Source organism: Vulpes vulpes, chromosome 12, assembly GCF_048418805.1.
Source record: "Vulpes vulpes isolate BD-2025 chromosome 12, VulVul3, whole genome shotgun sequence".
NCBI classification, from domain to species: Eukaryota; Metazoa; Chordata; class Mammalia; order Carnivora; family Canidae; genus Vulpes; species Vulpes vulpes.
The window spans coordinates 7123585-7364184 of record NC_132791.1 but is presented as its reverse complement, the minus strand read 5'-3'; the positions used below and the strand labels follow the sequence as shown (position 1 = coordinate 7364184).

At 45.0% G+C, this 240600-nt stretch overlaps 3 protein-coding genes, 1 long non-coding RNA gene and 1 pseudogene across 6 annotated transcripts; 2 read left to right on the top strand and 3 right to left on the bottom strand.

Moving 5' to 3' along the window:
• Window positions 1-8095: 8095 nt before the first annotated feature.
• On the bottom strand, window positions 8096-8451 carry LOC112923066 (large ribosomal subunit protein P1 pseudogene; annotated as a pseudogene).
• INIP (INTS3 and NABP interacting protein) lies at window positions 8096-29125 on the bottom strand. Of its 3 annotated transcripts, XM_072727667.1 has the most exons (7): window positions 28932-29056; window positions 27259-27341; window positions 21439-21602; window positions 19578-19621; window positions 16249-16351; window positions 13691-13781; window positions 8096-12509 (listed from the first exon to the last, which is right to left on the bottom strand). In XM_072727667.1, exons 3-7 carry the CDS (start codon window positions 21447-21449, stop codon window positions 12414-12416), a joined length of 345 nt encoding a protein of 114 aa, XP_072583768.1. In that variant the 5' UTR covers window positions 21450-21602; window positions 27259-27341; window positions 28932-29056; the 3' UTR covers window positions 8096-12413. The 3 variants fall into 3 exon arrangements, with proteins under 3 accessions (XP_072583768.1, XP_072583769.1, XP_025858559.1); XM_072727668.1 differs by lacking the exon at window positions 19578-19621 and having other exon boundaries at window positions 28932-29090; XM_026002774.2 differs by lacking the exons at window positions 19578-19621; window positions 21439-21602 and having other exon boundaries at window positions 28932-29125.
• A 27399-nt stretch (window positions 29126-56524) lies between these two features.
• Window positions 56525-171543, top strand: SNX30 (sorting nexin family member 30). Its single transcript, XM_072727661.1, has 9 exons — window positions 56525-57001; window positions 109561-109752; window positions 121936-122046; window positions 132735-132893; window positions 137328-137523; window positions 138993-139192; window positions 152771-152857; window positions 163373-163525; window positions 165570-171543. The coding sequence occupies exons 1-9, from the start codon at window positions 56846-56848 to the stop codon at window positions 165627-165629; spliced, it is 1314 nt and encodes a 437-aa protein (XP_072583762.1). The 5' UTR covers window positions 56525-56845; the 3' UTR covers window positions 165630-171543.
• Window positions 171544-174724: 3181 nt separating this feature from the next.
• On the bottom strand, window positions 174725-183100 carry SLC46A2 (solute carrier family 46 member 2). Its single transcript, XM_026002775.2, has 4 exons — window positions 181846-183100; window positions 180294-180377; window positions 179731-179887; window positions 174725-175541 (listed from the first exon to the last, which is right to left on the bottom strand). Exons 1-4 carry the CDS (start codon window positions 182972-182974, stop codon window positions 175484-175486), a joined length of 1428 nt encoding a protein of 475 aa, XP_025858560.2. The 5' UTR covers window positions 182975-183100; the 3' UTR covers window positions 174725-175483.
• Window positions 183101-209778: 26678 nt separating this feature from the next.
• LOC140594548 (uncharacterized) lies at window positions 209779-211679 on the top strand. Its single transcript, XR_011995416.1, has 3 exons — window positions 209779-209858; window positions 210142-210243; window positions 211613-211679. It is a non-coding gene; the product is annotated as an uncharacterized lncRNA (long non-coding RNA).
• The last annotated feature ends 28921 nt before the right edge of the window (window positions 211680-240600 follow it).

Below are 240600 nucleotides of genomic sequence, written 5' to 3'. Positions count from 1 at the left end.
ACCCCCCATCCTTTCTGAGATGATCTTCTCATTGGCTTCCATGAGAATTTAAGGTGTCCCAGTCTCCTGGTTTTTCCGGTGCGTCTTTAGATTCTTTGCTGAGCTCCTCATCCCTTGACCCTCTCATTTATACTGATTCAATCTTATATACTTTCTTGGGGCAATTTCATCCACTCCCATGGACTTAGCATAAGGAGACCTGCATTATCTAAACCTTTCTCAACTGGGGTCCTTCCTCTGAACCACAGAATGTAGAAAATGACTCAAGTACCTAATTAGTACTCTACCAGTACTCAAATACATAACTAGTGCTTTGTTCTATATGTACAAGAGCTAAAATCATTGCTCAGAAACAAGTTCTGGATGCAGGGGAGAGATGTGAATTCATCCCAGACAATAGAGGCCTTAGGCCATTGAGGCTTACTTCTCTAGTGGAGCTCCAGTTGAGAAAGGCTCCCCAACCCCATGTCCCCACCCTATATTTCTTTTTTTTTTTTAAGATTATTTATTCATGAGAGACACACAGAGAGAGGCAGAGACACAAGAGAGGGAGAAGCAGGCTCCCTGTGGGGAGCGCAATGAAGGACCTCATCCCAGGACCCCGGGGTCATGACCTGAGCCAAAGGCAGCCACTCAACCACTGAGCCACCCAGGAGCCCCCCTTAACCCTATATTTCTTCCTAAGGAAATGGCACCCGTATCCACCTTGTTGTGCAAGCCAGAAACTGTGCAGTTATTCTGGAACCTCGCTCTGTCCTCTCCCCAATCCTCTGTCATCCTCCATAATCATTTTCCACTAGTGGATAATTCTCTCTAGCTTAATATCCTTTGACTCTCTTCCCTTCCATTCTCCTCACTGCCAGCACCTTGGGCAGTCCATACCATTTTGCCCCATGATTGTTTAAAAGCAACCTGTAGCCTCCTTGTTCTCACCAGTCTACCCACCACTGCTTCTTGGGAAAATCTCACTAAATATAAATCTTATTCCATCTTAATCCCTCTGCTGGCTCTCCAAAGCCTTTCTGATAAGCTCCAAACCCTCCACATGCATTGCTGGTCATTCTGTTATACCGTCCACTCCCTCCCTGTCATTCCACTCCCTGCTCACCTTCTGCTCCAGGTAACCTCCCCCTTTTACCCCCGTGCCATCACCCCCTTCTTCTGCAAAATTCTTACTTCAGTCTTCATCTGGCATGTTGTACCTGTGAGCTCCTCCTCTGAGGGGCAGTCAGTCCTCTCAGTTCTGCTGTCTCAGAAGTTGGCAACGTTGAGCAGAACCTCCACGCAGATGAGAGTCCCCCTGTGCCGTCTCCTGTTCCAGGGAGCCAAGTGTACTCAGGGGGAGCAGCTTTGCATCTGTGAGCATTTGACTCACAAAATGGTTAAACTGGGAGAAGATCGGTTTTCAAATGAAGGTCTGTGCCTCTGGAGAAGGAGGGCAGCGCCCCGGTTTGTGGCGGCTCAGAGCCTGTACTTTCGCTGTTGGATGATGTCCTAAGATAAGTTGAATTAATAGCTCAGTTATGAAAAATGACGGGCTGGCACAGTCTCTTGTTTTCTTAGCAGAGCTGTGGCTGCCAGCTTTGCTGTATTCGCTAGTCTTGCAAGGCTCTGAGTCTCCTGGGAGCTCCCAGTAGTAATCACATCTGTGGCATGGATGTTTCCAAAAGGCTGCATTGGAGAGTCAGCCAAAGATGTATAGCAGCTAAATTACTTTTTTTAAAAATTTATTTATTTGATTTGAGGGAGACAGAGCACGAGCAGAGGGAGAGGGAGAAACAGACTCCCTGCTGAGCAGGGAGCCCAACGCAGGGCTGGATCCCAGGACTCCGAGATCTTGACCCGAGCCGAAGGCAGACGCTCAACTGACTGAGCCCCCCAGGTGCCCCTGAATTACTTTAAAAAAAAAAGATTTTATTTATTTTATTTAGAGAGAGTGAGTGAGAGTGAGGGGAAGGGGCAGGGGGGAGAGGGACAGTCTCAAGCAGACTCCGTGCTTGGTGCAGAGCCCAACATGGGCCCCATCTCATGACCCTAAGATCATGACCCCAAGAAGATCACGACCCTGAGATCACAACCCTGAGATCACAACTGGAACAGAAACCAAGAGTCAGACCCCTAACTGTGCCACCCAGGCATCTCAGCTAAATTACTTGTGATCAAAGAATTTTTAACCAGACACTCATGGCGGGGCTGCAGGGAGTCTAGGAACCGCCCCCCTCCCAAAATGATAGGTTTTTTGTATATGTTCATGTGTACATTTCACTTGCAGAGAGGGTCCACCGCTGAGGACTGAGATACAGTTGTTCCCTTTGGATGATCAGACTGAGTTTACCCATCCATTAAAATCCTTGAACACGGGGGGCATCTGGGTGGCGCAGTTGGTTGAGCACCCAACTCTTGGTTTCGGCTCAGGTCATAATCACAGGGTTGTGAGGTCCAGTCCCATAGTGGGCTCCGCACTCAGCAGGGAGTCTGCTTGAGATTCTGTCTCCCTCTATCCCTGCCCCCACCTCGCGCGCTCTCTCTCTCTCTCTCAAATAAATAAATATTTAAAATAAAATATTTGAACACTTGTCATGATATATCAGGCACTGTCCTAAGGACTAGGTCTGATGGGAAAAAAAAACACCCACATAAAAGCATCTGCCCCTGTGACCCTTATATCCTAGTAGGATAAGGCAGGCAACAAATTGAGGAAGTAAGTTACATTCTATTTTATAAGGTGCCAAGAGCCACAGAGAAGAATTAAGCCAGGTTGCACTGGGGAGAGGTTAAGAAGGCATCATTGAAAAGATGACACTTAAAGACTGGAGCTGTTGAGGGAGCCAGCCACGTGGGCATAAGGGAGCAGGGCATGCCAGGTAGAGGGCACAGCAAGTGCAATGGCCCTGAAGTCCCAGAGGCATCCACAGGACTCTCTCTTCAGAGTTGCTTTTGCTTGACATTAAGGCAGACAGGAGGGGCTAAGAATACATCATCACCTTCCAGAAGAGTGGAAGGGCTGAGCGTCTCAGGTCAAACCAGTTTTTGTTTGATGGCCCAGGCTAGTTTGCCTCCCCGAAGATGCACAGAACAAGGATATTGCTCTGGATCAGGGACGGACCTTCGTTATCATTCAGCCCTGCCGGTCCTCCTATGGGATAGACACATATATACGTTTGTATATATATATGTGTCCAATTGTCATTTTGATCATTGGCCATTTTCAATAGATGGCCTCTCAGTAGAAGTACTTAATAACTCCAGGGGGGAAAGTGAGAGTACATTAAGATTCAAGGGGAAGACTTCACCTTGTTTTTTTTTTTTTTTATAAATTTTTATTTATTTATGATAGTCACACAGAGAGAGAGAGAGAGAGGCAGACACAGGCAGAGGGAGAAGCAGGCTCCATGCACCGGGAGCCTGACGTGGGATTCGATCCCGGGTCTCCAGGATCGCGCCCTGGGCCAAAGGCAGGCGCCAAACCGCTGCGCCACCCAGGGATCCCAACTTCACCTTGTTTACAGCTAAATTCTTTTTGTTCCAACAGCTAGACTCATTTGACAATATTTTGTATATTTGTAATTCATTGTAAAGATTTTGACTTTTAGTGAAATGGAAACTCATCAGAGAAGAAACATTTCATGATCCTACTTATATTTCTGGAAATTTTATTGTGGTAAAATATACATAAAGTCAACCATTTTCAACATTTTTAAGTGTCAGAGTTTAGTAACATTAAGTACATTCACTTTGTTGTGCAATCATCACAGCTATCCACTTCCAGAACTTTGTCATTCTCTGTTCTGTAACTCTGTACCCATCAGACAAGAACTCATGGTTTCCCCCTCCCTCCCAGCCCCTGGTAGCCACTGTTTTACTTTCTGTGTCTATGAATTTGATACTCTAGGTACCTTATATTAGTGGAATCATACATTTGTCCTTTTGTGTCTGGCTTATTTCACTTAGCATAATAGCTTCAAGGTTCATCTATGCAGTAGCATGTACCAGAATTTCATTCTTTTTAAAGGCCACATATAATATTCCATTATATACATATGACATATTTTTTTCTTTTAATTTTTTTATTGGAGTTCAATTTGCCAACATATAGCATAACACCCAGTGCTCATCCTGCCAAGTGTCTCCCTCAGTGCCCATCGCCCAGTCACCCCAACTCCCCACCCACCTCCCTTCCACTACCCCTTGTTCATTTCCCAGAATTAGGAGTCTCATGTTTTGTCACCCTCACTGATATTTTCACTCATTTTCTCTCCTTTCCCTTTATTCCCTTTCTCTAATTTTTATATTCCCCAAATGAATGAGACCATATAATGTCCTTTTCCGATTGACTTATTTCACTCAGCGTAATACCCTCCAGGTCCATCCACAACGAAGCAAATAGTGGGTATTTGACACATTTTGTTTATCCATTCACTCACTGATGAACATTTGGGTAGTTTCCACCTTTTTTTTATGGTGAAAAAATTTATATTTAGATTTATAGCCGGCTGGACTCAGATTAGATGATCCCAATTTTGTCGGGAACATACAAAGCATCATAGTCAGGAGCCAGTCGAACATATGCTTTCTTCTCTCCATCAGGCCGGATCAAGGTGTTGACCTTGGCCACATCAGTGTCATAGAGCTTCTTCACAGCCTGTTTGATCTGGTGCTTATTGGCCTTGACATCCACAATGAACACAAGTGTGTTGTTGTCTTCTATTTTCTTCGTGGCTGACTCAGTAGTCAGGGGGAACTTGATGATGGCAGAGTGATCAAGCTTGTTTCTCCTGGGAGCGCCTTCGAGGATGTTTGGGCTGCCTTCGGAGACGCAGGGTCTTGGGTTGTCGGAATGTAGGTGACGTACGTATGGATCTCTTTTTTGTGACTGCACGCCTTTCATCATTGCACTGCTTTCTTAGCTTTCAAAGCCTTTGCTTTGGCTTTGGCTTTGGGAGGGGCAGGGGCTTCCTTCTTCACCTTCGGGGACATCTTCATGAAAGGAAGTTTCCATCTTTTTTAGCTGCTGTGAACGATGCTGCTATGAACATGGGTGTACAAACATCTGTTTGGGTCCCTGCTTTCAGTTCTTTTGGGTATATGCCCAGAAGAGGAATTGCTTAGCAAATGGTAATTCTGTATTTGATTTTTTGAAGTACCGCTCATACTGTTTTCCGTGGTGGCTGCACTATTTTACGTTCCTACCAAGAGTGCACAAGGGTTCCAGTTTCTCCACATCCTCACCAATCCTTGCTTTTTTGATAGTAGCCATCCTAATGGGTGTGACTGTGGGTTTTAATTTGTATTTCCCTAATGAGTGATGCTGAGCATCTTTTCATGTGCCACACTTAACATTTTACAAGCATCACTCTGGCTGCTGTACTGAATGTTCTTAGCTATGGGGTGAGGTGGAGGGCAGGAGGCAAATGTGGAAAGAGGAAGACCAGTTAGAAGGCTATTGCACTTGTCTAGGTAAATCACAATGGCAGCTTGGAACAAGGTAATGGCAGTGGAACTGGTAAGAAATCATGGGATTCTGGGTAGATTCCAGGTGAGAGCTGTTGAGATTCCAAGAGGAGTGTGAAAAGGAGTCTAGAATGACTCCTATATTTGTGGCTGTGCAAATGGCTATTTACTGAGATGGGGGACACTGGGGGAAGAGTATGTGGGGTAGATGAGGTGTCAAGAGACTGATTTGGGGCATGTTAAGTTTGGATGCCTATTAGACTTTCAAGTGGAGATGTCATGTTGACAATGGATATGAGAGTTTGGAGACCAAAGGTATTTCAATTATCTTTTGCTGCTAATAAAATACCCTAAAACATAGAAATTTGAAACAGCAACAATATATTATTTCTTAACAATTCTGTGGGTTGACTGTGCTACGCTGGACAGTTCCGCTCTATGTGGCATCAGTTGGGGTCAGTCACTCGGCTGCTTCAGTTGGTGGCGGGCCAGAGCAGGACGGTCCTGTGATTTCACTGACTGCCTGCACCTCAGGTCTACCATGTGGCCTCTCCGTGTGCTTAGCTTGCAGCATAGCATGGTGGTCACAGGGAACAGACTTCTTATCCAGTGGCTGGCTTCTCCAGGGAGGATTAGAGCAGAAGCTGTCAGGACCCTTTTTTTTTTTCTTTTTTTAAAATTTTAGTTAGCATACAGTGCAATATTGGTTTCTGGAGTACAACCATCAGGCCTCTTAAAGGATAGGTCCAAATTGACATACCGTCTCTTCTACTATATCCTGTTTGTCAAAACAAGTCACTGGGCCAGCTCATGTGCAAGGGGAGAGGAAACAGATGCTACCTTTTGATGAGAACAGTGGCCTGTGCCTACGGGGATGGGAGGAATCAATGGCCGCCATCTTTGGAGACTAAACACCACAAAGGGAGAGGTCAGGGCTGGTGATAGAAGTTTGAAAGTAATCAGAAGATAATCACTATTTAAGCCATGGTACTGGGTAGGATTACCCACCCAGGCAATGACTCTAGGTGGTAGGAAAGAGATGGAAACGCTGATCTCCAGGGTAGTCCAACATTTTGCACTTGGAAGGAGGAGAAGCCAGCCAATGAGACTGAGAATAAACAACTAATAAGTAGTTGGAAAACACAGGGGAGTGAGGTTTGGCTGAAGACAGATGCAGTTAGCATTTTTAAGAATGAGGGTGTGATCAGTTGTGGAAAATGCTGCTGAGAGTTCAAGTGAGAGTGGGGAAGAAGGCTGACAACTGGATTTGACCAGGTGGACGAGGGTTGGCTCATCCCGAGGAGGCTGTTGATGTCCTCGGGGTAACAGCTGAGAGGGGATGAAGACTGAGAAGTAGGACTCAAGGTCCTTGGGGACTTGGGAGTCCCCAGACATACTGTCAAGGACACTGGCATGGCATGACTTTTTTAAGGTCGGGCGGGGACATGCATTTTTAAGAAGTGAATTTAAGTTTTCACTTAAATTCCAGTTAACATACAGTGTAATATTAGTCCCAGGTGTGCAATGTAGTGATTCATTCCCTCCACACACCCATCACCTGGTGCTCATCACGATGGGTGCTCTCCTTGATCCCCATTACCTGTTTCACCTTCCTTCGGGTGATCAGTAGTTTGTCCTCTGTAGTTAAGAGTCTGTTTCTTGGTTTTAAGAAGTGAATTTTAATTTTTTTTTTAAGAAGTGAATTTTTAAATTAAGTTAAAACAATATTCTGGAGTTCTAACAACGAATGAGCCTAGAGCCCAGGCGTGAAGCCCTGAGCTGCTTCCTCCTAAGGCATCAGACGCCAGAAGGCCCCAAGAGAAAGCCAGGTATCAACAATGCAGGGAGGGAGACAAAGGTGGGACTGAGGAAAAGATGGAAGGCAGAGACCTATTTTGGTGGTTGAGACAAATTCCAGAGCTCACGGTAGGGTGATTGGGAAGGGACATGGCATGGATGGGTTCAGGTCCGCAGGTGCCGGGCAGGCAACTAAGTGCAGGGAGGGAGGGCACAGGTGACTAACTGTGGTGACACGGAAGACTGCAGGGGGAGGTGTGGGTGTGAGATTCGGGTTCCAGTTCTGCTTCCCCCCTGCCTAGCGGTGTGGCGTGCGGCTGAGTCAGTGCAAATAAAAATAAGGATTACCTCCCATGACTGGAAATCCCAGAGGAAGGTTGCATATTTTAGGGATTGTTTGACTCAGCAAATCAACGATGGCATCAAGGACCCAGCTACTTTCTCTCTGCCACCTCTCATATGGCAGTGGCTTCATTCTGAGACTTGTTCCATCTCACGGTCACTATGGTCACTACGTAAATATAAATTATCTATAAACATACAAGTGTGTATTTCCTTTTACACATCTAGAGAGAAAGACTCACTTTTGTTAGCATTCTCAAAGGTGAAAACGTGTCTTTTCCATCAGCCCAGCAAATCTCTCCTGGAGTCTCATTTGGGTTGAATTTGGTTAACATGTCCAATCCTGAACTAATTCCTGTGGTCTGTAAAATGCCATGTGCTGTACACTGGCTGTGGCAAAAATGACCCAGATCAGCATGTCCCCTCCCCCTTTAAAAAAAAAATGAGCCCTACATTGGCTGTAGAGATTAGTTGAATGAATGTTTGAAATATACCCAAAAAAAAAGGGGTTCAGCTTTTTATTGAACAGGTTACAGAAGAGGGTTAGTCAAAAAAGACCAAAGCCCACGTCATCATCCGACTCCTCGATTCCTGCTTCCACTCTCTTCTCCTCAGTGGGGTGGTAGTGGTGGTAGTGGGGGGATGTCCTGCTGGGGCAGGACCACCAGCCCCTGCATTGCAGACGAGGCTCCCCATGTAGACACTGGCCGCGACCTTTGCCAGCAAGTCCGGCTGGAGAGGGTCAGCATTTATACCCGCTGCTTTAACGAGGGCCCTGATCTTATCTTTAGTGACCGTCAGCTCATCATTGTGCGGGATGAGGGCCAAGTACGTGCAGGCGAGCTCTGAGATGGAGGCCATGGTGCAGGCAAGTGCTGCTGGGCCCGGGGCTGGTGCCAGTCGCTGGATGAAGTGAGGGCCTCACCCCAGTGCGGCCTTAGCTTCTCTTGAAGGACGAGTCCCACAGCGCCTTTGGCCTCACTTCTGATTATCACAGTATACAAATTTGTCCAAATCTATCCACACAAGACCAGCCAAATTGGACTTTTGGTGCTTCAAGATGGCCCCTATGTCTGCTCTGCTTTTGTGCAGGCTCTTCCTTTGCTTTCACGGTCGCTCTCCTATCTTTCCTGGCTGAGAGTCTCTTCTTTCAAAAGCCAAGTTCAAATGCTTCTTTTTAAATAAAGATCCACTAACTGAAGCAATCTCTATACCCAATGTGGGGCTCGAACTCATGACCCCAATGATCGAGGGTCATATGCTCCACCGACTGGGCGGGCCAGACAACCCCCAAATGCTTATCCCGATGTAGGCTTCCGTGGCCTAGCCAGGTTCATCCTCTCACTAGGAAGGTGCAATCAGTGTTACCTCCTAGCGTGCTGGTCTCACCCGCTCTAGATTCTCAGGTTGAGGACAGTGAAGTTCTCCTCCTCCTCCTCATTCTGCATTTGCTCATTTGAAAAGAATTGTGTCAGCTGTGCATACAGAGGTGAAGAACAGCATTCAGTAAACATGGGCTGAGCTGATGCTGAACGGGACTCATGTGGGCTGGAGGGATGCTCCTAGTGGGGGCATCTGCACCAATGACTTGACATTCTCTAGGTTGATCTTCTATTCTCAGTGTAACCATATTTGCCAAAACCCTTGCCTTGGTGGGCCTTAAACTCCCAGAAAGGCTGAGTTTCTACTGCCAAAGTGAAGGAAAGACCAGAGATAACTTAATGAGACATTTTATAGATTGTTCAGGGGGGAAAAATCTCTTTGAAATTATGAAGTCATTTCAGTTTAAATTCCAGAATCATACAAAGCACTATCATTTGTATTATGATGATGATTCGTTTATTTTAGAGAAGACTGAGAGAATCTCAAGCAGATTCCATGCTGAGCGCAGAGCCCGACATGGGGCTCGATCTCACAACCCTGAGATCATGACCTGAGCCAAAACCAAGAGTCAGATTGAGCCCCCAGGCACCCTCTATCATCTGGATTACTGAGCACTGGCTTTCACAACCTTTTTTTTGCCATGACTCACAGTTTAAAAAAAAAAAAAAAAACAACCTTTCCATCATGACCCAACTCATATATGTTCATTCATTCATTCCTTCAATAAGCAGGTCCTGGTCTCCTACTATATGCCAAATACTAGTCTAAGCAGAATACAGCCATGAACCAAGAGGAAGGGAGGGAAGGAAACACAAATCCTTGCCTCAAAGACCTTACCTACTGGTACAACATATAACAAAGTAAAACACAAACACACAGAAACAGAAGGTTAGTGAAACAAAACCATGTCATTACAACACGTCATGTACTCTCATGCTTCATATTTTTCAAAGAAAAAAAATAAGTGTTGGTCACATTCCATTAAGCCATTAAATCGGCTTCTCACTTCAGTAACAGGTTGAAGCCTGCACACTGGTCTAGACAATTTATAAGGTAGGCAGAGTGTGTGCTGTTCCTACTTCACAGGTGAGACAGAGTGACAGACCGAGAGCGGGGGAAATGAGTCACCCAGTTGCGGGGAGGGGGGTGGGGCAGCAACATGGAAGCATCACCTCAGGGTTTCTGATAGCCCCTGGCATTCCCCATCACCCTCTGCAGTCTTCCCAAGGGTCTTAGTCACTACTTTTTGGAAGACCCTCACCTTTGTCTGGAGCAGCTCTTCCTGCCCTTCCAGGTAAAATCGTACCAATACTTGCAACTTGCAGGCCTGTCTAGACTGCTGTGTGCTCTGGGTGCCTCTTGTGTAGCGCTCTGTGCTCTGGCTTCCTTCATCCTTTCTGCCTCACAACAGCAGGCTCCTTCCACTGTGACCTCCTTAGGAGCAGGTCTCAGCTTTCTCATCTTCCCCAACTCCCCTCCATATGACAGTGGGGCGCCTGAGTGTCTCTGGTTGAGGTTCTGCCTTGGTTCAGGTTGTGATCCTGGGGTCCCGGGATCGAGTCCCTGCAGGGAGCCGGCTTCTCCCTCTGCTTGTGTCTCTGCCTCTCTGTGTCTCTCATGAATGAATAAAATCTTAAAAACAAAATGCATATGGAGTGGACCTGAATTTGTAAGGGACTTGCAGGAGAGGGGGTGGAGGAAGTGCTTACCAGCACTAGGGCTACAGGATTTCACAGCATCTATTTAAAAGGCGGAGAGATTAGAAAAGATACCACTGAAAAAAACATCTTTACCTAGGTTATAAAAGTCACACATTAGGTTGAGGCTTCAACAGCATAAAAAGTACACAATCCAAAAAAAACTCCTTAGCATCAGTAGATAGATTTAGAACCATGCCAGTCGGTAGGTCATGGGTTGCACAGAACAGACACTGTCAAAACAATTCAAGAAAATGAGGGGTCCTGTAGAAGGCTCAAGAAGAGCGGGATGGACCTGAGGCAGGACAGGAGCAGAGGCAGCTGGGGACCTCCTCAGCAGCGGGGAGTAAGGGTGCCTTTGCTGTGACAGTGATCATTACAATGGGAACAGATGTCGCCTCACCCAAACGTGGAAAATCAGTTCAAATTCTCAAGAGGAAGAATCTAAATGGCACAGCCAAGTCCAGAATTCTCCACTCCTCCTTTAATTAGTTTGGGTTAACACGCCGTTAACCCAACCGCTATGTGATAAGTGCAAATATCTAGGGAAGAAGGAAAGAAACTCTTTGAAAAGGGAGATGAACTTCAATTAAATATTGACCCAAACTGGAATTTTAAGTTTAAATTTCATCCTACCACCAGAGATGATGGGGACTTAAGGTTAATACAAGGTCAATTACAAGTAGTTATATTAAATACTGCAACTGTGATACAGTATAAAATATAATTTCAATCCTATTAAAGGTAAAAAAAAAAGACGTAGATTTTAGCTAATTTTAGCTAAGTTTCAAGGGCATAGAAACCTATGAGTTTATATATCTATGATATATAGATATAAGGAAAATTGACTTCCCTACCCATGGTTTTCAGACTTTGTCTTGAATTAGAGATTGTAATTCTCTAGGACTACAGTAAGGTGGGAGGACTAAGCAGCCCAGATTCTCTTAAAGGTGTGTCATGTTGAGAAACTTAACCTAACTCCTTAGAGTAATTAAATAAAAAGGGGCTCAGCTTGCCCCTTTTTAATGAGGATGTTTTTTAATTAGAACAAAAATGGACAATAAAACATGGGGATACCATATGTGGATTAACACTAAATAATAAAAGCACATACAAATTTTAAAGCCACCATATTTCTTATAATTATTTTTAATATCATTTAGTCACATAATTTATAGTAGCATGGGTTTATAAAAGATTTTTAAGACTGGTTGGTAACTTAGTCTTGTCTTAGATTTTTTTTGAAAATGGAGAAGAAGGAAGTTACGAGTCAGAGAATATTTCAGGCTGACGTGTTGAATATAAATTCTACAAACAGCAAATAGGAATGTAACTTATTTAAGCCTAATTGTTCACATTTTTAAAAGCACCCTCATTTCTTTAAGGTGAAGTACTATTAATGTTCGTGAAAGTCTACTGTGGACAATGATATATTTAGTCCAATGGGGGTGGGGGGTGAATTTATGTGACCATCCAATTCAGAGTCTGATTTAGAGTCAAAAATCAAACTGTGTTCCAGAACAGTCACAAGTAGCATCATCAGTTCCTCAGGTAATATAGCTCCCAAAACTCTCATCCTTCTGGTGACTCTCCTTTTCTGCTTTGACTTACGCATGCCTTTCTTTTAAAGAAGCAAAAAGTATAAAAGTTCACCAAAATTCTGAAAGTCATAATTTGTATAGCACTAAATGATAGTAGCTTTGGCATCCGATATTAGAGTTACTTTTGTTACAAATATTTTCTTCATTCTGGGTCAAGGCGAGGTAAGACGGGAAGAATAAGATTCCCAAATGCAGAGTCTTGAGTTATGAAGTATCCAGATGAGTGTGCATGTGCATGCTAGGCAAGAGTTTAAAAAAAAAAAAAAAGGCAATTAAGCTATTAAAAATCACAATTTTTCAACCAAGGTATTCAAATTACTTATCCTTTTTGAGTGCTTAAGACCAAATTAGATAAATTTAAGATATAAAAATCAGTTCTGTTGCTGCTTAATTTTGTTTTAAATACATAGGAGATGGACAGTAATAAAGTATTAATAAAGTATTTTTATTAACAAGCTGTACCAGGCACTCATTTATCAGACCCACTCTGTCCTCTGTGATTCTCTAAAGTCAATAACGAGTCAAAGGCATGAATTACTTTGTTCCTTGGAGTGGGGAGAACTTTGCAGCAAAGATCCCCCAAATCTGCTCTTGATCAACAAAGCAGGAGCTTAAGAAAGAAGGGGAATGGAGTGGGGTGGGGAAGGGAGCTGATTACTGGTGATGAAGATAACCAACATTTGGTAGAGACTGTTGGAATGTAAGTAACAGAAAACCACCAGTGACCTCCCTCTGTCACTACAGAAAGGAAGACTGTTTTTAGGTTGCCTTAAGTGAGATGATCTTTTATGTCTCTTCCAATTCTGAGATTCTAAGGTTTAAAAGCACAGGTAATGATGGCTTGTTCAAGGGCTCTGGGAATGTTAGTTAAAACTATCCAAGATCACTCTAATACTAAAACGGTTGTTCATTACTATGAAGAACAATATTTTTTTAAGCAGATGGATTATCATATTCCTATGGAAGGAGTTAGTCTTTAAGCATTTCCTGCGCAACGTGGTATGCTGACCATTGAAAAAGAAGCCAAACAACAATAAACCAGTAAGATTATCAAGGGGTATGACAGCATGACAAATTTGAAAAAAAAAAAAAAAAAAAAGTGTAAACCGGCCAGTTCAGCTTTTAAGATCATTCTGTCCGTCCCAATATCCTAAACTCTTTTGTACACAAAGCAGTCTCTTGCCAGGTACAGCATAGAATCAATCATGACTGTGTCAAAACCATAAAAGTCACTTTCATCACTGCTGTATTGGTCCTTCAAATCCTTTGGGCATGACTGAACATCAGAAAACCATTGCAATTATGTGTGGAACGTTTTTATTGATACTGCTCCACTGAAATACAAAATAGGAATTGTGCTGGCTTCCAAGGCCCAGGAAATCTCCAACAAGACAAGACTGTCAGTTACACTTTGCTCACCTGCAAAGCTGCCTTTTGTTGGGCTGCAATATGCTGCTGCTCAGCATGATCCCGGAAGTCCTTATTAAGAGAGGGTCTGGAGAGTGCAATGCTAAAATGGGAATCTTAGTTATTTGGCTGTTGAAGGTAGAAACTTCCTTACTTCTGAATTACATTTTTCATTATATATTCTTTATAGGGATAGAAAAAGGCCTTCCAGAAGAAGTCTGTTTTTTTTCCTTCTCCCACTGTTTAATTTATATGACAAAAGCCTATGTTATTTACTGGGGCTCCAAATTACCTCTATTTTTTATTATTTTTTTGATGATTTATGGTCCCCTACTTTCAAACTGATTCCAGGTACTCCAGCTTATCATAAGGCTACATTTATGATGAAAACGGAAGCACTGAATGTTTCAAGCAGAAGGTACAGCACGCAAAAGCCCAGGGCAAAAGACCTTGGCGTATCTGAAGAAATTAAGAGCTCAACAGGACCGGAGGTCAGAGTTGAAAGGAGGTGAAGAGGGTTGGCAAAAAATGACATTGGGGTAAAAGGCAGGTACAGGGTATGAAGAGCCTTGTGAAAATAAGTTAAGAAATACAGACCTTATCCTCACAGTAAAAAGAGATACCCAGAGAGTATAAGCAGAGGAGTGACATGATCACAAGTACCACATGATGGCTCAGAAAGACCACTGCTAGGCACACAGTGCTGGTCACCTCCTCAATAACAATATATCTCCCTACTGTCTTGTAATGGAATCCAAACTTAGTTCAATTATTGCTGGTCCCATGCCTCAGGGCTGGCCAGGCTCATCCCTCAAGGGATGAACTTTGATTGGTGTAAGACAATGTCATTCCCCCTGCTGGTTTCTGGTTTAGGCAAGAGAAAGATACATAATTCTGGGCAACTAGACTCAATGGGTCGTCTGCTGGAAGGCTTCTGAGGACATTCTCTGGCCTCTTAAAAAAGAAACATAGGACAGGAACCTTTCTGGCTTTGGTCTCGATAGGTGGCTCAGTGTAGGGTGAGGCAAAGACTACTGCAGTCATATTTTGACCACTAGGGAGCTGCTGACCCCCAGGGAAAGGCAGAAAGAAGAATTGGAGGGAGTCCAGAGCACTGCTCACATACTGAGCTGCTGCATGAAGCTGCACTGGAACCATCTCACCTGTATGAAGCCACTCTGGAAGCACCTGCCCGTCACACTCCTGGTTCATATACATCCTAATGCTTATCCCAATTTTCTCGATTTCCAGATTAAAACATGACACAACTGATAAATATATTCAGGAGGACTGAAGACTACAGGAAATACAGAGGAAGCAGCTATAGTAATTGAGGCAAGAAACGGGAGTAGCAGGCATCAGGGCTAGGGTGGCATCAGTAGCAATGAAGAAAAATAGGCAGATTTGAGACACATTTCAAAGTATAAACATAAGAGAATGGCAAATGCTTGGAGATGGAAATGAAATGGAATAATAAACAAAGTCCATGCTTCTGACTTCGAGATCTGTGCCATTCACTGAGACTAGAAGCCCAAGAATAGTAGGTAGTTAGTCAGAGCTTGGGAAGGGAAGATGAGTTCAGCTTGGGCCATACGAAGTTTGAAATGCCTAGAGGACACAGGGATGGAGGTGTCCAAGAGGCGATTTGGGACTTGGGAGAAAAGACTAAATGAAAGTTTCACAGCATATAAAAGGCTGTGAAAGTAGATGCAACTGGTGAAAAGATGTAAGAAGACACAACTGGATGGAAAACTGAGCTCTGAGGGGCACTGACATTCATGAGATAGGAGTGGAGAAACGTCTACAAAAGAAATCACAACTGTGTGACAGTGAATGTGTGGAAGCCAAGGAAAGAGTATTTTAGGAAGGAGGGAGTGATCAGTGGTGTCAAACAGTGCTCAGATATCTAATAAGGGAAGGATCTTGGTCTACCAGATTTTAGCTACAATGAGATTACAAGGGACTGAGGTGAGCACCTGTTCTTAGGAAAAGTGACTGCCTGGGTGGCTCAGTGGTTGAGCATTTGCCTTCAGCTCAGGGCGTGATCCCGGGGTCCTGGGATCAAGTCCTGCATCTGGCTCCCCACAGGGAGGCTGCTTCTCCCTCTGCCTGTGTCTCTGCCTCTCTTTGTGTCTCTCATGAATAAGTAATAAAATCTTTAATAAAAAAAAAAAAAAAAGGAGGTGGGGGAAGGCAGGGTGGTGGCTAAATGTCATGTAAGAAGGCAGAAACCAAACACGATAAAGATTAAGCTACCTAAACGTTCCCTGCTTTGCAGAATGCTTAAAAAGTGGGATGTTGACAATTATATCAGTAACAAACCAAAACCACACAAAACCCTTTTCGTTTTTTTTTAAAGTAGGCTGTGGGGAACATTAAATATTCTGGTTAGAATTTAATTATTTAAGATCTAATCAATTCATCTAATTTTTTCAAATCTAACTAGGAAACAAAACATAACGTGTAAATTCCAATGTGAGAGAGACAAATGTCTGCCAACCCACATGAAGTATTTTGTCCAAGACATTTTTTATATCACTAAATATAAAAACCACATTATTCTTCAATACCTCGCTCCAGGATGATTAGTTGAAGACTGGTTCTGCATTAGTAATTTTCTTTTCTCTTTGTCCAGTTCTGCCAAGATTGCAACTCTGTTTTTGTTTTGAAAACCTAAAAACCAGGGGTAGGGGGAAGAGAGACACACAGAGAGAGAAATAAAAACAACATTTTAGAGCTATTTTTAGAAACGTAGGCCATCTAGAAACCCAGACAGCAAATTCTATTCTCTAAGAAGATAAAGAACCCACTAGAGAGTAGCCCCCTAGATGGTGACACCGACCTCCTACTGCTTCCCTGCAACTTTCCCAGCACAGTCCCAGGATGGAGACAAAGTAAGATATGGACTGAGGACTTGGAAGGAACTGTAATTACCAAGGTTTTCAGGAGGAAAACAGCAACAGATATGCTCAGATCCAAACAATATTTCTTTTTCTCAACTGCTTTCATTCCGAAATGACACACAGTCTTTCAAAGACCAAAGAACTGCAACTGACTACATCCAGCGATGCTGAGAGAGAAATGGATTGTAACAGACGGGGTGCAAAAGGTGTGTCCTTTATCAACTACTTAATATGGGGCTTGATTCTGATCTTCAAATTACATAAGTCTAAGGCGCAAAGTCCTGGCCAAGGACTAGTATCCAACTAGGTTTTTAAAATCTGAATTAGGGGCACCTGGGTGGCTTAGTTGTAGGTGTCCGACTCTTGGTTTCAGCGCATGTCATAATCTCAGAGTCAGGAGATTGAGCCCCACATGTCTGACTCCACGCTCAGTGGGGAGTCTGCTTCAGTCTCTCCCTCTGCCCCTCCCCACCCTCTCCCTTGTGCCCACTCTCTCTAAAATCAATCAAATCAAATCAAATCGGAATTAAATGTCAAGATGTAAACACTGAGAGAATATAAACAAAATCCTCAAATTTCTTGCTTCTCTTGATATATTCTCAAGGGCTGGCAAGAAGGGATCTTGGGTACCTCCACAGTAAAAATTAACTAGAATGAAGAAATGATCATTACTATTTCCTCACATTACAAAGACATCGGCACTCCCTAGCTTATTATAGTCCTTTTTAGACTTGTTTATATGCCTGTGGACATTTGAGTTTGATCCCTAATTTAGAAGAAAACAAATGGAAAGATAAAAGACTGGAAAATGAACCACAATTTGAGTTCTCTGTAAAATGAAGAATGCTTTCCAGAGAAAAGTAGCACTCTCCTATTTGTATATATGGATTTGCATACACATATTTTTAAAGACTTTATTAATTTATTTGAGAGACAACAAGCAGGGGGAGTGGCAGAGAGAGAAGGATAGGGAGAAGCAGGGTTCCTGTGGGGTAAAATGACACAGAAGGATATACATGTACTGTGTATCCAATATCAAACTCTAGCTTTTTATATCATATTATAGTTATAGGAGATGCAACCATTGAGGGAAACTTGGTAAAAAGTACCTGAGACCTCTCTAGACTGTCTTTGCAACTTCTTGCCTATTTCAAAATAAAAATTAAAAATATATGGCTCTCAAATCCCCACTGATGCTACTTTAGTCTAAGACACTCTCCTCTCTTACCTGGTTCACTGCAATAGCTTCCTATTTCTTTGCCATACATTTTTCACCTTCTCTCAGCTTCTCCCCATCAATCCATACTCTCCATTTTATTTATATTTTTTGAAGATTTTGTTTGAGAGAGAGAGAGAGAGAGTATCAGCAGGGGGAGGGGCAGAGGGAGAGGAAGACTCCTCACTGAGCAAGGAGCCTGATGTGGGGCTTGGTCCCAGGACCTGAGATCATGACCTGAGCCAAAAAGCAGATGCGTAACTGACTGAGCCACCCAGGTGCCCCCAAAGTTGTATATATTTAAAGCAAGTTACACCATTAAGTGTGTTTCTAACTCTAGGACAAGACTTTTTCCCACTTCTCAGAAGAGGCTAATGCATTCTTAGAAGATAATTAAATAGTTCCATCTTTGTAAAAATTTAGAGATACTGTAAATATAAAAAGAAAAGTCCTGAAAAGTAAATTTAAAAATCTGATAGCGTCTAAATTATGTGGTGAGCAAAATAAATAACCACACTTGAAAGTACTGATGTGCTGTTTACAGAAACATTACTCTCAAGATTAATTTGTTTGCAAGTAATATTTTAGGGTATCAGTAAAAAACTGTATATACATAGAAATTGTATGTACAAAGCATTAAAAAGACTACATGAAGATAATTTGATCAATAATGTTCAGATAAATACAAGTACAATTGAGCTTTTCAGTGCTCTTCAATGTGTTTAAGCTTACATATGTTATTTCCAATTGTCTATCCTCTGTGAAAAGGAACCAGAGTTCTGGGCAGAGTACTAGTTGCATGTCTTAGGGTAGAAAAAAGAAAAAAAAAATCAAGAGATGGGCCTGGAACATCTTGTCAGAGAGCAAGAGGTTTTTTTTTTTTAAACATCCAGGGTAGTGCTGAAAGAACAAAGAAGCCAATTTGAGGTTAGCCAGGCTGTCACAATTGGAACATTAAATAGAGAATAATAATTATAGCTGAATGGAACATATTGAATCTATGATATGCCATGGCTTCATAATAAGATACAAAAGGAAAAGTTAAAAATACATAAAAATATAGTTGTAAAGAAGGGTGAAAATAAGTTATTATAATAATTAGGTCATTTGTAGTAATTACAGTTAATAGGTTAGCATTAACATTTAGAGGTTTGTTTCTCCTATTAAGTACATGTCTGTTTCTGAAGTATAGCTGTATACTTTTTTGCTTAGGTACATGGAGGAAGGGGTAGATACAGGGAACTGGGGGCTAAGCCAAATAGTTCCAGAGGAGCAGGATAGGGACCAAGAATCCACAAGAGAGGTGGATTCAGCACAGGTTCTCTCTCTCTCTCACACACACACACACACCATTTAAAAAGGAGACCCAGTTGTGATGAGCATCCATGTCACACAATGACCAAGCAGAAACTGTGAGCTCTAACTGGATGAATTAGTGAAATTCCTAAAAAGAGCTAACTGTACAGACCTAATGATCCCTGACATCTTGGGAGATGAAATGTATTAAATCATGGTAATAAAGCTACCAGAAAAGGACAATTCATAATGAAAACAGAACATGGGAGTATTTCACTTAAGGACAACTCCAGGTTGCAAGAAACTAAAAATCTATGAGACAGGCATGAGCTTAAAAAAAAATCCCATTAACTCAGCAGGTAAAGTTTAATATAGAAGGGACTCAGTGCACACCAACACAGCTTTTAAATCATCTAAGGCATAACCAAATCTTGTGTTTTGGCTGAGAATCAAACTTATCAAAAAACGCTAAATCTTGACTTACCTGAAATTTTGTTTTGTTTTGGTAGTGGTAAAATTACTGTAACCCTAGGAAGGTATGGAAAGATTACTATAATCCTGGGAAAGCACAGAAATAAGAATCTGGGAAGATCACTATCATCCCAGGAAGATATAAAAAACAAGTACAGAAAGAGTAAATTAATTAAACCAACGGGTTAATATTTTGAAATAGATTTAAGTGTACTAAATTTTGCAATCATGAAGTATTACAGTCACATTAATTATAATTCTAATTTAAACTATAAAGGAGAATTTAACTTGTTTAAGCTATAAACAATTCTAAATGTTTAAAAATTTTCAGTTTTGAAGTTACTGTGTTATATGAGTGTAGGTTTAATACACCTTTAATTAAATTATGAGCAGTGATGAGTATTTTTTTCCATGTACAAGATCATGGATTCCATGGACTTTAAAGAACTCACTAAAGTATTTAAACAAGGGGTCACTGGAGTGGGCGAGCCCATAGCCTTCCCTCCCTGGTGAAGATGGGAAAATGCTTTATCACTGTATGTCATTTAGTGCTCCATACTCCCACCCAGAAGCCCAAGTTTTATCCTTATAATCTCTCCCTCTTACTACTCACATTTAACAAGTCACCTAGTCCAACAAATTTTACGTCCTCAAGTCTCTAATATAACTTCTTTCTCAATTCCTTTTCCACAGTCTAATCAAGCAAAATTATATTCTGCATAATTTTCTAGATCTTAATGTGTATCTACATGAGGCTGAGAGCCATAAAGGCTACTTTACAGAGAAAGGGTATGGTAAGATCTCTTAGGCTTTTATTTCTGATCTTGTCTAAAGGTCCTGAAACCTATGCTTCCTTCTTGATTTAAAAAAAAAAAAAAAAAAAAACAATATAGTATTATGTTACATGTCTGTTTGCACAAAATACTTATTATAAAACTATAAAAGTCAACAGAGAGCACTTAGGGAATAATAATAGCTTATTTCAAATTTGAAACTTAAGGCACAAACTAGGTAATCTATCTGGTTATTTGAAGTATAATGTTCTATAGTAAGATTCTCCCACCTTCAGGGTTTATACCAATGAACTCTACCACATCAATAGGTAACATTTAACTAACTTTTATTACACTCACTGATTGAGTTTTTTTTTTTAAACACACACCCATCGCTTGCCATAATTTAACATTTTACTTTTACATTCTTTTGCACATATCATAGTTACATGTAACTTTTACGTTCTTAGAAGCATGAGTGTTAAAAATATTTATCTCATGTACAGTACTTAATATTCCTTTATAATTAACCTTCTCCTAATAAAATTATCTTACAATAAAGCAGCAAACTCAAAAATATTTCTACTTTTAGAACTATAACCCTATCTCCTTTCACAATCATATATATTCTCACTTCTACATTCGTTCATAGAAACATATAACTCCCACACTTTTTTTTTTTTGTCACTAAAAACATTCCTGAGGAACAAGCATCACATCAAATCGTATTTAAAACCTACCAGCTGATTATCACTTTACATGAATAGCTCTACCACAGTTAAATAAGCACTAACTGGAATTCTTTTTATTGGAAAAAATATTCTAAAAGAATGAAAATTATTTTGTTTGATCAGTGGGGTTACGGATAATCTGCTTTCCAATTACAGTTGATAAATTGCTTTCACAACAATATTTTAAAAGACATTTAATATATTATTCAAATCTTTTCAAGTGGTTATCCTACAGGCTATATACTCTTCACAACTATACATTAAATCAATGTATCATACTTAAGATACCCGTTTAGTATTAAAGGAAAGTCACTATGGCACTATTAGTTTAACATGTTTTAAGTTATTTATTGAATCAACATATATTTACTGTGTATCCATCGTATACAGGCACTAGATAGGTTCTAAGGATACAATGATGAGCCAAAACTTGACATGATTCTAGCTCTCATGGTTCTCAAACAGTCCAGTGAGGATAGAGATGATCAAATAATTACACCAATGAATGTATACTTAGAATCTAAGATGAGTAGTCTGAAATAAAGAAAGAAAATTCTGTAAGCATTTATAACAATATTACTGTGGGAATCAATGCTGAATAAACTTGATCTAGACTGGGAGTAGGGGGAGCAGTAAAGGCTTCCAGAGAAAGTAATGCTTGAACTGAAATCTAAAGGACAAATAAGTAAGCTCATTAGGGACTGGGGGAAAATAACACTTTCCCCTATAAAAAGAGCAGTGGTTGCAGTGTTGAGAATAGGCTAGACAAGAGGAAACAGGAGACTATGACAGTGGAACAAACTGGAGATGACAAAAGTTGTTATGGCCCAGGGAAATGGAAAGATTGGAACAGATCCAAGAGCTATTTAGGAAGTTAAATCAACAGGACACTGAAAGAGTAAATATGAAGTAAAGAATGATGAAGTAGTAGTCATGGATGGCTCCTAGATTTTCAGCTCATATAGTTAAATGGTGAATTATCCTATTTTTCTATTGCTGCTGTAACAAATTACTATAAATTTAGTCGCTTAAAACAACATAAATCTATTATCTCATGGTTCTGCAGTTTTGGGATCTTACTGGACTAACATCCAGGGCTCCATTTCTTTCTGGAGCCTCTGGTGAAGAATCTGTTTCCTTGCCTTTTCCAGTTTCTAGAAGCTGCCTGAGTTCCTTGGATCCTGCTATTCTTTCTCTGCCTTCAAACCCAGCAACACTGTATCCCTCTGACCCTTCTTCATTTCTCTCTCTGACCACAGCTAGGAAAAAAAAAATTAATGCTTTTCAGGATTCATGTGATTAATATGGGCCCACCTGGATAATCCAGGATAATCTTCCCATTTCAAGGCCCTTAACCTTCATCACATGTGCTGAGTTCTTTTGCCAGAGAAGGTAACATAGTCACGGGTTCTGGGGATTATGAAGTAGGGGGATCATTTTGCCTACCACACTCCCTAATGATATATATAATGTATTCAGTGGCTAAAGCTCAAACCTCATCTAGGGGGGACTGCTTGATGTCTAAGTCATAGCAGAACAAAAGAATATAACATTATTAAGTTAATGTGAGTTGATTAGTATCAATAATTAGTCCTTTTGGTATCTAGTTGATGGCAAACACTTCTTATATCTAGTAAGATCAGAAAAATTATTCAACTCTTAGCTACTTTTTGGACTTTACTGAAAACACACATCAAAGGAAAGGAATGGATCTTAATGTCCATTCAGGTGACCTCCCCGTTTTCAAGTTCTCACTCAGTCCTCAAGGACTTAGTTCTTGTAAGATACTGCCACTTTCTCTCCCCATTTCAGAGCTAGCTAAACAACATGATGAATCATCTTTACCTTCCTTTTGAACCAACTTTCCCTCATCACTCATTTTTCTTTCCTCTTACAGATAAATTCCTACACCCATTTCACAACAAGGATTTTCTGCTTAAAAACAGAAAATAGAAGTAAAATACCTAGCATATAGCGTGCTGTGTGGCAATTGCTTAATAAATACTAGTTATTATTGTCATTATCTAGCATTCTGTATTAGTTAACATTGCCAGATGCTTCTCAGCCCCATTCTGACAATTCACTCTCAGTGCATAGTTTTTTATTACAAAGAATACAACTGATTAGCATGCGGCTTTCTAGGCTACACTCACATGACAGGCCTCCCAAGGCCAGTCTGAATGGGCCTAGGGATCTCAAACTCTCTCCTAACTATATACATGATCTGAAGCTACTTTATAACCTATTCTACATCAACCTCGTTTCATCCCTATTTCAACCTGGGGCTTACAGATCATTCCTAGAACATCAGAAAAATACTGTACTCTTTGCCTTTGGAGTTAAAAATGACATGAAAAGAAAGCTAGCTTTAAAAACCTACTGCAAATTGCATCTTTGCATCCACATTTTCCTCTTTAAAAAGGTACAAACACAAGAATTTTTAATTATTTTTACACATCAGTGCAAATTTTAATTTACATCTTGAGAGGTAGCATTCCTTGCTTTTCATCCTGACCATAGATGGTTTGGGGTAAGACTTGTATTTGGGCCTGAGATCAAGCAAGAGACCTCCCACCCCACTCCTACCTAGCACCCTAAAATCACAACTAAGAGCATCCAGAATAACTCCAAATCAATACTTTCCATCACCTGATCTGCAGGGCTTGTAGTTATTATTATAAACACTGAAAGATAACTAGAAAATAAGAGAATCAAAGAAAAAAAATCACAGTTCTTAGTATTTTGCCAGGTTTCTGTGTGTCTGAAATGAGGTTGGACCAATCCAACTGCCACCACATGATCATAGGACCTTAGTATTTACCAATAATGAAAGATTCTTTACATTGTACCCTGGCAAAATTCCAGTTTGACAATCTGCCTCTACATATTAAAATTCTCAGAACAGGGCAACCCCGGTGGCTCAGTGGTTTAGTGCCGCCTTCAGCCCAGGGCCTGATCCTGGAGACCCGGGATGGAGTCCCGTGTCAGGCTCCCTGCATGGAGCCTGCATGGAGCCTGCTTCTCCCTCTGCCTGTGTCTCTGCCTCTCTCTCTCATGAATAAATAAATAAAATCTAAATAAATAAAAAAATAAATAAAATAAAATAAAATAAAATAAAATAAAATAAAATAAAATTCTCAGAACATGACTTAGCAAACAAGTAGCCATTAAGAACCAACCAAATCTTCCATAGTACAATGGAAGCTAAGGAGACTTCAGTGACTGTGTGCCAAGAGCTTATGACATTTAGCAGTCCTGACTGCTACCACACTATGACAGACTAGATCTGCTCGAGGGCTCAGTGAACACAATGGGATTCTGTCTCCTACACCAGAGACATTAATTGCAATGTACAGATCAGGATTTTTTTTCCTAAGTCATGGTTCTTTCAGTTATCATTGTTAAGATAATTACACCACTTGGCATTCAGTCTCTGCACTAAGTAGTTCCTATACACGTAAAGAGTAAAGAAATAATTTAATATAGAAAATAAAATGCAATAGATCCAAATAGGTAAGAATTTTAAAATTTTCACTAGGAGTCTACAGAGCAGGATATGGACTCCCTCTGCTGGTGCCCAAGAGCAGCTCAGGACACCAACAAAATCACTGACAAAAGAACAACAAAAGCCAAAAGGCTAATCTAAATTCATTTCTATTTAGATTAGAGAATGTTTCACAGCAAATATGATATCAATCAAAGGCAACCCTAAAAATGACTGCATTTTATTGCAAATGCTATAAAAATAAATAACCAGCAAATTGCAAATCTCAATTATTGTGCTATTAGAACAAATGGATAATTTTAAATTTAGTTTTGCCTGGACTGAACTGTGGGATTTTTAGCAGCCATATTTGTCTTCCAAAATAGACGTCTCTTTGTTTTCATTTTGGCTTAGATCAAATTATTTTTCACCTGGTTAACTCTGATGAAAAGAAGAGATCAAAGATCAGAAGTCAGTGTTGGCCTGTGATTAATGCATAGAGCACACAAATGTGGTTATTTTAGAGAACAGAATAGTATTAGGTAGTTACAACTGTCACCAAGGCTAGCTTTTTACAATAGTACACTTCTATAAAACTCATGCAGCCTTTAGTGTGCCCTCAATGCAACTAATACACTAAACGAGATTTATATACAATGAAACAGCAGACTTCCAACTTCTAGTAGTAGCAGGTAGTTTGGTTACACTAACCCTGCCACAGTTTAATTATAAATTCTGGACAAAGGGCACCTGGTTGGCTCAGTGATTGAGCATCTGCCTTTGGCTCAGGTTGTGATCCTGGGGTCCTGGGATCAAGTCCCACACTGGGCTCCCCATAGGGAGCCTGCTTCTCCCTCTGCCTATGTCTCTGCTTCTCTCTCTGTGTCTCTCATGAATAAATAAAATCTTAAATAAGTAAAAAATTCCAGACAAAAGATTAAAAATTCATTATTTGAAAGCACTAGAAACTGACCAAAATCAAGCAGAAACTGCACCTACTGATATTTGGAAATTTGTGATCTTTTGTTCAATTCACAAACAGCTTGGATAGCCTCACCTTACTGGCTTTGAGGTATCAGAGGACAGTTCAGGGCTGGCAGCGTGGAGAAACCCCAGAGGGAAAGGCAGAAGGAGTAAAGCAAAGTTTTTGCTTCCTGATTAAACTACACATATGGAGACCCCAGAGGGATCCAGCAATAAAGCAGCAGCTAGAAGCTAAAAAGACTGAGCACAGATTTCAGCTACTGCCCATCACACGGAAGACAACTCTGAGTTGAAGGCTTGCATTTGCTAGAACAAAAATTACATGTCAGAGCAATACAAAAGAAGCCAGAGTCTCCACAGTGTCTTAGTCATAATATCCAGTATCCAATAACAAATCACTAAGTATAGCAAGAAAAAGGAAAATGTGACCTACACTCCAAAAAAAAAAAAAAAAAAAAAAAAAAAAAGCAGTCAACAGAAACCAACTCCAAGATGATTCAGATGATGCAATTAGCAGTGACAAAGGACCTGGATCTAGATTCTAAAAAGAAGAAAACCTAATGATAAAAATAAGCCAATTTTTAAAAAATGAGCAATTTAAAAAATAAGAAAAGAAAATTTATGATGGCAAGTAGTTACAAAGAAGAGCTCAACATCTGTCATCAGGGAGATGCAAGTTAATACAATGAGATGTCGCTTCACATCCTCCAAGATGGCTAAAATTAGAAGACCTAGAACATTATATAGAGAGTACCCAGAATTTTCACACATTGCCAGAGGGAATGTAAATTGGTATAGCCAGTGTGGCAAAAGGTTTGGCAGTTTTTCAAAAAGTTAATAATAAACTCAGCTATTAATCCAAATATCTACAAAAAGACATAAACAAATATTCAAAGCAGCTCCATTCACAATGGCCCACACTAAGACAACCCCCAAAGCCCCTAAACAGGAGAACCAATTAAAAAAAAAAATGGTGGTAAATACATACAGTAGAAGAGAACTCCATGATAAACAGAATGAACTCCTGACACATGGCACAACATGGATGAAACTCACACTTTAGTGAGTGAAAGAAGCTGGACACAAGAACATGCTTTATGATTACATTTATATGAAGACAAAATCAAGACAAAACTAAGGCCAAAAAAAAATCAGAACAGAAATAATAAAAATATGGGTCAAACAAGAGTTCAGAGTTGACAGGGAAAGGAAAAAAGAGGTTTGCTTCAAGTTTTGAAGCAGGACACAACTTACAGAATGGGATTTAATACTTTCTAGACATTAAATTTTATTTTTTAAAATTTGTTTTTAAATAAAGACTTCTCTAGGATGCGTCTGATTTGCTTTGCTTTAGAGAGCTTCTAAACAGAGGTGATGTGTACAAAAGTTTCTAGGGCAAATGAAGGCAAAGGCATGGATACTGCCTGGTGACAATATAACCTTAAAAGTGGCTCTGATTTCAAGTAGAAGAGAACACAGATGTCAGAGGAGGACCTGAGGTTTACAATGTGAATAATCTTAACACAGGGTAAAACATAGGATTAATAGCTATTAAGAATTTTATATATCTGATACAATGTTGGACTTCAAATACTGGGTTTTTACTTTGCTATTCATTTTTTATTGACTACAGTAACTGCCCTACCCTAACTTTTCTATCAAAACACGTTTATTAAAAGGGGGGAAAAAATCCTAGTAATAACAAGTTCCAGCATGCATTACCTTGTCCTGAAGGGTTTGCTGCCATTATCTTCTATTTTGTTTCAACTATGTTCAATGGCAACTGGTCAGCACTTTACAATTACCTGTTAAAAAAAAAAAATATATATATATATATATATATGTGTGTGTGTGTGTGTGTGTGTATGTACACATATATAAAATGCATCATATTTAACAACAAACTATAAGTTTTCAGGAACAGCTAGCCTCCCTACAATAAAACGTTTTCCGTTCCTTCATCGCTTCAGAAACACACACCTGAAAAGTGGCACAGACTTAAGTCACAAATTTAGATTCTGCAAGCCCTTCAAGTATTTCATTAGAACGTTAAGGTTAAATGTTGACTTTTGCAGATGATGTTGAGATGTTGATACCAACATTTAGCATTACTGTCTTCAACATACAGCATTACGCGGTATTCACCACACACTACCAAATGAATCAGCCAATCGAGAACATCAATATGATCGATGCTAGGAAGAAAGAAAAAAAAAAATCACTCCTTTATGGTCCTTCCTGATGCACTTAAAAAAATATATCCAGATGGGCAGCCCCGGTGGCTCAGTGGCTTAGGACCTGCCTTGGGCCCAAGGCGTGATCCTGGAGACCCAGGATCGAGTCCCACGTCGGGCTCCCTGCATGGAGCCTGCTTCTCCCTCTGTGTCTCGGCCTCTCTGTGTTTCTCATGAATAAATAAAATCTTTTAAAAATCCAGTAGCTACTGTGTATGCTGAAAGCTAAGAAAGAAAACGTAACGCCTGGAATTTATCAAGTACATCCTCGGCACCATACAATGCGTAAGATGCTTGAAATTATCTTACTCATCGCCGTCTTACAGATGGGGAGAGCCATGCCCCGGGCCCCAGAAGCCAGGTCGAATACTTTGGGCTGTTTCGTTTCCCAACGTCGTGGGTTTTGTATCGGGCTTTGGGGAGATCGCGAGTGGGCAAGGCCGTCCTGCTGCCCTCGGGGAGCAAGCAGTCCAGCGAGAAGACAGGCCCTCGGGCGGACGACCACCCTAACAAGTTCAACCAACGCGCTCTTTAAAAGGCGCCAACGGGGATCCCTGGGTGGCGCAGCGGTTTGGCGCCTGCCTTTGGCCCAGGGCGCGATCCTGGAGACCCGGGATCGAATCCCACGTCGGGCTCCCGGTGCATGGAGCCTGCTTCTCCCTCTGCCTATGTCTCTGTCTCTCTCTCTATGTGACTATTATAAATAAATAAAAATTAAAAAAAAAATAAAAGGCGCCAACGGTGCTCCGGCAGCAGCGAGGCACGGAGTCCCCTGGCGTGACGAGGGCGGGCTTTGGGGCAACCCGGGAAGAGCACGAGGGCTTGCAAACACCCTTGGGCGTGGAACAAAATATGCCGAGGTGCACCCGGGGCAGAAGCACCGAGCCGAGGTGCTCCCGGGGCAGAAGCACCGGGCGAGCCGAGCCGGTGGCGACGACAGGAAACAGGGCCACCTAGCGAGGGGGAAGGTTCGGCAGGGGGGCGACAGGGCGGCACCAGCGCCCCAAGGGGTCCTTGCAGGAGGGCGTGGAGGCAGGCTGGGCGCGGGGCAGCGAGGAAGCCGAGGAGGCCGCTGCCCCGTGGCCGCAAGGACAGCGGCGGCAGGTCAGCGCCGGGGCCGCGCACTTCCGTCCCCCGGCGCCGTGGGGCGGGCCTACTTACCGGGGGCTCCAGAGCGCCCAGGCCGGTCCGCGCCGTCCGACCGCTCTCTCAAAGGGGGCGCGACCACTTAGAGACCTGCAAACAGAGCCCAACGTGCGGCTCTACAACCTTCCCGCCCCCGCTGCGCTTCCGCCTCCAGCCTGACGTACACCCGAGCGAGCGGAAGTCCCGCCTCCGGCCGGCCTCCAGCGGCCGCTGCCCAATGAGAGCCGGGCTTTAACTGCTGTTTCCCTGCCCGCCCCCCGCGCCGGCCGAGGCCACTTCCTTTCCGAAGAGTGGCAGCCGAAGGGGCTCCTGGGAGATGCAGGCCGCGCGCTGGGGGGCGGGGTCCGAGAGGGGCGGGGCTAGGGGCGGGGCTAGGGGCGGGGCCGACAGCGGCTGGGTTCCTAGCGCCCTAGCGCCCTAGCTGCTCTGCGGTTAAGGCCGCGCGGTTCCGAGAGGAGTCGCCAGCCCTGCCAGACCTGCGGCGATAGGAGGGTGGGAGGAGGGCCAGTCCTCACCCGCTGGGCGGGCTTCCCAGATTCCACCACCACCAGGGGGCGGCGCGCCCGCACACGTCCACAAATCCCAGGGAGGTGGGTTTTTGTTGTTGTTGTTTATAGTTCACACTAAGCATGCAGAAATTTTTGCTACTGTGCAATAATCTGTTCAAGAAATGGCTGAGTCACAGCTCAGAACACGAGGACTCTTTTAGTAGGTTCACCCGATGACCTGATTCCAAAGCAGCGGATCTACATACTTACCTTGAAGGTAACAATGTATCGATGTGTGTCCCCTGTTCTGTGGTCGGCAACCTCTGTTACGCATATTTTGTAGAATTCGAACATACTTTTTTTTTTTTTAAAGGTTTTATTTTTTCATGAGACACACAGGCAGAGGGAGATGCGGGCAGCCGGATGTGGGACTCAATCCTGAATCCCGGGATCACGCCCTGAGCTGAAGGCAGACGCTCAACCGCTGAGCCACCCAGGGGCCCCTGAGCATACATTATTAAAAACCGGCATTTGCTCCATGGTCAATGTTTATATTGCATAATTTTCTTATGCACGGATCTAGGACTGAAACAGTAACACCCCCAAGCATTTATTGAGTGCCTTCTGTATGCTAGGTTCTTCTTGTGCATAAGCTCTGATCCTGTCATTTCCTGGTTTATATAGGATTTATATTTATATAATTATATATAAAACTCAGAGATGTTGAGTTACTTTATGTCAAATAACAAGCTGAGTTTAGAAGGAGTAAATGTTTGCCAGATGCTAAGGCCCAGGTTCTTAAATCTCACACATTGTCTCTGCTCTGGAGGAAGGAATTCCTCTGAGGCCCGATCTTGTTGACCTCCTTCATACAAATACAAAGTGTAACACCTGAGCACTCGGGGTAGTCCGCAGGGACCTAAAAGGCCTCTGTGAAGGGGGCCTGGCTGGTTCTGTTACAAGGACATAGGACTCTCGATCTCCAGGTTGTGAGTTTGAGCCCCATGTTGGGTGTAGAGATTACTTAAAAATATTTTAAAAATGAAATCTTTACCCAAAAAGGGTGGGGGCATATTTTAGTCCTGGGCTAATTAAAAACACAGCTGGGATGTATATGGCTGACAAAACCTTAAGGGAACTGTTTTGGTTTTAGGTGGCCTGACTAGACAGTACAGAAACAAGGGCATAAGAAAGCTCAAGTCTAAGTCCTTTTTGTTTGTTACAAGTTTTTTTTTTTTTTTTAAGATTTTTTTTTTTTTTTTTGAAGACTCTTTGAGGCAGAGATACAGGCAGAGGGAGAAGCAGGCTCCATGCAGAGAGCCCGACGTGGGACTCTATCCAGGGTCTCCAGGATCAAGCCCCGGGCTGCAGGCAGGTGCTAAACTGCTGAGCCACCCAGAGATCCCCCTACAAGTTTTTGTTTAAATTCCAGCTAGTGGGCAGCCCCGGTGGCTCAGCGGTTTAGTGCTGCCTACAGCCCGGGGTATGATCCTGGAGACCCAGGATCGAGTCCCATGTCAGGCTCCCTGCATGGAGCCTGCTTGTGTCTCTGCCTCTCTTTCTCTCCTCTCTGTGTATCCTCATGAATAAATAAATAAAATCTTAAAAAAAAGATTTGGGCAGGGGTCCCCAATATTTTGTAATTTCCTAGCAAGTTCAGCCTCCAAGCATTGGGAGAACATTATCAGGAGAAAGATAAATTTAATTTGCTGCTTATTTTTTTGCCCTTTATTTGGTGAGTGTTAGCCCTTGAACCCCCTCTTTCTTCTCCTTGAGAGTCTTGGAACTTCTGCCTCACAAGAATTTTGACATCTTGGTTAATAGTGGGTCAGTTTATTTGGATTCAGATCCTAGCTCTAACGCTTAATGTTTGTGAACCCTCGTTTGACTTTTCAGTGCTTCAGTTTTGTCATCTATAAAAAAGGAAATACAAGTTAAATGAATAACCACACCCACTGGATGGCTACTATACAGAACAGAAAATAAAATAAGTGTTGGCAGAGAAACTGGAACCCTAGCACACTGTCGGTGGGAATGTAAAATGGTACAATCACTGTGGAAAACATGATGATGGTTACTCAAAAAATTAAAAATAGAATTACCATATGATTTAGCAATTCCATTTCTGGGTATAAACACAAAATAATTGAAAGCAGGGCCTCAGAGATTTATCTGCACACCTGTATTTGTAACAGCACTACTCACAGTAGCCCAGAGTTGGAAGCAACCCAATTATCCATCAACCAATGAAAGGATAAGCAAAATGTGGTATATGCATATACTGTAATAGTATTCAGCCTTAAAGTAGAAGGTAATTCTGACATATGCTGCAGCCTGCATGAACCTTGAGGACACTGTGCTAAGCGAAATAAACCAGTCACAAAAGGACAAGTACTGTGTGGTTCCACTTACACGAGATACTTACAGTAGTCAAAATCATGGAAAGTAGAATGGTGTTTGCCGAGGGGTAGGGGGAAGGGGAGAATGGAGAGTTGGTGTTTAATGGGTTATAGAGTTTCAGTTTTAAAAGATGAAAGGAGTTCTGTAGATGGCTGGTGGCGATTGTGGCAAATCTGAGAGATCTGCCTTTTACTGCACATCTTGGTATTCAGTCATAGGTAGGCTGATAAATACACACATCCTGCCTATCAGCCAGGGGAAAGTCCAAGACAAAAGGACTGCGAATGATAGTCCTGTGGCTCTAGGAACTGATATGGAAATGCCAGGTAGCAGTCTATGAAGGCATTATGATTCTTATGGGCCTTTAACATCAAAGTAGAGAGTTGGGAATAGTTCCCAATTTCCAACTGGAGCCATCTTCACTCTTCTTTTGCTATTTTGTGATTAGATATTTATGGGAAGTGCATTAGGCTAGACAGCCTTTAAAGTGTGTAGAAGTTTGAGACTATTGCCATATTAATTCTCTATTGCTTGGAACAAATTGAGGCTAAACTCGGCAATTTTTAAAAAGATGTATTTATTTGGGAGGGAGTGTACCTGTACACAGGGGAGGGAGGGTGGGAAAGGGAGAGACCAAATTCCAAGCACACTCCACGCTGAGTGTGGAGCCCGATGTGGGGCTGGATCTCATGACCCTGAGGTCATGACCTGAGAGGTGGACACTTAACCAACTGAGCCACTCAGGCGCCCCCCAAACTTGGCATTTTATTACAACAAATGTTCACTGTTTTACAACTTCTGAGGGAATGTAGGCAGCATAGCTGGATGGTTCTGGCTTAGGGTCTTTCACAAGGTTGCAGCCAAGATCCTAGCTGGGGTTGTAATCATTTGAAAGCTCACTTGGATGGAAGGATCTGCCTACAAGTTCACTCACATAGCTAAGGGCAGGAGGCTTTCAGTTCCTCAACCTCCAGGCCTTTCCACAAGGTTCCTCATGATGTGGCATGAGCAAGTGATACAATAATGAGAGAGAGTGACCAAGACAGAAGCCACGGTGTCTTTTATACCCTGATCTTAGGAGTGACAACCATCTCTTCTGCCGTCTGCTGTGGCTCACAGGCCAACCTTGATACAGTGCAGAAGGGGCTACAAGCTGTGAACACAGGGAGATGGGATCACTGGGGACTGTCTCAGTCCATTCAGGTTGTTATAACAGAATACCATAGGCTAGGTGGCTTATAAATATTTTTTTATTTCTCAGTTCTGGAGGCTGGGAAGTTTCAGATCAAGGCACCAGCATGATCTGGCTCTGGTGAGGGCCTGTTTCCTAGTTCATAGACAGCTGTCTCTCTGCAGTGTCCTTATATGGTAGTAGTGTTGCCTGGTGGACGAGGGAGACCCTTTGGCCCTGAGGCCTCCACCCAGCCCATCCCCGGATGTCCCTGGAGGCTGTTGGTCTCCTGCAAGAGGGCATTCAAGGACGAATCAGACACAGTAGTTGGGCAGTACAAGTGAAGAGTTTATTAAAGTAAGATTAACACTTTTTTTAAAAAAAGATTTTATTTATTCATGAAAAACACAGAGAGAGAGAGGCAGAGGGAGAAGCAGGCTCCATTCAGGGAGCCCAACATGGGGCTCGATCCCGGAACTCCAGGATCATCACTCCTGGGCCGAAGGCAGGCACTAAACTGCTGAGCCACCCAGGGATTCCCAAGGGTAACACTCTTAAATAAATAAATCTTTTTTAAAAAGGGGGCCTGGGTGGCTCAGTCAGTTAATGATCTGACTCTTGATTTCAGCTCAGGTCATGATCTCAGGGTCCTGGGATCGAGCTTCAAGTCAGGCTCCCTGCTCAGTTGGGAGTCTGCTTGTCTCCCTCTCCCTCTGCTCCTCCCTCTGCACACTCACTCTCTCTCAAATAAATAAATACATCTTAAAAAAAAAAAACAAGAGTATATTCTAAAAATGGGAGAGTCAGTGAGCTCTACGAAGAGCTGGGCCGGGAGTTTGGGTCTCTTTATTGACAGTTGTTGACTAAGGGGTGGAGTATTAGAGGAGGAGATTTCTCAGGGTTTTGTTCTTTTACTCCTTTACTTAGTCAGGATCTCTGGCCTTCTTTATCTTGGTCTGGTTTGATCCAGCTCCATGTGGCTTTGTTTTTGGAATGCTGCCAAGACAGGTCTCTAACTTTCCTGATAATGGGTCATGACTCCCCCTTTGCTGGCCTCCGGGCATCCTGTCAAAACCTAACTAACTGCCTACTCTAACATTAGGAGATAAAGGAGCTCTCTGAGGTCTCTTTTATAAGGGCACTCATCCCATTTATGAGGGCTTTGCCCTTATGACCTACACTCCTCCCGAAAGCCCCACCTCCAAATACCAGCACATGGAGGACTAGGATTTCAACATACAGATTTTGAGGGGGACACAAACATTCAGTCCAAAGTCAGGATCATCGGGAAGCCTGGGTGGCTCCGAGGTTGAGCATCTACCTTTGGCCCAGGGCATGATCCTGGAGTCTTGGGATCAATTCCTGCATTGGGCTCCCTACATGGAGCCTGCTTATCCCTCTGCCTGTGTCTCTGTCTCTCTCTCTCTCTGTGTCTCTCATGAATAAATAACATCTTAAAAAAGAAAAAGTTTGCTTTAAAAAACAAAAGTAGCAATCATCACAGAAGTTGGCTACTAAAATGACATGGATTTTTCTTTTCTTTTCTTTTCTTTTTTTTTTAAGTGTCCTTATTTTAGCTCCTGTATAAAATGGGTGAACTTAGTTCAGGAGACTCTTAGCTACAAAAAGGGGTCAAATTGCCCAATGGTCGAGATTGCAGCCTCTAGAACCAGACTCTCCAGATTAAGATTCTGGCTCTACCACTTGCAGAGTTGATGCTGTTCAATCACTGTTCAATTTCCTCATCTGTGGAAAGGACTGGTAATAGTACTTTCCACCATGATCTGTATGGGACTCGAGCATTTCCCACCTTTTTGGAATCTGAGGGAAGTTACCCTTGAAGGAGAGGGGGTTTCAATTAAATCCAAAGGTAGACAGATGGTCCCATGATTTAATTAAGGGGAATTTGCATACCATGAAATGAAAACTCTAGAAACTTTAGACATAATTAGTCTCTTTTATGGAATCTTTACTATAATGCCAGGACTCTACTTGGAAAGGAGTGTTCCAGGCAGTGTCACCTCCCCTTAGGAAGAGAGGGCGTGGGGGTCTTATCATGCAGATTTCTTCACCAGGGCTGCTCAGGAAATTCCAGACAGATTGGTTTAAAAATTCACCTGTGGGAGAGGCTGAAACTGCAATTCGTGTAGTATTAAGTCTTGGTGAGATTTGTGATAAGGGACTCCACTTGGAGCCTTTCTTTTTAACAGAAGTAAAGGTGAAGCTACCCCTTGTGTTTATAACCATGGCCAATGGTGATAGTGTATGGTGTGGTCACAGCTGGTGCAGATTGAGGCCCCGTGGGGAGTCAGGTCAAGTCCACAGTTTGCCAGCCAAGCAAGCAGATGTGGCACGGACCCAGGGTGTTGGGTCACTCTGCCTCTTTCCCCAGGGAGGGAGGCAAAGGGGTAACTCCTCAGGTGGGCAAGGAGAGGAGGACCACAAGAGTGGGTAAAATTCGTTTGGAAATGTTTTATATAACACACTGGCTGACTTTAAAAAGTATGAGATTTATTTTACTACTGGTTTGTCCCTTTTATTAAACAGATCAAACCGTGACGGTTTCAGCACGTCATGAACTGGCTTCACAAAATTGCATGAAGCTCCTCATGGAGCATGAGCACAAAGTAATGCTTCACGTCATCTACCTCTAACTTGGTCACCTCTAAGGGGCCAGGTTCCCAGTACCTTTTGGTATGCTCAGAATACGAGAGTGCTAAGCAGACACACCGACTGATGGGGTGTGTTTAAAATCTTTGTTTTAGGGCAGCCCAGGTGGCTCAGTGGTTTTAGTGCCGCCTTTGGCCCAGAGCATGATCCTGGGGACCTGGGATCGAGTCCCATATCAGGCTCCCTGCATGGAGCCTGCTTCTCCCTCTGAATAAATAAATAAAATCTTAAAAAAAAAAAAAAAAGAAAATCTTTGTTTTTAACCCAGTAGAAGCAGAGATGTGTGCACTTGGGTTCATTCATTCAATAAACATTTAATGAAAATACAAACGATGACCTGTCCTTATCTCTAATGTGAGCATGCAGGCCAGAACCCCACTTTTGCTTTTTCACTCTTCTGACTACGAATCCTGAAGGATGCTTTGTGGACTGTTAGTGGCAGCTAATATGCTCTTCAGGATTACTGTTTCATCAAAGTTCAAGGTGTTTGCTCATCTTAAACTATTACACTAGCATTATTAACAGCTTCTCGGGTTTGGGGCCATTTGTAAATTCAATAAATTGCCCGAAGAGCTCTTATTTGAGATCATTAATGATAAACTGCCAGCCACATGCTGTATGCTCCAAATCCCCCAGCATTCTTAAAATTCCTTTTTGATTAATTAGTACCTTTAATTTACTTTTCATGGGCCAATTTTATTCAACCCCAACCTTAGGAATGGACTGCATTCCTATTGTGACTGAAGGGAAAGCTATTTGTAGTCAGGTCCAAATCCCTGGAAACTGTAAATGTTTTCCTCATATGGAACAAGGGTCTTTACAGGTGAGATTAAGAATTTTGAGTTGGGGAGGTTTTCCTGGATTGTCCTGGTGACCTCTAAATGCAATCACAAAAGTCCATATAAAAAAGAGGCAGAAAGGGATATCTGGCTGGCTTAGTCGGTAGAGTATGACTCTTGATCTCAGGGTCATGATTCAAGCCCCATGTTGGGCATGAAGCCCACTTAAAAAAAGAGAGAGAGAGAGAGAGTGTGTGTGTGTGTGTGTGTGAGATAGGGAAATTTGGCATAAGCAGAAGAGAAGGCGGTGTGCTGGAAGAAGTATAACCCAACCAAACAAGAGTTCATGTGCCCAAGACGCTGCAAGCTGGTGACAGATCTGACATTGAGCTTTTGCAGTGAAGTAAGATAGGCTATTTATTGGGGTGGCACCGCCCAGGAGAAAGGGGAGCTAGTGCTCAAAGTCCTGAACTCCCAGATGGCTTAGGAGCAATGGTTTGTCTGTCTTTCTTTCTTCCTTCCTTTCTTTCTTCCTTTCTTTCTTTCTTTCTTTCTTTCTTTCTTTCTTTTTCTCTTTCTTTCTTTTTTTATTTATTCGTTTGAGAGAGGGAGAGAGGGAGATCCCTCAGGATCAGCAGGGAGAAGGCAGAGGGAGAAGCAGACTCTGCGTTGAGCCAGGATCCTGACGTGGGGCTCAATCACGACCTGAGCTGAAGGCAGAAGCTTAAACCATCTGAGCCCCCCAAGCTCCCTGAGCAATGGTTTTCAAAGAGGGGGTGGAAATTCAGCCTAAGAGACTCAGAATCGTGGATCATGCTGATTGATTAGGGATTGGACCAGCTGCAACAATTCGTTTCTTATCTTCCTGCCCCATTCTGGTGACCCTGTCTGGTTTCAGTGTGACTTAGTGAGGTGGTCGTTCTGCTGCAGGGGCCTGGCACTGCAGGACCTTCTCCGCGGGCCACATTAGCCATGTCACCGCTAAGAGCACAAAGGCAGACGTCCTACATCCTGTGACTGTTACTAAGCAGCAAACTGTTATTATTTTTTCTTGCACACACAGCATGTTGTATTTGTTACCGTAGGCAAAACAGCATGCCACAGACTTTTCAGGAGGCAACTTGATGTTATTTCTTGAGGCCATTTTACAGGTTTCCTGAACAGTAACTAAGGGCTATGTGACTCGGGTCAGAGGCAGCCAGGAGCCATTTGTCCTCATCGTGGTGTCTGCAGGGACTTGCATGTCCAGTTTCGGGAGCAAAGGGCATTCTCCCCTCCTGGGATGGAGTGTGGCCTTGATGTCCACACACGCTGATTTCCAACTTTGGGCCTCCAAAACCGTGAGAGGGTACGTTTCTGTTTTTAAGGCACCAAGTTTGTGGTCACTTGTTACAGCCACCACAGGAAGCTAATCCAGTGCTATTTGTGGCTCCCAGGAACACAGGTGAGAGTGCCTGAGAACAAGTACTGATGAGGCTTTTCTGTCTGGGTTGAGTTTTGTTTTGTTTTATTTTGATTATTTCTTTATTTTAGTGTGTATCTGAATAAGCTGAGAATCTTCACATTTTATTAGAAAATATCATTACCTTCGCTTTATAAAGGGAAAAACAGATCTTACCTTAAGTGAGTTTTTTGTTTTGGTTTGGTTTTGGTTTCAGAAATAGAATTTCGTGATTCATCACTTACATATGACACCAAGTGCTCATCACAACAAGTGCCCTCCTTAATGCCCATCGCCCATCTAGCCCATTCCCCGTCCATGTCCCTCCGTCAACCCTCTGTTCTCTATCATTAAGTCTCTTCTGGTTTGCCTCCCCCCTCTCCTCTTTCTTCTCTCTCTTCCCACATGTTCATCTGTTCTTTAAACTTTAAGTTTACTTTACTAAAAGTTCTTTAAACTTTTACTACATTGTGTCCCAAAACATATATTACATTATTTTAAAACCTAGTAAAAGTGCATATGATCTTTTACAATTTGTCTTTTTTTCCAAAACTATCTGAATTTTTCACAGAGTGCTTTCTACATGCAAATCGCCATGTTGGGCAGTGTGGATGATAGAGCTACAAATGTAATCTCTTATGGGTATTTTCCCGTTGCTTTAAAGGAAGGTTCCTCCTCAGTGTCTACCATCTAATACCTAATTGGCAACAGGAATGATGATTTTCAATAATCTCTTAACACCTGGAAGTACAAGTCCTGTGCCTTCATGGGAGGATTACTTACCTTTGCAAGACTTTCAAAGTAAATATGATATCTGTCAAAATTAAGAATTATTTAGGGACACCAGGGTGGCTCAGCGGTTGGGCATCTGCTTTCAGCTCAGGTAGTGATCCTGGGGTCCTGGGATCGAGTCCCACATCAGGCTCCCCATGGGGAAGCTTGCTTCTCCCTCTGCCTGTGCCTCTGCTTCTCTTTCTGTCTCTCATGAGTAAATGAATAAAAACTTAAAAAAAATAAAAAAGGAATTATTTAGAAATCAGATTTGTGACTTAAACATGAACAAAACTATAAAACTAATACACTCAAATCAGTACCTTAAATTTTATGTAACAGTTGATGTTTTGGCAAACTGGAATCTCTGTTGACAGTGTGAAGATGATGCTCTTCACAACATCATGCATTTCTTTGAGTTTGCTTGCCTCTCCCACCAGTTTTCTTCATTCAAAATGTAGCTGTGTTCCAAGCAGCCTAAAGGCTACATACCTCTGATTCATTAACCTGTGCCTTCTAGCTTATAGCTTGGCTAATTATAGCTTCTTTGAGATCTCAACAGAACACTGACCCTGGGGAAACAAGGAACCAGGTGTTCCCAGATGATCAAGCTTGACCACACTAGAGAATAGCCTTCCCTGATGCCAGCACATTTGCATGAGATTGAGAATGCTTCCCCTGCATGTTGACCCTCACTACTTCCCTATGCCTCCCCCTTAAAAAGTCCTTGCTTGGTCCAGAACCTTGGACACTAATCCACTGTCTTCCCAGGTTGCCAGCTTCCTGAATAAAGCAAACTTCCCATTCCAACCAACACTTGTCTCTTGAGTATTGGCTTTCAAGCTGTGAGCAGCCCAACTTGGGTTTCGGCAACAAAATGAAAGGTAAAATATCTACCTTTATGGTGTGGTGTGAAACCATTTGGCTTTCATTGAGCCCAGGGATACTTCTAGACCCGAGCAGGAGGGGCTCCGTCCCCCACATCATAGAGGGTTCTGTATAACACACATGTGCACACACACATGCACACATCTGTTCAAGAGCAGATAAAAACCTCCGTCACTTGAGATCTGGTGGTCAGCCCTGGACCATCATAATATAGAAGCTTGGACATCTGCTGTTAGGACTAACACTATTCAGGCCCCATGGAAACACTTCATATCTCTTGCCCTGTTTTTTTTATAACGTTTTTTATTTATTTAAGGAATCTCTATACCCAATGTGGGGCTCAAACTCACGGCCCCAGGATCAAAAGCCACATGCTCCTCCAACTGAGCCAGCTGGGTGCCCCTTGCTCTGTGTTCTTGAATCAAAAGGTGGCAGAGGTAGAAAGTTGTGAAGATTTATGGGTGATGCCCATTCAGGTCTGAGTTGGGAAAAACCCAGTCTTCCTCTTGTGGGTCTCCTGTACTCTCACTGCTACCACCGTCACAGCACTTCCAACACCAGGTGCAAGTGTGCTTTTGCCACACCAAGCAACTCTACAACACCAGCTGGGTGTGCTGCAATTTAACTCAATTCTGATACCATCTTCCTGGATATAGCGTCAGACCCCTCAGTCCCACAACACTACCCTCTTCTCCCCCTCCTTCAGATGCTGGTCACAACTAGAAGGTCCCCAGGTTACCCACAGATTCTGTCCAACTTGGCTACACATTGGAGGCTCCTCCCCTTTAGATTTGGTTATTTGCTAGTACAGCTCACAGAAGTCAGGGAAACCCTTACTTACATTTACAGTTTTATTAAAGGATATGATAAAGGATACAGATGAACAAACAGGTAAAGAGATATATAGGGAGAACTCTATATATCAAGCTCAGGAGCTTCTTTCCCATGGAGTTGGGGTGTATGACTCTCCACGTATATAGATGTATTCACCTGGAAACTCTCCAAACCTGGTACAACTGGGATTTTATGGAGGCTTCCTCCCAGAGGCATGATTGATCATTAACTCCATTTCTAGCCCCTCTCCTTTCTCTGGAGAATGGAAAATCCCAAGCTTCTAGTCTTGGCTTGGTCTTTCTAGGGACCAGCCCCCCTTCCTGGAGCCATGCAGGAGCCCACCCAGTCATCTCATTAGAACAAAAGACACTCCTGTCACCCAGGAAATTCCAAGGGGGGTAGGAGCCCTGTGTTGGGAGCCAGGGTCAGAGGCCAAGTTTTAGAACAAAATTGCTCTTGTGTTCTTATCACTTAGGAATTTAGAAGGGTTTCAGGAGCTCTGTGCCAGGAATCAGGTGGGAGAAGGGGCAGAGACCAATGTATATTTTTTCTAATATCTCACAAGGCCAGAAATGGACACTGCTTCTTAGTGCAGGGAATAAGTCAGGAGCAGAAGTATTAAGGTAAGACAAAAAAAATTCCAAATACTATGTTTCAGATCAGATGTGAATTCAATAAATACTTTGGTGCTGAATTTTCTTTGGTGCAGTTATTTGTCTTTGGTGCTGAACTTTGCATTTTCTTGCTTTTCTTCTTACTCTTTTTTGTGATTCTGGAGTTACTCATGAATTACTGTTGTTTTCACAACAGCTATAACTGTGGCTGAAGTATATTTCTGCAATATTAAACAATTGATATTCCTCTTATGTTTGTGTATGTCTATATATATATCATGAGTGAAGCATAATACTGATTCTTTACTTATGATTCTAGAAATTGCTTTAACAGATGGTAAAAATTTCAATATAAGTGATAATTTATGGCAAAATTAAAAGATATTCTAATACTTTGTGATAATTTATCATGCATCCACATTTCTTTTTTTTATGCATCCACATTTCAATGTTTTAATGATCTGTAAAATTCGTGATTAATTTCTGCATCTAAGTATTACTTTAAGAATTTAATTGGCAGGGGCCCCCAGGCGGATCAGTTGGTAAAGTGTCTGCCTTTGGCTCAGGTCATAGTAATCCCAGGGTCCTGGGTTTGAGTCCTGCATTTGGGCTCCCTGCTCAGCGGGGAGCCTGCTTCTCTCTCTGCCCCTCCCCCTGCTTGTGCTCTCTCTGGCTTTCTCAAATAAATAAATACAATCTTTAAAAAAAGAATTTAATTGTTTCCTTACCAGAGAATACGTTTCCTCCAAGTTGGAATTAAGAAAAAACTAAGAACTACAATCACTAGAGAAAGTTTAGTTTGTCGAATTTGACATTACTGTTGGCAAATTAATTAAACAAGGAGGCCATTAGGTTGGGGTGGCTCTAATGTAATTTAAGCCAGTGCATGCTTCAGGGTAATGACATTGAAACCTAAGGACAACACAAAGAGCCATCTAAGCTTTAACGATAGCCAATCAAGAATTTCCTTGCTTTGCTTCTGTCTTTTCTTATAAAACTTTCTCCTTAGCTCCTGTTGGTAGTGCAGTTGGGCACTGCTCCTATATGAATAGTTTTTTTTTTTTTTTTGCTCAAACTCTTAAATTTTTAAGCATGTCTCAATTTATCTATTAACACTGTCAATGGGGGCACCTGGGTGGCTCAGTCAGTTAAGGGTCTCTGCCTTTGGCTTGGTCATGATCCCAGGGTCCTGAGATTGAGCCCCACATTGGGCTCCCTGCTTAGTGGGAGTCTGCTTCTCCCTCTCCTTCTGCTCCTCCCCTCTGCTTGTGCTCTCTCTCTCTGTATCAAATAAATAAAATCTTTTAAAAAATCCCCACTGTTAATAGTACATAATATATGTGAAAAATCTTATAATCTCATAAATAATTATTTTGCTGCTATAAAGGCAAGGAAAAGTTCATGAGCTGTGTATGTATTTATTTTATTACTCATATCAAACATCAACAGACCACCCAGATATGAAAAATAATATAGTTGTCTTTTTAAAAAAATTTGTTTAAATTCAATTTGCCAACAAGTTAGTTGTCTTTGATCCTTAGCCAACTTTCAGTCATTTCAAAGCCATAGCTTTACACATATTTATTAGCTTGATTTATAACTTGTAGATATTTACACATACAGAGCCTGCACCTGTGTTGTGGCTCCAGACCCCACAAATGCTCAGATGCACCCGACCAGGCACAAGTCTATATGTGTTTCGTTGGTTGCTAATGTAAGGAAATAAAAGTTGAAATATTTGGTAGTTTCTTGATCTTAAATATAAATGTGGGAACTGATACCTGTTTCATTAATCAACTCAACAGTGGTCATCTAGATAATTCAGAATATGCTATTATATTTTATATATAGGTAGCATCCAGAATATTAAAAAAAAAAACTTTTAAGATCATCATCCAAGGGATCCCTGGATGGCGCAGCGGTTTAGCGCCTGCCTTTGGCCCAGGGCACGATCCTGGAGTCCCGGGATCGAGTCCCATGTCGGGCTCCCGGCATGGAGCCTGCTTCTCCCTCCTCCTGTGTCTTTGCCTCTCTCTCTCTCTCTCTCTCTCTCTCTCTCTCATAAATAAATAAATAAATCTTTAAAAAAGAAAGAAAGAAAAGAAAAGAAAGGAGAAAGAAAGAAAGAAATAGTGATACCTGGTGGGGTGGGGGGTGCACCTGGGTGGCTCAGTTAAGCAACCGACTCTTGATTTCAGCTCAGGTCTTGATTCTGGGATTGTGAGTTGAAGCTCCTCATTGGGCTCCACACTGAGATTACTTAAAATAAAAAATTTTTTTTTTATTTTTTTATTTTTTTATTTTTTATTTATTTATTTATTTATTTTTTAAATTAAAAATTTTTAAAAGTGGTACCTGCAGTGTCTGGCTGGCTTGGTGGGTAGAGCATACATCTCTTGATCTTCGGGTTGTAAGTTCAAGCTCTACGTTGGGAGTGGAGATGACTTAAAATTTAGGAAAAAAAAAAAAGTGACACCTGTCCAAAGAGTTTTTTTTTTAAGTGCTGTTAATTGGGATATAATGGAGAGATCTTAAAGTTCTTGTAATTATTATATCACTTTAGAAGTGGAGAAAGGTTAAGGAAAAGAATATTGCTTAGCCTTGGAAAAGAAGTAGGAGGCATTGTAAATATGTTTAAATCAGATGTTTCATGCGTTGAAATTAAAAAATTTTTTCTTATTAGAATTTTTAAATTACAAAAGAAATAAATGCTCTTTGTAGAAAGAAAATGATAATCTGGTCTACTCTTGCCCTGCCACACCCTCACCCGAAGAGAAAAACTAACAGTCTGGTGCCTATCCAGTCATGCATTCTCCTATTCTCATATGAACCCATGCACACGTACATTCATATATGTATACACACACACACACACACACATATATACACATTCATATATGGTGATCCCACTATACATGTTATTGAACCACTTGCTTTTTAAAATTTAATGTACCATAGACCTTCTGATTCATAAAACTCTAATTTTTTATTGCTGCATGATATGGTGTGGATGTGCTATAATTTGTTCAACCTTTTCCCTAGTGATGTATATGTAGGTTGTTTCTACCCTCCTTGCCTCTACAAACAGTGCTGCAATAAACATCTTTGCACATATATCCTTAGGGACCTGTACTTTTTTTTTTTTTGTAGCATCACAAATTTGTGTTGACACCGAGAGCACCCGTTTGGTTCCCTGGACCCCTACTAGTAGTGGACATGGAGGCAGATTTCAAGCGAAGCTTGTTTCAGGGCTCTTTGCTTGAATGTGTCCCTACACTGGTACACACCCCCTCCCCACCCTCACCCAGGGCCTTGTTGTCCATCAAGATTCACCCAAAAAAATAAATAGGAAAACATTGAAGATGGTCACAGAATTCGTAGTTGTCTGGAGATTCTGCTCTCTTGTTCTTTTGGATCGCTAAACATGGCTTGCCTTGCCCATTCTATTATTGAAGAGAGAGCACTAGCAAGAAGGGCAAAGGCAGAAGGAGAGAAAATCTCAAGCAGACTCTGCACCAAGCTTGGAGCCCCATGCAGGGTCTGATCTCACAATGCTGAGATCACAAGTCCAGTTGAAACCAAGAATCTGATGCTCAAGGGACTGTGCCACTCAGGCACCTTCATAGTGCATTTTCAATGAACAATTTGCATTCATCAGTATTAACAAATCAGGTGAATAAAAATATTAATCTTTAAAAAAAAGTCTTAGCAAAGTGCTCACAGGGCTGTGTATTTTTGTAATATTTGAAAAAGTAGGTTACTTTATCTACAACCAGTTAGGACAACCGTGCCTTTTCACTCCAGATTGCCCTCCTTTCACACTTCCCCTTGGGTCGTATGGCCTTGGAGTGGTTGCAGGCATTTTGAAAGTTGAGCTGGGAGGTGCCTCTGGCTGGTTCAGTTGGTAAAGCATGCTACTTTTTTTTTTTTTTTTTAGTTTATTCATTTATATTTTTAATAATCTCTACACTCAAAGTGTGGCTTGAACTCACAACCCTGAGATCAAGAGTAGCATGCTCTTCCAATTGAGCCAGTCAGGCACCCCATAGAGCATGCAACTCTTGATCTCTGGTGGTGAGTTTGAGTCCCACATTAGGGGTAGAGTTTACTTAAAAAAAAAAAAAAGAAGTTGAGCTGGATGTGTCTATTTGAGTTTAGCAGGATGTACGTATAAGGTTAACTGTTCAATGTCACTTCCGTGCGTAGTAGGGTTATTGCTAGACGATCATGGTGTACGATTAGCTTCCAGGTTCACTACTGTGAAGACACAGGGCCAGAGTTTATATTGTGAAATGAACTTGTCCGATGGCACCTGGCACCAGATGTATGGGGGTACTGGAGGAGAAACAAAGTTTGAAATGTATGGAGCCGGAACCTGGCCTGTAGAAAATTCTCCCCATCATCCAAGTGACAGAAGCGTTTCTAAGGAAGCGTTTCCCTAAGGAAGTGTTTCTTTTCTATTAGGGATATCCTTGGTAAAGTGGTACCTACAATTATAAACTCACCTGGAACTTACACAATAAGAATTCCCGTAAGAAATTTATCTATAGGCTAAAAATTTATAACAGCTCTACAAACAGCAGGTATGTTTGGTGGTAAGCCACGTATTCTGTGCCTGCCAGTGTATCAGATTGGATCTTAGCACATTGCCAACAATGAAGTTAGGGTTGAAAGAAACTTTCTAAACTATCAGCAATAAAAAAGCAAATTTCAAATAGCCATAAAGACTTCATTATCTTTCTATTCTTTCTATAGAAAACAATGTAATAAAATAGCTGTCTTATGAAGAAGTTCTTGAGGCATATGCATCCAAAGACTGAAAAATAGAATTGTAGGGGTGTCTGCATGGCTCAGTCAGTTAAGCATTGACTCTTGATTTTGGCTCGGGTCATGACCTCAGCTCTACGGATTGAGCCCCACATTGGGCTCCACACTCAGCCCAGAGTTTGCTTGAGATTCTTGCCCTCTGCTCCTCCCCCCACTTATGCACACACTTACTCTCTTAAATAAATCAATAAATCTTAAAAAAAAAAGTGCTGTGGAGGTGTGTCAGGCAGTTAATAAGCAACTTAAATTTTTTGTGGTATTGGCAATCAGATTCATAAAATTTCTCAATGTGGGGAGTTCTTGTTCTAAATAAATATTTACCTTTGTACTAAGTTTATAATGAAATTTTAAATTCTTTTGCTTGAAAAGGACCCTCAAATTGTTTAAATTTCAGGCCTCATAAAGCATGAGTCCTCGCCTAATTATAATTTATTGGTCTTAAGACGTTTGCTAGTAAGATAAGTGAAAATTTTATCTTTTTGCTTTTATTGACATTTCATAGATCTCTAGTGAAACTGAACCTTTTTTTACATGTATATTGGACACGTGTATTTCTTCTTTGAACTCACTAATGACATTTTTTTTGTCCATTTAAAAAACTTTTTTTTTTTTTTTTTTTAAGTAGTCTCTAGGGGTGCGTCAGGGCTTGTTGGTTGAGCATCTGACTCTAGATTTCTAGATTTTGGCTCAGGTCATGATCTAAGGGTCCTGAGACTGAGCCCCACCTTTAGCTCCACATTGGGCATGGAGCCTGCTTAAGATTATCTATCTCCCTCTCCTTCCCCACCCCCACTGGCTCTCTCAAAAAAAGTAAGCTCTTTGCCCAATGTAAGGCTTGACCTCCAAGATCAAGAGTTGTGTGCTCCAATGACTAAGCCACCAGGCACCCCTCTTTTGTCCATTTTTTTTATTGTTTCTTATTAATTTGTAGGGGTTATATATTAAGGATATTAATACTAGTGGGTCATAGTGGGTTGTGTATTAAGGATATTAATACTAGTGGGTCACATGTATTAATTATCTAAAATAGATAATTTTATCTAGATTATCCTTTGTCTTTTTTTGGTAACAGCTTTATTGAGATCTAATTCACACAATTATCTAATTCGCTCATTGATGGATTGATTGATTAATATTCTTTTTCCAGCTTTACTGTGGTATAATTGACTATAAAAATTGTCTATATTTAAAGGGCACCTGTGTGGCTTAGTTGGTTGAGTGCCTGACTCTTGGTTTCAGCTTGGGTTATGGTCTTGGCTTGGGTCATGGTCTCAGGGTTGTGGGATGGAGCCCGTGTTGGGCTCTGCAAGGATTTCCTCTCCCTCTGCCCCTCCCCCGACTCTCACATGGGTGCTCTCTCTCTAAAATAATTAAATAAATCTGAAAAATTGTATGTATTTAAGGTGTACAATGTGATATATATTTTTTAAAGTTTTTATTTATTTATTTGAGAGAGTGACAGGGAGAGCACAAGCACGAGATGAGTGAGGGGCACAGGCAGAGGAAGAAGCGGGCTCCCCCGTGAGTAGGGAGCCCAGTGTAGGATTTGATCCCAGAACCCTGGGATCGTGACCTGAGCTGAAGGGAGACGCTTAACTGACTGAGCCACCCAAGTGCCCCAATATGATATTTTGATATCTGCATACATTGTGAAATGATTGTCATGATCAAGCTAATTAACATACCCATCAATTCACCCATTTAAAGCATACAATTCAGGGATCCCTGGGTGGCGCAGCGGTTTGGCACCTGCCTTTGGCCCAGGGCGTGATCCTGGAGACCTGGGATCGAATTCCACATCGGGCTCCCAGAGCATGGAGCCTGCTTCTCCCTCTGCCTGTGTCTCTGCCTCTCTCTCTCTGTGTGACTATCATGAGTAAATAAATTTTTAAAAAATTTTAAAAAAATAAAGTATACAATTCAGTGGTTCTTTCTATGGCCACAGGGTTGTGCATCCATCTCCAGAATCAATTTTAAAACACTCCCCCAAAGAAATCCTGTACTCTTTATCTATCACTCTCCATCACATTTTATCTTTTGACATATGACATTTTTAATGTCAAATTTTCTTAATTTTCCCATAGTCAAATATTTCTCTCTCTCTCTCTCTCTTTTTTTTTTTAAACTTTCCAGTTTCTCCTGGCTTAAGGTCTCTACTCTCTCCAAGGTTCTTTAAACATTCAGCTAATATTTTATTTTTATGTTTATGTCTTTACTTCACTTGGAATGTATTCTCAGTATTTTCCTCATCACTAATCAAGTACAATCCCACTTTTTGACTAGATTTTGGGAAGGGATTAGTGTACGTAATGAGAGAGAAGTTTCTCTTCTCTTTCAACAGCCTTAAGGGGATGACAAACCCTTAAGGACCAGGAGCAAAGAGCAAGAGCAAGGACGATGGACACTCTCAAAAGTCAGAGTCCCCATCATCCCACGTGTGGTTGCTTAGGGTAGAGCGTGTGTGCTCATGTGATGCTTTGAGACTTGCCTTGACCACAAAACTTTCTTGTACAAATAAAGAGTTGAAAATGGGGTCCTAACAGCGAAGGTCAAAAAAGGAGCCAAACTGCTCTTAACACCATGTTTCTAGAGACTACAGTAAGGGAAGGGATGGGGGTGGGGAGAAGGAGGAACCACAATGAAGAAACCTGACAAATACTATGTGGACCAGGTAGGTGATCACAGTTAACATCATGATGACAAATCATGTTGATAGTATGTACTTTTTTTTTTGTATGTACCTTTTTTCCCCTAAGATTTTATTTATTTATTTGAGAGAGAGTGAGAGAGAGAGAGCACAAGAGAGGGGAGAGCCCAAGAGAGAAGCAGGCTCCCCACTGCTGGTTAGGGAGCCCGATGTGGGGCTCAGTCCTGAGACTCCGGGATCATGACCTGAACGGAAGGCAGATGCTTCGCCAACTGGGCCATGCAGGCGCCTCTCGATAGTATGTACCTTTGATACAATATGATGAGAATAGCACTTTTACTTTTGTGGTCCTTCCTCCTTGGTCTCACCATGAGAAACACAGCAGACAAACCCAAATTGAGGAGCATTCTATAAAGTGCCCTATCAATATTTTTCAAAACCAGCAAGGGAAGCCTGAGAAACTGTCACAGACCAGAGGAGGCTGGGAGACATGGCTACAAAATGTAATGAGGTATCCTGGTTAAGCTCCTGTAACAGAAAAAGAACACTAGGGAAAAACTGATAGAATCCAATAAAGTATGCCATTTACTTAGTTAATAGTAATGTGCCAGTGTTGGCTCCTTATGACAAAGGTACCATAATGATGTAAGGTGTTAACTAACCATAGAAGAAGAGTGAAGAGTATATGAAAACTCTCGTACTATTTTTGTGACTGTTCTGTAAATCTATAATTATTCTAATTTTTTAATTAAAAGGGAGGGGAAATATTTTTGCTAACCACATCCTTCCTGAGGGAGTATATGTAGGCCAAGAAAGCATCCTGCTTTCCCAAAGACTTGGTGTCTCTGCAACCTAATGCTTACTTTGAACAAATTTTGTGGGTGGGCCAGAACTGAATTTTGACAAGTCATTTCCTTTGCCTAAATTCCCCAGCCAGCTCGGAGAAGCCTTCCAGAATAGCTGATTCTGGCTGCCCTGGCCTCTCCCTGCCTCCCCTCCCAGCAAGTTCAATGGGTGACAATGATATCCCTTACTCCCTCCTGCCCCAAGATGCTGCTCAAGACCACCTGAAGGCTTATTTTCTCAACCTGTTATTTCTGGTTCTTGAACCCTCATTCTTTTCTTCGCCATTAACACTTGGTTTTAACCACCGCCCCCCTTGCTTTAGTGACCTACTCAGACCCTTACCTTGGTTACCTTACCTCCTGAGGCTTTGGGAAGGCTCAGAGCCCTGCCCTAGGAAGCCAGAAACTATTCCTCTTGAGAGCAGTGGTTCTCAATCTTTTTTCCTTATCACTGCCTTTGAGGGGAAAAGGGAAGTAGGTTTAGATTTGCCCACATAAGGGGCACTTGAGTGGCTCAGTGAAGCACCTGCCTTTGGCTCAGGTCCTGATCCTGAGGCCGAGCCCAGAGTCCATCCCTGCTCAGTGGAGAGTCTGCTTCCCCCTCTCCCTCTGCCCTTCCCCCCATTCATGTGCGCTCTCTTGCTTTCTCTAAGAAATAAATAAAAATCTTTTTAAAAACATTTCCCCAAACAAGAAAAATTAAACATTAAAGAATAAAATTTTGTTGGTTAGTTTTGGAGAGCCATAAACTGATACCTAAGATTGTTTTTTCCCCTACCGTGACCGCAAGGACCAATTTTCACCCCTTTCAGGGATGGTATTGCCCCTTTTTGAGAATGCTGCGGATGTGGCTGCCCCCAAAGGGGGGCTCTCTTCTGAGACCCTCCCCTATCTGCCTGCATTGCTGTTCTTCTGAATCCCCCAAGGATGAGTTCAGCTGCATGTCATGGGGATCCCAACTCAACTGCCTGAGACCATAGGGGTATTTCCTTTCTTTTTTTATTTCTTTCTTTCTTTTTACATTTGTTTTTATTGAAGTTCGATTTGCCAACATATAACACCCAGTGCTCATCCCCTCAAGTGCCTTCCTTGGTGCCTGTCACCCAGCTACCCCACCCCCCACTTCCCCTTTCGCAACCCTTTTGTTTGTTTCCCAGAGTTAGGGGTCTCTCATGGTTTGTCTCCCCCTCTAATTTTTCCTGAGTGGGAAAAATTGGGGATGTTTCCTTTCTACTGAAGAAGCCTGGAGTCAGGTGCGGGACTGAGCGGTGTCCGCGACACAGGGACGTCTCCACTCCTGGCCACAAGGTGGCTGTAGCAGCTGCAGGCAGGCCTCGAGCCTGCGTTCGCAGGGAGGGAGGAAGGGAACCGGGGCAGCCAGCAGGGAAGGGGGCCAGTGGCCGGTAGCAAAGAATAGGCGCTGCCACCGCTCTCCTTTTCCCTCCGTCTGTCCCCGCTCCTTTACCTCTGGCTCTACTTGTTGCCCCAGCCCACGTGTCAAGCGCTGTGCCTCCAAATGGAAGGAAGCACTTCGCAGTAGGACTCGCTGATTGCCCTGGAACAGGTTGCTTAATATCTCTGGGCTTCAATTTCCTCATTTATGAAGCAAGGGACGTAGACCCATTGCCTTTAAAAAAAATTTTTTTTAATGTAAACTTTAACGAAGCCTAACATAAAGGCTCACTAATCATAAGTGCGTTGTGTGCACCAGCCCTCGGATCAAGAAACAATGTTATCAGTACTCCAGAAACCCCCACAAGATAGCACCGTTCAGACTTCAAACACTGCATTTGTGCCTGTTTCTGAACTTCAGACAGTTGGGAGTCATAAAGTAGATCCTCCCTCCCTCCCTCCCTCCCTCCCTCCCTCCCTCCCTCCCTCCCTCCCTCCCTTCCTTCCTCCCTCCCTTCCTCCCTTCCTTCCTTTCCTTCTTTCTAGGAGGCTCCAGGCCCCATGTGGGGCCCAACGCAGGGCTTGAACTCATGAGCCTGAGATCAAGACTTGAGCTGAGATCAACGGTTGGACACTGAACTGACGGAGCCACCCACGCGCCCCCAGTAGACACTCCTTTGTATCTGGCTTCTTTCATTCACCATTGTGCTTGTGAGGGGTGACTGGCTGGCTCCATCAGTAGAGCATGTGACTCCTGATCTCAGGATCATGAGTTTGAGCTGTCCCCTTAGGCACAGGGATTACTTTTTAAAAACTGTGTGTGTGAGATCCACTCCTCATGTTGTTCCTTCGCTGTCATTGCTGTAGAACATTCCCTTGGGTGGCTATACCGCTGTTGACAGTTATGTAAATTGTTTTTAGCTTTGGCTATGACAAATAGTGCTGCCGTGGAGATTCTCCAATCCATCTTTTGATGAATATACACATGCATTTCTGCTGTGTTCTGGGAGTGGAACCACTGGGTCATAGGATGTCTGGGTGTTTACCTCCTAGATGCCTTTTAAGGATCATTCTTAGTGATGAAACCCAAAATTATCATGTAGCACACAGCCAGGAAACAGGTTTTCCTTCCTTTCACTGCTAATAAGACTCAATGCCAGGGCTATTCCAGGACTTGTCAGCTCTGTATCTTCTCCAGCTCACCCTCTCCAATGGGTTGCCTCCACAAAAGAATACATACACACTCCTGCCCCCCAGAGCCTGCTTGGGAAGCAAGCGCAGTAGTAGGTATTCCTTGTGAAGGTGGTGAATGACATCTCTATGGCCAGACGAAGCCCAGTTACTAGGAGCTTGCAGGGCCACCCAAAGAACTTTTTTGGGCTCTGAGAAATACCCACTCCGTTGTGAGGCATTTCACGAGCACAGCTATGAAATGAATCTGTCAACAGATAGTTTAGTTCATCTGTGCTCTTCTCCCAAATTTTAAGCACCTGGTAGATGCTCCATAAAAATAACCATAAACAGTTTAGGGCAGAAAGTCCCTGTCATAGGAAATTTTGTAAGAGAAATCTGTCTTTTAGGAAACTTTTCAGCAAACAGGAAATTTCTCCAAAGTAAGCACTTAAAAACGCTATTTACAAAAAGTGGTTTGGAATGTCATCTTACGGTTAGAGAAGTGAGTGGAGCTCAGAAAGTGTTTCTCAGAGTATAGTTTATAGATCGGTATCAGCATCACCTGAGGGGGGGGGGGTTGAAAGATGTCAGTTCCAGGCCCACCCCAGAATCAGAATCTCTTGGGTGGGGTCTAAAAACTTGCAATTTATCAAATTCACGGGGGGATCTGGGGCGAAACTCCATGGTCTGTGTTGCATTATTCACTGCCAGACGGTCTCTGTGCTTCTGGGGGCCATGAGCTTCGACATGGAAATATAAAATCATCCTATCATTTACCCACAAGCCTCTCTGCTGGTCCTGGGGCAAGGTCCAATTTCATGTTTGCAAAACTCTTCAGATCCTGGCCTCAAGTGGACCTGCTGGGTTTTGCTTTTTCCTGGGACCTCGTTGGCTGAATCAAATTGTCCACACAGTTTTGCCTGTGTCGGGGATAGTGTCTTCTCAGTGGTGCTTGTGTGAGATGCCTTCTGTGGCTTTCTACATGTCACCCTGAACGCTCTTTGAAAACCTTCTTTGTCCTCATCAGCCGTCCACTTCAGAAGTGGTGGTGTTATTCTGAGGCAGGGTTTGGGATGCCATATAAAATAAAGCTACGATTGTATTGAAAACCAGGAGAGGATAAGCAGCTAACACAAACATGAATAAGGCCTAAGCACATGCTGTACCAGGGAAGAGAAAGAGAGAATGCTTTGTTGTGACTCTGCTTTGTTTCTGAGGTCTGAAGTCTGGGTGCTCGTGGAAAAGCCCTGATAGACTTGCTAGTGAGGTTTGCAGGATTCCAGTTTGGCAAACTTAGTGAATTCCGGGGTCCAAGGCCCTGTCTCCTGAAAGGTGCCAGCCTCAGTGCCTAACATTCCGTATGGATGGTGGAAGGCCCCATCCTGTGTTCTTGGGTCTGGTGGCGTCACCCCATGTCCCCAGGCACATAACACCCAGTGCATTCTTCTTCACAACTCAGCCCTAGAGATCCAAGCTTCCCTCCATACATTCCAACAAACACTACAACCTTGTGTTCAGATATAAAAACTTCACATTTCTTCCTTCCCACCGTGTTGCTCTGAAAACTTTCAGTAGAAGCATAGTCACATAGGACACTTCATGTTATTTCAGGGACAATTTCCCACCACAAGGAACACCGAAATACAACAGGAAGTGGTGAGTATGAATAGGCAGTCCTGGGCTAAATTTGAATGGTGGAAACTTTATACCAAAATGTTTTTCATAGAAGCTCACTTTCTTTAGTTTTGATGACTACTCACCGGATCATTGTGGCCAGATGCCACTGACCAACCAGGAAACTGGAAAAATAAGTGAATAAACTCTTTCATATGGCCTTTTAGGAACTCTGGTTTTCTCTGGGGGTGGTGGTGGTGGGGGGTTGTTTGTTTTTGGAAGGAGCACAGAAAAATGGTACTCTGACCCAACTAAGCAAATAGAGGAGTTTGGAATGCAGCATGTTGTCATGAAAACTCTATGATCAATGTTTGTAACAGTAGTAAAGAAAACGTCTCCACTCTCCACAGTAGTAAAGAAAACCTGATGGAGAGGAAGGGAATGTCTCTTCCACACCAGCATTCTGCTGGGAATGGTACATCCCAAATATGCTATTCTACAACTACCACCAGGGTGAGTATTATTACCTGGCCCTTCCTTCTTTCTAGGTTAGGTAACTTGCTCATGGTCACCCCCACTTGTAGTGACTAAGGAGGAATCCAAACGTGACAATCTTTTCACTCTTCCCTGGTGACCTGAGGAGAAAGCTGAGTCCAGTCCTCATAAAATAAGATCTCTATTACGTTAAGATGGCCTGGTTGTTAAAATAAATTAACACTATTCAGTAAGAAACGTCTATGTTATCCATCTACCAAACACTCATTTCTAGCTCTATCCATGCTATTTATTTTGATACTAATAAGAACAGTTAGTAGAGTCTGTAGCAGTTGTAAGCAGCCCTTGAATGTAAAATTATTCATTTGACCCCACCTCAAGGACCACCGGGCATTGGCCTTCTTGTGAGGTAGACAGGTGCAGCATTTAAAATTGTTCACAGGGCAGCCCTGGTGGTACAGCAGTTTAGCGCCGCTTGCAGCCCAGGATGTGACCCTGGAGACCCGGGATCGAGTCCCACGTCAGGCTCTCTGAATGGAGCCTGCTTCTTCCTCTGCCTGTGTCTCTGCTTCTCTCTCTCTGCATTTCTCTGAATAAATAAAATCTTAAAAAAAGTAAAATTGTTCACAGTGCCCTCTGAATCCTGTCTTCACCAACCAAGGCAGACCTGTGTCCAGGAGGGAAAAGTTGATAACTTGAGGGCTGAGGCCCAGCGAATGACACCAGGAAAGATACAGGAAGGTCTTTGAAGTCTCTGAGTGATCTTTTGTGCCGGATTCTCCTGCTGAAGCATTACTTGTTTCTCAAAGGTGTGGAGAACACAGTGAATTCCAACTGCAAAGTTTGTCAGGTGAAACTGGAAACCTAAAGAGGTTGAAATCTTCAGGAAAAAGTACTATCTTCCTTCCCCATGAGCCACTTTACCTATTACTTTGCTAGAAGCCATCTGTTCTGTTTTTGTTTTTGTTTTTTTAAGATTTTATTATTTGAGAGAATGTGAGCGCACCAACTTGGGGGTGGGGAGCAGTAGAGGGGGAGGTAGAAGCAGGCTTCCCCTGGGCAGGGAGCCCCACATGGGGCTGGAACCCAGGACCCTGGGGTCAGGACCTGAGCAAGGCAGATGCTTAAGGGACTGAGCCACCCAGAAGTCCCTAGAAGCCACCTGTTCCTGTGCAGACTGGTGCCTTCTACTGACCTGGTCTTGAGAAAAGAAGCTGCAGAGACAGGTAAGGTGGGGTAGGAGGTGAGCTTCGACCTCCGACCTCCCTGACTACTTTGCTAACAGCAGCTCAGCCAAAGGCCTGGAAAGGAGGCAGGAGCGCATGAAAAAGCCGGTTGGGTCAAGGTGTAAGTTTGAACCGTGCCTCACTGGAGGCAGCCCTGCCTTTCCCACGCTCCCTCCTCCGAGGTGCGGCCTGGCCCGGGTGGGCTACAGGCCTGCGGGAGGCTCCCACGGCCTCCCGCGTTCCCGTCTCCGTGCCCCACGCGGGCGCTCCCGCTCCTCCGCGCCTCGGGGCCTTTGGTGCGGTTCTGCGATTACGCGGCGTAATTCCTTCCATTTCGGGGCGTCTTCGAGGCCAGCAGACCCCGACTCCCGCGCCCCGCCCCCGCGGCTGCCGCGGGCGCCCCGGTCCGCGCGGGTGCAATGGGTCGGGAGGCTCCAACGTCTTTCTCCACCGCTGATTTCCGTTAAACCTTCGTCCGCGGACGGCGCGCAGCCTCCCCCCGGCGGCCTCTCGGAGGCCAGGGTGGCCCCGCGGAGCGCAGCGGCGGGCTCGGGGCGCGCTTCCTGCGGGCGGGGGCGGGGCTCCGGGCGCGCCTCCTCGGCCCCCTCCCCTGCCTCCGTCCTCCCCCTCCGTCCTCCCGCCGTCCTCCCTCCTCCCGCCGTCCTCCCTCCTCCTCCTCCCTCCCTCTTCCCCCTCTCCCTCCTCCTCCTCCTCCTTCTCCCTCCTCCCTCTTCCCCCTCCCTCCTCCCTCCCTCTTCCCCCTCTCCCTCCTCCCTCTCCCTCCTCCCCTCCCCTCCCTCTTTCTTCTCCTCCCTCTCCCTCCTCCCTCTCCCTCCTCCCCCCTCCCCCTCCCTCTTCCCTCCTCCTTCTCCTCCCTCTCCCTCCTCCCCCCTCCCCCTCCCTCTTCCCTCCTCCTTCTCCTCCCTCTCCCTCCTCCCTCTCCCTCCTCCCTCCTCCCTCCCTCCTCCTCCCTCCCCCTCCTCCTCCTTCCCCCTCCTCCCTCTTCCCTCCTCCTCCTCCTTCCCCCTCCTCCTCCCTCCTCCCCCTCCTCCTCCCTCCCCCTCCTCCTCCCTCCCCCTCCTCCTCCCTCTTCCCTCCTCCCTCCTCCCCCCTCCCCCTCCCTCTTCCCTCCTCCTTCTCCTCCCTCTCCCTCCTCCCCCTCCCTCCTCCCTCCCCCTCCTCCCCCTCCCTCTTCCCTCCTCCCCCCTCCCTCCCCCCTCCTCTGGCCTCCGAGGCGCGGCGGGGGCGGGGCCGCGGGCGGGCTGTGGGCGGGCTGTGGGCGGGCTGTGGGCGGCGTGGCGGGGCGGGCTGGGCGCCCCCGGCCGAGGTGCGAGCGAGCGGCGGCGGGCTCGGGCTCGGGCTCGGGCTCGGGCTCGGGCGCGGAGCGGGGCCTCGGGCGCGCAGCGGGGGCGCGCGGTGCGGAGCGGAGCGGAGCGGAGCGGGGCAGCCCAGCCCAGCCCAGCCCAGCCCAGCCCAGTCAGCCCAGCCCAGCCGGGCCCGCGCGGGCAGACACGAGCCGGCGGCGGCGGCGGCGGCGGCGGCGGCGGCTCCCGGCCGGGCGGGCGCAGGGCCTCGGACCTTGCGCGGCCGAGCGGGGCGCCGGAGCCGGGCGCGGCGGGCGCGGGAGGAAGCGGCGGCGGCGGCTGCGCGCGCCATGTCGGGCGGCCCCCCCCGGGCCCTGCCGTCCACCGGGCCGCACTCCCTGCTCGACATGCCGCACCCGCTGGCCGGCTCCAGCAGCGAGGAGGCCGTGGGCGGCGACAGCACGCCCAGCCCGGACCTGCTGACGGCTCGCAGCTTCGGCGACAAGGTGGGGCGCGCGCGGGGGCGGGGGCGGGCGGGGGCGGGCTCCCTCCGGACCCCGGGCCGCGCCGCGCGCCCCGCGCCCCGCGCCCCCCCGCGCCCTGCCCGGCGGCCGTGCCCGCGGCCCCGAGCCCTCGCGGAGGCGCTGGCTGCGGGCCGGGCCGGGGCGGTGGCGAGCGCCGGTGACGGCGGGGCCGGGGGGCGCGAGTGGCGGGCGCGGTCCCGAGCCCCGCCAGGTGCGGCCCCGAAGGCCGCCCGCTCACTTGTGGCTTCCCCCGCTTCCCCGGGACCGCGGGGCGGCGGGAGTCCCGGGCTTTGGGTGCCGGCAGGACTGGCAGCCGCGGCCCTCCCAGGCGCCCTGCCCGCGCCCGGCCTGCGGGGAGCCCTGCTGAGGTCTGCCGTGCGCCCGGGAGTCGCCTGGCTCGGACCCCCGCGGACCCCAGCCGAGGGGACGGGCTCGCTGTGGCTCCTGTCTGGGGCCTCCGCACTGGTCAGCTTCGCCAGAGGCCCGGTTTGTGGTTGATGGAAAGAGAGCCGCCCTTTGACCTTCTTTGTGCAGAAGGAGGCTCCTGATTTCCTTAGAGGAGCCTGACCCTGGTGCCGCTTGCAGAGACAACAGGACCCCCCTGCCCCTCCACCTCTGCTGCGTGGCCACCTGCCCGCTCATTGCAGACGTTAGAATTGTTCTTAACGCCTGTGATCCGGATCCCCTCCCCCTAGTGAATTCTCCCTTGGCCCAATGCTCCTTGGGATCAGAGGACCTAATTCTTACCCCCGTAGATGGGAGGGCGTGTGGTAGGAGAAAAATGAGTGTCAGTGCATGGAGCACTCAAAATAGCCATGGAGGGGAACTTGATGTACCTTCGTGAAAGAGTTTATGAAAGCCGGGAGTGAGGAGTAGAGCATTAGGAACAAAAAGATTTAAAAAGCTAATGAAACCGATGGATTGAGCAGCTTGAGGTAGGTGTGTGGGAGGGGGGGAGGAGGACGGAGAGGGCTGTTAGTGATTTTTTTCTCTCTTTATTTTATAGATGATAAACTATATACGAAGGGTGATGTTGCTTGGAAATACCCGGTGCATATTTGACATTCAATAAGCAGTTGTTGAGTGACTGAATGAATAATTGGTGGCTTTCTTACAAACGGAGACATTGTTCCTACACTACACGTTGTAGGATAGAGACCCAAGTTAAACCTTCTGATTTTCCTTCTCAGGGTAGTGAATTATCGATTTCTGTGTAACAGATTACTCCGAAATTTAGCACCTGAAAATAGTGTGTGTGGGTCAGTAGTGTCAGCTAGGAGCAGCTTAGCCAGGTGGTTCTGACCTCAGGTCTCTTTTGAGGGTAGTGGTCGAGGTGTTGACCAGGGCTGGGTCATCTGAAGGCTCGGTTGCGGGAGGATCAGCTCCCAAGCTCACTCACTGGGCTGTTGGCAGGCCTTAGATCCTCCTCATAGGGCTCCTTGACCTGGCAGCTGGTTTCCCCCCAGAACAAGTGTTCTAAGAGAGCAAGAGATCCCAGGACTCAAGCTACACTCCTGTACAATCTGGTCTTGGAAGTGACATAATCCTGCCATATTCTGTTTGTCACACAAACCAGTGCTTGTACAAAGTGGGAAGAGGGAATAAATACCGGGAGGTGGGGATTATTGGAACCGTCTTGAATGCTGCAGCCACTGGTGGCTATTTTATTTATTTTTAAAATGTTTGTATTTATTATTATTACTGTTATTATTTTTAGTAATCGTTACCCACCCAGTGTGGGGCTTAAACTCATGGCCCTGCAATCCAGAGTCGCATGTTCTTCTGACTGAGCCAGCCAGGTGCTCCCACGGGTTTAAACAATTGCTTAATGATCCTCTCCTGGAGGATACCTGCCTCAGAAATATGGACATTTTACTAAATACTGGGAGGACAGACGCCTTGTACCACTAAGGTCTTGTTGGTGGGCAGGAAGTCAGGCCCAAGTCTCCTTCCCGCTGGCTTCTTTTACAGGGGCAGTTCTGTGAGAAAGACAATTTTGAAGCTGTTCTTATTAATTATTGAATATTTAATAAGTCTCCTTACAGCTGTAAGAAGCATCAAAATGACATCACTCCCAAGGGCCTGATTTATAGTAAGCCACTTTTCCTTAGAGGTTAAGTAACGCAATTCTTCTCCTTGACTGGAAGTAACATTTTCCTTGAATCTTGGCATGCACGTGTGTTCTAGCAACTGTGAAGAAATTTCTGTAGAGAGAAGCTAGCGTGCAACAGAGGTTAGTCAGGATCGGTGGAAGGAAGCCTTCTCTTTACCCTCTTTCTCTTGCCCAGGCAGCCTGGGGGTCACGGGAGGACAGGTAGGAAAGCTGAGTGCTCTGATCCGTCTTTGAAAAGAAACCTGTTTTCTCGCCTTTTTTGGACAATGGAGTTGTGATCCTGGATGTTGGTTCAGAATCAGTTCTGGGCTTGGAGAACGAGGGTTTGACAGGCTGCTCGTGGCACAGGGTTATTATATTATGCAGAGGGGGGTTACTTTCTGTGGACCCAGGATGTCGCCAAGAACAGGTAAGCCTTGTGTCTTGGTCCGGCGGATGCTTCTGAGCGGCGTCTGTGATGCTTGCTCAAGAAGCAAATGACAAAAAAAAAAAAAAAAAAAAAAAAGAAGAAGAAGAAGCAAATGACAACCAAATACGAGGGCTTTTTCATCCACCAACTTCTAAGAATCCTTCCTATCTTCCAAGGATTGCTCGGACTAATTCTTTTCGTGCCAGATGAACTCACAGACCTTCTATTACTACCTCCTTCATCTCCACCTAATGTAAATAAACCACTTGGCCTGCCTCGTTCTTACTTTCATCTGCAAACCACTCTGAGCTGCTTCTCCCCTGACTCAGCCTCCAGCTTTTATGTCTCCCCAAACTTACACACCAAGCCCACTCAAGCCCCAACTGGTTAACACCCCTTCCCACATCCTCAGCCTCTTCACTGAACTCTTCCCCCTACTTCTTGCCCTCTTAGGTTACAGCTTCTCCAAAAGTCTTCGAAATGAGGTGTCTTTTCTTCCTCCACTCCACTTATATCAGGATCAAGAGATGGGGCTCAGTGTCCTTTCTCTCCACTGCCTTTTTACAAACTAAGCTCTTCTCCCTGGAAGCCCATGTCATTTTATTTGTTCATTCACGTATTTGAGGGCCTACTACAGGATAGGCACCGTTCCAGGAACTTGAGATGAGTCAACCAGTGGAAGACTCCTGCCCTCATTGGGTACGTTTTAGTGAGCACATACTATATTATATAATAAATGCTATGGAAGGGAGAAAGAGTAGGTTGGTGGGGGGAGGTTCAGGATCACCAGCTGTGGGAGGAGGATTTGGATAGGCCTTCTGAGAATTTGAGATTTGGAGGAGGTGAGGCGGGGAGTCAGTGAGCAGATGTCTGGAGGTATGTCCAGGTGGAAGGAACAGCTAAAGCAGAGGCTTGAAGCATCTGGCTGGCGTAGTATGGAATAGCCTCGAGGCCACTGTGCCTGGGGCAGAGTGAACAATAGAGAGTTGTTGACTAATAGCTGAGAGCGAAGGATCCGGATTCTGTAGGGCATCATAGGCCACCTGAGAACGGTGGCCTTTACTCTGAGTGCCACTGCAGGGTCTCCAGCAGGAGAGCACGATTTGACTTATGTGTTGAAAAGGATCACACGAGCTGTTGAATTGAGAATCCTTTATTTGGCTATTCCAGTGAATTATGGAATTTCTAGTTAAAAGGACATAAACCAAATGCAAACTGGCAAAGAAAAACAAAATCTAGTGGTTTATGCTTTGAAAAGCCCCAGGTAAGGGCACCTGAGAGGCCCAGTTGGTTGGACATCTGCCTTCAGCTCAGGTCACAATCCTCGGGGCCTGGGGCTCGAGCCCTGCGTTGGGCTCCCAGCTCCCGGGGGGGGGGGGGGAGCCCATTCTCCCTCCCCCTCTGTCTGCAGCTCCCCTTGCTTGTGTTTTCTCTCTCTCAATCTCTGTCAAATAAATAAATAAAATCTTAAAAAGAAAAGCCCCAGGTAATTCGGCTTCAGGAGGGGCTGGAACTAGGTATTCAAATGATATTGGAAATCTGTCACTCTCTGTCTCTAGGCTCTGCTTTCTTCTGTGTTAGTTTTATTCTCAAGCTAGCGAAGGGATATGTTCTACAAATAAGCCTCACAACTTCAGCAGAAAGAGAGCACCTCTTTCCTAATAGCTCCAGCCAAAGCCCTGGGCTGGTGTCTCATGGGCCTGAATTGGGTCAGGCACCGAAATCAAGCTTTGTTAACTCTCACTGCCCGGACCTGCACCAGGTCCTTATCTTCGGAGAGTGGAGAAAGGAAGTTTTCGCAGGTCTGTTTGTTTGAACTGTGAAATGTACGTATAAAGCATATAAAATGTTTAAAGACTGAAATATAACTACACAATTGAAAGAACAATAAACACTCATGTTCCTACTCCCCAGGTTAAGAGAATATTACTAGTATTTCAGAAGCCCCCTGTGTGCCTGGGGAGGACAGAGGGCTCCCGCAGCCGGATCAGGATGCTGCTAATAGGAGGAGGAACGAAGGAATGTGGAGCGAGCACAAACATCCATCACAGGACTTCCATGACTTTCTGTTCCCTGTCATTTCTAAGTCCCCTGCTTCTCATTCATTAAAATCTCAAGGCCCTAACTCACTGTCTTCTCAAATTATGCCCTCCCCTTCAGGGACTCTGTTAAAACCTTCAAAACTATCAGCTTCTTGACTTTATCTCCACACACCTTGACCTCTTTTTCAATTCAGCTGCCCTCTCCCTGGCTACACCCGTACTCAGAAAGGTTCCAGCTTTGACATAATTCCGTGGGATAGCATCGTCTCTCGCCTTCCCCTCTTCCCAGTCAGGACTGACTGCACCTGTTCCCTGACCGCTTTTACTCACACCCCTTCTTCAGGTTGCATCGCTAGTCTCATCAGTTCCTCCCCCACTTCCTTTCCTCTATTCCCTTGCTCTCCTTTTACACCCCGCCTGGATCATTCCATTGGCTCAGGTCCTTTGCCTACGCCTAGGATGCAAATGCACCCAGAGAATTGCTGCCAGTGTAGGTTCATGGGTACCAACCACAGCTGGGGCCTCAGTGGTGCTGGGCGCTCCTTTCTTTACACAGAGGCTCCCAGGGTGCACCCTGGCCCATCTGAAGCTTCTCTCTGTTCTCACGCCTTCTGTCCCTCTGCTCCTCCCTCCTGTTTTGCTGATGGGAAGACGGAAGCCACCATAAAGGAACTTCTTTTTCCAGACTACGAAATGACCTCAATCCGTAACCATCATTTCTTGGTTGCCCCCAGGTACCAGAGAGGGGCTTCTGAGCCGCTCCTGGACTATGTGGCCTGCCCATCTGGCCTCTCAGAGACCTTGCTCTGTTCATCATCCTCATTCGTGCCTGTGTCTTCACACTCCCTCTTGGCTGGCTCATTCCATCAGTACTTAAACATGCCCAGTCACCCTGGCCTTGAAAACAGACCAGGAGTCAAGAAAACCCTGCTGTGATGCCTGCTTCTTCCCCATCTCATGACCTGTTCAGTGACTCTTTACAGCCAAACTTTTTGAAGGAATGACCTGCCCCTGTTGTCTTATTTGCTAACTCCTTACCCTACTGCTGTCTACTTTTTTTTTTTTTTAAGATTTTATTTATTAGAGAGAGTGGGTGAGAGAGAAGAGAGTACAGTCGGGGAGGGGCCGAGGGAGAGGGAGGAGCAGATTCCCCACTGAGCAGGGAGCCCGATGTGGGACTTGATCCTAGGACCCTGGCATCGAGGCCTGAGCCGAAAGCAGACACTTAACCCACTGAGCCACCCAGGCGTCCCTGCTGTCAGATTTCTGACTTTACTCATGACTTCCTTCTTGCAAAATCCAGGAGCCGCTTCACTGTCCTTGTCTATCCTGACCTTCGCCTTCCACGTAGCACTTGATGCTGTTGAGTACCCTCCTACTGGAAACACTCTCTACTTGGCACTCCAGAGCCTGGCTGGATGTTTGAACCCCAGCTCTGCCTACCCACAGTCTTTGTAAGAGCAAATTATTTAACCTCACTGAGCCTCAGTTTCCTCATTGTTAAGGAGGGGCTAACAGAAACACCTATGTCCCAGGGCTGATGGGAGGATCTGGGGAGTTCATCCTTAGAGTCGTGTCTGCTACATAGTGGGCCTTCAATAAACGTGAGGTGGTGAGGGTGGTTCTTGCTAGGTGGTGTACTCTCTATATTTTCTTTTGCATTCCTGCCTGGTGTTCATCAGTGTCTGCATCAGCTGTGGCCCAGTCAGGGTGAAAAACCGCTCTAGGTATCTCAGACTGAGAGGCTCTAACACAAGGGGGTTAGTTACGTAGGTGATGGGAGACATGAGAGGTCCAGCAGAAGGCAGTGAGATGAGTAGACCGGCAACAGCAGGAAAGTGCTATCACCCCCAGGGCTAGAGGGTCAGTGGGAGGAGGTGATGTTAAAATCCAGGAGCTTCCGAAAGGAACTAGAACTGTGGTGGGGGGTGGGGGGGAGCTCAACAAGAGTAGGGGCCACTGAGGAAGGAGGCCTAGAGAGGAAGCAGCTGCTGGGAGGGATGCTGTGTGAAGCAAGGCGGAAGGCTCTGGGCTGGGGGAGGAATACCCTGAAAGACCTTTTGGGTCTTTGGTCAGTATCTTCCATTGGCCAAAATATCTTCCGTGGTGAACACGTGCCTTTCGGAGAGCCAGGCAGTCTTTCTTGAGATTTGTTCAGGTGGATGCCAGGGTTATGATTATGAACCCTTGTTTGCTGCCATGTGGAGAGAGGCTACTGAGGCCGGAGAGGAGCATAGGGCTGGGAGGGAAGCAGGGGACGGGCCCGGAGGTCACTTGGATCCTGGATCCACCTGGGCCAGCTATGCCTGAAGCTAGCGCTGCTGCTTGCTTACAGTAGGATGTCGTGAGTTCCCTTTTATTGACACTGTCTTCAGTTGAGTTTGTCACTTGACACGAAAAAAAAATTGTTAGATACATTGACCTTAAAATGTGAAATAAAAATAGAATTTTCCTTTGGGAGTATTGGGAAGGGGTGCTTAGTTCCTATTGGCCAGCCCCATTGTCGGGGTTTATGTCTGCAAGTCAGCTACGGTGCGGAGGTGGTGTTTTCTCCGGGCCTTTGAAGTTTGGGGAGCCCTTTGGGTATGGGGTGGGGAGAGCATCACGGGCTGAGGGAGTCGCCTGAGCAAAGCTCCTGAGATGGGAAAGACCTGTGGCCGCTGCAACTGGATGGAGTCGAGGGATGTGTCGGGATGGGTTTTGAGGGTCCAGAGGTGGGGGTGGTGAGCGAGGAGGTGGGGACACAGGTCAGCAGACCCAGGACTGCATTGCATGCTGTGCTGTGGAGGTGAGCTTTTATCCTGAGGGCAGGAGGCAACCCTAGAGGGTTTTTGAGCAGAGGACTGTGTGATGGGTGCTTGGGACGGGGAGTGGCTGGCAGTGAAAGAGGGAGTAGGGAGGCGTTAATGGGGTTTTGGTGGGAGCTGTTCCTGCAAGAAGACAGATTAGAAAATGTAAAGACCACTCGTGTTGGTATAGTGGGCATGACAGGCGCCCTCCCAGAGAGGGGGTGCAGACTGGGAGGCAAGTGCGAGCAGGAAGTGTAAAGGTGATTGGGGTGCAGTTTGAGGCAGGAGTCAGGACGGAGGTTGTCTGAACCCCACCCTTGGAAGCCTACTCGGAGTTCAGGGCTAAGCGCAGATGCTGCTTCCGGGAAGCTCCTCCATATCATATAGATGCGTAACCCCTAAAAATCCAAATAAAAATGGCTGTGGAGGGGGCACGAAGGTGGCTCAGCGGTTGAGCATCTGCCTTCGGCTCAGGGTGCGATCCCGGGGTCCCGGGGTCCCGGGATCGAGTCCCCTGTTGGGGCCTGCTTCTCCCCCTGCCTGTGTCTGTCTCTCTGTGTCTCTCAAAAATAAATAAGTAACATCTTTAAAAAAATGGCCATGGAAGATGTGGAAGTTGAGGTGGACACTGAGTCTTTCGGAAGGGGGGTGCTGTGGCACGTTGGGGGTAAGAAGGGTGGTGGCTTGGGGTAAATGCGGGTGGAGGGGAGACGCTGAGGGCAGGAGAGACGGGAGCTCTTGCTAAAGGTTCGGGGCGAAGTCAGAGGTTTTGTATCAAGACGCAGGAACGACTTGGCCAAGGGGCCCGAAATGGCGTGGGGGCGTCGGGTTCGCTGGGGAGATGTGCCAGGGGTCGCCGGCTGGCCGTCCTCACTCGGCTGCCCCGTGGTCAGCCTCCCGGGGTGCAGGCTCGCCAGCCGCGTGTCGGGGTAGCAGAGGGCGGGCACTAACCCAAGCAGAAACCTTTAGGTTTTGAGCTCGCGCCTCTGCCGGGCTCTGCTGGACGATGGGGCCGCGAGAGAGAACGAACGGGACCCCCCCTCCAGGGCTCTCGGTCCCGGGGACAGGAGCTGGCTATAGGATTGGAAGGCGCCGAAGATACCGGCTCTGCGGCCTCGGGCGAGTTGCTCAACCTCGTGGGCCTCGGTGTCCCCCCGTCCGAATGTTGGGTTGTTTTACGGGGGTGCGTGTTTGGGAGAGTGTCCAGCCCGAGCAGATACGTGCAAACGCCAGGTGTCTGCACGGCCTTGGGAAGCGGACCCCGGGGGAGCGGAACCGCCAGCTGTTTGGTGGACAGGTGGCCGACTGAGCAGGGGCAGGCGCCAGAAGTGGTAGGTTCCCCAGGTGTCCCCCCCCCGCAACCTGCCCAGAGCTCGCACCTCGGCCCCCCACGCCCGGGGGAGGCTGGTTCCCAGGCACTGGCGGCTGCTCTCTGGGGGGCATGTGTGGGCGCTTAACCCCCAGGCATGTGGCAGTCTGCCCCGGGGGTGGGCAGGGTAGGGGAAGCAGGCAGGCCCAGGAGTGCAGACGCCGGCAGCTGAGCTGGTCAGGGTGGGGGGATGTGGGCACCGACAGGCTTGTTTGTTTGTTTTTTGTTTTTTAAGATTTTATCTATGTATGTATGTATGTATGTATGTATGTATTTAGGAGAGCACAAGCAGGGAAGGGGAAGGGGCAGAGGAGGAGGGGCAAGGCAGAGGGAGAAGCCGCCGCCCCGCTGAGCAGGGAGCCCGGCCTGGGGCTCGATCCCAGGACCCTGAGATCATGATATGAGTTAAAGGCAGACACGTAACTGAACCACCTGTGCACCCCACTGACAGTCCCCACTGTGGTCATGGTGAGAGTAAGGTACAGGCTGGAAAGAGGGAGTGATGGTGCTGTGGAAAACGGTGGCTCTCCCAAAGGAGATGACGTTGGAGGTGGCGAGTGGAGACGTAGGTGTCTGAGCAGTGGCCGGAGCAAGGAGCAGTGACGGGCGCAGAAAGCCCACAGGTGCCCAAGCGCGGCAGCGTGTGGTCGCCTGACTGGCCCCAGAGACGGCCGCTGGGTTGGGTGCTGGAGAGTGGGCAGGGGGCAGACTGCGTCTCTAACGGCAGACAGTGAGGGCCTTACCCCGGGTGATCGGGAGGCCAGTACTCTAAGTGGGGAAGGCGCAGGGCCGTGCTTGGTAGGTCACCGTGGCTGGGGTGGGTTGGGGTGAGTCAAGAGGTGGGGGGTCCAGGGAGAGGATTGTTGGAGCAGAAGCCTGGTGGGGGGAGCAGTCTCAGTGGAGTTTTAACTCACTGATTCCAGGGAGCTTATTGCTCAGTTTTGTTTGCACACCAGCCTCTAACCTACGCAAAAGGCAAACCTATTGGCAGGCTCACTCGAAGCACAGGAGTGAGCAGGAATTGGGGTCTGAATGTTCTCGAGGGCCAGTCTCCTGCTCCCAGACCAGCTTTATCCGTGAGGGAGGGAAATGGGGCGACTGATAGCTTCCATCCCTCATATTTTCTAACCATGCCTCCTGAGAGGGAGTGAATCTCTTACATGGGGAAAATCTCCGGGAGACACAGGTCGGGTCTTATACCTTGCCTGAGACCAGAGGTGCAACCATGGCTGGGGCCGGAGCTGAAAGAGTAAGTCAGCCCCCGTTCCAGCTGTGGGTTCCAGAGCAGCTGTGAGATGTGTGTGCCAGGCAGACAGTAAAAAGATTTCTTCCAGGGGAGATTCTTGAGTCACAAGTTTTAGTGACTGGCTGAGTCATCATGGCAAGAATAAAATAAACTTTGGGAGAAACAGGTCAAAAATTAAACTATAGATTTTCTAAGACATAGATGCTTTTTATTTTTTATTTTATTGTTACTTTAAAAAATTTATTTTAGAGAGCACGCGCACACAAGCAGAAAGAGGGGCAGAGGGAGAGAGAGAGAGAGAGAATCTCAAGCAGACTCCCCGCTGAGCGTGGAGCAGGCGCAGGGCCTGATCTCACGACCCTGAGATCACGACCTGAGCTAAAACCAAGAGTTTGTCACTTAGCTCACTGTGCCCAGTCTGGTGCCCCAGGTATAGATACTTCTTAAAATAAAAATTGAGATATAAATCACATAGCATAAAATCCATTTTTTAAAAGTGTATAGTGTGGTGGGTTTTAGTATATTCACAGGTTGCACAACTCTCTCCAGTGTCCAATTTCAGAATGTTCATCACCCCAAAGATACCTCATCCTACCCATTAGCAGACACTCCTATTCCCCTCCCTCCCAGCTCCTGGTAACCACTTTTCTATTTTCTGTCTTTGTAAATATGATGCTTTTCCTTTAGATACCTTATATAAATAGAATCATGCAGTATTTATCATTTTGTGACTGGTTCATTTCCTTAGAATAATATCCTCAAGGTTCATCCATGTTACAGCATATGACAGGATTTTCTTCTTTTTATTTAATTTATTTTTTAAGATTTTATTTATCCATTTGAGAGAAGACAGATAGTGACAGAGAGCATGAGTGGGGAAGAGGGGGAAGCAGACTCCCTGCTGAGTGAATGTACCATTTTACAGTCCTACCAAAAGTACACAAGGGTTTCAGTTTCTTCACAGTCTCACTAACACTTGATATTTTCTGTTCTTTTTTTAAAAGCTTTTTATTTTTTAAAAGCTTTTTATTTTTATTTTTTTTAGAGAGGGAGGAGGGGTGGTGGGGCAGAAGGAGAGAGAGAATCTTAAGCAGGCTCTGTGTCCAGCTCGGAGTCCAAGGCAGGGCTCAATCTCACAGCTCTATGATCATGACCTGAGCCGAAATTAAGAGTCAGACACTTAACCAACTGAGCTACCCAGGTGCCCTGATATTTTCTATTCTTTTGACAAAAGTGGCCATCCTAATGGACGTGAAGTTTGATTTGTATTTCTCTGATGATTAGTGCTGTTGAGTGCCTTTTCATACACTTTCTGGCCATTTGTATATCTTCTTTAGAGAAATATGTGTTCAAGTCCGTTGCTCATTTTTATATCAGATTATTTGATTTTTTTATTGTTGAGTTGTAGGAGTTCTTTTTATATTCTAGATATTAACCCCAATCAGATATATGATTTATAGATCTTCTCTCCCATTCCATAGGTTGCCTTTGTGTCTTTTGCAAAATTTTTAAAAGTTTGCTCTAGTCCTATTTGTCTGTTGTTGCCTGTGTTTTTAGTGTCCTATCCAAGAAATCATAGCTAAGTCCAATGTCATGAACATTTTCTCCTATGTTTCTTCAGGAGTTTTATAGTTTGGGGTCTTAGGTTTGGGTCTTTAATCCATTTTGATTTTTGCACATGGTCTGAGACAAGCATCCCACTTCATTCTTTTACATGTGGATTTCTAGTTTTTCCCAGCATACCATTTGTTGAAAAGACGTCCTTTCCCCATTGAGGATATATATATGTGTATATATGTATATGTGTATATATTTATATATGTATATATGTATATATATACACACACACTCTTAAAGCTAATTTCTTACTAAAATCAATAAATCATATTAGTAGTTGAAGTGCTAAGATGAATATATTCTACAAATGTTTGAGTGACTTCTCTGTACTATGTGCTGCATAAGGCATGTTCCTGGGAGTCAAGATATCTAAATTCTGGAAATGACAGTAGCCTGGGACAGGTCCATAATTAGAATAGACGTGCTTATAGAAGAGCTGTTCTGTTGCAAAAATGGAAGCCCAGACCTTCTTCAGGGCTATTTAATTAGGGCAGAGGTGTGCTCTAAAGGAACTGGGCTTGTTGTCATCGTGCTGGCATCAGCATTTATGCTGCAAAAATGCAATATAGCAGCCTTTCTCTGTGCTGTCCAGTCAGGCAAATCTTGTTTATTTCATGACTTGCATCAGCAATTGTGAAGGGCACTTGGACTTTTTGTTCATTTTTCTCAAAGATTTATACAAAGCTTTGGCCTATTGTGTGCCATACCTTGCAGATACCTTAGATGAACAAGATGACCTTACTTTTAGGGAGTCAAGGCTGGGAAAGGAGACAGAGGAGGTTCAAGTGAAGTATTGCAACTAAAGATGATGAAAGGAGAATGCCATGAGGGTAGTCAGAATGATTTCTTTGAGTTAAAGAAATTCTTGAGTGTAAAGCATGTTTGGAGGAGGCATTGGGTTACCTATTGCAAGTTTCGTCCTTTAAATTAATGCTCAGTGTTGGGATTTCAGTGAGAATTTGAATAATTGTTTTCTGGTCTGACAATAATGGGAAATTCTTGACTGTCTTCCAGCCCTTAGGTTTTATTACGCATATGTTAATCCAGTGAGTGTTCTTTAGCAGTGTATCCAAGATTGGCTATGTAATTTGCAGGACCCGGTGCGAAATTAAAATGCTTGTCCCCTTGTTAAAATTTTATCAAGAATCTCAAGATGATGACAGAGCATTAAGCCCAGTGGGGAACCCTTGTGAGCATAGAATCCCGTGTGAGCGCACACCCATGGAGCTGGCCCCCAGTATATCCTTTACAGGTACTGGTTGCCAGGTCCTGTTACAGTCACCTTGTAGCCATCTTGCTGTTCTAGGTCAGGACTGTTGGATTCCTTGGGTGTGTTTATTTATTTATTTATTTATTTATTATTTTTTATTTATTTTTTAATAATAAATTTATTTTTTATTGGTGTTCAATTTACCAACATACAGAATAACACCCAGTGCTCATCCCGTCAAGTGCCCCCCTCAGTGCCCATCACCCATTCACCCCCATCCCCCGCCCTCCTCCCCTTCCATCACCCCTAGTTCATTTCCCAGAGTTAGGAGTCTTTATGTTCTGTCTCCCTTTCTGATATTTCCCACACATTTCTTCTCCCTTCCCTTATATTCCCTTTCACTATTATTTATATTCCCCAAATGAATGAGAACATACAATGTTTGTCCTCCGATTGACTTACTTCACTCAGCATAATACCTTCCAGTTCCTTGGGTGTGTTTAGGAGTCCAGGCTTCTCTCATCTGGATTGACTGTGGCACTTGCTCCTCCATCACCTGTCAACATTCTAGCATATCCTCTTTCTAGAAATACTTAATGTAATCTCCCCTCATGACCAGCCTTTCATGTTTATGTGTGCTTGGGACTGCATTTCATTCCCCCAACCAGTTGCTTCTGTTTTCTTTCCCCTTTGTTCTGGTCTCTTCCCCGGAGAGGGTGCTCAGCATAAATGCTCCCTCAGTTATCCTTGCCTTCACGCAGAGATCATGGCAGGCTATGCTTATAATCACTGCTAGCATTTACAGGGCTCTAACTTTGCTCGGGAGCCTTGCTGGATCATCTTCCGTGCACTCCCCTATGATGTAGTTGCTGTCTTGTTCCCCTCTGATAGTGGAGGTGGGGGGTGTGTGCAGGGGAGTGGGGGGAGGGAAGTAGGCTCTGGGAGCAGTAACTTGTTCCAAGGCAGAAAGCTAGAGGAGAATGGGGCTGATGTGAACTTGGGTCTACCTGGCTTCAGAGCCCCTCTTCCTACCCACCACCACTGCTGTGGGATTGGCAGCCTGCCCCAAGCCCCCTCCCCTATTTCTGAGCACCTGCACACATTAGTCACCATAAGTAGGTTGCATTCCCTCTAGGACAGTCTGTTCACAGAAGGGGAATGAAAGCAATCTCTCCTGTGTCTCAGCTCATGGCTCTTCTCCTGGGTCACCTTCTAGCTCCTCTCAGCTTTTGTCCTCACCATCCACACCTCTCTTGTTTTTTGTTTTTTTTTAATTTTTAATTTTTATTTTTTTAATGTATTTTTTTATTGGAGTTCAATTTGCCAACATATAGCATAACACCCAGTGCTCATCCAATCAAGTGTCCCCCTCAGTGCCCGTCACCCAGTCACCCCCACCCCCTGCCCACTCCCTTTCTACCACCGCTAGTTCATTTCCCAGAGTTAGGAGTCTCTCATGTTCTGTCTCCCTTTCTGATAATTCCCACTCATTTTTTTCTCCTTTCCCCTTTATTCCCTTTCACTAATTTTTAAATTCCCCAAATGAATGAGACCATATAATGTTTGTCCTTCTCTGATTGACTTATTTCACTCAGCACCTGCCTTGTTAGGGCAGCTTCTCTCTCCCCATCACCGCCAGGCTCCCGGATGAGTGGCTTTGCGCAGGGCTTCCATCTGCCTGGCCATCTGCTCCCCTTGCCTGGGCGGCAGAGTCCGGTCCGGGTCTGCACCCACCGCTCACCCACTGCACAGCCCAGCAGAGGCCTCAGAGGGCATCCATCCCCAGACACCCCCCCCCCCCCCACCCTGCCCCACTCCGGCTTGAAGCTGTGGCTCTGCCAGAGAAGCAGCAACTTGTCAGACCAGGTCACCCCCTTAGCTCCTGGCAGACCTGAGCTTAGGACCCGAGTTCCAGACTGCAGCATTCAGTTCCCGTTTTCTGTGATTCATGATGTTTACTGGCCTCCCCTCAACAACCCCCGCCCCCCGTCTCATTCTGTCCACTGCTCCCTAGCCCAGTGCCTGGGCTGGTGCATAGCAGAGGCTTAATAAATAGGTGCTGAATGAATGGATTCTGTCCTCTGTTGGTCATGCCCTGGGCTGCCCCTGCCTCTCCGATCGGCTTCTGTTTCCTTCAGGCCCTAACTGTGGGTCCGGCCAGCCACGTCCCCCGCCTTTGGCCGGTTCCTTACATCCCACCTCTGGACGGACTTCACATAGCTGCATCAAGGTTTAGGATTCCCCGACCTGCGGGGTCTCGCTTCAAATGCATCTTACCAGGCGTTTCTCTGATCCTTGTCTTCAGCGTCCTTAAGGTCGCTCTCTGGTGAGGGTGTTTAAAATCATACCTCTCCTGGCCCTCCTTTCAAGTATCTCATTCCTCCTGCAGGCAGCATCACTGTTTCAATCTCTTCATTTCCGTGGTCCTAGTCAACATCCTAATTAAGATGTATGGTTACCTGTCCTGTGTTCCTGCTTTCACTCAGTCTGCTCTCTTCTGCCACGGTCAGCCGATGCTCACCTCCCTAAGAACACTGCCCTGTGTGTGTCATTCCCGTCGTGGGAGACCTGCAGCGGCCTCCCAAAGCTTTCGCCATGGCCGTGCAAGCCTCTGCCTTCTGTGTTCAGGTCCCTATTTGCCTCTCTGATCCTCTCCTAGGGAGTTCGGGATATCCCTGCCAAATGATTTTACTCTAGAGCTGCCTGGCATGCCATGTGAATTTTCGCTTGCCCACCTTTTCTGTGTTTGTGTTTCCAGCTGCCTCCCACTAGGGCTTTGGAACCTTGCTACTCAGTGTGTTCCCTGGACCAGTGGCATTGACATCACCTGGGAGCTCGTTGCAAATGCAGACCCTCAGGCAGAGTTCTGGGCCTACTGAATCAGAATCTGCATTTTGACATTATTCCTAAATTATTTGCATGCACATTAAAAATCGAGGAACGCTGTCTTCAAAAAAAGTTTATCAGGCTCAGCTAAGCATTCACGTCATCGGGGGACTCATCAAATGATACTGATGCCAGGGGCCCACCTCAGGAAATTTGGATCTAATGATTCTAGGATGGCCCAGAGACTAGTGCTTAAAAAAAAAAAAAAAAAAAAAAAAAAAGGTTTCTGTAGCTAGTTCTGACATGCAGCCAAGGTTGAAATCACTTGCCTTAGAAGAATTCTCTGACTGACCCAGTGGGATTTTGCTGTCACACGTCTGTCTCCTAGACTGTGCTGTAAGCTCCTCGAGAGCAGAGGCTCCGTCTGGTTTGCTTACTGCTATAATTTCGGGCATGAACATAGCTTAGGATGGGGTGGGTACTCAGATATTTGTTGACTCAATAAATGGACATGTGCTAAATGAGGAGTATATATGAGTATTTATGAGTATTTGTTGTAATATTGTTTCTAATAGCAATAGATGAGAAAGAGCCCAAATATTCATCAATAGGGAGCTCGTTGTAAACTATGGTAATTTACAAAATGCGTGTTCAAGGGATAGGCAGCCTTATATACCCTGATATGCAACATGGCAGACTGTTTTAAGGAAAAAGTAAAAAAACGTATATACCAGCTGTGTGTAGCCTATCATTTTGTGTTTTTAAGAGTATAGGTGTAAATGTGTACACTAGCCTTGGAAGGATGCACCTTTACCCCTCAGGAGAGTCACTTTCTGACCCTTTCAGAATGTAATCTTCCACCCCTGGAGGTTATTTGACCAAATGAGAAAGAACCCTCCAACTCTTCCTAATTTAGTTAATAATAGTTGATACTGATTAAAAAGGAAACATTTGCCTAACCAGCTCCCGACTACCCCTGATTGTATTTCAAACAAACATAAAAAATGAGGCTCTCACTCATAGTTCTGTTGAGTAGATGGGTATGTTGTCCTCTGCTTGAAAACTGAGTCATAACTGTTCACAACCTAAAAGGGACAAGGCCAGGCTGTTAACTGAGAGGATAAGAGAGATAATGTTCTTCTGGTAGTTTTTTTTTATTATTAAAGATTTTATTTATTTATTCATGAGAGACAGAGAGAGAGAGAGAGAGAGAGAGAGAGAGAGAGGCAGAGACACAGGCAGAGAGAGAAGCAGGTTCCATGCAAGGAGCCTGATGTGGGACTTGATCCCGGGACTCCAGGATCATGCCCTGGGCCAAAGGCAGGTGCCAAACTGCTGAGCCACCGAGGGATCCCCTCTTCTGGTAGTTTTTAATCTGTTGTGATCAAATATAGGTGAATATTGGCTCAGAGTGATCTTTTAACCTTTTCTCCTGATGTCAAATTTTTTGGAACTATCTTTTTTTTTTTTCCTGGGTTAAGGAAGTCTTCTCTTTCCTGGTCCAAGTCAACTGTTGTTTCACTGATTGTCCAGACTTTCTGGGACTCCCATTTTATGCTTCTGCTTTTGTCCTTCCTGGCAAATGGGCCGCCCTGGACAGTGCCTATCATGGTAAAAGAGGAGGGGATGCTTTTAGTCCAGTGACATTTGCTCTTTTCCTTCCCAGTTTCCATGATCACAGCCTTTATCCTGGTGAATGGTTACCCAGGATTCCTTGTAGCTTCTTAGAGAGGGGGATGGCCAACTCTGAAACAAATGGAAATGGAAGAAATGGTACTGGGAGCTGGTTCTGTTAGTGATGACACTGACCCCTCTTGGGAAGACGATGCAGTTGAGTTGACTTGATTCTTTTGGTGTAACAGATTGTCTTCGGGAGGCTTGACATATTACTTTAGGTATCTTTGAGCAACCTAGAAAGTATCTTGTTTAGTTGATAGACTATGTATTTTTAGATAGAACAAGACCCAAATTCGAGGCTAACATGGATATCTGCAGATTTCTAAGCATGTCTCAGGTACCACGGTTTGAGCAAAATGGTCACATCTCTACTTTCAGCTGATTCTGAAGGACAAAAGTAGACACTGTTCTATGCTGTTATTGTTGTTTTGTTTTTCTTAAATAATTTTTATTCTCTAGGACTTTGCCGTGTCCAATGCTGAGTGTGAGTGGAAAGGGTCATATTTATTAAAGACGTATTAGGGTGTTCCAAGATTATAAATTATAGAAGTAATGTTTACATTTTACAACTTTTTTTTTTTTTTTTAATTTATTTATGATAGTCACAGAGAGAGAGAGAGGCAGAGACACAGGCGGAGGGAGAAGCAGGCTCCATGCACCGGGAGCCCGATGTGGGATTCGATCCCAGGTCTCCAGGATCGCGCCCTGGGCCAAAGGCAGGCGCCAAACCGCTGCGCCACCCAGGGATCCCTACATTTTACAACTTTTTTTTTACGATGAGGTTGACAGAAAAGCCTTGCTGTTGATTTATATACATGAATCAAGGAAACATCTATATGTCAGTTTATGATTTTGTAATAAATGGGTAAAGAGGATCTGTTAATTGTGAGAAACAGTGTTACCAGCAGCTGAGTGAATAAAATTCATTTGCTACCTCTGCTTCCAAAGCAAGGAGGTACACTACATAAAGAAATTTAGAATTTCCATTGGAGTGGTTAGAGTAATGTAGGTTCAAAGCAGCTGAGTAGAAAGAATGGAGCCTTTGGAGTCCATCAAGGGAATCCTTATAGTCGCTTACTGCTGGAAAATTATTTATCTGCCTTGAACCTCTGTTAACCCTATCAATAAATGGGAGTAATAATAGTACCAACTTTGTAAGGTTGTTCTGATAACTTAATGAGATTATGCATAGTAGGCTTCAAAAGCTATTCTCATAGCTGATTTTTATAAATGAGATGGGCAGCATGTTACTGCATGATGACTGCAAAGAATATTCTTTGCCTATAATTGTTAGATACAGTAAGGATAGGTGCATCTCGTGGTATAAAAATTCAGAAAGTAAAAGATGGAAGAGAAGAAAAATGCTGGTTTCTAAAACAGCAAGGTTGTATGATGAAGGATTTTTATAAAACGACAGAAAAAATGGAAGAGAAAATCGACCCAGTTCTTCAGAAGAGTATATTATTGTGCTAAAGAAAATCTTGAGTCCTTTCTAGGATTATTTCCTGTAAGTATGACTTCAAGGTCAAATCATATACCTTTAACAAATAACCCACAATAAACATTCAAATTTCACAATTAGGTTATATTTACATTACCATTGATCTGATTATTACCATGAACTGACTGTGGCAGACATTTTCGTTTCATCTTTTTATTTGATTTTCATTTTGTTTGACCTAAGTGAATTACTCTTGGCTCATTCAACATGAAGCACAAGAGGAATCTTTTTGATATGTGTGCTATATACCTTGAGAAGAAAGGTTTATTTCAGCTGGTAAGAAAACAGAATTCCCTCCCAAAGGAAATAGATGAGAGGAACCAGACTTAATCAGGAAGTTCATATTCCATTCACTTATTCATCAAATATTTATCTAGTGCTTGGCATCATTCTTGGTGCCTGGAGCCAAATCCTCCTCGGACAGCCTAATGCATTTCGGGGCTTTTCAGGTTCCTGTTTCTCTTCCCCTACCCCAAGATTAAAAGATTAAGGTCTAAAATAAAAATTATTGCCGTTATCTTATAGCTTATTTATATCACATAGGAAAGCTATTAATTTTTGTAATTTTATCTTGCGTCTAGCCACCTTACTGAATTCCTAACACATTTCAATTTTTTTAAAAGATTTTATTTATTCATTTATGAGAGACAGAAGGAGAGAGGCAGAGACTTAGGCAGAGGGAGAAGCAGGCTCCCTGCAGGGAGCCAGATGTGGGACTTGATCCGGAAACTCCAGGATCATGCCCTGAGCCAAAGGCAGTCGCTCAACCGCTGAGCCACCCAGGCATCCCTCAAATTATTTTTCAGTTCATTGTCTCCTTAGGAAAAAACAAGGGATTAATATATTTTTCAATTCAGTGCTTCCTTTCAAAAAAGTTTTTTTTTTTTTCATTTTATTGCATTGGTCAGGACCAACGGATATTCTTAAATAGTGAGGGCATGCTTATGTTGTTACTTGTTGAGGGGAATGTATTGACTATTTTCTTACTAGATATAGTGTTTGCTGTTGGTTTATCAAATTAAGAAAAAATTTTAAAGTAATAGCTTACTAAAAAAATCAGGAATGGAATTTGAACTTAATAATATGCTTTCTTAGCATTTATGGAAACGATTATTTGATTTTTCTGCATTCATTAATATAATTAGTTGATTCTTAATGCTGAACCATATTTATGTTTATATTTAGGATAAATTCTACTTGGTTTGGGATTTAGTTTGCTAATGTTTTATATAGAATTTTAGATTTATTATTTTCTGTTTATTATATCCTTTTTCTCCTCCTTCTCCATTTCTTGACTTGGTTAGATTGATCAAGAGTGCTTTGTTCAATTTTATTTTCCTCCCAAGTTCTCTTTCCTGTTTCTATTTGACTAATGTTTATATTTTTGTACCGTAGGCAAGATTTCATTAGTAACTGTAATTTTCTCTAGAACAAGGAAACACTTTGGGCTTGCTTTTATCTCCCCTTCTAGGTTTTATTGAAATTATCCTGAATTTGAGTTCTTGATTATAATCATTTTAAAAAAATTAACGCCTCTTCTATCTTATAAATTCTTTTCTTAATGGCACTGAACCTCACAGTAACATCAGCTTTCCATTAAACGTCTTCTTTCTTGAACAAAGCTTTATCCTGATTTATTTTTCAGTGTTCTGCATTATGTCTGCGAGTAACCAGTTAAAAAGGAAACCCTGGATGGTGTAAATTACATATAAAAACACCTAAGTGGTATACATTATTCTTTTCTGATTGGCAATTTGCCTGAGGTTTTCCCCTTTATACCTATATAGAAGTTGTTCCATTGCCTTCTTTTTACTATAAAAACATTTAAAAAGGTTAAGGCAAAAAAAAAAAAAAAAAGGTTAAGGCATTTTTTGGAGTGCCTCAGTGACTCAGTGGGTTAAATGGCTGCCTTCGGCTCAGGTCATGATCTCAGGGTCCTGGGATCTGTAGGGCTCCCTGCTCAGTGGGGAGCCAGCCTCTCCCTCTGCCCCTCCCCTCCCCACTCTGCTCGCGCGTGCGTGTGTGTGTGTGTGTGTGTGTGTGTGTGTTCGTTCACTCTCTCCCTCAAATAAGTGAATAAAATCTTTTAAAAAAAGGTAGATTAACTTCTGGGGTGTAATTTATATAAGATAACTGTCATTTAAGTGTGTGATTCACTGGATTTGGCAGTTGTATGCCCCTGTGAAGCCACTGTCACAGTCAAGATACAGAACATCATCTACACAGGTTTTGTTCTGGCCCCTTACAGGTCATCCCTTCCTCCACTCTTGGACCTAGGTGACCACTGATATGCTTTCTGTCAATATATTAGTTTTCATTTTCTAGAATTTTGTATAATTGGAAGCGAAAAATACATGCTCTTTTGTGTCTGGCTTCTTTCACTCAACATAGTGATCTTCATGGTATTGTTATATCTGTAGCTTTTTTTTTTTTTTTTTCATTACTGGTTAGTATTCCACTGAATGAAAATACCACAATTTGTTTCTTCCTTCATCAGCAGACATGTAGGTTGTTTCTAGTTTGGAGCCCTTAACAAATTAAGTTGCTACACTGGAAAAAGAAGAGCAAACTAAACTTGAAGTAAACAGAGGAAGGGAATTACAAAGATTAGAGTAGAAATCGATGGAGTGACTAGAGGATGGAAAAACAATAGGGAAAACTAAGGGAACCAAAATATTGGTTCTTTGAGAAAAAAATAAAAAACTGATAGGCCTTCAGCTGGGTCGACCAAGGAAAAGAGAAGATTCAAATTACTAAAATCAGAAATGAAAGAGTAGATATTACTACTGAACTGACAAAGAAGGATTACAAAGGAATGCTGTGAATGATTCTGTGCCGATAAATTATATAACTTAGATGGAGTGGACTCAAGACACAAATAAAGTGGCTGTGAACATTCATGTACAAGTCTTTGGTTGGTGGCATGTTTTCATTTCTGTTGGATAGATACCAAATAGCGGAGTTATGGTGTTCAGGAGCTCCACATCTTTGTCAGGAGTTAGTATTGTCAGCTTTTTACTCAGATCATTTCCAGTCAATGTGTAGAGTGTCTCACTGTGGTTCTAATCTGTTTCTACACAATTACTAATAATGTTGAGCCTCTTTTCCCATGCTTAATTGACCACTTACATATCTTTTGCGAAATATCTCCAAATTTTATGCCTATTTTTACAGGGCTGTTTTCTTTATTATGGAGATTATACACATGCACAGAGAATTATTGACATAGTCTTAAAAATCACTTTGTAGAGGTATGATTTGCATACAAAAAGCTGGACATATTGAATATATACAACCTGTTGAGTTTAGAGTTAAATATACACCTGTGAAACCATCATCACAATCTGTGCCATAGGCCTATCCATTACCTCCAAGTTTCCTCCCACCCCCTTTTTATTACTGTTACTATTATTATTAATGATAAGAACACTTGACATAAGATCTACCCTCTTAGCAAATTTTTAAGTATACTATATAGTATTGTTAACTATAGGCAACTATGCTGTACTTTATCTTTTTTTTTTTTAGATTTTATTTATGAGGAGAGAGAGCATTTGGGCTGGGAGTGGGTAGGGGAGAGAAGCAGAGGGAGAGGGACAAGCAGACTCTGCTGAGTGCAGAGCCTGTTGGTGGGGCTCGATCTCAAGACTCTGAGATCATGGCCTGAGTCAAAATCAAGAGTTGGAGGCATAACTGAGCTACCCAGCCCCCCAGATCTCTAGAATGTATTTACCCTGCATAATTGTAGATTTTTACCCTTTGACTCATACCTCCTGATAATCCCCTCTCCCATCCCCTGGCAGTCTCCATTTCACTCTTTGCTTCTATGAGATGGACTATTTATTTATTTATTTATTTTTTCGACCCTGCCTCTCCCTCCTCCCCCCCGCCCCCCGAGATGGACTATTTTAGATTTCTCATATAAGTGGGATCATGTAGTATTTGTCCTTCTGTGGTAGGCTTAATTCACTTAGAATAATGTTCTCCATGTTTATTCATGTTGTTGCACATGGCAGGATTTCCATTTTTAAAGCAAATGTATATACACACATACACACAGCATATATATTCTTACTGAGCTCTTGATATATTTCTGGATACAAGTCCTTGTTAGATAACATGTATTACATTTTCTTCCATCCTGTGGCTTGTTTTTTTTTTTTTTTACTTTAAATTTATGTGTGTGTGAGAGAGAGAGAGCAAGAGAGAGAGATTGAGGTTGAGATTTTTCTGTGTGTGTGTAGGCAGTGTATTCAAATGGCAGAAAATTCAGAAGATACAAAATATATCTGATGATAAAGTCTTTTTTAAAAAATTTTTATTTATTTATGATAGTCACAGAGAGAGAGAGAGAGAGAGAGAGGCAGAGACATAGGCAGAGGGAGAAGCAGGCTCCATGCACCAGGAGCCCGACGTGGGATTCAATCCCGGGTCTCCAGGATCGCGCCCTGGGCCAAAGGCAGGCGCTAAACCACTACACCACCCAGGGATCCCTGATGATAAAGTCTTTTGCGCATCATTTTCCTCCCTCTGACAGCAGGTTTCCCTCCCTAGAGGCAACTGATGTTACCAGTTTCTGGTGAACTTTCTGGAGGTCCGTATTATGCATAAATTGAAAATGCACACACCTCATTGTTTTTTTTTTATAAGATCTATCTATCTATCTATCTATCTATGATAGACATAGAGAGGCAGAGACACAGGAGGAGGGAGAAGCAGGCTCCATGCCGGGAGCCTGACGTGGGACTCGATCCAAGGACTCCAGGATCGCGCCCTGGGCCAAAGGCAGGCGCTAAACCGCTGAGCCACCCAGGGATCCCCTACCTCATCGTTTTTGAAAACTCACATGGTAGCGTACCGTACCAGTGCTTTGTACCTTGCTTTACACTTATCCATAGATTTTGGAGGTTGTTCCATTTTGGGACATAAATTTCTTTCTCCCCTTCTCGCTCCCCTTTTAATGATTGTATAGTGTTCCGTGTTTCAGTGAGTTTAGCACTTATACTCTCAGACAAGAGGCCTGTGCTGGTGATTCTTTTTTTCCTAATCTTCCACATGTTTCTAGATTTTTCTTCTTCAATTCAGAAATTTCAACAGCCTGCTGGAGTTTAGAGGTGTATTTTTCTTAGCTGTTGCCCCTCCAAGGCCTTGCAATTTTATTGCTTTGTCTGTATGCTTTTCTTTCTTCATTCCCCCTTTTAGGGGAAAGGACTCTTTGAGGCTTCACTTTTTCTGGGCTCATTCTATCACATATTTTCACTCTGATGGGAGAATTCTCTGATTGAATCTTCTGAATGATGGATTTATTTTTTTCTTTCATTCCATTCCAATATTTCTACTTATCTATTTAACGTACATTTAATCTCGCTTCTGTTTGTGCTAGTACTGGTTTCTGGACCTGCCCTGAGAACGTGGTGTTTACGATGATGATGCTGACTGAGGGCGGGAACTGGCCTCCAGTGGACTTGAGTGTGCTGTGTGCTGAGTTTCTAGCCTGCACAGGTGGGGCCCTGTTGCTTCTACCATCTGGGAGAGGCACATGCTGTTGCTCAAACAAGGAGACTCGTACTTGATGCCACCACCAGGGTGTGTGTGTGTGTGTGATCATACAGGTGTGTCTGTGGGTGTATGTATAAATACGTACATATGCGTGCCCAGGCAGTGCACAGAGACTCCGTTGTTTATCCCCACTGGGACAAAGAGATGGAGTGGAGTCGGGACAGAATGGAGAAGAGATGCTTGGAATTACTCTTGTGGGCTTCCTGTCAGGGTGTGTGGCTGATATAGGACAATAGGCTGGATGGACTGTTCTTAATTGAGGAAGTGGGAACAGAGTTGCCCTACAGATGGAGAATTTCACAGCTGATCCCAAAATACGCTTCCTCATTTCTTTATTCAAGTTGCAGTTAATCATCATAACTGTCTCAGGGCCTGCTTCTGCTCTCAGTACTGTCATTTCTGGATTGGGTTTTCCTCCCCAGGCCCAATGTAGCTTGTCCCATCTCCTACCACATCCACCGTTGCCCATTGTGGCCCACTTTGGTTTTAGTTTCTCAACTCTGGCTAAATTTGATTTTTTTTTATGAGACTTGATCCTGTCTACTGTACCTCTTCCAGAAATTTCTCAAAATTTGTTTGACCGATGGCATCCATCCCTGTTTTATGGCTTGTTACATGGGTTTATTCTCATGTTTACGTTTCTTTTGTCATTTTCATGTGATTTGAGTGACAAGGGCATCAAATACGGGGCTTGGCTCTCCACCATTGTGGACTTAGTGCTCCTCATTACTTTTCCCTGGCAGGGATCTAATAGCCTCTTTAACGAGTTTCTCTCCTTGTTTGTTCTCCATCCACAAAATTTTAATAATAGCAGCAGCTACTAGATTGTTTGCTGGGTGCCATGTATTGCATCAGAGTGAATTTAATTGTGGTTTTGTTTTTGTTTTTGTACAAATTCAAGCCCCAGGAAAGCAGTCCTCAAAATCACCCAGTGATTTTGTGTACCAGGCAGGTATCATTCTGGTTATGCACTGCTGCTTAACAAACCACCCCAAAATGAAGTAGGTCAAAACACAAATTCATTCCTAGCTCTTGCTGTTCTGTGAGTTGCCTGTCCTCAGCTATGTGGTTTTTGCTTGAAGTCTCTCATGTGGTCATCTGAGGGTTCAACCAGGCTGGGCCCCTAAGATAACACATTTGTGGCCGGCAGTTGGCTAGAGTGGCACCTCTCTGTGGCTTGGGCTGCTCAAAGCACGGTTGATGGGTTCCTGGAGGACACGTTCCCAAGAACAGATATTCTGAGACAGGAAATGTCGCATCACTTCTGCACTGTTCTTTTGGTCAGAGAAGCAACAGAGAACCACCTTGATTCAACAGGGTGGATTGATAGACTCCAGCTCTTGATGAGGAAGCAGCCAAGTTACGTTGCAGATAAGCCTGTGGGATATGATTGCCCCAGGCCCAGTGCTGAGGTACAAAGATAGCTGATTCCGTAGTTCCTTACCCCTTACGGTGCAGGGGCAGAAGCAGATAGGTAAGTAGGCAGTGATAATGCAAACGATAAGTGTCATGAAAGGGCCCCATACGGGGCCCCGATGACAGCATTGTGGGGGAAGCTAACCCATCCTGGGCGTGTGCTGCTGGGCTGGGGATGGAGAGGTTGGTTGAGAAAGAAGGCATCTTACCAGGGGTATTTTTGGATCTGAGTCTCGAGGCACACGCGGGCATTGGCTAGATGAACAAGAAGGAGGAAGGCATCCCAGGGCGTGTCTACACCACGTCTCTGTCTGAGATGTGCACAGAATTAAAACTATTTTTTACACTTTTCAGCATGGCATTTGGCTGACTGCTGTTTGTGTCCTTTGCTTCCTTGGGTGATTTTGAGGACTGCTTTCCTGGGGCTTGAATTTCATAGTGAGCTGAAATTCACTGGCTATAAAGATTACCATCTGCCCAGGCTCACAACTGCCGGAGGAAAAGCACTTGGGTCACTGAAGACAAATGGACGTGGGTGGTGTCTCCTGCATTTTTATTCCTGGCACGGGCATCAGTGACACTTAGGGATGGCTGAAGATTAAAGGAGGAGACATCGGTTCTGTTGTCAACATTTTCTCTTCAGCTGAGGTAGTTCAGCTGGTCACAAAATCCTCTAAACAGGATTGTCATCCAGCCCATATTCTCTCTTCTTATTTACAAAGTCCTTCCTTGCTCTTTTGACTCTGAACAGAGCTTTGAAAAGACATTTTATTTTGTAGTTGGCCTAAGTAATTTTTAGTGTAGTACAGGAGAAACAGTGTGGCTTTAGAGGATATATATGTATATATATATGCTATTGTACACACACACACACACACACACACACGTGTTTTACTGAAAGTTTATACATTATGCTCTGCTCACCACAAGCGTAGTAGCTACCATGTGTCACCACACAACACCATTACAGTACCATTGACTATATTTCCTACACTGACCCTTCCTCCCCCTGACTTAACTCATCCCTTAACTGGAATGGAAGCCTGTACCTCCCAATCCCTTTCACTCATTTTGCCTGTCTCCCACCCCTCCCCTCTGGTAACTATCAATTTGTTCTCTGTATTTCTGGATCTGTTTCTACTTTTTGTTTAGTTTTGCTTTTCAGATTCCACGTATAAGTGAGATCAGATGGTATTTGTCTTTGCCTGACTTGTCACACTTAGCATAATAATCTCTAGGTCCACCCACGTTGTCACAAACAGCAAGATCTCATCCTTTTCTATGGCTGAGTAATATTCCTCTGTGTGTGTGTGTGTGTGTGTGTGTGTGTGTGTGTGTGTACACCACATCTTCTTTATCCATTCATCTATGGATGGGCATTTGGGTTGCTTTTATATCTCGGCTATTGTAAATGATGTTGCAATAAACATAGGGGTGCATGTATCTTTTTGAATTAGTGTTTTCGTATTCTTTGAGTAAATACCCAGTCATGAAATTACTGGATCATATGGTATTTCTATTTTCAATTGTTCAAGGAACCTCCACAGTGTTTTGTACAGAGGCTGCACCAATTCACATTCCCTCCCACAATACCTAAGGGTTCCTTTTTGCTACATCCCTGCCAGCACTTGTTACTGTCTTTTTGTTTCTAGCCATTCTGACATCTGTAAGATGATATCTCATTGTGGTTTTGATTTTCATTTTCCTGATGATGAGTGACGTTGAGCATCTTTTCATGTGTCTGTGGGCCATCTGTATGTCTTCTTTGGAAAAATGTCAATTTAGGTCTTCTGTCCATTTTTTAATCAGATTACTTGTTTTTTTTCCAGAGGTAAACATTTTTTAATCTTTGCCAATCTGATGGGAAGAATACCTTGTTTTCATTTTCATTTTGTTTGCTGTTGATATGGAACAATTACTGTTACTGGGTATATTTACATCCTTTGTCCATTTTTGTATCAGGCTGTTTTAAAAAGTTGATTCTTAAAACCCTTAATATACTAAAGCAAACAACTTATGGTCATTTATGTTCAAAATCTTTTTCCAGTTTGCTGTTATGTTTTCATTTTTACTAATTGTGTGTTTTTGGCATATAGAAAAAAATGTGAAATCTTTTAGTCTTTTCCTTTATGGACTCTGCTTTGGTTTTGGGTTTAGAAAGCTCTTCCCAAGTACAGGATTATATGTACTCTTCATGTAAATCAAGAATCCTCAAACTAAGGCCAAGAGGTAAAATCTGACCAGCCACCTGTTTTTGTACAGTCCATGAACTAAGATTTTTTTTTTATTTTTTATTTTGAAGTAATTATAGACTCATGGAAAATTACTAAAAATGCGTAAGGAGGTCCCAGGTGCCCTTTACCCAGTTTCCTCCAATGGTATAATATCTTAGCAATACCAGGAAATTGAAATTGATGTAACCCACAGAACTCATTCAGATTTCATCACTTTTACATGCACTCGTTTGTGTGTGGGTGCCTGTGGGCATTTAGTTCTGTGCACTTCTGTCACATGTGTAGATATATTTTTTTTTACTGGCGTTCAATTTGCCAACATATAGCATAACACCCAGTGCTCATCCCATCGAGTGCCCCCCTCAGTGCCCGTCACCCAGTCACCCCCCCCGCCCACCTCCCTTTCCACCACCCCTTGTTCATTTCCCAGAGTTAAGAGTCTCTCCTGTTCTGTCTCCCTCTCTGATATTTCCCACTCATTTTCCCTCCTTTCCCCTTTATTCCCTTTCACTATTTTTTATATTCCCCAAATGAATGAGACCATATAATGTTTGTCCTTCTCTGATTGACTTACTTCACTCAGCATAATACCCTCCAGTTCCATCCACGTTGAAGCAAATGGTGGGTATTTGTCGTTTCTAATGGCTGAGCAATATTCCATTGTATACATAGACCACATCTTCTCTATCCACTCATCTTTCGATGGACACCGAGTCTCCTTCCACAGTTTGGCTATTGTGGACATTGCTGCTGTGAACATCGGGGTGCAGGTGTCCTGGAGTTTCAGCTCTGCCACAGTCAGGATACAGACTGGTTCATTACTAGGAGGCTCCGCCCTGCTCTCCTTTTATAGCCACGCCCACCCTCCCTCTCCCTCCCAACTCTCACCCCTGACACCAGTGTTCTTAAAAGTTGTTTTTACATTTTTTAAAAAAAATTTAAAAAAATTTTTAAATTTATGATAGTCACACACAGAGAGAGGCAGAGACACAGGCAGAGGGAGAAGCAGGCTCCATGCACTGGGAGCCCGATGTGGGATTCGATCCGGGGTCTCCAGGATCGCGCCCTGGGCCAAAGGCAGGCGCCAAACCGCTGCGCCACCCAGGGATCCCTGTTTTTACATTTTAAATAAAGATTTTACTTATTTATTTGAGGGGGGAGGGGCAGAAGGAGAGCAAGAAGCAGACACCTGGTGAGCAGGGAGCCCAGTGTGGGGCTTGATCCCTGGGATCATGACCTGAGCCGAAAGAAGATGCTTAACCGACTAAGCCACCCAGGCACCCCTGTTTTTACATTTTTAAATGGCTGGGGGGAAAGAGAAGATTTATATATTTCATGAGACCTGAAAACTCCTGAAATTCAAATTTCCGCATCCAAATAAAATTTTACCAGAATGTAGCTCCTGCCTATGGCTGCTTCTGCACTGCAATAGCAGACTCGAGAGACAGCAACAGAGACTATGGCTTGCAAAGCTGGAAATATTTACTCTCTTGTCCTTTATAAAAAAATATTTTCTGAGGCTGATATAAATTGTCCTGTATTATTGCTTTTTTGATATTTATTCTTGATATTTATTTTTGCAGGTGGTATGAGCGAAGGACATAACTTAATTGTTTCTACATGGTTAACTAACTTCTCCACCAGCATTAATTGAACAACCTGTGTTCTGTAGTTGCCGTGTGTTAAGCCAGATCTGTTCGGTCAGTTTCAGGAATGACGGTGAATCATCAAGCCGTTTGGGCAGGATATGTGTTCCCCGGGAGTTCTCTGGGGATGAGAAGCCCTTTCTCTCTGCATTAGCACTCAGTGTTCAAGCCAGACGTGCCCGTGCACAATGGTATCTAATCGCCCAGGTCTAGTTCTAAGTGCAGACACTATGGTAGGGTCCTGTTTTATTTTTCTGGAACCCGTGGGGATTGCTGACAGCCAAATGGAGCTGTTTGTTAATGGGCTTTGGTCCTTTATGTTGGATCTCTCTGGAGCTGGCTGGCTCTTAAAATCCTTTGAGAGAAGTGGCTTCATTTGTTTCTCTGACACTGGTGGATCAGGAATTATATTTTTAAGAAACACTTCTGAAGGATAGCTTACCGCCCGGTGCTGGTACAGATGCAGAGATGTGTGTGGTGGTAGTGGGGGTCTCTGGTCCCGGAGGTGCCTGTTGAATGAAATCTGTGACGAGGGGGCAGGTAGTGGAGGGCTGTTAGCCTCTGCTCTGGACTCTTGCGGGGGCTGTACCTCTGCTTGTTCCTGGCTGAGTGACCTTGGGCCCACCCTCTAACCTCCCTGGGCCTGTTCTCTTAGTAGGAAAAAAGGGTTAGTAAAGCTCACCTCCCTCTCCTTCCGCCTCATCCCTGAGTTATTTTAGGGGCTAAATAAGATATAATGTCTAAAGCTTGCAGAGTGTCTGGTGGAGAGTATGAGCTTAAGACATTTCATTTCTTTACCTTCCCTCCCCTTGACTTACAGGTGTATGTGAGGATGGCTGAGAAGAGTATGGATTTTGTCTCCAAGTCCTGGAATCTTTCTTAGCCCTAAGAACTGGGTTTCTGTTTGGGGGTTGTGTTATGTTTCTGAGTCACCTCCCAGCCTAGGCTTGCAGGGGGCTCAACTGGCCATCTTTTGCTCTTTGCCTAGAGTGGGTTCAGGTGACTCAAGAAGCACCCTCTGGCCAGGTGTCTGAGCCAGGCAATGACGACAGCTTGTGGGCTATTTGTCCTTCTGGCCTCCTTAAGTGGACTGTGGTATAAGGTTCCCTGCAGTGAGAGGTGCTGGCTTGTGACAGAGGCAGACGGCCTTGGGTCTGGTATCACTGAAGGTGACCTGGGTGGGAATCCACCCAGGGAAGCAGCTCCCACATGGGTAAGAATGTCAGGTACCTGGTGACCTTGGTCGAAGTCTTTGCTGAACACAGTCGTTTGGATGGGGCCTGCCTTCTTGTCCTAAGGATGGGCTCTGTGGACTTAAGGGCAGCGCATGGGGCTGTTGAACTTGGGTTTACTTGATTTTGCTAGAATTGCAGCAATTTCTGATCTTCTGTAATTTCGCTGTGTTTGAAACATGACCCGGTGTGGCCACATTGTTTCTTCTGCCTGGGAAACACATCCCTCAGAGTGTCTCAGGCCATCTGACCTTGGTGTTAGTTGACACCCCTCCCCTGTCCTTCCCTTCCCTTTCCTTGGCATCTGCCGCCTGCTTCAGGTGCGATTCAGAAGGGAGTGTGTCTGGACAATGACTGTAGCCCCCGAACTCCTGACCTGTTAATTCTTTCCCTTCTTGTCTGCCCTGTGTGCTTTTTCTGAGGTTTTTTTTTTAAAAAAAAAAAACATTCAGTGGCCCACTTTCCTGCTGAAGAGCTGGGCCTCAGCCTACAGCGCACACAAGTGCTTAAGCCTGTTACTTAAGAGCCCTCAGAGTCCGGACCCCCCTGCCTTGCAGGCCCCATTTTCTGCCGTCCGCCCCCCCCCCCACGGCTCCCATTGTCCCTGCCCCTCCTGGCGGTGGCCCCAGCTGTGTGTCTGTGCAGCGCACCTGTGCAGTGTCGCAGGTGCAGCGCTCCACGCCAGGGCAGCTGCTCTCCCACCAAGGGGCTCCCCCTGCAGCTGCCCGAGCACACACGCTCCCACCTGCACGGGGCGTTGTCCCACTTGGCCGAGTGTGGCTGAAGTAGAGCGGTTTTCTGCGGCCGCAGAGCCCTTGGGAGAGCGGGGCTGGGGGGGGGGGGCAACTGTCCCCTCCCACGCTCTCCAGGCGCTGCAGCCGCTGTGCCCCTTGCCCCTGTGCCCCTCGCCCCTGTGCCCCTCGCCCCTGTCCCCCTCACCCCTGTGCCCCTCGCCCCTGTGCCCCTCGCCCCTGTGCCCCTCGCTGCTGTCCCCTCGCCGCTGTGCCCCTCGCTCCTGTGCCCCTTGCTGCTGTCCCCTTGCCTCTGTCCCCTCGCCGCTGTGACCCTCGCCTCTGTCCCCATCGCCCCTGTGCCCCTCGCCCCTGTGCCCCTGGCTCCCTCACCCCTGTCCCCCTCACCCTGTGCCCCTTGCCACTGTCCCCCTCACCCCTATGCCCCTCACCCCTGTCCCCATCGCCCCGTCCCCCTCTCCCCTGGCCCCCTCGCCCCTGTCCCCCTTGCCCCTGTCCCCCTCGCCCCTGGCCCCATCGCCCCTGTGCCCCTCGCCCCTGTGCCCCTGGTCCCCTCGCCCCTGTCCCCCTCGCCCTGTGCCCCTCGCCGCTGTCCCTTGCCCCTGGCCCCCTCACCCCTGGCCGCCGTACCCACCACCTCGTCCCCTGGGGCCGACCGTCCTGGTCCCTGCGCACCCCGACTCCGCGTGTGAATCCCTTGCCCCCCCCCCCGCCCCCAGAGGAGCCCCTGGCGCCCGCGAGGCCCGGAGGGTGTTGGGCCAGATGCATGAATGAGCGGCTTTTCTTCCCGCGCCTCTAATTCGCGGTTTGGAGGAGTCGAGCACCCTGGTAATTAGGCTACTTCACTCGGCCCTGTGTTGGAAAACATCTCTCTTTTGGTCGATAGAATAAATAGAAAGTAATAATTATTTTGTCCCATTCCCTCCACCGTCTGTCTCATAGAGACAATCACTTTTTTGTTTTTGTTTTTTACCACTTGAAGATGCTTAAAACATTTAATTATGTATGTGAGAGGAATATAGTCTTTAGCTAGGTTTTGTCAAACAGCAGCTCTACCTACTTCGAAGATAGCTCTCCCTTACCCCATCAGCTTCCCCGGCCAGCAGTCTTAACAACAACAACAACAACAACAACAACAACAACAACAACAACATAATAATCTTCACTTTGGACAGTTGATGTTCTTCCCTAGCATCTGTGAAGGGTAAATAAAGACATCTTGAGAAATCCTTGCTGTTTATCGATCTCTTGTATGTAGGCTTCATGACGAGCCTCGGATCCTTCCCACAGGTGGGTATCCCATAGCCACTGCCACGCTGCCGCAGGGAGCCACCTCCTAGTTTATAGGCAGATAAGGTTGTAAGATTTTTTTTTTTTCATTCCTTGACTTTTTTCCCTTCCTCTGTTTCTGTCCCTCTGCTGCCTGGGTCTGGTCTGAAATCCTTCCACTTGCCTGTGTTCGCAGGGCTTATTTCTGCCTCTGCGCTCAGAATGTCCCGAGGGCCAGACTGACCAGGGTTAGAGCCCCTTTCTTGTGTGTCCCTCCTTCTTGTCTTTTTTTCTACTTTCCTTGTCTGGCTACTTAGTTGCAAAAACTCGTTTGGGCTGTTTTGCTTTAGAATGTCCTATTCCTGCTGCTTCTTTTACTGTTTGGACTATGGTCAGACTCTTGGTCGTCAGCTGCCTTTGTCTTTGCCAGTGAATCAGTTAGCCTTGAGAATAAAAAGAAATCCCCCACATCCAGTCTGAGTCACGTCTGTAGGAATGTGGGAATTAGATCTGGAGCAACCAGGTAGCCAGGCGTATCTCAAGCCTGGAAATGCATTTGCACTTTGGGGTGGGAGCCGGGCATACTTCAGGCTTCTCACAAGGACGCTGTGGGGGAAGCTTTGTCTCAGGCTTTGAAGAGTTCCACAGAAAATTTTCTTTTTGGGGGGCAGGGAGGAGGAAAAACATTTTTTAGCTCCTTTGTGGGAAGATGCAGATTCTTGAATCAACACAACAGTGCTTAATGCCAGCAAGAGTGGTATTGGGAGAACACTGTGTATGCATCCTGTACAAGGAGAAAAAAAAATGTAAAAACTTTTTTTCACCAAGTATGACCTATTTGAATATAGTCACATATTTCTTCCTAATTCAACAAATTCTCATCTCCGGTTGGTTTTAGTTTTGGGTTCGAGGTTTAAGAACATTCTTCCCTTCACAGGTAGGGTGTATATGTCACAGGATCCTGTAAGAGGGCAGTTTGAACTCAGGGAGCTCATAGAAGTGGAAATGTACTTCTGTTTCCTCTTTTTAATTTAGAGAGTTTAGAACCTACAGTGTTTCACTTATTTCCCCATGGGTATTTTGGGGACTCTAAAAATGGTAGTTTCTCTCTGAAGGAAGATTCAAATCCTCACATGCACACACAAAATTTGCACATAATTTTTGGCATGAGGGGCTTCTGTATTCCTGCAAAAGAGTCCCTGCTATAGAGGAATGGTGAACTTTAATTTTTAAGGCAAGGACACTTATAGTCTTACTAAATGTGTAAGGCGTTTTTTTAAAATATTTTATTTTAATTGTTTATTTTTTAGAGAGGGAGAGAGGGAGTGGGGCGGAGGAAGGGAGAGGGAAACAAGAGACTCTTAAGCAGGCTCCATGCTCAGGGTGGAGCCCAGTATGGGGCTTGATCTCACAACCCATGAGGTTACGACCTGAGCCAAAATCAAGAGTTGGATGCTTAACTGATGAGGTACCCCTAAGGATTGTATTTTCTAAGTAATCTCTACACCCGATGTGGAGCTTGAACCCACAACCCCAAGATCAAGAGTTGCATGTTCCATCAGCTGAGCCAGCCAGGTGCCCCAAGGTGCAAGGTTTTCTAAGCATAGCCAAGTGATGTAGGCCTTAGGCCTGGACTCCACAGTAGCCCCTTGGCACTTGCTATTGGTAGTTGAGTCCTGCCTTATTCTGTTCTCATTTGAATGATTGTTGCCCTTGAAAATATTTGGTCTGAGATGATGATTAATCAACAAGTCACTTAGTACATATTCCACTTTGTATAGTATACTGTTTCATCCAGGTCCTTGTTCTGAAAACCAGAAATGCCCCTTCTTTAAACTTGTTTTTATTGAATATGGAGGTACATTCCATATACTTAGTACTGTGTCAGATGATAGCACAAAAACATGAAATTTAGAACCTATTTTTTTTAAGATTTTATTTTTAAGTAATCTCTACATACAGTGTGGGACTTGAACTCAGAACCTTGAGAATCAAGAGTCACAATGCTCCACTGACTGAGCCAGCCGGGTGCCCCAGAACCAGGCTTTGTAAGATGAATGAATGGTACAGTTACGAGGTATTAGGTGAAGGGTGGGAAAGAACTAACATTTATTAAGGGATTCTACTAGGCACATTATGTGTTTTATTTAATCCGTATACCCTCCATGTCCTAGATGGAAAAATGGGGGCTCAGAAAGATTGGGTGCCCTACCCTAGGCCCAGCGAGGGGCAAAGCCAGACTTCAAGCCCAGGCACTTGGACTCTTAAGCCTGCATCTCCCTTCTTTGCTTCTTTTGTTACAGATCAGAGTGGATGGAGTGGGTTAGGGTAGGAAGAGCATAGAGAGGAGGACCTTAGATGGAGTGTCCACACTAGGTTAACTTTCTCATTTTTATGAAACTTCACTTATCCTCTGTTGATTACCAATCATGATGTAAGATTTTCTCAATTGGTCTGTTTTCTGCTTGTCTTCTACATCACTCACCTCCGTGGAGGAGCATGGAAGTAATGTAGCGCAGCTTTAGAATAGAGACCAAAGACCTGAATTCCTCACATTTGTGCTCGACTTATGCATGTCACTTCTAAGCCTTCTTTCTGACACAGACCACTTGGGTGGTCTCTGAGGGGCTTTAATGCCCCAGACCCTTGTGTGATTTTCATGTAAAAATGTCAGTGGAGGCATGCCATCACTTAGCTTTCCATTGACAGGTGGGGGGAAAAGAAAGCAGTTTTTTTTTGTTTTTTTTTTTGTTTGTTTGTTTTTAAGGTAGAGTCACATTTTCTTTGAATATGCACTCTTTGAGGGAGGTTTAATCTGTGTTTTTGGAAAGCTGTCTGCCTGGGCTTCCGAGTCCTCCAGATGGCCTGCACACACCTGACCAGTCTTGGGGCAGAGTCTCTGTGCCATGAGTCTTAATGATCATTAGTTAGGGACGAGCTTCTGTAAGTACCTCTCCTTATAATTTCTCAGGCTGGAGCATCCATGCCAAGCTCTCCCACAGCCTTGTTTTTCCCATTGGCAGATTCAGTCGTTGTTCCCAAGTTGTCGCAGCATCCTTTACTCCCTTCCTTCACTTTGCGTGGAGCTCCATCACAACCCATATTGCATTGCATTGTAGAGGTTTTTATGCCTATATGCCCAGCGAGGTTGCCTTCCTTGAACACTGTTTAAAAGCAATTGGTAGCACTTTGGTTTGGTAGCTCTTTTGTTTCTGTTTGGTAGCTCCCAGTAGCATCTGGGCTAATGTGTATTAGGTGCTCAGTATGTGGCTGAAGCAGAGAATATCCTCCTTAAGAAGGAAGGAAAAGAGATCATGTTTAAATTCATCTGAGAACGGGAGGAAAAATCTTTGCTCCCAAGAATCACAAGAATGTCTGGTGAAGGGGCTGCTAGTCTGGAGATTCTTAGGAAAAGCCAGTAACAGACATTGGAATCTTAGCCAAAGAATGTAGACTTAGGCCCCTTCATTTTGACTTGGTTTGTGCTCTTGTGAGGTCTTCTTTTGCATCAAGCCAGTAGGTGGATTTTACTCGAAGGACAGGTTTTCCAAGAGAAAATAGGGAAATAGTTTCAGTTTCTAAACAACTTTATTAGACTACAAGTAAAACTTTGAAACAAGTGGGTTCTTAACTCATGTCAAAGAAGAGTCTACCTCATAAGAAATGGTCCAGAATCCAAAGTACGAGAAGGTAAGATGTTCAGGGAAGATACTAACCTAGAAACCACAGGCTGGTGGGTCCTGGGGACATGGAGATACTCGTGCTGTTGGACCCTGGCTCACGGGTGCCAACGTGTCCCGGCGGACGCCCCAGAGACTCAGACCCCAGACAGGCAGATGCAATTAGCAAGAGGGTTTATTGGACGTTTGCGCAAACGGGCTCTCCGCCTCCGAAGAGGAAGAGAGCCCCGATTAGCAATTACAGGTATCTTTTAAAGGCAAAAGAAAAAAACTAGCTTAAAGACAAAAGAACCGCGGGAGTGGCATAGCATCCAGGTTGATTTCTCAGAAGGTCAACATGAACCTATTCAGGGACATTCCAATCAGGGTGTGGGGGGAAATGGTTTTCTTATTGTAAACAGAATGCTTTTTGTTGCTAAAACTTCAGGAAGGCACCTGGATGGGCTGCCTCTGGATTAGGGCTGGCCCTACTTACAGGGGGGGTTTCTTCATTCCCTCCTCTTTGTTTGGGCTGATTTTAACCTTAAAATCTTAGGGAACATTTATTTTTTTCAGTTTGGAGGGCCCGACATTGTTAATACCAGAGCTTGGGTAATGGACAATTTTTCTCGGATGAACTGGAGCAGCCGGTTAAGGATGCAGGGGCCGAAAGTTAGCAGCAGGAGCAGGATAACTAGAGGGCCCATAATGGTAGAGATTAGGGTGGTCAACCAGGGAGACTGATTAAACCAGCTTTTAAACCAGCCCTGCTGGGCCTCCCAGTCCCTTTGTCTTTTATTTAGCCTATCCCTGAGTTTGGCCATGGAGTCCCTGATGACTCCAGAATGGCCTGCACAGAAACAGCATTCCTCTCCCAGGGCCGCACACAGTCCTCCCTCTTTCAGGAGTAGTAAATCCAAGCCTCTCCTGTTTTGAAGTGCTACTTCTGAAAGTGAGGTGAGGGACTGTTCTAACTTAGAAACGGACTGCTCTAGTGCCCATAGATCCTCATTTACAGCTGCCTGGAGTTCTATATAACGTCGTGAGCCCTGGATCAGAGCAGCTGCGCCAGTACCCACCCCAGTAGCGACCCCTAGTCCCAACATAACGACTAGGGTTAGGGAGACAGGTTCGCGCCAAAAACGGGTGGGATGTTCATCATACTGATTTTCTAGAGTTTCAGCAGGGTGATAGAACACCCTGGGTATGATCTGCACCATGACACAGAAGTCGTTTGAGCTATTTAGAACCTTAGCTGACACACAGGGGGTGAGGCCTTTGTTGCATGCCCACCAAGTTCCCGGCTGGGGCTCCAGGTAAGAGTCAGTCCCTAAAATCGGGGCGGTAGTATTGCAGAGTTCCTGGTAACCCCGGGTGAGTATAGTTAGCCTTGACAGTGATGTAATCCCAGGAGGAGGGCCTCTCATCCTGTGTCTCCCTAGTCTCGCACCCCCAATTTTTACAATAGAAGTATTCCCCTCCTCCACAGGTGGGATTTAGCCTGCGATCTCTGTGGTACCCGGGACAGACATAAAAGGGAAGAGTGCTTAGCATGGCCCTTCTGTCAGGCGTGCCACATCCTCCCCATGGGTCTAATCCCAGTTGCCCTGGAGGGCTTTCTCGGTTAGGGGCTCTAGAGGTGTCCAAGTATCCCTCTAGGTCCCATGGGCTAGGGGCCCCTATGGTTAGCTTGCATAGGTCAGGATATAGGTTAGGCCACCAGGTTCCCACGGGGGCGGTCTTAGTTATAGACCAGACCTCGTCACCCCCAGACGTTAGTACCTGCCAGGTTAACATTTTGAGGGCATGAGGGTCACCTTTGGTGGAGGTGAAGAGCGCTAGGAGAGGTAGGAATATAACAACTGTCATTGAACAATTTTTGAAAGTCTTATCTTGAGCGGGTTTTGGGTGCGGTGGAGCTTCCACTGAGGTGGCTCCTCCGGTCCGTCCTGGCTGGCGTCAGCGGTGCTCGTTGATGGGGCGCGCTTGACGTGTGAGGCGTGGACCCAAGCAGCAATGCCGTCTACCTTTAAGGCGGTTGGGGTGGTCGGTAGTACAGTGTATGGGCCCTTCCAGCGGGGCTCAAGCGTCCTGGACTGATGTCTCCTGATGTAGACGGAGTCACCGATCTGGAACGGGTGTGGGCCGGTTGTGTCTCCGGGGCGGTAGACAGCCGCAAGGGGTTTCCAGATCTGGCGCTGGATAATCTGGAGGCCTTTAGCCTGTCCTGTAAACCGGGAGTGTTAGCAAGAGGGTCAATAGCAGAATCTAGCAAGTCCGTTACTGGTGGGGGACCTCCATAGAGAATCTCGTAAGGAGTTAGCCCATGGCGCGCGGGAGTGTTCCGGACTCGGAACAGAACCATAGGGAGGAGTTGGACCCAGTCTCTAGTGCCAGTCTCCAATGTCAATTTGGTTAGGGTCTCTTTAATTGTTCTATTTATTCTTTCTACCTGCCCTGAGCTCTGGGGTCTGTATGCACAATGTAATTTTTAATTTATCCCCAGTAATCTGGCCACCAACTGACTTACCTGGGAGATGAAGGCAGGGCCGTTGTCCAACCCTATTACCTTGGGCAGTCCAAACCAGGGGAAAATTTCTTCTAGGATTTTCTTGACAACCACCTGGGCAATTTCTCGTTTGGTGGGGGATGCTTCTGTCCATCCTCCTGTGGGCCTAGTGCAGCGGCTCGTGCTGTTTCATCAGCCATCCTGTTCCCCTCTGCTACTGGGTCGTTGCCTCGCTGATGCCCCGGACAGTGAATTATCTACCCCGGCCGCCCCGGCTTTACGTTCACCATTTCGTAGAAAGCTACTCCCCTCGGTGTACCAGGTTGCTTCAGCATCTGGCAAAGGCTGGTCCGTCAAGTCCCCTCTGGTGCCATGGACCTCGGCTAGGATCTGGTGGCAATCATGCATTAGCAGGGAGGGGGACTCGGTTTCTGGAAGCAAGGTGGCTGGGTTTAGGGATGTAGCCGTTCCGAACCGTATCCGCTCGGAATTCAGTAACATGGCCTGATAAAGGGTGGCCCGAGCTTTTGAGAGCCATCGATCGGGGGCTGGCGGATGACTGTCTCTATGGCATGGGGGGGGCCACCACAGTGAGGGGTTGGCTGAAGGCCAACTTATCTGAGTCTTTTACCAGGACTGCCACAGCCGCTATTATTCGGAGACATGGGGGCCATCCTGCAGCCACTCTGTCTAATTTTCTTTTGAAAAGTATGCCACGGGCCTTTTCCAGGGTCCCAGTTTCTGAGTTAGGACCCCTTTGGCTATTCCTTGGTGTTCATCAGCATATAGCGCAAATGGCTTGGTTACATCTGGGAGGCTCAGGGCAGGGGCAGTCAATAAGGCCCTTTTTATTTTGTCAAAAGCCAATTGTTGCTCCTTTCCCCAGTGGTAGGGGGTGTTGGATTTCGTGAGAGGATATAGGGGAGCCGCCAGCTCTGCAAACCCGGGTACCCAGAGGCGGCAGAACCCAGCACTGCGGAGGAACTCTCGTAGCCCTCTGGCATCAGTGGGTGCTGGGATCAGGGCTACAGCCTTTTTGCGGCCCTCCGTCAGCCACCTCTGGCCTCCTTCCAGGAGATATCCCAGATAGGTCACTCGTCTCTGGCCTATTTGGGCCTTTTTGGCGGAGGCCCTATACCCCAGTCCTCCCAGTCTCTCGAGCAGGGCCCCCGTACCTTTTACACAATCCTGTTCCGTCTTAGCCGCTATGAGCAAAACCATCCACGTACTGCAGAAGAACGAGGTCCGGATGGCCAACTCGGAAGTCTGCCAAGTCCTGATGCAAGGCTTCGTTGAACAAGGTGGGGGAGTTTTTGAATCCCTGTGGTAGCCTTGTCCAAGTGAGTTGTCCTGAGAATCCCGTCTCAGGATCTTTCCATTCAAAGGCAAAAATAGGCTGGCTTTGAGAGCTTAACTTTAGGCAAAAGAATGCATCTTTAGATAGAGCTCAAGGGTCCTTCTGCCTCAGTTAAAACTGAATGTTGAGCTCCCGTAGCAACCAGGAAGGTCACTGGTTGGCCCCCCACTTTAAGGGTTATCCGAGGCTCGGGGGGCGGGGGGGGCTCCTGGCCCTGACATCCCTAATCTTCATTCTCTAGGGACAGTACGGGAATGGGCTTCTTCTTAGGTCCCTGCGTTAGGCCCTTCTTTGGACAATCTTTAACCCAATGTCCTTTTTCCTTGCAGTAGGCACACTGGTCTCGTTCAACCCGTGGTTTTCTTTTGTCTCCCAGGTCCTTACTCTGTCCTGACTTACTTTGCCCTGAGCCCTGTACTACGGTGGCCAGTATCCCAGTCAGTTCTTTACTGTGTTTCCTCTCTCTCTCTCTAAGTATACATATGGTAGCCCTCCATTAATCTTTCCAGAAAACCTGCCGGCGTCTCATCTTTTCCCTACACTATAGCACGTACCTTTGCCAAATTGGTGGGGCATCGCCCTGCCCCTTTGAGACCCGCTAGGAGTACCTGGCGATAGAGAAGGAGCCGCTCCCTACCAGCAGCAGTGTCGTAGTCCCAGGTCGGGCCAACCAAGGGGGAAAACATCCTCGATTTCATTAGGCAGCTGGGTCGGCCTCCCATCCGCCCCGGGGACGTTTTTCTGTAGACGCGCTGTCTCTCCTCCGTGGTGAGGAGAGTCTGCAGGAGCTGATCAGGGTGCCCATGGGGTCCTGGCTGAGAGACCGGGGCCTTCACCTGCAAGATAATATCAATATTAAAAGTTCCATTCCTGGGCCACCCGACGTTGAGAGTCGGCCACTCTGAGGAGCAGAAGGTGACCCATTTTCGTCTTCTGACTTCGACCGAAAGGTTGTGTTCTCGGCTTGCGACTTCTTTCCAGTGATCTAGAGTGAGGCTTAAAGGGGTGGTTACAGTTTGCCCCGCGGGTGTAGAAAAGAGGTGAGCGGGGAGGAGGAGGACAGGAAGAAAGACACAGAACAGACAGACGTACACAGATGACAGGACTGGCACGGCGGATTCGGATGGGAGCGGTCGCGAACAACGACCCTCCCCGAAGAGGAGGGAGTGCCGGGGCTCCGTTCCTCTTCCAGACCACTCCAGAGTCCGACTCCGGAGGGGGACCAGGGGTCTCGGGCACGTCTGCCTCCCCCGCTGGTCCAAATACAGAATACAGAGTACAGCGTCCTGCAGGCACAATACAGACCCGGCACAATACAGACCCGGCCAGTCAGACAAACAGACGAGACAGATATGACATTTAGCGAGCTCGGTCTTACCTCCTACCGGTCTTAGGATTGAGCCTGGGGCGTCTCGGATCCCGGACGAGCCCCCAAATGTTGGACCCTGGCTCACGGGTGCCAACGTGTCCCGGCGGACGCCCCAGAGACTCAGACCCCAGACAGGCAGATGCAATTAGCAAGAGGGTTTATTGGACGTTTGCGCAAACGGGCTCTCCGCCTCCGAAGAGGAAGAGAGCCCTGATTAGCAATTACAGGTATCTTTTAAAGACAAAAGAAAAAAACTCGCTTAAAGACAAAAGAACCGCGGGAGTCGCATAGCATCCAGGTTGATTTCTCAGAAGGTCAACATGAACCTATTCAGGGACATTCCAATCAGGGTGTGGGGGGAAATGGTTTTCTTATTGTAAACAGAATGCTTTTTGTTGCTAAAACTTCAGGAAGGCACCTGGATGGGCTGCCTCTGGATTAGGGCTGGCCCTACTTACAGGGGGGGTTTCTTCAGTGCAAGCACCCTTGGAGGCTTTGGAGAATATTTGTGATAGGGTTTCCAGGGCAGAAGTAGGAAAGAAGCAGGATTGAGCTTCCTACTAATAAGCAGGTAGAGTCCTGAACCTAGGAAATATAGTTAAGATGCATTTGAATAACTCTACCAGAAAAAAAAAAAGATAAATTTCTCTAGCTTAAAGTTTCGTATTGTTTATATCACTGTTTCCTATCTAAATTTAAAAAAATATATAGGTATTTTAATAATTATATGTATTAGCCAGCCTTGCTGTGGTAATAACTCCAAAAAATTCAAAGGTTTGAAGCAAACATTAATTTCTAGGTCACGGTGTGTGTCAGCGGCTATGAGTCAGTCGCTATGGCTCGTGTCCACAAGTACTCCATTCTGAAGGAGCAGCCCCCGTTGGGACGTGCCGGTTTCCAGGCAGAGGAGCGAGAGAACAAGAGAGCTGGTGAAAACCTGCAGTGGTTCTAACACTGTCTGCTCCATCGGTGTGTGTGTCACATTCGCTCATGTGCCACTGGCCAGAGCAAGTCACATGGCCAAGCCAAAAGGCAGGGGATGTGAGGGGAATGTGCCCTTCAGTGGGGAGTCACTTGGCAGTGATGAGAATGTATAATCCTCTTGAAGGAAGTTAATAACTGCAGATGACAATGCCGTCCTCCATGTAGTTTGTGTCCTTTGTCACTGAACATTATTTAGTTAAGTACTTTACATCAATTCAGATTGACCATTTTAAAATGTTTTATTTATTTATTTATTTATTTATTTTTAATTTTTTATTTATTTATGATAGTCACAGAGAGAGAGAGAGAAGCAGAGACACAGGCGGAGGGAGAAGCAGGCTCCATGCACCGGGAGCCTGACGCGGGATTCGATCCCGGGTCTCCAGGATCGCGCCCTGGGCCAAAGGCAGGCGCCAAACCACTGCGCCACCCAGGGATCCCTTTAAAATGTTTTAAATATGTTTTCTCCCTATGATGTGTATTATTACAATTTGAGATAATCTTGGGGGGGTGGGGATGGACCTCTTGCCGGGGAGTGATGTGGGTCACTGCATGGCTTCCAGTATTCTTCTTGACTCCCCAGTGCATGGAGCTCTACTGTAAGTACATCATTGCATTAGCTAGAATCTTCCGGAACAATTTGGATAAGGGGGTGATATTAGGTATCAGGATCTTGTTTCTGAGTTTGGTAGACAGGCCTTTAATGTTTCACATTGCTGCTTTTAAAAAAAAAAATTGAGATCTAATCACAAATCCTAAAATTACCATTTGAAAGGAGACAGTTGAGTGGTTTTTAGTATGTTCACAGCACTGTGCACATATCATTACTGTCCAATTCCAGAATGTTTTTGTCACTCCCCAAAAGAAGCCCCACATTCCATAAGCATTCACTCCCTGTTCTCCCTCCCCTCAAGCCCCTGGCAACCAAAAATCTGTTTTCTGTCTCTATAAATTTGCCTGTTCTGGACATTTCCTATGATTGGAGTGATACACGTGGCCTTTGATGTCTGGCTTCTTACACATAATGTTTTCAAGGTTCATGGTTGGTGTTTTCTGATATAAACTCTAAAATATTTCATTTCCCTGATGATGAGTGATGTTGAACATCTTTTCAGGTGTCTGTTGGCCATCTGGATGTCTTCTCTGGAGCTATGTCTGTTCATGTCTTCTGCCTATTTTTAAATTGGATTATTGCTGTCATTATTATTTTTGGTGTTGATTTGTATAGGTTTGTTGTATATTTTGGATATTAACACCTTATCCGATATATCATTTCCAAATATCTTCTCCCATTTGGTGGATTGTCTTTTTCTTTTCTTGATGGTGTCTTTTGCTGTGCAAAAGTTTTTTATTTTGGTGTAGTCCCAATAGTTTAATTTCACTTTTGGTTCCCTTGACAAAGGAGACATATCTAGAAAAATGGTTCTATGACTGATGTCAAAGAGAATACTGCCTGTTTTCTTCTAGGAAATTTATGGTTTGGGGTCTCAAATTAAACCACTTTGAGTTTATTTTCATGTATGGTGTAAGAAAGTGGTCCAGTTTTGTTCTTTTTGCAGGTAGCTGTCCAGTTTTTCCAACACCATTTGTTGAAGAGACTTTTTCCCCATTGCATATTCTTGCCTCCTTTGTTGTAGATAAATTGACTATATAATTGTGGGTTTATTTCTGGGTTCTTTATTCTGATCCATTGATGTGTATATTTTTGTTACCAGTACCATACTGTTTTGATGACTATGGCTTTGTTATACATCTTGAAATTTGGGATTATTATACCTCCAGTTTTGTTCTTCTTTGAGAATGATTTGACTATTTGGGGTCTTTGTGGTTCCATGCAAATTTCAGGATTATTCATTCTAGTCCGAAAATACTGCTGGTATTTTGATAGGAATTGTATTAAATCTGTAGGTTGCTTTGGATAGTATGGGCATTTTGACAATATTTGTTCTCCTGATCCGTGAGCATAGAATATTTTTCCATTTGTGTCATCTTCAATTTCTTTCATCAATGTTTTATAGTTTTCAGAGTACAAATCTTTTTTGCCTCCTTGATTAAGTTTATTCCTAGGTTATTTTATTATTTTTGGTGCAATTGTAAATGGGATTGTTTCCTTAGTTTTTTCTTTCTGCTACTGCATTATCAGTGTATAGAAATGCAACTGCAAAGAAGTTTTACTTCTTAGGAACTTTATTCTTTTTTTAAGATTTAAAAAAATTAATTTATTTGAAAAAAGGAGAGGGAGAGGCAGGGGAAGAGGGAGAGAATCTCAGGCAGATGCTGTGCTGGGAGTGGAGCCTGACACAGGGCTCAATCTCATGACCCTGAGATCATGACCTGAGTCAAAACCAAGAGTCGGATGCTCAACCAATTGAGCCACCCAGGCGCCCCTTAGGAACTTCACTTTTATTTCTTAATTTTACTTAGAGATTTTAATGGAATGGCTGATAATAATTCATTACCAATGAATACCAAGCATTTTGGTATTGTACATGACATGATTATATCCAACAATAATTATATAGTCAGTTAATGTAATGAATTGTTAATACATTTCCTAACATTAAATTATTCTTGATTTCCTTGAACATATTTGACTTGATCCTGGTATATTCTTCTTTTTAAAAATTCGTTTAATGTACCACTTGATGTTAATTTATTGACAGTGTTTATGCTTATATCTAATTTCCTTTTCTGTCCTAATATTTTGATATCAGATATAGTTAATACCTATACTTGGCTTAAAAGGTTTCTCCATTTTTTAAAAGTTTATGTCTTAGAGTATTTGAATAAAACAGAACTTCATCCTTGAGATTCAGTGGAACTCAGCTGTACAACCATGGGGCTTAGCTTACCTTTCAGTAAAAGTTCTCTGACAACAGTTCTGTGGTTATTTATTTAGATTTTCCACCCCAACTAAATTTCACTTTGGCTGTGTATTTTCCTAGAAAGGCATTCATCTCATACAGACTTACAAGTTTAATGCATATTCATAGCATATCCTTATAATTCATAATCATGTATAGAAGTAAGATTTAAATATTTATTACCTACTCTCCTTTCCCTCCATCCCCTTCTGTATTGATCAGGTTTCCTAAGTTTTGCTTTATCTGATACATCTTTTAGAAGAAATATATTCTGGTTTGGCTTGTAATTTTTACTCTTTTCCATTTTCAGTTTATACTTTAACTTTTGTATTCCCTCTTGCAGTTTTGACATTTTCTTTTTAAAACGGAGCACAAAGTAGATGTGGCCTAAAGTGTTCTATTTCATGGAATAAATGTTTTTCAAATATATTTATCTGCTCTTGAGGACTGTGCTACTTTCTTCGTGTTTTGGTCTTCTTGAATCTGAATGAAGAGGCTAACATAGGCTAGGTATATTTTAGGTGTTCTTGTGTCTGATGACATAATGCAGGCCTGCCATTTGCCTCCGATCAGAACAAGTGAATTATTGGATCCCCTCTGTTTCTCCATGATGTTAGAATTGTCTTCTTGGATCTTAATTGAATAATCAGTTGATAGATGAGTTGAGTGATCTGTCAGTGGGAAGAAGAGTCAGAAGGAAGAAATCCAGGGTCCTGGTTAGTTGCTCAGGAAAACTTGGCCTCATTTCTCTCTGGTAGTTGGCTTTCTCTCAGCATGGCCTGGCTTCCTTCTTGTTTTGGGCTTTCTCCCCATCTCAGTAGAGCCTAGCTCCTTCAGTTTGCTGTCTTGCCTGCCTTGTGCTCAGTGGACCTTCCCAGGGTAGCTGACCAGTTGCCTTCAGGTTCCTTTGACCTACCTCTTGCTTTTGCATCTCTACCCTTCATGGCGAGAGGAGGCCATGTGGGCAGATCCCCCCTCTACTGGTGATCCTCACATGGCCTATATGTCTGTGCATGGCCTCCCTTTGCCCACAGCACCCAGCCACTCTAATGGTCCTTCTTTGCCCTTCACTCCCTCATCTTCCCAGAAGATTTCACTCTTATATTAGAGTATACATGAGGGCTTCGGGGCCTTTCCTACTTCTTTGGTAACCTTGATAACCTCAAGTGACCTCAGGGACCTGGGTTAAAGGTACCTCCTAGTTCTTTCCTCACTTGTGTCCCAATTATATCCAGTAGAAAACTTTTGGAAGTTTTGGGTGTTGGCATTTGGATGGCATTCTTGCCTGATTTCCAATCTGGTCTGATTCCGGTCACTGCTTGGCTTTTTCTTTTTTTCCCCATTGCTCTTTCTTTTCCATTCTCTAGGTTGTTAAATTAGTATTTGAGAATGGAAAGAAGGAGAAAGCAAAGGTGCGTGTGCCCAGCTCATGGAGTTTATCTAGGAGTCTAGATTTGTAATGTTTAAATGAGTGTGTAACATTCCTATTACTGTAAACATGATCATTTCCTGGTTATTGAGCCCTTGGGATTTTTCCAGGGTTCACTCTGCGTTCTTTGCTCTGTTATGAAGCATCTTTGAACAGAACATTTTTGGGATTTTCCCTTTGAATGTGTTCTCTAAAGTAGGCTTAAATTCAACCTTACAACAAAGTCAGCAATCAAGAGTGTTCTGTTCAGTTTGTGTAGGGCATAGTCATTCTTCATGCATCTCCCGTGTGCTTGGCAGGAGGGAGGTAAATGGACACAAGTCAGGTACATATGTGCCTCCTCCCCTTCAGTATAAGGATGCCTTATGTCAAGCTCTTTTGGAACTAGATCATCATGTTGCCCATATTCCTCTTACTTCTTTTTTTAAAAATTTCATTTATTTATTCATGAGAGACACACACACACACAGAGAGAGAGAGAGAGAGAGAGAGGCAGAGACACAGGCAGAGGGAGAAGCAGGCTCCATGCAGGGTGCCTGACGTGGGACCTGATCCTGGGTCTCCAGGAACACGACCTGGGCCGAACGCGATGCTAAACTGCTGAGCCACCCGGGCTGCCCCTATATTCCTCTAATAGTATCGAAAAGAGAAGTTAGGGCATTTAAGCATGACCTTTTTTTTTTTCTTTTAAGTTTTTATTTTAGTCACCCAGTGCTCATCATAAGTGCCTTCCTTAATCCTCATCATCTATTTCTCCCATCCCCCCACTCCCCTCCCCTCTGCTGAGCATCAGTTTGTTCTCTATAGTTGAGAGTCTGTTTCTTGATTTGTCTTTTTTTTCCCCTAAGCATGACTTAAAAAATTAAATCCATATTGCCTCCTAATGTATATCACTTTCTTTTCATAAACCTTATGTATAATGTAATACAGAGTTTCACCAGTGACTTATGTTAATTTAATAATCTATCTCGTGGCTGGTTGACTACAATGGTAGGTCTTATAACTGAAATTCTTTGAACCAGAGGGGTTTCTGAAGCAGCTTATGTATGTGTTTCTATTCCTAAGTAAAAAGGCATGGGGGTGGGGATAGAGAAGAAATTCACTTATAACTGAAGCCTGCATAAGTGAGAATTGATATTTTGAAACAATGAGGAGTTTTCATTTATTTATTAACTGTGTAGTTGTAATTTTCCCAAGGGGCACTGTAGCCACAGTAAAATCATTAAGGCAAGTGTATTTGAAGCACCAGACTATGACTCTTAATACAGTTTTTATCTTCAGCAGCATATATTAAGTATCTGCTATGAACCCAGCCCCATCATAGTCTCTAGGGGGATGCAAGAATAGTTGCAGATGAGTTGATTTCACCTTTTTTTTTTTTTTTGAGTCTGTTAATAGTGGTGTAGCACCCACTCTATTCCAGGCACTGTTCCAATTGCTTCCATATACTAATTCAATCCCATTATACCCATTTTATAAATAAGGAAACGAGGGTGTGGAGAGATTAAGAAACTTGCTGAAGTCACACTGCTTGTAAATAGTGAAACTCGGCTTTAGAACTGCCCAGTCATTGCTAGGCTCAGTTTCCTTGTCATTCAACAGACATTTATTGAGTAACTTCTATTGGCAAGGGGTTGAGTTGGATCATTTTCTAAGACTCATTAATTTATCATCTACTTATTGAATACCTACTATGTGCCAGAGGATAGAGGAGTGAATAAGATACAGTCTCTGCTCTTGCCAATCAGTCAATACATAATACATTTTCACATAGTGACAGTCTGTGACTAAAATAAAGCCAGGGAAGGGGCTGGAAAGTGATAGAGGGGTGCAGGGATATTTTTAGATTTTGTGGGCTGAGGAGGTCTTTCTGAGTAGGAGTCATTTGAGCAGAAACCCATTTGAAGAGAGGAGCCAGCCACATGGGCATGTGAGGGATGAGGAGTGACCCAGGTGGAGTGGGCAGCAAGTACGGAAGCCCTAAGGTCTAAGTGAGCCAAGACCTGTGCATCTGGAGCAGGATGAGCTAGCAGGCAAATGTCAAAGATGAGGTCAGGGAGAATGATGAAGTCACCCTGGCCCTTATGGGTTATGGGATTTCATTGTGAACACTATTGGAGGTCTTTGAGAGTTTTGAGCAAGAGTGGCATCCTTTGATTTTTGGCCAGATAATGGAGATACAGGGCATTGTTGGGTTGGGAAAGGTCACACAAAAGGTACTCGATAAGAACCTTGAACTCCGAATTTGAAACCTGGATTGAGCTCTTAGCATTGCAATGATTAGCTTCATTTGCTCCTGACACCTGACCTTTTGGAGTCTGCCTCCTGCTCGGTAGAGACAGCATCTGTCCTGCTGACCTCACAAAGCTGCCCTGAGCTGTGATGAAGTAAGAATGTGGAAGCGTTGCGAACCCATGTGCCGTGGAAAGCCGAGCAGGCGGGGCCCAGATTTAGGAAATTATAGACATTTGCAGATCATTGGCTATTTGTGCTTACAGAACACCCTGTGAAACACCTGATAGTAAGGGTGCGAGTGTTTCCCTGGTCACAAAGTCCAGGAGGAAAGAATCTTTGGGGAGATAAGATCTGATTGACTCTCCCCTCCCCTCCCCTGCTGCCATGAACTGACTTGAGAACAAGTTAACTTCCTCCTGTCTGGCCAGGACATCTCAGACCTCTGTGTGGGCTGTTTTTGGAGGGTTGTTGGCAGAGATCCCCAGAGCAAAGGTCAGGTGAGTTGGCTTGGAGTTATTGGGAGACCTGCAAACACACGCGTGCGCGCGCACGCACACACACACAGAGATACACACATAGACACACACAGGTGAACAAGGCACAGTCATAGTTGTCAGGGACTTGCAGTGTTTGTAGATGTTACATATATAAATCAATGATTAAAACTGTGAAAACTGCTTCCGTGGAAGTATCTTCATTTTTTTTTCTTTCATGGAAGTATCTTCAAAATATGGAGAAAAGATGGACTAATTCTGTCAAGGGGCCGATCAAGGAAGGATTCACATAGGAGGGGGCATTTGAGCAAATTCCAGTAAGATGCTTGGAGAGGTGGCTTTGCAAGCAAAGGTGAGGGGTTACGAACCAGCATGGTGGGTTCTGGAACTGATGCCATGAGAAACAGGGCTGGTAAGATCCTTCTAGGCCAGATGGTGGAAAGCTGCTGTCAGAGCCCGTGTTGGCTTATCTGCCTAAAGATTCTGAGTTCATTCTTTCTCTTGTGCAGTGTTTAGCCATCGGTTGAGCCTCTCTGAGGCCCAGTGTGCCAGTGTTGCTGAAATGTCAGTGAGGGTGGGTCCCTGCAATGCCTAGCGCGGTGTCTTGCCTGAGGTCAGTGTTTAAACAGTCACCGAAATGAGGGAGACACGATGGTTGTCACAGAGCTCCGGAGATGTCCTTTCAGCTGCGCAGCCACCGGGCTAGGACACTGCACCGCCTGTGGTGTCTGCGTGCTGACAGAGCAGGCGGGTGGGCCGGCTGCCAGCGTGTCCACACGAGGAGCTGCCGTGGGGTTTGCCTCCCAGCTGAGCCCTGGGCTGAGGAGAAGTTGGGGGGGTGGGGAGGGATCTGTGCCCCCGAGTATCTTCTGCAAAAACGGCATTTGTTCAGTAATTACAAAAATATTTGTAAACTTCTGCCATAGCAGAAGTGCTATGCCATTGCATGAACATGCTATGGGATTAAATTATCTGCAGTCAGTAGAAAAGACGAAGGAAGGTGCCCTGTTTATTTTCCATCATCCCGAGGTGACACGGCCCTTGACTGCAGGTCATACTCGCCTCTGCCTGGTCGCAGCCCTCTTCCCAGATGTCCCGGGATGCGACTTCCCAGCTCACAGATGCGACTGCTAGGTTGACCCCTCGCTTCCTCCGTGTTCTCTTCTCCGGGGGCGAAGTCAAATCCAGCCCATACACAAGAAGAGAGGATTCAGGGAAAGCATCTCCGCGCTCCTGGCCTGTGATCCGATGACTCACGGGTCGAGAATGTTTCCAGGGCCTTTCCCGCGATGCCCTGTCGCTTTCTTGCCGTACCCCTGTGTTTGCCTCCTGATGAATCCCGGGTGATATTCAGATGCCTTCACATCTCCTGCAAGGCAAGGGCTTTGCCTGTTACTACGCCTAAAAAACCCAAAAAAGTTAAGACTGCATTGGATATTGCAGGATATTGTAGGAACATAATCAACTGACTTCCTCTTAAGGCCTAAAGAGGAAGGGGTCCATCATTTTAAAAGTTTCCCTTCTCTTCCTTTTCTGGCATTTGCACCCCTCCCTCACTTTTATAATTTGTATATTATGGACAGATTTACAGATACACACACCAAAAAGGGAACTGTATAATGAACCTGCAAGTACCGGCTTCAACAGTTATCAACTTTGCGGCATATCTTGTCTCGTCTATATCCCCGTCTACCCATCCTTAATTATTTTGAAGCAGATACCACACATCCTATCATTTCATCCATGAATGTTTTAGCGTATATTCCTAAGAGATGAAGACTTTGTAAAATCATAATACTTACATTATCTTGCCTAATAATGCCTTAATATCGTCAAATAACTGATCAATATTCACATTTCTCTGAATATCACAAAATCTGTTAACACTTTGTTTTAATCAAGGATCCGCTGCAGTTGTTGATAGGTTTATCAGTTAGCTTTGCATCTCTGGACTCTCCTTCCATCTTTTTTTTTTTTTTTCCTCGCAGTTTATTTATTGATGAAACTGGGTCTTTGGTTCTCTTTAATTTCACACAGTGTGGGTTCTGTCAGTTGCATCCTTAGAGCATGGTTGAGCATCTCCCTCACGCCTCTGTATTTCCTATAAATTGGTGTCGTGTCTAGAGATTTGTTCAGGATTCAGATCCAGTTTTTTTGGCAAACATATTTTCTAGGCAGCTGGTGTGAACTTCTTTCAGGAGGCACAAGTAATGTTTACTTGTCTCTTTGTGATGGTTGATTGGGTTTCTAAATATACCAAGTATTTAAGAGGGTTCAGTCTGTTAATGTTTACCTGGGCCCAGGTAGTGGTCTTAGAAAGGCCACGAGAGAGAGGGAGGGAGAGGGAGGGAGAGAGAGAGAGAGAGAGAGAGAGAGAGAGAGAGAGAGAGAATGCTCTTGTGGTGTGCTCATGGCATTCTTTGTCCAAGTCTGACGGTGGTGGGGGCTGTTAGGTTCTCTGTCCCTGAACTGTTTGCTTCTGGGCATTTCTCCCATGCTTGCTGCAAGAGGAGTCAGCACGAATTGGTGTAGAGCACTTGCCATAGTTTGTGTCTTTTGGTCCCAGGAGACCTGTTCACTTAAGCAGCTCTTAGTAGGGAGAAGCTCGGTTCCTTTGAATGGTACCTTTGTATTCAGCAGTGTTTCTTGGTTTGGCTACACAAGCAATTTCTGCGGATGTTTCCAGATAATATGTTTTCATCCAATTTGTAAGGTGACTCTTTTCTTCTTTCAGGATCTCATTTTGCCCAACGGTGGCACTCCAGCGGGTACTTCGAGTCCAGCTTCTTCATCTTCCCTTCTCAACAGACTCCAGCTTGATGATGACATTGACGGGGAGACCAGAGATCTCTTCGTCACAGTTGATGATCCCAAGAAGCATGTGTGTACGATGGAGACCTACATTACCTATAGGATCACCACCAAAGTAGGTCCCTTCATTGTTTTCTGTCCCTGTAGAAGGGTCTTGATGAATTAGAGACCTGCCATCATGATTCCCACCTTGCTTTCTCCCAACCCTTTGTAGGACTCCTCACCTTCATCCGAAAGGCGTGTGTGGCTTTTTGAGAGAGTAAATGTATTCACAGCAAAAGGATTCTCTGTGAATTTGTTTGACTTTAAAATGAAGGAGAAATTATAACTATAGTCTTTGAAATGAAACCTTTAATCCCTCTATTTTCACTTATTTTGGGTCATGATACTGTTTGGCATGTTAATATCACCTTACTCTTGAAATTTATGAATCATTGTATCATCCCGAAGCTCTGGATGAGCTCTGGTAAGACCATGGTTATAATTTGGCATAATTGGAACAGATCATAGCGGAGGGGAGTAAGAGGAGGCTGGGAATGAAGATTTATTGCCTTTCTGCTTGCTATGTGCCACGAGGGTAGTGGGCAGGGTGCTCACAGTGACCCTCAAAGGTAGATCTTCTAGTTAAAATGTTAGTGATAAGAAAACTGAAACAGAAACTTTAAGTAACTCACTCATGGTTACAAAGTTGGTAATCACGAATCTAACTTGAATGTTTAGGACTGTTAACTTCACATTTTAATTTTCAAACCCATATTCTTTAACCTAATTCTACTTGTAAAAGAATAATGTGTTATTTCTTACTTTTGAAAATTATTTTTTCAATATTTTAAATAGCACTACAGTTTTAAGCAGGGTTTCTCATCTATGGCAGGATTGACTTTTTGGACTGAATAATTCTTTTATGGGGGGAGTGGTCCTATGCATTGTAGGATGTTTCCCAGCACCTTTGGTCTCTACCCATTAGATGCCAGTAGTACCTTTCCCCAACCGTCAATGGAGACAACCAAAAATGTCTCCAGAAATTGCCAAATATTTCCTGGGGGACAACATTATTCCTGGTTGAGAATCACTGATTCAGAAGAAGAGTAACAATATTTACACTCTTAGGAGAAAATACACATGATCACTTTATATATATATATTGGTGTGTGTGTGTATATATACATATATACACACGCACATATATACACATATGTATACTTCTAACTTGTGTTACTTGATTCTGAATTTATTATAAAAAGACATGTTAAAAAAGAGGCCCAAAATGGAGTCATTTGCCTCCTACTATAGCAAGCCATGACTGAATTATACTTTCAACCTATCCTAGGAGTCATCACTTTATATTTTTGAATAGAGAAAGTGTTTTATTCAGGAAACCATCCTGTTTGTTGGCATTCCCCCCTCCATCACAGGCCACATGATAAAGAAGGATTTACATATTTTTAGAAGTTTTAATAGAGTTGAGGGCACCTTTGTGGATGGCATTAAGAGAAGCATTTATGAACATCTCTCTCGTCTACTGTGCCTTTTCTCTTTTCCATTGTAGAAGATAAATTAATTTTTTACTGTCAAAGTTTAGTGGGTTCTATACTTGTCTAAATTCTTTGAAGGAGATGGGCAGAGAATAAAATACACTCAAATTTTGTTTCTTCATCTTTTGTTGGATGACAATGCTATATTTTAAAAATTATGCAAGTATTATAAATACTTTATTGTGAATAAGGAAATGATGATGAAGACCAAATACAAATCTTCCTTAGCCCTACACACTTACTTGCCAAAAGCAACCATTGCTAAAAATTTGATATATATCCTTTCCACTCTTTTTTTTTTTTTAAGATTTTATTTATTTATTCAAAAGAGATACAGAGAAAGATGCAGAGACATAGGCAGAGGGAGAAGCAGGCTCCCTGCAGGGAGCCTAATGTGGGACTCGATCCCAGGACTCTAGGATCACGCCGTGGGCTGAAGGTAGGTGCTCAACCACTGAGCCACCTAGGCATCCCCCATTCTTGTGTGTGTGTGTGTTTACACATGCACATATAGAGTTAAAATATATATAATTCAGATTTCACTGTAATAGTTTTCTAACCCTCTTCTCTACGGTATTTTTTTTTTTAACGATTTTATTTATTCATGAGAGACAGACACAGAGAGAAAGGCAGAGACATAGGCAGAGGGAGAAGCAGGCTCCTCGTAAGGAGCCTGATGCAGGACTCGATCCCAAGACCCCGGGATCATGAACTGAGCTGAAGGTAGACGCTCAACCACTGAGTCCCCCAGGTATACCCCCCCCCCATAGTATTTTTGAAGACCTTTCCGTGTTTGTATATTTATACAGAGAGTTTAGTTTTTCAATCTCTGCCTAAATTTTTATGCAATGATTATACACTATCTTTTCTCTATGGACATTTAAGTCCTTCTCAGATATTTCTCTGGTTTTCTTGCCCTGTCATTTCTGTACCTGGTTCACATTTGAGAACTTGTCTGTGAATATGTGCACACCTACATGCATGCACACAATCTTCCCCAATCCTCAGAGGTTCTAGGTTGATAAATGTATTCCCATGAATTATTTCCACCTCTGCCCCCTCCCACCCCCAGGGTCAACTTATTTTTTACCCTGTAGTCAGCAAAATGCAAAACCTGTTTTTCTTGAATTTATGCTCTAAACAGCAGAAGGACAAGGTGACTGCCTTGCTGGCACAGCAGTGCTTGCCTTCCTTCACATTCGGCCACCCTGCTTGGTTCCTCTGCCGTACTGTCGACCTCCTGCAGTTTTGTTTATTTATTTTATTTTTTTTTTGTTTTGTTTTTTTTTGTTTTTGTTTTTTTTGTTTTTTGGTTTTTTGTTTGTTTATTTATTTTAAATATTTTTTTATTGAAGTTCAATTTGCCAACATAGAGTGTAACACCCAGTGCTCATCCCATCAAGTGCCCCCCTCAGTGCCCCTCACCCAGTCACCCTGTGCCCCCGCCTGCATCCCCTTCCACTACCTTTTGTTCGTTTCCCGAGTTAGGAGTCTCTCATGTTTTGTCTCCCTCTCTAAAGACCTCCCGCGGTTTTAAACCTACAGGACCTCCGTTACCCAAGTCATAAACCACCTCGCTCTCCCGTGCTCCTTCTCTTTCCTTCCTTCCTCTTTTTCCTTGGTGTTCTTATCTCTCTGTCTTCTCTCTGGGGTTGATATCCTAGAAGTCAGAATTTTTCCACATTCCCTTTCCATATTTTCTGTTTTCTTTCTTTCTTGATTTTATTTATTCATGAGAGACAGAGCGAGAGAGAGAGAGAGAGAGAGAGAGAGGCAGAGACACAGGCAGAGGGAGAAGCAGGCTCCATGCAGGGAGCCTGATGTGGGACTCGATTCCGGGACCCCAGGATTACACCCTGAGCCAAAGGCGGATGCTAGACCACTCAGCCACCCAGGTGCCCCCCATTCCACATTTTCACCTGGCTGTGATGCCACAGGATTGGTGAACCCCGTTGCGGGATTACGTCTCATTTCTTACTCTCCATTCTATCTCAAAGCTGAGTCCTTTGCTCTTCCCTGTGTAGGTGGTGACACCAGGTTTAATATCTTGGTGGTGCACGTGGAACCTTCTTGCCAAACATCGCATTAAAGCATGTCTACACACCCCCATGTAGCCCCACACCCTGTGGTGTGCAGGGCTGAGGGGAAGAGGACAAGCAGGAGCACAGGGCCTCACACACTGATCTTGCCCTGGGACCCCCACTCTTCTGTGGTTCGCTAGCAGAGTTAATGATCACAGGACGAGGTTGTACAATTACTTACTTCATTACTTTGAGCTTTGACTCTCCTCCCCTGATTCAGATTCATGATGACCAAAGCCGGACAAAGTATAGAGCTGCTTTTGCCTGAGCTAAAATGAGCCTAAGGCTGAGAGCCAGCCTAGACAAAGCACTGTCTAATCTAAGCACCCAAATGTAAGTCATGGGTGCCTTTCTTTTCTGGGGAGCCAGCCTGGCCTTCTGAGGGCAGGCGGATCCTGGGTCTTTTCTCTGCAAGCTCCTAGAAAGTATCATCATCATAATAGCCAATTACTGAGCACTTACTGTGTGCTGTACTTTTTGGTCATAGAAACCTTTTATTTTATAGAAGTGTGCTTATCGTAGAGAAACTAGAAAACTCAAGGAAGCTGAAACAATGAAAGAACACCTATAAGCTCACCAGCCAGAAATACTCATTTCTAAATTTCTGAACTGTTTGTCTCTAGCCATTGACAAAAATGAGTATTTTGCATGCTGCCCATTCATTTCACGTGTTGGGTATCTTTCTGTGCTAGTAAATGCCAGTTAGCACACCTTATGCTATCGTTTCCTTCCTTCCTTCCTTCCTTCCTTCCTTCCTTCCTTCCTTCCATCTATCCATCCATCCATCCATCCATCCATCCATCCATCCATTGATTTGAGAGGGAGTTGAGGGGAGGGTGGGGAGAGGCAAGGGGAAAGAGAGAACCTCAAACAGACACCCCACTGAGGGCAAAGCCTGACTGTTTGATCATTTCTAAGACTGTGTGTTCCGCTATCTGGAGGAGCCATCGTTTATTTTGTGCTACGTGCCCTAAATATATTGTCAGCTAATCCTCACACTCAATGAGGCAGGTACTGGCGGTATTTTTCCTTTGTGGATGAGGAAACTGAGACACAGACATATTAAGAAAGTTACTCGAAGACCTGCAACTGATAGTGGTGGAGCTCGGGCTGGAATCTAGATCCGTCTGTGCTGTGCTTCCACAGGCACAATTTTCAAGAGAGGGACAGCTCTGCCCCCCTCCCAGCACTGTGCGCGGCCTGCTGCCCTCCTCTAGGAGCCATCCTCCTCTGTCTCTCACCCATCTCCTTAGTAATCCTAAATCTTGCACCCAACTAGCTCCTTGTTTTAGAAGCCTCCGTGGTCGACAGAGGCATCTAAATAGCACTCAGAGGTCAAGGACACAAGGATTACAAAGCCAAGTTAGATTTGGTGACAAGAGGGTTCCTGATGACTCTGCGGGCCGCGCTGCCCCTGGGGGGGAGGTGGGCCAGCAGCGGCCAGCATGCATGCCCTGGGTTTGAGTGAGCGAGAAGAGAGTGTTGGTGGTTTGGCAGTGAAGTGAGAACAGGGGCTGGAGGGAGTGTGAGTTTGGGTGGACGGGGGCCACTTCTTGTGTCTAAGGATGGACGGGACTTGTGTGAGTGCCAGGGGCCAGCGTGGCGAGAGAAGGGAGCATTAAGGTGAGCCAGGAGGGGAGGGTGGAAGCCGCTGAGCGGGGATGGACAGAAGCCTGAGCCGACGTGGAGGGAGCAAGTGGCCTCCGATGGGGGATCCGATGGGGGAGGTCTACTCTTTCCCTTGTTTCTAGAGGAAGAAGGGAAGTTTCCGTTTTGCTTTGTTTTGTTTTGTTTTGTGGCAGGAAGTTGAGGGTTCTTTGCTTCTAGCTGCAGTTTTCGTTAGGAAAAGTGATGATCTTCTTAAGAGTGAGCGGGAGGGAAGGCTGGGAAGTTTTCAAAACTTCTGTGGGCTTTGCATAAACCGACGTGGAGAACGAGGGAGAGAGTTGACCTTGGAAGTGTGAAAGGGCCACCTGGCAGCGTCGAGGGTCCGGTGGTAGATTTTATCGTGTCCGTTCGCGTGTCCGTTCGCGTGTCGGCCTGCTGTGATCTTTCCTCCAGGAGTGTGCTCACACCCCGGGTGTCGCAGAGCAGGAAGGGCGTGGTTGCATTTTGGCCAGAGTTGTGTGAATGGACAGTAGGGGAAGGGACGTTTAGGATGGTGGCAAATAAGAGAAGTGACAGGTTATGGAGTTGATGCTGAATAAGGAAGTCAAGATAGAATTGGACAGAATGCCAAGGGACTGTAGGTCCCAAGATGCTGAAACACCAGGGGTCTTGGGAAACGAAGAGTCTGAAATCCAGGAGGTGCTGGTTAGAGAGAGGGGGGTCTGAATTTATGCCAGATGACAAAGTCTGCGGGGAAGCCGGGGAGTGGAAGGAGGAGATGTCATTGGCTCAAAGGTGGGTGTTGTGTGTGCAAAACACCTGGATCTCCAGGGCACCCCCGGTTGTGTAGGGGCTTTGGAGAGGAAGCCCCTTTGGCACTAGAATCCTCTGGGAATCTGGAGAATTGATAGAGTGTCAGTAGATGACAGGTGTGAGGGGGACAGAGATGTAGATATCTTGATGGCATGAGCCTCAAGAGGGTTTTCACGGGGCCGTGGAGCAGTGGAGGTGAGGAGCAGTGTGGAATGAGGGGGTTATCAATAGCAACTGTTGGTCTTGGGGGGTGAGGGCAGAGTTTGTGAGATGTGAGAAAACAAGCGACTTTCCACCTGCTGGGACAGCAGGGAGGCTGTGGTCTCCAGGGAGAGCTAGCTTTCCAAATCTAAATAGGTGGAAGAACCAAGGAAATTTATTATGGAAGGGGTGTTCTAGAAGGCTTGGTGTAAAGCTCTGAGAAATGAAGCTCCATGGAGCATGAGGAGACCAGAAGCCTGTCTGGTCATCATTCTCAGGTGTTCTGTTAGGGTAGCAGTGTTTTGAAGCAGAAAGAGATTAGCTGGCTAATATTTGACAAGGGAAGAGGTCCCTTTGCGGGAAGGGGGACGGTCACTCAGACTTCACAGGTTTCAGTTGTGGCCTGAACAAATGGCATTTCTGATGAAGACCAAATCTCTCTAGAGTGAACTGGTTGTAAATTTTAGATTGAATGGAAATTCTTTGGAAGGGCTCCAAGCCACAGTAGTTAGGCACATCAGCTCCTGGGGAATAAGAGTTCTTCTGTGGTTAAGGTGAGGCTCAATGCACAGGTGCCCTGCCAGGTGATTGATTGCCCTGTGGCTTTGTGCGAGGTCTTCTAAAGTATTGAATTTTCAATCGATCAATAAAATAAAATAAAAAATTAAAATTCTGTGATGTGTCTAGAGATACTCATATGGAATGATGGCAAAAATGAATATTCTTCGTTACAACTCTTGTGCTCAGTTACCTGTTTGTGAATCTGACTTTAGGTGTGTACCCATGACTATGTGACCTCATGGGACATTCTAGATGATGGATCATGGTGTGGAAGGACCCAGAACAAAACAGTGTAGTGGTTGTCTCTGAGTATGGAACTGTAGGTGTGCACTTTTCTCTTTTTGTTGTTACTAGAAAAATAGAACCAAACTCTTTTTACTTTGTTTTCCTAAGTTAGACCTTGAATTTCACAGAGGAAAAATTTGCTACAGACTCATAGTTGGGGTTTTATAGGCCTGCATATTTTTATGAGTACTATGAGTCTTACAGCTGACTGGGTTTCTCTTCAGAAATTCATAGTACTGTCTCTGGCCCAGTTCTAGCAAGTGAGCAGAATTCCATAGTGAGTGTATTTTACTAGCCTCATTCCTGGCTCTACTTTTTCTCTCTGTCCTTGTTCTTTCTTGATCTTTCTCCTACTTCTAATTAATGTCATTTAATCATATTTCGTATGTATCTCCCTGTCTTTTCTAGAACAAATTGTGGTAAAAGTAAGTAAAACAAATATTCAGTCAGAGAGTGTGAGCATCCTTCTGCTTTAGGATGATTTTTTTTTTACCTTATTGCTTTCCAAAGCATGAAACAAATTTTTATTTAATCTATATGTTCATAAAGAAGCTTTTAAAAAATAAACAATTATTTTGGTGTGACTATCAAAGAATTATATGAGAATGGTAGAGAATTTGAAAATAAGGATGAGTATAAAGAGGACAGCTGTCATTATGAGTTCTAGATTTTTTCTAACCATTTATATCCACATTTTTAACACTAATGAAATCATAACGTATGTACAATTAATTTTGAATCTTGCTGTTTTCTCATAAAAGCATATTGAAGCATATTTGTTATTAAAGATGTCTTATAACATGGTTACTGATAACCATAGAATAAATATGCCATAATTTAACTGTATTTATTGTTAAGCATTTAGATTGCTTTGATTCCTTTGCTATTTTAAATAGTATTGCAGTGAACATCATTATACAAATATCTTTGCTGGTTTTTTTTTTTAATTTTTATTTATTTATGATAGTCACACAGAGAGAGAGAGAGGCAGAGAGAGAAGCAGGCTCCATGCACCGGGAGCCCGACGTGGGATTTGATCCCGGGTCTCCAGGATCACGCCCTGGGCCAGAGGCAGGCGCCAAACTGCTGCGCCACCCAGGGATCCCTCTTTGCTGGTTTAAAAAGTATTTTCTAATGGCTGATCCCTAGAAGTAGAATAGCAGTAATTAAAGATAGAAACAAACAAATGATAAATAAAAGAGAGAATACAGGTGAATTTTTAAAAAGTTTGCAATGAGGGATGCCTGGGTGGCTCAGCAGTTGAGCGTCTGCCTTTGGCTCGGGTTGTGATCCCAGGGTCCTGGGATAGAGTTCCGCATTGGGCTCTCCACAGGGAGCCCATTTCTCCCTCTGCTTATGTCTCTACCTCTCTTTGTGTCTCATGAATAAATAATAAGATATTTTTTTTAAAAAATAGCAACCATAAAGGGAAAAAGTGACTGAATTTAGAAATTCTGTATTGGGGGGAATCCCTGGGTGGCTCAGCGGTTTGGTGCCTGCCTTTGGCCCAGGGCGCAATTCTGGAGTCCCGGGATCAAGTCCCACGTCAGGCTCCCGGCATGGAGCCTGCTTCTCCCTCTGCCTGTGTCTCTGCCTCTCTCTCTCTCTGTGTGTGTATCATAAATAAATAAATAAATATTAAAAAAAGAAATTCTGTATTAGAAAAATCCTTTGGAAATTATGATAGATAAATGGCTATGAAGAACTTCCACAAATGAAAAAGACTTAAAGACATTGAAATGACAATTTATAAGAGATCCCTCACAAAAGAAAAATCTATAGCCAACAAATATTTCAATGGATGTTCAACTCCAGTAGTCATTAAAGAAACAAAACAAAGATGACATATTATTTTTCAGTTATAAGTCCATCAAAGATAACCACTGGTGATGAGAAAATGTGGTAAGACTATAAGTTGTTATATTTCTTGAAGCAAATTAAGTTAAATTTTAATTTAATTAAAAATACACCTGGGTAGCTCAGTCGGTTAAACATCCAACCTTTTTTTGCTTTTTTTAAAAAAAGATTTTATTTATTTGTTCATGAGAGAGAGAGAGGCAGGCAGAGACAGAGGCAGAGGGAGAAGCAGCTCCATGCAGGGAGCCTGACGTGGGACCCGATCCCGGGACCCCAGGGTCAGGCCCTGGGCTGAAGGCGGCACTAAACCGCTGAGCCACCCGGGCTGCCCAAGCATCCAACTTTTGATTTTAGCGAGGGTCATGATCTCAGAATCATGGGTTAGAGCCCCAACCTGTTGAGTTCTATGCTGGGCATGGAGCCTTCTTGGGATTCTCTCTCTCTCCCTCGTCCCCTCCCCTACAATCCTCCTCCCAATCCACACTCATGTACATGTACTTTCTCTCTCAGAAAAAAAGAAAACCACTAATAAATTTTAAAGATTGGGCATTTTGCAGGGCGCTTAAATGGTTCGGTCAATTAAGCACCTGCCTTTGGCTCAGGTCATGATTCCAGAGTCCTGGAATAGGGCCCCCATTGGGCACCCTGCTCAGTGGAGAGCCTGCTTCTCCCTCTCCCTTTGCCCCTCCTCCCTACTTCTCTTCTTGCTTGCTCTGCTCTCTCTCAAATAAATAAATATTTGAAATTAAAAAAAAAAAAGATTGGGCATTTTATAAAATACATATACACTCTCTCCTATCCAGTAATTCTATCTTAAGGAATTTGAGCCTTAACAAGCAGATGCCTGATGATGTTTACTACAGCATTGTTTATTGACTGAAAGATTGGCAACAACTTAAGTGAGGATTTGGTTTTGTTGTGGTATATCTGTCCAGTGGAGTGCTACATATGTGTTAAAAACGATCATGTAGATTTGAACTGACAGAAGGATACTTAAGAGCTATTAGAGATTTAGAAAATATGAGTGAATGAATGGATATGCCTAGAAAAGATACAGAAAGATATAAACCATAATAGTGTTTTTCTCTATTTAGAGGGATTATGAACTGATCTTTATTTTTTTAATCCATTATTTTTCCTGAAGCTTTCAATTTATTTTTTTTAAAGATTTTATTTATTTATCCATGAGAGACACACACAGAGAGAGAGAGAGAGAGAGAGAGAGATATTGAGAGAGGCAGAGACATAGGCAGAGGGAGAAGCAGGCTCCATGCAGGGAGCCCAATGCGGGACTCCATCCCCAGACCCGGGATCACACCCTGAACCTCTGAGCCACCTGGGCATACCCCCTGAAGCTGTGTTTTAAAAAAAGATTTTATTTATTTATTTGAGAGAGAGAAAGAGAGCTCACACACATGCATGCACTGGTGGGAGGGAGGGGAATAGGGAGGGGGAGAGGGAGAATCCCAAGCCGACTCTGCACTACACGTGGAGCCCCATGCAGGGCTTGATCCCATGACCCTGAGAGCATGACCTTGAGATCATGACCTGAGCTGAAACCAAGAGTCAGACGCTTAACTGAGCCCCCCAGGTCCCCCTTTTCTGAAGTTTTATTTTTTATTTTTTTTTTTTTTTAAATTTTATTTATTTATGATAGGCACACAGTGAGAGAGAGAGAAGCAGAGACACAGGCAGAGGGAGAAGCAGGCTCCATGCACCGGGAGCCCGACGTGGGATTCGATCCCGGGTCTCCAGGATCGCGCCCCGGGCCAAAGGCAGGCGCCAAACCGCTGCGCCACCCAGGGATCCCTTTTCTGAAGTTTTAAAATAAGTATGTCTAGCCTGAATACGTAGAAGGGAAAAAAAAAAAGTCAATTCCGCCAAAACTAAAATTGTTTACAGCAGAAACAAAGCAGATGCTAGGACTGCTCATGCACAGGCTTCTCCTCGCCCAGCCTCTGGAGGAGTGTCAGGCTCCCTGCCCTTTGAATTTCCATCACCCTTATGCATGAAAATTCATCAGCAGTGATTTGTTCTTTGAATTTAGGCATTCTTCCCCCCACCCCCTATTCTATAATGCTAATTCTAATAGGGTCTTCTTTATTAGGAGTCTTCTAATAAACCATAATACTTAGGTTGAGTGAATCTCCTCACCTCTTCCCACTGATTATCCTCCATCACAGGGAAAGGCTGTGCATGGGACTTTGAAAAGGAAAAGAGATGCAGAAAGAGTTAATTGAGGTTCAGTCCAAGACCAAGTCCTTTGACTTCAAAATTCTGCGTAGACTGTGTGTGAGCATAGGTTCTGGGGAGGATGAAATCGTAATTCTCAATGCCAAAGCTGTTCACAGCTTTTTCTTTGTTGGATGATTCTTGTTCATATGTTTTTAAGATTTTCTTGGTGTCTTGGATTAAAACAGACTTCTGGCCTGAAAGAGTAAATTCATAAAATGTAACTTGGACCATTTTTAAAATTTTGATCTTTCATTTCCAAGAGCTATAATTTTCATATAGTCTGTGCCCTTATAGGGAAAAAAATGGGTTAGCTGAGACACAGTTTTAGTTTGGGCAAATTAATGTGTAAAAATCTTGCTTTGCCATGAATTAATTTTTTGTTTAGTACTGGTTTTCATATCAAAGTGCTGCAATCACATTTCAGAAGACTTCAAGCAAAGCGATGGCTGATGTAAAACATTAAATGCCTGAAAAATGGCGGGGGCGGGGGGGAGCGGGGGAGAAAAGGGATGAGATTTAGGTTTTTCTCCAGTACAATGACATTTTGTTATTTCCTTCTAGATTTTTTTTTTTAATCACCTAAAATACAGTCTGGTTCCAAGGTTATGCTTCTGGAGGAAAATGGAAGATGAGGCAAAACTTTTTCTGTTTTCATCCAGTCCAGCTCCTAAATGAGCAAATGCTCTATTAGGTCTTTTCATTTGTCTCTCACCTGCCTTAGGTAAAACCTGTCAGCATATGTAGCAGGAGGTGGAGACTTAATTTCTTTTAAAGGATCAGTAGCAATATCCTCCGTGGAATTATTCTGCTAAAATAAATCCTCCAAGTTAAGCCTGGAGGAAATGAATCAAATGTTTCTAAACACATTCTGCGGGACAGTTGAGTTCCATTTCCTAAGGCTAGAGAAAACAAAACCAAACAAAACCTCAACATTTCCATTTTAGATCCTTGACTTTTGAGCTGGGTCCCGGGGGCCTGGACTCGTCACCTTTTGGCTGGTCCTTCCGTGGAAAGTGTGTTCGTGCTCAGCTTGGTTACTCAAAGAGAGCTTTCCCCCTCCTTTCTGCCAAGATGTGCTACTGTTCCCTCACGTGTATTTTGTTCCATTCTTCTCCTTTGCAGAGTACACGGGTGGAGTTTGACCTGCCAGAGTATTCGGTCCGTCGGAGGTACCAGGATTTTGACTGGCTGAGGAACAAGCTGGAAGAGTCCCAGCCCACTCATCTCATTCCCGTAGGTACTAAGTCCTTACAGCTTGTTTCTCTCCATCCTGCATTGTGTTTCCTGGGGGTGTTTGCTCAGCTCTAACCCCTTACGTTGGGGGCGAATTCTGCGATCGTTTTATGCCACATTTCCCCATCAGATGTAAAACATTCTCATGGGTACTGTCCAATGTATTTCACCCTTGGGGTGTGGGTTCCTGGTTTGCTGTTATCCTGCTGGTTTCTTGAGTGGCGTGGGGTAGATTTGCACTTTCATTATAACCGTTTTTATGAGATATGGAGAGTCCTAATTCTTATTTGCTGCCTCTTTAAAGACTGTCTGTTTCACCCTTCTAGACACTGTTCTTGAGGTTTGGGTGGCTGCCAGCAGGTGAAGAATGACCCCTTGGATTATAGCTGGCTGGGCTTTCTTTAGACATGAGTAATTTGGGGAGCAGGAATCTATCTAGCACATGAGCCACTCAACCCCAGTTTTTCTTTTTCTTTTTCTTTTTTTTAAAGATTTTTATTTATTTATTCATGAGAGACACAGAGACAGAGGCAGAGACACAGGCAGGGGGAGAAGCAGGCTCCCCACAGGGAGCCCGATGTGGGACTTGATCCTAGGACCCCCGGATAATGCCCTGAGCCCAAGGAAGACACTCAACCACTGAGCCACCCAGGTGCCCCTCAACCCATTTTTCATTTAAAAAACCAAAAGCTACCTACCTCCATTTATTGAAGCAGCATAATATTTCTCTATTGCTCCTGTGTGTTTTAAAAATAAAATTTATTTATTTTATTTATTTATTTTATTTATTTTTTTAAAGATTTTATTTATTTATTGAGACAGAGAGAGAGAGAGAGAGAGGCAGAGACACAGGCAGAATGAGAAGCAGGCTCCACACAGGGAGCCAGACGTGGGACTCGATCCCGGATCTCCAGGATCACACCCTGGGCTGCAGGCAGCACCAAACCACTGCGCCACCGGGTCTGCCCTAAAAATAAAATTTAAAAGACTCCTTAAACCAATGTATATATTGAGTGCTTTTCTGACTACTTTTTTTCCCCCTGGTGGAAATAATAAACATTTAAGACCCCAGATGTTTCTTTGAGCTGTGGGGGCATTGGTGCAGTTTGGATCATAAACCATTTTCGAAGGGCTTTATCTTTCAGTAAAAACCTTGGTTGAATAACTTCTTAGCACTGCCAGTCTTCATGTTAAGAATACATCTTCCAGTGCTTTTCTTCCTTAGAAGAAGCTGAATATGCTGTGGCAGAAATGATGGGACTTGCCTGGGACTACATTCTTTCCTGGGGGAAGAAATTCATCTTTAAACAGTTGGAACTGTTTAGAATCCCAGTTTGGTGAAATTGGCAGCTAATGAATTATTATTTTTTTAAATAGACTTTTTACTTGAGAACAGTTTTAGATTTCTAGAGTTACTGTGAAGATAGTGCAGTGAATTCTCATCTACCCCGCACTTGGTTTTGCCTAACATTTTACATGGGTGTGGCCCACTTGTCACACTTAATGATTCATTATTATTGACTGAAAGTCCCTTACTCAGATTTCCTCAGTTTTGCCTAAGGTCCTTTTTCTGTTCCAGAGTCCCATCCTGGACACCACCACCCATGTCTCCTTAGGCTCTTCTTGATTGCGATTCCTTGTTTTCGATGACTGTTGGCTGTTCTGAGGAGTACTCGTTCAGGCATTTTATAGAATGTCCCTCAGTTGAGATTTTTTTTTTTTTTTTTTTTTTTTTTTTTAGTTCTGACGTTTTTCTTCATGATTAAACTGGGGTAATATCTTTTGGGAGGAAAGGTGCCATTCTCATCACATCATATGAAAGACATTCCTATCAACAATATTTATCACTGTTGATGTTAACCTTGATCACCTGATTTGACATAGTGCTGGTGGGGTTTTTCCACTATACAATTACTCTTTTTTCTCTCCTGTTCCATGTTGTACTGCTCCGAAGGAAGTTCTTTATGCTTTTAGCCCACACTGTGCATAAAGGGGGAGCTATGCTCCACTTGCTGGCAGCTAGCATATTTGAAGTTTGGTTAGACAGCGACACCTGCTGGTTGTACTCACGCATGGACACTGAGGCGAGACCCGAACGAGGCTGGATGTCTTCAGAACATTGGGGAATGACCCAGAGCATCTCTAAGTATGGTTTCCTCTGGTCAGGGTAGAACCAGTGAGTAGAAAGGTGCTCTACAGGCAAGTGGAGACGTAACTTTATTCAAATTCTTGCTACATGTCTGGGGTGGAGAGAGACAATATAGGAGAGCATCTCTAACTCAAGCATGAAAGTCATACTGGAAACAAACTCTTTTTTCCCTTTCAGAAGTTATTCTATGGCAACTTGGCTGGGCAGTGTCTCTCTGTTATTAAGCATTGACTTTGTGTTAGTTTTTTTATTAGGACTGGTGAATATTGTCAGGGAGGTCAGGGGTTATAGGATGGACAAGGGACCCCCTGCCCGGGAAGTTTATTGTCAGATGGAGACCTAGTAGACGTGTAACATAATTATTGTTTACATTTTCATTTCTTTATTTAAAAAACAGCTTTATTAAAGATATAATTCGTTCACCATACCATTTACCTATTTAAGATATACAAGTCAAGGGCTTTTTAGTAATTTAGTATCAATATTTAGTATATTAGTATATATGATTCAGTATGTATATTTAGTATATAAATATTTTATTTAGTAGATAGAGTTGTGCAGCCATCAGCACAATCAATCTTAGAATCTTTTCTCATCCCCAAAAGGAAGCTCCCACTCCCTGCTTGTCGCTTCCAAACCTTCTATCTTTTCCAGCCCCTGGCAACCACTAACCTTTCTGTCTTTATAAAATTTGCCTATTTGGTCTTTTGTGTCTGGATTTTTTTCGCTTGGCATAATGTTTTCAGGGTTAATCCGTGTTGTAGCATGTGTCAGCACTTTCATTTCTTTTTCTTGTCAAGTACTATTACATCGTATGGGTGTACCACCTTTAGGTGTATCTGCTCACATTTAATGGACGGTTGAGTTGTTTTCACCTATTGGCTGTTACGAGCAATGTGACTGTAAACATCCATGTGCAAATTTTTGTGTGGTCCTATGTTCTCATTTTTCTTGGGTTATACTATACCTAGGAGCATCACTGACAAATCATATATATATATTTATGATATATTTATGATATATAATCATTTGTATATATTTATAATCATATATATATGATTTATGTGTATGAATACACACACACTCTGTATATTTAACCTTGTGAGAAAGTGCCAGGCTGTTTTCCAAAGTGGCTGCATCATTTTACATTCTCATTAGCAGTGCGTGAGGATTCCAGTCTCTCCACGTCCTCATCAACACTGTTATTATCTGCCTCTTTGATTATAACTATCCTTGTGGGTGTGGAGTGGGTATCTCATCGTGGTTGCGATTTGCATTTCCCTGACAGCTAATGATATTGAACATTTTTTTTATGTGCTTGTTGGCCATCTGTCATCTTCCTTGGAGAAATATCTCTTCATATCCTTTCCCCTGGGTTGCCTTTTTGTTATTAGTTCCTTATATAATCTAAACGCAAATCCCTTGTTAGAGATACGACTTGCAAAAAATGCGCTCCTGGTTAATGAGTTGTCTCTCTTGATGGCAGCTCTTGGAAGTACAAAGGTTTTCAGTTTTGATGAAGTCCATAAATTGTTTTTTCTTTCACTGCTTGTTCTTAAAGATGTCTTATCTAAGAAATCATCACCTGTCAAGATTTACACCTGTGTTTTCTTCTGAAAAAAAAATTTTTTTTAAAGATTTTATTTTCAAATAATTTCTGCACCCGATGTGAGGCTTAAACTCACAACCTCAAGATCAAGAGTTGCTTGCTTCACTTACTGAGCCAGCTAGGTGCCCCTCTTCTAAAATTCTTGTACGGTTTTAGCCCACACATTCTGGTCTTTCATCCATTTTGAGTTCATATTTGTACAGTGAATTTTCCTTTCCTTAACCTGTGAGGCTGAATACCTTCCCCTGACCTTATTGGACATTGGCATTTCTTTTATGACTTACCTCTTCATTTTCTCTTGTTTTTGTTTTTTTGTTTGTAAAACTCCGTATCTGTAAAAGAAGTTGACTTCTATCTTTTATATTTATTAATTTATTTAAGATTTTATTTATTTATTCATGAGAGACACAGAGAGGCAGAAACACAGGCAGAGGGATAAGCAGGCTCTCTGTGGGGAGACTGATGTGGGACTCCATCCCAGGACCGTGGGATCGCCACCTGAGCCGAAGGCAGATGTTCAACCACTGAGCCACCCAGGTGTCTCTATCTTTCATATTTAAATCTAGCATTTGTTTTGATGTGAGATGGGAGGACCATACTTTTTTCAGGTGGTAAACTGTTGATGTTCCAGAATCACTTAAAAGTCATCAATCATCTTAATCATCATTTGTGCATCAGACTGAAAAAATCATGCATTAGACTTGAGTATTTGTGGACTACTTCCGAACCTTTGGCTCATCACTCTTTCTGGTCTGGTGCCCTCCTTCACTATTTGAATTACTGTAACTTTACAGAACATTTTAACATCTGGTCACACAGGTCCCCTTCTCTGTCTCCACCTTTCAATATGCTCTGTTTTCACAGCATCTCTAGCTGTTGGCACATGTTTCATTTTTCAAAATGAACTTTAGAGTCTTCTGAATTTGTTGGGAAGTTTGGAAGAATGAGTTCCTATTTTGTTTTGTTTTGTTTGTTCGTTGCCAACTTAAGTCAGGTGTGGTTAAAAATGTGTGAGCATTCCTGAGCTTTCAGATTCTGCTGCTTGTGTTAGGAACGTGGAGATTAAGTGCCTCGTTGACCTGGGCTGCTTTGCAACCCTGTGAAGTTGTAGGTGAACAGCCAGCCAGCCTGTGGTTCCGGGAAGGGACCAAGGTTCTCTCATTTTCCGCTCCCCATTGGCTGTCCTGGGGCCTGTTTCCAGTCCCTGTGGCTCTGAACTTGGCCGCTTCTGGGGCTGTATTCGGGAAATCAGCCCTTTACTTCCTAGGCCAACCTTTCCTTTGCCTGGATAGAATCACCAGATGGTCAATATGGCTTGGCTTTACTCTCAGTTCAGTCTTTTCTGCTTTGTGTCTTTAACAGATTTTGGCCTGTTAATAGTACTTTGATATTCCCTGATGCTCAGCATATATATTTTTCTTTTTATATTGCTCTATTACTCTGTAATTTGAAAAGCAGAACTACTCGTATATTCTTAAAACGCCATCTTACAACGAGAAGTGTGCTGGATGTGTTTATTTGTCATCTCATAGTGACAACTCACTTTATCATCTAATAGTTGGAGCCACAAGAAAGTCTTCATTATGACATTGTTCTTGTTTTTTATTTTTTTGCCCAGAGGTCAGTTTTAACATGACTTCTTTTACTGGGGTATGCCTACTTACAAAATATATATGTTTCATGATTTGATGGGCACAGATAGATTTTGGAGATAAAGTAAATACATTTATTAAACTCTTGTAGTATTTGATTACACTTGGAAAATTACAGTTTGCTTCAATTTTTGTGAAGGAAGCTTTGTTGGAAGGATGCATTTGTATTGTTATATACCCAGTTTGTTTTGGATAGTGGTAAACTCATAGGAATTAATAAGAAAGTCGTAATGCAACAGCTGTTTTTACTAATATAAAATAATCAGTAAAAAAATCTAACTTCCCTTTCTAGTTGGTTCCTCTTTTCTTTTTTTGTACTGTTAAAAAAAGCTTATCTCATAGGTAAGTTAATAAGTGGTTGAACATTGGTTGAACTTTCAGAGTACTTTGAATTAAACTGGGCTTGATGGTGGTTTTATGGAGAGAGGGTTTTTTTTTTTTAGATTTATTTATTTATTTATGATAGACACACACACACACAAAGAGAGAGAGAGAGGTAGAGACACAGGAGGAGGGAGAAGCAGGCTCCATGCCAGGAGCCCAATGCGGGACTCGATCCCAGGACTCCAGGATCGCGCCCTGGGCCAAAGGCAGGCGCCAAACCGCTGAGCCACCCAGGGATCCCCCGGAGAGAGGGTTTTTAATCTTAATGCTCTTTAGTTATTTTTCTGTAGGAGCAACATTTTCTGTTTGTTTGATAAGGAGAGGAAAAATAGTTTTCTGTCATGTAGTGGGTGTGTTGCTGGATATTTGTTTAATTGTAATTTGTGGTTAATATTTGTTGAAGCAATTTAAATACGGACAAGAGGAAGTTGGATCATTCCAAGATTGAGCAATTGGAATCTTTGTGCAGATTTTGCACTCCGGAATAATAGCTTTCTATGACAACCTACAAGAAGTATGCTTTTGTTCCACAGATTATAAGATATTTTCTTAGAAACAATTGTGAAATGGAATACATATGAAAGTGCTTTACCAAAGTATCAAGTGCTATACAAAAGTAAATGTTTTATAAGGTTAAACCTTAAAATATTTCATGGGTTATTGTAATGCTATGCAAATAGGATTTTTGTAGGTTCCGACATATACATGCATGTATGGTTTTTAAAAAACGTTTTCATCATGGAAAATGTCAAATATACTAAAGTAGAGTGATTCAGTGCAATGAACCCTCATGTACTCACCTCCCAGTTTCAACACTTATCCCCAGTGGCCTGTCTTATTTCATCTCTATCCTTATCATTCCCTCACCCCCGTTCCAGGTGAATGTTTTTTGTTTGTTTGTTTTTTAGAAAGTGATTTAAACAACACACTTTTACCTTATAGTTCAGGAGGTCAAAAGTCCAGAATTGGTGTCAGTGGATTAATATCAAGGTGGCAGGGCTGCATTCCTTATAGAAGCTGCAGGGAGAAGTTGGTTCCTTGACTTTTACAGCTTCTAGAGGATGCCCATATCCCTTGGCTCATGGCCCCTTTGCCATCTTCAAAGCCAGCAACACAGCGTCTCCTCTCCTCTCTGGCATTTGCTTCCATCACCACAGTTTTTTTTTTTTTTAATTGAGGTAAAATTTGTATAACATAAAATTCACCATTTTAAGAAGTGTACAGCTCAGTGGCTTTTAGTGGATTCACAGTGTTTTACAATCACCACAACTATGTAATTCCAGAATATTTTCATTCTCCACAGAAGAATCGCATACCCATTAAGCAGTCACTTCTCATTCCTCTTTTCCCCAACCCAACTATTATAAATAATGCTACTTGAGCATTGATTGTACAAGTTTTTGTTTGAACACTTGCTTTCAATTATTTGGGCTGCATCCCAAGGAATGAAATCCTGGATCACATTCTAATTTTACATTTAATTTTTTGAGGAGCCGCCAAGCTGTTTTCGACAGAGGCCGCACCATTTTACATTCTCGGCAGCCGTGTATAAGGGTTCCAATTTCTCCAAATACTTGCTTCCTTTTTTTTATTTTTATTTTTTATTTTTTTTATTTTATAGCTGTCCTAGTGGTTGTGAAATGGTATTTATTCCAGAGGGTTTTTAAAAAACATTTTGGCCTAAACGATGTATGGAAATTCTAGCCTTTGGTCCACTCCCCTGTTGCCTTCTGTTCCCAGTGTTTACAAGGTAATAAAAATGGCACGTATGTGACATCCACCATGTGCTTGGAGCTGTGTTGATCTCTTCACTTGCAGTAGCTCAGTTACAGTCCAAAGAGGCACTTGATTTTATCAGCAACCCAGATTCCTCTGCATAAAGAAACCAGAAGGCAATTATAAAGGTGACGCTGGCAGTAGGTGTGTCCCCTTTAAGGCTTGGAATAGGAAGAAACAAATTTCCGAAGCCATGTACATTTGGGAATAATAATGCTTAGAAGGAAATTCTGTTTGCAGAAAGATTCACTCCAGGGTTCCTTTAAATAGCAAGCTTCCCTGATTCATTAAACGTAAAGTTCAATGTACTAAACCTGAAGAATGCATAACTATTGCAGGAGATTATCTGTTATGTTAAATGAGGCATACCTAGTCACTTATTTGCTCATTAGGCTTTCCTCCCAAGTCCTATTCAGCATAAGCAAACCAGAGCATGCTCACCAGGACTCGTGAAATAAGAACAAGAAAATATCCACTGGATCTGGTCATTAGGAAGTCATCGATCATCCTTAAAAGAGTGGTCTGTACTGGGCATGGATAAGGCGGAGAAATGCAGCACTGAAGGCAGAACTGAAGACAACTTTATTTTGGGGTGGAGGAAGGTTGGGGGGGGTTGAGAAGTCAGTGGAAGGAATGGAAGTTAAGATCAATGATTCTTTCAAAAAGATTGAATGAGCCCCAGAGGAGAGTGGAGAAGATGTAAGATCAAGGGACAGTTGGGTTTATTATTTTAGGGTAGAAAGAGAACCAACCGTATTTTTGCAGACTCAGGAAGAGAGAGCCAGGTGAGGAGGAAATATTGAAGTTACAGAGAAGAGAAGATATAATTGATGGCAAAACATGCATGACAGTGAACTCAGGGGTCCAAGACACCTGGATAGTCAGCTTTCTGGTATGTTGGGGAGGTATGTTGTCCACAGGAGCCTGAGAAGGGGAAGGGAGATGGATTTCTGTGGAGGGAGCAGAATGGTTAGGAAATACTAATGTGATGCCCTAACACCTGGTTCCTACTTCAGAGAGATGGTAATCTGCTTGGCATGAAAGGTGGGGGTTTGAGTGTAGGGTTATAGAAGAATGGCTGCCTAAGGGAACGGGAGGAGAACTGATCGGAATAAAGAAGTTATCCCAAAGAACAACCATACCCTATTAAGATAGATTCCCTGGTTCTTTTGACTGGGCTGGAACATTGGCCTGGATGGCCCTATGTATCTGACCCAGTCCTGCATTTCCAATATTCCACCTAGACATAAGCTCCATCGGGCGTCTAAGTTGGACGTTTTATCTCCGTGTGCCTCTATAATTTTATTCCTGACTCTGCTCCCCTCTCTTTCTGCATTTCCAAGCCTTTCCACCATGCCCTCTAGAATTCCTGATCTGGTGAAAACAAAACAAAAACCCATCAGCTCTTCGCCTCTTCTCTGCACACTACCACCATTTCAACATTTAACCAAACGTGGCTTTCCCTGAAGCTGCTGCCCCTCCTACAACAAAGAACCCCCCAGACTTTTGTTGGTTCTTACTCTGTGGCAGGAATCGTGTGAAGCACATTCAGCCTAGTAGCTAATTTAATCCTCGTAACAACCCTGTGGGGCTGGCACTATTGTTACCTATTTTTTTTACACATGAAGAAACTGTGGCACCAGGAGATTTTAGAACTTGACCAAAGTAGACAGCTTGGCAGAAGTGGAAGATAAACCCTGGAGGCATGGAGCCATGGTCTCTATTCTGGAGATGGAAAATATACCGACTTTCCAAAGCTCTTCCAAGTGCTTCATTCCAGGGCTGTTGATATTGCCACTTTCCAAGTCTTTGAAAGGGCTCAAAGTTGGGATTGCTTCTTGATTTCCCCACTCGAGACACCTTAGGATTCCACTTCTTGGGGTTGGCGAAGTCCTTGTGTCTGTTTTTGTGTGTGCATGCATGCTCTTGAGGGTTTAAAATTTAAAGGAATTAAACCTCATTATTACCCGAGTATGGGGCCAAAGGAAGTTGTAGACTTAAATGTTTATTCCGGTTTTTTCACATCATCACCACTACTTGTTCTTTTCTTTGTTTTCCTTTTTTTTTTTTTTCCTTCCTCCCTTATTATGACCATCCTCTTGGGCACGAAGTGGTATCTCATGTGGTTTTGGTTTGTATTTCCTTTCACATGCTTGTTGGCCACTTGTAGATCTTCTTTAGAAAAATATCTACCAGTCATTTGCCCAATTTTTAATGTAAATGTTCTTTTAATATTTCATAACTCAAACATTTCAAATTATGCTCTATAGCAGATACTCTCTCTGTGTGTGGTGGTAGTTACAAGGAAGGCCTTTTAATCAAGCATTTAATCAAGCTACTACAGAAATAGATCAAAGCTCAAAGATCCCTTAGCAGCCAGGTAGTTTTAAATTGCCCACAATATTGGCTTGAAGCAAATATTACAGAGAAATTTGTTTGAGTAAGAGGAGCAAAGGAAATTACATTTTTAAAGAACTTTTGAGTGTAAACCTACACAAAAGGTTGGCTTGGTAAAGGTTTTTTTTTTTTTTTTTTTTTTTTTTTTTTAGATACATGGATTTGCCTAATGTATTTTTGTCTACATTCACCAGGTCCTTTTACTCCTGGAATCAGGGGTAGAATATGAATAAATAAATTTTTGTTGGTCGATGTTGTCTGCCTTCTATCCTTAGACTGTCTTTCTGGTCCTGACTTCCTCGATATACCACCTACGCATTAAGCAATGTACAGATAGCTATACTGTTGGATATACTATTGGATTGACCATCATTTTATGCAGGGGTCATGCTGTTGTTCCAGTTTTAGTATATGTGCTGCCAAAGGGATCAGTGTTGGATTTACTAGATAAATATTGATTGATTATTTTCTGTATCCAGGGGCTAGTCTCTAGCATTTTATTTCTTGCATTATAAAACTAAGAAACATATAGACAGATTTAAATGGAGTAAATCCATCTATATGTTTCAGAAAGGCATATACTGATGACTGTGTAAAGACCCAACCGAGCAAGGAGTATGTTCTTGGGCACATGAGTCATAGCAATTATTTGCTAACCTGTGGTTTTTCTTTCCACTATCTTATCAATTACTCTGAATATTTTTTCTTCCTGTCTTCATAGCCGCTTCCTGAGAAGTTTGTGGTGAAAGGTGTTGTGGATCGGTTTTCAGAAGAGTTTGTGGAGACCAGAAGAAAAGCTTTGGATAAATTCCTAAAAAGAATTACAGATCATCCTGTGCTCTCTTTCAATGAACACTTTAATGTTTTCCTTACTGCTAAGGTAAGAACAGAATTTTTCTTCTCCCTCCCCCAAATTAGCATTCTTTGGGCTGGCTCGCTCTTTTCTTTTTCTTTTCTTTTCTTTTCTTTTCTTTTCTTTTCTTTTCTTTTCTTTTCTTTCTTTCTTTTCTTTTCTTTCCCTTTCCTTTCCTTTCCTTTTTTTCTTTTCTTTTTTTCTCTTCTTTTCTCTTCTTTTCTTTCTTTTTTTTTTTAAGATTTTTTATTTTTTATTTATTCATGAGAGACACACACACACAGAGAGAGAGAGAGGCAGAGACACAGGCAGAGGGAGAAGCAGGCTCTATGCAGGGAACCCAATGTGGGACTTGATCCTGGGACTCCAGGATCACACCCTGGGCTGAAAGTGGCACTAAACCCCTGAGCCACCCAGGCTGTCCCTCTTTCTTTCATTTTTTAAAAAATATCTATTTATTCATGAGAGAAACAGAAAGAGAGGCAGAGACATAGGAAGAGGGAGAAGCAGGCTCTATGCAGGGAGCCCAATGTGGGACTCTATCCTAGGACCCCAGGATCACACCCTGAGCGGAAAGCAGACACTCAACCACTGAGCCACCCAGGCGTCCCCTTTGGGCTCTTTCTTAAAAGCTGCTTTGGGGCAGCCTGGGTGGCTCAGCAGTTTAGCACTGCCTTCAGCCCAGGGTGTGATCCTGGAAACCTGGGATCGAGTTCCACATTGGGCTCCCTGTATGGAGCCTGCTTCTCCCTCTGCCTGTGTCTCTGCCCCCCCCCACACCCCGTGTGTCTCTCATGAAGAAATAAATAAAATCTTTAAAAAAAAAAAAAAGCTGCTTTGATCTCTCACGAACTACCTTCATGAATGGCCTGATATAGTGGATGTCATCAAATTGCTCTATTTTTTTGGTGTCCATTTGCATCAGCATGATTTCCATGTTAGAATTCAGGAGAAACACCCCTTGCAGCTATGTACCTTGCAACTAATGTACCTATGTACATTACACCAAGTTCTTTTACTTCCTGGAACTGGGAGTAGAATGTGAAGACATAGCATATTATTACTAGGTGAGGCCATTTTGACCTACAATGGGCCCAGAGCAGAGGAACATCTGGTGAGTGTTTGGTAAGGATGCTCTTCGCAAGAGCCCTGTGAGGGATTACTCATAACCTCATTTTACAGATGAGGAAACTGAAGTTCAAGGAGTTGGTATGTATTCAAGTGGCATCACTAAGATTTGAGGTTGGGTCTCTCTGGCTCTGGAGGCCACACGTCCCCCTCTGTATCAGACTGCCTGACCATGACTAGTTCAGCGTTACTTGCCCACAGCCACATTCCTATTGGGTGGGCATTTTCCAAGCATTTGCTAGGGAAATATTTGGCCCCACTTGCCAGATTCTGTGTGCTCACACCTAGGCTGGTCATTCACTGGCTTCTGCGTGCACTTCCCTTTTGGCAGAACTGGCAGGAAGTCTGAGGCACTCTCTCCTAAATGCAGAAATGGGATCTCAGACTCTCATGCCAGTTCCTTGTAGCCATGTCTGTTTACCTTTGTGAATCACTTTCCATACTCAGGCCACAGGTGGTTGGTTCTATGTTGGCAAGGGTGGTAAGGCTCAGGGACTTCCCAGTTTTCTTTTTCAAAATGGCATAATTGAAAAATATTTCAGATAACATCAATTGACGTTAAAGATTTTAGAAAGGTGCCATTCTCTACACAATGGAAATCTCATGGCAAAGTCCTTTAGTATTTTTTTTTTTAACCACCATTGGCATGTTTTTTAGCCCCTTTGAGGACATTCCCATTCATCTTCTTTTTTTCCTGGTGGCCCGTCCCCCCACACATCAGATTCCTATTCTGTTTCAAAATAAGTATTTGCTGGGGAACAGATCCTCAGATACAGTTCTTAAGCAGAGTGAAATCTGTCCGATTCTCCAGCTGTGCAACTCACTGCCTCACACACTTTTCTGGTTGTTGTCCTGGCGTGGCTCTATCTGGGTATTCCTCACTGAGCAGAGAGACACAGGGAGAGAACATGTGAGCCCTTGGTCATAAAGAATCTATGGAGATTGGCCACAGCAACTTCTTGCAAGATACATCTATGAAGGCAAGGGAAACAAAAGGAATCTATGGAGACATTAAAAAGGAAAAGTGTGTGCATGGGGGTGGATATTTATATGTGGGCCAGATAAATGATTTAAAAAAAAAAAAGTCCTTCAGTGTCTTAACCACAATCCAACTTCATGTGAGTGAGTGCTGGGGTGTTGACTCTAAAACAGAATAAATTCTAGCCCTACTTCACTCTTCCTTGCGGAGCTAAATGTGCTAAATGACCCTGTCTTTTTCTTTTTCTTTAGATTATGGCAAAATACACAGAAAATTTACCATCTTAACCATTTTAAGATATACATTTCAGTAGCATCAAGTATATTCACAACTAATCTCCCGAACTTTTTCATTTCGTGTGCTGTGTGATACCACAAGAACTCCCTATCTCCCCCCACCTTATTCCCCCTCTTTTAACACACCTTGAGTAATTTGGTTTTGTTCTTAAGTGAGCCCTTTATGTGTTCTATCACACTGAAGGCAGAAGCATTCCTCTTTCTCGTGATAGTCTGATCTTATCACCAACCAGAAGTGTCTTTAAGAAGAAGCCAGTAATGCTGGGAGAGGTGGGGGGACGCTTAGTATCACCTGTGTTCAGATCAATATTTTTTAGCTTTGGCACAATGCAGTGCAGCAGTCAGATAGGCACTACTAAATAACCTCATTCGGTACATTGACTTGGTTAACTGGGGGTTGTCTTCTGAGCCTCTACTTGAAATAGATTCCCTGCAATCCAACGAGCCCATTTGGATCTAGCCCTACTCCAAAAAATGTCTGTGGAAGCAATGCCAAGAATGGCAAGGTTCCGGTTACCATCCTGTGAAAGCCAGGTGTCTGCTGGGATGTTTTTTATCTAGGGTATATGAGGCTAGAGGGGAATATGGAATCTTAAGAACATTCTCTCAGGTAGTCTGATTTTGAAAGGAAGTAGAGAAACAGAGGAGCAGAGCTGGAGGAAATTGCTCCTCTTCTGGAGGTGGGCGAGCATTACACACTGAAGGATTAGAAGTTGAAGATACAGACAGGAGAGGGAATGGTTAATGGGGCTAGGGCCTTGCTTGGAAGCGAGGTGTAGCCAGGAAAGAGTGGAACCAAGAGCCAAAGTGAAGGGACGTGTGGGTGGCTCAGGGGTTGAGCATCTGCCTTCAGCTCAGGTTGTGATCCTGGGGTCCTGGGATCGAGCCCTGCATCGTGGCTCCCCACGTGGAGCCTGCTTCTCTCTCTGCCTGTGTCTCTGCCTCTCTCTCTCTCTCTCTCTGTTTCTCTCTCTCTCTCTTTCATGAGTAAATAAAATCTTTTTTTTAAAAAAAGAGAGAGCCAAAGTGAAGGCCTTGGATGCAGAAACAAGAAGGAAGTGAAATCAGGAACAGTCTACACTTCAGACGCTGTGGAGAACGGAGCCAGTGATTGTGGTTGTCAAATGGGAGGGGGCTGTCGACCTCCATGTTAGGTATGGGTCCTGTTCTCTGCTCCATCCCTAAATCAGACAAGGTGACCAGGAGGCAGTGGCCTTGTGCCGTGTACCCTTATGTCTCTGTAGACATGCACTACTAGGACCAGGAGTTAGTATTCTGTTTGTATTGAGGGTAGATAGAAGGAGCAGACACCCGATCTTCTGTAGAACCACTTTTGAAGGCACCATTCAAGTAGGTGACATAAGACAACCTGAAGATACTGTAGATTCCTCTTAGAGTTTAATGACAAGAAGTTTATTTGACTGGCAGACTAATGTGCATTTTAAATTTAGGTACAATGGATTCTGTAGCTCAAAATATTTCCCATGTATGCCCTGACCAAGAAATTCAGGATGAAGTGTTTTGTTGTTTACCACATCTATCGTTGGCTTGGGTTTTCTTGCACTGCTTTTTCTGTCACTGTTTCCTGCTTCCCACCCTCTTCTCCCTCCTTTCTTTATATGGCTTTGGTTGGGATATAAATAAATGAATGGAATGAATTTCAACTCTAGAATTTTGCTCCTAAAGATAACTTAGGGTATTTTGTATGAGAGAAAGGGACTTTTTTTTTTCTTTTTCTCAGAGACATCAAGAAATCATGTTAGAAATAGTGTTGGGTTTGAAGGAGAGGGTGCTCAGGTGAGTGAACTTGATTAGAAAGTAGGAGTCCAGCTCTGGTGAAAGGGGTCTGGGCCATAAACACACAGGTGGGGGTGTTTGGTGTTTCTGATGGCAAGGGGAGGGGACTGTTGTGTAGGTGGTCAGTCCTCTAACTCAGCACCTTGTTTTTTGGAGTCTTCTACTTGCAAGAGGAAACCACCCGAAGGAGTTGGCTTACCGAGTCCTGGCTGTGGGAGCGAGTGACCCCTTGAGTTTGCTTGTTCATGTGTCACCCTTTAGGACCTGAACGCCTACAAGAAGCAAGGGATGGCGCTGCTGACCAGAGTGGGCGAGTCTGTCAAGCATGTCACCGGAGGCTACAAGCTGAGGAGTCGACCTCTTGAGTTTGCAGCCATAGGCGACTACTTAGATACGTTTGCACTCAAGCTGGGAACCATTGATCGAATAGCCCAGCGGATCATCAAAGAAGAAATAGGTGAGCCCTTTGTCGAGATCTTGATCTTGCCCAGGGACCAGTGTGCAGAAATGACATTCGTGTGTGCTCAGGAGAACCAAACTGCAGAAATACGGGCGTGACAGAATGAAACCATACTTAAAACACTAATAAATAAATACAAGGAGGGGAGGAGGTCATTGTGACCAGAGTATAATTTTGTGCTCCTTCTTTTGCCCTGCTCCTCGGCCCTTCTGTTTGCTTCCCCCAGGCAAACAGCCACTTCTCTCTCTCTCTCTCTCTCTCTCAACGTTAGCTTTAAAAATGAAGACACTGATTCAACTTCCTTTCATTCATAGGAATGCTAATTTAAAAAAGCAAATTTTGGTAAAATGGCAACATTTTATTGTAATAGCAAGAATCCTGGTGACAAATGGTGGGCTAGATTTTCTTTCAAAGGGAAATAAATCAACACTTGCCCTTGTTCCCTGTGCTTTCATTCTCCTCTACCCACTGATGGTATTATATGGGGCCTGCAGGTGCTAGAGATAGCTTTCAGTACCATCCACATCTAAGGAACATGTGGAATAAATTCGGATGACACCAAGGTGCTGGGGGTGACCTCTGAATGGGAGAGATTCTGCCCATGTAAGACCATATCCATATCAAAATATTTCCTAAAATCCTGTGATTTTTCCACTGCAACTGAATTTTTTATTTCCCTTAAAAAGATCCCCCTAAACTTATGTGAAACTCTACCCCCTGCTGCTGCTAAAATACTGCCTTTTTTCCCCATTTGTTTTTACTTAAGTTTGATTTGCCAACATATAGTATAACACGCAGTGCTCATCCCATCAAGTGCCCTCCTCAGTGCCCGTCACCCAGCTACCCCATCCCCCCACCCACCTCCCCTTCCACAACCCTTTGTTTGTTCCCCAGAGTTAGGAGTCTCTCATGGTTTGTCTCCCTCTCTAATTTTTCTCACTCAGTTCCCCTCCTTTCCCTTATAGTCCCTTCTACTATTTCTTACATTCCCTGTATGAGTGAAACCATATGATGATTGTCCTTCTCCGACTGACTTATTTCACTCAGCATAATACCCTCCAGTTCCATCCACGTCGAAGCAAATGGTGGGTATTCGTCCTTTCTGATCTAAAATACTGCTTCACCGTATGAGTAGGCGAGGGGTTATTTCTGAAGATATTTGGTGGATGTAGCTCCGCCCACTTCCCCCTGAGGCATGGCGGTCCCGTCATCCAGAAGCATGACATCCCCATTATGGGGTGAAGTCTGGTGACGTTACGATGTCAGCTATAAAATGGGTTTTTAGAGATTTTTAAAAAATCATACACAATGTTGTGTTTAAAGGAGAGCATGCCTTGGTGGGTGAATGGCCAAGGAAACACATCTTACTGCAGAGAGCTCTTGGCTACAGTTATTACTGAGTCTGTAATACCGGTGGTGGTCTTAATTATCCACCAAGTCTTAACTAGTGTGTCTTCTCCCTTTAGAGTACCTCGTGGAGCTGAGAGAGTATGGGCCTGTGTACTCCACGTGGAGCGCGTTGGAGGGGGAGCTCTCGGAGCCCCTGGAGGGCGTGTCCGCTTGCATTGGCAACTGCTCAACAGCCTTGGAGGAGCTAACAGATGACATGACAGAAGACTTCCTACCTGTGCTCAGGGAATATATTTTATACTCCGACTCTATGAAGGTGAGCTGGCTCACTTCATACGCTTGAGTACGTTCCTTGTTTCAATCACTTTCAGAAAGTAACTTACTATTTCTTCCTGGGTGGGCAGGATCACATAGACAGACTGACACATAGGCATGTAAATAGAACACATGGCAAATCAGGTGTGTGAACTGAATGAAGGAAAACAGCGTAGAACAAACTCTTAATGTTCTCTGAGATTTCATGGATATGACATCTACTCAACAAGAACAACATGCTGTGGGAGAAGAACAATTGGTTAATTAGAGCTCCTGGGAGTTAAAATCCGATTTGCTGAGATGAAAATTGAAGAGTAAAATTGAAATATGGGGTTGAGGAAATCTTGGGAAGTAAAAGAAGGAAACCAAGTAGTTGGAAAGTAGAACAAAAAAGCAAAAATACTGAGACTGTGAAAGAATGATAGGAGACAGTGAGGATTACTCTCAAAGGTTCAGCATCTGTCTGATAAGAGTTCCTAACCGAGAGAACAAAGACTGATGGCAGGAACTTACAAAAATAATACAAGAAAATCTTCCAAAGCTGATGATGTGAGTTTTCAGATTAAAAGGACATGCTGATTGCCAAAGGAATGAAGAGAGATCCAACCCACAGCATAGCACTGTAAAATTTTAGAACAAACTTACAGGATTTTTGAAAGCTTTTAAAGAAAGAGGGGGAGGGAGGTGATGTGCAAATGGGATAAGAATCAGAATGACTTGGTTTAGCAGCAACGGACGAGAAAAGACAAGAGCTGTGAGGACCAATGATTTCCAACCTCAAATTTTAAATGCAGAATAAGGATGGGGTCAGATGCTTTAATGCCCACACTATAAACTACCCTAGCCTACACTTAGACTAGTTTGAGAGCACAGCTATAGAGGCTCTTATGATGTGATACCAGCTAGAGAAAAGTCAGGCTTCCTAAGGTAGCTCCTCTTCCTGCTTCCCAAAGGAGACCTCTGGTTTATTGATCTGTTTTTGGGGGCAGATCTAGGGCACCCTTTTAAGAAAGATCTCGGTAAGAATTGACAGGAACCTCTTGAGAGAAACTCATCAGATAACTTTGGATTGTACACATGGAAAACCAGAAAAATCATAGCAATTTGAAAACATTCTACACCTTAAGAAGGGAAGTAAAAAGTAATGAATCAACTAGTTATAAAAACTTAAAAAGAAATCCTTATGGAAAACTTCAAGCATACAATAGAAGCAAAGAGAATAGTATGACAAACTTCCGTATACCCATTACCTGTGTTCCATTTTGTTTTACCGGGTATGAACCTTTTAAGGCTCTTGATACGTATTAATTTGTGGACAATGGAAAATGTTCCTGCTAGAATGAATCAGTGTCTGATGTGTACTCTATGAAGCTGATAATAAAACACTTTCAAAGACAGGACTGGGTCTGGATCTCACAGTGGGCAGGGAGATGGTATGAATTTCCTTATCTGTAAGGTGAAAATGATGGTAGTGATGGTGAAGATAAGGATAAAACTCAGGTGTGAGATCAGTAGCCTGAGGCACTTTTGTTGGTAATTACTGGAACTGAGGCTGAAAACCATGGTTCCTGATTCCATAAATCTCTCACTCATTTTCCTCTATTACATTGTTTTTTTGTTTTGTTTTTTAATGAGACGTACACATGGCATATTTAATTCTGTGGCTGAAACAAATGTAGAAAGACATTTTGGCGTTGGTGGTGGGTGGAATGGGTGAGGATAGTCAAAAGGTACAAATGTCCAGTTATAAGTAATAAGTCATGGGATATCACGCACAGCATGGTGACTATAGGTAATACTGTATTGTATATTTGAAAGTTGATAATAGAGTAGAGCTTAAGTTCTTTTTTAAAAATTTTTATTTATATGTTTTTCAAAAATTTTTTGTATTTTTTTTTTTATTGGAGTTCGATTTGCCAACATATAGCATAACACCCAGTGCTCATCCTGCCAAGCGCCCCCCCTCAGTGCCTGTCACCCAGTCACTCTGTCCCCCTGCCCACCTCCCCTTCCACTACCCCTTGTTTGTTTCCCAGAGTTAGGAGTCTATCATGTTCTGTCTCCCTCACTGATATTTCCCATTCATTTTCTTTCCTTTCCCTTTTATTCCCTTCCACTATTTTTTATATTCCCCAAATGAATGAGACCATATAATGTTTGTCCTTGTCCGATTGACTTACCTCACTCAGCATAATACCCTCCAGTTCTATGCATGTTGAAGCAAATGGTGGGTATTTGTCGTATCTAATGGCTGAGTAATATTCCATTGTACACATAGACCACATCTTCTTTATCCATAAGTTTAAAGTTCTTATCAAAGAAAAATTTATAGCCATGTGTGGTGATGGATGTTAACTAATCTTATCATGGTGATCATGTCACAATATATACAAATATCAAATCATCATGTTGTATACCTGAAACTAATATAATGTATGTCAGTTATATCTCAAAAACAAACACCCCAAGATTTCTAGAACTCATACAGCAATTTGGTAGCATGGCAGGATACAAAATCAATGCCCAGAAGCCAGTGGCATTTCTATACACTAACAATGAGACTGAAGAAAGAGAAATTAAGGAGTCAGTCCCATTTACAATTGCCCCCAAAAGCATAAGATACCTAGGAATAAACCTAACCAAAGAGGTAAGGGATCTATACTCTAAAATCCATACTCATGGATTGGCAGAATTAATATTGTGAAAATGTCAATGTTACCCAGGGCAATTTACAAGTTTAATGCAATCCCTATCAAAATGCCATGGACTTTCTTCAGAGAGTTAGAACAAATTATTTTAAGATTTGTGTGGAATCAGAAAAGACCCCGAATAGCCAGGGGAATTTTAAAAAAGAAACCATATCTGGGGGCATCACAATGCCAGATTTCAGGTTGTACTACAAAGCTGTGGTCATCAAGACAGTGTGGTACTGGCACAAAAACAGACACATAGGTCAGTGGAACAGAATAGAGAACCCAGAAGTGGACCCTGAACTTTATGGTCAACTAATATTCGATAAAGGAGGAAAGACTATCCATTGGAAGAAATACGGTCTCTTCAATAAATGGTGCTGGGAAAATTGGACATCCACATGCAGAAGAATGAAACTAGACTACTCTCTTGTACCATACACAAAGATAAACTCAAAATGGATGAAAGATCTAAATGTGAGACAAGATTCCATCAAAATCCTAGAGGAGAACAGAGGCAACACCCTTTTTGAACTTGGCCATAGTAACTTCTTGCAAGATACATCCACAAAGGCAAAAGAAACAAAAGCAAAAATGAACTATTGGGACTTCATCAAGATAAGAAGCTTTTGCACAGCAAAGGATACAGTCAACAAAACTAAAAGACAACCTACAGAATGGGAGAAGATATTTGCAAATGACATATCAGATAAAGGGCTAGTTTCCAAGATCTATAAAGAACTTATTAAACTCAACACCAAAGAAACAAACAATCCAATCATGAAATGGGCAAAAGACATGAAGAGAAATCTCACAGAGGAAGACATAGACATGGCCAACACGCACATGAGAAAATGCTCTGCATCACTTGCCATCAGGGAAATACAAATCAAAACCACAGTGAGACACCACCTCACACCAGTGAGAATGGGGAAAATTAACAAGGCAGGAAACCACAAATGTTGGAGAGGATGCGGAGAAAAGGGAACCCTCCTGCACTGTTGGTGGGAATGTGAACTGGTGCAGCCACTCTGGAAAACTGTGTGGAGGTTTCTCAAAGAGTTAAAAATAGACCTGCCCTACGACCCAGCAATTGCACTGTTGGGGATTTACCCCAAAGATGCAGATGCAATGAAACGCCAGGACACCTGCACCTCGATGTTTATAGCAGCAATGTCCACAATAGCCAAACTGTGGAAGGAGCCTCGGTGTCCATTGAAAGATGATGGATAAAGAAGATGTGGTCTATGTATACAATGGAGTATACTGTTTGTGGTTTATGTATACTGAATGGAATATTCCTCAGCCATTAGAAATGACAAATACAAAAAAAAAAAAAAGAAATGACAAATACCCACCATTTGCTTCAACGTGGATGGAACTGGAGGGTATTATGCTGAATGAAATAAGTCAGTCGGAGAAGGACAAACATTATATGTTCTCATTCATTTAGGGAATATAAATAATAGTGAAAGGGAATATAAGGGAAGGGAGAAGAAATGTGTGGGAAATATCAGTGAGGGAGACAGAATATAAAGACCCCTAACTCTGGGAAAAGAACTAGGGGTTGTGGAAGGGGAGGAGGGCGGGGGGTGGGGGTGAATGGGTGACGGGCACTGAGGGGAGCACTTGACGGGATGAGCACTGGGTGTTATTCTGTATGTTGGCAAATTGAACACCAATAAAAAAATAAATTTATTACAAAAAATAAATAAAAGCCTGTTTCCACCGAAAAAAACAAAAAACCAAAAGGCACCCTGACTTGCTTAAAATGAGCCAGAATATTTTGCTTTACTTATAAAGTTAATAGCCTCTGTTTTTGTAAACAAAAGTAAATTTCTACAATCCCCAGGTAGTCTTTGAATTTGTCTCTTAAATAGACACAACCTTCATCCAAAATGCTCCCTTCACCTTGCCAGACAGAAAATCTGATGCATACACAGTCCTGGGATATTACAATACACATTACTTTGTTCTTGCATGTGGCAGGTATATTAGTACTTAATATATTTGTGTACTCGGAGCAGGATTTTAAATTGTCATTTAGCTCAGGTTTATCTGGCATCTTTATTAAAATATTATTAGACAGTGAGACATAAGCTTATGTGAGTAATTGAAGTTCTACATCAAAGAAACACTTGTTTGCTCACTTTCTTCACCCCCTGTGTGAGGCATATAGAGTTTCTCATTCACTAAGCCTCAATAAACATTAATCAGGTTAATTAGGCTGGGAGAATGGGAGTGTATGAGGTGTTTTCTGGAAAGGGCATAGGAAGGAGGAAGTGTTGACTGGTGGTCTCTGAAACCCTAGCTCTGCCTCATTGGTGAGCTGAGCTAAGCCTGGTTAGAAGGAAATACCATCTACCCACTCCCATGCTTTCCAACAGGAAAATGTCTCTGCAGAGCAGTCTGGGTAAGACAGAGTGACTTGATGACAGAGCCACGACCACGTGGGTCCATGATCTCCAGCATTTTCTCCATGCAAGACTAGACTGACGTTCGACTATTTCAACTTCCTAATGTTTGCCAAGGTCTGTGTGGCCAGGTCTAAAGACACCAGGAGAGGGGGATAGATGTCTTAAGTGGCTCCCCTGCCTTTGCCTTGTAGATATTGCTGCTCTCTAAGAATTCTTAGCTGAAATTTACTCCTCTGAGAGAGTCATACAGTCCCATTTCAATAATAACTTTCTGATTTGTGGGATAAGTGAGATAGACTTTGCTATTCAGCACGAAAACTCAACATAGAGTTGAGAGCTTGTCGAAGGCCTGGTTGTGTCACGTTCAGTATCCACTACCATATGGTCTTCAGGCCCGAGCCAGTCCTTCCAGTTTTGTTTTGGTGGGGAGGTCTTATGATGGCCCCGAGTGGACCAAAGTGAGTATACATCCTCATCGTTTGGAATGAGAGGTCTGTGACATAGGAGTTTGAAGTAGTTGTGGGTCTAAGCTGAGTCCTGCATGGAGTAAATGCTGGAGATCATTGAAGCCCTCTCCCATTAGGGGCTAAGGTTGGGGTTCCTCTCGGAGTTTGAAAAGGTCTCTCGAGTGACTTCATGTCCTAGATCTAGATCATCTTGTCTATCTTTCTCATTTGCTAGATGAGGAGATAGAGCCCCATCAGCAAATCTTTTCTTTATTCCATGGCCACAGTGCTAAATGAGAAGTCACCTTGTATCTGTGTCTTTACTGTTGGCCAAGAAGCAAACCAGATCATTTCCTGTTTTTTGAGGCTGAGTCTCACTCAAATTGTGTCTGTTGAAATGCACTTGTGGCTGGATACATTCTGTTCCCTTTGAAGGTAGAAAGAAAGGACAGAAAAAGTAGGATTGTTATCAGGCACGTGGAACACATGGACAATGTTCAGTGAACAACGAGGACAGCTTGTCCTAAAAAGATGGCTGAGGTCATGTATTTCAAGGATGCCAAGGAGAGATAATGAACAGTGTGTGAGAGGGAGGGGTATCAAAGTCACCCTCAGGCCCGGGACTCAAGTTAAACACTCCGAAGACATGTGCAGGTAAGCCCTTAAATGGGATTTTACATCCTATAGACTATGTGTGGGGAAAACATAATTATTAAGATAGTGATGGGCTGGGAGAGAACTTCCTAGAGTCCTTACAAATTTTAGGCAGTGCCTTTTGAGTATTGGTATCCTTATGACCAGGACACAAGTAGGAGAAGCTTTAAGAAGGTTGGAGTAGAACCATCTTATTTCCCATACTGCCTTATTCATAGAAGGTGGTTAGCAACTGTTTAATTGAATGTGACATTGTGGTCAATTAGAAACATTAACAGATATGTAACTACTGCATGACCTGTATCTTGTTATTTTTAAGAGATGGGTTTACCTACAAGTCAAGGAGCATGCTTATCTTGTTGAATGACTAGGGTGGATTGAGAGCCAGTAGAGGTTGGTGAGGAAAAGCCACACAGAAGAGGTGGCTTTGGCTGGAGACTCAAATAACATGTAGGAGTTGCCTGTGCAAGGATCAGAGGATTGGGCATTATAGGCAAAACGAATAGCTGGTGCAAAGGTTCTAAAGCAGAAATGCACTTTTTTTTGGTTTCTTTGCAGATTAGAAAGGCAGATGTGAGAGGAATCCAACAAGCAAGGGAGCAAGTAGAAAGAGGTGAACTCAAAGAGATAGAGACCAGGACATGCATAGTAGTAGCATCTTAAAGGCCATGGTTGGTAAGAGTCTGGATTTTAGTCTTAGGAACAAAAGGGAAGGTATTCGGGTTAATGTGGGGGATTGACCGGATACAGTTTTCACTTTAAGAAGACACCTAGTGCTACAACAATGTGGAAAGTGGGTTGAAGGAAATGAGAGTGGAGTCAGGGAGACATTTAGGAAAATTGTCACAGGGAGCCATGGGGCCAGTAACTATGGTGGTAGAGCTTGGGCTGCAGTGCTGGATTTGGGTAGGTTTTGGATGAAAGGCCAACCAGACTTGCTGCTGTATTAATGTGAAGTCAGAAAAGGGAGGGGATTCCTGGGCTTTTGGACTGTGGTTACGGTTCATTAGGATGGGGAGATTCAGGGTAGAACAAGATTGGGCAGTTGGGAATCAAATTGAGTTCAAAAATGCCTAATAGTCATTAGAGATGTCATGGCAATTGATTATGAGTTTAGTTCAGAGTGGAAATAGAAATTTGGGAGTTGTTTGCATATAGGCATTTAACTCCATGGGAGGGCAGTAGACCATCTAGTGAGATGAGATCCAGGTAACTAACTAGTCTGGGCCTGACTCTGAGGCATGACAGTATTTAGTGGCCTAGTACCTAATTAGGAGGAGGAACAAGTAGAAAAGGAGACTCAGAAGGATTGGTAATGTAGTAGGAGGAAAAAAGTAGAGGAAGCCAAGAGAAATGTTTTTAGAAGGAGCATGATCCACAGTAACCATTATATTTAATAATATGGAGGTCATTGGCGATTGTGGTTAGAGATGTGAGATGTGGATGCAGACGTTTGGTTTTAAAGACATAGTTTGTCTTTGAATTGGACATACTGGGGATCCCTGGGTGGCTCAGTGGTTTAGCGCCGCCTTCTGCCCAGGGTGTGATCCTGGAGTCCTGGGATCAAGTCCCACGTCGGGCTCCCTGTGTGGGGCCTGCTTCTCCCTCGGCCTGTGTCTCTGCCTCTCTCTCTCTCTCAGTCTGTGTGTGTGTATGTGTCTCATGAATAAATAAATAAAACCTTTAAAAATATATCTGAATTGGAGATACTTTGAACAATGTTCTGGAATAGATAGCTTTTTCCAAATGTGAGTTTTTTCATTGTGTTTTTTTCCAGCTTGCCCACCTTTTCCAGTACAAGCCACAAGGTGGGGCTAATTAGTCTAGCAACTAGGCTTCAGGTTGGCCACTTCCACAGCCTTTGAAACCAAAACCAGACATTTTGGAAGATTTGGGCGGGGAGTTCCTTTCTCCTAAACAAAAATAATTATGTATTGAAGACATGATTTCTTGAAAAAAAATGAAGGAACAGGATATAGAAATGTACATGATCTCAAATGTTTTAAAAAGATGGAAAAATATATAAAAATGAACAATCAGAACAATCTCTGGATCCAGGGATCCCAAGCACAGTTGAGATTGGGGCTTAAAATCCTAAAATCAAGATGTAAAGTAAAATATTACAAAATGTTGACTCTTAGTCTTCTTCCTGTGCTTGGCTTTTAGCGTTCTATCTTCCCTGCAGGGATTAGAAGAGCCTTTTCTATAAAAATCCAAACAGGCCAAGAAGAGATTTGAAGATACTGGTAATGGGGAAGGATCCACAATGAAATGACCCAGCAGAGTCCCTGTAGAGAATTGTCAACAAGCCCTCTATGTGCAGAGAGCTTTTAGTTTTATAGTGTCTCCCGCTTGGATGAGTGGGCAGAGAAGGTCCCTGAATATTTAAGAGAAGATTCTAATATGTATATGAAATAAAAAGAAAGAAAAAAATGTATATTCCCTGAAACATCATTGAAGGAAAAGAAAATTTCCAGGAAAAAAACTCATTAATATCTTCAAAAAGAGATGTCACAAGCATAAAACAAGACTTTTTTTTCTTAGTATCTAGTGAACAAAGAAATGAGTATTAAAATCATGATAGAAATGGGAAAAAAATAGAAGAGTTAGGAGAAAAAGTAAAATCACATGTAAAGGGAAACAGAATTTGAGAGGGGAAAAAAATAGGAAAATTAGAGGACCAGGCCTCAGTATCCAATAAAATTAACAGACTGCCAGGAAGAGAAAACACAGAAATGGGAGACATCAAAGAAGTCATTCGAGGGAAAAAACTAGAAGTAAAAACATGAGGTGTTACTGGCTGTGCCTAGGAGATGAGATTTCCCCCCTTTTGTATGTTTTTATTTTCCAAATTTTCTGTAACAAGTATCTTTCAAAACTAGAGGGAAATGTGTGATTTTAATATTACCCACCTTGCCCTAGAAAATTTAACTCATAGGTGGTCCATTTGCGATAGAATGAATATGTAAAAAGAGCATGTCAAAAGGGGCAACCTAAGTTCATCCAATCAGAAGTTCTGTCACCAGGACCAGGGTTAGACTCATGTTCCCGTCTGCAGGAAAATACTGTCCTAGAGGGACACCCCAACACAAACCGCAGTGCTATGTTGGGTATTTGATCTTTTATTCCCATTTGAGCATATTTCTTTATTACTGAACACTCATTATTCTGCACGAATCCCCCTTGGGTCTCCTCAGCCCCTGGCATCCCAGAATATGAACCATTCTGTTCTGTAGTTCTCCGCGCATGGCTGAGCTGTTCCTGCTGCTTTTATCTGCTTCCCCAACCCTGCATCCTAATGTCACTCTTACAATGAAGTTTGAATTGCTTAAAAACCTTTGGGACTCCAGGTGGCTTTTTGGTAGCTTGCTGGCCTTTTGCACTAGAGGCTCTTTTGGTGCTACCTCTTCCTCATCCTCTAAGTTTGTGAGCCCACCGTCTCACTGGCGGAAGACGTGAGCATGAGCTCTGGGTGTGGAGAGGGAATGTTGAACCTTCCAGTTGATGCTGACCGTTGTGGTATTTTCTTGGAAAAGAATCCAGTTTCCAATTCCAGAAATTGGAAGCCAAACAAACCACAGACTGAATCTGTGCTTTAACTTCCAAACACTGTTGTCATTGTAGTTCAGGGGTTATTATTAGCTTGTTACTAACAGTTTGGATGATTGGTAGTATGTTTCCATTGTTTTAACTCTTTTATTATGGAAAAATTGAGACGTCCAAAAGTAGAAGGGGGGGAAGGATAACAAACCTCCGCGTACCCATTAGCCCTACCCATTAGCCGACAGCCAGCTAAGCAGTCGCGCATTCATGATCCACGGTGTTCTAACTCTGCTACCACCTGCCACCCCCTTCAGCCCCCACCCCAGATTATTTTAAAGCAAATCCCAGGCATCAGATTGCTTTGTACAAAAATGTTTAGTACTTATCTCTAAAATGCAAGTGTTCTTTTTTAAAAAGAAGAATCACATTATTATCACACCTGAAGTTTTGCTCTTAAGATTTCCTCAAATTTCCAGTTAGCATCTCTTTCCTCAGTTGTCTCAGACGCTGTTTCTGTAGATGTTTTTCGAGATCATGATCCAAATAAAATCCATACTTTGCTCAATCTGTTCCTTAAGTATTTAAAAAAAAAATCCCTCCCCATCTCTTGTTCCTTGCCAAGAGGAACTTGTTATTTGTTAAAGAAAAGGAGTCATTTTCCCTCTCTACATTTGAAAAGCAGGGTGGTGAAGGACCAGATTACTAGGGCCATCTCAAAATCATGATGAAATGTCCTACCTTAAAAAAAAAAAAAAGCAACCACAGCATATGAGAAAAATATATCTCATGTCTAATTAAAAGGCAACTTCTCACTGAGGCCCTTCCTGGCTACTCTGTGTACAACTCCACCATTCCCCGGACCCTTGGCACCTCGTATCCTCCTGTCCTATTTTCTTTTTTTTCTTTCCACTCAGCACTACCGTATCCACTGTCTATTAATATCTTTTACTGTGCGATCTACCTCCTTTCTAGAATGTAAGCTTCATGGAGGCAAGCCGTATCCCCAGCACCTGAATCATGAATGAAGACACATAAAGGCAGGGCCGAAACCAGGTGGGGAGGGTGGGATGGGGGAAGGGGCAGAGCGACGCAAGGCAGCAAGGAAGGTATCCCCATGCAGGTCACCTTTTGATTCACATTATCCACCAGCATCAAAGACCCTGACAGAGTTCTGTGAGCAGCTCAGGTGATGACTAGCTTTTGCTTGTCTCTTAGTGACGGAGGGGCCTCTCCATGGCTGCTGTCTGGACGGACCCCTTTGTGGTCTCAAGCTCAGGCCCTGTCAACCATAGGCTGGTTTGACCAACTCTATCAAAATAGCCTGTGGTGTTTGGGGGTGCAAGGCTGGTCCTCTCAGATAATCACCAGCTGTGTGCAAAGATGCTTTTAACAAGGACGGTAGTCTCAGCTTAGCTCATTCAAACACATTTCCCAACCCGTAGCGTGGTTGGGCTCACGGTCACACTGGGAAATTACACGCTGTCCTGGAATGCGACGAGCAATGCCCTGAGTCACCACTGTGCTGTTAGCAGCGTGGCCGCAGCCAGATCCCTTCACTCTACCTTGGTGTTCTTGTCTATAAAATGGAGATAATATCCTTTCGCTTGTGCAGGCTCATTGTGAGTCTTTTCTGCTGTCCAGTGACGTGGGGGATGTTAGTGCAAATCCTCCAGCTGTGTGCACGAGGAGGCGGCATTCTGGTCACTTGGGGTGATGTGAGGGTAGCAGGGGCTGAGGAGTCAGAGGCTGACCTCCCCTCCCCTGGGCCAGAGAGGGCCCTGGCTAACTAGGGGAGGGAGTATGGCTGGATCTTGGGGGCCCCCTCACTGGCTTTAGAGGGGATGCATTTTCTCTGTGCTAGCTGTGTGGAGCTCCTGCCATCCCTCCCCTCCTAGGGATGCAGAACAAAGAGTTCTCAAGCAGAACGAGGGACAGAAGGCCCGCACTGTACTGACTGGGTTCCGAGGCATTGCTTTGACAGCATTTCTAGCTTTGGTTGGGGGTTCTTGCCACACTGACTGAGCGTGTATCACTGCAACAGCCCAGCCCACTCCTAGTCTGTGCTTTTTCCAGTAAGATATGAAGTGTCCCATGGTGGGAGTCCACAGCAGTGGTGAGGATTCCAGTCAGCCCCTCCCCGTTGCTCCGTTGTGTCCTAGAGAAACCACATTTGTGTCTCCGTGGATAGCATTGTGTGTTTGGGTAGAGATGATGATTTCATGATCTACTAGTACCAGGCTAGGAGATTTGGAATATTTTCTGGGTTCTCTGAAATCCACAAAGGACCCCTAACTTTTTTGTTTTCACTTTATCTATCTACGTGCTGTCCGATGGGGCAGCCACTAGCCATAGGTAGCTATTAAAGCTTAAATTGAAATTAGCGAACCACAGTCCTGAATCCAGCTCCTCAGTCGCACCAGCCAATTTCAAGAGTTCAAAGAGCATGTGGAGCTCATGGTCACTGCATCGAAGTGCAAATTATGGGAAGTTACCCCTGGGGCAGAGCGTTCTGTGGAACAGCAAACGTCCCTTCTCACAGCTTGATGAGCCCAGAGAGGGAACTTCAGAGCATTCAGGAAAGAGAAGAGTGGCCAACAAAAGATAGGCTATTGCAGATCTTTTCCTCATGTTCTCCACAAGATAAAACACCTCTCAAAGGAAATACTTACTTCAGGGGAAGAGGTTCCCCGTGTTGATGCATTCCGTTAGAAGGTTTTCCCCAAAGCGCACTCAACTCTTCAAGCACTCCTCACATTTTAGCACATTATCAGGGACCCACAGTGCCCACTGTGTAGCCAAGGAAGGCTCCTTCCTGCCCGACTCTGTACTCTGCTGGAAGGTGCTTATGGGAAAAGCATGAGACTAGAAACTTTCACAGCACTTTGTGACTTCTGAGTTAGTGGGAAAGAAAAGAAAATTCCTATTGCTCTTGATTTGCCTTCCAGGCCCCTTATACAAAAAAAAAAAAAAAAAAGAGAGAGAGAGAGAGAAAAGAAGCCCTTGGATGAGACAAATGCTTTCCTATCTAGACTGTGGCTCGCATTCTTTTCCGTCCTACCTAGTAGGGTCCTTGTGGCAGAGCCAGAACCAGGCAGGGCAAGGGAGGCACTCGTGTTCAGGTGCCGAGCTTGTACTTACAGGGGCCCAACAGCGATTGTCTCCTCAAATGTTGGGTCCTGGGCACCTGGCTTGCTTCGGCCCTCTGTAGGCTGGCTCTGTTCCAGCTCATTTCCCACTCACCCTGGCGGCCTCACTGTGTGGTTGTAGGGATTCTGGACTTGTATGTAGATGCGGCTTTGTACTATGTCTGCACCTCTTCCCTACCTGGAACCCCTCAGGTAGGGTCTGTTATCTCTTTGCTCTTTGTATGCCTGGTCCAGACTGGGGGACACGTAAGCAGCTAATGGATCCGTGAGCAAGTCAGTCCACCAGGAATCAACTGGATTCAGTCAAGCACTCTCCTGACTTAGACTTTTCCAGGAACAGTTCAGAGAACATCCTGCATTGTCACCTGCCATGCTCCACATTTCAGCACAGCTGAGTCGTCTCGTCAGTGTGGCTGAGGATGGGCACTGTTGCCCCTACTTGTCCTTGCCCAGAGCTCCTGTCACCTTCAGGATCAGCTCTGAGAGTTGTTCCAGCCCTCTTCCACCCCTGCTTCCTGCAGAGTCCATATCACGTGCCACACCGCAGCCAGCCTGTCCTGGGAGCATGTGGCTGGGCCTGGGTGTGCCATGACTTGGGGAGGAATGGGGTAAAGAAGCAACTGTCTGGGGCTTGGAGGCTCCTTTGTGAACTCCGTGTTACATGCTTCTCTCTCCTCCCACAGAGCGTTCTGAAGAAGAGGGACCAAGTGCAAGCAGAGTACGAAGCCAAACTGGAAGCTGTGGCTCTGAGAAAGGAAGACCGCCCCAAGGTCAGAGAAGCCACCCCGGGAGGGATGGGCTCCTCAGGGCGGCAGCCGGGGCTGCCCTGTTGTGCTAACTGAAGTCTTGTCCCTAGATCCATACATCTGCGGTGATCAGCCCCAGCTGGACTCTTCATGCTGTTATTTTCCTCTATTTGCTGCCTTCCATATCTTATTTCTGGAAATTCCTAACATGCTCATGGGGTTGAGTTTACTGCTGTTTCCTGAGCGTTCTTTTTTTTTTTTTTTTTTTTTTTTTAAAGACTCTCAGCTTTGCCACTCAAGGGCGGTTTTTCTCTCTTTGTAAAATGGAATTGAGTGGGAAAGCGGGAAGAACAGTCTAGGTCAGCATTCTCAAAAGTATGGCTTGCTAACTCATCCACAAGCTGTTGCCAGTCCATGACAAGAAAGGTGTAGAAGCAGAGAATCAGCAGTTTTATAGCAATCTGATATTTGCTGAGCAGTCAACAGGCCTGCTGTCCAGCTAGCTCCCACGGAGCACCCTGCGGACTAGTTACACATAGTAGGTCTGCGACTTTGTCGCCCTGAGGAAAACACCCAACATTGCCACAAAGTTTGAGAAGCACTGATTGAGCTTATTTACGAGCTCTGGGTCTAGACAGAGGATCATAGTGTAAACATGCTTCTGTTGTATTGCCCACTGCCATTTGTTGCCTTTTTCTCCCCAGGCTGAAATGTGATAAAAAAAAAAAAAAAAACAAGATTAATAACAGCCAATGTGCAAGTGCTAACAGTGTGCTAAGCTCTTTACAATGTCTTGTGGAGTCCCTGCAACAGTCGTGTGGTTTGGGTACCATTATTGTTCCCATTTGAGGGATGAGCAAACCGAGGCCCAGGATCTGAAAGCTAGCAAATGTTACTGCCTCTGACTTTAGAACCTTGCCAGTCACCACTGTGCGCCTGTGCTCCTTTTTGTCTGTAGTTGGGTGGTCTGTTTTCAAAACAAGGGGTAGGGGTAGGGAATGTTATTCAAAAGATAAAGCTCAGGGGCCCAAGGTTCGGGGAAGTCGTTTGATATCGGAACCGTTCGTCTCCCTCTGCCTTGGTTCTTGCTGCTGCTGCAGCCGAGCCGAGATGCCGCTGGAAAGGAACCAGCTTTGGAAATTGGAAACCCACACCTCAGAAATGGCACGCCTTGACTCCATATGGAACTTTTTTTTTTCTTTCTTTTTATGAATTGCCTCACATGATCACCACAGCAGTCATCTGAGGCCCAGGGGGAAGGCATTGTTCTTTCCCTGTTTCACGGGTGAGGAATGAGCCACAAAGCAGCGCGATGAATTGCCTAGCTCTGCGGCTGCCTGGTGTCCCAGTGTGCGGGATGCAGCAGGTGCACAATACACGTTTTGGCCTTGCTCCCTGTGTCACCCATAGGGATCTATACAGACTGAAGGTTGCATATGTCTGATGGAAAGCCAGGAGATAAGGATGGGGACTCTTGTCATCGGCCCCATGTGTGCAGCTGGGACGTGGCCAGGATGCTAGGCACCTCTCTTCCATTCCTCCGGCCACAGGCCTGCTTCTGTCCTGTGTGTCACCAGGGGGACCGTGATGGGAATGTAGCTCTGTGCACAGAGCCCTCTGCTTCTAGCTACCTGTTCCCTTGACTAGTTCCTAGCCATATTCTGGAGCATGGTGCCATTTAAAGGAGTGACATGAAATATTGTGTTCTTTTTTCTTTCTTTTTATTTTTCTTTTCCTTTTTTTTTTTCTTTCTTTTTTTTTTTTTTTTTTTTTTTAGGTAGGCTCCACGCTGGGCTTGAACTCCCAACCCTAAGATCAAGACCAGGGCTGAGATCAAGAGTCAGATGCTTAACTGACTGAGCCAGCCAGGCACCCCTCAAAATGTCACTCTAACAACTTAGCTTTCCAGTATAAACCTAGAAGTCACTTTTCCTGGCTAAGGAGGGAGAGACTGGCAGCAAGTTCTGCTGCTGCCCTAGTTTGGAAGCTCGAAGATCCCGTATCTAAAAGACTATCTGTCAGCATTCGTCTCCACTCAGCACTGAATACGAACTTTCTCGGAGGCTGCTTTGTCATTTGATACATGTTCAGCTCTGTAGGGAACCGTTCCTTTGTACAGACAGGAGCCAAAGGTCGCGAATAGTGCGCCACATTGAACGCTGGCTGTGCCCTGGCCTGCCGGCTGCCCAAAGGTCCCGCTGCCTTGCGGCAGATGGAGCCAAGGACTTTCTTCTTGCTGCTGCTGTCCCTTCTGGGAGCATCCGCCATAGGGCTCATTCTCTTGACCCGCAGGAGTTCGCAGAAGGGGGGGAAGGGTTTCTTTCCAGCCAGTGAGAGTAACCAGTGGCTCTGAACGTGCTGCCTTCTCTGAGCACACATGGGTAGGCAGCCTGGTCTTCCCTCTTTCTGGTGGGATATGAGCCATGCCAACATTAATATTGTCCCTTACTTAACAATTGTGGCAATTAACAAATTGTGGTAGTTCACAAAACAGGCCCTATCGTGATGGTGGCGTACCAGTGAGTGTGATCTCACAGCAGAAATTGTGCCACCGGTTTTGAATCTGGGGCAGCAGCAGCTCCTTTGGTGGACAGCAGAGGGCTCCATTGGCGGCCTCCCCATTCGGATAGGCTTTGGTCCAAAGAGCACAGGATTTAGACTCCGATGGCTCTGGATTCAAATCCCCGCTCTGTCCTCCACTTGGATTGGTTTGCTCAGTAGCCCTTGCGGACTTCATAGATGTGATTGTTACAAAGGTCACCACAGTGTGTGCAGGAACAGACTAGCTTCCCATAAAAAAAAAAAAAAAAAAGAAAAAGAAAAAGACTAGCTTCACTCGCCTCCAGGAGGAATGTCGACTGCAAACTTTGTTTTCCTGGTTTGTTGCCCTTGTGGCTTTTTTTTTTTTTTTTTAATTTTGCTTAATTAATTTTTTTGGACTGCACGGTTTTGGGCATGGTTACCTTGTGTCGTAAAGTCTCCCCTGCATTCCCAGCCCCCCCAAATGCCTGTCCTCCCTAACAGCCCTTTCACAGGTAGAGAGACATCCCTCTCAGACGTCTGAGTAGCTGAACATTTTGCTGTGTCTTGTTTTGTGTGGTTTCCCAGAGCTGCTGGTGGTGAGAGGAAGCCATGATGTCAAGAAGTGGGTCAGGGCAGATTCTTACCCCCAGGACCCTGTGGACTGTGCTATCTGTGACTAGAGCAGGAGCAAGATTGTTCACAGGTTGGTCATGGGGATGCCAAGGAGGAGAGGATTCTTGCCCAAAGAAAGGCAATTTTCACAGGGGCCTGGGTATGTTAACATCTGAGAGACTCAGTGAGCCTGGGGACTTAGCCTTGTTTTGAGGTTGAAATCTTGAAGTTTCTCTAAAGAGAGAGGGAAAGTTGATTTTTTGTGAAGCCATGAAGTGGTACCAGCAGCTGACCACTTCTCCAAAACCCAGAAAAAAGAAATGGCCTCGTGGGTCTCCATGGCCCTCACTGCGAATTTCACACTGGAGCAGCTGTGTGAGGAGGAAGGAGAGGCTTGGCGGTGTGCAGGGATGAGGTCTAGAGCTGAGGGCAAATGTTAGTATCACAGAATTGAGAGTGTTGCTTTGTTTTTAGGGTTGAGAAAACTCAACAGACCCCGAGCTGGTTTCTTCTCTGGCAAGTGGACCTTTGGATTGTGTAGACTTGGCTTCCTCATTTGAACTTTGAGGCCAGAGAAATTATGGGCACTTGGTGGGCTGCCTTCTGATGTACTTGTTAGGACGGCAGACTTGCGTACATCTTCAACTGTAATCCTCTCTAGAAGCCAGAAGGGAGTATCAAAGCTGTTACTAGACACAAAGAGAAGCCAAGGAGAATTGCTTTAGAAACTGAACAGGAGGCTCACATACTAGTGTGAACAATAGGCGTAAACCATGGAGGGCCGTGCACGTTCTACTCCATTCTGCGATGGACTCTTTTCAATGCTGATCTATTCATGTGATTCCAAAAAAGAACAAAGGAGGGACGCAAGAGAGAATGCTTTATAAAAATCTTACAGTTATCTTCAAAAGATTAAAAAAAAAAAGATAGGGGTTGGTGGATACAGAGAAGGATGCTATTGTAAGCCCTGCCCCACAAGTGGCCTCATAGTGGGTCCGGGGGCAGGTGAAGAAGCTGCTGGAAACAGGTGGGTCTTGGAGATGAGAAGGTTAACACTATGGGGAGGTGAGCAGGAGCAGAGAAGAGGGTGTACTGAGCTGTTGCTCCTCAGGGTGAGCAGAAGTAGAGAAGGGAAGTGGAGCTCGGGATCACTTGGCCAAACCTCTTAAAGACCACGAGCCTTTCAGAGCTTTCAGAACCCCTAGCATGGCGAGCGTCCTGGGCTATGCACCGAGGTGGGGAGCAAGAGCTCTAGTTCCACAGCAAGATGCGGGCAAGGAGACTTGTTCCCGTGGAGCTTGTACAGACCTGAGAGTTTTGCAAGAGCATCTGTCGTCTTCAGACGCTTCGGATGAGCGAGAAGAGACATGCCTGGTGTCTCTCCATCCTCTCCACGGAGGCTGCAATCCCAGCTTGGCTTAGAAAGCCGGAGGCACCGTCAGCCAAGGAAGGGGAGGATGGGGGACACCTGGGTGGCTCAGTGGTTGGGCGTCTGCCTTCAGTTCAGGGCGTGATCCGGGGTCCCGGGGTGGAGTCCTGCATCAGGCTCCTCACAGGGAGCCTGCTTCTCCCTCTGCCTCTCTCTGTGTTTCTCAGGAGTAAATAAAAAATAAAAAGAAAGGCAGGACTCGGTCCCCTTCCTATGTGATTCCTACAACACGTCCTATAATACGGTTGTTCCCATTGTACAGATGAGGAACCAGGGCTTGGGGAATTACATCATATACTACGCACCGAAGCTAATGAGGGGCGGGCCTAGAATTGGCCCTCAGATGTGTGTGGCTCCAGAGCTGGAGGCCTCTACCCCCCCTTGGGGGCTTCCAGCAAGCCTTGGTCCCCTGAGGTAGAGGTTGCACGTGTAGGTACACAGTAGCGGGGCTGGGAGAGGGATTATAGACCTTCTCTTGGGTCTTCACCTCTGGGCCTGGGAGTTCCTTCCAGTCCTCATGCAGGTGAGCTCAGGGCTCCTGTTGCCGGTGCACCTGCTCTCCACCCCATCTTGGGCACTCACTTCTTCCGCCTTACTGGCCGCTCTCTGAAGTGTGTGTGTGTGTGTGTGTGTGTGTGTGTGTGTGTGTGTGTGTGTTTAAAGCATTCTTTCAGGGCACCGGTGACTTCCTCTTTGCCCAGTTCAGTAGTAGCCTCTTATCGATCTTAACCCCATCTCAGTGTTTTCTCAACTTTGTTTCATCTCTGACTCATGTAGAAAATGAAAATATTTGTATAGTGCACTGGGACAAACAGTCCAGGTTGCTTGAAATGAGGTGACCAGCCTGGGACTCTGGCTTCCCAGGGGCCTGGGGGATCAATACTGCTAATTTCACACAGCACCAATGAGGAAGCTCCGCCCCACCTTTACTCAGCAGCGTGTGGCCGAGAAACTGCCGTCTTGAGTTGGTTCCATCATTGGTCCTGGGACGTGTCCCGAAGCAGCCATGAAGCCTCTCTCCCCTAAGTCTTGGGATTGTGTCTGCCTTATATAATCTTTAGGGACTTTACTAACCTACTGTCATCAAGGGAGTAGATAACCTGATATCTGCAGCCTCATTCCGAGGAGGAAACTTATTAGAGATTTATATTATAGGGCCTGGAAATGCCTGGTACCTGGGAGAGCTCATTGTTTAAATGAGTGTTGAGTGAATTTGTTCCCCCCCCCGACCCCCCAACACACAAAAAATGCTTAAGCTCATCCCACATTTCCCTTCTCCCATTGCTCCACCTACGCTTATTCTGTACTGGAAATTCTCCTGTGAGAGAAGGGAACCATTGTGAAAATGGAGCCTTGTCTCTATTTAGAAGCGTTGTCTTTTGAGGTCTTACCTGGTCATTTCTCTTCTTGTTGGTGTCTTGTGATAAGCGATAGCCAACCAGTAGCATTGCATAGTTCTGTCTCAACATCCTTCAGACACAGGATAGCACAACTCTAACGGCACCTCAGTCGAAAAATGAAAACATGGAGATAAGCGATGCGAGATGTTCCTGGTCAGTGGACTGATTGTCACGAGAACACCACCTAGAGAGAGACAAAGTGAGGAGAACGCCAGCTGCCTTCGTCTCCATCAAGTTGGGCACCTTCAGCTGGTCTCCTGGACAGTTCATCCCAATTCCCACTTCCTCATAGTCTCTTCTCTTCAGCCCTTCCTCCCTCTCCTCCTCCTCCTCACCCCTCCATCCTTGTGCCTCTATGGCTCTGCCCACCGTGACTCACTTTCTGCTTCTCTGCTCATCTTTCTTAGTAATCCTGGCTGATCCCCTGTACTAACCCTGCACATTCTTAGGCTTCCCCATGAATTCTATCCTTCAACCACTGCCCCCAACCTCCTCTTTGATTTCCCCATATATTAAAAACTTTTGAATCATGGCAAAACACACACCACCAAAAATACCATCTGAACCATTTTTAAGTGTGCAATTCAGCAGTGTTAAGTAAATCCAGTGTTGTGTAATGGATCTCCAAAACTCTTGTCATTTTGGGGGAACTGGAACTCTCCCCATTAAATCGTCCGTTTCCCCTCCCCCTGGCCACCACTGTTGTCTCTGTCTCTGTGACATTGACTACTCAGCACCTCTTGTAAGTAGAATCGTATACTCTTTGTTTTTTGCTAACTGACTTATTCCACTTAGCATGATGTCCTCAGGGTTCATCCGTGTTGTAGCAAGCGTCAGAATTTCCTTTTTCTTTAAGGCTGACTAGCGCTCCACTCCATGCACACGTACCCTTTTTGGTTTATCCATCCATCTCTAGGCAGGCACTCGGTGTCTCTACCTTTGTCTGTTGGGAATAATGCTGCGGTGAGTGTGAGTGCGCAGATACCTCTGTGAGACTCCACTTCCAGTCCTGTGGGCATACCCCCAGAATGGAGTTGCTGGGTTGTAGGGCAATTCTTTTTTTCTTTTTCTTTTTCTTTTTCTTCTTCTTTTTTTTCCCCCCCTTTATTTTTTAGGAAGTGCCATACTGTTTTACACATGTGCGGGGGTTCCAGTTTTCTCCATCCTGGCCAACAGTTGTTATTTTGTCGTTGTTGTTAGTAGCCGTCTTAATGGATGTGAGATGGTCCTCACTGAGGTTTTGGTTTGCATTTCCCTACTGACTGGGGCCGTGGAGCACCCTTTCCTATGCCCGTTGGTCACTGGTAGATCTTCTCTGCATAAATGTCTATTTAAGTCCTTAGCTCATATTAAAATCAGGTTATTGTTGTTGCTGTTGTTGAGTTGTCTCAGCCCCTCCTGTGGAGGAGGTACACTGCCTCCTTTCCGTGGTCTGTGTACCTGCCCTTTATCCCAAGCCCTATGCTGCTCTGCTGCCACCCTTGTCACCCAGGCTATGAGCTGCTGGCTCCCTCCTGACTTCCGGTATCTTATTTCTCACGTGCAGTTGGTTGCCACATGTGTCGTTCTGTCTCTGCCAGGTTGGCCTCATTTGTCCTCTCCCTTGTGGTGGTAGAGCCACCACCCTGGTTCCAGGGCACCCAGGATGATCTCATGCCAACATATTTTGGTGTTGACTCATCCCTGATCTCTGGCGAAACCTCGAGGTGAGGTGGTACAGGTGAAGGGTGGTGTAGGGTTTGAAAGAACGTATTTAATAATATTTACTTTTAGAAAACAGAAAAACCTTTTCATATGACATCCATTCTCGGTCGGGGGGCTATGCACAGGGCAGATTATCTTCTTATGAACAATTTTACAACACGGACACCAATCGGAGCTACAAAGTGTTTGTGGAGCATTTAACCTATGCCAGGCACCAAGTATTTTATGCACATTATCTTGTTTAACCTCCTAGGAACCTTAGAGGGTGGTTTGGTATTATCCAGAAACAGAAGCTGAGGTCTGGAGAGGCCCCACGTCACCCATGTAGGAAGTGGTAGACATGCTATTCCAACTCCGGAAGTCTGGTTCTAGAACTTTCTGCATAGTTAGAGGAAGCACAGGCTTTGCTGTTTTCTAAAAAGGGGGCACGTGTGAAGTGAAACTGAGAAAACCTGGACTCGGGAACCCAGGCTTCTCATCTCCTTACTGCCCTCCACCGTCTTGCCAGCTGGAGTTCTCTCTTTGTGCCATTTGTGGGTGCCATGGCCTGTGAGCGATTCCTGAGGCGGGTCCAGATACAGTCTACCCACTCACTTGCATTTCCTGTCACTACCTTCTTCCTACTGTTGCCTCAGTCATTTTTCTCTTCTCTTCTCGAAGATTTATTTATCAGGGTGCTTGGGTGGCTCAGTCTGCCTTCAGCTCAGGTCACGATCCCAGCATCCTGGGATTGAGCCTACATCAGGCTCCCTGCTCCACGGGGAGTCAGCTTCTCCCTCTCCCTCTCCCTCCGCCTCTCCCCTGGGTTGTGCTCTCTCTTACTCATGCTCTCTCTCTCTCTCTCTCAAATAAATAATAAAAAATATTTATTTATTTACTTACTTATTTATTTATTTATTTATTTGAGAGACAGAGCGTGCACACTAGCATGGGGAGGGGCAGAGGGAGAGGGGAGAGAGAAATTCAAGCAGACTCTGCGCTGAGCATGGAGCCCGAAGCCAGGCTCCATCTCCGGATCCTGAGGTCACGACCTGAGCTGAATTGGAGTCAGGTGCCCAACGACCGAGCCACCCAGGCGCCCGGCCTCAGGCCTCAGCGGCCCTTCTTCAAGGAGGCCTGACCCTCCTCCGCGCCGGGCTCGCTCTCCAGCTCCTCCGTGGCTCAGAGGCAGGTGCCGGCTGCGGTGCCCTCCCCTAGTGCCCAGGCACGCTCCTGGCCTTCCCCGCCGGCCTGGGACAGTCTGGACAAGACCTGCCGACCGCCGCCAGGTACTTCCCGAACGAGGCCCAGGCCGTCATCAGGCCCAGAGCCGTGGTGCGACTCCTGAGTTTCGCGGGTCTTCAGGACGGCCGGGAGCGCCCTGGGGGAGCTCCTCTGGGGCGGGCCCGGTCTCTCTCTCTTCCCACAGCTTCGCTTGCCCCACCCGCCGCGGCTACTGGAACTTTCTCGGGCCGGGCGGAGGGGAGCGGCCGGGCAGGAGGAAGGGCCCGGCCTGGGCCTGGGGGCGGGGGGGGGGAGACCCACAGGTTTGTGGAGGAGGCTCCAGAGGGACGGCGGGGGCGGCGGTGTGCCCGTTCCTCAGTTTCCCCGAGCTGGGCAACCGTGATGGGCGAGGCCGTGGAGAAAGACAAAAGTGACTTCGCTCATGGCGTCAGAAAAAAAGTCGAGTCCTTTGCCTTCCTTCTTCTAGGGGCTTCGCACTCTGTAAAGGCTTCCCTCCCGCTTTGAAGAAAAGCTCCTTCCTTCTAAATCGCCCAGGCGGCCTCCCGCTGCCTTCGCTCCGACTCCTCCCGCGCCCCCGCGTCGGCTCCCAGGCCCGCCCGTGTGAACCCGCCGCCCTGCCCCGAATGTGGCCTGCTCCCTCGGCCTTGGCCCTCCCTTTATTGGTTTCTCTGGGTCCTTTCCTTGCCCACTGGGCCTGGGTAGAAAACTGCCCTGTGGGGTAGAGATTGACCCCTGATGGCCACCCGTGGCTCGGAGAGTTTTGGGGATCACTCAACGCACAGGACCTCATTTGCTGTCGCAGAGCATCTGGCAGGTGGGCCGCCTGGGCGACCCCAGGGCCCCGTGGAGCTCTTGCGTGAGGAGGGGAGCCAGCTCTGTGCTCTGGGGACCTGGGTAGCCACGAGGCTCTCCAACTGTTCCATTTCGAGAAGGCCTTCTAGACTTCTTTGAGAAAAACTTGAACCAGCCTGCTGTACATTTCTTCTTCATGTTTCAGATTCTTTTGACACACATAAATGATTTTCCTCCCATTTCCTCAGAATTCCCTAACTGAAACTCATCATTTTTGATTATCTGCTATTTTGGGGGCGGGACGGGGGGAAGCATAGACAGGTCTCTAGTTTTCCTGGGGCTCGGAGGAAGAAGTGGGCCGATAGTCTTGTGATTGCAGTTAATTGTGTGGTGAATGAGGGTAGGCGTTGTCAGACGTCACAGGTAATGGAATAGTTCCTGTGGTTATGGGGAAGCCTCTCCCTGTTTCACTTATAGGACTGCGGAGAGTAGCGGGGCAGCGCCAAATGCTGCTGGATATTTGTGAAACCTGCACACAGTTTTACGTTAAGATGTTTATAAAAAAAAAAAAAAAAAAAAAGCAACAGCCAAAGATCTAGGACTCTGAATTGCAGCGTTTCTTCTTCCTGTTTGTAAAGAGTGGGTATTTCCCCCAAGAGTCCCTGTGGTGCTTGGTTGGGTTTGAAGATTGGGGTCAGGAGTGGGCTTTTCAGAATTCCTTCTTAGACCTGAAAACCCAAGGCTCTGCCGTCAAATACATGCCCCCCCGAGGAGGGGGTGTGTTCATGGTGGGGAGCCCAGGGCACGGAGTCCCCAGTTGCGCGTGCGAATACCCATGTATACATCCCCCTCCAGGTGCCCGCAGACGTTGAGAAATGTCAGGATCGGATGGAGTGTTTCAACGCGGATCTGAAAGCCGACATGGAAAGGTGGCAGAGCAATAAGAGGCAGGACTTCCGGCAGCTGCTCATGGGAATGGCTGACAAGAACATCCAATATTACGAGAAGGTAACGGGTGCACCGGCGAGACCCCAGTCCTCTCGTTAGGGGAGCACTTGGAACAGCCAGAGCCTTTTGGGAGGCCCAGCCAGACACCCAGGAGCTGAGAGCCTGGCAGCCCCACCTCCCCCTTCCTCTGTGTCTGGTCTTGGTGGACCTGCGTGGGATGAGGCGCTGGGACGGGGAGCAGGGCCCATCCGGGTACACACAGGCCGTGCCCCAGGGCCTGGCGGTCAGCTGCACCCCCACGTCAGAAGGCCTGGGGTGCCGGCCTGGTACAGGGAGGGGAGGCTTTGGGGGTGGTCTGAGCTGCTTCGTGGTTCTGCACGCAGGGGTTCTTCACTTTCACGGTGCCGTAGACCCCTTTAGCCGTTTCCTGAATCCTTATCAAGATACTGTTTGTAAATAATCCTCCAAAAAAGGATTACAAAGGAAAACTATTAAGAACGGTCTTTTTCACGAATCCCCTTGATGTGGACTCTGCACCCTTCTCCCTCTCTCTCTCTCTCTCTCTCTCTCACACGCACAGACACACACAGACACACACACGCAGGGCTCTCATCAAGCTACAGCAAAGTCTCCTCAGTCAAAGTTTGCTCCTGGCATGTCTAAACCCAGATCATTTCTGCTAAGAAATGCTGATGTTCCTTGAAAGCTTAGAATCAGCAACGAAGAATGGCCCAATCACAATTCCACAAGCACCCGTAACCCTGAAATCAGGTGGGACAAGCATTAACTCGGTCATTCCCAGCACAATTTTGGAAACATCTCCTCACCCCAGCCTAGAAGGATCCATGTCAAGTCAGGGCTTCATTCCTCTGCTGGCTGTGCCTTAGGCGGGGTGCCGCTCTGTGCCTGTCTCTTCACCTGTAAAATGGGACAATTGTGAAGGCACGGTGAAATAATGCATACCTCAGTGCCTAGAACATACCAGTAAGTGGTACCGCCTTCCCTCATTCCCTCACCATCCCTCTGCTGCCACGTACATTTAACGGACGCCTGCCATGTCCTTGCCATGCGCCAGGGACTGGGGATATGTTGTTGCTGAATGAAACAGCAGGCCTCCTGCCTGCTTGGAACTCCTTCCCAGATGATTCAGCACAAAGTCCCCCTTCACCCCGAGCTGCTCCTGAGGAAGGCCTTGTGTGGTTCTTCTGGCCTCTGTGCAGGAGATGCTTAAAGGGAAGATCATTTCACCAAGTCGGGTGCTCCTACAGGAGAGTGTCCCTCTAAGTCCACGGACTACAGCCCATTGCAAGGATCTAGAACGAAAGGGGATTAGTGTGGTATAAAGAATATCTGTTTGGGCCTTTTACTAGCTCTGCTGCTTACTAGCTCTGTGTCTTGGGCAAGTTAACCTCTCTGGGGCTCGTTTTTCTCCATCTATGAAGTCGTGCATGTGTGTGTGTGTAATAATTCTACTTCATAGAATTATAAGGGATGAGCAATAGTGAATGTAAAATACATGACGGTAGTTGGCCCGACGACACTCAATAAATAGAGTTCCCTCCCTCCCCACCCTTTAGGGAGGGCCAAGAGTGGCCCATCCAAGCAAATCTGGGGTCCGCGGGGTTTCCGTCCCCTCTGAGTCAGGTGGCTGGCCAATGCCAATATGATTTGCATCCTTAGCACATCATACCCACACCTAGAATGGTGTCTTCAACCTGCCTGAGGAGGTGGGGCTGTTGAGGGCTCGTGGCCTACTATCTTTTCAGCTTTTTGATGGGAAATAATTTCTTTCAGTGAATACATTTCCACTCACCAGCTATGAGCTCTAGGGACAGTGCACTTAGAGACCCTGCTGTCTTTCTCGTGGAGACAGGGATGATGTATTCAAAGCAGAACACCTGTTACCTCCCCCATGTCTAAGAGCAACAGATAATACGGGTAGACGTTGGACATGACGTACGTGCATTACATAGATGGCAAATAAGACAGAGTAACCCGGGGATTGACAATGAGAGGGTAGATCAGAGAAGAATTAAGAGCCTGCTCCTGAAACCTGATGTTGATCCTGTGTGTGTGTGTGTATGTGTGTGTGTTGTCATTTCAGTGCCTCATGGCGTGGGAGTCGATTATTCCACTACTGCAAGAGAAACAAGAGGCCAAGTAAGTTCCTTCTTGGGACAGAGACTCTTCTACCGACACAGGGCATGGCACCCCATACCAGAACGTTCCCTGTAGTGCCAGAGAGGTGGCACCGAGAAAACAGCCACAGAAGCATCTCTCCTTGGTGTATTTCTTTCCCCTCCCACCCCTCCACCCCACCCCGTGTCCGACAGTGGTTTTCCATGAGTATTTATTCCTTGGTGGAGTCTGTATGGCTATAATCATCTCTCAGCGAAAGAAGCATACCTCCGTGGTGTGAAGGAACCTCTTCAATGGAACACTAAAGAGATTTGCAGCTGAGGAACGAGACAACTCAGCTGACATTCTGACATCTCATTACAGTTTCCTGTTTGGGGGATAACAGAGTTGCCTGTGGCGGAAGAGAGCCCAGGTCTTGCCTTTCAAGGGCGTGAATCGAAGGCAGCTCTTATTTTCCATGGACACATGGTGACTCTGGAATTGACCTCTGTGGGCATTGACTCATCTCAGCCTAGGAGGAGGCGTCAGCACCTCCGTGAAAAGTCCTTAATGTACAGTGGCCTATAGCCGTGAGTGTGGCCTGCTGCCTGCTTGTGATGAGTGGCACCTGTTTTGTGGCTTCTGGTTCGTTCAGGACCATTTCTGTCTGCGTCTGTAGGCATCTGTGCTAGAAGGAGAGCACCAGCGTCCTTGTCCTCACGCGATACCTCGGGAAGCCGAGGGGGGCAGTGCTCCCCAGACTCGTTTCTGACACTAGAATGCAGTAGATTGGAAACTGTTTTTGCGTAAAATGGAAAAAAAAAAAGGTGCATTTTTTCTCTGTGAAGTTCTTCAGTGTTTTGTCTTTTGCTAGTTAAACGCCGTCAGAGTAGAGATTAGGCCTGGCGTGGAGAATCTGTGTTGTCTCGGAGTCAGAGTAGCTCTCCAGGGGCTGGGTTCAGTGGGCATCATGCACCAAGCCCCATCTCCACATTTGCTCTGTGCAGCTTGCCTTTACCTCACCCCAAACTCCTAATTTAATGTCTCTTACCACGTCCACCGAATGTTTGGGCAAAACTTTCGGTGAGAGGCTGGTATGCTGTTGTGACACAGTCGAGATTTTGTAAACTCAACGCGAATGTTCTATATGAAGTGCTTTAACCCTCGGTATTCCCCGGTCAGGAAGAAAAGTCAGTAACTGGCTGGGCCTCGAAGATGACAGGTGTAACAGAGAACTTCTTTGCTTCTAGATAAGCTAAAATCTCCTCAGTCTGCAGCCAGATTCCTGGGGACTGCTGGCTGCATCCCAAGTCTTCAAACTCTGACCAAGCTTGCTCTTCAAATCAACACGAAACAGACAAAGAGGATCTATCTTGCAACTCGTTTTGTTTCCTCCTGAAATGAAGCTACCTATGTCACAATGTGTTCTTTCATCTATGGCTCATCCCTCTAAAATTATAAATCTGAGCCTCAAAGAGGCGGGAGTATTTTTGTAGCAAAGCAGCTGTGCCAAAACGCTGCTGCATACACACGTCAACCCGCAGATACCGGGCAACATGCAGCGTGTCGAAATCGCTCCATCCCACTTCCACCTGCAGAGTTGACCTTGGGCAGCCACTGCTGTGATGTCAGTGGCACGGCAGGAGGACAGCCCGGAGCCACTGGGTTCTGTTTCATCTTGTTTGAATGAGTCACAATTGAAATTTGAATTTTTTTTTTTTTTTTGTATAATTTGGTACTTGGCCCACGCCGTCAGACCCACTCATGCCATTCTAAATTCCTGCCATGCGATTTTTCAGTTTGGTACACTTAGAAATGATCCACTGAAGCAGAAGGGTAAAGACGGCCCATCTACCCTGAGTGGTGAGTCAGTGTTTCATGCTACCTCTAAACCATCACGTTGGTGCGGGTCTGGATGTCTGGGTCCGGCCTGACAGTTTGCTGGTAGAACAGGGTTGTGTATCTAATAATGGGTCGATGGCCCTCCTGATATTTCGTGGAAGGCACTAGACTGGCCTCGCAGCAAGTGCCCATCTGCAGGAACGTGCGAAGCCTTGCCTGGTGGAATGTGTACTTTAAAAATGTTGTCCAGTGTAATGAGTGCTTGGAAAGAACCATGGAGAGAGTTACGGGAAGACCAGAACCTCATCCGCTGCTAGTTGCCAAAGCCCGAGAGCGTTCCTGTGTAGAGGTTAGTTGGGAAAGAGGCAACCCTTCCAAAAAGCCATGGGGTTCCTCTTTGGGATGTTCAGAAAGGGAGTGTGTGTGTGGGGGGGGATGCAGTCATTCTTTATGTTATTGGAGGCAGAAGACAAGCTCAGAGGGGGTTCAGGCATCTTGGGGTTTGTCTTTGCCTATTTTGGGATGTTTCTGGAGCACGGAGAGCGGAGCTGGGAGAGCCAGTGATGGTGTATCCCAAGAAGGGACCCTTGCCCCTTTAACTCTTCAGGCTGGCGGCCCAGAAAGAAGGGATGGCAGGCGGACAGTGAGGCTGGCTCCCTCAGCCCCGAGGGCCACCAGTCCTGGGCATTTGCCCCTTCACCTCGGTGGGCACAGAGGTGATCGCCCTGTGAGAAGTGACTCGGAGACTTCTGTGCCAAAGATGGCCTCGTAGGGGCTTCCTCACCCTGCCCTCCTTGGCCCCACAAAGTCAGGATCGCTGCCTCCTCTCTGGGATTTATAGCCCGGGCGCATTGGCTTGAGGACACGCTTGACCTGAGGCACACCGACTCAGACGGTTTTTGAGTCCTGGGCTCATGGCCATGGAACAGAAAGTGATCTCCTGTCAACTGTCCCTCGGGTAGGGGTAGGGGTGAAAGGTTCATTCCCCCGGGTTAAAAACCCAGGCGGAGGCAGAAGAAAGAATTCCTTAGAAACCCAGCTGGTTTTAGAGATGCCGATGCTAAAGAGAGCAGTCGATAGGGACACTGCTTTTCTTCTCATGTGCTGGAACCGCCAGAAGATTCTAGGCTACTCTGCCCAAAGCGAAGAACCACTGTCCTTCCTGAACAAGGAGGGAACACGTTATGCAGCCGGGTTTGGGGTTGGCCTTTGTCCTTTAATAAGACTTAATACTGACTCCTGGTGACCTCAGATAAGTGCAATTATGGAGGTGATGGGCTCGTGTTTCACTGTGCTGCTCGCTGAACTCCCCAGACTCCTGCCTTTAGGTGAAATAACAATAACGAACACGACTCCGGGGACCGTGGTGAATGTAAGTTTGTCTTCAGGCCGCATTTCAGCCACAGCTGGAGCGTCTCCTGCGTGTCGCTGAACTCCGTGTTCTGTGGGGCCCCATCCGCACGGGGGGGTTAAATGCCCTTGTGGGGCCACCTTCGTTTTGACCCAACAGGGTGGCCCACTTCCAAGGGGCCCTGTCCTCTCCCGGGACGGGGTGGGAGCCGGGGACACACCCGGGGTCCCCACGCCTTGGCCTGCCAGCCTCGGCCCCAAGATCCCGGGCTTTGGTTTGACGCCATCCGTTGGACCGAGAGTCGTTGTTCTTTCTGCTCCGTCCCGAGAGCGCAGGAGTGCGATCCGCCACCAGCCCCAGGTGTGTTTGGGTCTCGGGGAGGGTCCGAAGCCCTTTCCCCTCTGGCTGCCCCCGTTAGAAGGCTTCGGCGCAGAAGGCCTGCGCCCCGCCGCCCGGACGCCCACGGCGGAAACCGAGGCTTCGAACTGTTGGGCTGCAGGAGCGCTTGCTTTGGCGATGCCCGTTCACGAGACGTTTTTGGGAATTTGGGTTTGCCTTCTCGCTCTCCGGAGCCCTCAAGATGCGGCAGATTGGACGTGCCCCCTTAGGTTTTCTCCGTTCAGATGGCAGGTGGCATTTACCAGTAAATTTCAGGAAGCTGCCATCTCCTGGGCCCAACTGGCACGCCGAGCCGGGCGTGTGGGACTTGTTCTCTGCTTCCTCGTGGTTTTGTGATTTAGCGAATAAACCAGAAGCCTGATTTTTCTCAGGAGTCCATCCAAGTGGGGGTTAGCTTTCTGTTGGTACGGATGGCTGGGTCCCCCACAGTGGCCCAGACGAGAGCATGCGCAGGGCTGTCTGCATTAGAGAAGGCGGAGGAGGGGGCCTTTGTCACAGGGAGCTCGACTGTTCCTCGGTCACACGTGTTTGAAATGCATTCCGGGCATGGCTGTCTAGCCCTTCCTGTGCGGCAGCAAAAATACGTTTTCCAGGTAGTTTTTACTACTCTAGGTAGCCTGTAAATAAGTGCTTTGGGAAAAAAAAGAATTTTAACAAAACCAATAAACCAACCAATATATCCGTGTCATATAGAAACACTCTGTGTATTTAGCACTTGAAGATCCACAAACCCAGACTTTTAAAAATGCCACAAGACTATTGAAAGCCTAACTCTGCTTTTTGAGCATTGTCAACACCTATTCATATGCCTTATTCTTCAACTAGTGTGTTTTAGATTCTGGATAGAAAGAGTTTTTAGAAATGTAATTGGTTGTTCAGCCTAATAATACAGAGGTCTAACATCGTCAGCCCTCTTAAGGAAACAGGAAAGTGAGGTTCATAACTAGGGCTGCCTTTTGGGAGGAGAAAGCTAAGTGTTGCTATTGCCAAATGATATTTTTGATAACGTAAGGAAACACAGGGACCACTAAGCCGTTTTTGTTCGTTTATTTGTTTGTTTGTTTGTTTTAAAGTGTAAAAGATTAACTTTAGTGCCTTTCGGCACACTCTTGATTGTAGAGGATATGTGGTTATCAGCATCGACAAATCATAGAGATACAAAGAACTCCAGATTATGACAGTATTCATGGTTTACCCTGATTCTGCAGAATAGCTTTTTTTTAAAAAGTCACCGGCACACGGGCGGGTGAGGGGAGGCCGTCAGAGCAGCATGTTTCAGATAGAAATTCTCCATAGGTCGAAATGCCAAAAACCTGAAACCTATAGTGTTGCCTCACATCCATCAGTCCGCTCTGACAGAGCTTTTCCTATCAAAGCCAGTGAGCCTGCTTGACAGGTTGTTCGTAGTCTCAGACCAGCCCTGCAGTCCCAACGGTACTGGAAGAAGAAAAGGGAAGATGGCTTTTTCCCCAGCGTGGAAACAGGGAGGGGCAAGTAGGTTGCAAACAAAACGTGAATCGGTGTGATAAAATGACAGCTGTGTCAGCTGGGCCTTCGTGGAACCACAAACCAGCAGCTCCTAACAGCCAGCACCATTCACCTGGACACTCCTGAGATTGTGGTCCGGTCCCGTAGACGCCCTGTCCGTTGTACGTCCGTGTGCCTGACGCCTTGGTGTCTGTGCGTTGGGAATGCACTGAGAGATGATGTACCTCTGATTTCTTCCTATCAAATAAACTGCCAGCAAACTTTCTAACTTGTATTTTAACTGTTGAAAAAGAGATTCAGAACTTTTGCTTAGGTTATGTCCAAAGCATGGACTGTACTTCTTATTTTTAGAAACCATTCTTTACATCTAAAATTTTAACAGAAGAATCTTCCCCCACCCCTCAACTCTGAGGTATTGATAAAGTCCTCCGTGTAGATGTGTTCTCTTCTCTCCATGCTGCCAATAAGCCAAATTAAAAGCTGTGAAAAAAAAATTAAAATGTGCTCAAGAATGTCTGTAGACAAAAAAAGGGATTTATTTCCAGGTCAAAGTCTCTGTTTCATGAAGCTACCAAACTTTAAAAAAAAGAATGTCACTTTTTCTTTTTCTTTGTTACGGAACCCAGAGATTGTAAAAAGAAAAAAAAAGTTTTTGTTGCATTTTTGATGCTGGCACGAGGTTTTTGTCCACTTTTTTTTCGTATATCTGTGTATTAAAGAATTCTGTCCATTGTTTACTATGAAATTAGTATTACATTTTGAGGTAAACAAAAGAATTTGTATTGCTTGACAAACTGTTAGCTTGTAAATTTAAAAGATTTCTTTTCCTCAATTAACTTAAAGTAATGGACCAATAAACCTATGAAAGATGCTTTCTTTACCTCGAGTCCTGTTGTCATTTGTACCACTTTATATGACAGGAAAACGTGCGTGCCTTGTACTGTGTTTTCGTGTTTTCTCAGAGGAGGTATGAGTGTGCCTGCAGGAATCAGGGTACACTAGGAAAAAAATATCATTGAACAATTTTTATTCTTCTTCACTTCTCTGTAGATTTATCCTCAGTTTACTTTCTCCTACATCTTACCGGCTGGCACCAATTTGGGGAGATGAAGAAACCACCTAGTGTCTGTATGTAACCATCGTGATTGGCGGGCAGGCCCGCAGGGCTGGCTCAATCCCGTGACCTGAGCCGAAATCAAGAGTCACATATTTAGGGGCACCTGGGTGGCTCAGTGGTTGAGCATCTGCCTTCAGCTCAGGTCATGATCCCAGGTCCTGGGATCGAGTCCTGCCTTGGGCTCCGCACAGCGAGCCTGCTTCTCCCTCTGCTATGTCCTATGTCTCTGCCTCTCTCTCTGTCTCTCTCACAAATAAATAAAAATTTTTTTAAAAGTCACACGTTTAATCTACTGAGCGACCCAGGCACCCCTGCCATGATGTTTTTTAAAAATCTGCAGGGCAAGAAGAAATGTCTATGGCTTATTAATGTTAGAGTGTGTTTTGAATAGAGACCAGGATGCCCAGTTAAGCTTGCATTTAATGACCACAGTGCACCAGAGATGGACTTGGACTTACTGACAGTAGACATCGCTAATACAAGCCTACAGTTATACAAGATGAGGCAGCAAGGTGGGATAAAGAGAGATTTGGGTCAGATCTCTCAGCTTTCCCGCTTGCTGGCTCTGTGGCTTTAGGCAAGTCCCATCTCTCTGAACTTCAGTATTTTGATCTTTGAAATGAAGACATGCTTTCCCAGAAGGGTTGCCGAGAGGACTAGCAATGAAGTCTACAAGGCACTGAAGTGTCTGCCGGCACTTACTATGTGATAGCTCTTACACGAAGACCCTTCTGCTACTTGTGTAAATACAGCCAACTGAAATATCAAGTACTCCCATAACAATCCTTCCCATTCGCTTTGTCAATCAGAGATTAGAAGGGGGGATATGTTTCTTGTAATTGCTTTAAGAAGGTGACAGAGATAACATGCTGGAGGACTGTGGTCAGACTGAAGCCCTGAGGAACAGATGGGGATAGGTCATAAAAGTCATGGCAAGAGGTGATAGGAGTGGAGGTGGATTTAATGGATTTCTGTGGTGAGAGGAAGGGGGTCAGAGATGACATGGAAGCTTCCAGCCTGGGAGCTGGGAGGTGATGCCATTCACTGACGTGTGAAAACAATCAGGAGAAAAATATAAAGGTTGGAGTAGGCTTAGGTGGTGGAGTAGGAGAAGAATTTGGTTTGGAGTTTTGTTTGAGAAAATCCGATTGGTGGAGGTGTTGGTCAGATTGTTGGCAAGAGCGTCCTGGGATCCCTGGGGGTAGACTAGCTTACTTGGGGAGAGTACCAAGGACAGGGCTCTCTGGGCCTCAGGAATTAGGGAGAGGAGAGGGGAGAGGAGGAGGGGGACGGGGGAGATCGCTCTTAAGGAGGAAGAGGCCCAGAGATAACATGGGTTCCTAAGCTTGAGGGCTTGTGAAAACACCAGTTGTTCGGCCCCACCTCTAGAGTTTGACTTGGGTAGACCCGAAGATTTTTGCATCTCTAACAGGTTCCTTGGGGATGCTGTTGCTGCCGGTCCAGAAACCACACTTTGAGAGCATCAAAGGGGTTAGAACATGGTTAGAAGCATTGGGGAGCTGAGGCCAGTGTCACGACTGCTGCCCTGGTGACAGGCACAGGGTCAGAAAGGAGCCAGTGCTGGGCCTTTGAGAGCCCAGCTCAGGTTAAAACCCATGAGCTCATGGCAGGGTGAGTGTGGGCAAGAAGGGAATGTTCCTGGACGTTGCAAGGAGCAGGAATGGAGCAGCCAAGGAGAAGATTCCTGCAGGTTGGGGAGCCCATCGGGGGCAGGGGCAGCAGGCAAGGAGTCAGGAGGAAGGAGCGTGCCTGCCGAGAGTCTAGGGCGGTGAGCGTGGCCTTGAACTCTTCCCATCCCCGCTCCTCCGTCCACGTGGCCTGTCTCCGTGAGGGGCTGTGCCTTCTTCCGAGTTGCCTGCACCCCAAATCTGAGCATTCTTGCCCCTCTCTGCCTCACCCTCTGCCGTTCACTTGTCCCCGACTCCCACTGACCGCCAACTGCCAAGGATTTCTCTAGGTCGGTCCCTCTGCTTTTCTCTGGCCTTGTAGCTACTTATCCAACGTCAGTCCTCCGTCATCTGTCACCTGGATTACTGCAAGAGCCTCTGCTCTTGTCTCCTTTCTGCAAGTGTCGCTTGCTCCCTCTGCGCCTTCCTCCCCCCGTCGGTTCTCAGGGATGCGAGTGCATTCCGTGCTCCTGCCCCAAATCTTCCACCAGCTATCCCCATTACTTTAGAGAAAAACTTTTCTTAAGGCTCTATTTGTATGTCGTTCCTCCTTTCCAGTCTCGTGTCTTGATCCTGTCCCTTTGATACCTGCCCCTCCCCTTATGTTAAATTCCTCTATCTTGAGATATTTTCACTTTTGGGCCTTCCAGCTTGTTATTCCTTCTGCCTGGACTGTCCCTTAACTTCTGGCCTTCGTCGCTCCTTCCAGTCTTACCCTGTGCCACTCCTTCTGAGAAGCCTTCCCTCTCCCCTAAGCCTGGATGGCATGGTCCCTTATCAGAGGATACATGGTTGCCGGCTCCACCTGCTACACAGTGCACCCTGTCAGGGCAGGAGCAGTCACATTCTTGCTGTATCTCAGCACCTGGGACCTTGGGAGACCTGCCAGGAAGTTTTGTTCATCAAGGGATGGGAGATGCAGACTCTCTGAGCCCGAATCCTTGGAGCTCTAAATGCATTCTGTAGGGCAGCCCGGGTGGCTCAGCGGTTTAGCACCGCCTTCAGCCCTTGGCCTGATCCTGGAGACCCGGGATCGAGTCCCACGTCGGGCTCCCTGCATGGAGCCTGCTTCTCCCTCTGCCTGTGTCTCTGCCTCTCCCTCTCTCTCTCTCTCTCTCTCTCTGTCCCTCATGAATGAATGAATAAAATCTTTTTCTAAAAAATGTGTAGCTTTAAGTTTTACCCCAACATAAGAACGCCATGCCCTGCCCGTAGTGACAGAGGGAGTCTGACAGGTGAAGAATGATTCACACACATACGATAAATGTCGATTTTATTCAGAAGTGAGTCTGCTTTTCTAGATGTAAGTAAAATAGGCTATAAAAATAGGGACCTCCAAATAAAATGGCTCTTGGCATATCTCCTCTCTCCTTTCACACCACCCACTTTGAAAGTATCATTGGCTGAAAATACTCAATATTCTATTCCACTGAAGAAAGTCTTTTGATATTTGCTTCTTATAAGCAACAGTAACAAGAACAATAAAAGTACCCTGAATCCAAGAGCCCGAGCCCCAAAATCCTCTAAAACTTTGGGAGTTCTTATAAAACACCCCCGCTGGGTTCCCCTTAGGCTGTTGAAAATGTGTGCTTTGGTTTGAGTTTTCATTGTGGGGCTCCCAGCACAGCACCCAGCTGACTAGTCGTGTCTTGGAGCCCTGGGGACAACTCCTGCAAGAAAGGGGGCTGCCGTCTGAAGCCGTTTGTGTGTCTGGCATGACTGTGCATGCAGCCGGCGTATAACCCCTGAAAGGCCACACTTTACTGTCCCCAGAACCCAACCTCTGTCTAGCAGGGACATCCAAAAGCTGAGAAAATTCTATCACCAAGAAAGTGCTGTTCCCCACCTACCAGGGAGCCCTGAGCCAGAGCAGGTCATTCCGAGGCCAACTCTGGCTGGAACTTGGGGCTTCAGGGGGCCGTGGGTGACTCCGGTCGCCAGCACCCAGTCCCTTCCTTTGCCTTCAAAGGGGCTCCCCCGTTGCTGGTGTTCGCAGCTCCCGTAGGCCAGAACCTTCACGTCTCCCTGACGTCTCCGTATTGCAACCACGAGGCTCGTTTGTAGGCCACGATGCTGTAAGAATTTACAATACAGGATTATGAGACGGCAGTTGGGATGGGGCAAGGGGGTGCCTTTCCCTTCTCACCAGCAGCCCCCTCTGGACCACCTGCAGACTGAGACGCTCTGTCCGTTAGGCCCAGAACTCTGTTCTGAGTGGAGAGATGGCCCGAGGGAACTTCTCCCACTGCAGCCCAGGCCAGTCCTATAACATCTCAAGCCCTTTGTGTCTACATTTTCCTTTTCCCCGGAATCGCTCTCCATCTCACTTCGGCCTGATGATGACCTCCCACGTGCATTTCAAGATCAAGACTGGCTAATCCCAAGCAGAATTAGCTGCTTCATCTTCTCCTTTATCTCTTCCATACATCCTCCTCACATTGGTTTCAAATATTTGTAGATAAGGGGATGCATAGAAATTAGGAGCTCCGAGCTGAAGTCTTGGATCTGTGTGCCCTCTGTCATGTGCTTCTACCTCCAGGGTCCTTGGTTTTCTCATGCTTGAGCCCTGGGAACCTCAGTTTCTAAGCTCGTGTGCAGCTCTTCCTGGCTGATGGCCAATTTCTGGAGCTAGTGGATGGGGTCCAAGCTTAAATCCAAACCTAAGGGAAAGCTTTGTGAGAATTTACAAAAACCCTGACTTCCCATCTCCCATTAGCCCCAGGGCTCTATGGGGAGAAGCACTTACTGTACTTGAAAGAAAACTCATTGTATTACAAAGCTGGCAGGAAAGCCAGGCGAGGTGGTGATGGGCAGCCCGGCCTTCGGGGTGAGCCAACAGGCAGCTCTGGGCTGTGGAGGGCCAGCAGTGCTGGCGGTAGGTGCCACGCCTTTCTAACAGGTCGTTCATTAAATACTTTTTGAGTACTTCTTACATGCCAGGCTCTCTGCTGGACACAGAGGATACGTGCTGAGCCAAGAAGCCATGGTTCCTGCCCTCGGGGAGCCTACAGTCTGGTGGGCAGGCACATGGAAAAATAATCCCTATCAACTGTCGTGTTGTGAAGGAGAGTATAGGAAGCTCTGGGAGCACATGAGAGAAGGAAAATCCTTTTTGAGAAAATCATGTTTAAGACCATAACTAGGGGGCACCAGGGTGGCTCAGTGGTTAAGCATCTGCCTTTGGCTCAGGCCATGATCCCAGGGTCCTGGCATCAGGTCCTGCATCAGGCTCCCCTACAGGGAGCCTGCTTCTCCCTCTGCCTGTGTCTCTGCCTCTCTCTCTGTGTCTCTCGTGAATAAATAAAATCTTTAAAAAAAAAAAAAAAGACCATAACTAGTTGGTTAAGAAGAAGGCGTGAGTGTGGAAAGGGGAAGAGCACGAGGGCGACTCCTGGGGTTGACAGAGTCGGGGAGGGTGGTTACAGCAGAGATGAGCACTAGGGAGGTTGGGAAGCCCAGACTACCAAGGCCCGTGTGGTCCATGGGAAGACATTCGGGTTGTATCCTAAGAGCTATGAAAGCTCAGTACAGAGCTTTGAGCAGGAGACGACATGATCTGTTTAAGCACTTGAGGGAGATTGCTCTGGGCACCTGTGGAGGGAGGGGGATGGGAGGGGAGCAAGGGTGGACAGGAGGGGAATGGTTCAGAGGCTAATCCAGTCGGTCAAGTGCTCTGGCCTCGGGCTGGTAGCAGTAGCAATAAAAAGAAAGGTATGTGGGACGCCTGGATGGCTGAGTGGTTGAGCATTTGCCTTTGGCTCAGGTCATGATCTTGGGGTCCTGGGATCGAGTCCCGCATCAGGCTGCCCCTGGGGGGAGCCTGCTTCTCCTTCTGCCTGTGTCTCTGCCTCTCTCTCGGTGTCTCTCATGAATAAAAAAATTCTTTAAAAAAAATTTTTTTTTTAAAGTATGAAATCAAGGGCGGTTTAGCAGATAGGAACAATGAGGCCTGAGGGACTGGAGATAAGGGGAGATGGAGAAGAAGGAGAACATTGGTGACTCAGATTTCTCTCCTGAGTGACTGGTGGTGCCATTTAGTGAGGTGGGCACAGACTGGAGAGGGGGAAGGCGTAGGAGGGCACCCAATTTTGGAGACCTAGATGGTAATTTGAAGTTTTGAAAGTATATTAGGTTGCTTAGATAATGCAAAGTGAGAACCCCGAGCAGGGCCCCAGACAAATCTTCCATTTGGAGGTTTGTAGAGAAGAAGCGATGAGGTGCTGAGAAAGCACAGTGACGGCGAAGAGTGACCACTGGCGTGGGGGACAAGAAATCCTGTGGAATGAGGACTGTAGGGAGTCCACTGGATTCAGCCCTGAAGAGTGGTTAGTGGCCTCAGTGAGAAGAGCTCTGAGGTTGAGGGGGGACTTCCGACGGGGGTGGGGAGGGGAGTGAGTGGAAGGTGAGGACGCAGGCAGCAGGTGCACATCAGCCTTCGTAGAAGGGGATGTGAGGTTGAGGGGAGAGAAGGTGGTAGGCCACGTGTCAGCTCAGTAAGCATTCAGGAGAGAGCTGGGAGCTTGTGCAGTGAGCTCTCTGGGGATGGGACAGGTGGCACCCAGACACCTGGTGGCCCTTCTAAGAAGCATGGGAGTGGGTCGGACACTGCCTGCATTCACATCTTGTCTCGGCCACTTACTGGCTGGGGAAACTTTGGCAAGTTACATAATACCGTAGAGTCTCCGTTTCCTTATTTGCAAAATTATAATAGGAATTATGTCAGAGGACTTTTGGGAAAGATTAAATTCATTTATATATATATATATATATATATATATATATATATATATATATACTATATTTTAAGTAGTAGCTGGCATGTGATGAGGGCTTTTTACATGTTTGTTGTTATTATTTTTAAAGAGGTGGGGAGGGAGGAGGAGAATAGAGTGGCAGGTAGGTTGTGGATGGGCAGGGCCAGTTATTCCTTCAGCTTCTCCCAGTTGCAGGTAAGAAGGGCAAGCAGGAGAGGGCAGGTCCTCACAGTAACGTGAAGTTGGCCTCCCTTCCACACCAGGAAGGGCTGGGGCACAGTCCCTTCTTGCCAACAGGCTGTTGGCAGCTCTGGCCCAGGGGCCTCTCCTCCCAGCCTCCTGCCCTCCACTGCCCCTTCCATTCCCTGCCCTGACGTGCCTTCCTGGGCTAGTATGCTGTTGGAATGTAGCTTTTCTTTCTGCGGTTGGAAAGCTCTGCTGGTTTTCCCTGTTGCTCTCACTTGATTGACGGTACAGCTTTGGGCTCTTCTAGCTGTAAGAATTTTTCTGGATCTTGTTCACGTAGTGATTTCCCGGAAGGGAAAGGTAATGGAAACACTCCCGGTATCCCAGAGTTCTCAGTCTTGGTTGTACATTCCAATCATCTGGAGCGCTCTTTAAAGTCCTGTGCCCAGGCTGCACTCCAGGTCAACTGATCCAGACTCTCTGGGGGTGGGATCCAGACCTTGGTGATTCTTAAATCTTTCTAGGTGACTGCAGCATACAGTGAACGAGGCTTTATTTGCACATGTGTCTCTTTACCACTAAATGGCTACAAGACAGAAATCATTATCAACTGCTGCAGGGCCTCATTCACATAAGCACTCAAGTCCTTACTTGATTGATTCAAGATTCTGTCCCTGCATCTGTGAAGATCACCAAGACCCGGAAGGACCTAAGTAAGACTCTGTGCATGGCACGTATGACCAAATCCAAGCGCATGTTACACCATGCACTGGGGTGAGACGTCCAGAGCGGCCCACCTCCTTCGGGTGCCCTACAGCCTCTTAACAAGTCCTCCGGGGTGCTCACATGGTCCACACGGCATGTGAGAGTGGGGGGCACCAAGCAGAGGCTGCCAGGTGTCAAGGCCTTGGAGGCCCTGGCGAGAGTACTCAGAAGCGAGGCAGGATGGTTCTCATCTAAAAGGACCAAAACAAAAGAGGTGGAAGTGGCTCCAGAGGGCTTCTCATCCCAGCCTCCGATTATAAGGAAGTGTATGACGCTCTTAGAAACAAATTGTATTGCAAAACTGCCAGGAAGTATGCCAGCTGGTGGTGGCCCTCTGTTCATTATTTATGACTTTGGGGGTTTCCGGTATTGCTAGATTATTAGCTTGGTGGGGGGGAACAGGAGGACTTTTTCTTTGTGGGAGAGCCTGCTCAGAAGGTTCTGCATAAATGCTGCAAGTCAATAATTCTTTATGCTCACAGGCTGGAGGTGGTCCAACAGGCCCTGACGTATGGCCCGGGCCCCAGCCCCAACCACAGACCCTGCTCCTGTCTTACCCAATCGGAATGATTGCCAGGAAGGACAGGAAGGAGGAGAGAGCAAAACAGGTGCCAATGAACTTTTCCATGGTGATCTGATAGATCTTGTTGTACACTGTGGATGTCACCACCCCCGTCAGAGTCAGGGACAGCTGCAGGATGACGAACACCTTTCCTGTAGAAGGGACAGGGGTTACCAAGATGTGCTGCTGTCCCTTCCACTAGTTGAGTCTCCAGGGAGCTCTCAGGAGGCTCTGCGTCCTTCCCAGCACTCTCTGCCACCCGGTCTTGGCTCACTCCACTGGGGACTCCTGCCTCTATCCAGCTGGGTCTTCCTGTGGCCTGTGGATCATACCATCCTCCCCTGACTGTGGCTTTTCAGGGACTGACTTTCTGAGTCTTTCCCACCTTCCTGTTTTCACCCCATCTGCCCTAGATGGACACCAGAGCATTCCCAGTATATTCAAAGCTGCTTCTGGAACTCTCTCCTGTGCCTTCTGCAAGTCCGAACCCTAGGCCACAAGCCAAGCAGCTCTAAAACAGGCCCGGCAGAGAACTTCAGAGAGATTTCTTTTACTTACCATAAGAGGAGCCCTTTATGAGTTTGGACATTGCTGACCGGATGGTTGTGATAGGGATGAGAGCGAACAGCATGACGGCTCGAGCTGGAAGGAAATCACAAAAGGACACCCCTCAGCGTGCCCAGCCCTGGCCAAGGAGGAAAGCAGACAAAAAGCAAAAGCCTCGCCAGGAACCTCCCTCTCCCCACAACCCTCATGGGCTTGCTCTGAAAGCGGTTGCTCTGCGGGCAGCCTAATGCCCTCCCTGGGACAGGCTGAGTCCCTGAGCTCTGATGGTGCCACAGATGCCACAGAGCCATCTGCACGGTGGTGGGGCACAGCTGGCATGGTGATGGAAACTGAAGGGCGTCTTCCCTGGCAGAGGTAAGCGGCATTTAGGGAAGTGGAGCTGATGTCACTGAAGTGACTCAAGCCTCTTCTCCTTGTTGCTGGGACAGAGGTGTCTTCTGTCACCATCCACGAACCCCTCCGGGAGGCGGGGCCAGGAGCCTTGGCAAACTGCATCCAGGAATGTGTGCCACACACACCCTCCCTTCCCTCAAGCCTTATTCATAATCCCAATGTGGGGTGTGTTTAAGCGTGTGTGTGTGTGTGTGTGTGTGTGTGTGTGGAGAGAGAGAGAGAGAGAGAGAGAGAGAGAGGGAGAGAGTAGCGACAGAGGTGGTAGGATGGGGAGGGGGTACCTTGGCCTTTGCACGTGGCCTAACTGGGAATTGGCCAAACCTAAGTTGCCACTCTGTTAGGTGTTTTCTGAGATGTGTGACCTCAGCCAAGGGACAGCCTCTGGCATCTGGCCAGTGATATATATATATATATTTTTAATGATATGTTAGCCATTAGCCACATGTGGCTATTTAAATTAATTAAAATCAAATCAAATAAAGAAATTCTGTCCTTTGGGTGTACTGGCCACTTTTCAAGTGCTCAACAGCCACACCTGGCTAGTGGCTACTGTGTTGGACCGCACAGGTTTGGAACCTTTCTATCATTGTAGGAGTTCTGTTGGAGCCTTGGTCTAGAGCTCTCTGCTCGTGGTTGTCCGGCCTGTGTCCTCAGATGGCAACTCCATTCTACGTCCTTGGGAGAATGTATTACATTGCTTGTGGAAGGCATTTAAGGAGGGTTTGTATGCATTTTTAGATAGCGCATGCTTGGCCCGAAATGATTTTAATTAAGGGACCTTTTCAGCTCGATTACCTTAATGCTTTATCCCTTTAAAATCGGAGAGAAGAAATCCAACCTCTTCTCCCAAGGCCAACCTGAAACCTTCCCTACTGACTGCAGGCACCGCTGACCAACCCTCCCCTGACCTCCTAGAGCCATGGGCACCACTCCGAGAACATTTCAGGGGCAACACAGGTAACACAATAGACAGTGCAACCCAGGTGAGCTCAGCCGCACATAATCCCGTCTCTCTTGTACTTCCTAGGCAGTATGTACAATCCCCGGTGCTGAGCTGGGACACCTAGAGCACACCATGCCTGATGTCAGCCCCATGACTCTAGGGGCCAGCAGTGTCCTCGTCCTGCCTCCCCAAGGATGCCAGACTCACCAATGTAGAACATGTATGTCTCTTTCACAAAAGCCAAGAGGAGGGCTCCTGACCCAAAAGAGACCATACCAATCATGATCATGGTGGTGTCCTGGAAGCAGCGGGAGAAGACCAGGACGCCCAGGAAGCTGGTGATGAAGATGGTGTACCCTGCAGCCATGCCATAGCCCACCTGCACTTGGTTCCAACTGAGAGGCTCCCTTAGCACGAAAAGGGGCATCACGTCCACTGTGCCCACTACTGCCAGGTCATATACGATGGCACCCAGAAAGAGCAGGGCGATGATCGTTCTCCGGGGCTTGGCTTTCCCGGGGGATGGGGGGTGCAGCCCCTGCATGCTCTGCTTGTCTGAGTGGTCAGGATCCAGGGTACGATAGGTGCCAACCGTGCCGGCCACCGAGTCGCCTGCAGAGAGTGCCTGGCCGGAGCCGGCCGCCGCCTCGGGGACCTTCAGGACCAAGAGGCTGTAGAGGAGCGCGAAAGTGGCACAGCTGACGCTGCAGGCCGTGAGCACCAGGCCCTGGCCCGAGTGCCCAGCCACCTGCTTGAAGAGGTGCCCCGAGGCCATGCTCCCGCAGAAGCCCGCCAGGCCCAGGATCAGGTCGATGAGGACCAGGCGCACGGAGCGGCGGCCCTCGGACGAGCCCAGGGAGCCCAGGGCCATGACGCCGGCCCAGAAGGCCGAGAAGCCGCCGCACAGCCCGTTCAGCGCCGCCGCCCCGTACAGCACCTCCACGGGCCAGTCCAGCAGCACCTTGAGCAGCAGCCCGACGCGCGACAGCAGGAAGCCCAGCAGGGCCACGCAGATGGCGACCTTGCGGTGGCGCCGGTCGCTGAGCCAGCCCAGCGCGTAGGCCGACAGCAGCGGCGTCAGGCCCACCACCAGGTTGTAGACGATGTAGAAGTTGGAGATGGCCCGCTGCTGCTGGTCCTCCGGGGCGCCCCGCGGCGGGCCGGCGCTGTGGTTGGAGGCCGCGCCGGCCGCGAAGGACGCCTTCACCACGAGGAGCAGCCCCGCCTCGTACAGGGAGGAGGCCACCTGCGTGGCGGCCACCACGGGCTCGATCCAGGTCCTCACCTGCAGGCGAGGCGCGGCGCCCCTCCCCGGGCCGGCGGCCTCGGGGCCCATGGGGGGTGGCGGGCCGGGACTCGGCCCCGGAGCGCGAGTGTGCGCCGTGCGCCGCGGTGCGCGCGGGGACGGGGCGACCCGGGGCTCGGGGCGCGCGTGGCGGCGGCCGGCGCAGCGGGCAGGTGGCCCCCGGGCCCGGCCCCTCCTCCGGCCTTAAAGGGCCTCGCCACGCCCCCGCCCCGCCACGCCACGCCCCGCTCGCGAAGCCCCGCCCTCTCCCCGCCCTCGCCCCGCCCGCCCCGCCTCGGGCCACGCCCCCGCCACGCCCCCGCCACGCCCCCGCCACGCCCCGCTCCGGGCCCCCGCGTCGCCACCCTCGGTCGCCGCGTCACGCTGCTCCGGCTAGCGCGGCCGCCTGACCACGGCCCGCGGGCCCCCAGCTCGTACTGGCCCGGCCACCCCCGCCCCGTCCCCCCGCAGGGAGCCCGATTCCATTATCCGTGGGGGGCAGGTCCGCGCGGGGGGCGGGGCGGTGGCGCGGGGAGGGCGCAGAGCCCAGGGTGGGGCCTGGTTGAACAGGGAGCCAGGCGCTGCTGCGGGGAGCTGAGAGGCAGAGGCTCGGAGAGCAGTGCTAAGGGCTCCTCAGACGTCGATCCAGCAGGGGGGTCGCTGGAGGGGACCCCTAGTTGGGATTTCTTGAGGAACGTCCTGCACGGTTTTCCACGGACGCTGCCCCGTGTTGCATTCCCACCATCAGTGCACCCGGGGCTCCGATTTCTCGCACCCACACCCACACTTGTTATCTTTGCTATCTCTTTCTTTTCGACTCATCGGACAGCCATCCGGACAGGTGTCAGTGACAGTGTGGTTCTGGCTTGCATTTCTCTGATGACAGGTGACGTTGAGCATCTTTTCAGGCGTGTGGGCCACCTGTAGGTCTTTGGAAAAATAGCTCTTCACGTCTTCGGCCCATTTTCCAATCGGGCTTGTGCGTCTTTGTGGTTTTTGTCCTTAGGACTAAGTTGTAGGAGTTCCTTATATATTTTGGAGATTAACCCCTTATCAGATGCAGGGTGTGCAATAGTTTCTCCTATTTTGTAAGTTGCTCTTTCACTCTGTTGTTTCCTTCGCCATGAAGAAGCTTTATAGTTTGATGCAGTCCCCACTTATTTGTTCTCAGGATCTTGACGACAGGTCAGTGCTCCTATGTTCACTGCAGTATTAGTCACAATAGCCAAGATGTGGAAATACCCCAAATGCCCATTGATACGTGAATGGAGAAACAATGATATATATACATACAGTTGAATACTATTCAGCCTTTAAAAAGAAGGAAATCCTACAACTGGTGACAACATGGACGAACCTGGAGGACATTATGCTAAGTGAAATAAGCAAGTCATAGACAAATACTGCGTGATTCACTTATATGAAGTATCTAAAATAGTCAAGTTCATAGAATCCAAGAGTGGAATGGTGGTTGCCAGAGGCTGAGGAATCACTGATCAATGGCATAAAGTTTCAGTTAAGCAAACAAGCTCCAGAGGTCTTCTGCACAACCTTGTACGATAATAATATGTTGCATACTTAAAACTTTGTTAAAACTCTCATGTTAGGTGTTCTTACCACAATTAACAAACAAAAAATCCAAACAAAACCTCAGGAGAAGCTAGGCTCAACCCTTTCACCAAGAGTCCAGCTTTGAGCACCTGCCCTGGTGGGCCTGGAGCTAGTATGAGCCCCAGGGGGGGCCCAGCCTGGGAGGTCCAGCCTCAAACCCCAGGGCCGAGGGGGAGACAGGGAGGCCCTGCAGCCCTAGATGTCCCTCCAGAAGATAAAACTGGCAGGGGACAGATCCCACCAGAAACAAGACGGTCACCAGGTCATTTGCTTCTGAGTAAAGTCCCCAGGGCCCTTTCTGTTTCTTTGTGATTGTTCTTCCGTCTCATGGGTTCACTGTCCCGGATTGGCCTGAGCCCTCAGCTACACTGGCTGCCTGGCTTCCTCATTTAAGTACACACTTCTGCAAAGAGGACCAGGCTGATGGGTGGTGCAGGAACCAAGAAGAAAGCCTTTTTTTTCAGGGTCGCCCCCAGGGATGGAGAGTCAAAACACACCACCTCTCTTCCTTGTCAGCTCGACCCCAACATAGCCATGGCAGCATGGATGAGCAGGACCCTGAAGCCACACAAGGGAGACTCACCTGCACCGGAAGAATTTATAAAGCCAAACAGATAATGTGTTCATGGGAGGAGGGACTAAACTTGCAGTGACTTTGTGTAGATATGTGCCCTTTAGGTGAGCTGTAATCTTCTGTCCCCCTCCCTGTCACTGCTCAGCCCCGTGGTCCAACCCAGACACCTCTGCCTTCTGCAGAGAGAAAGACCCACCTGGTTTCTCCCTTTAAGATGTGCCCTGTGGAACTGGCCTGGTCGTCCCCTCCAAACTCCCCCGCTTCCTTCTTCCTCCCTCTCACCTAGGCCCACCTTGGGAGGGATTGGTTTCACTCTGCCCATGCCTGGCTCTCCCACTCCATTCTTAACCCTGTTTTTTCAGAGGCTGGAACAAGGCAGTTCAACCAGTCTGTTCTTGTGAGGTGCAGAGGCTCCAGGGTATGGGTAGGTCTGGGGGGGGGAAGATGGGATTCGGTGATCAGATGTGGCCATGAGAATGACAGCCTGAACTTTATGGACCATCTGGGCCATTTAATTCAGGGGGTCTGTTTATTCTTGGAGTTGCAGACACTAGAGGGGTGACTTTATCCGCCCTGGGAGTGGCTATGTGGGCTCAGTTCTTCCCATCCTCTTGTGAAACGAGAAATTTGAGGAGCCTCTCTGAGATTCCCATGAGATCTAGGACAGGTTTAGTGGGATCTGGGTCATCATGACGCTAGCCAGCTCTGGGACCCTCCGGCCTAGGACCCGAATCCTCTGGCCCAGAAATGAACTAGACCCAGGGAGCTTGGAATCTCTCCCACTGATTCTTGGGGCCTACTCTGCCTTGGATGGATTTTCCTCATGTTCCTGCCCCCGCCCCCCTACCCTCCAGCACTGTAGGCTCTAGCCCAGTTAGTGCCTGGTCAGCCTCTTGGCCTTGGCCACCGGCAGGGGATGTCCTTGAGCAAAATCGAACCCCAACCCTGCCACTTTAGTGTCTAGCTCAAGGTTGGCTTTGTTAAAGTGCAAAAGTTAAACTCACTTGTCTTTTACATTGACAAAGTCATACTATTTGAGGAGAGGACTTTGAAAAAGAAAAAGGAGCAGCTCACATTCCTTAGTGCTTTATAGGAATGAATGTATGCAGTCCTCCCAAGAGGTCCATCAGCTAGTCTCTCACCCCATTTTATGGTTGGAGGAACTGGGCCCAGAGAGGTTAGGTGATTTGCACAAGACCACACAGCTACACAGCCAGTAAGTTGGGGGTGGCGGGGAGGGGAGCGGGACAGTATTTGGCACTGATCTTTGCAAGTCTGTGGCTACGGGGAAAATGCCAGCAACAGGGAGTGTTTTTGAGGGCGCCCTCTCAACCAGCACAGGAATGTTGAGAGGCCTGGAGACTCTGATCACGATGTAATTATTGTTGACCAACAGTGTCTTACACAAGGGGAGAGCAACAAAGGACAGGGTGGAAGTTTCTTTACCGGGTGTATATCCCAGGCCCTTTACAATCAAGTAGGAAATACTTTTATTTTCTTAACGGATGGCTCCAAAATTCATTTGAGAGAGGAACAGTGTTTGTGGGGAAAATACCTTGGGTCAGTTAGAAGGTGAGATCCCTAGGCCTGGGTTTCAGCTGTGGGGGAGGCTCCAGGGAGGGGTGGAAGCTGTGTGAGTGAGTCAAGGAGAGGAACTTGTATGACACTTGCTCTGCTCTCTCTCTCTCTCTCTCTCTCTCTCAGGACAGGAGAGAAGTGGGTGGGGGAGAGAAGGGGGGTGTGAGACTGGGATTGGTGGTGGGCTGGGCCAGGCCAAGACCCGATTCCCATGTCAGGGTGGGCAGAGGGACTTTAGAAGAATAGAAATGTCTAATAAGGGTTTTAAGCAGCTCACTGTCCCCTGTGTCGTATGTGAAGCCTTCCTGAGATGGCTTCCTGCCTCCTCAGTTCTTTAGAAAAGTCTCCTTGTGAGTGTTTTGTGTGGGTGCAATTTTTTTCATGGAAATTGGTAAAGAAGCTGCGATTCGCATCTGGGGTTGACACAAAGCTGAGCAGGAGTCAGGAGTAAACCGGAGGAGGAGGAGGAGACCACAAGAACACACCCCTCCCAGGGATCTGCTTTGATGGGCCATGGATCAGGGGAGTTAAGCCATCGACCCAGACCTTGAGGGCCAGAGAGACCCTCGCAGCCACCCTGCAGGCTGCGCTGAGGGGGGAGGTGTTATTCTCTTTGCTGTTAATAATATTTCAGGGGCTGAGTGCAGTCTTTCCCCCAAGACATTGCAAATCAGGGAATTGAGATGCCCTCAGAGACATCAGTCTGCAACGCAACAAAGGGAAGCTCTACAGACTCATCCCAGGAGGCAGAGCTAAGCCTTGTCGGTGACCATCCAAGCCCTGTCCGTGAACGGCTTCCCGGTGGCTAGGCCATCACTACCACCAAGAGGCAGCCCCAGGCCTCTTGCACGACCACAAACAATCTTCTAGTTATGATTTTACAAATATAGCTGCGTGCAGGGAGAAAATGTGCTAATTATTTGAATAATTACTCCAAATAATTTCTTTTTAAAAAAGATTTTACTTATTTACTTGAGAGAGAGAAAGAGAGAGTGTGCGTGCATGAGCCAGGAGGACGAGCAGAGAGACAAGGTGACTCCTCACTGAGCAGGGAGCCCAATGCTGGGCTTGATCCCAGGACCCCCAGACCATGACCCGAGCCGAAGTCAAACACTTAACTGACTGAGCCACCCAGACGCCCCTCCTCCAAATCATCATTTCTTATGGTAAATTCACGCACTGGCATTCCGGCTAATCTGTCTGCCTTTCTAAGGTGGTTCCTGTAGGCCTCTATCTGGAAGTGGCTTCTTCTCCATGTGCGGAGGAAATGGAGTTTTTTATACTGCCAGGCTGAGCGCTAGGCCCTGTCTATAACAGTGTTCCCATGTAATGAGTGCCACCTCTTGGGAGACTGTCTCATTGGCCTCCCCGCCCCTCCCAGAGACGGTCTGTCATGCTGCTCAACTTTATAGATGAGAAAATGGAGAGCAGGGGTGGCGCAGAGCCAGGATTCACACCTGGGGCTGTGTGACCTCAGGGTCCATGTTATTCTCACAGTGCTCCACTCCTGACATAATTGAATAGAAGAGAGACATTTTCAAAATGCATTTCTTCACTGGACACTTGCCGTCAAATACTGTGAGCCTATTCCCATGCAAGACCTTTTCAAACTCACTGCTTCATTTGTTCATTCATTATCCGTGCAACCATCCATCCGTTTATTTACAAGCATTGTTTTGGGTATCAAGCCCACTAAGTAGGTACCAGGGTTGCAAAACCCTTCGCCTTCAAGGATGTTTCAGTCTGAAGTCACCAAAAGGCACTTGTACTAACACTCCAGGGTCTGTTTCACGTGTGAAGTCACCGATGCCTGCCCAGGCCTCCTCTGTCATCACAGACTCTGGCTTCCTAGGATCCTCTCCACCCCAAGCTCTGCTACCCACCTGAACGGCCTCTTGAACAACCTGCCTGACACCGTAGAAGAAGAAAGGCATCTGCTGGTTTTGCTGGTCAGGATACCCTTGACTCTTCTTCTGGTAACACCACCCCCATGGAACCACTCTCCAGGTGGACAGGAGCCTCAGCTCTGGCCAAGCACAGCACGTGCTTTGGGATCACAGCGACTGGTTCAGAGATGGACATGCGACCCAAATGGAGACCAATAAGAACGAGGCCCAGGACTCTCTCTGCCTTAAATATTTAGGGAAGAGCCGATTATTCCCTTCTGCTGGTCTTGGACTGGTGAGGGTGAAAGCGTGGTGTGGCAGCTGTTTTGCTACCACTAGAGAAGAGCTCGCCTGAGGTGGGAACCCCTGCGGAGGGGTCAGATCCTGAGGACATCACATGTGCCATGTCTGGGGCTAAACTAGCCCTTGGCTTGTTGCTTAACAAGCTTTTGCATTCCCCCTTTTAATTGCCAGTTTGATTCGGGTTTTCTGTCAGGCCCAAATGAAGGAGGTTTGCTGGAGTCAAACCCACAGCCTCTCATCTCTACTGAGAGGAAGCTTCCCCCTTCTTCAGCCACAAACTCCCCTAGATTCTGGATCTGCTCATCCACTGTAGCTGTGCCACCTCCAAAGTCATCTGTTCAAATGTCCCACTCTGACCACAGCCTCCTCTTCTCCCGTGTTGCTGGGTCAACTACTTCCACTTCCATGATTCTTTGATTGAGTCAGGACCCATGAGCCCCCCTACTAATGTATGTTTTCCAAACCATGGCCTTTCCTTTCTCTCCCCTTCCCCTACTACTTAACTTCAATTTCCTGGGACGTTATTTTTCAACGACACCCTTCATAATAGGCCAGGCTCTCTGGTGCTTATGTCTTTCCATTGCACACCAACCCTGGACAAACCCAGCTGATGCTCAAGTAACTGAGGATCATCAGGGAAAGTGTCACCATAGGGCGGATTTTCAACGAGACATTTACCAACTCCAAACTCAAGCCCTCAGAACCAGCCCGCCGCAGTCCTGCGTGGTGTCTCCACCCAACTCTCAGCCTTTCATTCTCCAAAATAACACGTTCAGACCTTTGCTGTTCTCTTCAAACTTTCAAGCCCTTCTACCATGTTCTCTTTTATTCCCAGCTCTGTCATGCCAGGCAATGGATTTTCTGAGGTCATCAGTGATGCCGTGTCATCCATCCTACTTGACTGTGAGCAGCCTTTGAGCATTTCGACCTCTTTCCTAAACCTTTGAGTGTAATCCCTTGTTCAGGTAACACAACACCCCCCCCCCCCTTTGCATATCTCTATCCCCTCTCCCTCTCACCACTCTTCTCTTTGGAGACTCTCAAACTGGAACCAGCCTTTAAAAATAGAATTCCTCAGGCCTGTGTCATGGGCTTTCCCATCAGTCTCTCCTCTAAACAATCTTGTCCACACATGTCGCTTTAGCTGCCATTTATATGTAGATGACATGAAGTGGTCTCCAGTCCAAACACACCAACTACCAACTGCGTGTCTTTTCAATGTGAGACCAAACTCATAGTCTCCTCCCGGCCTCCTTACAGTTTCCCCATCACTATGATAGCACCCACCATCCATCCAGATGTATAAGCTTTAAGATGAAAGGTATCTTTGGAGTCTTTCTCCCTCTGGTCTACTTGATGCCATCCCTTACCAAAGCGTGTTGATTTAGCCTCTTAAATATGTCTGGAATCCATCCACTTCTTTCTTTTCAGAGCAGCACCCCACTTTGAAGTATCATCTCCTGCTTTGTCCACATGATAAACTGCTAGTTGGTTTATCTGTATCCATTTCTCCACTACCAAAACCAGATTTCTCTCCCACGCACCCCCCCCCCAAAAAAAACCACACTTCTTCTAAAGCCAAATTCCCTCACCGTGGTCTGCCACCCTTGCATGGGGTGGTCATTACCTGCTTTTCCCCATTCATCCTGTACCATGCTCTCTTCTCATTGCTCCCTTTCTACTCCAGCCATATTGGCTTTTTATTTCTCAAATATTCTTTGTTCCTCCTATCACAGGCCTTTGCACATGCTGTTCCTTCGATCTAGGGCCTGCTAATGTCCTGTTTTTGCCTAGTTAACATCTACTTATCCTTTGGGTCTCAGCTCAAGGCCCACTTCCTTGGGAAAGCATTCCCAGACTCTTCTAGGTAAGTCATTCCACTCCTCCCCCGTTTGGGTCCCTTAACACCATATAACTCCTCTCCTTATCACAGTTGTGATTTTTACAGCTGTCTTGGTGATAAATTTGATTCATGTATTTGGTGCCATTGGACTGTCAAATCAGTGAGGGCTGGGTCCATCAAAGCCCCAGAGCCCAACACATTGTCTGGCACCTAGAAACATGCAATCAGTGTTCGTTAAATAGGTGAATGAATATCAGACTACGTTGATCCTTGTTGTCTGGGGAACCCATGGGTTCAGACTTTTAGAGAGAAGAATTAAATGTTGATTATTACTTTCGACTGGCCTCCTGAAGAAGCTGAGGCCCAAAGTCCTCGGTTAGTAGAAGAGTGGTCTCTAAGTTCTATGTCTCACACCTCCCATTGCACTATCTCCCTCCCACCCAGCAGCGATGCTGGGTCCGCTAAACTAAACTCTTTGGCATCTTCGAGTGTGTCTGCAGCACAGTAGCATGGGACCATGGGGCAAACTTAATATCCATTGGCATGAGACCCTTAGCCTCATCAGCACTATGCTTTGGACAGATCATCACCACTATGTAAAATCTACAAAAGTCAGCTCAGAATCCTGCTAGTTTTCCAAGCCCTGATTTTTTTAAAGCTTTGCAATGGGGCTGGAGTTACGGTCAGGAGCCACAGTCCATATTTCCACATTTCCTGTCTCTACTTTCTGGCAGCTCCGCATATAATACACTAAAAACATCTTTCTGGTGAAGGAGGCTTTGGAATCATATTAATCTCAGCTGAACAGCTCCTGTTGGTTCTTCCTGGTCGGAATAGAACAACTCTTAGCATACACACATCTGTGCGTCTCAGTGTCTCAGCCAAAAGTTTACCTCACCATTCCCTCTGCACAGGGATTCACTAGGGTGAAGATCCCCGCCTCCCTTTTGGGTGCTGATGGATACTCAAAGTTCCCTAATTTAGGGAGTAGGTCTCTGAGCTACACTCCACACCCAAGACATGATCAGCTACCTCGAAGTGAAAATCCTCAGAATGTTAAAAAAAAAAAAATTAAGAAATGAGAATAAAATTTCTGTTCCTAAGTACTCAAGCCTTGTCTCAAAAATCAGGCTGTGTAATTTAGGGAAGTTAGAAACAAGGGGGAAAAAAAGCAGCATTCCTGCTATTTTAAAACTGAAACGAGTGTATGAGTCGCCCTGACTCAGTATTTGCTTGCTTGCACTATCATTTAATCAGTCAGATTTTGCTTTGTGAAACAGAAAAAGTAGATCGTGGGGAGACATGGACCTTGGAGAGGCCTGGAAACGCTGCTGTAATGAGCTGAATTGACTTAGGCACACGATCACTTTCTAATTTCAGGGAGTGAAAGTGTCAGGAAAACACAAACCCTGTGGGAAAGGCTGAAACTAGTCCAGAGGAAGAGATGAAATAGTTAAGGGCATTTCCCACATGTAGATATTGTGAAACTTGCAGAATCACAGAAGGGGCAAGAAGAAAATAATATGCATCTGTTTCCCCTTCCAGAAATCAAGTTAATGTTTTGAACATTTAGGTTGAGTCATCGTATATTGAAGTGAGAGTTTACATGACTTCCCTTTAATGAGAGAGGAGAGCAGTGCGGTTGGCTTGCATTTGGGGACTTCTCCGTTTCATAGATTTTGCCTTCCATCTGATTCTATCTCCTTAGCATTTTCCAGATGTTCCTTGATCATTCTGGTTCACTGATGGCATCTATCCTGCTTGCCTTTGACTCAGTGGAGTTATTCTTATCTTCCCTCTGCATTCAATAATATTTTGCAAGGAAGGAGAGGTAATGCATATATTCATCCACCACCTGAAGGTAAAAGCCATATTATATCTTGAAGTGTCCAGGCTCTTATAGAATAAAGATAATTTGTGGCTCATTGGACTCAATGTTTATGATTCTATCATTAAAAAACCTTAATTTAAGAAATGATTGAAGAATGTGCTTTGTAAGTTAATTTTTAAAACTCATTGAGATATAAGTCATCCACTGTAAAATTCATGCATTCTAATGGTACAATGTAGTGGATTTTAATATTTTCACAAGATTCTGCAACCACCGCCACTAATTCCAAAGCATTTCATCACCCAAAGAAGAAACCACATGCCCATCAGTACCCTTTCTATTTCCATTTCCCCATAGCCCCTGGCAACCAAAAATCTACTCTCTGACTCTACGCTTTTGCCTAATCCAGATATTGCATAATGATGTTCCAATGATTTATGTAACATAATTTTATAATCTTAATATTTATTCTAATTTTAGGCATAATCTCACTGTGAGACTATGCTTGAACTTTTAAATCATTGAAAGGTCTTAAAAATAGTTTCCTATTGTGTAAATTTCAGTAAAATAATGTAATAGAAGGGTCACTTACAGTCTGGCTTTTCACTAAGAAACTAGAAACTTCCCTGGAATCAGTTTTGTAAATAATTATAGTACTTTTGGTTTATGATTAGGCCCACATTTTTGTGATGATTATATCAGTAATGACATTGCTCACTAAAAAGTCCCACAAGGATAGGAATCCTGTATGTTTTGACTCTCCAACACCATCCAGTGTGTGTGTCTTGGAGCAGATATTCAATAAATGTCTGTGAAAAATGAGTAGGTCATTAGTTGAAAGAGCCAGAATTTCAAAACCTTCTCCAAAGCCATTTGATACCTCCTCAGCGATGATAAAAGATACCAATACGGAAGTGAGGTAAGATGGAGAGAAATATAAAATTAAGTCAATTTCCTCAAAGTGATCCTTTCTCTGTTTTGGAAATTTGTCCTTTTTTTTTTTTTTAAGATTTTATTTAATTATTCAAGACAGACACAGAAAGAGAGAGAGGCAGAGACACAGGTAGAGGGAGAAGCAGGCTCCATGCAGGGAGCCCAACGTGGGACTCGATCCTGGGTCTCCAGGATCATAACCCGGGCTGAAGGCGGCACCAAACCGCTGGGCCATCGGGGCTGCCCAGAAAATTTGTCTTTTTTAATTCCTTGAGCATCTCTAGCCATCTTCCAATATTTCTTAAAGATAACTGTTATTTTGGGTTTATATCTGATTCTCAGTATTTAAAACTATTTTTCATCTGGGCTTTAGATTAGAAATTAATCAAATAACTCTGAATTCTCTAGTTCTCTTTGTCTTTAAGCCATTTCAGGGTTTTTTTATGGTGAAAAAATTTATATTTATATTTATAGCCAACTGGACTCAGTTTAGATGATCCCAGTTTTGTTGGCAACATCCAAAGCATCATAGTCAGGAGCCAGTCGAACATATGCTTTCTTCTCTCCATCAGGCCTGATCAAGGTGTTGACCTTGGCCACATCAGTGTCATAGAGCTTCTTCACAGCCTGTTTGATCTGGTGCTTATTGGCCTTGACATCCACAATGAACACAAGTGTGTTGTTGTCTTCTATTTTCTTCGTGGCTGACTCAGTAGTCAGGGGGAACTTGATGATGGCAGAGTGATCAAGCTTGTTTCTCCTGGGGGTGCCTTCGAGGATATTTGGTCTGCCTTTGGAGACGCAGGGTCTTGGGTCGTTGGAATGTAGGTGACGTATGTATGGATCCTTTTTTTTGTGACTGCACGCCTTTCAGCACTGCTTTCTTAGCTTTCAAAGCCTTTGCTTTGACTTCGGCTTTGGGAGGGCCAGGGGCTTCCTTCTTCACTTCAGTGCCATCTTTGTGAAAGGGCCCATTTCAGGTTTTTTTTTTTTAATTTTTATTTATTTATGATAGTCACACAGAGAGAGAGAGAGGCAGAGACACAGGCAGAGGGAGAAGCAGGTTCCATGCACCGGGAGCCCGACGTGGGATTCGATTCCGGATCTCCAGGATCACGCCCTGGGCCAAAGGCAGGCGCCAAACCGCTGCGCCACCCAGGGATCCCCCCATTTCAGGTTTTAATTCCCTTTTTATCAAGTTTGTTTTTCCCTTCCTAGTTCAAAGATAATTTTCCTTGCCTAGGAAGGCAAATTAGTGTGGTGGCTCAGAGCGCAGGCCCTGAAGTCAGGCTAGTCCTTGAATCCTGGCTCTGATGCTTACTGGCCATGTGCTTTTAGTCTCTCATACCTTATTTTTCTCATCCGTAAAATAGGAATAAAATTAGGACCTAACCTAAGGGTTGTCATGAGGACTAAATGAGTTAACGCATGTAATATGTTTAACGTAGCCTCAATAACTGTTAATTTCTATTATTGTCAATCTGATAGAGAAGCCAAATGTTAATTTATAATTTTCTAGCTGCCAAGTGTAGGTTTAGCTCTTTCTTGTTTGTTTTCGTACTGTAATCAGGGCTTGCTAAGTCAGTCCCATCTTTTGTGTTCATAATAATCTCCAGAAGATTTGGCTCATTCAGAAGATTTGGTCTTTACTGGCCAACAGAGACGATTATTCCAAAAGGGGCAGTGAGTATGGTGAGTTATTATTCAGGACACGTGAGGACCTGTTAGAAGAATCCTGCTTTTTAAACAGGAAGACAGGAAGACGAAGTGATAAGGGCAAGATGGCGTAGAGTGAAAAGGAGGCGGCACAGAGCATCCCTTAACCTACTTAAAGGGCTGCCATGTTGTTGGGGAGTGATCCCAGAAGAAAGAGCTGGGGCCACTGGAGATGAGGTTCACTTTGATCTAAGGCAAGCATTCCTAATAGAGCTTTCCAAACCTACCTCAGTCCAAGCCACCAGCTTCTCTCTCCCACTCTACTACATAATCTCGTAAATTATTTCCCACATCACTGAGACCCCTCCAGAACACCAGCCACACTGCAGCCGAAGTTCTTTTTTTTTTTTTTTTTTAAGATTTTATTTATTTATTCATTAGAGACACAGAGAGTGAGGCAGAGACACAGGCAGAGAGAGAGGCAGGCTCCATGCAGGGAGCCCAATGTGGGCCTCGATCCCGGGTCTCTCCAGTATTACACCCTGGGCCAAAGGCAGGCGCCAAACTGCTGAGCCCCCCAAGCATCCCCGAAGTTCTTTTTATGAGACACAGACATGATTAAATAATTTCCCTGCTTATTACCTTTCAATGGTTTCCAATTATTCTTGGAATTAAGACCCCAATCTGTGTCATGGCCTGGAAGGCTTACTGGGTCTGGCCCTCCAGCCTCTCCTGTGCAACCCACCCCCTCCCTCAACACTCTCCTCCACTCACAGTGGTCCACCCACACTGGTCTTCATCTGCTTCCTCAAACTCCCCACAGGGCCTTGAACATACTTTTATCTCTGCTTATGACATTCTACTTCCATTTTATCTCATCAGTGCCTACTCTCCCTTCAGATGTTAACTCAGCCATCCATTCTCAAGGAAGCCTCCCTCGAACATCCTGTCTCGGGTTATTAGATGTTCTCGTGGCATCATGTACCTCTCACCTGCATGCAGTTCTTTCCACTGTTCCAATTTAATGGTATTTGTATAAATTTTTGATTAATGCCTTCAAGGTCTGTGAGTGCAGAGTTCATGCTTTTTTCTTTCTATCCTCACCTGAATTCTCACCATGAAGCAACTCTCCTGATGGAGAGTAGGTGCTCAGGAAATGCTTCTTGAATGAATGTGTGAACAAATGACCCAACAGCTGAAGAGCTGTTAGCAGGAATTAGACTGCCTCTACTGGAGATGTTTAAAGCTGAGGATATGCAAACTCAAATCTTTTTTTTTTTTTTTTTTTTTTTTTTTTTTAAGAATCTGAGTTTATACTCCCAGGACCCTTGAAATAGAGGTTTACTTGATTAAAAAAGTGGTAATAATCTGACCCAATTGCTGTGGTCAATCCCTGAACCGTTGTCAACATCATGCTTGAACACTGCCTGAGCGCCACCTAGTGAGCAGAGGAAAGGTCCTTTCCCCCAACCTCTCTGTCCCCTCACATTTATTCATTCTACTGTGTGCCTTGCTCAACTCCAGGAGGCGCCATTCATGTAGACCATCCTGTCAGTGGTGCCTTGTGCAGTTCTGCAACATGATGTCCCTGGCCTTTAAGCATGATCATTGAGGAGGGTGTGGGACCGAGGGAAGAGAGCCTTTGGAAAGGAACTGGTTGAAGAATTAGGATAGTGAGGGGGAACAAATAATAGATCAAGATTCTACAGGAAAGAGGAAGCACTGGAGACACTGGCTTCTCTGACCTGGAGAAGGCCACAGGGAAAAAGGTAGGATGGACCAGATGTAGATGAGGTATTGTGTGGGAAGAATGCATCCTAGGGGAGAACATCCTGTGTTCTGGACAGTTTTGAGTTTTTAAACTACTCAGAAACACTTTTTCAACTGAACATGTCTTGAGAAAATATTATATGAGGTAAGTTTTCTCAAACTTACCACATTTCACCAAGAATATGAGACCTGCTCTGTTTTCTGAAATCAGAGATTCTTGACTCTGCCCCCCTGTCATCTAGGAGACCAGCAAGTGCAGGCCTAGATTTTCATGGGGTTTGGGCTCAGAGGACAAGTTCCTTTCCATTTCCCTCCATGTAGGAATTCTCTCCTGATTCCCTGTTAGCACATGGTCCCTGTTTGTCCAGAACCCCAGACTTATACAGCCCTATTTTGGTATCTTTGGACCTCAACCTTTTTTTAGCTGAGGGCTCAGTTTCTCTTTAGAAGTAGGAAGGTAGGGCCCCATCTCTTACCACCTTACTACCTCTGGCAACCAAGACATCAGAACACCCATTTTGTTTTTAAAGAAGGAATCAGACACTGGAGCCTCCAGTTTAGGAGTTGGCAAATGACCCCATTTGAGGCCCACAATCTCTTCCATATCATATCTTAGCTCAGAAGAGCAAGATGGAGCAGGAAGGTGAAGACAGTCCCATTATAAAGGATAAGAGAGGAGCAATAATTTCTGAGGATGAGGGAGAGCTAGCCAGGAAGGACACCCATATGCCACTGTCAAGGCCAGGAAAAGTGGTGTTTGTGAGTGTGTGTGTGTGTGTGTGTGTGTGTGTTTGTGTTGAATCTGGCATTGGAAGAGGATTACATGTGAGTCTAAGGCTAAGGACCAGGACTCTGGGGCCCTGTATTTTGGAGACTGAGAGGCAGTTGAGGCTACAAGTAGGTTCACAGTACATGTCAACAGACTAAAATCTGTCCCATTGTACGGCGGTCATTTGTACTACTCCTTCCATAGGAGTTGCCAAGAATGAGACCCATCTAAAGCTCGGAGAAAGCACATGCTGTGTGAGTACAATTTTTTCATTCACATCTTGCACAGCGTTTGTTACAAGAGCATCATGGGGTGTTCCATCAGCACCTTCTCACCAGACCACTCATCCAATGTCTCAAATGATCTGATTTAGAATTGACTCTCCTCAGCTGAAACCAGTTCCTGGAAGGGACTCAGCTGCCAGCTACCAGCCATCAACCCTCTTAGCATCTAAGGGGATTACTGTCTTAGTCTTGAAAGAAGGAACTGGATAGTGCATCACAGCTTCTACTACAATGATCGAATGACAAGAAGAGACAATTCAGATAGGAAGAAGACATTTTCACCTTCAGAATGTCAAGCATATGTCCAGCCTCATTAGCAGTGTCAAGTGCAAAATCAAACAATATAGCACTTGTAGGCTATCAGATTTGTTATTTCATAAAATAAGATCAGTCATGAATAAAGGAGTTATAACCGGCGTACTTTTAGACCCTAGAGTGGTGATGATGATGGATCTAAGATTTGGCATACTGGTGATAGAAGCCATGGGAGTAAATGTGATTATTCAGAAAGAGTATATGTAAAGAACCCAGAAATCTTACCAACTCAGAGGAAAATTAATATGATACATAGTATAACATATTTAAGGAATGCTCACTACCATTCCGCCTGGAGGGGAATTTACAGAACATACTTAACGCACAGCCCTCAAGTCCACAGGAGGGGCAAAGACATTCTGGTGAAAATTCCTAACTACAGGGGAGGGCAATTTGGCTGTATTGACTAGTGAGGAGAAGCTTAGAGGTGGAATAGTAGTGGCAAAGTAACTGTGAGCATAAAATACGCAATGACCAACTATCAATGACAAAAAAGAAGAAAGAAGAGAAAGAAAGAAAGAAAGAAAGAAAGAAAGAAAGAAAGAAAGAAAGAAAGAAAGAAAGAAGAAAAAGAAAGAAAGATAAAGAAAGACAAAGAAAGAAAAAAGCAAGAAAGCAAGAAAGAAAAGGAAAAATATTTCTGACTTCTGGGGTTAAAATGTAACCCAGGCCGGAGAGAGAAATACAATTAAACTCCCCAAATTCCAAATGCCATGAAGGAGAATAGTAGTGAATATTGTACTTACTGGAGAAAGGCTACGCCCCCTGTCGCAGAGAACTATGCACCATCCAGAAAGCAGTTTCTGGTGTCTTATTAGGCCCTGGTAGAGATGGGGCATCTGATCAAGAGACATCAGATGATCACACAACCAGAACCATCCATCATGAACTATTTTCTTTCAGACTAGCGAACTGTAAGTTTGGGTGGGCTCAGAGCAATTGGTCACAAGATGGAAGTGGCGCATTGGGATAGGGTGTAAGTAAGCCAGAGGACATGAGCAAGCTTCATGAGCAGGTGGCCCAGATCCCACCTCATCCGGTGCCTCTCTCAGCACCAGCTGCATGAGGGATTTCTTATGACAGTTGATGGAGGGGGAAAGAAAGTTGCGCTTGGTTCAAAGTGTGTTGATTTAATATCTCCATGCAAGCCAAAGGTCTGCTGCTGCACTGGTGCCTTTCCCAGGTGTGGTACTACAAGAAAGCAGTGAGGGAGTCCTCCCAGTGGAAAATCTCTGGAAGCTATCGCTGGCCATCGAAGTATTCCAGGGTAGGAATGTTGCTTCTGTTGAAAGTCCAGCCTGTCAGCACCAGAGACCAACCCCAAGCAGCTGATAGAGCATTAACCTCCAGGGAACTAACTTGATGACAACTTGACAGTAATGTGTCCCTTGCACACTAGAAGGGGCAGCTATCACCTTGACCAGGATCAATACATATTCTTTATGTGGGTTTATCTTCCCTGACGTGGGGTCTCAGGCAGCACCACTGAGACCTTATAAGCCGTTTGATATTATTAGCAAGGGATCAAAGCTAAGAGTCCCACTTTACAGCAAAAGAAGCATGGTAGTTGGTGCATGGTCATGGGATCCACTAATTCTATCATATTTTTCAGCACCTAGGTGATAGAGCAGTAGAACAGCCTTAATAAGACCAGCCAAGATCTCAATTTGGAGTTAACACCCTATAAGGATGAGATACCATATCCACACCCTAAATCAACGACCGTTATATGGTGCTATTCCCTGTCCCTCGAAAGCAGAATACATGGGTCTGGAAACTAAAAGATGGAAATAGAAATGACCCCATGTGCCACCACTCCAAGGGACCCTCTTGGGGGAATTTGTGTTTCCCATGCCTGTAGCTTTAGCTCTGCAGCTCAGGAAGGGACCATTTCCATCAGGGAACATAGGAAAAATTCCATTGAACTTTAAGCTATGATGCTTGGTCAGGCACTTCCAGCCCCATGTGTCAAGAGAACATCAGGCAAAAAAGGAAATTCAGGAGTAATTAGGGCTGCTACTACCCAGTGGGGCAGGGAAGAATGTGTTTGGTGCTCAAAAGATCCATGGAGGGCCTCTTGGTGTTCCCTACCCAGTGTTTTTGTTGTTGTTGTTGAGATTTTGTTGTGTTTTATTCATGAGAGACACAGACATAGGCAGAGGGAGAAGCAGGCTCCCCGGAGGGAGCTCAATGTGGGACTTGATCCCAGGATCCCAGGATCCCAGGATCCCAGGATTACAGCCCAAGCCAAAGGCAGATGCTCAACCACTGAGCTACCCACATGTCCCTCCCATACCCAGTTTTAATAGTAAATGGTCAAGGGCAGTAGCCACAGCCCAAGAAAGAAATAGTCGATTTAGGCACAGATACCTTAGGGATGGTGGTCTGGGTCACCTCGCCAGGTAAGTCATGCAGACCAGCAGGGGTGGTGAGGGGAACGTGTAATGGGAGGTGGAGATGGGGTGATGAGGGTCATTTATGCCCTCAGTTTAGCTGTGGCAGTGGAGGGGTCTGTAGTTTGTCCCGCCAGCCCTTATAAGTTTCCCAGCAAACCAAGCCAACCAGAATTATGGAGGAGCCATTCCTAGATGCATCTGAGACGTGAGGAGGTGAGCTGGGTGGATAGCGTAGAATTTACTCAGATCCCCTCTTCAGGGCCAATGCACCTACTCCCGAGCTGCTGGAAATATCAGACACTGCCGGCCCACACTGTGTGTCTCCCTGGTGATTGCACTTGGCACAATGCACTGTTCTGCCCCCAATTTCCACATCATTCCCGGGAAACACAGCTCCAGAGCTATGGTATCAGTTGCAATCCCACTGCTTCTGCCCAACCCTGCCTTCATGATTTCCTCATGGAGGTACTTCTAAGTACACTCCTCGACAGACCTTCTACTACTGTCTCAGAGTCTGTCTCCAGGGAACCCAGCACAGAGCCCAGTATAAAACTGTCCATTTCCATGAATGAATGGTCTGCAGGGATAATCACTGACTGGTCGATTGAACCCAGTAGTGCCCAAAGTGTTCCTTATAAAATGAATTTAAGACCCTTTAATTGCCTACACAGGATTCTTTTCAGGGAGAGAACTGTCTTTTGTTTAGGAAAATGTCTTGATTGGTGGAGAATGAGACTCAGGATGATTAAATTGCTCTGTTGCAAGAAAGAATGAAACGCGTTGGGACAAGTTGGAGAAGAAAGGATGGAGAGAGATGGTAGGATGAGATGGGGGCATTTTGTGCGGTTGGTAATTTAAAGGATATTTTTGAGAATGGTGATGTGTTCAAGGTCAGTGTGAGGTGGTTTCCATCACTGAACTTGCTCCACATTTTGGAGGAAACCAAAAATATTAAAAATTGTTTGTGAACATGGGAATTCTGTGAAAATTGGAGAAGCAGCTGAACAGAGAAATACAAGGAGGCCAGAAGCCGAGTGGACTTGAGGACATACCCCCCTGGGGACTTGTAGGGAATGTTGAGGAAGCTTTGGACTTCTGCAGACTGTAGGAGGAGGTGCAAGCCGGTGTTCTCTAGAACTTCAAGGGCTAGAAGGCAGCACCCAATACATGAATGAGGAAAGGACACACTGGGAAGTTTGAAGGTGGAAGATGACTTAAACTTCTGGGACTGAAGTGAGAATTCTTGGAAAGAGTATGGGAATCGGAAGTAAAATATTGCATTGTCTGAGGAGATCTGATCAAAAGCATATCACTCAACTGGGGACCTGAGAGTTGAAAGGGCTGTGATCCTAGGTCTTGGATAATGTGATTTCTGAGGCCAGGATTGCCTCCTGGAAGAACTCAGATAGACCATCTCGAAGCTGATAGGCATCAGGAATATGATGCTCTTTGCTCCATGTCTGGGCCTTCTTACCATACGAACGGACGCTCTGTTCTCTCATATGATCCTATGGCTACTGCCTCACAGCTGTTCACTCTTGGACACATGGTGGGAGGACATGGCAGCCCTGAAATGTCTGTGGCAAGTAACCTGTCCCTGAGGTCCAAGGTGCTAAAGGAGACAGAGAGGACCTTTCCTGGCGTCCCCAAAGGAAGGAGAGCAGGGAGGAAGCCCTCAAAGTTACATCTCTGGGCTTGATCCTTCTCTGAGGTCACAAATAACATGGTCTCACCCTGACAGGGGACCTCGTTTTGTCCACGGGCAAGCAGTTTTATGCTCCCGAGATTTTTTGGAGTGGTCGTTCCTGACTGTGAAGTGTTTGCCAAGCACGGATGGAGGGTTTGCCTCTCCTGTGGCCAGATGCCCCCTGGGTGTCCACACTGGAGTAGCTTTGGAGGAAGGTACACCTCCCTTCCAGGCCAGCCTCAAAGCCTGCCTGTGGTCTGTAAAGAGTTTTCTATTCTTTTTTAAGATTTTATTTTATTTATTCATGAGAGACACACACAGAGAGGCAGAGACACAGGCAGAGGGAGAAGCAGGCTCCTCAAGGGGAGACCGATGCAGGACTCGATCCCAGGACCCCGGGGTCATGACCTGAGCCGAAGGCAGATGCTCAACTCCTGAGCCACCCAGGGGTCCCTGTAGAGTTTTCTTTTTTTTTTTTTTTCCTGTAGAGTTTTCTAACGTTGCTCTTATTCCCCTCTTCAGGCAGAAAACTGCTTGGCATTTGGATTTTGAAGTAGTGTGGCAATTGAATTATATTTAAGATGTGACCAGAAAAGTCCAAGTGTACTTTGGAAGAAAACCCACAGCATTAAGAAGTCTAATTTTGTCATGCAAGTCATGTGAACACCAAACTTTATCGTGCCGTAATTGAGAAAACACTACCCTGAGGTAAGTGGCATGGCTTCCTCTGCGGGTACTTATAAATTCCTTCATTTTTCCCCATTATTCAAAAAACCCTTTGGAACAGCTGCCTGTGCAAGAAATTTGCGGTATAAGGGAGACCACCTGCAAGACCCTCACTTTTGACACGGATGAGGAGTTTGGGGAGTTCCCAAGATGACTCGCAGGTTGGCTAACTCATAAGACTTCCAGAATCCGATGAAAGCTGCTATCCTCACAGTTATACTTTATTACAGCAGAAGGATACAGATTACAATCATCCAAGGGAAATAGGGCAGGGCCTGCACTCGTCCTCTCCCCGTGGAGCCACGGGTGGCACTAAGGTGTGACACTATGCATGGAGCATTGCCAACCAGAGCAGCTCACCTGAGCCTTGGTGTTCAGAGTTTTTATTAGAGCTTCATCGTGCAGACGTGGTCGGGAGCCTGTGTGGCCGACCTTTCGTCTCCAGCCCCTCTGGAGGTCGAGCTGATGCTGTGTGGCCCAAAACCCCCATCATAAATCGCACCGTTAGACTATCCGGTGTGGCCCAAGGCTCCTAGGACACAAAGGCACCCCTATCAGGTGGGATATTCTAAGGGCTTAGCGATCACCTCTCAGTAACTGAGGGCAAAGGTCTCCTTCAGGGATGGAAGAGGGTCCATCTGATGGATCTGAATACTTGTTCTCTGCCCTCGGGGACCCACAGAACCAGTTTCTGACTCATAGCTGAAAAAGCCAAAGTGGCCATGGGGCACAGTGGAGCGTGCACTGGCCAAGTAGTTGCGTTGGCAGGGCAAAGCCCACAGGTTCTCAGAAATGGTTGCAGAAAATATAGGCCAGGATTAACGAGAACCCTGCCCAAGAGGACGGCCTTCCAGGGAAGATTCTGGGACATATTATAGGAAGATGCTGGGTGGGGACAGCTTGGGGGGTGAGGTATAGACAGGAAGAAGCAGGTCAAAGGAGCACTGGCTACAGCATGGGGTGGTATCCAGGTCAACCTCTCGGGGGAACCCGCACCAGGAAGGGTCAGCTCTAACCTCCTGCCAAGCCCGGAGAACCCAAAGCCATCTTATGTAGGATCAGCCAAGCTTCTCACTTCTCCCTCCGTGCACCCCAGCCTCACAGAGGCCAGGAGGCGCTCTTAGGGATCTGCAGGAGGAAAAGAGAGAGAAAGGCACTTGGCTGAGTCTGCAGTTGGCCAGAGCTGGGGAGAGAGGTAAGACCTGTCCTTGCAATGAACATCAGAATGTTGACGAATATATTGAAGCGGACATTCTAATTTCAGACTTAAGACTGTTTGTGGCCTAACGTAACCCCTGGTGTATAAAGGTGTGTTTTATGAAGTGCTCCCTCATCGATGAGGACACCGTGTACAAACAGGAGAGGGTTAGAGACACGGTGCTGCCTCTGGCTCCTTGCACGACGTTCTGGTCTTGTCTTCCTGGGCCTGCAGCCACCCCCGGCCTCTCACATGCCTTGCACATCTCGGGCCAGCGGGCTCAGCCCAATGAGCCAGGGGTGTCCTGCAAGCATTGTCTGCTTTCAGCTTCGGACACCGTCCCACGAGAATCACCCACTTTATTTGGGGGCGGTGGCGGGGCGGTATGCAGAGAACGCATGTTGATTCACATTCGAGCTCCCCCTGTATGAGGCCATGTACAGATCCCCCAGAGTTTTGATCAGTCTAGATGTTGTCCACCTGGTTAAAATGGCATATAATTCAGCATCTCAAACAAACAAACAAAAATAATTCAGCATCTCACCATGTATTCCTTGTGCACCATGAATAATTCTGATCAGTAGAAGTGCTCACTCTCCAACCCGGTATTTGAAACAGAACAGTGTCTCTATTCGCATTATAACAGGCTAATGAGTATGAAAGTCTTGATTTAAAAACATGATCCGAGAATCCACAGCAAAGGCCTCGCGTTTGGTTTTTCTGCTCAAGGATTCCTTATCTTTCTCGTTTGCTCACGTCTGATCAAAACCTTTAAAGATCCTGGCATTTGAGAAATAAAGGCCAGAGACGCATTAGTTTAGCTGCTGAATCCAAGTATCGCACAGCACTACTGTGTAACCGATAATCCTCTCAAAGCAGTTGTTTTATAATCTGTACCCCGTGTGCCCCCCCAAACAGCGGCTGCCGGTGGAGGCTCGTTCGGTAGATGGAGGGGAGAGATGCTATTGAGAGCAGCTGCTTCTCGGGGCGCCTGGAGGGCTCAGTCCGGGGAGCGTGTGACTCTTGACCTCAGGGCTGTGAGTTCAGGCCCCAGGTCGGGTGTGAAGCTTACTTAAAGAAAAAAGAGAGAGAATGAATATCTGTGTCCGTTGGAGGAAAACATGAAATGGCTTAGTGGAAACTTGGGGAAATCTCAGAACAAAAAAGCATTTCAAGTCAATAACACTAGGTAGTTTTTTGTTTTGTTTCGTGTTTAAATAAAATGGGGAGTCAGCCCAGGTTGACCGTGGTAGCAGCAGCAGCAACACTGGGCCCCTGGGTGAAACGCACGTACACGTGGTGCTCGAACTTGATTTCCAAGCTGTGCTGTGAGCGTTTTTTTTTCTTTTTAAGGTTGTGTGCTGGGTCACCCCAAAACGTGGTCTGATGCTTGAGTGAAGGCACCTTTAGAATATTGCATCTAAGTGAAGTGAACTCCCATGTGTACACACCAGTTTGAAAAACTGTTAGCAAACTGATTAAATTGAGGGATCATATAATAAACTGTTTCTACGGAGATATCTAACGGGGACAGAAAGATCCAAGTATGTACCTAAATAAACATTTTAAGGGGGAATATTTAGCAGGTTTTAAGCAACCTTCTTGCCACGGTCTCTCTTGAAATTCCGGCAAAGTGCAGCATGTGGCTGGATCCCCAGCTGTTGAAAATCTGTCGTCACCCTTTCTCACCTGGACTCTTGGGTGAGGTGGTCCTAGGTCTCCCTGGTCCTAGAGCTTCCTCTACAGGCCTCACGGAAGTTCTGATCACACCACTCCCTTGCCTGAGGCTCTTCTTGGCTCCCTGTTTCCTGCCAGAGAAAAGCCCCATTAGCCACCTGTTGTGGCTTACCCTCTGTTCATCTCTCTATCCTTACTGCCCCTTCCCCACCAGACCTCCTCACTCTCCAGGCTCAGAGAGAGAGAGAGAGAGAGAGAGAGAGAGCACACACCCTATTGAAGATCACATTCAGAGCAAAGTTTTGCGGGGCCTGAACCTTATATACTTAGAGGGACCTTCTTAACAAAATTCAAAATTACTCAAGCAAAATTAGACACCGAAATGAGTACTCACTGAGAGTGAGAAAATAAATCACAATGAATCGCGAATTTTACAAAGCTAAAATATACCTTGAACATCACAAAATGCAGAAAAGTAAAGTATTTGTATTAATTAACTGCCTGACACATCTCTGTAATACTTTTTTTCCTCCTTGAGGTTGGTTGCACACGCTCTGATCACTTTTTGATGTGACAATAATTTTATAATTGATAGTTTAGAAAAGTTTCTTTCAACTCCAAACTCATGGATAATGTCCTGTAGCTTTCTGGAATTTTGTCAGATGTAGGCACCAGGCAGTTCTTCACCTCATCTACCAAAAAAATGCAACCGTATTGGCTATAGTGAGCCATTATCAGAAACTTCGAGTAACAAATCCATGATCACTAGTTTCATGGGAGCTATCCTCCTGCTATTTTTTCCTACATCTTTGATTTCTGCACACACACACCCTCTCCCCCATGATACTGACTTTTTTAAGAGAACGGGCCAGGTTGTTTTTTGTTTTTTTGTTTTTTTTGTTTTTTTTTTTTTTTAATACTCTACCTTCTGGAATTTTGTTTCCCCGTAGTGCTTACTAACCTGTTCTTGTAGCCTATTGCTGGGAACTAGGGCTGAAGGCTTGACTAACATCAAGTTAAACATTTTCTCCAAGAATTTGTCGCAGGCAATGCAGTTTACTTCATATTGCATCACAGAAGGAGACACATCATCTCAGATTCTGTACCACTATTGGTGATGCTTCATTTAGTCACTTGGTTAAGATGGTGGCCACTAGATGTCGCCATTGTAACACCTTTCATTCTGGGAGGAGCAAGTGACAGGTGTGGGGTCACTTGAAAAATATTCTCATTGACAAATATTCTTTTTTTTAATAAATTTATTTTTATTGGTGTTCAATTTGCCAACATATAGAATAACACCCAGTGCTCATCCCATCAAGTGCCCCCCTCAGTGCCCGTCATTGACAAATATTCTTGACCACCTTGCCATACTCTAGTGGATTTGGGGCTCTCTGTCATCTTGACGCACTGCTCTGTAATCCATCTGTAAGTGACTCCAAAAAAGTCCAGGAAAAATTAGTGAGAAGACCTAGATACTTTATCTCCAGTGACTTAAAGGAGATGAGAAAAGAAAAATGTCAAACGCTTTCTACTGCTTGTTTCGACTTCAAAGACAAAGAACTTCTGCTTCTTTTTCTGATGTTTGCAACAGGTGGGGCTGTGATCCTGCTGGCCAGTTCATGTGACTCTCCAGGGAAAGCGCCCCCCTTTCCCCGACCACCACTGATGGTTTTTGGGAGCACCTGTCTGCCCCCTGCCTCACCAGCAGAGCAGATTGTCACACTGGGGAGTTTTTGCCAATTGGTTGGGTAAGAAGTTGTATCTCAGGATAATTTTCACTTGCATTTCTCCTCTGAGTGAGCATTTCTTCATATTTAAAGGTCATTTCCATTTATTCTTCTGTGATCTTCCTACTTCTTCCCCACTTTCCCCTATCCTGTTTTCAAATTTTCTTTTCGAATTTTAAAAGTTTCTCTTTTTTAACATTTTATTTATTTATTCATGAGACACACAGAGAGAGGCAGAGACACAGGCAGAGGGAGAAGCAGGCTCCCTGCGGGGAGTCCTGGGGATCCCAGGACCCCGGGATCACGCCCTGAGCCAAAGGCAGATGCTCAACCGCTGAGCCCCCCAGGTGCCCCGAGTTTTAAAAGCTTCTACGAGCATTAGGGATATTCACACTTTGTGATATACTGCCAACATTTTTTCTCAGTTTGTCGGGTTTGGTTTTTCATATCGCATATTTTGTCATGCAAAAGTTTTCTGATTTTTTTTGGTGCAATCAATTTTATCAATATTTTCCTTTATTGTTTCTAGCTCTTCTGGTTTTCTCCACTTACATATGGCTCTCTGATCCATTTGGAGCTTATCCTAGTGTTCTCTTTTCTCATGGGCCATATCAGTCATGGCAACCTCCTTTATTAAAAGTCTACCCTTCCCCAGTGCCTGGATATATTGTCTTATTTTTATATGAAATTCCCTTATGTCCTTGGCTACATATCTGAATTTTCTGTTTTGTTTTTTCTCCACTGCCTTTCTATTTAGTGATTCACCTGTTTTTTGGTTAATGCTTGATTAGTTCAACTAAACAGACTGCATTCCTTTAAACAATTAGTCCCATTGATGAACAGAAAGGTCGCATCCCATGAGGAGCAGGAAGTCTGCAGTTGGTTCTAGCTTACAGACATTTGGATAAGCAGGCTTTCAACACGCCCCTCCTGAGCCCTGTCATTTATGGGGACAGTCATCTCTGAGCAGGATGTGCATAGGACGTGTTAAGCACCAGGAAGTCTCCCTGAACTCCTAATTCTCAAAATACTTGTATGGACAAGGCTATGTCTCAAGGTTTCCCATTTAATACCACTGTGACTTAACACCTAGAGCTTAGAAAGTTTTTTTTAAAAGATTAAATCAAAGTTTTCAGTTTCTTAATATTCTATAATCACAGAATTAATGAATGATTTCCTTGTGGTCTAAAACATGACCACAGGGATCCCTGGGTGGCACAGCGGTTTGGTACCTGCCTTTGGCCCAGGACGCCATCCTGGAGACCCAGGATCGAATCCCACGTCGGGCTCCCTGCATGGAGCCTGCTTCTCCCTCTGCCTCTCTCTCTCTCTCTCTCTCTCTGTGTGTGTGACTATCATAAATAAATAAAAAATTTAAAACATGACCACAGGTATTTGTACCCCCAGAATAGTGAATATATGCTATTTTCATAGTTCTCTCTCTCTACTATGCTTGGATTAGGAGTAATGATTATTTAAATTTTCCTTATATAAAAATATCCTTGTATTTCGTTATTTAATCTGTAATTTTCTGAGTTAAAATAGTCTATACTGATGAACACAGAGTTTTAGTATTGTCAGCTGAAAGACACCTGCAGATGGATAGTAGTGATGACTGTACAACATCGCGAACTGTATTTAATACCACTAAACGGTACACTTGAAAATAGCTGCGGTGGTAAACTTCATGTTACGTGTATTTTACCAGGATATATAAAGGAAAATTCCAGTATGATGATGACTTTACCCATTTCTATTTATTCTAGTTTTACAGCCAGGGATATGAATGGGAAAAAGCACTTGCAGAAGGAAAAGCACAGCATGACAGGCACCATTGACATAAAGTTTTAATTCATGCAAAACACACTATTTTTCAAGGACTCATATATATGCAGCCAAAGGCATAACATATGAATGGGACATATTTTCCTTTAAAATGAAAAAAAAATCAGAACTTTTTCACTTTTTCATGCTTCCAATTTAAGCCCAGGTGCACCTGTACCCTACAGAGAGAAGCAGAATCCCTCTGCCTCAGAGACGGCTCCTAGAAGGCTCCTGAGCCAATCAGCCACACTCAGGGGTCCGCACCTGGGGTCCGCACAGCCGGGGTCAATTGCTGCACCTGTAGCCTGTAGTCGCGGCGCCAGCCAGGGCGCATCTGGAGGCAGGTACTTAAGCACAGGAGCCTGGGCCTTGGGAACCCTGCGAGTCAAGCAGCGGGGGGGCATGGGCTCCAGGCTGCTGGCAGCGAGATTCCCGACTTCCGACGGGTGAGCTTTGTCTGGAAGCTCAGCAGCTCTGCTCTCCTCTCTGCACGCACCTGGGTGGGATCAGTCTGGCACTGGGCCGCCCTGCAGTGTGCAGGACAGAGCGGGCCTGCACACCCGGCTCACTTGGGCTGCAGGAGCTTGGCCTTACTTGTTCTCAAAACATCTCGATTTTTGTCTCCAGGGTCCTGGTTTTTCTCAGAAGAGTATGAAGCTCTCCAGGCTCCTAACACAACCGCTCGCCATGGTCAGCAGCAGGACCCCTGGGTGTCAGCGTGTGGTGCAGGTGGCGTCCCCACCCCATCTGTGTCCTTCTCCTCTACCTCTTACCACCACATCATAAACGCATGAGCAGCTGTTTCACCCCCCCTGGGGGCTTCCAATTATGGAGCTCAGAAAGATTGGAAGCCAAAGCATGACCCCTTGTTTTGGACTCTGGACCGTCCCAGGGGCCCTCGTCCAGGTCGTGTTGCTTTACTAACACAGGACGTGGGAAAAGCTGCTCCTAACCCCAAAGGCAGGCCTGAGTTGGGCTGAGAACTGGGAGAGCATTCTAAGCGCATTCTATGTGGGTGAGTGTTCCTGGGTGACCCGGAGCTTCTTCCTTCGGCTGCCACCCCCACCCTGGTGCTGAGGAGTCGGGTCCCAACAAAAGCCCCAGACAAGCTTTGGTGGGAGGAGTGGGGCGCAGAGAACCAAGGGGACTTGTCCGTAACCTCTATGATCCTGGGCTAGGAAAGTGCCCCAGCTAGCAGGGCTGGTGGCAGGGCTCAAGAAGGTGGAGAGAAGCTTGGTAGGCCCCCTTTCTCCCCCGTGGCCCCCAGGCTCTGGAGTGTTGGGGAGCAGGAGACCCCTCCTCACGGCTTCAGAAGGGCAACCCTCCAGTAAGGGAGGGTTGCACCTGGACTGGCCCCCGTTGTTAGGAAGCGCAGCTGAGCAGAGACCAGTGACTTCGTCGGAAGCCAGAGGACAAGGGGGTGGCAAGGCCTTCAGCACTGAAGCCAGTGGGGGTGGGTCAGGTGAACCGAGGCCAGCAGGGGCGCACCCCACTGAGAGTCCGCATGAGTGGGCCCTGATGATGGTTGCCCAGATGCCACTGAGGCCCCCCAGGAATCCTCTTCAGGGAGTAATCAAAAACAAGGGAAAAATCCTGAGAGCATGGGCTAATAATCCAAAAGAGCTACAATCCCAAATGGAAAGTGTCAAGTTCTATAAAAAAAAAAAAAAAAAAAAGGTGTCAAGTTCTATTTTGAATCAGGAAGGCAGTTTTCTGCTAGAGGCAGCAATTGGAGTGTCAAAGTTTTTTTTTTTTTTTTTTTTTTAAATCTACATCTTTAAGCCTAATACGAGATGCTATTTAAACTCCACGCACCTGTATGAAGAGTCTGGATGAGGGTTCTGTGCCTTAAACACCCAACCGCCTACCTTTTTCATGGTTCCTCCTCAGCACCACTGGTATTCGGGGCTGGATCACTCTGCTGTGGGGCCTGTTCTGTGCACTAAGGACGCTTAGCAGCGTCTCCGGTCTCTACCCACTAGATGTCAGTGGCATTCCGCTCCTAGTTGTAGTAACAGCCCTGTCTTGGGTCACTGCCCAATGTCCCTTGGGAGCAGAAATCCCCTGCCACTGAGAACTGTTCTCCTTCCATTTGTAGGGTCTTTGGGCATAAAGTCAAACACATGGAGCTGACCCTCAAGGTTTGGCTGCTAAGGGACTCCAGGTGCTTCCAATTCTGTCCCATTTGAGAAGACTCCCAAGGAGCAGGAGGCTTGACTAGACACAACTGGCTTTGCCCCTGAACCCAAGGGGACATGGCTGGAGGGAATCTGCGTGCCCAGCAGCTTGGGGGGTGGGGGGGGAAGGGCTTTCCAGGTAAGTGTGAAACTATGAGGTGTGACTGTCCACTGGCACTTGGTTTCACCTGTTGGCTTCCGGGGGGGGGGGGGGGGGGTCTCTGTGCTTTTTGAGAGACCGAGCTTAGAGTCCCAGGTGGGAGACTTGACGCTTGTAGTGGGTCTGTCCTTTCATGGTGTAACCGAACTTCAGTCCTTCAATAGTTTATGCAATTTTCATTTCCTGCTCAGGAAAAACACTCTTGGAGTAATGATGGCACTTAAATTGGACCTTAAATTATGGTGATAAAAATCTGTTTTTTTTCTCCTTCACTCTCCCAACTGGCTTCAAATCCTCATTTCTTAGGACAACCTTAATCCTCGGAGAGCTTCTCAAGACCAATGTGGGGAAACTGAGGCCTGAGTCTAGACTTCAGTGAGAACCTGGAGGAGTGAGCTGCTTTTGCACATCCTCCCCCTCAACCCTTCTCTGCCAGTCAAGATACCAGGCCCGTGTGACCTCGTTTCCTCTGCTCTCCCACCAAACCAGCAGACGTTCCTGACAGACCCCAGACTCTAAGGGCCTCGATCCTGGACTTTGAGGAAATTAAGTGGGGACCAGGACCCTGAAGACCGAAAGAACCCCTCATTTGGGGGAGAGGGGGGAAGGAGCAATTGCCAGGACAAGGTAGGTCCCTTGGCTCTTCCCACAGGAGGCTGGGGAGGGAGAACCTCCCCTGGGAAAGGGGAAGGTCTGTTACCTCGCTCGTGATGTACACTTGCTTCCGCAGGTTCCACCCACAGCACTGAGCAAGCCAAGGCACCAAACCCTCAAAGAAAACCTGGAATTTCCTGCACAAGGAGGCCATCTTTCAGAACCCTACCACAAAGCTGGTAGAAAACAGAGGGCTCTGGGTTTTAGCTGGACCAACTCGAAGGTTGGCGTTTGAGATTACAGCAAGATGTGGGAGGGGAGAACAGTGGGAAAAGGTAGACTGTGGTCCCTTTACTGTCAAAGACCCTCATCTTGCCAGGATCTTCACTTTAAAGGCCCTGAAAACTAAGATCCCTCCCGAATGCTCTTGAGGAAATGCTATTCTGATAAGTGGCTAAAATCAGACCTCTCCTTAGCCCCTTTAAATTAGTGGGGTTTCCTAGGATTAGGGTTCTCCAGCTGCAACAGCCACTCTGTGTCAGGCCTAAGCCTGTTCCACATGGCTGCCAGGGGACTCGGGGGGCAAAGGGGACCCACGCAACTGAAGCTCCTGCTGGGGGGAGCATGTGGAACGTGGCAGGTCTACTTGTTCACTGGCAAGTAAGGTAAAGTCTCCAGACCTCCCACAGTCCTTGACAGTTTTGGTAAGGAGAGTGGGATGCTAAGACCTAGCTTTTCTGGAAAAGCAAGGATTGATCCCTTGTAGGCTGGGTTAGGGGGTAGGAGAAGCAAATATCCTGGGACTTGGTGGCAGGTGCTGTCGCCTTCTGCTGGTGGGTGAAGAGTCTCTCCGTGTTCTACCTGTGAATGCGACTGTGCGGTGGGAGGTAGGATGTAAACACGAAGCCCCAATAGTTCTTTGGGTGGTTGCTCACCCTTCCAGTGGGAGATGCTATGAGCAGTTGATGGGCTGCTGGAAACGGAGCACATGGGCTTAGCTTACTAGTAAGAGCTGGTGTCTCCCCTTCAGTTTTCCCCGTGGATCCCTCCCAATGGCCACTTTAAGGAAAAAGCCATGTATGCTGTGGAGCCGTGGGTGGGAGCAGGATGGTGGCTCTGTTGGCTATAGGCACCGGCGTCCCCACCCTACTCGGTCATGGGCAGGAAAGGATGCCTGGATGGGGTTTCAAGGCCACAGGGAAACCAATGTGGTCTTGTGTACGGGGCCCTATGGGCGGACCCAGTATGCTTTTCATTGTGTCTACACCTGAATGTAAGAATTGTGGGCGGTTTCCACATCTTGGCTGTTGTAAATGTTGCAATAAACATAGAGACACATTATATCCCTTTTGATTCAGGGTCTTTGTATTCTTTGGGTAAATGCCCCATAGTGGGATTACTGGATCATAGAGTAGTTCTACTTTTAAAATTTTAAGGAAACTCCATACAATTTTCCAGTGACTGCACCACTTTGCACTCCTAACGGTGCGAGAGGATTCCATTTTCTCCACATCCTCACCAACATGTTTGTGTACATGTGTTTTTTCTTTGAGAGTGTGCATGTGCACATGTGATGGCGGGGGGAGGGGTGGTGGGAAGGAATGTAGGGGAGGGGCAGAGCGAAATGGGAAGAGGGGAATCTCCAGCACCACACTCAGTATGGAGCCCAACTGGGGGGGGGGGGCTCAATCCCATGACCTGAGGTCTGTGTTGCCATAAATCCCTCCACTTCGAACCACTCTTGCTGCATCCTCTAAGGATTGTTATGCTTGTCCTTGCCCATCCCAGAGAGGATTAGCCTGATAGGGAAAGAGCTCTATATAAAGAAGGCCGGTGGGACCACCTCCGCTGCCAGAAGGTGGGTCAGAATTCGGCAGGAGAGCCTCTACTCTCTGGCCGAAGTTTTTACCACGTCGATGCCCTGTCGGTTCAGCAGTCAGAAGCCTCGGTCTCCATGGCCCTGACACGTGTTGCACACTTCTGGCAGCAGGTACGGCTGACAAACCTGAAAAAATTCAGGGGGCTGGATGCCAAGTAGTTTCTTAGGTCTATACAGGTGGGTGCAGGACATTAAATCTCTGGCACTCCAAGGGCAGAGGTAGCATTCCTCACCCCCAACTTCTACCCCTTACCTCCATCAAAAGGAGCCCTGACACCTTTGATTCCTTCACATTGGAGAGAAGTCTGACTCTGCAAACTGGAACATCTAACAAAGTGACACGCTTTTACCTAGAGTTGCCATTGGTTTGAGACCTGTGGCCACATCAGCTGAGACGCCTCCAACTAGACTCATTTTGGAAAGCTGCTCTCAGCCTGCTGAGCTTATAGGGAGTTGGAATAACTGACCCATGAAGGCCTGGAGATGCTCAGTCCCCAAATCGCCATTTTGGCGTTGGTCAACTTGGACTCAGACTACTAAAAGAGCCCCAAATAGACTTGATCTATTCAAGAACACAGCTGTCCTGACCTCAGCAGCATCTTGTCTTTACTTGGCGGAGAAGCACACATTTCCCTATGGAAACTTAACTTCCCTCCCCCTTGGTCCCCACCTGGAGCCGAAGATACTGGCCCAGTGGTGCCCTCTGTGTTTGCCTGGCTCAGGCTTGATGAGGTTTTAGGTAAAGAGCAACCTGGCAGGGTCTGAGCTGATATAGGTGCTCACCCTCAGTCTCCTCGGTGGAGCTGGAAGTGGATGTCCCCCCACTCACTGGGTGGAACTCAGGTTCGTGGGCTGTTGCCAAGGGCCTAGCTGTCTGATGGTTCCACTTGGGAAAAGTGCAGACTGCCCAAAGATGTGCCTTAAGCCATGGAAACATCAGGCTTGCCTATTGAACTGTCTGGGTCGGTCACTTAAATGTCTGTTGGCAAAAACTGGTTCTGAGACCTAGTGGGGATCAGCTCCTGACCAAAACTCTGCTCTTGACGTGGAGGCTACTGTTGTGTGCCAGCCTTGTAACTTCGGCTGTAAGCTGACCTGCCCATTCCACAGTAGGGGTGTCCACATTCAAGGGGGGCTTCCCCTTCCTCTGCCTTACAGATCAACTTCATCAGAACTTTGACACCCCCCCCCCACCCTGTGGCTGTCAAGGGCCACCTCCCCACAGATCCTACTTTTGGTTACTGATCAGCTTCTTCTAGCCCTGAAAGGGAGGCCTGGGGGATTCCAATTCTTAAGATTTATAAAAATGTCCATGTCTCTTCCCTTGATTCTTCCAGGTGAAATGTTGGGGCATGAGTAAGAGATGACTGGATAAAAGGTGGTTTTGGCCACTGGCATGGGACGGGAGATTTGGGGAGGGGTGGTGAAGGAAGAGCAAGGGGGAGGATGGGCATTAATGACCTTTCAGAACTGCCCTCAGCCGTACCACAGGGGGAAAGTGTGGTGTAGGTCTCCCAAACTGGTGAAAGAAACTCAACTGGTGAGTCTGCCTGCCTCCGCCAGACAGCTCTGACCATTCTATGAAGTGGATATTGTGACCCAGCTTGCACTGGGGACAAACTAGACCCTCTCCAGACCTTCCAAGTGGACTGAACTGGAGACTCAAAGGCACAGCAGTTGGCTAGGAGGCCATGTGGGAGCTACTGTGAACCTGTCCTTTCTGACTGGTAGAGATCCCAGTTCACAGGGCCTCCCCGAACCAAACTCTTTCCAGGGACACTATATTCTCTTTTGGGATTGTACTACTACAGTCAGCTTCCCTCTCTCCTAAAACACAATGGTTTACACCCTAACAGGTGACCTGAAGTATTTAAGGAAACCCCATCCTGGTCCTGGCAGGCACCCAGGTCAGCCTTAGTTCTTGGGCCTGGGTTGTTATGGATGAGAGAATCACACTAGACTTCCTCTTTGGGGGCCAAGGTAATCTTTGCAATTGTTCATACATCCTTCTCCTTGTGGACTAATGCTTTATGTTGATATAGAAACCTGGAAAGAAAGCCACTTGTCTAAGATGGACACTGGTGGCCTCATGGGCTTGGTTCAGCTGGAATCCTGGGGGCGTAGCTGAGGACAATATCGCAGATACTGATTCTGTTGCTTAGAGTACAAATTGAATGGATCTGACCTTGTTTCTTGTTGGCTTAATTAAGCCAGGCAGTGAACCATTTTGATTATTCATAGGAAAACTTGCCCGAAGCCAAGACCGTATAGAAATGAAGGTGGATCTTGCTTGGGGAGGGAGCAGGCAATCCTCAATGGCACGTCTATGTATCTCATGACCACTTATATGCTAGACTGTCTTCTCACGAGTCTAGGTGGCAAACAGACTGGGAAGACAGAAGCGTGGAGGCATGTTTCTTGACCACTGATAACAGTTCACCGTTGCCACTTGGATGTCCAATAGGCACCTCAAACTTAACATGTCTACGTACGAACTCCTAGTCTCTCCTAAGCCTGTAGCTCCTGGGGTCTTTTTTTTTTTTTTTTACCTCCAGCTGATGTCAACTCCTTTTGTTGCTTGGGCAAAAACCTAAGATGTCATTCTTCTTTGTGTCCCATCCATCAGGAAATCCTGTTGGCTCTCTTTCAAAGTAGATCTAGAAACTTGCTAATTCTCACTGCCTGTACCAGTTGGGACTGTCCCTTCTCTGGGCTTGCCACCGAGGTGACGCTAAGGGCACTGCAGATCTCTTGTTTCACATGTTCCTTTTGCCCCTGGCTGGAGCCGTTCCAGAGTCCTGTGTAGGGAATCTAGTTTCTTCTTCTTGGCTTTCCCTCCCCTAGGAGATGCTGCATTCCAGCTTTCTCTGGCTTGCTAAGACAGCCTTTGTAGTTCTGCTCACCAACTTCCACATCTGTGCTGCTGCTTTTATCTTTTTTTTTTTTCCCAAGGGATTCTGCTGCCACTTCCCCTCCTTTAAACATTTAAATCCACTGTAGTGGGGTTTCAGGAGGGAGCACAGGCCATCATATGCCCACCACCGAATTTAACTGGGAGTCCTAGTAGTAATCTTGTAAATAGAAGCAGCCTTACAGGCCACGTACCTAATTGTGCTAGTTCTTTAACACATTTTCCAAATACTTTATAGATATATTTATAATCTATGCCTTGAAGCACTAAGAATCTAGCTGGAACATTAAGCTAAAACCTATGTTAAATACATCTAGAGAATGACCTTAGAAGGTTGAAGTATCTTGAAGACAGGAGATAAAAGGTTTCTAAAGCAGGTAATATCTAAGGATCATCTGGATCTAGAACTCTACCAGTAAATTTGTGCTTTTTTTTTTTTTCCTGTTTGTACCCGCCCTTTCTGATAACAGCATGGTTCTCAACTATGTACTTTTATTCTACAAATATTAGTGCATGTGTATCACATTCTTGGTGTTCAGGAGGACTTCATACTGTGTGTGGTAGACTGGATTGACCGGAACAAAATGGGGTTTTCTTCCCCCCTGGAATTCCATTTGAATCAAGTTCAGCATGTATGTAATAGTTAATCTCTTCCGAATAGCTCCTTGTACTTTGTAGAGGATTATTCAAGTTCTAGGACAGCAAATGCAGGAAAGAGCAATTGAGATTGTGTTGAACAATAACGCTTCCTAGAACTGAAGACTGTCGAACTTTTAATAGGAAAAAGAACAATGTGATCAGACCAACCAAAAACCAAATAAACAGTTAAAAAAAAAAAAAAAGACTACAGTCTGAAATGGGAGCCGGATGAGTTCTATGTCTAAATGTGCTGTCAGCATGAATTAAAAAGCACAGCTGTGTGGGGCGCCTGGGTGGCACAGTTGGTTAAGTGTCTACCGCTTGGTTTCAGCGCAGGACATGATCTCAGGGTAGTGAGATCAAGCCCCACGTCAGGCTCTGCTGGGGCCTGAAGCCGGCTTGAGACACTCGCCCTCTGCCCCTTCCCCCACCTCTAAAATAAGTATTTTAAAAATTAGAAAGCACAACTGTGACTCTCTAGAGTGATTTAATGAAAGGCAAAGAAATGAAAGAAACACAGGTGGGGCAATGCATGCTATTGGACAAACTTGTCCTTAAGGAAGGTTGAAATATTTAAAAGCTGTTTGTCTTGTTAATGCTTTAATAATTCTCTTAACCTCCTCTATCTAAATCACCTATTCCCTGTCCCCTCCCAACCTCCCCTCTGGCCGCCATCAGTTTTCTACATTTAAGTCTGGTTTTCTTCCTCCCTCTTTGCTATTTGATTCTTCAAATTCCCATGAGTGGAATCCTATGGTATTTGTTTCTCTGACTTGTTTCACTTAGCCTTGTACCTTCTAGGTCCACCCATGTTGTTGCAGATTGCAAGATTCACTTTTTTTCTAACTAATATTCCATTGGATGTGTGTACCACACCTTTATCCATCCATCTGTGGGTGGACACTTGGGCTGCTTCCATATCTTGACTATCGTGTAACTACTGCTGCAATAAACGTAGGGGTGCAGATCTTTTTGAAATAGCATTTTTGTTTTCTTTAGGTAAATGCCCAGTAGTGGCATTACTATATCATATGATAATACTATTAGGTTTTTTTTTTTTTTTTAAGAAACTTCACATAATTTTCCACAGTGGCTGCGCCAACTTATATTCTCACCAGCAGCACACAAGGGTTCCTTTTTCTGCACATCCTTGCCAATACTTGTTCCTGAACGTTTTGATTCTAGCCATTCTGATGGCTGTGACAGCTCATTGTGGTTTTGATTTGCATTTTCCTGATGATTAGTGAGTGGCGTTGAATGTCTTTTCAAGTTTCTCGGCTATCTGTAGGTTTTCAGAAAAATGTCTAATCCGGTCCTCTGCCCATTTTTAAAATCTCTTGTTTGGTGCTGAATTATACAAATTCTTCATCTATTTTGTATATTAATCCCTAATTGGATATATCATTTGCAGGTACCTTCTTCCACTCAGTAAGTTGCCTTATTTTGTTGGTTTTTTTGCTATGCAAAAATTTATTTTGGTGTAGTTCCGATGGTTTAATTTTGCTTTCCTTTTGCTTGCCTGTAGAGACCTACCTAGAAAAATGTTTCTACTGCTGTCAAATAAATTACTATGTTTTCTCCTAGGAGTTTTATGGGTTTAGGGTCTCACAATATGGCTTTAATCCATTTTGAGTTTATCTCTGTATGGTGTAACAAATGGTCTAGTTTCTTTTGCATGTAGCTGTCCAGTTTTCCCAGCATCATTTGTTGAAGAGACTATATTTTCTCTGGAGTACATTCTTGCCTTCTTTGTCCTATTTTGACTATAGAAGGGTGGGTTTATTTCTGGGTTTTCTATTCTGATCCACGGATGTAGGTATTTTTTGTGTCGATACCACACTGTTTTGATGACTACAGCTTTGTAGCATTCCTTAAAATCTATAATTGTGATACCTCCAGCATTGACTACGTGGGTCTTTTGTGGTTCCATAGTATAACTGATTCTAGTTCTATGAAAAATGTTGGTATTTTGATAGAGATTACATTAACTCTGTAGATTGCTTTGGGTAGTATGAACATCTTAACAATTTTGGTTCTTCTGATCCATGAGCATGGCATATGTTTTCATTTGTGTTCTCTTCAATTTCTCTGATCAGTGTTTTATAGTTTTTCGAGTATAGGGCTTTTACCTTCTTGGTCAAGTTTGTTTTTAGGTATTTTTGGTGAATTATAAATGGAATTGCCTTAATTTCTGTTCACTATTAATGCACAGAAATGCAACAGATTTCTACATATTTTGTATCCTGCGACTTTATTGAATTCACTTCAGTTCTAATAGTTTTTTTGGTAGAGTTGTTTGGATTTTATATAGTATCATGTCACCTGCAAATAGTGAAAGTTTTACTTCTTCCTTGCCAACTTGGATGCCTTTTATTTCTATTTCTTGTCTAATAGCTGTGACTAGGACTTTGAGTACTATGTTGAATAAAAGTAAGAATAGATATCCTTGCCTTGCTCCTAATCCTAAAGGAAAAGCTCTGTTTATCCCAATTGAGTATGATGTTTAGCTATGGGTTTTTCATGTATGGCCTATATTATGTCAAGGTATGTTCCCTCTAAACCTACTTTGAGAATTTTTATCATGAATGGATGTTGAATTTTGTCAAATGCTTCTTCTGTATCTAATGAGGTGACTATGGTTTTTATTCTTTCTCTTGTTAATGTGCTATATCTTGTTGATTTGCAAGCTGTGAACCACTCTTGCATCCCTTGAAAAAATCCCACTTGATTGTGGTGAATGACTTAAAATTATTGGATTTGGTTTGCTAACACTTTGTTGAAGATTTTTACATCTATGTTTATCAGAGCTATAGGTCTATAGTTCTCTCTCTCTCTCTCTCTCTCTCTCTTTTTTTTTTGGAGTATCTTTATCTGGTTTTGGTATCAGGGTAATGCTGGCCTCTTACGATGTATTTGGAAGCCTTCCTTCCTCTTTTTTTCTTTAGTATTTTGAAAATAGATATTAACTCCTCAAATATTTGGTAGAATTCACCTGTGAAGACATCTGGTCCTAGACTTCTGAGATTTGGTTATTCAATTGCCATTCATTGCCAATCATTGGCCTGTTCAAATTTCCTATTTCTTCCTGATACAGTTTTGGAAGGTTATATTTCTAGGAATTTCTAGGTTGTCCATTTTATTGACCCATGCTTTTTCATAAGATTCTTAGAATTCTCTATTTGTCAGTTACTTTTCCTCTATTTCTGACTGAGTCCTCTTAAGGAGTCTGGCTAACGATTTGTCAATTTTTTCTCAACAAGCTCCCAGTTTCATTTTTTAAAAAAGTCTTTCTGCTCTGATCTCTATTATTTTCTTCCTTTTACTGACTTTGGGCTTTGGTATTTTTCTAGCTCCTTTAGATGTATAGTTAGATTGTTTTGAGTTTTTGTTTTTGTTGCTTAAGGTAGGCTTGTATTGCTATAAACTTCTTCATTGCCTAGTTGCAGGTGTTTCAGCCCATTTGTGTATTTGTGTTCTTTCCAGATTTTTTTGTCTTGTGATTGACTTCTAGTTTCATAGTATTCTAACTGGAAAGGATACATGATAGGATTTCAATCTTGAATTTATTAAGATTTATTTTGTGGCCTAACCTGTGTTCTATTCTGGAGAATGTTCCATGTGCACTTGGATGTGTATTCCACTGTTTTTTGGATGGAATATTCTGAATGTCAGATCTATCTGATGTCATTCAAAGCCACTGTCTTGTTAACTTTCTGGATGATCTGTCTGTAGACATAAGTGGGGGGTTAAAGTCCTCTACTACTGTGAATTTCTTTGTTAATAGTTTCTTTATGTATTTAGTGTTCCCATACTGGGTGCATAGTTATTTATAACCTTTTGTCTTTTTGGATTGCTCCCTTTATCATTACGTAGTATCCTTCTTGGTCTATTGTTATGGTCTTTGTTTTTTAAAGTCCATTTTGTCTAATATAAATATTGCTCCTCCACCTTTCTTCTTCCTTTTGCTTTGTAAATGCTTTTACATCCCTTTTCTTTCAACCTCCATGTGTCTTTAGGTCTGAAGTAAGTCTCATATAGGCAGCATGTAGATGGGTCTTGCTTTTTTTCCATTCAGTCACCCTATGTACTATCTATTTATTTTAGAGAGAGTGGGCAGCGGGGAGGGGAAGAGGGAGAGAGAATCTCAAGCAGTCTCTGCACTGAGCACAGAGTCCAACTCAGGGCTAGAGATCAGGACCTGAGCAGAAATCCAGAGTTGGATGCTTGATTGTGTCACCCGGGTGCTGCACATCCTATGTCTTTAAATGTAAATGGACTAAATGCTCTAAAGTAATTTTTGATGTGTATTTATACCCACTTTATTACTTCTTAAGATTTGTTTTTTCTTTTTTTTTTTTAGTGTGCCTACAAGCAGCAGGAGGGGAAGAAAGGGAGGGTGGGGGGAGAGAATCCTCAAGCAAACTCCCTGCTGAGCATGGAGCCCAATGTGGGGCTCTCTCCCAGGACCCCAAAGTCATGACCTGAACCAAAACCAAGAGTCAGTCACTTAGCTGACTGAGCCACCTAGGCACCCCCATTTTATGATTGTTTTTGTGGTTCTTTGTTCCTTTTCTTGCTCTCTTTGTGGTTTGATGGCTTTCTTTAGGGTTATGCTCGGATTCTCCAAGTTCTCTCTACCCTGGAGTAGGAGGATCCTGAGCTTACCCCATCCCATGGACACACCCAGGTAACAGCTACATCAGTGAAACAAACTCTGAAAACCACCAGAAGACACGCAGAACAGACTTTCCAGCGTAATAGTAGAGAGGAGAAGCTCCAGTGAAAAGGCTGGGAGGTGTAGAGATGCACTTAGGAACCAAACCCCTGGCAAAACTAACCACAAGTGGAAGAGAGACACCTGGAGAAGGAAGAGGACCAGTCCCCAACCCAGCATCTCAGGTGTGTGGGGGGCTGCACTAGGAAGAGGTCTTCTAACATTGGGCTTTGCAGACCCATGGGGCTTAACTTCAGAGTTTCTACAAGCAGCAGGGCATAATTTCAGGTACTTAAAAAATCTGCAGGCTTAAAACCAGGTGGTGCAAGCCCCCACAACCCACCCCCCACGTTTAAGATCTATGGTTCTTAGCTCCCCCTTACCAGAGTCACATAGCCCTTAGCTACTGTTAAAACTGGAAAATTGCCTCAGGAAATAAAGTTGCCTTTGGAAGAGTCTGTGGGATGCCATTCTACCGGAGATCCACATAATGTGCCATGTCTGTGAGGGGGGAAAAACAATTTGCAGCTTAGCAGTAGTCACAGAACTAGAACTTCCATCTGTGCTCTAGAGATGACATCACTAATGTAACCTGCTGAGAACGTTTTGCAGTGCCAGGGCCCTGAGGCCAAACAATCACGTCTCTACAGTCACACCAAAGCCCAGATGTCACCAGAAGGGACAAGATGATCAAGAAAAGAAGTATTACAGGTATCTTAATCCCTAATCAGCATGATCCAAGACCCTGAGATCCTTACCCTGACTTTTTGCCCCTTAAAAACCCTGCTGTGGGGCACGTGGGACGCTGTTTGGTCCCAGTCAAGTTTCTGACTCTTGATTTCAGCTCAGGTCATGATCTCAGGGTGGTGAAACCGAGTCTCAAGCTGGGTTCCACCCTGGGTGTCAAGCCTGCTTAAGATTCATTCTTTCTCTCTCTCCAAAAACTTAAAAATCCTGATTATAAGCCAGTAGGGAGTTTGGGATTTCGAGCAGTAACTCCCCATTTTCCTCGGTGGCATCACCCCAATAAACAGCCTGTTTTTCATCACTGCAAAAGCTCTTTGTCAGTTTTTATTGGCTGGCTGTGCAACAGGTGGAAAAACTCTGGTTTCGTTACACATTTGGCAACCACAAATGGATTTTGTCCCTATTAGGCACTTCCACTCATGGTTTGTCATCTCCAGACCTAGGGCAAAATGCTGAAGTGCTGACCCAATTGCTTCAGAGGCAAAGCTGAGGCATTCACCCTTGATTGGTGTCCATGATCTGTGGTGCTTCTGGTTTGCTGTGGAAGAAACAAGGCACTAGGCTGCTTTTGTCCAGGAAGACCTCTTCTGGTGAGTAACCTCCTCTGTGAAGACATAAACTTTCCCTTTGTCATAAACCCCTTCTGGGATTTTTGGTTTGCGGGAACTTCTGATTGTGTAAGAGACTAGCCTTTTGAGAGGTTGCTCTGGCTTCCAATTTTGTTTTGTCACCTGTTAAAAAATTGGGAACTCATTCCATCGTCCCTTGCAGTCCTTTGAATTGCACGCCACAAGACTGGGCTACATCTAGCTATGAACCCATGAAAAGGAAAAATTATCTTACAACAGAGCATTGCCACAGTGTGGTCTAGAATCAGGGGACCACTGGCCAGAAAAATCCATAAATTATAATACCACCTTACTGTTAGATTTGTTTTATAAAAGGGGATATTTTATCTCATTTTTCTTTTCTATTTTCGGTCTTTTAATTCCCCGTTGAATTCAATTTAGTTAACATCTACCGTATTAGTTTCAGGGGTGGAATTTAGTAATTCATCAGTTGCATAGAACACCCACGGCTTATCCCATCAAGTACCCTCCTTAATGTCCATCACCCAGTTACCCCATCTCCCCACTCACCTCCCCTCCAGTACCCCTCAGCTTGTTTCCTAGAGTTGAGTGTCTCTTATGGTTTGCCTCCCTCTATTTTCATCTCCTATTTCCTTCCCTTCCCCTGTATACACCTGTTTTTGTTTCTTAAATTCCACATATGAGTGAGATGATAGGTCTTTCTCTGACTTATTTCACTTAGCATAAAACCCTCTAGTTCCATCCACGTATTTGCAAATGGCAAGACTTCATTCCTTATCTCTTATGCTCTTAAAAAGTATTAAAATAAGCCAGCTCAGAAAAAAAAATGTAAAACTTAGTCCAATAGTATGGAGATACTAAAAAACCTGTTACCTCCTCCTCTGCCCCCTTTTTGGGATCAGGTATCTGGAAACTGGGACTTTAATCTCCTCTCCACAAATATTAGTGAAGCAAAAGCTAAGTTTTGTTTGTATCTGGTTTGTGCGTATCCATGTATGTTATGAGATTTTTCTCTACTTCCAGAGGGTATTACCAAAATTTATAAAAGAGCTCTGTTAATTGGTTTAAAGGCAAGTGTATGTAAGAATTGAGCATTCCATAACTCAAAGATAAAAGCTCATTTTTCAGGTCCATGTGATCTGGAGAAATATTCAATATTAAAGCTAATTCAACGTTGGTTTAATTAAAATGCACGTGTCTTTAGAATTATCAGCCTTAAAATTCAAACTTATTCTACTTATGCTTGCTGAAGTGAAATAAGTTAATCCAGTATATCAGTTTCAGAGGTAGAGATTAGTGATTCACTAATCTTAGAGAATATCCAATGCTCATTACATCACATGCCCTCCTTAATGCCCATCACCCAGCTACCCCATCCCCCCGCCTCATCCCCTCCAGCAACCCCGTTTGTTTCCTGTTATTAAGAGTCTCTTATGGTTTGTCTTTGATTTTATTTTTCCCTCCCTTTCCTTATGACCCTCTATTTTACTACTTAAACTCCACATGAGTGAGATCATAGAATTGTCTTTCTCTGATTTTTTAAAAAATATATATCTTGAGAAGAAAAACCAATGTAAACATCTTATGGATCATCTAAGCATAGTTACAAGCAAGTAAAGTAAGTAGATGTAAATAAGGAAAAAATTTTCAGATAGCTACCAAAGATTTTACAAGCTAAAACTACAGTTTTGCTAGTGATAAACCAGGTTAAATTCGTTGAAACTCTAGCATTTTTTAATCAATACTGAGTCAACTACTAAATATAAATTTATCTGCTTTTGGTTTCCTATTACAGGGAAACTAAGATATTTGGGTCTGTTAGTAAACCTATTTTGTGCTTTATTAAGATACTATAAAAAACCCATTTCTAGGAATTGGCAAGTGTGTTTCATAATCTAGATTCTAATATAATAGTTCATAATTCTTAGTAAATTTTTGCTAGAAACTAAAGTTGCTAAGAATTCAGAATCCTGACAAATACAATCAGGATTCCTGGAAATAAGGGAAGCAACTCTGTATGCAAAGAAGTAAGATGTAGCCTTGGAAAGAAAGGTATGAGGAATGGAAATATACTTTTGTTAAGGGAAAGGTAATTTTGACTTAAAAGGATACTGGTTAAAGAAATTTAGGACAAAATCTAAATGTAAAAAAGTTATGGGAAGTTTTTGAGAAAGGCAGGCTTTAGAAAAGAATTGAGTCACCCAGAAGATTGAACTGAATGAATTTTAATTCATTCTATTTCTACAATAGTTAGAAAACTAGAATTTGGTTATTCTGTTAAAACAACAAAGTTCTTATCAACAAAGGTTTTTAAGTGCTCAGAAAAAGTTCCTATGTTTTGTCTTTATAGGTCTTGGATTACTTAAATTGAATCTTATATTTGACAAACTTCTCAAAATTCAACTTTGAAATGAAGTCTTAAGTAATTAGGCTTATTTGGTATGTCAAATTCCATGGGAGGCATTGTCAAATAAGCGATAATAAACCTTCTTAGGTTAGGTTATATGGTGAATGCTAGAACTGTTCCAGAAATTATATAAAATCCCTAAAGTTTTGACAGGTCCTGGTCTAAGATCCTCAGCTGTAATTCTAATTGAAGTGCCTTAGGTCACAGAAATAACATTTCCTTGTCAACTGCATTTTGAACCCTCCCTGGTGCTTGAACCATGACCAGCTGAGCCTTCTGTATAGTCACTGTTTTACTGATCCTCTCACAACTATGTTTCAGCTTCAAGGAGATTCCTGGAAAGGACTTTTGACACATACAGGTTTCTGATACCTTTTAAGATCCTAAAACTAAGAATTTCCAGAACTACTGGGAAAACTGCAGTTAAACAGAACAAGAATGAGCATGGAGCTGAACAAGTTGAGGAAGATGATAGGTTTTAGGACTCTGGTTTAAAACCTTACTCTTTCTATTGTTTGCTCTTCTAGATTTAAGGAAGCTTTTTCTCAAGCTCTCTAGGACTTACACAAATTTGGTAAAATAATCCTTTGTAAACAAATATGAAATCTTTCTCCCTACCTGATCCCTCCAGAATTGGGAAACTCTCACTGAGTGTTCTTTCAGGGCAATTAGTTATTTGCACAAATTCAATAAGAATCTGTTCTCACAACAGGGCACCATTGGAAACATTGGTTATTTTACCAAGGCTTTGACTGGAAGGTCATCTTTGAGAGAGACAGGCATAGACTCAGATGTGACCAGACAGCTTTAGGGAACCAATGAAGCTCCTTGGAAATAAATATCAGCCTGCCACTTGCTTATAGGGCTCCTGGGAGTCTAATCATGTGAATAAAAAGTCCTTTCTTCAGGCTCAGAACCCTCAGGAATCTTGGGAGACCTTGAGAAGAGACAAAATAACCCAGATCTATAGAGATTATAGGTAAAAGCTGAGGGGCAAGTATTTGGCTTGGCCTCTGCTCTTGAGAGGCTAATAAAAATTCAGTCCAAAATTCCTTGCAAAAAAGTTCCAGCAAAGCAGACTTTAAAAAGCTTATATGGTCGGGGATCCCTGGGTGGCCCAGTGGTTTTAGCACCTGCCTTTGGCCCAGGGTGTGATCCTGGAGTCCCAGGATTGAGTCCCACATTGATCCTAGGATCGAGTCCCACATCGGGCTCCTGGTGCATGGAGCCTGCTTCTCCCTCTGCCTGTGTCTCTGCCTCTCTCTCTCTCTCTCTGTCTCTCTCTGACTATCATAAAAAAAAAAACTTATATGGTCAATTCATTATTCCTACTGCAGCTTAATTAGGCCAAATTTGTTAAAACTGGACTTATTGCGCCAGCAAATTAGTCTTCATTTGGCTATCTTAGCAAATGAGGGTAACTTTATAAATCCTATTTTAATAACCTATCTTTGTGGATGTTAAGTCCTAATTCTGATTGCCTTTGAAGGTGTGCCTATAAACCTGGGCGGGATCCTGAATTCTTCTGGTTTCCTTGAGCATTTGCTTGGGACTCTCCAAACTACAGCTTCTCATTTTCTCCCATTCTTTTACTTGGATTAACCCTGCTCTTTTCCCTGAAACATTGCAAACTGAAACTGGAAGGTTTCAGGTAAACTTCAGAGAGCTTGCCACAGCAGCCCATGTTTGGACAGTCTTCGGGCCTGTTGCTGTTGGGGCCACTCAGACCACCAGGTGCATCCACACTCTCAGAGGACCACCATCTGCCCTCATTCCATCTGAAGATGCTGCAAGCCTGACATCTAGAGCTCTTCTCACTGTCAGCACTTGGAACTCAGACGCTGGCTTTATAATCTGGTCCAACCATTCGCATGTTTTTTGTTTCCATAGAAATGCATCTTATTACCTGACTGCATGTACAATGCAGGCCTAACTTTGAGAGCCCACCCACGGGACCACCTCCTGACAGGAAATGCTGACTTATTCTCCAGACTGGTTCATGAGAAAGGAAACAGACTTCTTATAGTAGAGTCCAGAACAATTAAACTCTGGCTGTGAGGGAATAATGTTGATCTGTCATGTTGTCTGAGGGGGGGGAAAAAATCTTGGTCAGAATATAGGTGCTTCCTATCACTTCTAGCCAAAGCCTGGGCTTATTCAGGTCTTAAGAATTGAAAAATAAGAGGGATCTGCTTATTAGGGAATTTGGTTACCTTTCTTTCAGATCCAGTGAAACTAAGAGTCTGGTCACTAAACTTATTGAACTACAAGGGAATCTATACCAGATGGGGATCACTTGTCTAGTTAAGAGGATAAATTTAGATAATCCTTTGGGAGAACATTTTTACCCTGGTGGGGAATAAGGGCCCGTGAACACATGATCAAAAAAAAAATCTTTTTATCACCTTAGGGACTCTGGCCAATGGAATTGCTCGGTAGCAGCTCAACAAAAACCACTGGACTCCTTGGCCTGGGTAGCACTGGACAATAGAATGACCTTGGGTTCTATCTTGGCAGAACAAGGCCTATGCAAGATAATTAACTCTTCCTGCTGCATGTACATTAACTCTTCAGCTGAAGTGGATACACGCCCCGCGCCCCCCCCCCCCCCCATCCTCCCAAGACAAGAGTAGAGAAACAAGCCATTTGCTGCAACAAATTCCTGCTGAGGTCCCTGGAGCAAAAGGGGACTGGTATTCTAGTTGTCTTGGATTCCTTGAGGAATTCCATCAGTACTCTGGGAATCAAACAAATTTAGCTTATCTGTCTTGGCTATTCTTTTTGTGGTTTACCTATTCATGAAATTCGGAGAAAGCAGGAATAAGCACTGAAGTTAGGCCAGATCCCACATGGGCTTACCGTCAGGAGCAAAACCATCTCTTTCAGCCAATCCCGACCTTCGCCCCTCTTCAACAGAAAGGAGCTAGACTGGTCCTTAGCCCTTACCCCTCCCTACTGAGGAATGATCAGACAAGGGGCTGGGTAAGGAAACCAGGATGCAAACCCTATGTGGGCCCCACAATGCAGACCTAGAGCTCCTAGCTGCCTGTGACCAAAGTCAGTAGCCCTTACTTCCTGAGGCCATTTTAGGGCTTTAATAGTAATAAAGTTGCCTCCCAAATAGGCTGTGGGATGCTGTTCTGCCTAAGAACTGTGATGTGCTGTGTTTACAAGAAAAAGCTTTGCAGCTTAGTCACAGGATGTAGAACTTCTGCCATTGTAGGCTGGAGGGGACCTTACTCCTGCAGTCGGCTGAGAATGTCGTATGGTACCACGCCCCTGGAGCCGAATGACCACCTGATTCCAACCACACCAAAGCCAGATGGGACTGAAATTGCCAGAAAGGACAAGATGATCAAGAAAAGAATCAGCCTGACTCCAGCCCTTGAGACCCCTATGTTGAATTTTCACCCTTTAAAAGCCTCCTGTTTGTAAGCCAGGGGGTGGAGTTTGGGACTTTGAGCTTTAACTTCCCATCCTCCTGGGTGGTGCCGCACCAATAAAAAGCCTATCTTCACTGTAAACAGTGTCCATTTTTCTTACCATGTTGTACATCAGGTGGACAGCCTCATTTGGTTTACAGGCTTAGCTCTGGGAGAACCAGAGGGCAAGATGAAACCGAGTCTTCCCCTTTAAAGAGCCAGAATAATCCAGCAGAGACAGAGCAATGCAGCAGTTTAAAGAGCATCTGGTGTATAGGGGAAGGAGCTTTGCTAATCTAACACTGGTGGGGCTGGGAGACCTCCTTAAGGCTAAAAGAGCTGGTGGGGACCATTTTTCCCACCCCAACCGCCAGGCTAGATAAGCTGACACCTGTGGGAACCACTGCAAACAGTTGACACCACATACCCCACTCACTTTCTCCCGAGGATGGGCCCGGTCATCCAACCCAACCCACCTCACCCCACGCTGTAGGGGTCCCTCCAAAGTAGCTCCTGCACCAACACATCCTGCAAGCAGCCCCAGCAGGGACAGCCATCACTCCAAAATGACTTCTCCCCTGGGCAGAAGAGAAGAGGACCCCATACACCGTGCACCTATATCCCTCCAAGGCACACCTTACAGCTGGCAGCAGAGCATCACTACCTTTCTGGCAGAGTGACGGCAGAGGGCAGGTGGGCATCTGGGCTGACTGCCGGCCTGCCCCCCAGAGGGCAGCACAAGGAGAGGGCGCTGCAATTCAAGGAGTTTTATAATTACTTGCATTTTAGGAAATACTGCAGTGAACCTACACTTAGTCACCTGTAAAAGCAAAACAAAAAACAAAACAAAAAAAAAACCTGCCAAAACACAAATGAAAATTTTAGCATGATTGCTGAAAATAGGTATTATCAAGGGGCAAAAATAAAACTTGCAGCAATATAACAGCACTGTAGTAAAGTACACGGGACATGCATCTTGTGGAGCATGCAAAACAGGACATTGGGCTGCTAAAACTTCAAGGTTCTTTTCTGATCTATTGGAAACAGAAGAAAAGTTACTAATTGAGTTTATCTTGACTTCCCATTTGATCCAGATATTTAATGTAAGTAAAAGTAATCTACAAAAATGGAATTTTATACAAAAAAAAAAAAAACCCATAACGTGACACAAATTGGAGAGCATAGGTTAGGTTTAAGTGTCTTTTATATTTTCAGGACCAAAAAGAAACATTATAGTGAACCAAATGTTAATTTCAGTATTTGGGGAAGAACAAAAATAATACCATTGAACATATACAAGCATTGGGCACTGTTTTACACGCGTTAATCCTTACAAAAACCAGCTGAGGTAGGAACTTACTTACCTATTTGACAAATGAGGAAAGGAGCCGAGAAAGGATAAAAAAAAACTTGTTCAAGGTCACACACGTAGACTTTGATGAGGAATTCAAGCGTAGGCCATCTGGTTCTGAGTTCATGACATTAACTGCCATGCTTGACCTTTCCCTTCATATAAAATTTGAAATTAACGGACTAGAAAAAGTTGAACAAAACAAGAAACTGGTTCCTTAAAAAGGCCAGTAAAGTATATCAATCCCTGGTAAGGTCTGATAAAAGAAAATTTCCCCGTTTAGCATTTATGGGCTCTCCCTCTGGGCTCCCAGGGAAGCTATAACTTTTTACCAAGGTCAAGATGAGTCTGCAAAACCTCAAGGCAAGGACTCTGTTTCTTCCCTGAGGACACACTGTACATCTGCTTTGTTAAAAATAACCAAAGGAGCGTTCTACACTAACACAAAACAAAACAAAAACCTCCCTGTTCCTGTAAGATTAAAATCATACGGGCTTGCATATTACTAAAAACAGAAGTTAAAGCCTGTAACTTTCTGGAATGTTCTTGGTAGTGATCCTTTGTGACTCTTCATGTAAAAAGCATGTATAACCCTCCACCAAGTGTCCTTTCCCTGGAGCATTCTCTTCTTTGTGATTGTGTATCCTGGGCAGCCATCCTACCTTGGGCTCAAATAAAACTCTTTTCCTTTCTCTTTAAAAATTTTAAAAAAGATTTGTTCATTTTGCATCAACATTTCTTGGCATAGTCCACAGGATCTCAGGGCCACCTGCCTGAGAGCACCTTGGGTCGTCTGGAACTCAGCAGTCAGGCCCCCTTGATGCCCCTCCAACTTCTCAGTGCTTCACAGGTATACCTGGTGAGTTCTCCTGATCTCCAGACCTCCTCAATTTGAGTTGACAATCCTTTTATTTGAGTTGTTGAGGGTTACCAGTAATATTGTCTAGGTGGGAATAACCTAGAGGGGTTGGAATTGATTGAGGGGTTGGTTGTTTTAATTTGGCATTATACTAATTGATATCAATATAAAGCTTGAGTAAATTTTTAGCTAGAAATAGAAGACTGAGCCATTTGGCTCCAAAGAGAAGAGACACTTGCTCCTTCTGGCCAACTTAGAAATTTGATAAAACATTCCTTTGTTAAAAAAAAAATCCCAAAAACCAAAACCATTTCTTTATAAAGAAATATTTATCTTTTCTCCCTACCTGACCCTTCAGAGTTCAGAAATTCTCAGTGAGTATTCTTTCTTTTGTGACAATTATACATTATTTACCTAAGTTCATTGAAAATTTGTTCTCCTTGTAATAGGACACCATTGGAAACACTGGCTCTATTACCAAGGCTTTGACTGGAAAGTCACCTTGAGAAACATATGTAGACTCAGATGTAACCAGACAGCTTTAAGGAACTACGGTTGACTTTATGGAGCCAGTGAAGCTCCGTGGAAATATCAGCCTGCTACCTTGCCTACAGGGTTCCTGGGAGCCTTACCGGGTAGGTAAGGAGGTCACTTCCTGGCAGGTGTGAGAACATCAGGATGTTTTGGCACCTCGAGAAGAGAGGATTCCACCCAAATCTATAGGTACCACAGACAAATCTGATGTCAAGTTATTTGCTTTATCTTCTGTCCTTGATTAAAAGGACAATTAAAGGCTCGATCTGAAATTACCTATAAAAAGTTCCAGCAAAGCAGATTTTTTTAAAAAAGGAAAAAACCCTATATGGTCAATCATTATTCTTGTTGTGCTTATAGAAATAGTTAGGCCAACTTTATCAAGTGGACTTGTTTTTCAAACAAATCAGTCTTAATTTGGCTGTCTTTGACAGGAATGAAGGTGACTTTGGAGAGAAGGATTATATTTCAATAATACACTTTCGTGGAGGTTAGATTCTAGTTCTGATGAACTGCCTTTTAGTGTTTGTTTGCCTACAAAACTGGGCTGGATCCTGAATTCTTCTGGCCCCTTTGAATATCTAGCTAAGACTCTCCAAACTGAGGATTCCAATCTTCTCCCATTCTCTCATTTTAAAATCATTAAGAACTAAACCTACTACAAAAGAACTAAACCTTTTTCCTGAAGCTCTGCAAGCAGAAGCTGGACAATTTGAGATAAACTTCAGAGAAATTGCCACACTAGCTCATGTAGAGACAATCTCTGTGCCTATTGCTCTAGGGCCACTCAAAAGCATCACCAGAGACCTTTGAACTCCAAACCAGAAAAATCCATCAGGTTGCCTCTGCCTGCTCCCACTCCATCTGGGGATGCTTTGAGCCTGACATCTGGAGACCCTCTCACTTGCAGCTCTGGAGACTCAGACACAGGGCTTATAATCTGCTCCAATGATTAATATGTTTTGTTCCCATAGAAATGCCTCTTAGTAATTAGCTGATCGCTTGCTAAACAAGGCAGAGTCTACACGATGGCTAACACCACTTACCGCACCTATATTAACTCCTCCTTGGAAATAAGAACCCATACCCTCGACCACCACACCCCTTTTCCTTTCAAGGTGGCTGAGACTAATCTGATCTATTCTTAGATATCTACCAGCATCACGTTAATTTTAGGGAAAATGGCAAAATTGGGCTTGACCATACTGTTGCTGCTATTCCTTAGAATATACTTGGGGATAAAGTTAACGATGTCCTATAGTGCCAAGCTGTGAAGAAAAATATCCAAATTCTCAGATAAGGAACCACCTCTGACAACCCCCCCACCATAGCACAAGGGACCAAAACTTATATCCTACACCCTGTCAAATCCTTCCATTCCAAAGCCCCTACTGTGCCCTAAATCAGCTTATAGCGGTTACAGAAGATTGACCTCCACCCATGTTCCATAGAAATAGAATGAAGGATTGACAATGGGGAAGTATAATGGGAAAAAACTTAGCATGTTGGGTTCCATGTTCCTTCTATTTCCTTTGCTGCTGCGGCCCAAGATTAGAAACTTCTGCTTAGCCCTGCATGTAGGCATGTTATAGCTAAGATTTACAAAAACTGCTCTTTACCCAAAACCTACCTCGCCTAAGGAGATGAAGAATAGCCGAAATTGTTATCATCTCAATTCCTCAAGCTTGAGGAATGAGCATAACTCAGTGCCGTGAGCAGGGGTGGCTGTTACTGAAATCGTGACCCACAGAGTTAATAAAGTTAGAACTGGCAGGAAATTTAAAGGTGGTTCTCTGAAAAACGATTTCCCCCTAATTAACTATTGTATCTTTTCAGAGCCCCTAACAAACTCTCTAGCTGTCTCTGCAGAAGCCTAGACTCAAGGTCAATGGACTGGGTTCCAGCCTGGGAATAAGCAAGACCCTGCATTCCTTCCTCGATATAAGGAGCCCAAGACCCCTTCCAGATTATACCAGCTTTCAGAGCATGCCCATAGCCCCTTCTTGTCCTAAAATAATCTCCTGACATCAGAGACTGAATCGCTGCCTCCTTCTGATGTTAAATTTCCACCCCAAAAGTAAACGCGGAAATGTATGTTATATATGTTTGCTCAGTGTGCATGCTCCATCTTTCCTCATGAATAATCATAAATTTCCCCGCCCTTTTGTCAAGGATTCTTTGAGTTTTACTCATCTGTTCCAATTTGTTCCAGTGTTGCACTGGTTCCTTCAGGAGGACTGGAATTATTTTACTGTCCACGTAACTTTTACAAATGCCCCATCAAATGCAAAAACAGACAACCTATGCCAAGCACACATACTATGTTTGTTCATCAACTGGACTTAATAGAGAACATATATCACTTTTAAGCTTTCCACCATTTATATTACAATAAGTTACCCCAAAGAGGAACCCTAGGTAAAAACAAAACAAAACAAAAACAAAAACAAACAAAAAAAAACAACCAAAAAAACCCCAGCAAACTTAGTAACATACCTAGCAACAGGGGCTTAATGGATCCCAGAAAGACGACCAAGTCACCCTGGCACTGAGGGACATAAAAACAAAGTTGACATCAGTGCTGAGGGAAGATTACTGATCAAAAGAGGGAAATGACAAAGGAAAATTTCACCTTTGAACATTTGTGGGCCTCACTCCTGGGCTCCCAGGGAAGCTATACCAAGGTCAAAATGACTGCAAAACCCCACAGCAAGGGCTCTATTTCTGTCCTGAGCACCCATTATACATCTGTTTGGTTAAAAAAATAATATTAACCGAAAAGGACTATTCTAAGCAAAAAAATAAACAAAAGAAAAATCATAAGATTGAAGTCATACAGCCTTGCACATACCAAAAACATAAGCTAAATCCTGTAACTTCCTGGAATGTGCTTTGTCACAATGATTTGTAACTCTTTATGTAAAAAAAGATCTAAAGCCCTATACCAAATGTCCCTTCCCTGGAGCCTTCTCTTTGTAAAGATTGTGTATCCTGGGAAGCTGTTTAGGCTTGACTAAAACTCCTCCTTTCTTTTTAAATTTTAAGAGAAAAAAAAAAAGATTTGTTCATTGTACATTGATTCAGACAGCATTGGAGTAAAAATGAGAAGAAGAGAGGCAACCTATCTAATAACATAATTAGATAAGATTATAAGATACATGAGAACATGAGGTATAACCCTATGGCAATATACTTGAAAACCTATAGGAATTTTGCTTTCCTACCAAAGCCTGAATGTCCTAAATGGACTCCATGTACTCCATGACAACCTTCAAATTCCAGTATCTCAACACCATAAGATTTCTTTCTCGGGGCACCTGAGTGGCTCAGTGGTTGAGCACCTGCCTTCAGCCCAGGGCGTGACCCAGGGGTCCTGGGATCGAGTCCCATATCAGACTCCCCACAGGGAGCCTGCTTCTCCCTCTGCCTGTGTCTCTGCCTCTCTGTGTGTCTCTCATGAATAAATAAAATCTTTAAAAAAATTTTCTTTGTCAAACTAAACCACCCATCACAAGTTGGGGACCTTGTGCCTTGGGTCACCATCCTCTGGGACCAGGTAACCATTGGATACTGGCAACATGGCAAAGGAAGAGGAAGATAAAATGCTTGTTGGCTCTCAAAACTCCTGCCAGAGAATGACACACGTTACTTCCATTATTAGCCAAATGAGCCACATGGTCACACTCAACTCCAAGATATGTGAGGGGGCAGGAGTGCCTGGGTGGCACAGTTAGAGGGCTCACTCTTGTTTTTGGCTCAGGTTGTGATCTGAGGGTCACAATATTGAGCCCCACATCGGGCTCCACACTTAGTGCAGAGTCTGCTTGAGATTCTCTCGCCTTCTCCCTCTGCCCGTCCCACTCATGCTTGCTCTAAAATAAATATTTAAAAAAAAAAGACTTCTGTGGGAAAGGGGTGGGTGGGTGAGTGGAGAGAGTGAGCCCACTATGTGCCTCAGGGGAAAACCAGAAATAAAGGCATAGCCTTTGGAATGCTCCCAGTCTTTTAGTTTGCAATACTCAAATCTTCATGGAATATATCAAAATAACAGGTTTGGGGCAGATGTTCAGGGAAAACTTATATTTTAAGAATGCCACATTTTTAATCTGTGGGAAAAGCTTGTATTATATCCCAAATACAATTGGTAGAACTTCAGAATCATCAACAAAAGGGAGATGCATCTTTGATATTCTAAGAAAAGCATCACAGTCTTACTGAACACCAAGCAATTATGTTCGTTTTTGGTGATGAAGCAGCAATGTTTTAAGCTGTTTACATCCCAATATTACAGTTTACAGTTTTTTTGTAATTGAACCCAAGTTCAATTGCCCTACATGCAGCAAAGCCAATCCAAGACATCAAGTGTGCAGCGAGGAAGAGGTTTATTCTAGAGGCAGCCCAACTAGGAGCCTGGAGAACAAAGCCTCCAACCCACCTCCCTGAAAGAGGGGAGTTAGGGATATTTAAAGACAAACCAAATAAGGTCTAGGTCAAAGGTTGCCACAACTCCTAGCCCTGTTAATCACTTGGTGACTGATTTCAATCCCCACTGTCTTTTGATCATTCCTCCTCCTCCAGGGAGTTGAAATGGTGAAATGGTGACCAGTCTCGTCATGTCCTGCTGAGATGGGGCAAAGATTGAGGGCAGAAGAATGGCATCTTTCTGCACTCATTCAGAAATATTCTTCAATCTCTTGTGACCAGCTCTCCTGAATAGTAGCTTCAGGTCTGTCAGAGACTTGCCAGTCCAAGCTGAGTTCTTTCCTACGGATTCTGTGGAACCAGCTTAATTCCCTTTAGTTTCACTGGAGTGGGTAGCCAATAGGTCCTCATAAGATCCTGTCCACAGAGACTGAAGTTAGTCCTGCAGGATGCTTTTCCAGATCTTTAATAACAAACACCAAGTCCCCAGGATTCAGGCAGTGTAAGGGTACATCTGAGGGGAATATCAACGTGCAGTTAAAATCTACCCACCAGTTGGGGCCCCTGGATGGCTTGGTTGGCAGAGGCTGCAATTCTTGATCTTGGGGTTGTAAATTCAAGCTCCATGTTGGATGTAGAGATTACTTAAAAAATAAAATCTAAAAAAAAAAAAAAAAAAAAAAAAAAAAACCAAAAAAACAAAACTACCAGTCTTGAGCTTCAGTTTGAAATTGTATACCTTTGAAGAATGGTAGAGACCCAGTCTGATTTTTAGTACAAATGTCACAATTGTTGGACTATTTGTTGAGTAGTTCTCTGAAGATCATGACCTACAATATATTTCTGGACCCACTGAAGAGTGGCATCTCACCGATAATAGAGGCTTTGGGGGAATATGGCAAATTATTTCTTCCATAAGATTTTCTGTGATAAGGATTATACTTTGTAATATTTACAGTTTTACAGCTGTAATATTTTTAGCTGGCTTTAGTGCCAGTATGAAGTCCAAATCCCTACTCCTTAGTTTGTAGCTCTTCTGAGGAATATTTGGGATGATATTCAGATCTAGGTCTGGTACTGAAGCCATTATAGAGGATTTTGGAGTCTGTAAGCTTCATTCTGCAGAGCTTCAGGGGAAAGAGGAGTTTTAGTTCAAGGATTCCAAGTTAACAAAATGGGAGAAGTCTGGATACCGTAGTTTGGAGAGTCATAGCCATATTTAAGGAAACAAGAAGAATTCGGGATCCAGCCCAAGTTCATAGGCAAACAACAAACTCAATACAGTTTATCAGAACTATAGTCTAACATCCAGAAAGATATGCAACTGAAACATGATTTCTCTAAAAATCACCCTCATATCCACCAAAGGCAGCCAAATTAAGATTAGGTTAAAAAGAAAAAAGAAAAAAGGAGAAGTCCAGTTCTAACAAACTTGGCCTATTTCTCTAAGTGCAGGGAGAATAGTGATTGGCCACATGGATTTGTTTTTTTAACCTGCTTGGCTGGAATTTTTCATAAGGGATTTCAGACTGAACTTTTACAGCCTCTCCAGGCTAAGAAGCCAAGCCAAATACTTGTCATCAGACTTCAATTGCAATATCTATAGATTTGGACGATTCCTCTCTCAGGTTCTTATACCTGCCAGGAAGAAGCCAAATTAACTCAACTGGTAAGGCTGCTGGGAACCCTGTAAGCAAGATCAGCTTTCCCAATTTTCCCAAATAAGGTCAACCTTAAAAAAAATAAATAAATAAGGTCAACCTTAGTTTCTTAAAGTTGTCTGGTCATATTTGAGTCTATGCAGGTCTCCCTCAAATTGGACATTCCAGCCAAAGCCCTGGTAATATAACCAATATTTCTAAGTATATCCTGTCATAAGAGGAACAGATTCTTATTTAACTTATGCAAATAAATACACTGCCATGAAAATATAATAATATTCACTGAGAGTTTCTGAAATCTGAGAGCAGACAGGGAGAAAAAGACAAATGTTTCATATTTGTTTACAAAGCAATTTTTTCCAGGTTTCTATAACTACTTAATATGGAAAACAAATACCAGAGAAGCAACAATATCATTTGCCTCAACACATTCAGCCCCAGGTTAATTCTTGTTCTGTTTGAATGCAATTTTCCCATTAATTCTGAAAATTCTTTTTTTTTAATTCTGAAAATTCTTAATTTTGGGATCTTAAAGGTATCAGAAACCTGTATGTGTCAAAAAGTCTTTTCTATGAATCTCCTTGAAGTTGAAACAATTGCAGGAGCACCAGAGTAAATGACTATAAATTAATGACAAGAGACTCAGAAATGGCCATGGTTGGAGATCTGATGAAAATTCATTTTAACGCAGTTGACAGGAAATTTAGTTATTTCTGTGACACACAACCTCTCAATAATTAAAATTACAAATGATCACACTATCAGGATATCAAAATATTAGGGATTTTATATGATTTCTGGAGCAGTTGTAGCCATTCACCCATACCACATAATGTAAGAAGGTTTATCATCACTTATTTGACAATGCTTCCCATGTAACTTGACATACCAAGTAAACAAGCCCAACTGGTTTAAAAGATTTCCTTTAGAAGCTGAATTTTGGGAAGTTTGTCAGAATTAACAGAAAGTTGTTGGGTTTTTTTTGTTTGTTTGTTTTGTTTTTTTTAAGATTTACTTATTAATGAGAGACATAGGCAGAGGAAGAAGTAGGCTTCCTGCAAGGAGACCAAGGTAGGACTCGATCCCAGAACCCTGGGTTCATGACCTGAGCTGAAGGCAGATGCTCAACCACTGAGCCATCCAGGTGTCTCTTATCAGAAGGTTTTAAAACACATAGGATTAAATAAGATTACAGATCTTTACAAAACTTTCCAACTTAATTTTATCTATTTAGCCAAGAAGGCAATAAGAGATTCTAAAGGCAATTTCAGAGGAGTTGCATCACTGTTAGCAAAACCTAGCTTTTTTAATATAAGATTCAACTTTAAGTTATCCAAGACCTGATAAAGACAACACACAGAAACTATTTTCCCAGGTAGATTAAAGATAAAGAAAGACTTTGTTTACAGTTTCTTACTACAACTAGACCAATGAGCTAAGAAAGCTCAATCATTTTAACAGAGAAAAACCAAGTCCTGCCTCGGGCTCCCCGGATCAGGTTCAACGAGGAGCCTGCTTCTCCCTCTGTCTCTGTCTCTGTCTCTGCCGCTCCCCTCTGCTCCTGGGCACTCTCTCACTGTCTCCCGTGCTCTCTCAAATAAATAAAATCCTTTAAAAAATGCTGACAGATCCAAAGACATGTCCATTTTAATTAAACCAAAGTTCTTTGCACATTTTTCTAAATTACATGAACTTGAAAAACATTTGGGTTAGTTCTTTTAGTTTTAGAATGGCTAATTCTTGCAAGCACTCGCCTTTAAACCAAGTACCTAGAGCTCTTTTACAAACTAACTTTAGCAATAACACCCAAGGTTAGGGATCCCTGGGTGGCTCAGCGGTTTAGCGCCTGCCTTTGGCCCAGGGCGCGATCCTGGAGTCCCGGGATGGAGTCCCACGTCGGGCTCCCGGCATGGAGCCTGCTTCTCCCTCCTCCTGTGTCTCTGCCTCTCTCTCTCTCTCTCTCTCTCTCTCTCTCTCTCTCTCTGTCTATCATAAATAAATAAATAAATCTTTAAAAAA

Coding starts and splice junctions, on each gene's coding strand:
- INIP (XM_072727667.1), bottom strand. Junction 13,782..16,248: donor ACTAATCATCCTGGAGCGAG/GTATTGAAGAAT, acceptor TTCCCATTTTAG/CATTGCACTCTCCAGACCCT. Junction 12,510..13,690: donor AACAAAAGGCAGCTTTGCAG/GTGAGCAAAGTG, acceptor ACTCTTGCCTAG/CATGCACATGCACACTCATC.
- SNX30 (XM_072727661.1), top strand. CDS start 56,846: ATGTCGGGCGGCCCCCCCCGGGCCCTGCCGTCCACCGGGCCGCACTCC. Junction 137,524..138,992: donor GATCATCAAAGAAGAAATAG/GTGAGCCCTTTG, acceptor TTCTCCCTTTAG/AGTACCTCGTGGAGCTGAGA. Junction 163,526..165,569: donor ACATCCAATATTACGAGAAG/GTAACGGGTGCA, acceptor TTGTCATTTCAG/TGCCTCATGGCGTGGGAGTC.
- SLC46A2 (XM_026002775.2), bottom strand. CDS start 182,974: ATGGGCCCCGAGGCCGCCGGCCCGGGGAGGGGCGCCGCGCCTCGCCTG. Junction 180,378..181,845: donor GACATACATGTTCTACATTG/GTGAGTCTGGCA, acceptor ATTTCCTTCCAG/CTCGAGCCGTCATGCTGTTC. Junction 179,888..180,293: donor CATAAAGGGCTCCTCTTATG/GTAAGTAAAAGA, acceptor TCCCTTCTACAG/GAAAGGTGTTCGTCATCCTG.